We start from the raw sequence: 238,628 nt of genomic DNA, 5'->3' as shown, positions 1-238,628 counted from the left end.
CCTGTCACACTAAAAAATGAGCCAAATAAACATTTTGTTGTACTATATACCGACAATTTTCCACACATTTTAACATAGATTATGATTTTTTCTGTTTTTAAAAAGTTGAGATATTCCCATAAACTGCATAAAGAACATTTTTTATACACATACTCATGAAAACTCACTAATCTCAGAGATTCACTAAAGTTTCCTCCTCTGTTAATTTAAGACCAAAAGCTCTCACCAGGGAAATGGCAACTCTGACCAAGCCTGACACTTGGGCCTAACTCCCGGCTAGGACTTCATCCCATTAGGCTTGTGATGAAAGTCAAGCATTTCACTTCAGTATCTCTGGACCTCAGGGAAGAAGCCCCCTTTTTTTGCATCGCTGAGGCATTTTATAAAACTAAACTGATGAAAATTTTAAAAGATTTATGATATAAATGAATATAGTAAGTGGCTATTACTGGCTGAGAAGTGAAAAGGCATGCTGAAATTGAAGGAGGAGAGAAAAACCAGAAATGTTCGAGTCAACCAGACTTACATTTATAATCCCTAGGGTCTGCCGCTTCAACTTCCCTTTTATTTCTTTAGATGTCTCACACTGAATCAATCTCATCTCACATATGGCAATGTCTTCATGAGCTCAGGGGGAACGCTCAATGTCCAGTCTCCCAGTTGCGAAAGCCTGTTACTAGCATTAAATGGTATATACCATAATCTGTATTATATACCATAGGCTTCCTTACTCATTCCCCCATTTCCTTCTCACTGTCACGTCTTTATCCTCCACTAAAGACTGTGTTCCCAAATTCTAGAAAGGACAGACGCTCATGATTGTTTAACACACACAGACACTGCATCACTGATTGCAACATCACAATGCATCCGACTTCACCAAACTCCGCCCCATCCCAACACACAGACCTGTGTCCAGGGACCTACCAAGACTGCTAAGAACCTCAAAATCCCCCCTTGAAGGTGCTAAGTGCTGGGAGGCCAGGAGAATCTGGCACTTTGTGTTAGTGGAAAGGGCTCACTGTATCGCTGTGGGATAGTAGGGCATTTAAACCAGCCTTTCATAATTAAGAAGCTTTCTCAGGGCTGGCCATTCAAGATAGTACAGACCAAATTATAAGTGAAGACACTGACATGTTTGGGTGTAGGAAGATCAGTCATTTTATATACACTTTTTTGTATTTACATGTACCAGACACTAAGAAACATGTGTGCATTAGCTCTTAATAATGCCTCAAAGTAGGGCTACATAAAACTGTAAAATATGAATTCGATTCCCTGTGAAATGTGAATTTCTGATAAATAATATTTGAGACATTTATGTTAAAAAGAAACATTTATTTTTAGACGGAAAGTCAAATTTACCTGAGTATCCTGCATTTTAGGAAGAGAGAGCTCCTAGCCGTGGTTTACCGACTTCCCTAAACGCGAGATGACTATTGGGAATTCCACTTGGGTAGCAAGAACTCAGCTAATTAATTAAGGCATCAGCTGCTGCCTCCCAAAATCGGCATTTCGAAGAAAGCTACAAACATGAATCAGCCGAATGGGACCTGTCCTTGTCTTTTTGTTTACTAGATTAAAATGAGTCCATGGGCTGTAATTACTTCTACTGTTATTCCCATCTCCCTCCATCCCTCGCCTTTTCTCCAAGCGCCTTTTCTCTGGCACAGCCAGAATACACAAGGCAAGACCGGGAGAGTCGGACTCCTGACCCGGGTGCAGTTGCCACATCCATCATGGTGGCTGGGCCTGCAGAGGTGTGCGGCTCTGGCCTTTGTGACACTGGTCTTATGTCACAAACCACATGGCCGCTGGCTCGTGATGTTCACGAGGCTTGTGCCCATGGCAGTGCTTGGGCCCCTCAAGTGCCAAGGTGGTGCAAAGCACAACGTGTTATAAAAACCACGGAGGTGGAACACAGCACAGGCAGTATCCTTAACATTTCCCTAGCTTCTCTGCCTCACCGCCACAGAGGGAAGAAAAAGGAACACAAACCTGAAAGACCACCTGGGCTGGTTCCCCCCACAACCTGGATGTGAAGAAGCTGAGCAGATTGGACTTCCAGGGGGAGTAGGCAATGGTTTGGACAAGTGTCTGGACCAGATTCCCAGCATGCTCCTCGCTCTGCTTCCCTCCACCGCACCCCACCTCCCCCCACCACACACATTTCTGAGAGGGCTTCGTTTTCCTCCCTGCTTGGGGATGAATGGGCAATGTAGGAATTAAAAGGCCTCACCACAAGGCTTGGACACCTGGGTCTTCCAAGCTGGGGGCTTGGAACTACGCTCCTCCCCTCCTCCACTGCTCGTGGACTGCGTGTCATATGTAATTTACCCTTAAATTGTCAGGGGTTGGGGAGGAGAAAGAAAATTATGTAATAAGTTAACAGTAGTTGAATCTAAATCAGGGGTATGAGGATTTATTACATCATTTTATTTTTGTAATTTTTGGAAACTTGAAATATACAAACAAAAATCTACTGAGCCCATTCCTTTCATTCCATTTTCTCCTAAACTCACTCTGTCCCAATAGTCTTCCAGAAATGTGTCAAGGTTATCAGTTACATCCAGTGCAAACTTTGGTGCTCAGTTCTGAGTCTTTCACATTTCCTTACTTGAGGGCCTGACACAATTTGTCATTCCCTCCTTGAAATGTGTGTATACCTTTTGACTTTTGGACACACTCTTTGTAGGTTCTTTCTTTACCTTCCCGGGTATCCCTTCTGTGTTTCATTGGCAGGTCATCTCTTCCAGTTGTTGGAGCATTCCCGGGCTTAGTCCTCAAAACCAACTGTTTAGAGATTTCCAGGTGCTGTCAGGATCATTTCCCTATTTCAGTGTAGTGTCTTCATTTGCTTACCTTAGTTTAGCATGTCATATTCTCCCAGGGATGTAAGAACCTCTTCCTTTTTAAAGTCCCATCCAAGATCAGCTAGCTGCCCATTACCTGTAACCTAACCCAGAGCAGTTGGTGGTTATACACCTTAGGGACAGTCCCACGTTCAACAGAGCACGTATGCTGGGAGATGGAGAGAAGGATGGAAACCCTAACATCTTGAAGACAGCTATGAACTGTTAACTCCCACTCCAAAAGTTAGAAAATGGGCCCCCAAAGGGAAAGATATTTGTTGAAGAACATTCAGCCTACTGTTGGGCATGTCTAAGATAAAGTGCAGGTGTCTGTGCTCTTTTGTTGATAGGCAATTTAATGTGTTTTGTCAAAAAAAGAATCTGATGAAAAATACGGACTTTTTCCCAGGGGGAGAAGAAAGTACTTATTACATAATATTAACTTGATTCAATTTCAAGAGCTCCATGACCCTCAAAGTCTGTATAGACTTTAGACAAAATGTTTCTCTATCAGAAAAAATCCAAAACAGAGAAATCTATAGTTTATTATAATACACCACTTTTGTGATTGAACTGTTTCATAATCAAGAGAAAATGCAATTGCTGTCTATAATTTTGACCAATATATAAGGATAGTGGATTATCATAGAAAGTATCAAATTTCTGAGGGTCCCTGATTTCTGTTAATTTCCTGTCTTTGGGACTATAACAGTAAAATATTCCAGCAGGTTTTGTTTTTACAAGAGAACCCACTGATATTTCAACCCAAGACTGGCTCTTAGGATAGAAAGGAAACAATGCAATAAAAGGACATTATTTGGCTAGCTGACAAAAAGTAGAATATGGAAAGTCCTGCATGAATCAGGAAATATTCCTTTTCTGAGCTATGTATGTCATCTATTATTTCATTTTATATGTCATCAAGTTTATCTCATATGTTGTCAAATTTATGGGCATGAGGGTTTCATAGTAGGGGTCATTGCTATGGTCCAGTAGACCAATCCTCCACTTTCAAGTGCTGACATCCCATATGGGCACAAGTCCATGTCCAGTCTGCTCCCCTTCAATTTTTTTAAATTTTATTTTTCATGATGTTTACATAGTTGATCAAGGTGGGAAGTGTCAAGATTAAAAGAAAGTGGGTGAGATCATTGTTTCCACATTTCTTGTTTGTCTTTCTATATCTGGGAGAAGGGAGAAATAAGGTTAGTAGCCACACCCAGCCTCCCAACCAACTCTGTGCCCTGGGATGGGGGATGATCACCCGATGCTATCCCAGGGTCCCCAATGTGGGGCATTCTTCGAGGGTGTGGTCAAGTGGTTTTGATAGTTTAATAGTTCTGAAATGCTGTTGATCTCACCACTCCAAGCACGATGAAATTCCTCCATGATCCACTGGCTGACATAGTCCACCTCAGAGTCTCCATTTGCCCATATATTCACTGCCAACTCTTGGCTGGGGTAGTTGATCAATTTGTTCTGTCCTCTGCCCACTGTTATGGTACCAGGTGTCCTCTGCAGGATCAAATGGACTGCCACATCCTCCATGTGCATCTGAATATGTCATCCACTACTCCATCTAAAGTCAATGAGGAAGCCCAGCTCTGACACATGCATTCTGCGGTGGGTACCATAACCTGGCGTGGTATGGGCTGCTTCCCCATCTTGGTTCTTGCACTTACCTGCAGGGACTGCAGCCTGATAGAGGAGTTCCTCAGGCTCCTCCATCAGAATCTCTCCCAATGCCAGATCTCATGGCCTAGCCTGTCTTAGTCCACCTCCTGTCCTAGCAGGAATAGTGGCCTTTCCTGACTGGCTCTCACCCATTCTGGTTCTTACTGATGGGAGCTACAGCCTAGCCAAGTCTGGTCCACACCCAGACACAGCTTACACATGGCTCAGTTGGGGCAGAGACTTAGCCCAACCTGTCCTACACCTACCTGGTCCTCACAATCACCAGTGGGTGCTGGAAACTAGCCCAGTCTGGCACACCCCAGATCCAGTCCACACCTATGCCAAAGGACATTTCAGTTATGTCCAGACCAGATCCAGCCCTCGCACTCACCAGTGGAAACCACCACCCATCCAAGGTGTCCCCTTAGCTCCCCAACCAGGCCTGATCCCAGTCACAGATCTTGTACATGCTAGTGGTTGCTCTGACCCAGCCTAACATAGGTCCTCACCTGTTTTGGTCTTTGCCTCCAGATGTTGTAGCCTGGCCTGGCTTGGCTGGCCCCAGTCCCAACTCTCACTGGTGGCCCTACAACCTGGCCCTACCCAGTCTGCTTTCATCCCTGACTCACACAAACCAGTAGGTATGATAGCCTAGTCCAGCATGACCTGCGCTCCAGCCCGACTTCTGAACTTGTTGGTGGGCTAAGGTTTGCTTGGCTCTATCCAATCTGCCCCCTTTCAAAGCCAACCCACACATTTGCCAATGGGTGAAGCTACTTTGTCATGCCTGTCCAACACCTAGGCCTGAGCCATGTGCTCACCAGTGGGAGCTATGGCCACTAGGGGAGTGTCCCAAGCTCCCCTACCAAGCCCACTGCAGAACTAGATCTCATGCATGCCTGTAGGTCCTTACCTTGTGTAGCCTGCCCTCTCCGTCCTGGTCTTTGAGCTGGTAGATGTTGTGGCTTGGCCTACCCTACACCCTGTTTTAGGGTGCACATGCGGGTGATACAGCCTGGACCTGCCCAGCCTATTCCCAGTCCCAGGACCCATGAGTGTAGATGGGTTCCATGATCATGTCTAGCTCAACCCATCACTAACCCCAACTCTTAACCTAACCAATGGGACTTGAAATTCCACAGGGTTGGGCCCACATATCCCCCACAGAATTTACCCCTGGTCCCAGTTCTTTCGCATGCTGGTTAGAGTCATGGCCCAGCCTAACATTACCCATCCCCTATTCTGACACTCATTATCAGGTACTGTGGTCTAGTCCTGCAAGGTAGATCCCCAACCCTAGCTTTTGTGTGAGCTGGTGAGTTGTGGTCAGCAATGATCTATGCTAACAAGTCCAGTTCAGGCTGTTGCATCACTCTCACCCATAAAGGTTCTTCAGCCTGTCCCCTTCAAACTGCCAGGTCTCAGTCCTCTTACTTACCTGCAAATACCGTGGCCTTGTCATTGGGAATCCCTCAGGAGTCACCTGCAACACACTCCCACAACAGTCTTCCCTCCCCCTTCTCTATGTACATTCTCTTTTTAAAAGTTTCATATTTTTAATTTGTGCACTTTTTTTTCTACACAAACAGAAGCTTAAAAGGAGATGTTGCTCAGGTCAAGGCTGCAGATTCAGCTGCATTTTACTTTCTTCTGCTGCCATGACCAGCTGTTAGACAAATCATCCTTTTTGAAGCTTGCTACTCCCAGACCTCAGCTCTCTCATTCTGTATGGCTTGAAATGTAGTTTGATATGGAAGAGGGAACTTTGAGACACAAAGATCTCATTGTCCTTGGCCTCTGTGGTAAATAGGAAGTCTCAGAAGACAAGGGTAAATGCTTCTGCCTTAAGGCCTTGACAGGATGAACACCACTAACTTTTAGGAAGTTTTCCTGCTCTCAGGAATATGTATCTGGTTTCCACAGCTACATCCTGAGGATCAGAATTTGGGGATAAGAGATACATAAAAGTGCTTTTTGCAAGCAAGAATCTCTAGTTTATTCCATATATAGAAACCAGTTTCCAGAATAGGGTAAAGAAAGGGCTTTGACCTGGCCCCACTTTGATGTGGGCCCTAGAGAGGAAGGTCTAGATTCTGGTGACCATTCTCGAGTCAGGAATGAAAAAAATCCTATTTTCTGGTCAGTCTGCATAAGTACCATGCACTAACTGACTGTGCCACTGGGGCTCCTACTAGTGAGTCTGAGATCAGGGAGTGGGAGCAATGATGTGGGGCGATTCTTTGTTTAGATGAATGTCAGCTTGGGGCAGGCTCTTCCAGGCAAGTTCCAAGATCCCGTAATGGGCAATACCCATGGCATGAATTGTTCTGATATTGTTCTGTCCAGGAAGGGGTATCACATCCTGGAACTCTGGAGGGTTTCTAGGGACACGAGAGCTGCTACAAAAAAGGTGATAAAATAACCGCTCCCCAGGAACTAGATCCGTGGTGTTTAGTGCCTCTTTATAGGTGATCTCTTGGGTCTGAGGTTCCTCTGTCAGTAGCAGGTCCTGTAACAGCTTCCGGATTCGGGGAGACTTGAGTTGGTACAGGTCCATGAGTTGATTGAACTGTTCCATCCAGGCAGCAGTGTCCTGGGCATATCGCTGCTGCAGCATCCGCAACACGTAGTACAGTGCCACAAATGTCTCCCAGAGAGGCAGCTCTTCCTTTTTATGTAAGATAGGCTGTGGCTTCTTCTCCAACTTGGGCAGTTTGGGCAACTTGCTCTTGTCCTTCAGATCCCAAAAGTCCTTCTGAAACATCAGTGCTAGTGTTTGTTTTTCCACAGAGGTATAGGGGCTTGGAAGAGTGTCTCTTGCGGCCGGATAAAAATGTTGTACATCCATCTCTTTAACAGCGTCAGATAGCTCTTGTGCCCGCTCACTTCTGTAGGGTTCTCCTAGAAGATGCCAGTTGAGAGCTTTTGGATCAAATACCCTCTTAGTAACTAGTTGGGGTTTTGATGTCAGGACATCTAAAGGTTTTGGCCAACCCTCCCTTTCCTTTGCTTTGATAGGAGGGATTACCTTTAGATGTTTTGGACTTAGGAACCCCTTACTAGGTTTTAAGATCCCCGTGCTTTGTGACTCCATGGCCTGTATATGATGGTACACGATGGCTTCCAGTTTGGCCAGCTGCAGCCACTCTAAGCTTCCCTTTGAGGTAAGGTCTTTGAGGAGCTGACACAATCTGTGAAAACTATCCCTGGGAAGCTGCTCTCCTGCTTCCATCTGCTCTAGCACTTGGTGGACCCACTGTGCATCTGAGAGACTTACCTCTGGAAGCTGTTCCTCAGTCAGGATTTTGGAAAAAGGCAATTTTCCTTTAGGTTGTACTGTCAGGGATGGACGATGTCGCAAAAGCCACTTCCTCCTGGAACCTGGTGGCTTATGTTGGAGTTTCTGAGTTTCCATGGTCTTCCTGATTATCTGGGTCATGAGTGGTGTCTTTAAACCTTCATCATGGGGCTCCAAAATCGTATCCAAAACATGTAGAGGTGCAGGTTTATATTCTTCCAACAGTTCTCTTTCTTTGTCCAAAAACTTGATCCTTGAGAATGTCATGGGTGCCTCGAGTTCTGTGCCCTTGTCTTCCCAGAATGTGTGTTTTACTGGTAATGGTGATGACATCTTCCTTCCCATCTCTAAATCCACTGAAATAGGTTTCTTAAAAGGGCTTTTCAGAATTTCCACTTTTAGAGCAGTACCTTTTACCTCAGGGACTGTTTTTCCAGTAGAAGGGGCTGTTTCCCGTCCCCTTACGACCATTCCACTTTCTTCTGGAAACTTCAGTAGTTTTTCCCTTTTTAGGATCTCCTTTTCCTTGTGTACCCCTTCCTCCAGTGAACTTTTATCCTCTTCCTCCTCCTCTTTTATTACATCTAAAGTTTCCATCTCATGCTCACTCACACTTTCTTCCTCCTCAGACATTTCTTCCTCCTTGAATAATTCGTCTTCTTGCTGCTCCTTTTTCTTTTGTTTCTTCACCTTTTCTTTCTTTTTCTTTGCCTTCCTTTTCTTTTCCTTCTGAAATTCCTCCTCCTCTTCCCCCAGTTTCCCTTCTTCCTCTCCCAGTTTCCCTTCGTCCTCTCCCAGTTTCCCTTCTTCCTCTCCCAGTTTCCCTTCTTCCTCTCCCAGTTTCCCTTCTTCCTCTCCCAGTTTCCCTTCTTCCTCTCCCAGTTTCCCTTCTTCCTCTCCCAGTTTCCCTTCTTCCTCTCCCAGTTTCCCTTCTTTCTTTCCCAGTTTCCCTTCTTCCTCTCCCAGTTTCCCTTCTTTCTTTCCTGGTTTCCCTTCTTCCTCTCCCAGTTTCCCTTCTTTCTTTCCCAGTTTCCCTTCTTCCTCTCCCAGTTTCCCTTCTTCCTCTCCCAGTTTCCCTTCTTCCTCTCCCAGTTTCGCTTCTTCCTCTCCCCATTTCTCTTCCTTCCTTCCCCATTTTCCTTCCTCCTTCCCTTCGGCCCCTTCTACTTTCATCCCCTCTACTTCCATCTCCTCTACTTCTGCCTCCTCCTCCTCCACCCCTTCCTCCTCCACTCCCTCTTCCTCTACATCCTCTTCCCCCTCTTCTTCCTCTTCTTCCTCTTCCTCCTCTTCTTCCTCTTCTTCCTCTTCCTCCTCTTCTTCCTCCTCCCCTTTCTCCTCTTCTTCCTCTTCCTCCTCTTCCTGTCCCTCCTTCTCCTCCTCAGAGGAACTCTCTTGCTCTACTTCACCTAACAGCCTTTCCATCTCCTTAGAGAAGCTTTCTTCGATGCCTAACTCGTCCTCTTCACTGGAGATCTTTCCCTTTGTTGTAGCAACTCCTTGTAGCCGTTTGCGCTTTCTCTGCCTTTTTTTAAGGATGTGGATTGCCTCCTCCTCTCCTTTTTCTTCTTCCTCTTGTTCTTTCATTAATCCTTCTTCCTCCTCCCCCTCCTGAAGAACTTCACTGTGTTCTTTGGCCAACCTGTTTTCTTCCTCAGCAATTTTTTTCTCCTGGCTTATCATTTTTCTTATTTCCTTGGTCAGTTTTCTCTGCTTTTGGGCCAGTTTTTTCTCTTTTTTGGTCATGTCTGCTTGATCCGTGGAAAAATCCCATTCTTTGGCATCAAGTCTATCTTGTTCCTTGTTCAATGTGCTCTCCTTAACAAAAAGTGACCTCTTTATCTTTGCCATTTTTAATTCTTGCTGGGTTAGCTTTCTTTCATCACTGACTACTTTTTGAAGTGCCTTTAAGGCTTTTGAAGTGCCACCTTTTGTTGGTTCCTTAGAAATGTCACCTTTCTCTTTAGCCATCTCCCTTACTGCTTTGGCTAACTTCCTTTCTTCTTGGGCATACATTCTCTGTCCTCTGGTAAACTCCAGTTTCCCCTTGGCAACATTCTTCTCCTCTGTGGCCAATATCCTATCTTGATAGGTCAGTATTTTCTCTTCTTGTGACAATTTCCTTTTAATTAGATTTATTTCCTCCTCAGATGGTTTTTTCTGTCTTGAGGGTTTTGGAATTCCTCCCTTCAACAGAACTTCCATTTGCTTAGTCAGTCTCGACTTCTCTTGGGCCACTTTCTTCATTTCCTTGTGTAAGGCTTCTTGTTCATTAGCAATATTCAGTTCATCTCTGAGCAGTTTCTTTTCTTGGAATGTGGATGTTTTCCCCAAAGCTAATTTGATTTTTTCCTGGGCCAGTTCCTCCTGTTTTTTAGCCAGACTTCCCTCTACCTGAGCCAGTTTTTTCTCTGTATTAACCAGTTGCTCCTTCATCTGGGTCACTGACTCCCTTTCTTTATTTAGCCTCTCCTCTGCCTGAGCAAGTTTCTGTGCGTACATTTCCAGATTCTTCTTTGCCAGGATTAACTGCTCTCTGGTCTTCAGGAGGTTTTCTTTGAGACGGTGGAGATTATCTTTACTCGGAACCAATCTTTCCTTATCTTGAACCAGATTCTGTTTTTCCCAAGCCAGATTCTCTTCTTTCTGCATCATGATGTTCCTGTTCATGGTGAGCTCTTTCCTGTCTTGGGTCAATTTTTCCCTTTCCTTGAACAGTTTCTCTTTATTCTGACTCAGCTGTTCCCTTCTCTTGGCCAGTTTTTCCACATCCTGAGGGCTTTTCCCCTTGTCGTGGGCCAGTTTTTCTTCTTCCTCTTTTAGCAGCTGTTCTTCCAAGATCATTTTTTCCTCTTTCTTAGCCAGTTTCTCTTCTTGCCTGTTAAGTGTCTTCTCTTGCTGAGCCAGTCTCTCCTTTTCCTTGGCCACTTTTTCTTTTTCTTTATTCAGTCCCTGTTCTTTCCAAGCCATTTCTTCTGTTTCCCATTCCATTTGCTCTATTTCCTCAGCCAAATTCTTTTCTTGCTGTGCCAGGATTTTCTCCTTTTTGGACAGTGTTTCACGTTTCTGGGCCATTACTACTTTTGCCTTGGCCACATCAACTCTTTTCTTTGCTAGTTTCTCCTCCTTGTGAGCCGCTGTCTCCATTTTTTTTGCTAGTCTCTTCATTTTCTGGGCCAGTTGCTCTGCTTCATGGCTTATCATCACTTGTCTATGGGCCAGCTTTTCCTCTTTCTGAGCGGTCTTCCTCTCTTCCTGGGCCACTTTTCCCTCTCCTCGGATCGTTTTCAAAAACTCTCGGGCCAGTTTTCTCTCTTCTTGGGCCAATTTTCTTTCTTCTTGTGCGAGTTTCTCTTTTTGTTGAGCTAGTTTCCTCCCTTCTTTGGCATATCTTCTTGCAGCGCGGGCTTTTTTTCTCTCTTTCATGGCCAGTTTTCGTTGTTCCTGGATTTGTCTCTGCTCTTCAGTGGCTGGTTTTTCTTCCTCTTCCTCTTCCTCTTCTTCTTCCTCTTCCTCTTCCTCTTCTTCTTCCTCCTCCTCCTCTTCCTCTTCTTCTTCCCACTTCTTAGACATTTCTTTCCATCTCTGAAACAGTTCTTTCTCCAGCTCCTTTTCTTCACCTTTATGATCCTTGGGCCTGGATGAAAACACATCTTCCCAGGTCCGTTTCCACTTGTCCCATTTCTTCTTCTTTTCCCTATCCTTTGTTTCCTCCTCTTCTGGGAATATTTCCTCCTTGTCTTGTTGTTGCTCCTCTTTCTCAAGACGTCTCCATTCATCCGAGGATATCTTCTCACTTTGGCCCTTTTTCCATTGATCCCAGAAATTCTTCCACTCAGGGAAAGTGGGTTTCCTTCTAACTGTCATTGGTCTTTCTTTTTCCTCAGCTATTTCTTCTGGTACAGCTATTTCCTCCATTTCCTTATACATTTCTCCCTCTTGTTCAGTTATTTCCCTCCTCTTTTTATCTGCCTTCGCTTCTTTCTGGAATTTCTTGTCCTCTTTTGGGACTTCCTTGTCCTCTTTCTGGACTTCTTTGCCCTCTTTCTGGACTTCTTTCCCCTCTTTCTGGATTTCTTTCCCCTCTTTCTGGATTTCTTTCCCCTCTTTCTGGACTTCCCTCTCCCCTTCCTGTACTTCTTTCCCCTCTTCCCAGACTGCCTTCCTCCCTTCCAGGACTGCTTTCCTCTCCTGTTTAGGTGACACCTTAGACAATTTCTTTTCTTCTTTCTTTGATTTTCGTTTTCCTTTGGTTAGGTCACCTGGTTCTACAAAAACAAGTTTCTTTTTCTTGCCTTTTTTGCGAATCAACTTGGTTTCCTCCTGCAGGGCACTTTCTTCCATCTGCTCCTCTTTCTTTTGCTCCTCTTCCTCATCTCTGATCACTATGTCCTCACTAATGATCTCTTCATGAATAAACCTTGGTTTCTCTTCTTGCCAGATTACATCCCAGTCAAGATCCTCCATTGTAACCTTGCTTTCTTTCTTCAATACGGGACATAGCTCCTGAAAGAGCTCCCAGCTGGGAAACCGATCTGCCAAGATCTCCTTAGCCTTAGCCACTAGCTCAGTGTTTAAAGCTTCTGACAGTTTTGTTTGGGATTCAGATACCCTCAGGACCATAAGGCGACACAGGTCATCCCGCCACGATGAGCCACGTCCATGGGGCCTCTTGTAGCCAGGCACTCCACTCATGCCCCGTCCCTGAGCTTTAGCCTTTTTCACAATTTGTCTTTCTACCAAAGTAGGCTGAGATTCCTCGATTATGCCTTTGTCTTCTTTTTTCTTCTTCTTGTGCCCCTTTGTTGGCTTTTGACCTGTTGCTTTCTTGTCTTTTTTGTCATGCACTTTCTTTAGCACCTTCATTGTCGAGGCAACGTGATCCTTTGAGAGATCTTCCTCTGAGGATTCAGCCTCTCTTGAGAACTTCATACTGCTGACAGAAGCCATTTTTGAATGAATGGATGCATCATCCAGGATCTCAAATGGTGCAGCTTCACTCAGCTCACTTTCAACCTCTTTGTCTATGGGCTCTGTGATCATCAGTTTTAAGTCTACCTCTTTCTTCTTGAGACTCCGCAACAGTTTCCGAGCTGCTGGGAAGATCAAGAGATGGGGATAAGAAAAGCACAGAAGGCTAGAGTGAGGTAAGAAGAACTTCCATTAAAAAAAAAAAAAAAGCAGTCTCTTTGCTTTTGCTTTAGTCTGAGCATCTCTTTCCCCCATCCCAAATAGAGTCTTCATGAGAATGGGTAGATCCTTAATAGGAGAGTTAGGAGAATTCTTTTTTTAAACAATTATTTAAGGGATGAGAAAGAGAGTGCGCTCTACTTGTTCACATGGCCAGGGCCAGGCCAGGCTGATGCCAGGATCCCAGAGCTGCTTCTGGGTCTCCCATATGAGTGCAGAAGTCCAAGTACTTGGGCCATCTTCTGCTCTTTCCCAGGGACATTATTAGGGATCTGGTTTGGAAATAGAGCAGCTGGGACTCAAACCAACATCCACATGGCAGTGGCTTTTCTCAATACACCACAATGATGGCTCCAGAGAGTTCTTTTCAATGATATTTCCACTGTTCTTTTTTTCCCCACCCAGTAACTTTTGGCTTCTTTTAATCCTAATTGTCCTCCTACCTCTTAAGAAACCCTAGGACATGGACCATATCACCCCATACATACTCTGCTTTTTTCCCATTCCTCGGCCCCGTTTTGGGGCTTTGCTGGGCTTGATGGTCATGCCAGATTCTTCACCAAGTGTGTGAGGTTGTGTGGGAAGGTATATAGCTTCATAAGCCCTAGAGACTTCTAAAGAGAAATCAGGCTTTTTATCTCCCGACAAGGTCAGGTTCTCATTCAATCGCTGCTCCACTTGAGCCTGAAGGATTTGGAGATCTGTGGGCCGCATCCCTAGCAGATGGTCCAGGGATTCCTCCCCTATCATCTCCAGCCTGTGGAAATCAAGGGAGAGGAAGGATTATAACAAAAACAGGGAGTGAAAGAGAATGGGAAAAAAGACCTAATGTGGAATAGGCAGGTGGTTTAGCAGAAAAGTGAAGAAGTACAGCATTAAATGGAAGTAAATGATGTCCAAGAAGAAAAAAAAAGTTTAGGAAGCCAAGATAGACAGTGAATGAAGTGTGATCTGTACAGGGACACTGCAGGGATATGAAAAAGGATGAATGTGAAATGGTAGGAATAGTCAAAGAAGTGGAGAATGGAATGAGCAGTGAGGGGAACATCAAATATAACTTAGAGTTGGAAAAAAGCTATGAAAAAGAAGATTAGGAAGGAATGACGAGTGGAAAAAAGGAAAATGGAGGGGGAGGAGGAAGAAAATTAGAAGCTGGTGAAGAAGTGAGGCAGTCACAACTTACTGCATGTCTCGGAAAGTCTCTTTCTTCTGGATCACCTCTAAAAGTGAGGCCTTTGAGTGAACTCCAATGTCACCCATTAAGCCCAGGGCCTTAGTTCTCACTCTTTGGTCCTTGTCCATTAATCCTTGCGCCAGAGGCAAGGCAAAGAGATGAGTAATCATTCCTAAACACTTGAGCCCTTCCCAAGCCAGTTCTCGAATTTGTGGGTTGGAATTTGTTGTATCGTCCAGTAGCCGATGGGCTGTCTCAGAGCGCAGGGAAGGCGATACCTGATAAGAGGCAAAGATTTGGCGCAGGGCACCAACACAGCACTGGTACTTAAGTGGTGAAGCATGAATCATGACGCTGAGGATTGTCTCAATCAGGCTGTTGACAGCTATTTCACTCATCTTTCTTCCCAGCCAACTGCGGTTCGTTGTGTCTGTAAGGACACTGTAGGTTGGCTCCTTGGAAATTCTCATGCCTAGGAAGTCTTCATCTTCCTTCTCCTCTGGATATTGTACATCACTTAAAGCTCTAACCCTGCTATGCCAGAAGAATTGTGGAGGCTTGTCCCATTCCAGCTCCCGCTGGGGAGCATGCAGGCTACACTGTAGGAATATTGGACTGCCCTCTGGCCAAAGACGGGCACGGATCACTGAGTTGGGGATGTAGCAGTCAGGCGCAAGAAGCCATTCCCGCCCATGACCAAAGTAGCATCGCAATATCTGATAGGGATTGAGTCCATCCCAGCTAGTCAGCTGGAGTTGGGGCGGGACTACATAATGGGGTTGGTGAGGTTGGCTCCCCTGCTTCCAGTCGCCTGCTACTCCTTCTGTAGAATCATGTTTGGGGGTGCGCAGCAATACCGGACTCCCTTCATCATCTTCTTCTATCACATGTGGCACGGAATGGTCAAAGGCAATGGCACGCTTGTTGATAAGGCTCTCCAGACCTACTAATTCCTGTTGCCCATGTCCAAGGTAGACATATTTGGGCACAAACATGATCTCAAAGGAGAAGAAGAAGCTTGGCATGAAAGGTTTAGGCGTTTCTACTACTTCATCTGTTATGCTCATAAGGGAAAAGCAAGACAGAATGTTGGGAGGAAACAGTTTTAAACAGGATACCAGATAAAGACTCTGGTTGAAGGTTACAAGTAGATCCCCTCGGTCATTTGCAAAGCAGATAGGGCCAAAATGCAGCGATGAGTCCAACATGGCTATGAGTCTACCGTGAAAGTCCCAAATCCGGACAGAGCCGTCAGTACCACCTGTAACAAAAACACTCAAAGGCAGGCAAACGTCAAAGGACATAATTGAACACTGGTGCAGAGGGAGGGTCTCTATGAACTTTGAGCCCCCCTGTGACCCAGAGGAGAGAAAATCATGGAACTTCCAGAGACGCAGGCAGTTAGTCTCTGTGATGGCGCCCACAGACTTGGGCAAGAGGATAAGGTGTTTAAGGTGACAGCTGCTGAGAATGCTAGCCAGTGGCCTCAGCTGTACTCGAATCCCATCAAGCACAGTTTCTGATAGGTGGACGTAGTCATCCATTCCATAGGAACAAAGCAAAGAGTTTTCTCGGCCGCCCAAAATTCCTCCAGACATTGTGGAGAGTGATAATACAGCCCCAAAGTGCATGAATTTCTCTATGCGGGCACAGCTGTGCTGAGAGAGAACTCTTATTACACCACTCTGGTGCCCAGAGAACACTAGTCCTTCTAGTCCCCGGCCCAGATGGAAATGTCCATAAGCCAGGCATTGTACAAAGTCCTTGGAATCTGATGAGGTGCCTAGGAGATACTTGGCTGGGCAAGGGCAACGGGTTGTGTCAAATACTAAAACCTCTGAGCTGCCTGTTGCCACAAAGAGCTCCTCTTTACCTGGGTCATAAGCCCAATCCACAGCTTGGTCCAGGATTGAGAAGGGCCAGGTGAGAACCAGAAGATTCCCTGTTACTGGGGACACAAAGTGTAACAAACCATCCTCAGTGGTGCACAGGATCCGATACCAGTTTTCTCCACAGCGGACCCGACGCACTTGCTGCGGAGTGGATCCACAGACATTGAAGAGGCTATAGAAACAGGGCAGGCAACGCAAGGAAAAACTGTGGTTGGTTTGGCAGAAAAAAGTTGTGTTATCAATAAACTGAAGTCGATGCAATTCCTCACCCAGTTCTAACCGCCGAAGTAGGTTCCCTGAAGTAAGGTTCCACTCTTTGATTAAGCCTTCCTTTCCAGCTGTTAGCAGGGTGTGGGCCTCTGGCCGGCTGTGGATACATATCACAGATAAGGAATGAGCCCTAAAACTGTGGAGGGACTGACCCCAGTTGAGGTTCCACACTTGTATTTCGCCAGCCTTGTGTCCAGCGTACAGAAGGCCCTGATCGAAACAGGTGCAGCAGCAGGTGATGGGGGAGCCCCTGGTTGTGGAAGTGAATTTCCTTATCTCTGCCAGCTTACCCTGGCTCTGGCGTTCAAGGACCCTTACCACAGTTTCACAGAGAGCTATGAGGGAGCCATTGGGGCCATTCAGCATGATGTCCTGGATAAGCTCATCATTAGGCATGGAAATTACGTGGAGCATTTGGAGGCCCTTGCCGCTTCGCTCAATGAGCCAGGTGATGACTGCCCCCATGACACCAGACAGAAGCATCTTCATTTCTGGGTCATAACAAAGGCAACTGATGTTGAAGCGGCAGGGTACTATGCCTAGGGGCTTGAATGCCCGAAAATGGTCCCCAAAGAGTCGCAGAAACAGGTCGCCACAGTAGGCCACAAGGATGTGAAAAGAACCCGTGTGGACCATGGTCTGAATAGGTGGCAGTCGCTCAGTCATAGAAAAGGTTCTTTTCTCAACCATGTCTTCGGTTTTGCTCTTCATCCATACTACAGCCTGGAAGAAAATAAGATGGGGACTGTTTAGAAAGGATAATAAGAGGAAGAAAGGACTGAATATTTAGCTACTTTTCCTTGCTCTTATGCTAAGGAGGAATTGGAACACACTACACTAATTTTACTGAGAGTTAGAAATTATTCAAGATGGGAAGCTCAAGACTCTTTCACTAACTTTTGCCTACTTTAGGGACCACAGTGTACTCAAAATAGAGGCTGTCACTGAAGAGAGAATGAGGGGCGAGTCCTGCCTCTGGGCCACATTTATTCAAAGGCTGTATCTTTGTCAGTCTGGGCTGAGGGCTGGAGAATAGGCAGGCATTGTGGTACAGCATGTTAAGCCACCACTCGGGATACACTCACCACATATTGGAGTGCCTGGGATTGAGTTCCACCTCCATTTTTGATCCAGCTTTCTACTAATATTCCTGCAAGGCAGCAAACCCAAGTACTTGGGTTCCTACCACCCACGTGGAGGGCCCTGTGCGATAGCATAGTGGATAAAGTCCTACCACCCACGTGGGAGACCTAGATGAAGAGTTTGACTCTGGTTTTGGCCTGGCCTAACTCCTCATCTGAGAAATGAACCAGGAGATAGAAGATCTCTCTCTCTCTCCCTCCGTGTATGTGTGTGTGTCTTTCCTTGCCCCTTCCCCCCTTCCCCCATCACTCTAAATGAACCAAACTATAAAGGAGTAGAATGGCAGTTTTACCTGTATTTCTTTTGTGGATGGTGTCAGCCAAGAAAGGGAAGCAAAGAAGTAGGAGTCACTCACGTAATGGCTTATGAATGGCATATTCTGAGGATAGCGAGATTCTTTGAACAGCACCTGGGACCTGTCACTCAACACAACTAGGTCATTCTTTGGATCAGCTGAAGGTTTCTGAGGAGAGGTATGGCATAAGCTAAGAGGCCAGGACCCATAAGCACCAAATATAAACCCACAAAGGTTGCAGCTGAAACAGTGCCACGAGTTATGCCTCCAATCCCAAGGCTGACTTCTGTTACACCCACATGCGCTTATTACCTTTAGAACATCAACACTTGATGTGCACTTAAGAGATCCATCAAAATGTAAGGCACCCAATCCCCCATAGGTCCTACGTGGGCAGACTTCATCATTGTGACCACAGAGAAAAAGCCGTCATTTAACATTTTCTCTTGCTTCGAAAAGTACTAGTGTTGTAAAGGCCACAACATCTTAAAATCACCAGGCAAGTACATCACCTTATACTTATAATATCAAGAAGTGTCCCAAAAGTTAGTATGGTGCTAAAAACTTAAAACTTGACTAAAGTTCTTAGGATACCCTGTTTGGCCTTTACGTTTGATGGAGGACCAGCACACGTACAATATAGATTGCCCCACAATGATAGACCGTGGAGTACATACATCAGGGGGTCCTTGTACACATAGCCAACCCCCCAGAGTAAACTGAAGATGCCAAATGTTCTTTCTGGTGCTTTTCCCCTTCTCTTTCAGAAAATCTTCCTGGCACTGCTTCCTCTGAAGGTTTGCTTTTCACCTCCCACTATCAACATTTCCTTCTACCAAGTCTATTAGACTCATTGGGAATTAAAAGAGCTGCTTCCTACTAAGGTGACTGTTGTCTTTGTGGTCTGTCTGGCTTGTTTCCTATTTCCGTGGACCATTCTCTGGCACCCCAAAGAGGCTAGTGAGTTAAATGTGTGTCTTACATGGACCTTACCTTGCCTTTCTGTATAGTGTCATTTACAAGGCTTTTAAAATCCTTCCACAGGGGAATAAGTCTGGGAGAAGACATCACCTCAAATTTCCCCTGCTTCTCTTCAGAACTGTTGCTTAAAAACCCATGGGATTCCAAAAGAGGGGGACTCGGCCACTCTTACTCTGTTCAAGGACCTAGGAATCAGAAGGCAAGAATCATAAACTCGTGTTAATTAAACACCTTCTAGAGGGACAGTGTTGTGGGTTAAAGCTGCTGCTTATACTTTCAGTTTCCCATACTGGAGCACCAGTTGGTATCCTGACTCCTCCACTGCTCATCCAGCTCCATGCTGATGTGCCTGAGAAAACAGCCAACAGAAGAGGTTCAAGCCTCAAGAGGATCCTGCCACCTGTGTAAGAGACCAGGACAGAGTCTCCAGCTTCTGGACTCAGCGATTGCAGCTGTTTAGGTAATAAACTAGCCGACGGAAGAACACATTCACTCTCTTTCCTTACTCTTTAATTGCTCTGCCTTTCAAATATTGTTTTAATATTTATTTTTATTGGAAAGGAGACTTACAGAGATAAGGAGAGACAGAATGAAAGATCTTCCATCTACTGGTTCACTCTCTAAAAGGTCATAATAGCTACAACTGCGCCGATCCAAAGCCAGGAGCCAGGAGACTCTTCCAGGTCTCCCACGCAGATGAAGGGTCCCAAAGCTTTGAGCCATCTTCCACTGCTTTCCCAGGCCACAAGTGGGGGGCTGCATGGAAAGTAGAGCAGCCAGACATGAACTGGCACCTGTATAGGATTCCAGCACTTACAAGGGGTGATGGGGGAGTAGTCAATTGAGCCATCATGCTGGGTCCCAAATTTAAAAATTAATGAAAATAATAAAACACCTTCTGAATGTCTTAGCTGTGCACAAATACACCTTTGCCTTTAGTCTTTATAACAACTCCAGGAGGTGTAGGAATCACCTCATTCTATATGAGAAACCCAAGGCTTCCAAAGGAGTAATAAAGGTATTAGCATTTTCTGTCATATTGCAATAGGATATTATGGATGAAGGAGGCATGAAATTCTAAGAATGGGGCTAGACTAGAATGCCCTTGGGTAAACTGTAGTTCTTTGCTGCTTGTAGTGTGCTAGGATAGCATTTTGTGAAGGACTAAGTTTTCTTAAGAAGTGGTCTCTGCACCTGCTGCATCAGTTTCCTAGTGTGTGTGTTGAGGGGAAGATTCCTAGAACCCTGTCTTAAACCTACTTAGTCAGAGCCATGGACTTGAGCCCCAAAAACCTTCACTTTTATCAGGCTTCCTAGGTGATTCTGTTGCTGTATGAATCTCAAGACTTAAAAAAAGAGAGATGATGGGCCCGGCAGCGTGGCCTAGTGGCTAAAGTCCTCGCCTTGAATGCACCGGGATCCCATATGGGCGCCGGTTCTAATCCCAGCAGCCCCACTTCCCATCCAGCTCCCTGACTGTGGCCTGGGAAAGCAGTCGAGGGCAGCCCAAAGCTTTGGGACCCTGCACCCCCGTGGGAGACCTGGAAGAGTCTCCTGGCTTCGGATCGGCATAGCATCAGCCGTTGTGCTCACTTGGGGAGTGAATCATCGGACAGAGGATCTTCCTCTCTGTCTCTCCTCTCTGTATATCCGCCTTTCCAATAAAAATAAATCTTTAAAAATAAATAAATAAATAAATCTTAAAAAAAAAAAAAAGAAAGCGAGAGATGATAAGCACCCAGTACTAAGTCAGCACCACCTACCACAGACAGAGAAAAGATCTGGCCATTTGGGCTCGAAGCCTTCCTCAAGCTTGTGGAATCAGGTAGCTGAATCATTGCCCTGTTCTCCATTCCCTTCTCTTCGGTCATCGCGAGACTGCTAATTTTGCTGGTTGGACTGTAAATATTCTTACTTCGAACAATCCCTCTGTCAAGGAGTCTGTTGTCACTAGTGTGTGATGGACTTAACTTCTCATTTCTTTCTGTAAATGAAAATGCCTATCTGGCCTAGTTTACAAGGTTGTTGCGAAAAAAAAATTTGAAGAGGGTAATTCATGTGAAAACCATGTTAAGTAGACTCTGAATTAATAAGAAGTTGTGATTATCATTTTCAGGTTAGTCTGGTTCTCAGGTAAGTGACCACTCAATTTCCTTTCATGCCATTTTCTACTTCTCAGGTGCTTTGGAAACATGACAGTTAAATGCATGGTCTTCCCAGCAGAGGGCAGTAGAAACCCAACCTTGTTTGCTAGATGAAACAAAAACTAAAGGGAAATGGTTCCTAAAGTGTGCTCTTCAGTAAATGATACACACTCCTATTTCCTCAAAAGTCTTGAGCACACCTGTATGAGCAGACAGACATAGGAAGGTTCATATAGCTGTCTAATTTTTAATAACAGAACCAGAAATAATATTGCTATGATTTGAATATCCACACCACAACTCAAGATTTAAGCCCCATTCATCATTCAGTATTAAGAGGAGGGATTTTTAAAAGATGTGACCAGGTAGTGAAAGTGCTGTTCTCATAGATTAATATATATAGTATAATAATGAACATAATTCCCAGCCTCACTTGGGAATTTGTTAAAAACACAAGCTATTACCCTCCCCTGCTCTGAGGCCTGTATCAGAAACTCCGAAGAAAGGATCCCTGAAATCTGAGTCTCAACAAGCTCTCTAGCTTGTCTCTTTTTTTTTTAAGATTAATTTCTATTGGAAAGTCAGAGGAGGAGAAACAGAGAGGAAGATCATCTATCAGCTGATTCACTCCCCAAGTGGCCTCAACAGCTGGAGCTGAGCCAATCCAAAGCCTGGAGCCAGGAACTTCCTCTGGGTATCCTACGTGGGTGCGAGGTCCCAAGGCTTTGGGCCGTCCTCGACTGCTTTCCCAGGCCACAAGCAGGAAACTGGATGGAAAGTGGGGCTGCCCATATGGGATCCTGGCGCGTGCAAGGCGAGGACTCCAGCCACTAGTCCCACCACACCAGGCCCTCCAGCTGATCTTAATGCTAGCTAAAGTGTGAGAGTCCTTGGTTTGGAGAGTTGCGGAGTCTCCGATCAGTTTGATCTGGCCTCCTGATGCAAGGGCAGTGGAACACTCTCCCAGATGGCCGAGCCTCTCCAGATGGCCGAGCCTGGACCCTGGCTTGCCCCAGGGACTGGATGGCTGGCTTCGCAAGGAGCTGAGAATAGACTTATCATCAGCTCACATACGCACAACAGATCAGAGTGTGCATGCAGGTGCTCACACAGCACAGCACATACATCAATTGCTTCATCACTTTCAGAAAATTGTGAGAGGCAGATGTCATCATCTTCACTGATGTAGGAGGAATAGGATATCAGAGTCGGGGGATAGGGACATATTTGAGACCACATGGGGGCATATTCAACACTAAGACCTGGTCCACAGTTGTTGAAGATTCACCTACAATATCAAAGGAAGAAACTCTTCCAGGTGTTGTTAAGAAAACTCTCTGGACCAGGTGTGATGGCTCAATTGGCTAATCCTCCACCTCCAAGTACCGGGATCCCATTTGGTTGCCAGTTCATGTCCTGGCTACTCCACTTCCCATCCAGCTCCATGTTTATGACCTAGGGAGGCAGTGACCTTGCACCCATGTGGGAGACCCAGAAGAAGTTTCTGTCTCCTGGATCTTTACTTCAGGTGAGTGCAGCTCCAGCCCTTGTAGGCTTTTGGCTAGTGAACTAGCAGGTGGATGATCTTTTTGTTTCTCTCTATATAAATCTGATCTGCCTTTCCAACAAAAATAAATCAAAAAAGAAAAAAAAAAAGAAAGCTGTCTGGGGCCAGCGTGGTAGCTTAGTGGCTGAAGTCTTTGCTTTGAATGCGCTGGGATCTCGTATGTGTGCCCATTCGTATCCCGGCAGCTCCACTTCCCTTCCAGCTCCCTGCTTGTGGCCTGGGAAAGCAGTCAAAGATGGCCAAAGGTTTGGGATCTTGCACCGATGTGAGAGACCTGGAAGAAGCTCTTGGCTCCTGGCTTGGGATTGCCTCAGCTCCGGCTGTTGTGGCCACTTGGGGAGTGAAGCAGTTAGACAGAGGATCTTTCTGTCTCTCCTCTCTTTGGAAATCTGACTTTCTAATAACAAATAAATAAACCTTTACCCCTAAATTTACTCACAGTGGGAGCAAGGAACTGCATGCCAGAAGTCAGTATCTCTTTTGTCTCTTCCCGTTGTGCTGAAGCTGTGTGCTGCCCTCCAGTATCCTGTTCCATTCTGTTCCCTGTTCACCCTGTGCTTGCTGCGTCTTGGGACCACTTTGCAGGGGCCTGTGCGCTCTGCTTCAGATCCTGCACATCAGTGGATGGCTCTGCGGGCAAGGCCCCGATCTCAGACTTAACCCCATCAGCCTGCTCTTGATGCCCCGGAGCTGCTGGGAGAGTCGTCATGGCTGTAACTAATCTGCAGTTTCTGCTATCGGTTGTCTCCACTGGGTTCCATTTCTGTCACACAATGAGCCCACAAAAAGCAAGCTCCTTTTGAGGGAACATTTCGGAGAACCCATCAAAAAAGAGGACCTCTAAATCCCAAGGCTCTGAAATTGGGTTTTTTTTTTTTTTTCTTTTGGCTCTCTCTTTCACCCTATAAACCACATTACTCTATGAATAAATCTCTCTCCTTCCACATTCTATTTCCTAATCCCAGCATCTACCCAGGACAAAGCCAGAGTGAACTCCAGAGGCAGGCCTCCATCCTCATGATAGTGACTGTTTAATATCTCAATTCCCTAAAAAGAATTGAATGGAGAATTTGGGCTCTGTGGCTAACTTAGGGAAGAGGGTATCCGGGCCATATTCATGTTCTATATGGTCATGGAGACAAAACAAGTCTGCGACTAGACTTTTTCTTAGTTTCAGTCCAGTCCCAGGTACCATGTGGTCCGTAGTCTGAAATCCCATGAGCCCTGCCTTGTAATGGAGAGAGTTTCCTCTAGGGGGCACTCAACTCCACCACACTGTCAGGTCAAGGGGCTGTGATTCATTTGTAGGACTCTGAAGTGAGGCTAAGGGTCCGGACAGTGAGTGGTCCAGGTCCATACAACTTTTCATAGGGTAGGCAGGCACTAAAGGAACTTTCATTAAATTTGATTACAACGCAAAATGATGTGGTAGTATTCTTTGAACTTTTTGCCTACTTTGAACTTCTGCAAACTTAAATTTCATTAAGAGGAAAAGCCAAAAAGTGCTGTAAGAACATATAACGTGGAGACCTGACCACCCCTTTAAGTAGGGTCCTACAAGGATTATACAGCCTTGTAGATGGGGCCTACATTTGAGAACAGGGGTATACAAAGTCCAACAGGTATCAGAAGGGCCTACTGAGTCAGAAGGGTACTTTAGCGTGTCCTATTCTCTGAATGACATTATTAAAGGCACTCACCTAGGGCCAGCACGATGGCTCAATTGGCTGATCCTCAGCCTGCAAACACTGGCATCCCATATGGGCAAAGGGTTTGTGTCCCAACTGCTAAACTTGACATCCCACTGCCTGGGAAAGCAGCAGAGGACGGCCCAAGACTTTAGGATCCTGTACCTGCATGGGAAACCTAGAGGAGCCTCTGGCTCCTGGCTTTGGATCAGCTCAGCTCAGGCCATTGTGGCCATTTGGGGAGTAAACCAGTGGATGAAAGATTTTTTTCTTTGTCTTTCCTTCTCTCTGTAAAAAAAAAAAAAAAAAAATATGGGGCCCGGCGCCATGGCACAGTGGTTAAGGTCCTTGCCTTGCACGTCCGGGATCCCATATGGGCACTGGTTCTAATCCCGGCGGTGCCAGTTCTAATCCCACTTCCCATCCAGCTCCACTTCCCATCCAGCTCCCTGACTGTGGCCTGGGAAAGCAGGTCCGAGGACAGCCCAAAGCTTTGGAATCCTGCACCCACATGGGAGACCCGGAAGAGGCTCCTGGCTTTGGATTGGCATAGCATCGGCCGTTGCGCTCACTTGGGGAGTGAATCATCGGATGGAAGATCTTCCTCTCTGTCTCTCCTCTCTGTATATCTGCCTTTCCAATAAAAAAATAAATAAAAAATAAATCTTTAAAATAAAATCTGCCTTTCCAATAAAAAAAAAATTAACTGCTGAAATTTTTTTTTTTTTCCTAAGAAAAGCACCCACGTTTGTTCCCAGTGCAACTCTGGCCTTCAGGTGGCTTTACAGCTGGGGCGGGGGCTGGAACACTTTCTCTGTGGGGAGAAACAATTTTCCCACATACACGTGGGCTAGTTTCTATGGGGTGGAGTTACCTGGGAATAATGCCAACATCCAGGACTGAAGTGGCATTTTATATAGATGGTTTCATTGTTATGGCGATTTGATGGCATGGCTATCATCCCTCCCCTTTCAACTTTTTTTTTTTTTAATTTTAATGAGCAAGGGAGACATATCCAAAAACATACTGAGGAAAAGAATGTAACATGAGTAACAAAAAGAAGGCAACCTTTTCATCTCACTCCTCGTGCCTGGTCTCAATTGACCCTGATTATGTCTTTCTATAGGTGTCCTGTATATACCCATTGACATCAGCATGTTTTTCTTATACAAATCGTATATACACTGCCCTGTATGCTTTCCGCTCAGTATATCTTAGTGAATAGTTGAAATTAATACCTGTAGCTCTGCCTGCAGAGTATTCCGCTGTGTGGCTGAATTGTCATTTATTTAATTTAGGTTTTTTTTTAGACTTATTTATTTTTATTGGAAAGTCAGATATACAGAGGAGGAGAAACAGAGAGGAAGATCTTCCATCCATTGATTCACTCCCCAAGCAGCCGCAATGGCTGGAGCTGAGCCGATCCAAACCCGAGTCTCTTCCATTTCTGTCAATGGTTATTGAAGAGTTTTGTTACTAGAACCAATGCCACAAATATTAACGTCTTTGGACTTGTAATGAACACATGCAAGAACTGAAGCAGTGAAAATATCTTTGCATCCAAATACAGCTTGGAATATCTTAGGTATATGATGATCAGGATTAAATAAATTATGAAAATTAATTTCTCCTTAACTTGGTGTAACCCCTACAGCTGCTTAGGGGACTTGCACTGTTTCTTCCAGATAACATTGTTTCAGGTTATCAGTGTTTGGTGGGAGCCCGAGAGCCCTGTGGGTTGAGAACCTCCCGAGGCTGGCACGCGGTCTGTCTGAATTTCTTGTGTGTCCCCATACCCCAAGCAGGCATAGGTTAGAGGATTAATACATTTCTGTTGAGTTGAAGGACCTGCTGTCCTCTCCCAGGAGGAGACACAGGCTTCCCAGCCTCAAGTCTCACAGAGCATCTTCCTGGAAGACCGAAGGCTGAGGCGGGAAGGATGGTGCCTGGGGCTTTCTGACCCAAGAACCTTGCAATTCCAGTCCATTTCCTCGGTGACCCTTACGGAGTAGGAATGGCAATATCCATTCATAAAAACGGGAGCGGGGACCTGGTGGGCTGCATTTGGCCCCCTTTCCCAGGCCGTGGGTCCTACACACACACACACACACACACGCACACACACGCACACACGCGGGCGTGATCAATCAATGCGTGGAAGAGGCTTCGTGCAAGCCGGAGCCAGCAGAGGCCGAGGCAGCAGAGGGACGGCCAGACCGCGGACCCAGACCTGCGCGTGAAGAGCCAGGGTGGGCGTGTCCGCCTCTTCACCTCGGGGGTCGCGCCTTTTTACCTGCCACGCGATTCCCGACAGTGTGTGTGTGTGGCAGCACTCGGTGGCTGCCAAGCGGCACAGACCTACAGTGAGAAGCCGCGAAACGACTCCAAGAGAGCGGTTAGTCAGTCGCCCAACCCCGCGCTGGGCCGACTGACCACGCCGAGGGAGCCCAGCGCGCGTGCGCACCGGCCCGAGAACCTGCCTAGGCGCTACTCCGCACCCCGCGTCTCTCCCCGAGGCTCGCGTGCTCGGGGTTCACGAACTCGTGCCTCACGGAGAGAAAAGGAGAAGGCCTACGGAATGGAGACAGGGAACGGACCGGGCTGGGAGGAGTGAGGAGGAACCGGCCAGGGGGCGTGAAGAGCGAGGTTCTGGGACCGGAGTCTGTACAAGACACGCCCCCATCCTTCACGCCCCTCGGGGCTGCGGAAGTGCTCGGGAGCCGCCGAGAGGCGACCGACTACCGTTCCCAGCAGGCGGTGCGGTGGAGCGCCTACAACTCCCGGCAGTACGCGCGCGCCAGGCGTATTTCAATTCGCGGCCTCTGCGGGTGAAACTACAGTTCCCAGGAGGCCTCGTGCGAAGCGGCTTGGAAGTGGGCAGCCTGGAAGTCACTCGGGCCACCGGAGCTGGCGGCGTCTCCAGCGAGCAGCGCGGGGCCGGACGCCGCGGTCGTGGGGCCCGCAGGGCGCTCAGTGAGGACGCCCAGGTAGGCGGTTCTGGGTGCTTGGAGCGGCCTCGCGAAAGGGGTGGCGGGGAATAGGTGGCTGCTCGGACCCTGAGGGTCAGCGCGGGCAGGCGACAAGGCGGACGGCCGGGTGTGGGCACCGGGTGTGGGGGGCGGCGGCGGCGCCGGGACTCACGCCCTCCGGACTCGGCCGGACTAGTGCCCGCATGGTACAACTTTCCAGACAGGTAACCTGGCTGCTGTGGGGGAAGAGCCCGGAGCTGGGGAGCGGGGGGTTCGCGTCCCGGCTTTGCCGCTTCGGGAGCTGAGATCTGAGAAAACCCGCGCTGAAGCTCAGATTTCCCTTGGCTGAAATGGGGAAGGAGAGTGATGGGCTTTTGCTGGGGATTCTGTTGCGATGTGGAGATTTGGCCGATAGAGAATATGGCATATACGAGGCACGTCTGTTTGCGTTATTGTCGGCTTTCAGAGAAAAGATATCGATTCCATGGGGGTGGCGGTGAGTGTAGCGTATCCGTAGTTCGCTCTCGATGCAGGATAGCTGCCGTGGCCTGAGAGGATTTTCGGAGCTTTGGTTGCGGAGGCAGAGACCGGTTCACATGTACGCTCTGGCGTTCACCAGCTGTGTGGCCCTGCGCACCTGACTTCACTGTGCCTGGGTTTCCTCTCTGTCTTTGTGAAGTGGGACTTTAAAATAGCAGCCACCTGAGAGTGCTTTGAGGCTGTAGTGAGGCTACTCTGTGCAGAGCGCTTAGCGCAGCAACGGGCACCGTAGCACTCTGCAAATGCTACAGTTTATTCAAGCGTTTGTCCATGCTGGACCCCCAAGACCCACTGAGGGTTGGAATGCCCGACTGTAATCTCGGGCTCTCCAAAGGGCCAGACTCAAGAACTGGCCCGGTTGACTTCCCCTCCTGCAGCCTTCGGTTTCTCGTGTAGAAGATGAGATGACCCACCAGCCTCGGGAGATTGTAGGATTTGCAGATGGCGTTCCGGCTCCAGAGCCGTCTTCTCACCATGTAGCAGCCCCCAGCTCCAGGGACAGTAATCGTTCTCCAGTATTCTCCATCTGGCCCAGAGACTGCCTCCCTGTGGGCTGTGACTTGACAGCCCTGTGCTCCCCCACACGCTTGCTCCCAGCCTCAGGGTCCCATCTGTGAAATGGTAGTCATAGGACTTCTCTGCCAGGATCGTTTTTGCTGATTGCAGGAGATAATTTCTTGTTTAGCAGGGAGCGCAGGGCTGACACCTGGTAAGCTCTGTTCAATGCATCTTTGTGTCCTGGGCCCCTTTCTGCTTCCCTTTTGCACCTGTAGGGCAAAATGAGGATGAGGTAAATGGCTCATTCTCCCCCACACCTGCTCTCTATGGGTTACATTGTGGAACATACTGCAGCCTAAGGACTTGGGAACAGGTGATGCGAGTATGCCCATCTCTCGCCTTCCACACCAGATATTCATTCATTCCAGTGCTTTACCGACCTCAACGTCACACTACCCCCTGAGGTCCATCTGTAGACCCCGGGGGGGGGGGGGTCCCCTAATGCTGTGATATGGACACTTTAAACAACACATCCAACCTGTACTTCCCTCTTGTCTGGCCTAATAGTCACCATCATAGCAAATGGGGCAACATTGGTCCCTTTGCTCAGACCGGAAACTTAGAAGTTGGCTCTTCTTCCCCGGCCTTCCCATGTCCGGTTGATTGGCAAGGAGGATGAAACAGCCATTTTCTAGGAACACCACTATGTTGGCCCATAGTTGGCCTCCCTTATGATGGCAGTGAAGACATCACCTCATCTACTTGAGTGGCCTTTTCAGATAAGGTTGATCTCTTTTGTTAAAACCACCAAAGAGTAACATAGGTAAACACCAGCCACATATGTGTTTATCAGAGGCAGAGAAGGCAATACACACAAGGCCACAGATGTGGCCTACAGGCATGGCTTTCAGGGTGCCTGTTTCTGCAGATTGAGCCTGGTAAAGATAGGCTGAGGTGTTAATTTATCTCTGAAAAATTATGTTGTCAACGGGTTCAGATATCCTGCAAGGGAAGGTGGCTATCCCAGGGATTCCAGGGGACAGTGTGTGCACAGCTGAGAAGAGACTGAGATTTTTTTAGGTTTCTGTAGGTTGGATCTGGGTTCAGAAATCTGTCATTGTGATTTCATTTCATGATGGAAACCTGTGGTTTCAAGCAGATTTGCGATGGTCACCAAATGTAAGGTTCTGTTGCAGTGTGTGTATAAAACTATTTTTTAAAAAATATCTGGGTTGGTCTCAATGATTAGTGACAACAGTGCAGGGTTTTTAGCAGTCTGTGGAATAGCCTCAGTTTAATGGGACTCTTTTTGCAGACATTGCAGTTGTTGGTGCTAAACAAAAACAGAATTTAGAATGTGCAATGATTGGCATCCTTTTTGTTGCAAAATATTATTTTGCTGATAAATTTAAAAATAACTTGCAAACTCAATGTATTTATATAGTATCAGAATTTATATAGTAAGTCATTTCCTTTAATGTATGTGTTCTGTTAAATCAGTTTGCATTTGCATTTTCTTTAATTTTTAATACTGTTCTAGTCATGGCCTATATTTCTGTGTATGTATGTGTGTAATTGGGTTGAAGTCAGAAACATGCATACATGGATGCTCTATCGCTCCATAAAAGTAATTTTTAATGGTAAACAGAATTAAAGACAAATTTTAAATGCATGTCCAACAATATAGAGATGTTACGGGAAAATAAGTACCACTTCCACTTCAAAATTGCATGCCTCTAGAGATAACCACTTACTGAGTTAGTATGTACTAAGTACTGTGTACTAGTGCCAAGTTTTAGAGATTTCGGAGTGAGCAAAACTGATCAGGTCTTGGCTGTGGCAGTTTGGGTGGGGGCTTTCCTTGTTCTTCTGTGCTTGTATTGATGTATAAATGCATTTATCTATTATCTTCCTCTTGCACCACTTCCAATTAAAGGAAGAGATCAGGCCGCACGTATTTGTGACCTTTTTTCAATCAACAATTGAACATAACTCGCCAATTGCATATAGCTGCACCCATATTTTTTTTATGGAGAGACCGTCCTATCATCATTTCCCTGGTGCTGGCCATTTACCTTGGTTTAAAGACTTTCTTTTCCCTTTGAAAACAGATCCAGTGCACAACCTGAACGTTAGCTGTGGGGCATGGCGCATAAAAGCAAACTCTGGGAACACATGACTTGCAAGGTTCAAACTCTGAATGCTTCGTACCAGTTGTAATACTTGGGCAAGACATTTGTCCTTCAGTTTCCTGATAAGAACCTGAAAATGTTACCAGTTGCTTCATCATGGAGCAGTTACTGAGAGAGTTCAGTGAGATCATCGGTGTCGAGCATTCAGGGCAGGGCCTGGTTAAGCTGTTACAGGTGTTCCATCAAGCCTACAATCACTCAGACCTCACAGGCACGGGGCTGGAGACACCAGGCAGAAAACGATTCCAAAGCAGGGATCCAACCTGGTGATAGGAGAGGCTTGGACAGAGAGACCCAGCTGCCCTGGAATGAAGGGAGGAAATGGACAAAAGGAGATGGACCAGTGAGGTGTCCTGACCACAGAGTGGTGGTGGTGAAACATCCAGGAGAAATACCACTGCTTGTGTTTGCAAGAAGTATGTGACGATTGGAGGGAGGCTTGGCGGGCAGACAAGTCTGGGTTCATGTTGCAGTACTGGCACTAACTTACAAGGTGTGCCTTGAGCTTTTTGGTTTTGAGCAATATTTATTAGAAAGGAAGAATAATACACAAAGAGAGGGAGAAGGGGATGGGGAGAGAGTTACCTCCCACCACTCTCCAAATGGCAGCAACAGCCAGGGGTTGGACCAAGCTAAAGCCAGGAGACAAGAACCTCATCCAAGTCTCCTTGAGTGTTAGAAACCCAAGTGCCTGTAGACTGCGGCCTTCCCAGGTGCATTAGCAAGGAGCTGGATCCAAAGTGGAATGGCCAGGACTTGAGCCAGCACTCCTTTAAGGGATGCAGGTGTTGCAAGCAGTGGATTAACTTGCTGTGCCACATCAACTCCAGTTTTTTTTCCCCCCCTTGATAAAATGGAGCTGTTAGTGCTCCTTCCCTCAGTGGTTGCTGGAGGCTGAATCATACATGCACAGGACTTCTCTGTGCATGGGGTTATTGTGGTTTGCTGCAGTTCCTATTAGTCATTGTGACTGAATTGACAAACTTAAGACCTACCTTTACTGGGGATTTGGCAGTGAACAAGCTGGTCCAGACCCTTGTTCTCCATGGGGTTACTTTCTAGTTGAGGGAGACACACACTAGCCAAGATTATTCTGATTATTTTTTTTTTAAAGAAACAGTCCTAACCTGCCACTTTCTGATGATTTTAAGTATGATGGAGAAAATACAGGGTAAGAGGAGAGAACGTGGCTGCTGGAGCAGGATGGTGGTGGGGAAGAGGTGGTTACTTTCCGCTCGGTTGGGTAGAAAAGGCCATCTGAGAAGGGAGCCCTATGAGCCAAGACCTGATGGAGCTGGAGGCAGCAGCTGGGCCAAGGGAGGAACATTCCAGGCAAAGAGGACAGCAAGTGTCAGAGCCCAGAGCCTGCAAAGAGCTTCACAAAAACAGTATCATAGTGGGGCCCAACACAATGGCTCAGTAGCTAAGTCATTGCCTTGCAAGTTGCCAGGATTCTGTACGGGTGCCAGTTTGCATACCCACTGCTCCACTTATCAGCCAGCTCCAGTTCTCTCCTAAGTCAGGTCCTTAACTGTAGCCTCAACCCAGGTCCCCACTACTTGGCGGCTGTGACACACAAGACTCCTGTTCTCTGAGTGCTGTACCAAACCAAGGGAAATCTTTTTCTAGGAAGGGCAGGAAGAGAGGCATATGTCCTCTTCCACTCTGAGGAGCCAGGCGATGCCCCCAGTGCACTCCACGGCTCCAGGCGGTCTGGGTCAGCATCCGAGAGGCTGTCATGGTAACAGGATCCTCGAGGCTGAGCCGAATATTGCCCTGTATGACAGTGTTCTCCCAGAAGCCCTCGGTCAGCGTGTGCAGCTGGGCACACACCTGGATAAAGCAGTGAAGCTGCTTGGCGGGATTGGCAGAAGGTGGACAGTAGCGGGAGAGCAGGAGCTGGGTGAACTGGGGGCTCAGGTTGTAACCCATTTGGGACAGAGCTGGCTGCAGCCCCTGGTAGCTCCCATATCAGATAGCTTGAGCCTAGGGTGTGAGTTTCACATGTAAATCAAGGGTGGGGATTCACAGAGATCAAAGATGCCCTCCTTGTTTTATCTTGGCTAGGCTAGGTGAGTGATGCAAAGTGTATTTATGTCAACAGGTATAACACACCTTAAGCTGTTGTCCAGCAAAGGCACCTTCTGTGCCTGGTGCTGTGCTTCATGTTGGTGTGCACTCCCTGTGTTCTGAGGTGACAGGGACTGTGGTTATTCCTGTGGTTCCAGGTTAGGACGTGGAGGCATGGCAACGAGCTGCCCTTTGCTCAAGGTTGACAAGAAGTGGTGGCAGATTTTGAGCTGGCATTTGTTTCAGTCTCTGTTGTATATGCTCACATCAGAGTGTTTGAGGGAGCTGGGGACTGCGTTTTGAGCAACGAAGACTGTGGAAGGGTCTTAGGTAAGATGAATTCCACTGTCAGTGTTAGTCCTCAAGTTTATATTAGTATTGTGCTGGTTTGAAACCTGACCAACTGACAGCACCACTCCTTAGATGGTGCTCTAGGTTTCCAGAGGGCTGTCTTTGGAGACTGAGGAGGAGTTAGAGAAACAGGCTTTCTGTCTGCTGATTTGCTCTCTAAATGGCCTCAACAGCTGGGGCTGGGCCAGACCAAAGCTAAGAACTTCACCTGGGTCTCCCACATGGGTGCGGTGGCCCAAGGAGGTGGGCCATGTTTCACTGCTTTCCCAGGTGAATTAGTAAGCAGTTAGTCAGAAATGGAGCAGCCAAGACTCATACTGGAGCCCATATCGGAAACTGGCATTGTGGGCAGCAACTTAACCCACTGCACCATGACATTCACTCCTCAAGTCGACTTCCAAGCTTCTGCTTTGCACAGGAAGCCTCTTCCCCAGCCCCTTGTGCTTGTGGATGCCTCCCCTCCCAGCTCTAGGCTCCTGTGGTTGCTGTTGGTTCCTCCTGTGGGCTCAGCAGCAGCGAATCTTGGTGCGTGTCTTGCCCTTGACATTGCAGGGGAATTTTCAAGTCATTGTTCCAGACTTTTCGGCAGCCTCATGGTTTGGGGCTCTGTGTCTCAGGAGCAGGATGGATGTGGGCTTTGTGCCTGGTGAGGTCATCTGTGGAGGGCCTGAGCTTGTTCATGTCCCCAGGGGGTGATTCCGCACAGTCCCTTCCTGCTGCGAGGCAGTGCCTAGCGCAGAAGAGATGCTCCATCTGCGGTGTCTGCGGATGGAGTGAACGCTGGCCAGCGTTCACGGGCCTCTTAACCGTGCCCAAGACACTGTTCTGAGGGCTTTTTATCTCCATGAGGTAGGTACCCATGCCACTCCCTTTTTTTTTTTTTTTTTTTTTGTATGAGGAAATTGAGGTTCAGAGAAGTTTAAGTTACAAGACTGGTGAGTTCAAAGGCAAAGATTCCAAGCCAAGCCACTGACTGCAGAGCCTGGACTCGTAACCCCCACCCCAGGAAGGGACAGTGCTGTGCTCAGGCGTCCCTGACCACCTGTGCCTGGGGAGCTTCGCGGCATGTTCATTCCAATGAAGGAGTGATGTTTCTATGATTCTGGCATCTGCTTTACTATTCGACAGAAACTAGCTGGTTGTTTGGTATTATGGAGGAATTCTTGTAAATTTTTTCAGATATGATCATGATATAGTTCTTTCTGAGAGAAAAAGTCCTTTAAGCTATACATTGTGAAATATCTAAGAGTGAATTCTTGAGATGTGTGGGATTAAGTGTGTGGAAAGTGAATGAGAGATGCAATAAGATTGATGGTAAACTAATCCTCATGGAAACAATGAGGACTCATTATAACTTATGAGTTTAAAATGACTAGTCATGAGAAGTTCAAAACAAGTAAACAAATGTCATTTGTGTGCCTCAGACCCAAGTGTATGCCTGTGACCAGTACACCCTCAGTCCTTTTGTTTTTCTCCTTCATTGTGTGAGTCAGGGTTTTGGAGACCACATAAAGCAGGTGTCCGGTAGCAGTGAGAGCACTTGGCCAGGCACCAGCAGCCACGTGCTTCCCCTGCTCGTCTCCTTCCCCGGGTGACAATGGCAGCAGCCTTGGACTGGTGGCAGTGAGAGCGCCTGGCCCGGATAGTGGCAACAGCCTTGGAGTCGCTGAGGCCTCTTCCCCACTCCCCCACCTCCCGCCAGATCTGTTTTTCTCCACCTGATGGTGCACCCCACCCACATTTTTTCCCAAGACTTGTCTCAACAGGAGGCCTCTGCTGCTCCCTTGATCCTCCCCTTAGGACGGGTGTACCATGCAGACCTTCTGGGGCCCAGACTTCCCTTCTCCCTTGTATGAGCCTTTGTTAAGGCCTCACGTAGAAGCAGAATTGAGCCTTGCACTGCAGTGAGAGGCAGGGAAAGTGCCCCCCTTCCAGGAATGACATCTGACAAAAGGACAGGGGCAAGATGCAACTTGTGACCGCGCCTCCGTCCTGAGGCTCTTTCTGATCAAGCCAGCAGCTCATGCTCATTTACAGCTGCATGCACTCCCCGCCCTTTCGCAGCAAGTAGGCGCTGCTGTTGTTCTGGCTGGTTTTGGAGTGTGTAACTTCATAGCACATCCGTGTGGTGAAATCCTCAAGTGGCTGGGGCAGGACAAGAGGGGCACGTGTGGGGTTGCTGCTGGTGGAGTGGCTGACGTCGTGCGATCCAGCGGAGTGCTGGCGCCGTGTGCTCCACCAGATGACAAGTGCTTGCCTCTGGTGTACTGCTGCTCTGGCCACTGCTCTCAGCGGCCAGGGCAAGGCCCATAGCCCATCGGTTTCCTCCAACTTCTCTTCCATTTCTGTTCATTTCTTTCAAAGGCCCCTTTCTGCAGTCTTTTGAACAGAAGGGCGGTAAAGGTGGAGAGACTGTAAGGAGTACCGCCTCCAGTGGAGGTGGCTTGAGTTTCGTGTTTCCCAGTGTGGACTTTGTGTTGGTCTGGAAGACAGCAAGCTTCTCTCCACTCCTACCCCATACTTCTGAGTTTTTAGTTATTCACTCATCAAGTACTTGTTGCTGAACAACATCCCAAATTGGTTGGAAGCATTGGTGTCGAACCCCCCCCAGAAAGCCAGTCACTGACCTCAGGGTGGTGGAACAAAGCAGGTGTTTATTGCAAAGTGCAGAGCAAGGAGCTGAGCAGCTGCAGCTTCATTCCTGGGCTCCCTGAGGAGTTAGGGGTGAAGGTTCTTATAGCCAGAAATTGGCGCTGAGAGGTGCATGATCAGCTCATGTCCAAGTTCCTGGTTGGTCATTGGAGTGTGTGACCTTCCTTTGGTCAGTGATGCCATGCTCTTTAGGGGATTTATGATGGCCAGGTGGGCTCCAGTTGGTCTGGAGGTTATATGAATGCGGCAGTTACACTCTGCCCAGACCTGGAATTTCCCTGCACAAATCACTGCTGGACAACACTGGCCATTGAGATTCTTATCTGTTGGAGAAGTAAGAGACTGCTTGAGTCCAGTGGTGATTAGAATCCAGTAGGGCCAGATGGATCACTCCCTTAAGCTAGGGAATTCCTTCTGATGGAGGATAGGCAAGGATACCTTGGGCTTGGGCTGGGTCCCATTTTTAATTATGGTGGTTCAGTTTCATATTCACTGAGCTGAGCACCACTCGAGATGAGACATGCAGCTGTGAGCAACACAGGTAACACTTCGTCATTCTGGGGTTCACATCTGGTGTCAGTGCAGGGGGGAATCAGTTAAAAAGCCAAGTGAAAAATATGTGCTCTGTTAGATGGTAATACAGTGTAACGGGGGAGATATTATGTGGGGGAAGGGGGTGAGAAGCATTAGGTTGGAGGGTGTTGAAATCTTGGGTAGGACCACTACAGGACAGGTCTGAAGGAAATGTGGGACGGCAAACACTGGGGAAGTCTGGTCAAAAGGAGCAGTGCATGCAAAGGCTTCAAGGTGCAGGGTGAGTCCAGGGAGAGTGGGAGTAATGGATGTGCAGATGGCTTGGAGTCCAGCACACATTTGCCTTTGACTGAGGTGGGATAGTATTACAGGATTAGTTTGTTTTACTGAACTTTGTTAAAGGTTGAATAATGAGCACAGGTATGTGGAACTAAAGGAACGCAAAATACTGCGTCTTCCAGAGACCACCACCATCCCAGAGTCTTGCTGGTGACTGATTCCTTGACACCACATTATTTGAGTTTCCTGGTTTAAATGACATGGAAGCATATTAAGTTGCCTTTTTATGGGTCAAGAATGGTTGACTATCGGCAATTTTACGAGTTTTGGCCTAATAGCTTCCTTTCAAAAGCAGGAGGAATTTCCTCAGTCCTTTCTTGCTCTAGGCCTGATGGTCAGAGGTTGGGGCTGCCTTTCTCTTCCTACAGCTCATCCTTTCAGGGATCGGCTCAACAGTTCCTCTGACACCAGGGAGTGAAAACCCCTGCCCCATTGGTAGCTTCAGACCCAGGTTTGCTGGTAAACCTGACAGGAGGCTGTCCTTCTATTAGGACCTTCCCAGAAGGACAGTGTTCTTTGGGTTTCTGCATCTTGATGCCACTGGTTTTGAACTCACATCTCCCTGGGGGACTTGTTGTGGGTTTGGCATGAGTGTTATGGTGAGGGTGGACCCGGACTTCTGGGCATTCTGGGTCAGCAGCTGAGCAGGGTTGCCAGCAGTGTGCCCAGATGATGTGTCCAATAGGGTATGTGGTAACACCAGAACTGTTCTGGCTGTGGGAGGAGGCCCTCCTGTTTGCTGCACCCCCGTACTGATGAGAGCTGCAAGTCTGTGGGAACCCCAAGCCATTGGGTGGCCTCCCGATGATGGGGATCCAACTGTGGGAGAGCTCAGGAAGTTAGGGCAGATGGAATGCCTTGACCACAAACAGCGGTAACAGCAGCAGCAGCAAACAGGTAATTAGCAGAGCATCTATTATGTTAAAGCACCACCCAGCAGCTTCACACGAAGGGCCTCATTTTGCCTTCCACCGACCTTGAAAGATGAATGCATTTTCTGCAAAAGGGAAAAGTGAAAGTAACATCTTGAAGCTAGAAAACAGGGATGACGCGGTAGAGTCACGCAGAGGCTGCATCTTTCCCTCCTTAGCTCTGCGTGCGCTTTCAGGGGCTATCAAACTTGGGCAGTATCCTCCAGGGGGGCTTCCTCACACACAGGCTGCCAGGACCCCCCAAAGCTTCCTTCTGCCTTAGAAATTTGCTGGTGATGCTGGGACTCCTAACCTGTAATATAGGAAGCCCAAATGAAATTGGCTCATACAAGATTTATGGTCTCACGTAACAAATGCGTAAGTGGACAGTAGAATGGGGGTTGATCAGGCCTGGCATAGTAGCCTAGTGGCTGAAGTCCTCCTTGCATGTGCTGGTTCATATCCTGGCAGCTCCACTTCCCATCCAGCTCCCTGCTTGTGGCCTGGGAAGGCAGTTGAGGGCAGCCCAAAGCCTTGGGACCCTGCACCTGCATGGGAAACCAGGAAGAAGCTCCTGGCTCCAGGCTTTGGATCAGCTAAGCTCTGGCCGTTGTAGTGAATGGGGAGTGAATCAGTGGACAGAAGATCTTTCTCTCTCTTCTCTCTGTGTATCTGCCTTTCTAATAAGAATAAATCTTTAAAAAAAAAAAAAGGCGGGGGGGAGAAGAGGGGTTGACCAAGCAGTTCCACAGTGCCTGCAAAAACCCAGTCTCCTTCATGCAGCTCTGCTATCCCTGTTTCCACGGTCCACAGGTGCACTGCATGACCGCGACACAGTTACCATGGCTCCTGTCAGTCCACCTTTCAGGGACCATATCCAGCAGCTGTAAAGGGGGAATCTCCCACTCATTGCTGAGTCCCTGGTACCCTGATTCCCCTCGTTTGTCATTGGCCAGAATTGTGATGCCTGACCATGTCCAGACGATCATGGGCACCAGCCGTCAGGGTTACCCTCTTGAAACAGAGGCTGCAGCCAGTCTTACCTGAAGTGTGTGGCACTGGGAGGAGAGTGGGTATGGGAATAAAACCAGAGTGCTGCCTGTATTTGGGAAAGAACTGGGAAAGGGAGGTGGTTATTGAGAGGCAGAAAGCTAGATTCGCTGCAGAAGTGGATGGTACAGAGCAGAAGCACAGTACCTGTGCATTTTTGTATCATTGTGCTTTGTTTTCTAGTTATCTGAAACGGGGCCTAACTTTTTACTCTTTAATCATGCCCACCTTTGCAAATGTGTGTGTCTCTCCCTACCTAGGGTAACTAGCAGTCTTGTTAGGATAGCAAATATTTTATTTGATAATTTAGGGAAACCCATGCTAGCTGGCAAGGTAGCAGGTGGAAGGCAGTGTGTGTGGACATTGAGTACACTTGCTGTGTTCATACACACCTGAATCTCCTCTCTGCTCCTGACCCACCCCTGGTCGGACTGGGTGGGGGGCTCCTTAGAGAAGCTCAGTGCTCCCACCCCAAGGAATGCCTTGGTGGTTACATGGGAAACAGAAAGGATGCATATCAAATACTTATCCCTGGTACATGGTAAATGGTCAAGAATGTGGCCACTGCTACCAACATTTTAAATGGTTACTAAGTGTCCTGTGCTCTGCCCCTAACCTGCGAAACAGAGCCGACTTGGACAGACAGTGGTTCCCTGTGGACACCTTTTGCTCCTGCCATGGCCACAGTATAATCAGGTGTTCACCACACTGCAGAGGGGCTAGAGGAAAGATGCCCAGGCTGTGGAGACAGACTGGAGTCGCTGTGTGAAGTCTGAGATCCATCATGGGCTCCTTGTGGGACCTTGCAGAAGCCACTTAGCCTCATGGCGTCTCAGTTGTCATGTCTAGAGGGCGGGGCTCAGAGCGGTAGTGGTCCTTTAGGTTGTTGGGAGGAGTCAAATGCATTAAAGCACCTGAAGCATTTGGAACCTGGTGGTGCCTGGTCCCCAGGGAGTGCTCGGTGTGTGATGGAGGGTGCTGTGCATGAACTCCTCTGTGCCAGTTTATTCACAGGGGCTGGGAGCTTCCTGAGGGCAGGGTCTGCATGATTCTTGATTACTGCATGACCCAGTGCCTGACTCAAAGCAGACTTTCTTTGCTTCTGTCTTTCTTTGAGGCGCAGAGACACACAGACTTGCCCGCCATGACCCGGTCACTGCTGCCTCCCAGGAGCTACGGTAGCAGGAAACTAGAGGCAGGAGCTAGAGCTGGATCTCAAACGCAGAAATCAGATATGGGACATGGCTGCCTTAACAACCAGGGGAAATGCTGTCCCTACGTTACTGGGTGGGAGGGCATGGGAGAAAAAGGGGAAGAAGGACCTTTCTTACTATTTTCCCTTCAACTGCTGAGAATTTCAGCCTTGACCGTGAGTTGATTGTATTCTGTCTTTTGAGGGCACAAGTGTGGACGTGACTTAGTCTGAGGACAGCTTGTGTTTCTTGCTAAGGGCTCGGCATCAATATCCCATGCCTCACCTCCATCCCATTTTACAGACAAGTAAACCAAGGCCCAGCGGCAGCACCTTTCTCTCCTCACATCATCTGTTGTAACAGAAGCTCAAACCATGAAGCCACTCTGGCTGGGTCAATTCTCAGTTCTACAACTCTGTTACTGTGTGACCTCCAGCATGTGACTTCTTTGTTTATCTTTCCCGTGTGTTAAATGGCAGCGATAGTGACCCTCACTTAGCGGGTAGCTGTGAGTGTTTGGAGAGGTGATTCCTGAGGAGTGTGTACCCTCGTGCCTTTTGCACAGTTGAGCACATAGCTCCTGGCTGTTGTTGCTGTGTGTCCGACACTCAGTTCTGCTTCCAAAGCTGGGCCAAGGAGTTCCACAGCAAAGTTTAATCATTAAGCTACAGCTAGCACCCTGTCTGCAGGCGCAAAGGAGCCCAACCCCGGGCTGTGAAGTTGTGAATGGAGCAGCCAGGTGCAAGCTCAGGGCAGGGGCTGCTGTGGGCGCAGATCCAGGCCTGGCTCAGTCAGCGAACAGGTGGCCGGGCTCCTGAAACCGAGGTAACAAGCCAGCTGTCTTTGTTACCCTTTCTGTGAAGCCCATTCAGACTCCTCTGACCACGTGTTTGATGAGTAAGGTACCCTTTTATTTCCTGCCCCGAGAGGGATTGCTGGCAAAAAAAAAAAAAAAAAAAAGCAAAGCCTCTTGGGGAGCGCGCCTGTGCACGAAGACCAAACATCCCTGGGGAACTCCGGTGGCTGGCGTGTTCGTGTGGTTGTTGAATAAGTCGCTGTTAGAAGCTGGCACGGCAGGTTCCCGTTTCCGCATTCCAGACACCCACAGCAGGCTGGGGGAAGGCACCACCCCGGGCCAACCTGGAGAGCCCAGGCAGGTGGCCTTTGCCTTGGGAACACAGGGGACAGGAACCGCACCTGGGACTAAGCTGGCAATCACCTGCCTACTCAGTGATCCAGGGCTGCGTTTGGGACGTTTCTTAGGTGAGTGACGTTTATTATTTATTAGCTTTGGTTGTGGCTTGTAGAGAAAGTTAATCGTGTGTTTCTTCCTCTCAGGAGTTAGGCTGGTGGCGCTTTTGCTTCCTTTCTCTCTCCAACCCAGCCCTACCTCCCCCCACCCTGCCCAGGTATGTTTACCTGCTCCTAACCGCGAAGAAAGATGGAGAACACTCTTTCCAAGGAAAGGAATTGGTGGCTGACCGGTTGAGGTCTGCTGTGGGTTGAAGGACGTTCCGGTTGTGTGGTGCTGGGTGGGTGAGTGACGTTCACTCGCCAGGCCTCAGTTTCCTTTTAAGAAACAGGAAACAGCAGCATGCAATAATCATCTTTGTAAAGTGCTCAGAAACTGGGCACAGAGTGGTGCTCACATATCAGCCGTCCCCATGTCCCACCCCAAACCCTAGCTTTTCTGTTCCATGTGTGGCTTTATCTTTGCCTTCTCAACTGCTTGCTTGCTACACTCTGGCTGTGTTGCACTCCTGTTGTTCCTCAGAGCCTTGGTCCCGACTATATCCACCCTGTGTGTCCAGGTGTCCTTCCCACCTTCAGGTCATCTTAGCAAGGCCTCCTTACTAAGTAGCACTTTCCCCATCACTCACCCTCTATGCTGCTTTATTATTATTATTTTTAAGTTTTATCTTACTTATTTGAGAGAGACAGGAGATCTTCCATCCATCCACTGGTTTACTCCCCAAATGGCCCCAACAATTGGACCTGAGCCAGGCCAGGAACTCTGTTCGGATCTACTACATGGATGTCGGGGGCCCAATTCCTTGGCCATCTTCTGCTTTCCCATGCGCATTAGCAGGGAGATGGATCAGAAGTAGAAGAGCTGGGACTGGAAGCGGCTAGCATTCACTACTACCTGACATGTAGTTATCTGCCTACCCCTTGAGTGTAGGCTCCATGGAAGTGCAGGGAAGTCTGTATTTGTTCTTGTAGAAGGTTTTAGGCATCTCGCAGGTGCAGGGTAAATTATTCTATGAATGAGTTGATGCTGTCAGGCACAACACTGTGAAGATGGACTGCTGAGGTTGGAGCGGAAGGTCATCATATCCAGAGCCCTGCAGAAGTGGATAAGGTGACATGGACTTGCCTCCCTTTGGTCGCCCCACAGTTTTCTGGGACTTGCCTGTAGCACTAGCCCTCTGGCTTCCTGTCCTTTGGCCTATTCAGCCTGGGCCTATAGCCTGGTTTGTCGGGGCAGCCATGGTGTAGAACTCAAGACTTCAGTCCTGGAACATTTAGACAGGAAAGGCCTTGTGGAAGACTTTAGCCATACATACACTTATGCATGGGAAACTGACTTTCTGTCCAGGCTGTCTTGTGTTCCTGCAGCAGCAAGGTCGGAATGCCTGGGAAGTGAGAATTAACTGGCCAGGCCCAGATTATCAGTCTACCTTGCTTTAATAGGCAATAATTCTTGCTCTGTGGCTGAGCAGGTTTTAATTAAATTGTGAGCTCGAAGAGCCTGACGGTAAAAGTTGACACGTCCTCATCTGTTCTCTTGCTCCTGGTGTCGTCAGTTGATTCTGTGAAAGTACTCTGGGCAGGGTTCCCCAAGATTCAGATCAGTGGCTCTCTTAGATTCCTTGTAATAGGGTGGGACTGGAGGGACCAAGGTGTCAGTGGGCTTGGTGCCACTGGGTCACACACCATTGTGCCTGGGGATTGTTGCTGTTCTTGAAACTTCCCATTCTGATCCTGGCTTCCTGTTGGTGCATACCCTAGGAGGTAGCAGGTGATGATTTAAACACTTTGATCCCTGCCAGCCAATGGGAGACCAAGATTGAGATTCTAGCTTTGGCTTGGACTGGTACAGGCATGGGAGAAATGAACCAGTAAATTCTCTCTCTTTAAATACAATGAAAAGAAATAAAGTGTCTTAAAGCATACCATCTAATGTACTTTTAAGTTAAGATGTGACATGTTAGAGGAACTGCTTTTTCAGCAGTTGGCTGTTTCTGTGAGCTCCAAGTGTGGTAGTTTTGGACTGGCATTGTAGACCTTATCAGAGGCCATTTCACATAAAATTTCAGTCCTGGCCCTGCCTGAGCTCTGGGCGTAGTGCTTATTTTCTCTCCACCTGTTTCCTTATCTGGTATAATCAATTAAATTAGAAGTTGTGTGAGTTATATGTAGTTTGTACTTACAGTGAGAGCAAGTGACTCAATACTGTGCTGGAACATAAAAACTGCTCAGTAAAAAGGGATGAGAATCATTTTTATGAGTGACTCAACCCACCTCTCCTTTTTAGAGATTCTACTTATTTGAAACACAGAGTGATGGAAAGCAGGAGAAACAGATCTTCCATCTGCTGATGTATTCCCCACACGTATGCATTAGCCAGCGTTAGGTCAGGATCCAGGGATGCAAGTGCCTCAGCCATTGTCCACTGCCTCCCAGGCACATGAAAGTGTACCATGCACTTGTACAACTTGGGGTGGGCACCCCCACTGAAGGCCTAACGCCCAGCACTGCAAGGCCTACCCCCTCAAGCTCCTCCTTAGTATTTTTGGCCCCTTTTTTGTTATGACATTTTTTCCTTCTCTTTTCGGCCCCTCAATTGTCAGCATCCTCCCACAGCCCTTCGCTCATGGCAGCATGTGTCTTTCTGCAATTCTTAATGGTTATGTAATTCTGTGTCAGAAATATCAGCCTGTAAAGGACATTAGTACACTTACTGTCCTGCATGTGGCCTTTCTCGCACTGGACACTGTAGAAATGTCTCCCAAGTCTTCCGGTGATTGGTGTCTGGTCACATTTGGCCAGGGTAACACTGATACACACACAGTCCCTTTGTTTCTAGTAGCTTTTTTCCCCCCAAAAATTATTTTTATTGGTGGCCGCCTTTATTAGCTTGCAGGCATCCAGCCTGCTTACCCACCTTGTTTAACTTAAGCGCTAAGCCTTTGAGAACGAATATGAAGTAGTGTCTTTAGTATAATGATGCCTCTTGACCAGATAGGAGATATATTTTTTCAGAGTTCTCACCAGGTCCAACACAATGATGAGCCATCTGTTTTAAATGCTTTTAATTATTAAAAAATTATTAGTAGATTAATTAGTCATACCCAGATGAGTTATGCTTAATGAATACTTACTTGAACTAAGAAGAAAAGGAAAGGTTTGTGGTTTTTCTGTATTAGCAGCCTGTTGGAAATTAGAACATGTGGGAGATGATTGTTGATTTGGAATCAGCTGGCAAATTTCATTTCAGGTAGGAAATGTGTCTTCGTGACCCTTGTACAGTGTTATTTCAGGTAGGGGTTTGTTCTGGCTATCTGTAGCTGCACAAGAAGCCACCCCCAAATGTAGTGCCTTAACATGACAACAGCATCTCATTTCTCAAGCCTCTCCGGTTGACTGAGGTTCAGCTGAGTGACTTTTCTGCTGGTCTTGCTGGAGGCCTGCAGCATGCCTGCAGCCAAACAGAAGATGGGGCCCGAACACTCCAACGGGTTTTCTCAAAAGATGTCATCCTGAGAATGATGGGGGCCCTGTCCTTCCATATAGATCAGGACCTCTTCCTCCCAGGGGCCTTGCCAACCTGTAGTTAGGCTACAGGACAGTCCAGGGCTTCTTAAACCTTCAGGCGTGATTCTAGAGCTGGCCTCATATCCCTTCCACCTCATTCTATTGGTCACAGTAAGTCATTCTATCTGCCCAGTTCAGTGTGGGAGAAATGAGTTAGAACTGCAGTCCTGGGAGGTGTGGTTCATAGAGGCTCTTGTTGGATTCTGGCTGTCACAGAGCTCGTTGTTCTCACATAAGGGGATGTGCAGGGCTCAGTAGGATGAAACAGTGATGCAGGGGCCCAGCTTCCCCCTCTCTGCTTTGCCACCTCTGGGCTTGTGGCCTTGTGACAGCTGCTGTCCTACATCCTTATTATGGGCAGAGAGAAGCAAAGCTTCGCAGTCAGGAAGTATAGGCCTTTCCCGAATTCCTTAGCCAAAGTCTGCATTTGTCTCTGATTAGAACTCTGGGGCATGAACAGCCCTTCCTGCAGGGAAGTCTGGGAAATACATCTTTTTAGCCCAACTCATTGCCCCCCTGAGCAGAGGTTTCAGGAAGGACTCAGGGAGAGTGGACCTGTTGGGACAGGCACCTGCAAATGATCTGTTGAGATGGCTACGGAAGTGCTGGAGTAGACAAGGCAGTGTGAAGTCATATACCAACTGTTAAGTTACTAAGAAGAGCAGGATACTGGGTTTATCACAGAGGCTGTGAGGGTCAGAGAGATAAACACTTTTTTAGAGATTTGTTAAACTGACCAGGAACATTGGTAGGTCTTGACCAACTAATTGCTTAGCTCATTATCTTCTTATGTAGACATTTGAATTTCGACTAACGATTACAGTAGCTAGGCCCATTAAAGGCTTGGTTTGCGTGAAGGAACTGTCCTGAGTGCTTCTCAGGAACCAGCTCCTTCACAGTGACTGTAAGAAGTAAGAACGCCAGCATCCTTTTTTCTCCAATGCAGGAACAGAGCTTGGGAGAGGTTAAGCAACTTTCTTACAGTATTTGTTGAGGCGATGGTGTAATGGAACTGAAACACAGTCTTTGCCAGTGTGTGTCCCTGGAGACCACATGTGGAATCATTGAGCCATATTGCTCTAGTTTATTTATTACAGGAAACAGTTCTTATTGAAATGAACACGTAAGTGACAACAGAACAAAACAGTGAGCTGGAAACCTCTCACTACTCCCTGCCCTCCACCCCCACATCCTGCCTCATTGGTTCCTTTGTCAAGGACTTGCTGTGTTTTCTTTCTTACCTCTGTCGTGAAGTTTACAGTCTTTTGAAGATGGCCCCTGGGAACACACAATCATGATCCGCTACATGATACACTGGCATTTTTGATTCATGTGAAAATGTCCGTCATAACCGATAGCCCTCTGTGTGCCCAACAACGAGAACATGAACAATAGTTCACAGTTACCTGTGTGTTCCTCTGTTGGCTCTCCTGCCTGCTGTCCCAGAAGTGATCCTGGAGTTTGAACACAAACAGGGTTTCTAACACAATGGCTTCCATCCGCTAGTATCTTAAATTTTGTAAGATCATTATGTGTTTTTAAAAATGAATTTTGAGTAACCTCACCTACCGTGGGTTGGGTTGGGGGTGGCCTTGGAGGAGATGTGGAGATACTGAGACCTGGCAAAGACCCAGAAGGCCAGCTCTGAAGAAAACCTGAAGGAGGGTCTCAAGTCATCCCTCATCTGCTGTGACGTAGGATCAGATGTGAGTGGGTAAGAGCTGCCCCTTGTGGACGAAACTGATGCCCTGAAGCTGAAATAGTGGGCTGAAGATGAACCTGGGAAGAGGAGAAGCCAGCGGGTGCCTGTCCTGGCTTTGTCTTGTCTCTGGGATCTCAGTGGGTTTGATTTCCCTGGTTGCATTTTCTTCATGTGAAATAAGAGTCACATCAGCTACTGCTTCAGGGGTTGTTTTCAAGTCCCTGGTGTTAAGTCAGAAATACACTGTTCAGTAAGTATCTGCTGTTACTTGGCGTTGCATTCTGTTACTTACTAGATATTTTGGAGATAACTTCTACTGTTCGCTCCAACACTGCAATAGGAACAGAACACTGCGCACTAATGAGTAATGATAATATCCAATATGTCAGATCCCGCAATTGTCCCCTTTTTGCTTTTTACTAATATGAAGATAATACATCAAAGTTCTCAAAGCCAGAAATATCCAAGACTCCGATGAAGCGCTGCCTGGGCCCCTAGATGTCCAGCTGCTGGTTGATGTGGGCGACCCTTGACAGAAACATCTTGTGGACTTTGGCCAGAATATCCACTGTGTTTGCCTTCACAGGTAGAGTGATGGTTGTAGACATCATTAAACACATGTCAAGACATTAAACTGACTTTTGAATTTTATATAGAGAAATACACATTGGGTGTCATCAGTTTTGCTTCTTGTTTCTTATTGATTTGTAGGTATTCTTTTCTGTACCCCAGTTACTAATCCTGGGTCAGCAGAATGCTCAACCTCATGAAAGTTTTATGTTTTTTGTGTCATCATTTTCTTGGCTGTCTTCTCTCCTCTTTTTGTCCTCCCCCTGCCTCCATGGAACTATTCTGTGTGTCCCCAGCTCACAGTGATCTTTCTCGTCTTTGGAATAGTCTTGAATTTGGGGGCATTTGTATAGATGTACGACTATTTCTTTTTTTTTTTTTAAAAGATATATTTATTTATTGGAAAGTCAGATATACAGAGAGGAGGAGAGACAGAGGAAGATCTTCTATCTATCTTTCTAAAACTGGCTTGTTGCAGTCACAATCCAGTTGGGTCCATTGTTGGATTTGGTTCACCTGCCCTGCTAAGGCACATTTCGCCTGTGGTTTTCCCCTGCCTTCCCCTCGCCTTGTCTCCCTGTTGAGAAGAGTGAAGACTTCTGTATTCAGGTCTGGGTTTGATTGTGTCCCGCTGTGGTGTTTAGTGTATCCTTCTGTTCTCGTGTTTCCTGTAACTAATAGTTGGATTTGGAGCCCAAGTGAGATGGGTTTGAGATGAATCTCCCTGTCCTTGGCTGTGCGGCCCTGCCACACACATGCACACTTTGGCTTCCTTGCAGAGAAAGCAGGAAGTTGTCCTGGTGTTGCTGTGTGTATCCGTAAAGCCCGTCTTCTCCCTGTCCTGGCCGCGGACAGTTACTGTCTGGATCCCGCAGCATTTGGGGTTTGCAAAAATTGTGACAGTGTAATTGTGTTGGCCTTTTTATTTATTAGCGGGGGATATTCCTCTGAGAGAAACCTCCCTTCATCTATAATTCAGTTATCCTGAGGGTACTGTCTCTTTTGAACTCTGGTTTACATTAAAAACAAGTATCGAACAGTTGGGCCCATGGTTTCTAATCTGCTAATTTCCCCACCTTTGTTGATTCAGTCTTTTTGGCTTTGTTTTCGTCCTCATTCATTCAATATTTACTGGTCTCTGCTGCTATACTCACCTGCATCCTGAGCCTGAGAAAATGAACAGATGAGCTAGTCCTGGTTGGTTCCAGTCATCTTGTTGTGTTGACTTGGGCGCTGGAGTTTCACCTTCGACCAGGTGGGGCCCTGTGTGTGTGTCAGCGTAACCAAGGAGAGAGGCTCCAGACTGTTGTTGACATTCTCTCCCTCCCTTCCTCTCTCCCTGGTCAAGTGTTTTCAGACCTGACCGCCTGTGGAGAGTTCCTGCTGCATGCCAAGGGATTAATTCTTCATGCTTGGGGCACAAGAGGCTTTGAGCATGTGGATTTCTTCTGATCTGCATCTCCATTCCTAGACAAAAGAACAATAAAAGGCTGTGCTCCACTGGAGAGAGTGGTCCTTCTAATAGCCTGGCCAGGGCAAGCTCTGACCCCACTACTGTTGTCTGGGTCATAAATTCTTGAGAGCGATAATACACTTGAAATCATTAGCATGCTTTGAGGCTGGTTATGCATTATATTGCACAATATCTAAGGACCTTTTTTGTTTGTTTCTGGTGACTACATTTGTTCCCTCTGTGGGGAGAAGATTTGATGTGTATCGATGTACAGTTCATTAGTTCATTCAGTCATTGATAAAGTCATACAGCAACTACTTACTGAAAATCGGGCATTTCAGATGTTCGGGGCTTAGCCCAAGAAGGTTCATCTTCCTGGAGATTGCGTTTAGACTGAGGGACATCGATAGCAAAGAAGCAAACAAGTTAGTAAGATAATTTCAGGTGGGGATGAATAATGCAAAGACATAAAAGCCGCACAGTGAGAGAAACACTTGGAAGGTGGAGGGCTGTCGTGGGAGGTCGGACGGGGGTTGTGACACATTAGCTGAGACTGGACTGGTACAGAGGTGCCAGTCTTGCCAAAATAAAAAATTTAAAAAACTGGGCTAGAGCTTTCCTCACTGAAAGAACAGCCAGTGCTGAGAGTGAGGCAAGAGGATGTCTGCTGTCAGAGAACAGGCAGTGCAGCTGTGGCAGTAGCATGAGGTTGAAGGGTAGGCAGGGAGGAGAACCTGGTTGAGAGTTTGGCTTGGATTCCGAATGGCGCCTCTCATCCTCTCTGGCTGCTGTGAGCAGCACAGGTTGAAGAGGTACAAGTGGGACAGTGAGGGAGGATGCTCATCCTGGAGTGAGAAAGAGGCATGTTGCAGATCCATGTGGTGGCCTTGGCACTTGGGAGGAATGTGAGATCCAACAGAACTTGCCAAATGTTGGTTAAAGAGTGGGTGGTGACTGGGGTGGATAATTTTCCAGAGGGTCCAGATTTTGGTGTGCAGGCCCCAGTCCCCTTTTCCACGGGTCACTGTTTTTGCTAAACATAGCCTGTGTAGCCCTCCACAGAGTAGATTTGCTTTCCCAGCATGCAGTTGAGGGAAGGCAGGCCCTGTGGCACAGCTGGGTGGATTTGCGCTTGTGGCCCCACTGTCTATCCTTGCTTCCCTCTTCTCCACAGGCTGCTCCTGATAGTAGCCAAAAATCTGTGCCTCCGGTTTATGAGATCAAAAGGTTACCAAGTCCACATTGGTGATCTTCCCATATCCCAAGTCACCTAGATCCTGACACACCTTTCGTTGCAGTATTTATGACAAGGGGAAAACAGATCCTTTGGGTTGCTGACATGTAAGAAACTGTACATGTGGCCCAGATAAGGCGTCTCTGGGCCATGGACTTTGAGTTCCTGGGCCTGATTCACTGACTGGGCTGAACGTCTTCTCCAGCTTTCACATGGGAAGGGAGCGCACGCCCCACCCAACCCCGCCATGGGGTATGTGTCACATGTGGTACCTTTACAACCAAATGGCTGTCCTGGGTGTCCTTTAGAAGAAGGTGTCTCTTGTAGCCTCATCTGACACGTGGCTCCCGTAAAAAGTGGTCTTGACTTTGGTTTTGCCTCGATTCAGCCTTCACTGCCATCCTCCCACCCCCCGCCCCGCCCCAAGGGACACCTAGAGACACTGATCTGCTGGTCCTTGCATTTAGGCCTTGTGGGAAGGATTGGATATCAGTCATCTTTGAAGTTCAGTTGTTAAACTTTTATCAAAATTTGTAAAAGCCCCATGTTGATTGTAAATAGTTCAAACCATGGAACAATTTTTGAAGTAAAGCATGAAAGTCTCACTTCACCATCTTGGCCCTGTGGCATGGTTCTCTCTAGTTTCTGCCCCAAGGGACATTAAATGCTATCCACCAGTATTAGTCTGTGCAGTAAATTGTTGTTTAAAAGCCAGAATGTGGGACTGACATGGTAGCATAGCTGGCAAAGCTGCTGCCTCTGATGCCAGCATTCTATATGGGCGGAGGTTCAAGACCTGGCTGCTCCATTTCCAGTCTAGCGCTTTGCTAATGTATCAGCGAACTCAGCAAAAGATTGCCCAGGTGCTTGGGCCCCTGAACTCACATGTGAGACCTGAAAGAAGCTCCTGGCTCCTGGCTTTGGCCTGGCATAGCCCCAGCTGTCAAGGCCATTTGGACAGTAAAGCAGGTGGAAGATCTCTTTTGTCTCTTCCTGTCTCTGTGTAACTCTGACTTTCAAATAAATTTTAAAAACTTTAAATAGTATACAAGCACTCTGGCTCTTTATATATGTGAACTTGAATCTTAATTTCTCTGTTCCTCAGTTTATTCATCTGCAGAATGATAGTGATGGTCCTTACCTTATAGGCATGAAGATTTAGTGCATTGATGTGAAGTTAAAGTGGTGTCTGGCACATGAGCACTCACATATTATCTGTTTTGGTTACATATTATGTACAGCTGTTTCACAGACAGTCTAGGTATATTGTCCTGCAGGTTGCACTTTTTTCTCAGTCTTTCTTGGTGCGCTCTCATGGCACAGGACCAAGGTCTCTGACACTCTTCGTAACTGCACAGTGTCCCATCCTATCAGTGTCCTGTTGCTGGACATACTGATTGTTCTGATCTTTCAGTATTGTAGCTCTGAACATCTCTCACACATGTGCCTTTGTTTGCTTCTTGATTTTTCTTAGGACAAAGTTCTAGAGTTGCAATTATGGAAACAAAGAATTGTGATATTTCTTGCTGAGTTGTATTTAGAATGACTTTTTTAAATGAAAGATTATTTGAAAGGCAGGGCTCTAGAGAGAGGAGAGAGCTTCCATGCACTGGCTCTACACCTAAATTGCTACAACAACTGGAGCCAGGATCCAGGCCCTCTCGGTCTCCCACATGAGTGATAGGGGCCCACGTGCTTGGGCCATCTTTTGCTGCTTTCCCAGGCATGTTAGTAGAGAGCTAGATTGGAAGTAAAGCAGGCTGCGCTCAAACTGCACTCTGGCATTGCAGGCAATGGCTTGAATTACTGCACCACAGTAAGAGTCTGTCACTGCTGCATCCTGTCTACCCAAGCAGGAGTCCAGATTTTTCTAGATTCTCATCAACATTGGGCTCAAAATGTATCTTACTCTTTACTACTTTGGTAACCAAAATGCACTCCTAATAATTTCCATTGACTTCTGGTAACTTTTTAATGTTTCCTAGTACATATGGATTTGTAGGAGATCTTTACATATTGAAGGCAGGAATCATTTTATTGTATGTTGCAACTTGATATTCCTAGTTGTTTACCTGTTTAACTTTGTTTGCATTTTATTTCTTTTTATGAAAGATGGAATGACAAGCAGAGAAATACCTTTTGTCTGCTGGTTCACTCTCCACATGTCCAGGACAGTCAGGTTGACGGCAGGGCCTGGAATTCCATCCAGGTCTCCTGTGTGGGTTCCAGGTGCCCAAGTTCTTGAGCCATCATCTGCTGCCTCCTACCTGCATTAGCAGGAAGCTGGATCATAAGCAGATGTGGGACCTGATCCCAGGCACTCAGCAAAAGGACATGGATGTCTCAAGCAATGGCTTAACATGCTGTGCCACAACATCTGTCTCACGTTTTAAGTGTTTTAATGTTATCAAACATACTGAGGCTTTGAAGTGTTTCTATAGTTAATAGTTAAAGCTGTTTTTCCTTTGTGTGGTTTACTTTTTTGCCTTTTTTTTTTTCATACTTTGGCATGTAATTTAGGATGAGATTATATTTTCTTCCTAGTTATTTTGTGTCTTAATTTTTTTACCTCCAGCATCTGACATTTATTTGACCATTAGGTTTAAGATAAAAGCTGTAACGCCTTCTCTCTAGAAGTTAGCCAGTTTTCCTCATACTGTGACTGCATAACCCATCCTTTCCCACTAATTTTAACAGTTGAATGTGAGCTAGGCCCTGGTCTAAGCACATGACTACCTTTCAGTGCTGTCTCTCAGCTCCACATTCAAGGGGAGAAGCTGAAAATAAGGAAGTGGCATTGCCTGGCTTAGAATATTGAGGGTTTATTTAGCAACCAGCCTCTATATGTGTAATAGTTCCTCAACAACTTTTCTTGTAATTTCTTTAACTCTCCTTTTCTCTACTAGTAATAATTGTTTTTGGTGTTTCTGTACTATGGTCCATGTCTCTCTCTCCTGGTCATGGCATCCATGATGATGATAAATGCTAGTGAGGTTGTTCCTGTCCCCCTCCCAGAGGGCATAGTTAGGCAAGAACTGAATGGTTTTTTTCCGAGTCCCTTGAAGAAATCCATAGTGGCCACCCAGGCGGTGACAGTGTCACGAAGGATTCATCTGTCACTGTGCCTGGGCCTAACCAGGGGAGAAGCAGACATCAAGCGTGACAGCTTGAGTGCATACAGCAGTCGGCAGTGTTCTGGGGCCGTTCATCGGTGCAGGGATGAGACTGAAGGAATGCAGCAGGAAGCCAGTACATTGAGCCCACACTCTGAGAGCAGCCTTGGAGCTGGCGGTTGCCTCTGTGGCCTTGGTTGCTGCTGGGTGTCATCAAGCCTGAAGACACACTGCCGGCTCCCTTTGTTAACCCTGCCTTTTTCTGGCTGGGTGGCCTTTGGCAAGTAACTCAACCTCCTTATTCCCTAAACCTCTTTGTTTTTAAAATGACAGTTACAAGAGACAGAGAAAGCAATTTTCCATCCTCTGGTTCAAAGTGACTATAGTGGCTGCAAGGGCTGGACCAGGTCAAAGCCAGAAGCCAGGAGCATCTTCCAGGCTCCCACATGGGTGCACAAATATTTGGGCCATCTGCTGCTGCTTTTCCAGGCGCATTAGCAGGGAGCTGGATCAGAAGTGAAACAGCCAGACTTCAGCCAGTGTGCACTATAGACAGTGGCCTGACCTGCTTCACCCCTGCACCAGCCCCAACCTGATTTTGTTTTACAAAGATTAAATTAAGCAATCCATGTAAAATACTTACAAGAGTGATGGGCACGTAGTAAATGCTAGTTGTTCATTCTTCCTGGGGTGTGTGCTAACATTGTGTGTGAACATGGTATATGCCTGCTAGAGCTACAGCAGGACTCAGGACAGGCACAGTCCCCACATTCTCAGAGCTGACAGCTAGAAGGGAGGTACACATAGTGGGGGTGTGCCATGAGGAAAATAGAGCAGGAGAAGGGTGCAGAGTACAGAGGCTGCTGGGCTAGCAGAGACACCAGGACTGGCTCTGCAGAGACTGGGTTTGAGTGGAACCAGGAAGGTCTAGAGCCAGCCCCGGAAATATCTGAGGAAAAGCATTCCAGACAGAACAAACCAAAGCAAAGGCCCTGAGGCTAGAGATTGCAAAATGTATTCTAAGAAGTCCCAGGAGACCAGTGGCCAGAGGGCAGGGAGATAGGGGTAGAGACTGGGAAAGGGAACCAGCTGAAGACACTCTTAGCCAGGGATCTTTTAGTTGAAAATGACAAAAACCTCCCTCCCCTTGCCTCACCAAGCCCAGAAGAATCTTGAGATTCCTCTTTGAAAAGCTTTGTCTCCTGGCATCAGGATCAGTAGGCCTAAGGCTCTTGCCATCTCCAATCTTTTCCTGTCTAGGTTTCTGCAGGCGTTTGGCCATCCCATAGCTTGCTTCTTTGTGGAGTCTCCAATTCCTAGCCACAAGTAAAAACTTGGCTGTCTGCCTGGCTGCATCCCAGGGCAGGGAATCTCACTGGCCTGGCTCTGGTCACCTCCTATCCGGTGAGCTGTGCCTGGACAGTCAGCACGGTCACCTGGCCTTTGCTGACACTGATGCACAGTTCTCATTAAAAGGGGGCTCTGAGAAGCCTGGCTCAGCCGCTGCCCTTCTTCCCGAGCTTTGGACATAATTCTAATATATGAAGCAGTTTCATGTGGTTAAGAACACAGGGCAGAGGGCCTGGATTCAGAGCTCTGCCACTTGCTAGCTGTGTGACAGAATCTTTTTATTTAACGTCTCCCAGGGTCTCATTTTCCTCACCTGTAAGATGATAATGCTAAAGGTTTATATATCGGGGCAGCTAAGAGCATTACATGCATTTGTGTGAACACTTAGTCTGAGGCTGCTGTACACTAAGCCCTCAGGAAGTGTTACCACCATCATTGTCCTCACATTGATTTTCTCTCCAGAGACTGGATGGTGTTGTAATTCAGGATCTGGGAATAAAAGGCCTGGGGTTGGTCTCACCTTGACAACCAGACACTTCTGTGACATTGGTTTTTGCATCTCTGCGGGAGCGGAGAGGATAACCAGCAGATGAGGATTTGAATGCGTCTTCGTTGTCTCAGATTGAACGTTCAAGGGGTCCAGGCTCAGGGCAGCCCTGGCTGCTGATCACAGTGTACGCGTGTGAGCTGATTAGATTCCTGGGATGAGACGCCTCCTGCACGAGGATATGTGCAGGGTCTTTGGGTGCCTGGCCTAGCATGCAGTGCTTTTTCTTCCTGGGAAAGATGGATCTGGAAAAGCCCAAGGAAATGCCATGTTTCTGTCTGGTCATATCTGCTCCCCAGTAATTCTTGGACCTGGCTGTGAATCAGCATCACCTGGGGAATCTTTTTTTTTTTTTTAAAGATTTATTTATTTTTATTGGAAAGTCAGATATACAGAGAGGAGGAGAGACAGAGAGGAAGATCTTCCATCTGATGATTCACTCCCCAAGTGAGTGCAACAGCTGATGCTGTGCCGATCTGAAGCCAGGCTTTGGGCCATCCTCGACTGCTTTCCCAGGCCACAAGCAGGGAGCTGGACGGAAAGTGGAACTGGATTAGAACCGGCGTCCATATGGGATCCTGGCACTTTCAAGGCGAGGACTTTAGCCACTAGGCCATGCCGCTGGGCCCACCTGGGGAATGTTAATGGCAGGGATTCTCACTTGCCTCCCAGAACCTCTGTTTCTGCAGGTGTAGCCAGCAATCATCTACTGGTTTGACTGCCCAGCAACCAGTCTCCGTTCCTCTGGGGTTTTCCTTCAGCAGTGTGCTCTTCGATTTACTGACTGCTGTGTGTAGGTCACTGCTTACTTGCAGGTGCTGGGGTAGGGCAGCGAGTCCACCACTGTTGAAGGTGAAAGTGGGTCTGTGCTGTAGATAACAGTACTGTATGGCCGGTGCTTTCTGATTCAGGTAATTGCACTGCGATGGGGAAGAGTAGCATTCTCGGGAAATACCCGCTGTCAACTTCAGCAGGTGAGAACAAGAACAAATTCATGAGGAAGGGGAAGCAAACTGTCGTTGGATTAGCATTGATAGGACTGAAATGTTTACCTTTCAAGTTTTGACAGTGGAGGAGGAGGAGTGTCTTGAAGACTCAGCTACAGTAAAGTGCTGTAGTGAACAAAATGGGTTTCTGTTCAGGAACTCAGGGCTCCTGTGCAAGCATTGAATGTAAAAAAAAAAAACTGATTGGATGATTATAGGTTATTTTTCATTTTCTTCTTTATACTTTATTTTTTCTAGAAAGAACTTTTCGAACTGGAAGTTTAAAAAAAATACACCAAAAAAACCTTTTTTTAAGCTCCATCGTTGTGGACCGTGCTGTTCCATGTGGTTTGGAAATAGATCCACCTTAGGAGCAGGCAGCAGCCAGTCCTCTTCTTCCTACCACAGTGGTTCCTTCAGGGAGGGGCTTGCAGGACAGGTCTGATCAGAATGACCGCAGGTCTACTGATGGAGCTACCCGGGAGGGCCAGGTGCTTGCTTGCTGCCAGTGTGCTAAATTGTGGGATACAGGCTGATGACTGCTGGGGGCCATCCTTGTCAGATGAAAAGGAGATGGAAATGACTGGTTACCAATGAAAGCTTTGGGTAACAGGAAGTGAGAATAAACACTGAATTCCTATAATGCAAGCCAGAAAGCTGGATTTTTGCCCCCGACTCTATCTGAATTGAATCTCCACCATTTGCAGGCAGCATCGTAATGATGTTGTATGGATCTGGGTGTATTTGAGAGCTACTTGGCTAGACTTTCTCTGTTGTTTCTCAGGTATATTAAACAACAGATCTTCCTGGGGGACTTGTTAATAAGTACAGAGGGTGTGTCACAGGTTCCTGGAGATTCTGGTGTATGGCCTGGGGCTGAGGTCTTTGAGTTTTTAAATAACTTCCTGGGTGGTGGAACACACATCAGGGATGGAAGCCATTGTGTTAAAGTGCATGGTTCTGGGTCCGGCGTGGTGGCACAGTGGTTAAGGTCCTCACCTTGCACTCCCGGGATTCCGGACGGCCCAAGGCTTTGGGACCCTGCACCCATGTGGGAGACCTGGAAGAGGCTCCTGGCTTCGGATCAGCATAGCATTGCCCTTGCGCTCACTTGGGGAGTGAATCATCGGACGGAAGATCTTCCTCTCTGTCTTTCCGCCTTTCCAATAAAAATAAAATAAATCTTGGACCTGGCGCGGTGGCGCAAGTGGTTAAGGTCCTCGCCTAGCACGCCCGGGATCCCATATGGGCGCCGGTTCTAATCCCGGCAGCCACACTTCCCTTCCAGCTCCCTGCCTGTGGCCTGGGAAAGCAGTCGAGGACGGCCCAAAGCTTTGGGACCCTGCACCCATGTGGGAGACCCGGAAGAGGTTCCTGGCTTCGGATTGGCACAGCATCGGCCGTTGCGCTCACTTGGGGAGTGAATCATCGGATGGAAGATCTTCCTCTCTGTCTCTCCTCTCTGTATATCCGCCTTTCCAATGAAAAAATAAAGTAAATCTTAAAAAAAAAAATAAAGTGCATGGTTCCTGCTGATCTCCCGGCCTTGTCCATGGAAGAGGTCCAAGGCTCTTTCTCAAGGGAATAAAAGTAGAGTTTGAGTTTGGATCCTCTTTGGAAGAAGTCCTATCTATCTGTCTGTCTGTTCTCCAGCCTTATGTTCTCCATGTTATGTTTCAGGTTGACCCTGGTTAGATTGGTGGTCTTTATTAGGATAAGAGCTGGGTTCAGGGTGTGCTGAAATGTTGCTTCAGGTTCAGAACTAAGTAGGTTCTGGAAGAAAAATTTGCTGATAGTCAAAAATGTTCAAAGTGGTCATGCCTGAGTTTAGTTCAAAGGTAATTTTTGAGAAATGCTTTCCTCGTGTGTGTGCACACAACCATGTTGGTAGTGAAAGAACGGCAACAACCCTTTTACTTGAATGGAAGAGAATCTTTTAAGTTGATCCGGTGGGCCAGAAAATCCCTTTTCAAAAGTGCTCTTACAGCAGCTTTGCTTGGGTAGCCCTGAGAGAGCCGGGAAGAGGGGATGTTAGGCATGACTGACCCCACCCAGTTGGCTCTCCTCCCCCACCCCCCACCCCTGCTAGGCACGCACGCGTGGTCTTACCATTTTCTGAAGTTAGGTAACCCGTCTTCCATGAACAAGGCCGGGAGATCAGCAGGAACCATGCACTTTATTTTTTTTTTTAAGGAGCTCTGTTAGGATTCTCTAAAGGCTCCTTTCCTGACATCAACCTGATCTGTTGGTGTTTTCTGTTTGGGTTCCTAGAGCTTCACACACTCCAGGGAAGTGCTTCTTGAAAAGCTGAGGGAGGTTGTATGGCTGGAGATAGGTGATTGAGAAGGCTCAGGTCAGTTTGCAATCAGATCAGTTTAGTAAGGAGAATTTGAAGAAATTGAGGATCTGGGTAGTGCTTTCCATAAAAACATTTGTGTTTCACATAAATCCTTAGGGATAAATATATCCAAGGTTGAAACCTATTAGTCTTAAAAACATGAATCAGTTTCTTTGGAGCAGGAAGTCCAGAGATAGGTCAGAAATTGTGGCCATGGGACTGGCATCATGGCTCAACTAGCTCCAACTATAAGCATTCGTATCCCATATGGACATCGGTTGGTGTCCTGGCTGCTCCACTTTCTAGCTAGCTCCTTGCTTGTTACCTGGAAGCAGTAAAGGATGGTCCAAAGGCTCGGGACCCTGCACCCAGGTGGGAGACCCAGAGGAAGCCCCTGGTTTTGGATCAGCTCAGATCCGGCTGCTGCAGTCATTTGGGGAATGAACCAGTGGATGAAAGATCTGTTTTTCTTCTCTTTGAGAATCTGCCTTCCTAATAAAAATGTAGGAAAAAAAGAAAATGAAATTGTGGCTAGCCCACCCCACCCCCCACAGACGTTAACAGTCATCCATTTTGTATTTGTAGTAAATGTAAAATTTGTATATAAAATTGTACAGCTGTCACTGAAAGACAGTTTTAGAATGTTACCGTTGAGCCTCAAAGATGTCTTATATGTGTTAACTCTCAGACCATCCTTCTACACCCATGGCCATTAATCAGTCTACTTTCTTTCTGTTTAGCTTTAATATGTGTCACATAATTGTAATCATACAATATGTAGTCTTTTTTTTAAGATTTATTTTTATTATTTTTTTATTGGGAAGGCGGATATACAGAGAGGAGAGACAGAGGAAGATCTTCCGTCCGATGATTCACTCCCCAAGTGAGCGCAACGGGCTGATACTATGCCAATCCGAAGCCAGGAGCCTCTTCCGGGTCTCCCACGCAGGTGCAGGTTCCCAAAGCTTTGGGCCGTCCTCGACTGCTTTCCCAGGCCACAGGCAGGGAGCTGGAAGGGAAGTGGGGCTGCTAGAACCGGTGCCCATATGGGATCCCGGGTGTGCAAGGCGAGGACCTTTAACCTCTTGCGCCACCACGCCGGGCCCCAATATGTAGTCTTTTTTGCCCCAGACCTATGTCACTTAACAATGTTCTTGAGGTTCCGTCATGTGTTACTGGTAGTTCACTTCGTTTTAGAGTCAAATAATATTTTTTGTATGGGTGCACTGTGTTTAGTTTAATCCATCCTTTAACTGATGAATATTTGGGTTCTTTCCAGGTTGGAGCTACTGTGAGTCATGCTATTAGGAGCATTTATGTACAGTCTTTGTGTAGGTTTTCATTCCTACCCAGGAGTCAGGAGTGGATCATTGTTGGGTCATTAGCTAACTGTGATCTGCTCCCCCCACCTTGTTGGTTTTTTTTCCTATGAAAAACTGCCAGGTGGTTTTGCAAAGTGAACATACCGTTGTGCAGTCCTGCCAGTGTCTGTACCCTCATCACCATTGTTGGAGTCTTCCAGTGGCTGTACTTGGACATCTTACTGATCAGTTCTATCTTGTCGTTTAGCCAGCACCTTAGCCTTCTTTACTGTAGCTTTGTATAGTTTAGAGATCACGAAGTGTAAGTGCTCACTTTGGTATTCTTCAAATTTGTTTTGGGTTTTATGGATCTTAAAAGTTTGCTGGAAAGATTCCAGATCATCTTGTCAATAACTACACAAACATACTGGGATTCAATAGGGTTTACACTAACTCTTTGTATCAGTTTGGTCAGAATTGCCGTATTAATGTTTAATACTCCAGTCTGTGAACAAGAAATGTCTTCTGGTTTGGGTTTTCTTTGATTTCTCTCAGCATAAAGTTTTTGTAATTTTCAGTGTGTAACTCTTAAGCACTTTTGTTAAATTCATTACTATGTGTTTTATTTTGATCTAATGAACAGAGGGATTTTCTGTTCTTTGTTTATGTGGGTTTTTTTTTTAAAGATTTATTTATTTTTATTGGATAGGCAGATATACAGAAAGGGTGATCTTCTGTCTGATGATTCACTCCCCAAGTGGCCGCAGTTGCCGGAGCTGTGCCAATCTGAAGCCAGGAGCTTCTTCCAGATCTGCCATGGCGATGCAGGGCCCCAAGGCTTTGGGCCGTCCTCACTTGCTTTCCCAGACCACAAGCAGAGAACTGGATGGGAAGCGGGCACTGGGATCCCATATGGGGATATAATTCAATAATCGTTGTATGCATGCAGTGTATTCCTTAAGATTTTCTGCATATAGGTATCTGCAGATTGGGACAGCTTTAATTATTTTCCCCCTTAATGAATTGATGAGACCCTTTAGTAAGTATTGAGTAAGAATGATGAGAGTGGCTGCCTTGGTCTTGTTCCCAAAGTTTGAAGGGAATCATTTAATCTGTCCCCTTTAAGATATGCACTGTCTGAGATTGAGGAACTTTCCTTCTGATCCTTTTTGAGAGGCTTATTGTTTGTTTTGTTATTGTTTCAAATTTTTGAGAGACCACAAAGTGGTAGAGAGAGATCTTCCCTCCACTGGCTCAATCTCCAAATGAGAAGAACTGCTTGGGTGGGCCAGGCTTAAACCAGCAGCCCTGATGAGCCCTGAACTTAATCCAGGTTTCCCAGGTAGGTGGTAGGGTCGCTAGCATTTGAGCATCACCAGACACCTCAGGATGAACAGAAGCACCAAGCTGAACTGGAAGTAGAGTTGCCAGGACTTGAACTGACACACCAATGTGGGATGCAGGCTTCCCCCGGCGGCTGCTTACACTGTGCTACAACGGCAGCCTCAGTTTTGTGTCTTTTAAATCAGTCAAGAAAGCCAAAACAAATATATGAATATTTGCTTAGTCTTTGATATTTGTCTAGGTGTTTACCTTTTCTGGTCTTTTTAAAATCTTTTGTCAGTTGGGATTATATGGAGTCTCTTCAAAAGCTTGGAAGAATTCTGTAGTGTATCTTACAGATAAGGCGGGAACACAAGCCCTGGACTAGCCTTCACTGCTTTCCCAGGTGCATCAGCAGGAAACTGGTCAGAAACTGAGCCAGGACTTGAACTGGTACCCGGATATCCAATGCTGTTGGTATAAGTGGCAGCTTAACCCACTGCATAACAGAACTGACCCCTGCCTTGATTTCTGTTACTATTTTAAGATTTATTTGTTTGTATTGGAAAGGCAGATTTTACAGAGAGGAAGATCTTCCACCCGCTGGTTCACTCCCCCCAAGTAGCCACAATGGCCAGTTTAAAGCCAGGAACCAGGAGCTTCTTTCCTGGCCTGCTGTGCAGGTGCAGGGTCCCAAGACTTTGGCCTGTCCTCTACTGCTCTCCCAGGCTATAAGCAAGGAGATGGATGGGAAGTGGAGCAGCTGGGACACAAACAGGTGCCTGTATGGGATCCCGGCGCACACTAGGCAAGGACTTAAGTCACTAGGCTATCGTGCCAGGCCCCTGCCTTGATTTTTGAAAGATGGATTAGTTGATATGGACTGGATTCATTGTTTTAGTAGAAGAGAGCTGTTGATTGTATTGTTGTGCTTACACTATGTAGAATTTGCTGCATTTTCCAGATCTATAAACTAGTGTTTTAAATTTGTGACTTTTGGGCTGTTATTTACAGGTATGGTATATCCATAATTTAAAAAATCTTTTTCTCTTTCTTCTGAAATGTTCATTAGGCTTATGTTCATGCTTTTGTTATCCCATATGTCTTTGAAGATTTATTTTTATTTTTATTCAATATTTCTTTTATTAGAAAAGTTCTGTCATCTCAGAACTTCTGTTTACCCTCTCAAGTACATTTTTTTAATTTCAGTTATAATTTTCTTTGTATTCTTTCCCAGAATTGTTATTCATCTTTCAATTAATTGCAATATTATTTGTAAGGTCAGAGTGTTGTGATAACAAACATTCTCTTTTGGAAAAGTTGAGAATTACTTTCAAATGTAGGATTGGATTACTTTGTGTTTTTACTGTTTCATGGATATTTTTTAAAGAATTCCTTTTTTTCTTTCTGGCAAACCATTTTATTATTTTTTTTAATATTTATTTTTATTAGAAAGTCAGGTATGCAGAGAGAAGAGATAGAGAGGAAGATCTTCCATCCGCTGATTCATTCCCCAAGTGGCCACAGCCGCTAGAGCTGAGCCAATTCAAAGCCAGGAGCCAGGAACCTCTTCTGGGTCTCCCACATGGGTGCAGGGCCCTAAGGCTTTGGGCCATCCTCGACTGCTTTGCCAGCGCACAGTAGGGAGTGGATAGGAAACTATTTTATATAAGCTTTTAAAACCAAGTTGCTAGTTTGTGATATTCTTTTTCACCTTGTTTTTGATCAACTTTATCTGTTAGTCTCCTGAGAGAAAACAGCATCTTCCTACAGTGATTATAATTTTATCTGTTCTCCAGGAAGGGAATTGCTTGGCCACAAAGCAGGTAATACTTTATTGAAGAGAATCAAGAACTTTCCTGAGACCAAGGAAATAGGGAAACACACACACACACACACACACACACTGGCCACTGACTTTAACAGTAACTTTGCCATAAATGCAACAATGCCTTCCACATCCTTGTTCTGTCACTGTTTACTTGTTGGTGAGCAATGTCTGGTGTAGGGACAGCTCCGTGGTCCTCAAAGGAGGCGGTGTGCAGACACATACTGCTGTTCTCTGCACTTTTAGATTATCTGAGAGTACATTTTAGAGTGATGGGTGCCACCTCAGAAGCCCCCACTGGCAGCCGTAGGTCTTGTGAGGAAATGAGGCTGGCCGTGGTGCCTGTGGAGGGTTGAGGTGTATACATTCACCCTTACGGGGCACGGCTACGCAGCCCATGAACCAGGGCAGTAGAAGTCCAGTGTGGCCAATCTGACAGGTTTTCCAAGGCAAATCTGGAATTTTTCAATATGAAACTTCTCCATTTTTTTAAATGTCAAAAGCATTAAATTTTATTACCAGACCAGAAAAAAAATAATTTTATCAGTTCTCTTTTTACTTTTAATGGTTTTGGTTTTAAACATTTATATTCATATTTTGTTCATCATTTTTATCATAAAATGTTAAAGAAAAGAACAACAGACTTTTCTACCTCCTACTCCCAGTTAGTTTCTGCATTTCTGAATCCTTAATTGGCGTTCAGACTGTTTTCTGATGTCCTTGTCATCAAATGTGTTGGATGACATCGAATGCAGTAACACATCTTTGGTAATAGGCCCTAACCTTCAACGTCCATGCTGGGGACCAGCATCCGGCATGTCTGGGCACTGCTTCCTGAAAATCCCACCGTCTGTTTACCTGCTGCGTTCCTGATCTTTGTGGTGGGCATCTTGGGGAAATGTGTACATGAGAAGCAGCAAACTGTGATTTAATCCCTTATTTCATGTGACCCAAGGGTGTGCTGGGCTCTGTTCGCCACCCCTTCTGTTAGTGCCATTTGCTGTAGACACAGAATCCCCCAACCCCCGCTGTGTGATCACCACTTACCACTTTTCCTCCCAGAAGTGCTAATTGGTTTTCAATTCCACTTGGATTTTAATCCTGCCCACTGCTGCCTGAATCCAAGAAACACTGATCTGTAGGAAAACTATTCCTTAGGAGGGGAGGAATCGGCGTCACAGGGAGCTGGCAGGCTCTGTCCTTCCCAGCTTAGCATGGTGGCCTCGAGTCTCTGCCAGCCACGGACGCAGCAAGTTGCTCAGCATAACAAGGATGGGTTAGAACAGAGCTACCTTTCCTCCGCGTGTGAGGAGCTACTGGGCCTGGGCTCACAAAGGTGGAAGGATGTCCTCTAACATGATGGGCATTCGTGACCCTTCCTCGGTCTTACAGTGACTCCTGCTAGTGACATCATCCATCTGGGGCCTGCTCTGGGAAGGGCTGCATTGTGTGGTCCTGTCCATCTGGAATGGGTGGTGATTTTGATCCGCCTCCACTCTCCTTGCTAGTGTTGTCTTCTGTTCAGAATACCGTCCCACTCCAGTGCTGCCTTGGGTAGCCTACACCCTACATTCTCGTTCATTCTCCTCACCTGTCCCAGAGTGGGGGTGTTGGGGGCGGGCAGGTGATGAAGGGAACACTTGGAAGGTTTGGAGTAGGGCAGCTCCCACAAGACGGGAGCAGTAGTACAGGATCGGGGTTACAGGCTCGCAGACGGTCAGCCCCAGTGCTTCCACCACCAGCTGAAGAATTTGGCAGACATGTCCTCAGCTGCTTCTGCACAGGGTTTCCCTGCAATTCTAGCAAACCAAGAACCACCAACTTGGTGACTTACACTATTGAAATTTATTGTCTCTTTGCTTTGGAGGCCTAAGTCTGAGTGTATAAGGGAGACCCATGTAAGAGGAGCCCGTGTATCTTCTCTTGTTTCTGATGATTTGCCGGTAGTGTTGGCATTCCTTGGCTTCTGCCATGTCACTCCAGCCTCTGCCCTCATCTTCCTTGTATTCATACCTGTGTCCAAAATTGCCCTTCTTATAAGGCCGCCAGTCATGTTGGATTTGGACCCACTCTGCTGTGTTACAGCTGCATACCCTGTGTTCACATGGTCACATTCTGAGAGACAGTACAGTTTGATGTGGAATTCGGATGATGTCATTACCAGTACTTTGTTCCTCGGTATGAAAGAAGCGTTGTTCTAGTATCCCAGCAAGTCCCTCACATAATGTGTCCTTGGGGTAGGAGTTTCACACAGAGGTTGGGATGTCTCTTGGGATGCATCTCATGTTTGAGAGCTTCATTCAAATTCTAACTCCTCCACTTCCAATCTGGCTTCCTGCCAGTACATTCTCTGGGAGGTAGCTGATCATTGGTTTTAATATCGATTAAAAATACAAAACAAATTTAAATAATTAAGTCGTGTAGTATTTGCCTATAACTTACACCATCTTCCTGTAACTTAGAAAAAAATTGTTTGAAAGGCAGATCAGCTGAGATATCTTGCATCTGCTGGGTCATTCGTCCAATACATGAAACAGCAGAAGCTGGGCCAGAACAACGTCAGGAGCCTGGAATTCCATCTGAGCCTTCTGTGTAAGTACTTGAGCCATCACCTGCTGCTGTCCCAGTTGCATTAGCAGGAAGCGGAGTCAGAAGCAGAGGCAGAACTCCATCCTAGGCACTCCACCAGGAACTGAGTGCATCCCAAAGAGCATCCAAGCCATTGTGCCAGATGCCTGCCCCCTGCATACTTTAAATCATCACTACTTTACTTATAATACCTTGTAAAATGTAAATGTTATGTAAATTGTTGTTTTACTGTATTACTTAGGGAATAATAAGAATCTGTATGTGTTCAGTACAGATACAGTTCTTTTCAGATGTGTTCAGTCCACAGTTGGTAGACTCCGTGAATGTGGAGAGCAGACTGAGCTGAGTTTGTCCTTGATCTGTAGTTGGTGCCAGTTTCACATTGGTTGTTGTTTAACAACTCCAGCCTCGGATTATGAGGTTCAGGTCCAGTAGGAAAACAGTGGGGAAGGAAAGGGAAAGTCTTGTTTTTGTTTTTGCTTTGGCAGGAACTTGTGCATCAGTTTTGAAATTCCCTGTGAGCCAACTTAGATCATGTGTCCAGCTGTTAACATCGCTGTGACCAGAAATCAGAGTATGGTGGTTGGCCTGGAGCCCCACTGATATGTTCTGGGGGCTTTGTGAGAAAAGAGATGGTGAATGTCCGTGGGGAACCACCGAGTTCTCAGCCGTTATGCTCTCCAGCACTTAGAATGACATTCAGAAATTCTTACCACTGTCCCTGCGGTCCTCATCAGAGCCCCCGCCAACCTGCATAGCCAGTCTGTCATTTAGTTTCTCAAGTGAGCTGAACTTTGTTTCTGCCCCTTTGCTCTTCCTTTTCCTGGTGCTTTTCCTGGGTGCTTTTCTCCTCCTGTCTTCTCATCCCTCAGATCTCAACTTCAATGCAAGAGTCTTCCAAGGGGCTCTCCTAGACTATCCTGATGCTAAACTAGGACTCTTGTTCTTGCCTGGCAAAGCTTTATAGCCGTTACCATAATATTTAATTACATGTTAAGTTTGTCTTCACATATTTAATGCCTGACTTCTCCAGAGGGGTGTAAATCCCAGAAAGTCAAGCCCAGGCCTGTTTGGCTTTGGCTTTTTTTTTCCCCCTTTGCATAGCATCTTTAGTACTTACGAGGTATTCCAGGGGAAAAAGAAAGAATGAACGAAAGAAAAGACTTTATTAAATGAATGTGGTTGATGTGGAATGATTACTCATTAAAATTATGGCTAGTGTGTCATGGAACTGGAGCAGAGGAACAAAGTCTGGCCGGATGTTTTAAAAACCCTGGCAGTGAAATTTCAAAGTGAAATTTTTACTAGTAGATGAAATGACTGTATGCCTCAGCCATGTTTTTATAGGCCTGTTGGCATTAGTGATGTCCACCATGCCCCTCAGGTGAGAGTCTTAGGACCAGTAGCAGTGGTATATCTCCCAGTAATAAAAACTTCACTTTAGAGTACAGCAATTAACACACATGTATAAGGAGCCTCCTAAACATTTGGTATCTAAAGTTGCCAGGGGAGGAATCTTGACACTTGATTACTCGAATACCTGTGAGGGACTGTCCTATGATGCTCGCACTGTTCCAAGTCTACAATCTCAGTGTCCTGCATCTGGAAACCTTTTTCAGAATCACTTCTCATTAATGCCACAGTTCTCCTGCTTCTCAAAAAGGCTCATCTGCTCAGCGTCTGACTGCAGGAGGAAGATGTTAGCAAATCAAAATGACAGCAAAAGTGACGCAGTCCTCTTTCCCTGCAGGGTGTGGGGACACTTGTAGGTAGGCCATGCATCTCTGAGAGAGATCACTTCATCAGCCATGGGATAAGGCAGAAGTGCTCTGGAGTCAAGAATACCTTTAGTGTTCTCTTAAGGTGGCAGATATTGGTCAGAACAGTAGAACAGTTTATTTCTCTTTCTCTCTCTTTTAATTATGTATGTTGTGGTTTATTTCTCATGAAGTACTTTGAAGGTGGGCAGACCCTCAATGTTGGGCATCTGGGTTCCTGCCATCTTTGTTGTGCCCTGTTCTGGGATGCCAGTCTAATCTCTGCATGGTGTAAAATGCATCTCCAGCATCAACAGCTAAGTATTCTGTCCTGTGGGACGCGGGGATGTGAGAGAACAAGGCACATGCATTTCTGTTTTTAAAATAAATTGCATGCTTTATGTTTATAGAACAACGCTTTCCTACACAGCAGGCCCCTTCTGTGTAGTGTAGAGTTGGCTGGATACTGTAAATGCACCATGCTTAATTCAGTGAAGAAACGGAACAGTTTAAGGGGAGAAAGAGTCCATTTTTCCTCCTCCTACTATGATTGGTGAGCCGCAGAGAGCTTGACTAGGAGCACTGCCCCCTTCCGGAAATTTCAGACCACACTGGAGCCCTCCGAAAAGCTCTGCTGACCCCAGTAGTGTTGGGCCAGCACCCCAGGCAGACCGGAGCCCAGGATGGAGAATTGAGGGCACATGCTTTTTAAGGCAAGAGTTCCGATTTTTATTTTTTGAAGTATTATATATTACAAATTTTACCCTTTTAGCAAGTGTGTACTAACCAGGGATTTCTAGTGTAATTGTTGTGGATGTTGCAAGCATTATTACAGTTGAACTACAGAACATTTTTGTCACCCCAGAAAGAAACCTTGAACCTATTACTTCCTCCCTATCACAACTGGCAATTGCTATTCTACTTTGTATCTTTGAATTTACACAGATGCCCTAATAGATGCACCTATGATACATAGATAACATATAACTGCTAATCTACTTTGTATCTAGGGAATAATGCAGTGTCTGTGTCTACGACTTTCAGTTAGCATAATATGTGTAGGATTGGTCCATGTTGTACACACTTCAATCCTTTTTGTGATTAAAATTCCATTGGATGGAGATAGAATGGGATGCTTATCCATTCATCAGTTAATGAACCTTTGTCTCTGATTTTTAGTTATTATGAATAACACAGCTTTGTATGTTTGTATGTGAACATGTTTTTCAGTTTTCTTTGCTATCTGAAGGTACTTTGGGAAGTTCATGGAGAAAACATTAAAAGAATTTGATACAAAAAAAAAGTCTAAACATAGTATTTTCACAGTACAAGTTTTTTCATGAACCTTTTGGAGATTCTTTGAGTACTTCAGAGTGGAATTATCGGATCATATAACTGGTAACTTTGTAAGGAATAAAGCAGAGATTCTTAGCATTTGTGTGCCATGAACCCATTGACATCTACTTTTCAGTCATATCTTGGAATTCATAAAACATGGAGTTATAAAGGATAGTTGCATTAAAAATAGTTTTTAAAATGTGAAGGCAAATTTTGATGTAGTATGGCAGTACCCAGGGGTACATATAATAACTACCATAATTTATAAGTAATAAAGAATGTTATTTTTAGATGTTGAAGAATTTAATATGATAATAATACTTGTGGTTTCTTGTGGTGAACTGTTAACAGTTGTAAAAACTACTGGGGTTTGCCTGTATTCACAATCAAAAGAAATACTGCATTCCAATTAGAGGGTAGTTTAGGGGAAAAAAAAAATGATGGTTCTTTCCCTCCCCCTCCCCTAAAACTGATGGAACCTTTGGCCTATCTTGCTGCAAAGGGCATTCTCCAGAAGTTACATACAACTCTTCCACTGCCATTGGTCTACAACATATAGCTGTACCTAGCTGCAAGGGAGCCAGAGAAATGTGGTTTTCATGTGCCTGGCTGAAATGTAGGCGTCTGGTCATTAATGAGAGGCAAAATGGGTCCTGAAGGACAGGAAGAAGCCAACAGTATACTGCTCCCCGTGCAGCCCATTTTGCCTCCGACTTGGAACGTACCCACCAGAGGGGTTGGCTTGCCTTTGGAGTCCATGTTGTGTAGGGGAAGAAAGGTGCCTTGCAACGCTACACTGCTGCTCAGAGTGGTACACTGTTCTCCTGATGAGCTGAGTCGGCCTCAGGGTCTAACATATGCTCCCGTCCCAACTCACATTTGAGCAGAGCAAATGCTCATGAGGTGGAACACTGGACATCTGTTCCATTTACAGTATTTGTCTTTTAAGGGGCGAGAGGTCAGGTACATAATTGAATTTATCTGAAGTAAACATTTGTGAGAACTTCTTTGTTCGTTTCTACTATGCAGTAAGATATATAATTGGCTTTTCACACATCTAGATGTGATATAATAGTGTCAGAACTGTCCTTTGTTCTCCCAAAGCAAAAAGAGAATATGAATTTGTTGGCTGGGAGTTCTTGGAAGATCAGCAATGGAGAGAGCAGGGCATCTTAGGTCTCAGGCCTGGGGAGAGGGCAGGAAAGCAGGGACGACGTGCATGGCCCTTTGGCAAAGTAAGCTCTCTATGGTCTTGGTTGTGAAGGCCAGAGAGTGATGATGAGGGGTTTGGTGACAGCCGGTCACTATTGAACACTTGCTGTGTGCCTCAGTGTTAGTTTGAAGGGACCCTGCTAGATCTGTTTTTCCACACAGGGATGCAGCCATTCGTGACAGCCGAGGTGGGGCTTGAACAGAGGCTCCAGTGCAGGCTTTAGTGTTGTGAGTCTGGGAAGGGGTGCAGGGACCAAGACTTAGAGCTTGTTTTGCTTTCATGCTGTTTTCCCCAGCTTTGTATTGAACAATGCCTGGAGTTTACAGGTCTGTAAATTACCAGCTCCCCTCCCCTTTTCTAGGATCTGCGGATACATCCCCCTTCTCCAGCTCCAGTTGGCTCAGGTGACCTGGCAAACTCTCTTCATTCCCCTTGACTCTAGGCCAGCCCTCCACCCTGGTTTCAGTTTTTAAGATCCAGTGTTGCGCTGTCCTAGTTTTAAACATGAATTTTTAAAAAGAAATTGATTTGCTACTTAACGGTGCCTAGCAGGTGCTATATGGGCTACCGGGCGTTGCCCCATCATTAATCCAAGCCTTGCCCTTGCTGTGGAACCAACTGGGGAGGGGAGGGAGAGGTAGAGAACCCAGGCATTTCTTTCTTTTTAATAAAACCCATATTACTGACTGCTTAGGGTTTCTTTTTGTTTTGTTTTATAAACACTTTTTAAAAACAGAGATTTATTTTATTTGAAAGACAATTAGGTCTTCTATCCATTGGTTCACTCCCTGAATGGCTGCAGTGGCTGGGGTTGGGCCAGGCTAAAGCCAGGAGCTTTTGTCTCCCCCATGAGGTGCAGGGACCCAAGCAGTTAAGCCACCTTCCACTGTTTTCCCATGTGTATTAGCAGGGAATTGGATTGGAACTGGTGCATCCAGGACTCAAACCAGTGCCCATATGGGATGCTGGCACTGCAGACAGACGCTTAACTTGCAATGCCACAGCACCAGCCCCCAAATCCAGGTATTTGAACAGATAACTTCAAAGCCTCACTTGCAACTGGAATAAATGGCATAAAGGAAGACTACGGAGAGCTAGGAGCATGTGTTCATGTGTAGGGGAGGGTCGTGGGTAGGGCTCCTAATCAGTGCTTATCATGCAGCTCCTCATTGGACTCCAACGAGACTGCTTTGTGTCAAAACTGCCTCACGTGCTAGCATGTTCATAGGTCATAAAATGGTGCAGGCTATGGAGCTGAAAACCGTTCATAGAAGACGCATCCATCTAGCCTAGGGCCTGAATCTATATTAGGAATGCTTGATGGTGGCAGCCCAACCTGGTACCTTGGTGTGATGCAGATGCTGGACATCACTTAGAGAGTGGTATGGACAGGAGGGAGGCTATCAGACAGTAGGACCTGGAGGCCAAGGTATGCCACGTGACCTGCCATGCGCTGGATCCCGACAGAAACAAATGATTGTTTACTCAAAGTGCCCACCACAGCCCTGAGGGGAAGACTGTCCCTACTGGAGCTCCTTGCTTCCCTCTCTGGCTCTCCTGGTGGGTTTCTCTCCACAGGCAGCAAAGATGGCTGCCCCCAAATGACCTGTCCACTGGCTGACTCTCCATGTGTCGCTGCACTGTCAGCCTTAGAAGCAGTGCTGGCTAATCTGGAAGAAAGTGTGAAACCAAAGTAAATGATATTGGTTTATCAACCAAGGTTCTTGGGTTCCCAACAAAAGAAACCAGTGGAGGCCACCTGTGGCCCTCAGGGCAGTGCTGGGGTGTCTCAAGGTGGATGTTTAGGGCCCTTGCTTCTCAAGGGTGGAGGAAGCAGTAGAGGGTGATAGCGAGGCCCTTAGGCTCTGTGTCCTCCATCTCCCCCCCCCCCCCCCCCCCGCTTCCTGGGCAAAATTCACTTACTTTCTATATCTGTGTATCAGCCCTAAGATGGTGACTAGAGTGGGAGGTTTGCTGTGAGGATGTAGTAAAATGATATTGGATATCTGTTTAGTGCATTGTTTAGTGGCTAGCTAAATATTAGCTCCTGTTTTTGTTTTACTGCTTTTGCTATCTGCGTTATTGAACTGTAAATTCCTGAGCAAGAGGAGTTGATCTTCTTGATTTAGATCTTGTGCATAGCACAGAAGGGGTCCTATCACAGAGCTTGGGGGAGGGCAGTTGTTTCCAGAAAACGTGGGCTGCTGTTGGCAGAAGTCAGGACACAGCTCAGGGAGGCCCAGGCTCCCTCCATGCTAAGTGATCTCACACGGCCAGGGTTCATGACTTAACTGCTTTTTGCTGTGGCCTGTGCTGAACCTAGACTACACAGAAGGGACAGAGGTTGACAAATTTCTTCCTCACCCATCTCACAGTCCAGAGAGAAGCAGCTGGAAAATGAGGTTCTTGGTTAAGACCAAGTGTCCCAGAACAGCATTTGGCCTTGAGAAAGTCCTCAGTAAATATTTCTTGAATGAGCAATACACAGAGAAATGCCAGAGATTTATGGGAACACACAGCCAAAGCACCCTGCCAATTATTTTCAAAGAAATCTGTGTTTGCACCTGCAGCCTCTAGGGTGAGGTGTAGAGGTTTGCCTGCCTGTGTGTCCGTGTCCTTGCATACAGCAGGTGCAGTTAAGTGAGGACTTGGTGATCTCATGGATATGCAGCCCTGCAGTCCACTGGGGGCAGACCCAGAGCTGGGGAGTTGGCCGCCTTCTCTGTCGAACAGGATGTGCAGATGTGGTTCCAGGATGCATCTCTGTGGAATGTGGTTGTTAAGAGAAGGAGCTTCCTCGTGTTACAGGCATCTGTTGTGTGGAGAGGTGGATGACTGGCTGTAGAACTGGGCTCATGTGGAGGGTTTCTCCCAAGAGCTCTTGCCAACAGATGATCACAGTCGCTCCCTTGCAGGCAGCTGGCACATGCAAAAGGCTTAACCCGGGGGATCCTCACACAGCCCAAGGCCTCGGAGGGAGGGAGGTAGAGATCTGTAGTCTCACTCCAACACTTGAGCTCTTCGCTATAAATCAAACAGCCACTTCTCTCTCTTTAGTATTAACCCTAAACCAGTGTTGTTGTTTTTTTTTAATTTGCACATAGGGTAGCATTTTTAAATAAAAAGCAAGCTCCCCTTCTACACAAGATCCTCCACATGGCCACGGTGACAATTTTTTTAAATCTCAAGTTCTTATGAGGGTACTTGAGAAAGTTCATGGCAAATGGAATTGACATAGGGCAAAAATTGCACACAGCTGGTTGAGCTGCTCTTTGGGACACCTGGATCCCATGTCAGTGAGCTGGTTTGATTCCCATTCAGCACCTTGCGAGTGTGCCCGGAAAAGCAGCAGAAGGTGGTCCAAGTGTTTGGAACCCTGCCACCCCATGGCAGATCCAGGTGGAGTTCCAGGCTCCTGGCTTCAGCATGGCCAATCCCTGATTATCTGGGGACATTTGGAGAGTGACCCAGCAAATAGATACTCATCTTACCTTTCTTCTCTCCCTCCTGCATCACTGTTTCTTTCAAATATATCTAATTTTTAAAAAAAGTATAAAAATACACCATTTTTCAGCAGCTTTGTGAGGCACACTCGTATGTACAAGCAGATATATAAATGCGGTAGTCGTGCTCTATTGCTAAAGGCAGCAAACTGCAGCTTGTAGACTACATTTGGCACCTGCCTATTTTTGTATGACTTGGAAATTAATAATGAGTTTTGTTTTTAAAATTTTAGGAAAAAATCAAAACAGTATTTCATGACATATAAAATCAACTGAAATTTGGATTTCCATGTCCATAAATGCAGTTTTATGGAAGCTTGGTCACACTTATAGCTGCTTTTGTACGGCAGTGGCAGTTCTGAGCGCTTGTGACAGAGCGTGGCGTGAAATCTGTGCAACTTACTTCCCATTTGCTACGCACTGCACTCCCCGCACACTGTCCTGCAGCAGCTCTGAGCACTCGACTTTGTGCTGAGTGTGTACCCTGGCCTCGGGCTGGGCCCAGCTGCAAGCTGTGGGCCATCCCCAGGTGTGCGACTGCAGGTGGGTCTGTTGGTGTACACACACACACACACACACACACACACACACACACACACACACACACCACACCCCCCCCCCACCTGCAAATATTACTACAGCACCAGCTGCATGGCAGGCTGCTGGCTGGCAGCCAGAGCGGGTCCAGGCCTGCCCTGCGGAATCCAGGGCTCCAAGGGAGTCGGACGTTATCAGGCAGTCCCAGGAAGGGGTGTATTCCAGTCCATTCTCACAGACTTGTCAGACTCTATCCGCATTGCTCCTGCCCTGTTTTTATGTGTGGTTCTTAGATTGTTTATATTTCCCAATTCAGGCCTGTGTGTACTTCTGTATACAGGCATTGAGAGGTCTCTATGCTCCCTCCCCTGCTCACCATTCCTTAGATGATTATTTGTCTTATTTCTCAAGTACCCTTGCAGGACTCCATTACGTAAACGCAAGCAAATCTGAATATTTATTTTTATCTTTCCCCTCCTTTCTCATAGAAGCAATAGCATGCCCGACTTCCTGTTCCACACTTGACTCTCTGTCCCTAACAGTACGCACTGGAGATCTCAGTCTTTGGGGTTCTGGCTGACACTGAAACATAGGAGTTAATTAGGAGAAAGAGAATGGTGTGTGTTGAGGTGGGTGGGGCATATGGAAGGAAAGTCCTGGTAGAGGGAGCAGCAGGTGCCAAGGTCCCAGAGAATGTGGCTGCTGGCAGAGAGGGAAGGAGGGTCAAGGAGTGAAAGGCCAGCAAGGGCCTGCTGGTCAGGAGAGGGACTGTGACTGGCTTTGCTTCTGGGAGCACTGAACTGTGGTGCTCTTCCCGCTTTCCTTCCATGCCCTACTTGTCTCTCATGGCTGAGTACACATGTCCTTCATCATGTGTGATCATGAGTGTCCTTGAGAGCTCATTGCTGACTAGGCTTGATATGGAACTGATTGTTCCTACAGTTTTTCTAGCAGGTGTCATTTGGTGTCTTGAGGTTGGCAGGCCCATGCCTCCTGCCTGCATTGTCCTGGACAGTCATGCAATATGACACCGGTCCCTCCCCTCTCGTTCTTCCATTGACATGGTCACAGTGCCATCTGGGGGGGGTGGGGTGGGCATTTACACATACTGTGCTCAGGTTCTTGTCTGGAGCCCACAGAGTTTCCACATGCGACAGCGATGGTCTGCCTTGGGCTCCAACTGTAAGTGTATCTTTTCACTAAGAGTTTTGGCAAGGGAGCCTGATCACCACCAGCGTCTATGAGGATGCTTCAAAAGTTCATGGCGTGGTAGCCTAGTGGCTAGAATTCTTGCCTTGCATGTGCGAGATCGTATGGGCGCTGGTTCCAATTCCGGCAGCCCCACTTCCCATCCAGCTCCCTGCTTGTGGTGTGGGAAGGCAGTCGAGGATGACCCAAAGCCTTAGGACCCTGCACCCACATGGGAAACTGGGAAGAAGCTCCTGGCTCCTCACTTCAGATTGGCGCAGCTCCAGCCATTGCAGCCACTTGGGGAGTGAACCAGCGGATGAAAGATCTTCCTCTCTGTCTCTCCTGATCTCTTATATCTGACTTTCCAATAAAAATAAATCTTTAAAAAAAATGATACTCAAAGATTTGTTTATGATATATTTGTGTATGTGTTGGACAGGCAAGAAAGAGCTACCAACCACTGTTTGACTTCCCAGCTGCCTGCAACAGCCTCGCCCTGGCTGGGAATCAGTCCTGTGTTCCGTTGTGGATTGCACAAACCTAATTACTTGAGCAGTTAAAACTGTCTCCAAGGGTTTTTGTTAGCAGGAAGCTGGAGTCATGAGCTGGTGCTGGGAATTCAATCCTGTGCTCTGCTGTGAGATCTGGATGCTGGGTGCAGAACAGCAAGGCCCAGTACTTACTTTGAGAAGACATTCATGTGAAGGGTTGGCAGAAGATTCATGGAGAACTTATAATATGGGGAGGGGGGCTATGCATCTCGATTTCTTGCACCAGAAGCCTCTTTTAATTCTATTTTCTGTGAACTTTTTGAAATAGCTTACGTGTTAAACAAGTTGCTTAACCTCTCTGTACTTTGTCATCTGTGAATGGAGACAATACCTGCTGCCTGTTGGTGCTTGAATTGAAACGAGTTCACATTTGTAATGCTCTTAATGCAGTGCACGGTGCGTACTGACAGCAACTGATGGCAACTGTGATTGTAATTACTATTATTTCACACCCTCTGCTCTCCATCTGCAGACAGCCCCACTGGCAGTGGTGGTGCCACCATGGCAGGAGCACAGTGGCCTCCACAGTGGTAAGCTTCCTCTTTCCTGGGAGACATTTTCCAGAAAGTACTCTTGTCAGATAGGCCAAGGTGGGACACTTAGGAAAAGAGGTCCTGGAGTGCAGGATTGTCTTAAGTCATTAGGTGTCATTGGCTCTAAAAACCAAGTGACCAACCTGAAGGGCAAAGAATGCTGAGAAATAGAGACTTTCCTAGCCTACCCTCCCCTGCCTCCACACTGGTAGAACATAGTCAACAGGTCAACATAGTCACAGGCGTGCCCAGCAAGTATTTGTAAGCACATGGATCCATTTACAGGTCTATGCCATCACAAGGGTTCTCTCCCCAGCGTTCTACACACATCCATGCTGTGTCATTGCCCGTGTCAAACAGCTGGGTCCTCGCCTGAAGTACTCCGAGGAAGCCTGTGAAGGAAACAGTTGTTTTGAAGCCTGTGGAGTTGTATGTGTCTAATAAGGGAAACAATTAAGCTTCTTAGATCAAAGACAGGCTCTGGGAACTGGGCCTTGATCTGCCAGAGAAAGGCTGCAGAACCAGTTTTTCCCAAGCAGGTATATTTACCTGTTTGATTGTCTAGTGGACAATTCCATTGGCTCCCAGAGGCCTTCCTGGTCATCTGCCATCTGGCAGGGAGGGGTGGCAGGGACAGCAGGGGGTGGGGAGTGCAGATGGCTGCCCCTCACATCCCTGAAGTCAGAGCATACCTACTGTGTGTAGTGCTGTCCAAGGTGCTTGGGACAGTAATAGGATAACACTGTACTCTGGTGTACACTGCCGCTGGTGCTTGGGTTAACTGCAGTCCTCACAGCAACCTTGTGAGTCAGGATGGTGTTGGGTCCATTCTAGACATGAAGGAACACCCAGGGCTGCTATGTCACTTACCCACAGTCATAGCCTCTCAAATTGTGTTCACTTTTTCCAAGACTTTCTTCATAGTGGATTCTTCCAGAAATACAAGCCTTCAAGGTCTGTGTGGCAGTGTGTATGGCTCTCCTAGTTAATGGTGCCTGTGAATGACTGCAGAGGAGGTGCAGAAGCCAAGAAAGGCTTGGGCTGGGGCACTTGCACTCTGTCCTCCAGACCCCCATTCTGCCTCAAAACAGTGGCATCAAGAAGGAAAGGTTGGAACAACAGACAGGCTGCTGTGCATGTCTGTCTTGATGTTTTCCTGCCCGTCTTACCTGGTGACGTGGCCTCTCGGCAGTGTCCTCCCGAGTTCAGTGTTTCTCCATTAGGCATACCAGAGTGCCCTTGCCTCCTCATCCTCCATGCTGTGTTGAAATTGCTGTTGCATTTGTCATTTCTCCTAAGTGAAATGTTTAAAGGGTGTTAGGGAGGTACTTCAATCTTTTTGCCTTAGCCTGATTCCAGCAGTGCAATAGAAATTTACATAATTGATTAGGGCGCAAAGGGTCAAAGGCTACAGGAAAGTGGTAAGACCATTGTTTCCACATTTTTTTTTCCTGTATCTGGGTGTGCAATAGGTTTTAAAAACACATCTGAATGAGTGAGTGGATGAGTGACTCATGAGGCATAATTAACAGCTAAACAGAATTTACCTGTGATGTTTTCTGAGCAATACCAGATCTGGATTAGAGAGGCGGTAGAGGACAATGATGGAAAGCAGACCATGGGACCATGTGATTGGGGTTCAAATCCAGCTTTGTTGCTTGCTAGCTCGATCACCTTGAGCAAGCGGAGGTCACTCTCATGACTTGAGTTTTCTCATCTGTGAAGGGAGGGTAATAATAGGTCCTACTCCCACCCACGACAGTTGCGTGAGTTAGAATTTAACAGGCCCCCATATAAGTTAACTCTTCCTGTTAGGTGCTGTGCAGTAGTATTGATTGTGAACAGCAATGAAGTCTCCACTTCTAGTGTGTGGAAAAACAGCCTCGGCGCCAGGGAGGTTGATCAACTCATGAACCCGAGACAGGAGGCCTCAGCCGGAACAGGCTGTTGCTTTGCATGGAGGTGTCATCATCAACCAAGCCGTGGTCTGCATACTTGCTTACTACAGATATGACCCCAGTTCAGATTTTGGGAGTCAGAAAGAACTATGTGTTCTTCATGGGAGAAATCAGAGAAATAGACAACCTGGCTTCATCTCATGATCGCGATGACTCACTGATGCCATCTAGTTTCTGTCTGTGAGCAGCACCCAAGCTCCATGCAAGGTGGGGCAGGGCAGTGATTAAGGGTTGGTGACCTTGGGCTAGTGACGTTAGCCTCCCTGAGCTTTGGTGTCCATCCCTGAAAATTGAGGGCAAGAACAAATTACTGCGTTACCAGCTTATGCATGGGCTGTGAACCAGAAGAATTTTTTGCTCAGGTCCTGGCAACCAGCAGGTGTGCTTGCCTGTGAGCTATGCGGCTGCTGTCATGATTTCTGCCATTGCTGTGTGTCAGGGATCCACCTGGACCTAGAGTCTTCCATTGCACAGCTAGAGTGGGCCAGAGTGTAACATCTTGGCAAGCCCTAGAAAACGGCTATTTCTCTTAATCTGACTAGAGATAAAGATTCATATATTCCCACAGCAAATATTTGTAGGGCTTCAGGGCTTCTACTCTGCCAAGCACTGGTCTAAGACCCAAGTGCCCGGCAGAAGAGACAGACTTGGTCTGTGCCCTTCTGGAGTGGAAGGTCTGATGGAGGACACAGGCTAGAAAATAGGCTATCTTGCTGGGCCCAAGATGTTTAACGGCTAAATATTCACTTTGCATGCAACAGGATGCCGTATGGGTGCCGATTTGTGTCTCAGCTGCCCCACTTCCCATCCAGCTCCCTACTTGTGGCCTGGGAAATCAGTAGAGGATGGCTTTGGGAAATCCCTGAGCTGGGAAGCCTGAAAGGTGTAACAGACTCCTGGCTTCTGATCGGCTCAGCTCTAGCCATTGTGGCCACTTGGGGAGTAGACAGAAGATCTTTCTGTCTCTTCTTCTTCTCTAAATCTGCCTTTCCAATAAAAATAAAATAGATCTTTAAAAAAGAAGAAACAGAAAATAAATATCTTTCACAAGTGCTGGGTAGTATCATTGAGAAACAACCAGAGGTCAGTGATGTGGTGTTAAGCCCTGCAAATGCAGGTATCCCAAACAGCACCAGTTTGTGTCCCAGCTGTTTCATGTTTGATCCAGCCCCCTGCTAATGCACCTGGGAGACCAGCGGAGAATGGCCCAAGGGTTTGGACCCCTGCACCCACATGGGGCACCTAGATGGAGTTCTGAGCTTCTGGCTTTGCCTTGGTCCCACCCCACCCCATTTGAGAAATAAACCCACAGGTCAAGATCTCCCTTTCTCCTTTTCTCTGCCTCTCTCTTCCTCACCTCCCCAACTCAATAGCTCCCACTGTGTAACTCTTTCAAATAAAGTGTCTTAAAAAATAATAATGTGATAGTAGTAGTGGGAGTAGCGAAGGTTACTACCTTCAAAGGGTTGAGAAGGGCCCTGTCTGGGGGTGGCATTGTGGCACATCACGTCAAACCACTGCCTGTAACACCAGCATCCCATTTTAGTGCTGGTTCAGGTCCCGGTTGCCCTACTGCCAATCCAGCTTCCTGCTAAGTGCCTGGTAAGGTGGCAGAAGATGGTCCAAGTAGTTGCACCCTGCCACTCATGAGTAGGAGACCTAGATGGAATTTCAGGCCACTGGCTTAGCCCCAGCCACTTGCAGGTGAAAGATAATCTCTCCCTGTCTGTCTCTCCTCCTTTCCTTGTAACTCTGCCTTGCAAATAAATCAAGTGAATTTGTAGGAAAGGGGAGACCTATCTGAGGAGGTGAAATTTGATATGCAACTTGAAAAGGAGCCAGCCATGCAAAGAACTGAAGGAACAATGTGCCTGATAGGAAAGCAAGTGCAAAGGTCCTGATGCAGGAGTGAGCCTGGCAGACCACAGAAATGGAAAGGCGACTGGCCTGGCTTGAGTTGAGTGAACAAAGGGATGTTTGCAGAAAAAAGATATGGGGATCTGACTCTGGTATCTAGCAGACAAGGTGACCCAACCCCTGCCTCGCTGCTTTCTTAAGAACCTCACCCAGGGCTTCCAGGCCACAGGGAAGAAACGCTTTGCACAATGGGTGGTTTGAGGGTCCCATCAAGAATGTGTTTCTCCTTTTTGTCCCCAGGGCGGCCCATTGATGCTGTCACAAAAATAAATCAGTGGTACCCTGTGCTTGAAGGGCACTTTCCCCTTCCCAGAGTAGCTGAGTGCAATGCTGGCTATCAGTTCTGGAGAACCCCCTCAGGAAACAGCCCACCAGAGAGGGCTGCGTGGAGATGAGCAGGCTGCAGCTCACTGATTTCCTTGCTTTGTGCCAAGGATGAGGAAGGTAGGAAAGCAACAGGGCAAAGTTGGATACCACAGCAGTTGGGAGCCCAGACTGAGTTGAAAGAGAACTCCTGAACCTAGGTCTGCTTGCCCAACCTGCAGAACGTGAATCCCAGACAACAAGTGGTGAGAGAAAGCAGGCATTTATTAGAGTGCACAGAGCAAGGAGCTGGGCAGGTGTGGCCTCATTCCCAGCTCTGCAAGAGGTTGTGGGTAATGGTTCTCATGGGTTTAGCTTGGAAAGTATGTGTTCTGTGCGGGTCCAGGACCCTGGTTAGTCAGTTTTGCTCATGGCCTTTGATCAGAGATACTGGGTTCTTAAGGGAACTTTTTGTGGTGGTCAGTCAGGGGCTGTGTACAGTTGGTAGTTACTTTCTGCCCTGGAATTCCCTGAAAAGAAACCCACTGGAGATAATATCAGGCACATCAAAGTGTTATCTATCAGAGAAGCGAATAACCTCAGGAGTCAGATGCTTAAAACCTTGTAGGGCCAGCTGTTTCACTCCCTCAGCCCAGTGAGTTCATTTTAGTGAGTGGCTGATTGGCTATCGGAAAGGCAGGGCAAAGACACTTTAAGCCAAGGGAGGGAAAGTAGGAGATTGGATCATTGCCATATCTTGCCCAGGCATCTGCATTCAAGGCCCCAAGTAGGGTCTTGGATTTCACGTCTCCAACTTCAGCCCCCACTTTCCCTAGCCCTTACCATCCATACAGCCTTGGGCAAGTGATTTCTTTGTGTCTTGTCTGCGTCTTCCAGTCTGTAGACTGTGCCTTAGAAAAGTGAATATTGGACAGGCTGTCGAAGTGTATTGCCTTCTAACCTTAAGGCACAGGGAGCTGGGGACTTCTTACATTTCTTGTCAACAGTTAAAGCACTTGAATTTAACTCCTGTTTCTTGGCTCAGGGGCTTGGTGTCTGGCAGGAGGCCCAGGTTTAGGTGCTGAAAGGCAGCCCTGCTTCCTGGGCGGGGGAGGGGGACGGCTGGGAGCAGGTTATTTGAAGTCAAGAAACCGAGTGTTGTCTGGATATTTGTCGTCTAAGAAGGGAGCCCGAATGGAGCCTCTGCAGTGGTGACTGCTCCTTCCTGCCTGCTCCTCCGGGGAAGCATCTGTATTTCTCCACCCCTCTCCCCGCCACCTCCCCCACTACTGGCAGGTGGAATCAGGTGGGGAATGTAGAAAACGTGCCCAGGCCTGGCTGCACCTTCCCCTTCATTCTGTGTAAAGGCCCAGGCTTAAAGATTGTTTTCATAGTTTCCTAATGTGCCTTGAGGGTTTCCAGTGAATGAGGGTCCCAGCAAATCCCCTGGGGATCTTCTTACAATGCAGATTCGAAAGAATGGGTGTGGGGGTAGCACTGCTTTCCTAAGGAGTCCCCAAATGTTCTGCTGGCTGATCACCCCAAGCAGCAACTAGGAGGGTTACTTAGAGAGCATAGAAACCTGCTTCTTTTTGCAGAATCCCAGTCTGCATTGTTGCCAAGTCAGTTGCAGGCTGCCCACTAGAATGTGAGAGCTTAGACCTATTGACCTCAGGGGCCAGAACATTCTTTGTTGTGAGCCACTGTCCTGTGCACTGTGAAGTGTTTAGCAGCCTCTCTGGCCTCTCGCCATAGAGCCAGTGGCAGTATCTTCTCGCCCTGCCCTCCCGTGTGTGAATCAAACATCTCTAAACAGTTCCTGGAATGGAGATTGCACGGTTGCCCCTGTTGAGAATCAGTGACCTTATGTCCTTAACTTTACCATGCCTGAGACTCCCTGGGCCAGCTGATTACCTGCAAGCCCCATAGCTGCGGTCACAGCTGTGTAGGTAACAGAGCTGAGCTCCAGAACTCAACATAAGCCCTGGTGTGCCTCTTGTTTTCTGCTGTTTGACACCCACTGGCCCAAGGCTCTTATTGCCCTGTATAAATGGTGGGTGGAGCTGGACGAGCATGTGGGGAAAGATTAATAAATTGTGCTGGGAGAATGAAAATCAGTGTGAGGTCATTGTAGATTCTCCTCTTAATAACAGCGGAGAAGTGGCTAAGCTCAGAGGTGCCATCTCTTTTGGAAATTGTTCCAAATTCACTCACTTCCTTCCCTTCCTACTCACATCCTCCCTCTGCCTGCTGGTCCTGGCTATGCTGTTCTGCCTCTGCACTGTGGAACAGTCTTTTGCTGTCCCCTCCAACACCCCTCACCTGCCTGTTCCTCCTGTGGCTTCTTCTGACTCAAGAAGAAACTGAGTCCTCCTATGGGCTAAAGGCCCCTTGTAATCTGCCCAGGTCCCCATCCTTACCACCTTCCCCTCAGTGACCTCTTTACTGTCCTCAGAACACACCGAGCTGTCCACAGCCTTTGTCCAGGTGGGTTCCACCCCTCCTTGTCCCCTGCGATGTTCTCATGTCTGGTTCCTGTTCCTCCAGCCTCCTCCTGCTCAGAAGTTGCTCTCCCAGTGAAACATTCTTTACTTCCTGCTGCTCACCCCCCATTTGTTGGTCATCTCCCCTGCTCAAGCTCTAACAGCTCACAGACTTTATGTTCTTCACCACACTTCCCCTGAAACAGTGCCTACCATGGGGCAGGTGCTCCCTTATGCTGGATGCATGCAGTAAGCTGTTGGCTAAGTACTTCTTTGTGCTCGGCCTGTGTGTCCTCGAGCTAAGTCCTCCAGAATTGGTAAAGCAGATATTGTTTTGAGTTTCATGATACAGATGGAGAAGTAGAGGTTCTAATGGAAGCCTCTCAGGTTGCCTCCTTGAGTCAGGGCAGCCCCAAGACACATGCCTGTTTTGTCCACAAATAAATTCTGTGACTTACCACCGAAGGCATATGCAGCTTGTCAGGGTGGCATATCCAGACTGGACCTTGGGATCCTAAGTTGGCCTTTGGAGAAAAGAGGACTTGGGTTCATTGCTGCTTGGAAAACTGACCAGGTGGGCAACCACTCTGCTTTTTTTTTTTTTTTTTTTTTCGACCTATGGTTCTATTTGGCAGGATCAGAAAGCTACTTTCTCTATATTTCCTCCTCCATGGAATTCTGGAGTGGGGCCAGTTCCTGTTTCTGACCTGCCCTGTACCCACACTTTGATGTCGGTGCCTAAGTGGGTTAGATCACTAGGATTATCGTTTAGGTCTTTTAGTAGTACTTGTTCTTATTAAACAGATCCACAAGCTGATCACCAATTATTTGGGAGCCTCTTACATGTCAGGCCTGCCTTGGGAATATAAGGAGAAAGAGCAAATGATACTGTTGGGCTAGTAGGGTGAACATTAGTGGGACTGTGGCTAGTGGCAGCTCCTGTGGGGTCTGGAACACCAGCCTTGCTTCCATGGAGCGCTCTGTTCTGGCCCAGGATAGACTTTGGGAATAGACAGCCAGGTGAGTGCAAGTGGATTGTTTACTAACTGCACAGCTGGTCTTTTATGAGTTGAGTCTTCCATGATATGTAGCTAGAGGATAATCCGAGTGTCAGAAGCCCAATGAACATCTCTGTCCCCCCCCCCACCCCCCAAAGATGGACCACTAGGGCCAGCAATAGCAAACGTTCTGGAATGCTCAGTTCTTTAATCTCCATAGCACACCTGTGACATTGGTGCCATAATCACCCTCTTTCCAGATGAAGAAACTAAAGCACAGAGAATAACTTGTCTAGTGTCCCACAAACAAGTAACAACATCTGGCTTCGAAGTCCACGTTCTTAAACACTTTGGACACATTGGGCAGTTGGACTAAGCCAGGTTGGCTAGTCCTTCTGGGGAGCTGGTGGATTTTGCCAGCATGGAAAGGAACAGACCTTCCCGTTCCAGACACTTGGAGAGCTCACTCCCATACCCCCAGAGTGAAAGCCATGAGAAAAACCCACAGGCAGAGAGAAAACTGTGTTTCTGCTCAGCCGTTGATGGCCTGGCTTCTGGACCCCACCTGCTCATGGTTCAGTGGGCCTGTTGAGCAGATGAGCTGTGTGAGGAACGTGCAGGGTGGCAGTTGCCAGAGTGGGGGTTGGGGGTGTGTGTCCTGTGCAGTTGGCCAGAGTTCCTTGCTGTGAACTCAGTGATGTCCTAGTGCAAAGATAACCTTCTACCCTGACTTCCCTTGGAAACTTGGGGAACAGGGTTAAGATTTCTGGTAGATGGAGTTTGGAGTCACACTATAGGCAGCTGTGTCCTGGCTCATACCTACCTCATGGAGTTCTGGGAGTTGGGGAGGTCAGATCATGCAATTGGTCACTCCAGAACAGGGCTGGGGAACATACAGCCCGTGGGACACATAGGGCCTGCCAAATCATTTGATCTAACCCTGCCAAGACAACCACAGGCCAGACTCAAAGTTCAGTAAATATCTCAGGACAATGTTGAAGTTGATAATTTTGTATGGCCCGTGATTGAGGTTATAAATATCCAAATGGCCCTTGGCTGAGAAAAGGTTCAAGGTTCCCCCACCCCTGCTAAGAATGTGCAGGATGTGGAAGATACTATGTTGTGAAGGGTGCAGGATGAAGTGATTGTGGTCAAGGCCTTATGTGGCCTTGGGCAAATGGCTTTAGCCTCTGTGTCTGCATTTTCTACTAAAACAAGGATGATCATGTCCCTGCCTCATCGGGGTACTGGAGCATTACACAAGTCAATACCTCCCCCAGACTAGTGTTGCTGGTAGTTGGTCAACCAGCTCCTCTTTGGGCATGAAAGATGGCAACACAAAGCTCCACTTGGTTTGGCCAGGAACTTTCTTTGCCCTCTCAATCGAGTTGGCTTTTCAGGGCTGACGAGTGGAAGCTAAAGGGGCCTGGGAGGAACTGAGGGAGCCAATGAAAGTTCTCTTGAGGTTGTTACATGCCAACTCCATGATCAGCTGTTCAGGGCAAGAGTATAGGAACTTGGCAGACCTGGGTCCCAGGTGCTCCCAGCTACATGGCCTTGTTGGTCACACCCAGTGTCGGTCACCTAGTTTATTCTTGATCAGTGTTGGTTGTTGTAGGGACAGCAGAGCAGTGAGGAGTTGGAGTGGATTTCCCAGCCAGTCCCCTGGGTTCAAACCCTGGCTGTAAGACTGAGCAAGTAACATATCCCCCTCTGAGCTTATTTGCTTAACTGTGAAATGGGGATTGAAACCACTCCTTCACCTAGGGCTGTTGCTAGCACCAGCAGTTAATCTCCATAAATCCCGTAAAGCAGCACCTGGCACAGGATGCACTGACTGTGTTAATCATGCAGTTGCTGTTATTAGCCTATTCTAGAAGACAGTGCAAATGGACAGTGCAAGCCATGAATGCTGCTAGAAGCAACAGAACTCCAGCAGGAAAGTTTAGGAGCCAGCACTTGAGTTTTTGCATTTCTAGACTGTAAGTGAGCAAGAGAACCTGAGCAGAGGAGGGGGTTGGGCCCTGCTGATCAGATGTGCCGCCTTACCGCCGTAGGGAAGGTTTCCCAGGGACACATCATCCCGCAGGTGATTTGAGGTAGCGTATGAATAAACACTTTAAATGTTTAATAGTTGTATTTTAGTGAGTAATAGGAAAAGCATTTAAACAGCACATCAAATGCGGTAGCCCATGACGACCTCTGCATTCGTGACTGGTTCTGCTCTGGGTGAGGTCAATACTTACAACAAAAATAAAAGTAGATATAAAGAGCAAAGTTAAGCGATCTTACTTTCAGGTGTTCTGAGGATGTGGCAAAAATGGGGGCCAGAGCCTATAAATCCCGGCTTGGAAAATGCGATGATGGGAGCATGGACTTAGGACAGGGCCATGAGCTAGAGCTTCTTCAGGAGGCAGCTAAGCTGTGGAGCCCTCTTTACCACTGCAGGGTTGTTCACAGCTGTGCCAGCAAGCAGGGAGCAGCAGTCCTGGCAGCTGTGGCTCCTAACTCAGGTGGTAAGGTGGGTGATGACATGGACCAAGTGTTTGCCATTGGCACCTTCTCCCAGGGAGATGGAAGCTGGCACATGGGAGCTGTGGCATGGCTTCCAGCAGCAAGCTGTGACAGTGGCAGGAATCTCCCACCAGCACTGAGTGTCAGCAAATATGCTAAGCTCTTTCTATGCTTAGTGGCGTTGAGTCCTCACCTTGTGAGGCAATCTGTCGGGACATTGGGCAGCGAGGTACCTGGAGAATGCTGGCTGAGCACTGATGACTGTTACTCTCATTGCGAACAGTGGAGCAGAGACAAGCTCCGTGGCTTCCAGCATCAGCTGCACCCTTTCAATCCCCATCCTTCCGTGTGCTTGGATGTTCCGTTCGTCCTGGTGGCGGTTGTTGCCTGGCCCAGGGCTGGCAGCCCTCATCACATCCTTTTACACAGCTTCCCAAGCAGGGAGGATGTGTGGGAAAGTCTCTCTTCCTCAGCTTTCCCTCCTCCAGAAGGGACTGTGTGCCCATGAACGCCCTTCCCTGCAGCAGACCTCTGTCTGTCTCATTGGCTGTATCGCAGCCAGTGGCTGCTCCCAGCTACGAGGAAGACTGGGAAAGTGCTTGCCTGCCCAGAGAGAGAGCCAGAGAGGCACCTGCTGTAAAGGGATGCTATAACTGCCCCCCACAGAAGAGGGAAACAAGAGAAAAAAATGGCTGGCTCAGATCTCACAACACTTGTAGTGGTGGTGCACGCATTGAAAGTCACTTCTTTCTTCCTGCAGAGCCTGTGGTCTCAACTCCTGTGTGGCACTGTCATCCCAGCAGGGCCCCACCCCACCCCGCCACACAGCCATAGTGCAGGGTGATGATTAGTGAGTCCCGAGTGCAGTAAGAACACAGAGAAGAAATTCCACCAGGGAACAGTCAGGGAGAGCTGTGGGGAGGAAAGGGCTCAGAAAGGTGAGCAGGAACTCTGCCAGCTCCATAGGAAATGGCATGATGAGGTTGGGCCCCCAGCAGAGGGCACAGCATGAGCAGGAGGGAGTGAGGCTGGCGCTTCCGGTGTGGACTGATCAAGGCTCTTTGGGTTGTGGGATGATTTCTCTTTCATCCCTGGAACTCTGGAGGAAGGGAGATTTGGACAGCTTGAGTAAGTAGAAGGAGGATTTGTAGATCTCAGTATTGTTTAGTAAATAAAAACTATATAAGAATTTGTGGTATCCAACATAAGGTTTTGACACATTGTAAAGTGACTAGCTCAGACTACTTAATGTATATCCCCTCATGTGGTTTTTTGAAGTGAGAGCATTTCAGATCTTCTCTTTCCATAGTTTTCAAGTAGATTACGTATCGTACAGTAGATCTCTTAAGTTCAATCTTCCTACCAGTTAAAAATTTGGGACCCTTTGACCAACATTTTCACCATCTTCCAACTCCTATCTCAATATTTTTAATAAGATTTATTTATTTTTAGGGCCCAGAGCAGTAGCCTAGAGGCTAAAGTCCTTGCTTTGAACTCACTGAGATCCCATATAGGCACCAGTTCTAATCCTGGCAGCCCCACTTCCCATCCAGCTCCCTGGTTATGGCCTGAGAAGGCAGTCAAGGATGGCCCAAAGCCTTGGGATCCTGCACCCGTGTGGGAGACCAGGAAGAAGCTCCTGGCTCCTGGCTTTGGATCGGCACAGCTCCGGCCATTGCAACCACTTGGGGAGTGAATCAGTAGACAGAGGATCTTCCTCTGTCTCTCCTCTCTGTATATCTGACCTTCCAATAAAATATAAAATAAGTCGTTTTTTTTTTTAATAGGACAGATATAATTATCCTTTGGGAAAGAGAACACATGGTAAGCAGTTATCAGTACAGTTGGTAGAACTACAGTAGTGATCTCCACACTGAAAGGCCGGAAAGGAGGCCTCGCCAAGGAGCTGGAGTTACATTTTAACCTAGACTGCTGGGGTTCAAATGCCATCTCTGATACACAAGAGCTGTGGAGCCCTGGCCAAGTGGTTTTACCTCTCTGTGCCTCAGATTTCACATCTGTACTAGGTAGGAGATGTTTATTAGAATACTGCTGGGCACATGGTAGACATTAAAAAAAAAATTTTTTTTTTGACGAATGCATGAGTGGATAAGCTGAGTCAGAAGGTAGTGGCATGATTTGTTAAACCTTTGGAGTTTGTTAAATTCTTTGGGTTTGTGTTGTCAAGGGGCCCTCCAGGGAGGCATGACTCTCAGCACAAGCCGAGTTGATCCTCTTCCCTATTCCTTAATCAGTCCTGGGATTTATTTTCAGGACAAAATCAGTCATTTCCATCAGAATGGAAAAAGCCTGTCGTATGGACACTTGAGAAAACATCCATATTTTTCACAACAGCAAACTGAGCCATGTGAGACTGTAGTGATGTAATACCTGGGATGTGCTCTAAAGAATTCAGGAAAGAGGAAAAGATGGCGCTCATATGGCACAATCTTGACACATTTTTATTTAGGTTCATTGTACTTTTCTCCCTATGGTTTTAAGACATTCGTGAAAGAGTTCTACTCGGTTCCTAGTTTGTATGTATGGATGTGTGTACATGCGCACGCACACACACACACACATGCCCTCCCTAACCAGCAGTGATGGATCAGTGCCAACCTTGTTGCCTTCATCCACCCAGTGCGCTCCAAGGATCCCCTCTGCGGAGAGACTTTTGGCTCAGCAGCCGGGAGGATGATGTTGTTTGGGCCAAAGCAATGATTGCTCGTCTCTTCCCACCCTGCAGTGGAGACTAGAATCTCTAGCAGTTCTTTCCTGGGATCACTCTCACTGATGGCTGAGGTGGAGGGAGCTGCAAGCTGCTTTTTTCAAAGATCATTGAAGATGGCGAAAACCTAACTGGCTGATTCTCCGCAGTGACTGCCGTTAAGTCCAGACACACCAGCCCTTCTAAGCACGCAAGCAACCCTCGCCCGTCCTTAAACAAGCACCTGTCCTAGTCATTCTCCAGCCTTATGTGTACACAGGTGTGGGCTGTGTGCTCCATATGCTGTCCTGTCCACTGCCCTGTGCAAGTTAAATAGGGGCCTTCCCATCTGGGGCTGAGTGGGTTGCAGTCGGTGGAAGGTAGTCCACCCAGGAGTTGGTCCCTGGTCTTTCCAGAAAAGCTATCATTTAAGAACAGTTCCTGCACAGCCTTGCAGGAGACTCATATGTGCCTGCGGTCAGTTGCAGCTTCTGTCTCACTTTTGTTGAGTCCCAGCAATTTCTCATTTCCTTTAGGAAACAGTCTGGAGAGAAATATGAATAATCATGATGACATCTGGCAGAAAGGCCACTGTCCTTGGAGCTCATGGTGTCCTTATTGTCAAGGTCATTAACAGCATGAACCAAGGGGAAAGGGACACCCAGAACGAGCTGTCCTGGGTTCAAAACATATGGGTTCAAAAAATATGGCCATGGTAGAGTCCCTTAGCCTCTCTGTGCCTCAGTTTTCCCATCTGTGAAATGATGATAGTACCTACCTCATAGGTTTGTAAGGATTAAATTGTAAGGCCTTTTTTTTCGACTGCCTCTTCTGAGGCCTTTGCTCAGTTAATATTTGCTGTAGCAAATTACTGTTGTATTCCACTGCTGTAGTCATGCACAGGCAGGATTCTAAACCTTTAGCTAGGGTGGGCGTTATGGCACATTGGGTTAGACCTGTGCTTGGGATGCCTGCATTCCATGTGGCAGAGGCAGTGCCACTCTAGTCTCTGAATACTCTTTCCAGTCTCATCTGCTGCCGATGCTCTTGTGAGGCTGGGGATAAAGGCCCAAGTCCTTGGGTTCCTGCCATCCATACACCAGATGGATAGAGTTCTGGCTCGTGTCTTTCCTGGCCCAGCCTTAGCAGTTATGGGTATTTGGGAAGTGAACCAGTAGATGGAAGATGGTTCTCTCCTGCCTATTCCTGTCACTCAGCCTTTCAAATAAATAAGTAAATCTTTCATTAAAAAATAATAGGAAGAACCCTTAGTCCCTAATGGCTGTTCAGATGGAAGCAGAAATTAGAGAATAAGAGGGAAACTGCTTCCTCCCCAATGGTTTGTGGTTGGGGAAATAATCCCATTTTTTTAAGATTTATTTATTTTTATTGGAAAGGCAGATATACGGAGAGGAGGAGAGACAGAGGGGAAGATCTTCCGTTCACATGTAGAAGATCTGGATTGAGTCTCCTGCTCCTGGTTTTGGTTTGGCCTAACCTGACCATTGTGGGCATATCCCGGCTCTGCCTCTGTCTTTCTCTACGTCTGGGTTCACTCTCCTTTATATATCAGAGCTCACAGATTGGAGTTCTGAATAGTAGTAATATTGAGTAATAACAGTAATATTCAATACACATCAATTAGAGACCTATTCTGGGCCTGCCACTCATGAGCAAGACAGTCCCTGCTTTCTGAAATCCACGTGGGAAAGTGTGGCATTCTCGCTGTTCTGAAGAAGGGGAGTTCAGTTAGGAAGCACAGAAGAGTCACAGAAGCTCTCTCCAAGAAGATGGTTCAACTGTCAGGTTCTGAGTGCATACAGAAAGATGAATTCTGTGTGCAGCTCGGTCTCAGCCTTGCTTCTGAAAGTTTCCAGCTGCGGGCAGCGACCTCCAAATGGGCGTTGCCATGGAGGCATCTTCCACTTCTCACTTCCTGAGTTTATTTCCGAGTTTCCCAAACCAGTGCCAGCTCCCAGCTGTAAATACAGACGTGGCAGGGTCCCTCCTTCCTGCTGTCTTGTAGCTGCTCAGAGAGCGGATGTGGCTCAAATCCAGCTCGGGAGCCTCCTCCCGCCAGTAGTGGTGGGATCTGCCATGTTGTGGTTCCCCTCCCACCCAGGCTCGGGTTCCTTTGTCCTGCCTGGGGACTGTGCCAGCATGCCCCAGCCCGTGTTTTGAAACTTTAGATCCCAGCTCGCATGTGGTAGAGAAATGAGCTCATAAGACTTCCCCCACCACCCTGCTAAGCCTCTCTCATGCAGACCCCCCAGCAAGGCCCCATTTGCCATCCTTCTAACAGAAACTATGAAAAGGGACTTGCTGACCTGAACAAAAGAACTGCAAACAAGATGGGGGCGAGTGTGTGTGTGTAGGGGGGAGGTATTTGGCTCATTGCCTCCTGGAATTGAGACTTTTCAGCTACCCTTCAGCGCTTCAGAACAATATACTTGTGTATTGCTCAACAACAGAGAGAGCGTTAGCAGTCCATTACTGAGCACATCACAGATTCAGCTGGTGTCACTAGGTGATATAATTGTATAGGAAGTCATCATGGCGGCTGTCAGCAGTTGGCTAAAACATTGTGTGACATGTGACTGAATTGGCTCTGTTAGATGGCCTCTAAGTAATTTTTTAACAGAACTTTTTAGAGACCTAGATCTGCTGTCTGCTGTTTTACTTCCCAAATGGTGGCAACAACTTGGATCTGGGAAGTCAGTCCAAGTCTCCTCCCTGGGTACCAACTACCCGATCATTTGAGCCCTCACCTGCTGCTCCCAGAGTGTTCATTACTGGGAAGGGAAAATCAGGAGAAGAGCCAAGACTTGAACATGGACTTGGAGAGGGAATGTGGGTGTCACATCTAGCAGCTAAACAACTAGGCCAGGTGTCTGTCCTTTTCAATATGTAAGCTGACATTTTTTTCCTCCTTTTTTATGTATATTTCTTTTTTAAAGATTTATTTATTTTTATTGGGAAGACAGATTTACAGAGAGGAGAGACAAAGATCTTCTGTCTACTGATTCACTCCCCAAGTGGCCTCAAAGGCCAGAGCTAAGCCAATCCGAAGCCAGAAGCCAGGAGCTTTTTCCAGGTTTCCCACTGGGTGCAGGGTTCCAAAGGCATTGGGTCATCCTTTTCTGCTTTCCCAGGCTACCAGTAGGGAGCTGGATGGAAAGTGGAGCAGCTAGGTACAAACCAGCTCTTGCAAGGGCAGGATTAACCAATTGAGCCATCGTGCCAGGCCCTATTATTTTTTAATCTACTTGAGATTTTTCATCAACTTAATTCAGTTAGCAGCCCAAAACTATGTGGGTGGTAAGGGCCCAAGTGCTGGGACTATCATATGCTGCCTCCCAACATACGTTAGCAGGAAGCTGAGTCAAAGTTAAGGAGCTGGGACTGCAGCTGGCACTCGATATGGAACGTGGGCATGCCAGGTGACATCTAACAGCCATGACTCTCCTCCCAGTTACAGGCTTATTCCACTGGAAAGCCCAGAGGCAGGCGAGAGGCTGGGCTGTTGGGCCAGGAGCTCAAGGCTTTTCCCAGGGAGCCCTTTTCCTTCTGTCCCACCGTTCTTCCCTTTGATGTCACCATCCGTCTGAAACTTGGTTCCCCTAGAGGCTATAGACTAGCCACTGGCAACAGTTCAGGCTGGTGGTCCTGAGGGACAGAGAGGGTACCTCCACCTTCACTGTGATGTAAAGCTTCAGAACTCCTCTCTGATGGGAATGGCACAGGCCATATGACATTCCCTGAACCAATCACTGTGGCAAGAGGGTGAGATCACACAGGCTGACTACTCTTGCCCAAAACCACTTACAGTGAGTGGTTGCTGGGGTGTAGCCAAACAGTGGAATGAACTCAGATCACAGATGCCACTGTTGGGAGAACCTGCCCCCCCTCCCCAGCTCTGGTATCTGCTTTATTCTCTCTCTGGTATCCATAGTCTGTGTCAGTCTCCAGGGCCATCACTGTCTTCCTTTGCACTTGTCTAAGTCAATCTGTTAACATTCCCAGACCACCCTTCTGTGTACCAGATCCTGTCTGTCTGGAAGAACGCGGCTGTGACACAGGTGGCCCCAGCCACCCCACTCATGGAGCTCATTATTGCAGATACAGGTATTAAATAAGCCCTCAGATAAAGATGCCAACTGCAAAGGAAAAGCATGAGATGCTACAGGGACAGATAACTAGTTGAGACGGCAGTCCTGAGGCTGAGAGTAGCAGTAGAGTTCACTGCTCTGGGGGAAGGGCAGGGGGCAGCATGCATAGGGGCTCCTGACATGGGGGAGAGCCACTGTGGAGAAACGGAAAGGCCTGAGCATGCTTGTGTCCTGGTGTCATGAGAGGGAAGTGGCAGTGGGCAGACAGGGCCAAGTCATGCATGGCTTGAGAAGCTTTGGACAGGATGTTGTCAGGCCCTTTGCATTCTAGAACATGAGAAGCAGGAGAGATGGGATGGAGTCAAGAGAAGAAGTACTCCAATACTGCCCAGGCAGGTAGCGAGAGGGCAGCATCTGTAGAGAGGAAATGCCTGCAAGACACAGGGGAAGATGCTTGAGCTGTGTGTATCAGGAAATGCCAATTAAAATCATGCTGAGATAACTCGTTTCACCTCTCCCAAGGGCAGGAGTGAGAGGCAAAAAAACACACACTGCTGGGTGTGGGGAAGCAGGCGTTGGGGTCCGTTACCGTTACTGGTGGGAGGGAGTGCAGACCCGTCACTTGGGAGCAGACATTGACAGGAGCTCTCAACATGACCCTGGTCCACGTCCTTCCTTTCTGCCCCAGCAGTCACTGTCACTTCTGGGATATATTTTTTTTTAAGGTACAGATGCTTCCAGATGTAGCACATGGGTATGTCTAGGGTTGGTCATGGCAGTAGTGTCTTTTGTGTCCAGAGCGTTTGACAAAGTGGTTATATTTGTGTCCTGGAGTGCCATGCAGCCGTGACGGTGGGTGGAGGTCCTGATGAGAGAGACCTTCTGCATTTGTACTGTGCTGACTTGTAGGAAACTAAAGAAAAGGATACCTCTTTGAATTGTGATTCTCAGTCTCAGGGAAGGCATGCTGGGAAATGGGAGAGAATCTTCATGAAGATTCTAATTATGGTCAATCCCGGAATAGTTTCCAATTAGATTGCACCAGACACTGTGCTCTTGGCTATATACCTTGAGAGTAGATTATATACGTATATAATGTGTAAAACATGTGTATAAGGAATCTTCAAAAAGGTTCATGAATGTGCATAATAAAAAACCCTGCTTGAATTTTGAAACTCTTCTGTACCAAAACAAGACTATTTTTTTATTCTTTTTTTTCCCCACAAACTTTTTGAAGTGTGCTTGTATGTGTGTCTCTGTTATATATGTACAGGCATATTTATGCACACACAAATCCAAAATTGTATATTGTTAAGTCCCATTTCCCAGGTCTCTGAGTGACTTAAGATCCTACCTCAGCTTCATCCCCTCTTTATTTGTATTATCTGATATTATGTCTGTCAGCTCTTTGCACCATCCTCCTTAAAATCAGAGTTCCCCAAGGGCAAGGATCTTTGTTTTGTATCCCCAGCATCTAGACCAAAATCTGACCTGCAGTAGTTCCCTAGTAAACACGTGCTGGACGAATGTGGAGGAGCCCCAAATGCCAAGCTTAGCCTTGGGTTCTCCGTGTGGGCCTGAGGCCATTAGAGCCCTTTCTCTCCTTGGCATCTAAGAAATAGAAGGAAACAGACACTGCTGTTCTGGCCAAGGAGGAGGCATCAAGTTGCCCCAGTTACCCTTTACCCTGTAAAAATTCTCCCTCCCCTATATTCTCTTCCCAGACAGGGACAGGGATCTAGCCTGCATCTCCTCCAGTGAGGTCCGAAAAGCATGCCTGCACCCCACATTCCTCAGCCCTCTGTGGCCCACCTCACCTCTGCAGTGTGGGTGACCTGTGCCAGGCACTTAACTCTCTGTAGAAGAGGTTGAGGGAGAAGACTCCATTCTGAAGGTGCTCCCTTCTGGATGCCTTGATTATTTAGACCATGTCCTTAATATTGTCAGTCTCGTTTGCCTGTGCAGCATCCTTGACTTGAGCTAAGCTTGTTCTTTCTAAATTCTTCTGTAGTTCGGTTCTAATAACAATTTTGTCAGCCTATTTTTGGGTTTCCACAGGGCCAGGTACTTTGCCAAGCCTTTAATTCAACTCTCCCAATAGCCCTATGGTATGAGTGGATATTGCTTTTTTCCATTGTGTTAGGGATGAGGAAGCTTGAGACTGTAAGTTCTAGTATGAAGCCGTGGGTCTCACACTACTAAGCAAAAGGGCTGCTGGGATTGTGACTGCAGCCCCAGCTGAGCCCTAAAGGCGCATGCTCCTGGCCACATAGCCACACTGCTCTCGTTTCTGTTTCTTTGATCCTCCCAGTGGCCAGCAGAGCAAGGACTGCTCTCCTCCTGTGTGCTATGGATGCTTGATCAAGTGGCAAAGGCCAGCTGGTCAGCATGAGGCCTTGAGGAGCTGGAGGAAGGCAGGTGGAGAGCCTTCTGCTTACTTATTTCACATAGGCATTTGCCACACGTCACTGACCAAACTTGTGTTTCTCATTGAGATTCGGTTCCATCTCCTTTCTTCTCTGACTGTCCCTGTCAGATCCGTCGATCATATCCTATGCAGGTGTCTATAACCTGCTGACTCCTTCCTGCCGGTATAACTGCTCTTCACGGAGCAGCTAAGAACTCTGGAGTCAGGATGCTTGGATTGAGGGCTGGTTCCGAATGTCTCTACTGTGTGGACTCACCTAAGTTACTGCCTCTCTCTGGTTCTCAGTGTCCTCACCTGTAATGATAGTTCTTACCTCCAAGGAGAGTTATGAAGATTCGAGATTATGCTGAACCGAGGGCGGGACTCATGGGAATGACCGGTAGACAGGCAGAGTAGCGTGTATCTGCTCTTAGTTTGCTTTGTTTCATGCACTAAGAGGACATGAGCTTAGGCTCTGTCTAGTTTCTTTGAGGCCTGCAAAAGCATTCGTTTAGCAGACAGCTTCCAAATGTCTTTCAGGTGACATGCATCATTTAGGGCCTGGGAATTCCATTGTGAACAGATTTTGAGAGCCCTGTACCCATAGTTTATGTTCTCACCTGTAAGAGGTAATTTAAAAAAAAAGCATCAGATGTGATCATTATTCTGCAAAGAATGATAGGGTTAAGTTGGAGGCCACCTGAACTAGGGTACTCAGGAGGGGGCAGTCACAGAGAGGCTTGCCTGGCAGCAGGATGCCAGCTTTGAGAACTGCTAGGACATAATGTGCAGTTGCTGGGATAAAAGTGAACTTGGAAGGGAAAAAGTAGTGTGGTGGGAGTGTGTTTTGGAAGATGAGTAGAAGGGAAGAAGATGAGGTCAGAGAGCTGCTGATGGATTTTGAGAATGAGAGCAACAGGACATGATCCTGGTCTGATTTGGTCCTTGAGCAACCTGGTATTATCCCTATCTGATTTGATCCCTCTGGCTGTGTATGGAAAATGGAATCTAGGAAGGCAAGAGTGGACTGCAGGAGGCTAGAGGGGAGCTGATGGAGTAGCCAGGTGTAGGATGATGGTGATGATTTGGGTGGGAAAGGAAGAGAAAAGGAAATGGATTCCAGATGGGGCTTTTTGGGGGAGGCAGTGGCAACAGCACTTGCAAATGGACCCACTTATAGAGGATGAGGAAGGGGGAGGCGTAAGGGATTCTGTTGTGTGCCTGCATCAGTTAGTTGCCTGATCCACATGGATGAATACTCGGAGTTGCCATTTTTCCCACTCACGTAGGCTGCTCCAGCCAGAACACACATCAGATGCTTCCGTTCTAGTTTGAGGATCAAGGGCAAGGGCATTCCAGATAAAGTGAACTGCCTTCTGTCTCAGCAAAGGCTGGGCCCCTCTGCTGCAGCAGGCTGAGAAACCCTCCCTGTTCCCTGCTGTGCTCAGGCTGGAATGCCCATACGAAGCAAGGTGGTTTCCTAGCAGATTGGAAGGGCAGAACCTGACAAAAACCCACCCCCCAGACTCTGTACTTGCTGCTGACCACCAGATTGTTTCATGTCATCCTATCTCCCACATTCTCCAAGGCTGCTTTCTTACCTGCCCCCCGTCTCCTCTCCTAAGACCAGAGCTTCAACCAGCATCGCAGCAGCAGGGTGCATCATGATGGAGGTTTGACACACTTGGGGTTCTCACTCTGCGTTTAAGTCAGCTTGGTTTCCCAGGATGGCTGGTGAGGCCTGTGGTTTGGGGCCAGCTCTGGAGGAAGACTGTACCTGTGGTAAGCAAAACATAAATTTGTTGAGTGTGACTCTTCTGCATTCTTTGACCCCTGGTCCAAGTATCTTCTATCTACCTTGTCCTTACGAGTGCAGGTCTCATGGCAGTGGCAACTGGTGAGGGCAGCTCAAGTGTGGGCTGACAACTACAATGTGACTGCAGACAAGTGGGGTTGGGGACTCCTCCATGTCCTCCAGCCATCGGAGCCTACGTGTCCCTGAAGACTGGGCTCCCAGCCCTTTCCTGTGCTGCTGGGACATGCTCACCAGGTCACTTGTCAGTATTGACATCTAGCATGTCAGGGAGTTGGGGTGTTTCCCTCTGACTGCCTACAAGCTGTGGACTGGGAGGAATTATGGGTCACAAGAAGGTAAAGTTGGTCATGTTTCAGCTCGTGCCAAATTCCAAGTTGAAAAAAATAAGAGGCACAACCTTGAAGGAGAAAAATATAGGGCAATAATGAGTTTAACTAAGTGCTCTCCCACATTGCTGGAGGAGGTGTGAATCATTGTGACCTTTTTAGAAGACAATCTGGGAAAAAAGTTTGTTTTTTTTTTTTTTTAATGGGCAGTATATGCTTGTGATAAAACTTCCAAATGTTCAAATGGCACCAGATAAGATATGCTGTTGGAAGTGTCTCTCCCTGTCCCCAGCCACACAGTTCCCCTTCCGGGGGATAATCATTTCAGGTGTGTTGTTGCAGAACTACTCAGTATAAAAATAAGCATTTCCCTTAGTGTTTGTGGACTGTTGGTTCCAGGACACTATTCTCCTCCACTCCTGACCCCCAAGAAACAGAAATTCACAAATCCTCAAGTGCTTTACATACAACCTAGACAGTTGTCCCATATACTTGAAAATCTTTAGGTTGCTTATAACCTAGTCCAATGTAAGTGCTATGTAAGTAGCTGTTACACTCTAGTTCAGGGTATATACATGTTCAGTACAGGCCAAAATTATTTTTCCCAAATATTTTCCCACCCACAACAAATTGAATCCATGGTTACAGAACTCTAGGACACACAGGGTCAACTGTATTTTAAGTGTAACCACACATCTTAACTGGGAAATTATTCCAAAATATAACTAAATAATAGTTCACCAGTAATCTGTGACCTAGTACTGCCATTCCTGAACATCTAAACCCTGGCAAAATCATATTTATTGCAGTATTATTTGCAATTTCAGAAACAACCCAAGCCCTGGGACTCAAAAGAATGCCTGTTTTTTTTTTTTGTTTTGTTTTGTTTTTCTTTTAGGGAATGCTTGGATAGAATATGACCCATCCATTCCTGTGATGTGTTTCAGAAAGCAGGATTCAGAGAAGTCAATATTCGGATTATCTTCTACTGTTTTCCCTATCTAGCAGCTGGCTTGGCCTAGCATTCTGGCGGGGAGACTTTGGGCCGTTCTCATAGTCAAAACAAACTTAACGCGTAACTCTCTATATGGATACTCACCTGGGGCTGGAGTGTCACTTAGTCCCACAGGTAGAGAGCCCATGTACACATGCTCACCTGGGTTTCTTCAGGCTGGGAGAAGCTGCCAAGTAGCAGGGACTGGATGCTGTGGTAAAACAGTCACAGACCATAAAAAGCAACCCGACCTGTTTGCCTGTTGCCTGGTAAAATGAAATAAGCGCCATGATGTCTGCAGTGTCACCAACTCTGCCACTTACGACACAGGAGTCAATGGTGACACTAAAATGAAGCTGTGTCCTGATGAAGCTTCAGGGTTATAGCTGTCCCAGCTCCCTACTCACAGAGCTACCCCATGGAATCTTTACACAGCACCCACTAAAGTGGACCTGGCAGGAGGGCTCTGGGCCAACACTTCCCTGTGGGCCTGTTGTACTGAACCACTCTGGGGACGCCCTTAGCACTGTGTTCTCTGATTGTGGTGCTGCAGGACTGTTTTCTGTCACTCTGCTTTCCGGCTTTGCTTCCAGCACAAGAGTGTGTCCTCGCAAGCTCTTACAGTCCCCTCAGAAGATTGACAGTGGGCTGAGGCCCATGACCACTTTGGGTCACAGGTTGTCTCCTACTGGACTTGTCTTTCAGGGGAAGGCACAAAGGACAAATTGGGCCTTTTCCCCTGTCTCTGATCACATTTCGTCAGCATGCTTTCAGCCCTTCTTAACTACATCCTTTACCTTTCCACCACCAAAGAGAAATAGCTTGCCCTGCCCCTGGAGCAGCATCTTTTGTCTCTTGCTGGTCTTGCAATGTCTCATGAGGAGCCAGAACCCCCCCCCACCTCCCCACCCACAGGCTTAGCTGTGACTCTGACACCCTTCCCCAGGGATGGGAAGGCCTCTGGTGCCGACTCCACAGCCTTGTAGGGTGTGTGGCAACCTTTAGGGCTGCCTTCTTGATTTGATGAGATCCTGGAAGGACATCTAGGGCAGTGTACTCCCAACAGTAGGGATGTTGGAGCACTCTCACTGAAGGCTGTATTTACACAGGGCAGGTTGAGGGAACCAACAAGGGGTGGCAGCACACTGTGTGGCTAACAGTGGCCTTCTTAGGGCCTGGGATACAGCTCACTGTCCAGGACAGACCGTTTTCATTGGCCTCTGTGCTCAGGGCTGACGGTCATTGATGGTGTCAAGTGAAAATAAAGGATCATTGAACTTTTCCCTTTCTTCTATGGTCTCCAAAAACCCCTCCAAAGCATCAATGATTTGCTTCACTTCATCTTTCACTTCTATTTTGTACCATGTAAGTGCAGATATGAGCATTGATGTGTGGAATCACTGAATTACACACCTGGTTACCAGCTTATACAAGCATAATTATTTCATTCTTACCAGAAGTGTGGAAATGCTACACAAAACAAACTCAGCAGTTTGTGTTTTCTGGGTTGATCTGTGCAAATTCTGCCAACACTCTACCTTTGGCTTTCTGGTGAGGGAGGAAGGACTGAAAACCAAAGGGACCGGGGTTGTCCTTTCTCTTGCCTCCTGCCTCATCACCTCCGACATACCTGGTGGGTTAATTCAGGTAAGTGTCACTGAAGACAGCATAGGAGGCTTCCTTAGTCTTTGGTGTTTCTCCAAATGCCATTGCCCTCATCCTGCAGCAGAAGCGAGTTTTGCTGTAAGGAAAGTGCCTCTCAAGGCTGCCAGTCGTGTCTGCACACTTAGCTATGGATGTTAGAACCCACCTAACCCCATAAGCACTCTGAGTCTTGTGGAACACATGTGCATCACTGAGCCAGAATCCTCTGCTCAAAGGGGTCCAAGCTGTGACTGCTTTGGGGGTAACAGGCTCACAGGCTACCTGGCTCTTCCCTGCTCAACTCGCTCGCACTGTTGGCCTTTGGACTTTGCTTGCAGAAAACAAGTCCAGAGAGAAAATTAGTAACAATTCCAAGATAATGCTTGGGCAATAGATCAAGAAAAGGGCCAGTGTCACTGCCTTGAGTTGTATGCCTTGTAAAGCCAATTCTGTCTGGGTTTGCCACTTGAGGTAAAAATTATCCAGTTTGAGTCAGAGTTCTGTTCTCAGCAAAATCTTATTAGGGTAGTTCCATTTAACACCAGGAATTAAAACACCTTCAGATGCTTTTTTGCTTGCTATCAATTCTAATCAAGATGTTGTCAGTGCCTGCGTGTGTCCTATCTACTAGTGTATTGTGGCCCTTCATGATGGTGACACTGTCACTCCCCATTTTCTTGACACACACACACCTGTGTACGTGTATTGAAAATGCACATCTTCATTTGAAAATACAGAAATGTGTCCTCCAGGAAAACAGGGCAATGATTTGTTCTTTTATTCAATTTATTTAACAGCCACTTGGCGAACTGCTCTTGATGTGCTGTGTAGTTTTAATCTAGCTGAAAACCCCTTTGGAAAAACTCCCGAGACCGTAAGAAGGTCACTCCTGATTCTTCCTTTTCTCCTTCATCCCCATGGCAAATCCATCAGCAAGGCCTGTTTGCTCTTGACCTGAAAAAGATCTTCATCAGCTGTCTCCTCCTGGGCCTCTCCACCTCCATGCCTTCTTGTGTGCCCAGCCACTGCCTTGTTGTTCTCCCTGTTGCTTTTCAACATTGCCAATCTCTGTGCAGCAGCCAGAGGCATCTTTCAGAAATGTAGATCAGAACACATCATTCCCCCTGCTTCCCATCATATTCAGAATAAAGCGCATATGGCTCGCAGGGCCCACACAGCCCCCACCAGCTTCTGCTGCATCTTGTGCTCCTTTGTTGCAGCCTTCAAGCCACGTGGGGCTCCTGGGAGGGTCTTGGAACACACTCAGATACATCTTCCTGTTTCCTGGAATACCTTTTTGTCCATTGGAGACTCTATTACCAATCCAATAATTCAGGCCAGTAACCTTTTGATTGTTTTCTAATCGAGGCATAATTCACGTAGTATAACATGCACCTTTTTTTAAAGTGTGGAATTCTGTAGCTTTTAGTGTATTCACAAGGCTGTGCATATATCAACAACATAATTCCAGAATGTTTTCATTGGCCCAAAAAGGGACCAGTCATCCTCCAGTTTCCTTCACCCTAGTCCCCAGTAACTGTTAATTACTTCCCATCGCTGTGGATTTGTCCATCCTAGACATTTCATGCCAATGAAATCTTATAACATGGTCTTCTGTGATTGACTCCATCTACTCAGCATTGTGTCTTCAAGGCTCATCTCTGCTGTAAATGAATTCTTTGTTCTTTGTTCTTTTTTATGGCTGGATAGTATTCCCTTGTATAACCATACTATGTTTTTCATTCTTCAAATAATGGACATTTTCAGATATTCTAATCCTCACTTTGATATGGCTTTTTTCCTCCTCTTTGGTTCTGGGCCTAGCTTCACACTGATTTTCTGGATGATGCTTTTCCCCACTTGGACTTAGGTTTATTGTCTGTCCCTTGTTCAGAATGGTTGACTTTGTAATGGCAGAGACTCTGCTTGCATTCACTGTATCCAGCACTCTACCCCACACAGTGCAGTGTAGGAGAGGGATCAACACTTGTGGAATAAATGACTCAACACATCTCACGTTTCTCCTTTTGCTTCCCCCTAAGTCAAAATAAATATAATCGAATTCTGTGGGAAGTTCTGTAACACAGCTTTCTCCCTGCAGTGGAAGAGAGAGCAGGGCCCAAAAACATGAGGACACCTTACATGGTGCAGATGGCAACAGAGATGTCTCTGGTGTCAAATGTTGGCCCGCTGTCTGTTGTGTAAGACCACAGTGTCCTTTTCCAAAGTTCCTTTGCACGTGTTTCTGCTCATACGTAAAATGCCAGAGGTGGACATCGCAGGCCTGGCAGCTTCTCCAGTCAGCAGCGTCCTTTCATCCAGGGTCATCCCACTTCACCAGCACCCCTAGCACCAAGCTGTCTGTCATGAGATGGCCCCGTGGTCTAGCACGGCTGCTGAGTCAAGCTGATGGGTCTGTAACCAGGTGGAAGCAGGGTGAAGAGAGGAAAACAAAAGCATAGCCCAGCTTTGTTTCTCATGAGCAGTTCTCCCCCAAAGTTCTACAGTTTCTCCTTCCCTCTTCTGGGCCACCCTGCAACTGCAAGGGGGGACTGGAAAATGTACTCTCAGCTAAGCATTCTGGGTGATCAGCTGGCTTTTCCCTGTTCACCTGAATCTTTAAGCTTTTTTCCTTCCTTAAATGACCGGGATCAGAGCAGTGGCTTTTTCTATATCCATTTGACCTAAGGGTGAAATTTTTGAGACTTCTCTGGAAGCTTTAGTCCAAGAAACTAACCATGCCACCATCGGTAAGAGGTCCTGCTCCAAACATTTTTGATGGAGTAATTTCTTAATCTTCACTATACCCTTCATTATTATCATCATGGATGAAGAAACTGATGCACAAAGAGCTTAAATAGCCAAAGACATTCTCACTTTCATAATGGACTTCTTAAAAATTATGCCTTTGTGATATATTATGAATAACAGGAATAAAAAATAAAACCTGACCTATTTTGGTAGATTGACCACTGTTCTTTCATCCATCTGATTAGCTGGGATCTAGACAGTGCTTTGTGGAAAAGCACCGAGTAATGCAAACCACGTTGACAAGCTGTTTTTATAGGAACAGGGAAGGGCCTCACTGTTGGCACATCCAGCAAATGGCTGGTGACAGGAGGAAAAAGGATCCACAAACCACGCAGGATTCCTCTAAGCCCTGAGCCTGGAGCCAGCAGACAAGACAGTGGGACCAGTGGGCTGAATCTGGCCTTTAAAGTGGCAGTCACCCCAGCTGCTCTTAGGCATCCCTGGGGGAAGGAGGGAAGATGGTCCCAATTCAGAGCTTTTGAGGATTGATTCAGGCACTGAGTCGTATTTCCAGATGCCTCTGGTAGCCATGTTCAGGGGAAGTGTGTGATCCTGATAACTTGTCACTGCACACAGACGATCATGTTTGTTCCATGATTATGTCTGGAGAGTGAGACTGACAGGTCAGCACCAGCATTGCTTGGCCTGTCTTGCCAACCCATGACCACAAGATGACCGTCGCAGCCACCTTCCCCACCTTCAGGTTGTCTCTTCTGGCAGGGTGATGTTCTGGGGACAAGCCCAGCTGTCACCTGCATTCTTAGCTAAAAAGGCAAATTGGCAAAAGCACACGGGACTGTGTGGGTGCGGTTCAGCCTTGTTATGTATAAGCACACACTGTCCAGGATCCCCAAGGTTATAAACTTTGTTATCTCATAGGCACACATAATTTTCCTTTCATATTTAAGCTTTTGAGCCATCTGAAATTGATGTCGGTATGTGGAGCCCATACTTTTTTTTTTCTTTTTGTAGATTTATTTATTTGAAAGGTGGAATTACAGTGAGAGCAGTAGAGAGAGAAATCTTCCATCACTTCCCAGTTGGCCACAACAGCCAGAACTGAGCCAGATCCAAGCCAAGAGCCAGGTAACCGTAGTCAGAATGGGGGAGGGATCTTTTTTTTAAGATTTTCTTTTTTTCAAAGGCAGATATACAGAGAGGAGAGAGACAGAGAGGAAGATCTTCCATCCAGTGATTCACTCCCCAAGTGACTTGCAACGGCTGTAGCTGTATCAGTCCGAAGCCAGGAACCCCCTCCAAGTCTCCCACGCAGGTGCAGGATCCCAGGACTTTGGGCCGTCCTTGACTGCCTTCCCAGGCCACAAGCAGGGAGCTGGATGGGAAACGGGGCTGCTGGGACTAGAACCATATAGGATCCCAAGGCGAGAACTTAAGCCACTAGGCCACCACACCGGACATGGGGGTTGGAGGGTGGGACAGGGAGGGATCTTGGTAGAACCTACTCCATGGGTTGTTACGTTGGCCAAATGAGTTGACAGTTAAAGAACTGAAAACAGTAGGGCCCAGCGTGATGACTCGATAGCTAAATGCTCACTTTGCAAATGCCGGGATCCCACATGGCACCGGTTCATGTCCCAGCTGCTTCACTTCCCTTCCGGCTCCCAGCTTATGGCCTGAGAAAGTAGTGGAGGATGGTCCTGGATGGGAGACCCAGAAGAAGCTTCTGACTTTGAATCAGCTCAGCTCCAACCATCAAGACCATTTAGGGAGTGAATCAGTGGATGAAAGATGTTCCTCTCTGTCTCTTTCTGCAATTCTGATCTGTTTTTCCAAGAAAAATAAAATCTTTGGGGGGGGGGGACTGAAAGAAAAACTGAATGCAATTGCTAATATGGAACAAAATTAAAGCAAACCTGGTTCTCCAAACCCAAAGCGGGAATTTGTGAGACCATATGCAGATTTGGGAGTAAAGCGAAGCACATCTCTGCGGTTGTCGTCCCTTCATTTTTTTTTAAAAAAGTTGCCAAATTGTTCTCCCAAAATGTTTGTTCCGGTTTCTGCTCCCACCCGCAACGCCTGAGAGTTCCCCTTACCGCAGAACTCCAGCACAGTTGGCGCTGTCAGACTCTGACATTTTGGCCAATCTGCTGCGTGAGAAACGGTCACACAGCACCGATTTCCCCCGGCAGCTGCTTGGTGGAGGTCCGTCTGCAGGAGTTTTCCTCGCCTAGGCTAGAGGCAGGACAGCCCTGAGGCCACCTGTGACGATGAAGTCCTCTTCGCCCTGTGCTCTGACCCCTGTACCAGTACGGTCATCTTCTGGGGAAGGTGGCAGTGAAGGAGTAAGACCCACAAAGTCGCTGACCAAGCTCCAGTCATGTTTGTGGCCTGCCTCCGACAATGACAGGACTGGTGCTAGATTGTTAGTGTGGATTATTCATAGAATATAGGTCATAAGAGAAAACATGATTAATTGCAAGATGATCTCAGCAGCTGTTGAGGGCCTAAATATTCCCCAGGTGAGGTACTTTCTCCACAAATCAGCCTTTCCTTTTTGGAGTGTGGGCAGAGGCAGCTGAATGAACGGATAATTTCCCAAGTCACTGTTTCAAAGGCAGGATGGGCCGGGTGTAATGGGCCCCTTCTCTACATGATGAGCTGTTGAACCAGTTGATTAGTAGGTGAGTGAGTCCCTGGTGTCTCAGACGTGAAGCCCAGGAAGTCTAGGTAGGAGAACAAAGTTAACAGCACAAGGACTCAGAAGGTTTGAAATCTCAGTGCCTCGATCGGCCACTCACGCAGCCCACTGCCTGGAGAAGAAAGGCCTGGCCACCCACAACACATCTCTGGTCAGCAGAAGGTGCACTGGGCCAGACCCTCTCCAAGGTTGCTTGAACACTGCCTGAGTGTGTGCCCTGCTCCAACACAGAGAACAGAAGAGTCTCCTGCCGACTCTAGGCACAGGTAGGGAAAAGAGCCAGTGGGCCAGTCCCAACCTATGGGGTCAGCAGTTCCCCCTCGGAAGCAGTTGTTAGCCATCATCTCCGACCCGACAAAGCAGTCCCCTCCTCTTCCTCGGGGGGAATCACGTAGTGTGGTGTGGATGATCCCTGCCGTGGGAATTGCCGTGGGAATGTGAGGCTCTAATGGAAAAACCAGGTCCAGCAAATCAGGATGGAAAAATATGGGTGTGTCACGCAACCTTGGGGGTCAGGAGAACAGCCCTGGCCAGCCCTGAGGAAAGCCAGAGCCATAGTGGTAACAGCTGCTTCCCAGGACTTTAGTGAGGATTAAAACCTAAGGCCATTAATGTGTTAACGTGCTCTGAGATTTCATCCAGGAGATTGATTCTCAGTTGGCTGATTGTGGAGCGTGTGGAGGTTTATCATCCATTTCCCTGACGGCTTGTTCTGTCAAAGAAACTAGAGCTGCTGTAGGTGAGTGGAGGTGTGGGCACCCAGAGCCTCAGCTGATCGTGGTCACCCCGTACTCTATGTGGTCTCTGGAAGGGACCATGCTCAGGGAGCCCCAGCGTCCTGGGACCCTGGGGCCCATGTCCACTCCTTTAAGTCCCATAAGCATTCAAACCTCGGTCTCCTTCCAGGGAAAGGTGAGGCTGGATCAAAGAAAGGGGTCTTCAGGGCCCGGTGTGGTGTCCTAGTGGCTAAAATCTTCACCTTAAAAATGCCAGGATCCCGTATGGGCACTGGTTCTAATCCCAGCAGCTCCGTTTCCCATCCAGCTCCCTGCTTGTGAGCTGGGAGGGCAGTCAAGAACAACCAAGGTCTTGGGACCCTGTGCCCACGTGGGAGACCTGGAGGAGCTCCTGGCTTCGGACTGGTACAGCTATGGCCATTGCAGTCACTTGAGAGTGCATCAATGGATGGAAGATCTTCCCCTCTGTCCCTCCTCCTCTCTGTATGTCTGACTTTGCAATAAAAATAATAAATCGTTTTTAAAAAGGGGGGGGTCTTCACCCAGTTTTCAGAGGTGGGGATCCCAGCAGTCATCAGCATCCTCGAGATGGGGCATTTTGTGGGAATTGTTGTTGGTGGGTTTTTTTGTTTGTTTTATTTTTTTTTTTTTTTAGATTTAGTTCTTTATTTGAAAGAGAGATTTACAGAGAGGAGTGACAGATCCTCCATCTTGTGCAACCCAAATGGCAGCAAGGGCCAGGAGCTTCCTCTTGGTCTCCCTGGGCCATCCTTCACTGCTTTGTTACGCCATAAGCAGAGAGCTGGATTGGAAGTGAAACAGCCAGGACTTGAACCAGCATCCATGTAGGATACCGGCACAGCAGGCAGAGCTTTAGCCTGCTGTCACAGCGCTGTCTCCAGTAATACAGTTGTTTAGTCGGCCTCTTAAAAGGGTCTTGAAGGAACACTGGGTTGATTTTTTTTTTTTTTAAGGTCTTTCACTGTTCCATTAGTGAGCTCAGCAAAAAATGACAGGAATGTCTCTAGCCTAAACTGGCGTATAACTGCAAAAGGCAATTAATGGCGTAGCGACCTGAAAATCTCAAGGCTGGTATGCCAGAAATCACTGTGCAGGTGTTGTCATCTGTCATCTGTTCCTCTTCACTCCTGGGCTGTGCCTATCTCAACTTTGACTTTATTCTCAGCCCCCACCTCCCATCCTGGGGTGACCAAGAATCCCTCAGAAGTCGTTGCCTTAATTTACAGCCCATCTCTTTCTTCCCCCAGTATCCGTAGTAAGATTCTCAGCTCCAACTCTGATTGACCACGCTTGGATCTCTCCCAGAGCCAGTCCCTGAGGCTGAAGGGAGGAAACATTCAGGTTAGGAGTCAGACGAGGATAGCTCTCTCCCCAAACCATTCAGTTCTTGATGTAAACCTGGCTGAGCGTGGGAGGTGAATGTATGTGGCAGCTGGAGCACAGCCATGGTCGTGCTGAAGCTGCTGAGGCAACTCCGAGGGCATCCTCCCCTCGGGTGGAATGGAGTGGCGTTCTGAGATGGCTGGGGTCCTGATGGAATCGCCGCTTATACCGCCTCTTAGTATTTCCTTCTCTGCTCTGCAGAGGACCCCGGCTCCATGCACAGCCCCAGCTTCCTGCAGTCCTCAAGAGGCAGCTTCCTGGCCCAGAGAAACTTGGCACCACTGGGCTTCAGCACAAATCTGCCGTTAAAGAGCCATGTGCATCTCTGTAGAAAAGAAAGGGAGTCAAATTAGAGTAGCAGGAAAGCAATTTCAGTTGCAATTGAAATGGTGGGTATTAAAATTTTACAAGAGCTTTATGCTGGGGTTTTCTTGATCATCCCAGGAATTTTTTTAATGGGAAGACTGACGATAAAGGAAAATGTTCTGGGTACTTCTGGTTCCCTCCTGCCCTGCCAAACATGTTAAACCAAATTTGTTAGGACTTCACAGGCCAGCTTAGGAACAGCAGCTGCCCAGGAGGCCATTTCTGAGTGTTTAAAGTATGTGTGTTTTTTCTGTATTTGCTGTGTCTTTGTGTAGTAACTGTTTCTAATTTTGTTTTGTACTTTTCCGAATGGCCTAGTAGTGAGCTATGGGAATCATTAAGAACAGCAGTTGCCTCTGCCCTTCTGTGTTAGTTGAACGTCATTTGGCTGTGTGAATAAATAGAAGTTCAGTCAGCTGAGGCATAAAAGAAATGTGAGGATCCACATCTTGGGGAATTTTCCTTCATGGCTCGATCTAGAGCCTCCAACGAAGTTGCCAGCATCATTTCCCAGACTTTCTGTCTCTGTATTCTTCTGGACGGGTTTGATTTTCAGGGAAGCTCTGATGCAGACTCTGATGGAGTCTCTGGCTCCACAAGTAGATCCAACCAGTGTGGTAGCCCGGGGTTAATAAACCACCTCTTCCCATAGTCTCCCGGAGCTGGTGGTTTTGGCCTCTCATCTGTTCTTTGATGCCAGGAGCAGGGAAGGTGGCAGTAGGATGGCCACGTCTGGATCATATGAACAGCCCCTCCTCCACCCCCAATGCATGACATAAGATCCTTCCCACAGGAAATGTGTGTGCTGAGTGGGAAAGTTGATGCTCATGCAACAGACCTAGGAAGGGAAACAGCCAGAACAGCAGCCTTGGGGGACCCCTTCCAACCTTGAGTTCCCAAGGCTGAATTGGCTCAACCTTTACCACCTGCAAGTCTAGGTCCAGAGCCCATGGACTTTGGAAGGGCAGTAATTCAGAGAATCTTGAAGTTGCCTGGGGGAAAGCATTGCATTTCTGTTCTTCCTGAAATGTATCATTTCCTTAGGAGCAGCAGCAGCAAACCACAATTGTATTAGCAGTATCTTTGACCTTGTTACTATTAGAAATTCCAAATTTTTCCATACCAAATTACAGTTGTTGCCAGCATTGTAAAAAAAAAAGTCACGCTCATCTGTTACTTTTTAATTTCTACGTTATTTACTCATTTGGAAGGGTGATGGAGAAAGAGATCTTCCATCTCCTGACTTACCCCCTAAAGCTTGCAGCAGCCAGGGAGGCCCAGGCTAAAGCCAGGAACTAAGAACTCCATCCAGGCTCTCACCCAAGTACTTGGACCATCATTTGCTGCCTCCCAGGATGCGATAGCAAGAGGTAGTGGTGGGCCTTGCTCCTGGACACTCTGAAATTGAATGCAGGCTTCCCATGTAGCAGCTTATCACACTACACTGCAACACCCATCAAATCACCTTCTCTTTTTTTAAAAAAAAAAAAAAGGTTTTAAAGACTTATTTTTTAATTTGGAAGACCGAGTTATATAGAGAGAAGAGACAGATCTTCCATTTACTAGCTCCTGCCCAAATGGCTGCAGCTGCCAGAGCTGAGCCAATCCCAAGCTGGGAGCTAGGAGCCTCCTCTGGATCTCCCACATGGGTGCAAAAGTCCAAATACTTTGGGCCAATCTCCACTATTTTCCTAGGTATTCCAGAAAGGAACTGGATCAGAAGTAGGGCAGCCAGGGCTTAAAATGGCACCCATAATAGGATGCTGGCACTGCAGGCAAACACTTAACATGCTATGCCGCAGCACCAGCCCTTATTTTTAAATTACTGTAGTTAGTGGATTAGTCATCAGCCTTATTATTTGAAGCATGAATATTATTGTATGTCAGATGTGGTTTTGTTTTATAGATATTTTGAAATTTGATATAATTGGCTTCCTTTATAATCTTATGTTGTATTATATATATTATATATATATATATTTAAGTGATTATGAAAAAGAGTGAGAAAGACCACACGTTCCTTTATCAGGTTACTAACATGTCCCTGACAAGGGGAAGATCAAAAACCCCTTTGACCTTCTTCACAAACTCCTGGGGGCAGGATGGCTGACGCTGTCCAGATTACTGGGCTCCTGGGAAGCTGGTTAACTGCTCACCAGAGTCCCTCCCTTGGAAGCAGCTGCAGCAGCTGCCTGGCATTTGAGCTTGGCCTGGCCTCCTGAGCAGTATTTGATGTTGTGATATCGGGGAGGCAAGATGTGGAGCCTGCCATCGGCCCTCTCTTCACTGGCCATCATAACAGGAATGTTCTAGCCAAAAGGTCAGGAGCACATTGACTCTGGAATCAGGCTTCCTGGCTTCATGTTCCAGTGCTGGGACACTTTTGACTGAGCAGGCAACCTCAGTTAATGGGTGCTTTACTCCCTGTGTGCGTCTGTTTCCTCATCTGTAACATGGGAGAGAGAACACCTGCTTCTTAGGGTTACTGGGGATGTGAAATGAGCACAAGAGTCCCTGAGCCAGCACAGAGGACGTGAGGGTCACTGCTTGATGGCCACGTGCGTACAAAGGCTAGAGATCATCCCTTCAGGACTCATCTTGCTGGGTTTGTTCCAACCGCTGGGATGAGATGGTGAACAGCACAGCCTGGAGGGGTTCATTCATCCATGAAATAGCTGTCCAAATACAAGCTACCATAGCAAACACTCAGAAGCAGAAATTCATAATAAAAGTTACGCGTCTGGGCAGGAGCTGTTTCTGTCATCCCTGTGCTCAGTTGTCTGAAGGCACCGTCCCCATCATGGGCTCCCTCACCTCTCTGCGCTCAGTTCCCTCCCCTGCCCCTCCCTCACCCTGCATCAGCCCTAGGGCCTCCTGGCTGATTGTAAGGTGTCCCCAGCATGCTCTCATCCCTAGGCCTTGGCACTGTGACCATTCTGTGGCCTGGAGGGCTCCTTCCCAACTAGTCCCATAGTTGTGACTTCTGTTAGGAGATTTTTGTCGTCCGTATGCTCTGCAAGGCACTGCATGAAGGCACTGACCTTTCCCTGTCCTTGTCTTTGATTGTCCTCCTTCATAACTTGAGCACCTCCTCCCCGAGGGCAGGATACTAGTGTGTTCCCAGAGCCTGGCACATGGCAGGTGTTCGGGGACCGTTTGTGGAGGGAGTGAAAACATGAATGACAGATGGATATTGCAGCAGGAAGGCTCCAAGTAGCCCAAGTTGTAACCTCTCTCTCTCTCTCCCTCGCTCCCCACAGATGCACAGTCTTTGATATCAGCTCTTCCGGGACACACCAGGACCATTAGTGTCAAGAACGTACTGAGGGTGAGTACCCTGGATCTGTCCATCTGCTTGAACTAATACACATAAGCAGCTTCATTATTTAAAAAAAAAAAATGCAAAAGAGCTTCAGGAGTAACAAGTATTTCCTTCACTGCCTTCCCCATCACCCAAGCCTGCTATGGTCTCTCAGAGGTGGGGAGTTGGATCCGACTTCTCGCCATCCGTGACCATGCCTGCCCAGAGGTGTGCCCCTTTGGGGGGTTAGCGTGCTGCATAAGAAAAGGATGCCTGCTCTGCGGGTGTTTCTGCCATGTGCCCTAACTCCCCCAGCAGTTGTGTGTCTTGGAGGTAGGTCTTAGTCCAGAAGCATGCTTCAGTGTTCTGTGCTTTTTGTTTTTCACCTTTCTAGTTCAATTTCAAAATTTATGTAGAGTAAAATTGACTCTGTAATGTGCAGCTCTTTGGGTTCAGACACATGAGTGCAGCTGTGGGATTACCACTGCATCCACATGTGCCGGTTTCTCCATAGGTGTAAGTATCGTGTGGGTATGTGGACATGATTAAAGTAGGTGTTAGAAATTTTCATCAGATGCCAGCAAGCCACACAGGAGATGTTTATTCGGACTAGAAAGGGTCCATACCCACATGGAAGGGGATGAAGGCAGAGAGAGAGAAGAGCACAGGGAGAAGAGAGGAAGAGAGAAGGGACTCCTGCCATAGAGGTAGGAGGGAGGCTCCAAGGGAGCAAGGGAGTCACAATATGCTCAAGGGGAAGAGAGAGATCTAAAGAATGGAAGAGAACTTAGAGGCGGGTGTTGGGGTACAGGGCTGTGGGGATTGGTTAACGTAGTGGTAAGCAGGCCAAGGACACAGGGTCACAAGGGATTGGTGGAAAGGGCTGTCAGCTACAAAACTGGGCGTGTAACTAAATAGCAGAGATTTTACAAAACCAAAACTCTAAGGGACACAACTATTTAAAGCGATGGCAGAGCTAAAATGGTAGGGGTCTCATCAACCTTAGGGGCTAATGCTCAAGTCACTGTGCACAATATGTACGTATGATAAATACCTACTTATAATATTAAGGTTGTGAATATGTTATACTGAGGTTTCTGGGCTGAGGGGACAGGATGGTGACCTGCAGGTAAACATCTCCCGAGTTGGCGCCACGGGGTCTAAGCAGTGGAGTGGCCTTGGCCCTATGCCGTTTCATTTGCAGTGAAACATTTCTGGATGCATGTGCCAACCTCTGCTGGATGAATGCTGAGAGATGGCAAAGGACAAGAGACCCTGACAATGTGGAAAGCAGGGGATTCTGGCATTCAGCCTCAGGTCGGGGGCCGTGCTTGCCGAGCCACCTAGGCCGCTCTGTGGAGTCCGAGGAGCTGAGTGAATTTACCGGATCTCCTGCCTCTCCACTCTTTCATTCCTTCACCCTGCCAGAGTTGTGCTCCTGCATATTTGTGGGACAGTCTGTAAGGGTTACAGGTCCATCAAAGGTTCTAAAGAAGCACAGTAACTTTCTTATTTGTAAGTAATTTTAAAATTGCCTAAAAGTAGCAAAAGTGTTGGAGTTCACACACCTAAACTTTATCCAGCTCCCCCCTCTGTTCCCATCTCGTGTAACAGTAGCATAATGTAGAAAATGAACACTCAGCCAGTGCTAGTGACTAAATTACAGACTATCAGATTTCACTGGTTTTTCCACTGATGTCCTTTTTGTGAGCCGAGACCCGTCACGGGATCCCACGCTTCATTTAGTTGTCATGTCTCCTTGGCTTCCTGCAATCTAACGATTCCTCAGTCTCTGCTGGTCTTTCCTGAACTTGACACTTTGGAAGAGTACTTCTCTGATTCCATAAAGATCTCAATTTGGATTCTGGTGCTGTTTGCCCATGACTCAACTGAGGTGACATGAGAGGGGCGATGTGCCCTCCTCCCCTGTGTGTCGTTTGGGGCTGGAGCTGGAACCGTGACATCCTGCCTCTTGTTAGTGTGCGTGCAGAGCATTTCTGCTCTAAGTCTGCTCTTTCCTCGTCATGACTTATGGGTCTCTTGGGGGAGACAGCTGGAGACTGCTAATCCTGCTCCTCACACCTGCACCCATGAATTTTTAGTTGGTGGGTGAGCCTTGCCTGCAGTAACTACTGTGATAGTGCCCTAGGGATGATTTCTCCGTGTCCCTGCTGCCCTCTGCATTTACTCATTGAAAGCCTTCTGTAAGGAAGACCCGTCCTTTCCCTCAGTCGTTTCTTTCTTTGGTTGTTAATACCCTTTGGGCCTGAGATGTTTGTTTTAACCTAACATACTCCTTCTCCATGTGGTGAAAAGGCTCCAAATCCCAGGTGAATTCCTAACATTGCTACTTAAGCTGCAGGAAGACTGACATGGACCTTGAGGAACTGGGAAGAAGGGAAGAGGTCATATTTGTTGATTTATTCATTCTTCCTCTACCCTGCAAATATGCACCTGAGCACTACTGTGGATTTCAGGCTGAACATCCAGTCAGACAAAACCATTTCCCTAGGGGAGCTGACATTCTACTGGAATATGAAACAGTAACCTAAGAAATGAATGTAGGGTAAATGGGTGATGGCATGTGTGATTAAGCACATAGAGGAAGGAAGTGGGGATTGCAGGGGTGTTTTAGACAGGGTGATGAGCAAAGGGCTCTCTGGAGAAACCCTGGCCAGGGGAGAGAGGAAGGCAGTGCCTGACCTGGCGCTTCACCATCCAGGGGAGCTCAGGCAGTCTGCTCACTTCTCAACAGGAATTCCAGAGTTGCAGCTCGCAGGAGTTTGTCATCCTTTACACCGAGCTGGACAGCCCCAGGTCAGGCGAAGCCCACTGCTGCCCTATATTGTCAGGTCTTTCAGTTTCTCTTCTGCCAGAAGGAAAGAAAAATGAGGAATTTTGATGAAACCATCACATTTGGGTAATTTTTAGTGACACACAGTGTTCTTTTTAATGTAATGGTACAATTCCATAGGGTCTGGGATTTCACACACACACACACACACACACACACACACACACACACAAATTCCCACCCCTGACTGATTTTCCTCATATTATAATAATGTAGTCCTTCATAAGGAGTCATGATTCCATCAGTCAGACACACAGTGGTGTATTTTTTCTTCTCCACACCAGCCTAATCCTTGCAAAATAACCAGATTATTTGTGCTTATTGGATTGTTAAGTTGCTTTTTCTTTGTAACAAAGAAAACAATGTGACGTAAAAAGAGTGGAAATCACAAAGGCTCAGTAAACACTGTATAGCTCCACTTTTGTTGTTGTTGTTGTTGTTGTTGTTGAAAGTCGAGCAGAGCTCTCATCTACCTGTTCACTTTCCAAATACTTGTAAAGGCCAGAGCTGGAGCCAGGAGTCATAAACACAATCCAGGTCTCACACATGGTGAACCATCACTGTTGCCTCTCGGGGTATACATTAGCAGGAAGCCAGAGTCAGGTGCCACAGCTGGAAATCGACCATGGATGCTCATGTGTGGAATCCGGACAAATTAGCCAGTAAGCTAAACATCCACTCCCCTTATACTTTTTATTTTCCTCTATAGGAGTCTCCACCTATAGGCCTGGGCTTAAATTGGTAAATGGTTACCGTGGTCACATGCCCTGAGCCATTTGTGTCACTGTGGATGTGTGAGTGAGGAATTCTTGCAGCTTTAAGAACAGAACACGCAATTCAGAGCAGTTTATTCAGGAGGCCTGCTTTCTACCCTGTATTAAAAGATCTGGGGCCCGGCGCGGTGGCGCAAGTGGTTAAAGGTCCTCGCCTTGCACGCCCGGGATCCCATATGGGCGCCGGTTCTAATCCCGGCAGCCCCGCTTCCCTTCCAGCTCCCTGCCTGTGGCCTGGGAAAGCAGTCGAGGACAGCCCAAAGCTTTGGGAACCTGCACCCGCATGGGAGACCCGGAAGAGGCTCCCGGCTTCGGATCGGCATAGTATCAGCCCGTTGCGCTCACTTGGGGAGTGAATCATCGGACGGAAGATCTTCCTCTCTGTCTCTCCTCTCTGTATATCCACCTTTCCAATGAAAAAATAATAAAAATAAATCTTTAAAAAAAAAAAAAAGATCTGGAGGAACTCAGGTGCTACCCTCATGACGACAGGTCAGTGGCTGAGTAGTGTCAGGGCTGGAGTCCCCTTTGTTTCTCTGGCCCTGGCTGCTCATACTCCCGTGGTTGCTGTTGCAACTCCAGGCAGAACAGGGGCAAGGATCAACTCCTGGCACATCTGTGTTGGATCACTTAAGCAATCCCAGCGTCCTCAGAATTTTCCACTTGCATCTCGTTGGCCGCAGATGCATATTATAGTTTCTTCGAGCTTCAAGAAAGATAGGGTATTCCCTTAATTATCAACCTTTCCTGAGAAGGAGGCCAGAGAAAAAGGGAATTGAGAATGCAGTGGAGGTGAGCCAACCAGCAGTATCTGACTTCATAGAGGAAGAAAAAGTCATAATTACTATTAATGGGTGCTGACTCTGCGCCGAGTCCTGCTGTCAGTACTTTCCATGCATGATCTCATTCAGTCCCATAACCACCCTGTGATGTCACTGCTGTGATGTCCCCAGAAAAATCAGGAACCAAGAAGTAGTCTCACCAAGCAGAGCAACTGGGGTAGATAGTCTAGCAGCGTACTTCCAGATGCTCACTGTCAGCCACTGTGCTTGACTGTGTCATTAGAGGTCAGAGGGTTCCAGGCTGCTTGCTTTCAAGGCCTTAGTCTAAGTCCTTCCAGCAGGGCATGACATTGTGACACATCAAGTCAAGCTACCATCTGCAGTGCTGGCATCCTGTATGTGCCAGTTCGATTCCTCACTGCTCTGCTTCCAATTCAACACCCTGCTAGTGTTCCTAGGAATACTGCATTATGGTGATCCAGATACTTCAGTTCCTATATTCACATGGGAAACCCAGACTGAGTCCCAAGTTCCTGGCTTTGCTCTGGCCCACCCTCTGCCAATACGGCCACTTGAGGAGTTAAGCAGTGGATAGAAGATATGTCTACCTCTCTTTCATTCTCTCTGCCTTTCAAGTAAATAAATCTTGAGCAGTGGGGGAAAATCTTTCCAGCAGGAGAGGAACAGCAGCACATAAACTGGCACCATGAGGGAAGTTTTCTTGTGAATCATCTTCATTGGTTCTGGTCCATTTCTGATGAGCAGCGCCAGCTGCAGGTGCTGGCAGCCTTCAGGGATCTGCAAGGGACTGTGAAAACTGCTCCTGGCCTTGCTGTTCCAAAAAGACTATACCTGTACTTTGAACTATCCTTCCCAGGATGGAGTTTCCCTGGAGTTCTGCTTGTTGATGCAGCACACATGGAGTGTATGCCCGCTCTCTGCTCTCTGCAGGTGTGTGTAGTGTGGGGCTGCGTCGAGGCTGGGATAGCCTTGTGGGTGGGTGAATCATGTACTAGTGGGGCTTCTAATGCAGTAAGGGAGTCAGGCCCTCAAACATGACAGGCAGGAGTGCTCAGGAAGCCCAGCCAGCTGGGGTTCAGGGAATGTTCCTGGAAGCTCTTTTTGTTGGTTTGTTTTTTGGCCTGGGAGAAGCAGGAATTGGTTAAATAGCTTCCCTTTTCCACATCTCTCTTCAACAAAATTCTCACTACAGCTTTGCTTTGTGAATCTCTGTTCTTTTCATCTATAAAATGTAAGGACTCTGGTTTCCTTCGATCCAACCAACTGAGCCATCCCTACTAGGCATGTCCCACATTTCTGGTCCTGTAGCTACCACTAGGCTTACTTAGCTTCACAGTGTGCCAGCAGAGCTGTGCAGTTAAATGGCCTAGAATGAGAGGAATTCTCACAGAGGGCTGTAGGATCCCTGAGGAGACACCTGCTCATGACATGCATGACATGGGTTGGACTTCTCAAAGGAGAAAGAATGAAGCATGAGTTAATATGATGGCCAGGAGCCCAGGTTGCAGAGTCTAGTGACCTGGCTCCAACTCTCAGCTGAGTCCATGGCTGGCCCTGAGGAGCAGCCTAGCTCTAGAAGGTCCCATCTTCTAAGGTTGTTTTGAATACTAAAATGTGGCCATGGATTTTATGTACCTGGACAGTGCCTGACACAAATTAATCACACAGACACAACAGAGGATGATGATGGAGCTTCTCTTCATTAGCTCTGAGTTTAGGCAGTTTAGTCACCAGCCTATGGAATAATCAGCATTATTTATTCCCCAGTGCAACCATGTGCCTGCCCAGCCCTAAGCTGGCAGGATGCCTGTTGTTACAGGACTGTGTTCTGAAAGTGAAGTTTATACAGCCAAGGCTGGGCCAGGAGTTTTGTTGGGGTATGTTAGAAGCCACAGCTGTTGGCTCCCTGGTCCCCACCCCCTTTTTTTTTTTAATCTAATCCCTGAGCTTGGGCTGCCCTTGACCTCCATGGCCAGAACGCATGGATGCTCTGCTCAGCCAGTCAGCCAAGTTCCAAATTAGAGCTGACAGTGTGATTTATTCTCTGGGATGGAGCTGGAGAGCAGAGCCCCACTGGGTGATTCCGCGGGAAGGTTGTCAGCCCGAATTAGCCAGGATCCTTCACTTGGCCTGGCTGTTTTCATCTGGCTCTCACTAATAGGGTTGTCTAGGGTGTTGCTGGTTTCTGAGCATCCTCTACCTCCTTCCTCCTCTCCCTAACCCCAGGGACTGGAACTTGACTCTGGTTGCTGAGGAGCTGGGCTTGGTGAGGGGTACCACTGAGGCAAGCCCTGGCGTGGTAAATCAAAGCACTGGATCCTTCTGTCTGTCCCATTAGGAATGGAAAATGGCAATCTCTTGGGGTGGGAGGAAACGTTCAATGTTCTGTCTCTGACAAGCCCACCTTTTCATTGAGGTTCAGTCCTTATCCCCAAAAGACCATCACCGCATTTCTCATCTCCCAGTTGGTGATGATAGCACCTCTAGCTGCCTCCCTCCATTCACAGGAGTGTCAGTGGTAGGCAAGATTCTGCAGCAGTAAACCAACCCTGAAATCCTGGGCAGGGCACAAGAACTCTCCATTTCCTGCAGCACAAGGCAGGTCAGGAGAGAGGCTTGACCTTGTACTGCAGGGACCCAGGCTGACACTTCCGCCCTTGTCCTGAGGCTTCACAGCTGAGACACATGGCCTCCAGGGGCACCGGGGCAGTAAAGGTTCACACAGCACACGTAGATGACAAAGCCTAGCCCAAAGTGACATACTCACTTTCAGTTGTACGGAATCTAGTCATGTGATTCTCCCTGACAGCCAGTAATCTGGAAATGTGATACCTGGTGTTCAGTGAGTAGTGAATCACCCAGCTGTGGGAGACAGGTGTGGTGTTTATTCAGGACCTGCTGTGTGCTAGGTCTTTTCTGGGCTCTAGAAGTACCGACAGCAGCTGCCGTGTAATGATGTCATGTTAAGTGCCTTGATGGAGTAGCCCAGAGGGCCATGAGAACATACCCCGGTGAAGGAGGCAGGGACTGACATGTTTGGAGAAGTCGGGGGATGTCTGTCAAATCAGAGGAGTCCTGAAGGGATGGGTGGACATGGGGAGAGGGTTTCTGTTAAGGGGAGCAGCATATAGCATCAGTGTTCTGGACTAGGAAGGAACTTGACTTTGAAGAAACTGGAAGGAAATCCTGAGCGAGAGGAAGCGGGGCGTGGGATGAGGCAGACCGTGCAGGGCTGGTGGGTGTAGGGAGGACTTGGCTGCCTGGGACACCTACCTTTGGAGCTGGTGGAAGAATTCAGTGTGCTCAGCCATTCCTTTCAGCAACTGCTGAGTTTCTTCTCTCTGGCAGGCAGTGTTTCAGGTACTGTGGACACAGGCAGTGAACAAAACAATTATCCCTGTTCTCCAGAACTGGCCTTATAGAAGGGGGAGGGATTTTACCTGGTGAAATAACCACTAGAACAATGTATGAGAGAGTGTGTGGTTTGGTTGCCTTTTTTTTAAAAGGGATTGTTGCTGAAATTGGCTAAATGGCTGGGTAAATGTGAAAATCCAGAAGTCGTTATATAAGCACTTGTTTTGAGTCAGATTAATCATTTCAATGTGAAAGATCAAGGGCAACATTGGAAGATTAAGTATACCTATATAAATTTATGATCCATAGTGGCCTTCGCTTTTAGTACACTTTCAGTGTTATGTTATAACCATTTGGATTTTGTGCATGCTTGTTTGCTTTGTTTTTTGGGGAAGAAAGAAAGTTCATTACCATCCACAGGTTCCCTGAGCCATGGCTAAGGCCAAGAGCCTAGAGCTGCCATCCACTGTTTTTCCAGGTCATTTGCAGAAAGCTGGAGCAGCCAGGACTCAAACCAGCTCCCATATGGGATACTAGTGCCACAGGGGGAGGATTAGCTTGCTACACCACCATGCCAGTCCCTCAAGGAATCTTTAAAGTGTCTATTTGCAGATTTAATGCACTTGTACTTGTAGAATCAAGGCTTTGGAAATAGTTACTAAGTTTTTATAATGTCTGCTTCCTTTTTCATATTTGCCAAAACTAGCAACATTGTAAGTTTTTAGAAGATAAAGTGTCTTTCCCAAAGAGCACTTTGTTCAAAATACTTCAAGACTCAAAAACAACCAGCCAATGCTGCAAAATTTTGAAACTCTTGTATATGGGGTTTTTTTTAAAGATTTATTTTTATTGCAAAATCAGATATACAGAGGAGGAGAAACAGGAAAATTTTCCATCTGATGGTTCACCCCCCAAGTGGCTACAACGGCCGGAGTTGTGTCAATCCGAAGCCAGGAGCTTCCTCCAGGTCTCCCACATGGGTGAATGGTCTCAAAGCCTTGAGCTGTCCTTGACTGCTTTCCCAGGCCACAGGCAGGGAGCAGGATGGGAAGCGGGGCTGTCGGGATTAGAAATGGTGCCCGTATGGGATCCCAGCGTGTTCAAGGTGAGGACTTTAATCACTACACTATCTCGCTGGGCCTGTATATGGTTTTTGGTAATACATATTATCCATGAACTTTTTGAGGTACCTATATTACTTCTGAAGATAATATTGAAAAAAAAAATCTTGCTTTATATTTGGTATACCACATTTCCAAAGTAATTAGGTTAGGCATAGATGAATAACTAGCTCAGTGATGTTGGCCTTCCTGCTGTAACTGGTTGGTGCTACCAAGTTCTCTTACTTCCCTGGCCTCATCTTGTTCACTCAGCATCGATTTACTTCCTTTTTACAGAGGCAGTAGTAAAGATGCCTTTGGAAAGTGTTGGAATTCCAGTCCTCTGCTTCTACCTACGTAACTGTGGCCAAAGCACCTGACCTCCCCATTGCTGTTTCTCTCTGTAAAATGGAGGTAATGATGCTGACTGCCTCATAAAGTGGCTGTGGACATGGAGGGACTCAGTACAGATTCCCAGTTCTAGGTGGAATGTGTCTAAGCTGGCGTGCTGGTAACAGTGCCCAAAGCCCATACAGTGAGTAAGCAGTGCTCACATCCTACCAGGATTGCGTTTCCAAAGCATTCATAACTCTTAAACATGTGGTCCCAGAGGCATGGAAGGAGATCATACAGCTATCCGTGCAAAACCTAGTGCCTGGTGTGGATAAATGCTGTGTCAGTATTAACCTCTTATTACTGTTACTAATATTATTTAATGTGCATACCTCAGCATCCTTAATCACCATCTTGGAAATGCAGATGATAATCACAGTGAAATACCATTCCACACCCACCTGAGTAGGTAAAATAAAGACAACACAGAAGAGATGAGGTCAGAGCTGCACATGCCACTCTATAGGGTGGTGGGAGGGGTCTCAGCAGAGGAGGAATGGGATCCAGTTCTGTGATGGGCAGGAATGGAGCTCTGAGTGATGACGAGATTTTGACCCAAACACCAGGGAAAGGCACTGAGTTGCCAAGCAGCAGCCCAGAGGTTTGTAAGGACCTGCAGAAGATGGTGTGAGAATCCAGAATGCAGCTGGGAGGCCTGTCAGTGCCAGATGTCTGTTCAGCAGCTGCATGGGCCAGCCAGGGGGCAGCTGGATGTACAGAGGAGCTTCAAAGAATTCACAAAAACAATCTGCTTCTTCATGTGTTTTCCATGAACTTTGTGAAGCCCCCTTGTGCCAGTCTGGCACTGAGGAAAGCAATCGCACTGGCAGGAGACGTGAAATTCCTCAGCAGACACCTGGCAATAAGAACCACTGGCCCTGGATGGGGACAGGTCCTGGGAACCCATCAGGAGGGGTATACATAGAGAAGGGAAGAACTGTCCAGAGAAATGGTGAAGAATCAGCAAAGGAGGCAGGAGGAGGAGACAAGGTGAAGGAGGGAGATGAGGAGCTGGAAGTGACAGCCAGGTCAGGCTGCATGAGAGACATGGCCTGTGACCATTGCCCCAGGAGACGACATGAAAGAATGTGACCCCACGAACTTCGATTGTTGCTAACTTTCTAGCACTTAGGCCACACCTGACAGGATGTGCAGTAAAAATTAGTTTAGTGTCTTTGGTGGGGCTGGGGAAAAAGCCAGCCTAGAAGGTTGACATGCAAGGCATTCATTCCAGAATGTGACAGAAATGTGCTTTGTGGACCTGGGCTTCTGTCCCCAGTGGTATCAGGGAAAGGCATCGCTGGAAATGTAACCCAGATAGCGGCATGCCTCCCAGACCTAGTATTTACTGAGTACTTGGTGCCATGGACAAGACTGATATAAAATGGGGAGAGCGGTGTTGGCCTCATGAAGCTGTTGTGAAGGGCCAATGAAATGATGCCAGGCAGCGCTGCAGGTGTTTACTACGTGTGAGCTCTTGTTAAAAGTTACTCTGACATTATTATTCTGACTTCATGGTCCTCACCTTCCAGGGAGAGCTGTAGATGTCAGATAATTACTCAGATAACCACACCATTTATCTGTGGTCATTAAGCCACGAAGGAAAAGTGCAGGGTCCCTTGAGCGAGAATATCGGGGTGTGGGTCTGCTTCCAGGCAACAATCGGGATTGGAAAGTCCAAGGAGGCATTCTGAAGAAGCAACCTGGCAAGCCTATGGGGCAGGCAGGAGGCTGGTGTGGGCAAAGGTCCTGGTGGGACAGAAGTGGCTGCAGTGAAGAGAGGCCAGTGTGACCATGCTGAGTGAGGGGAGAGTAGAGCAGCTGGGCACCCTGGGGTCCCTGAACCCCAGTGAGGGGTGTGGGCTTCTGCCACAGGTCCTAGGACACACACAAGGGTTTTTGTAGTTCCCTTTTCCCTGAAAGGTTTTAAGGAGAGACATGACACAGTTTTCTAATTTCTTTTTTTTTTTAACTCCTTTATGTACTTTCAAGATTTGGTGTCCTGAATCCCTCCCTCAGGACAGCCTGATGTCCTGACTCCACATCATTGGTTCTGGGTCACGGGTGGAGCGGTGGCCACCCAAGGGCAGGCCTGCTTTGGGGGACACCTGTCCCTTTGCTTCCTCTCTTCTCATTTGCCCCGCATCCTGGTGGAGCACTGGCCCACTGCAGCTGGGAGATCTCAGTGAAGTCCCCTGTGCCACTTCAGAGATCGCAGCAGCAACCCAGATCCAAAAGTCCAGCATTTGCCAGGGGAACTGAGAGCAGCTGCGGGAGAGCCAGGCTCGCATCTTTCATCCTCAGCTCCAGGCGGCTGGACATCAGCCCCCTGCCAGTGTTGGGAGAGACAGAACACAGACATTGGCTAGAGCCCAGCTGTGTACAGAATGAGAGAAGGGAAGTAAATTGCTGTGCAGGCCTTCCCAAGTACTGTGTACAAAGGGCCACGTGGAGCAGACTGGGACGTGCCACTTGGGACTGCAGATGTCGGGGGTAATTGGCCTTCCCCGGGCAAGTCTCTAGTGGCCCATGTTCTGCTGGCAAAGGTCTGCCCTGTTTAACAATCAAAAGGTACCTGGCTGGTTTGTGGTCTTACTGTGCTTTATTTGCAAATAATAAAGACCATAGTGTCATGCAGCCAAATGTAAAAACATCTCTGATATATCCTACAAGACCTGATGAGTGGGCCTTAGGCAGGGTAGGGGGAGCAGCCCTCATCAGGCTGCAGGGACTCGGGTTTTCAGTTTTGGTTTCCTTGTAGGGTCCAAAATGTCACTGGAAGCAGTGGTGTTAGGGTTGCTTGCTTTCTTACAGTTTGGGGTACAGGGAAGGGTGGGTAGGGGATGGGTAGAATAAACCCTGGCCCCTTCGTCTGTGGGTTAGGAACCCTTCCCTTCCTTCTGTAGTTGGTTCTGCCTGCTTCCTCTCAGGCAGTAGGATCACCAGAGGAATGACGCATTTGACGGGTTGAGCTTTATCCTCTTGGGGGCTGGGGAAGGAGGATGTGGGAACAGAGTGAGGAACCAAATGCCTGTGATGGAGGGGAAGGCTTCCAAGCTCAGTTCCAGCCCCCGGCTCAGGTCCAACTGATTCTGTAGTGTCTAAGAACAAAGAAATGTGGTTTTCTTTTAAAGAACTACAGGGACCTGTGTTAAGTTTCTGCTTCCTGACTCCTGCACCCTCGCAGAACCTCACCAAAGGGGCCAGAGAAGAGTCTGGCCATCAAAACGTGTCAGCTGTCTTGTCAATGAGGGGTTTTCATGTCGCTTCTTCATCCCCTGTCCCTGCCTCCCTTCCCTCCCGCTCTGTGATGTGTCTGCAGTGTGTCTGTGGTATATGTATGTGTACATATCCTAACAAACTGTATGTTGAAGTTGGAGTAAGCAGGCAGCTTCCGTTAGCAGTCACCTTCCTTTGGTTCGTTTCTCCTGATTGTCACCCAATGTTAGAAACCCAGTCGCATTGCGCGTTGCCCATGATGCACATCTGCCACACTGCCTGTGTCTGAGATGGAGTACACGAGTTGTACCCAGCTTCACACATGTGCAGACAGCACATCAGTGGTGAGTGTCCACTGACCTGTGTCCTTAGGAGCTCACTAAGGGTCCCCCGGGAGCAGGGGTGAGCGTTCCTGGCTGCTGGCCATGAGGGTACTCAGCCCCCGTTCCCCATTTGCCTCTCACCGCTTGCCACCCCTCTTCCTGATTTGCATCCATTGTAAGGCTGTAGAGTAGGCTCTTACCAGGGTGGCTGCATCCCAGGCTCCCTTTCCCACTGGTGGCTCAAAGCTGCAGCGAGGCAGCAGGGCCCGGTCATGAAAGACACATTCTGGAGCCAGAGAGACCCTGGGATCATGTTCTGACCGTGCCGTTCAGCTCAGCAAGTTCCATTGTATTTCTGATCCTCAGTCGTCTTAAACACAAAACCAGAATGATATTAATATCTACATCCTACGGCATTTTGAGGATTTAATGAGCTAATATATGTAAGTGCTGAAGGTAGTGCCTAGCACATAGGATAGGAAAGTATTGTCACTATCATTATCATAGTTGAACTTTAAGGTTTCGAAAATTCAAACATTTAGTCCTTGCTCTTAATTCACTTCAGAAATACCACCTGTGGAGTAATTTCTGGCTTTTCTCTGGTCCTTCCTCAGGGACTGTGGACAGAGATTACAAGCAAAGCAGTGGAGGGGCAGACAGGTAGCCTGGCATTTGAGCCACCCATGTCCCACACCACACTCCCTGGGGTCCATACCCAGCTCTAGCTCCTGACCTCCACTTCCTGCCAGTGCAGGCTCTGGGGACAGCAGGTGATGGCTCAAGTGACCAAGTCACTGATACCTACATGGAAGAGTAAGCCATCAGTGTGTGTGTGAGTGTGTGTAAGCACTGTGAAGCCAGATGAGGTAAAATTGCATCCTGTCTCATCTGTTGTCGAGAGGTGAAATAGCCATTGTGAACAATCTGCCAAGTCAGCCGTACTGTTAAGGGCTTCTGGAGCCCACAGGCCCGCTGCTCACTGACTGTGTGACCTTCGACAAGTGGCTGTGCCACTCTGTCCTCAGTTTTCATCAGCGGTACAGTGATGGCAGTAACTGTGACTCTTACAGTGTTCCCTGACTATGTAATATGTAACATGTATGTGAAGTGCATCAAACATGAGAAGGGTCCATATTCATGCCTGTGATTACCATGATTACTGTAGCTGTTGACCAGACCTTCCACTTCTGGGAATCACATGTTTTCTCAAATGTACTGTGATACGTGCTGCTTCATTACAGCTAATGTCTGTCGCTGGCCACTGTGTCCTGGGTCTTTCCTCACCATAGTCTGCTAGATACGTCCTCTTTCTTTTCAGTGGCTGCCCATGGTTTTCCAGTTGAAGGGTGTCAAGGTCTACTTAATGAGGTATTAAAAAAAAAAACTTATTTATAGAGGCTGGCATTGTTTAGCAATGGGTAAGGCTGCCTGCCACTTGTGCCAGCTGTATCCCATATGGGCACCAGGGTTTTTTGTTCATTTGAAAGGCAAAATTGAAGAAACAGAGCAAGAGAGAAACATCTTCAATCCTCTGGTTCACTCCCCATATAGCCACAACAGACATTCATTATGTGGGTGGCAGGGTCTCAAGCATTTGGGCTATCTTCCACTGCCTTCCCAGTCACATTAGCAGGGAGGAGCTGGGATGTGAACCAGCACTCAAGTAGGATCCTGGAGTTGTTGGTAGTGCCTTGACCCTGCTGTGCCAAAACACTGACCCCATTAATGAATTCTTTTTATAAGTTATTTTATTTTGATTTGAAAGGCAGAGTTAGAGAAGAGAGACAGAAAGATCTTTCATTTGCTGATTTGATCCCCAAATGACTACACTGGCTAGAGCTGGGTTGGTCTAGAGCCAGCAGCCAGGAGCTTCATACAGGTCTCCCACCTGAATGCAGATGCCAAAGGACTCGGGCCTTCCTCTGCTGCCTTCCCAGATTATTAACAAGGAGCTAGATTGGAAGTGGATCTCCTGGGACTCAAACTGGTGCCCATATGGAATGTAGCACCATAGGTGGAGATTTAGCTTGCTGTGCCACAATACTGGCCCTGATTAGTTCTTTAATTAGTGACTCCAAGAGTGCCAACTTCTGTTCTCTCTCAGATAGTGTAGCGGTGCGGAACCTTGTCCAGGCAGCTCTGGGTGCTTGGCGAGTGATTCAGCTGGTGGTGGGATCACTGGTATGTGGGTGTGCATGATTTTAATTCAGTGAGCTCACAAACTTCCCTCAAAGGTTTTACCCATAGAATCTGGAGTACTTGCACCAACAAACGTGGACCTGTTTTCTATTACCTGTTGGCTTTTTTTTTTTTTAAGTGAGGAATTGCAGACTTCTACAGGGTGGAAGAGTGGGCTTTGCCCCTAATGACCGTGCTTGTCAGCAGATGGCAGTCACCAGCGCATGGCCAGCCCGGTCTCAGCCACACGCTGCCTTTGGGACATTGAGAAACAGATCTCAGATACCACTTAATTATGTTGAGGGTCTGCAGGCTCCACCCCACAGTGAGTTTGTGTGTCTTGGAAGAAGGGGAATGTTTCCATCAGATGATGCTGTGCCACTTCTCCATGGGTCCTCAGGTGCCCCTGAAACACACACACCCGGAGCACCTGTGAGGAAAGCAGAATCACCAAAAGTGTTTTTGGCAGAGGGATTTCAGTGCAGAGGATTTTGTTCAATAATTGTCAAGGGTTGGGGGTTTGTTGTACAGCTGGTTCGGTGTCCATTCCATGTGGGAGTCCCTCCTCTGCTCCCTATCCAGCTTGCTGCCAGTTCACCTGGGAGGTAGGTGAAGATGGCCCAAGTACTTGGGTTCCTGCCAACCATGCGAGAGACTCCGATGGAGTTCCTGGCTCCTGGCTTGTGCTTGGCCCAGTCTTGCCTATTGTAGGCATTTGGGGAATGAAACAACACATGGAAAATATCTCACTCTTCATCTGCCTTTCAAATTAAAAATAAAATACTCTAAAAAAATAAATTTTGAAAGATCCGAGAAACCAGAAAAGAGGCAGTTTGTTAGATGAGCAATGGGAGTTGCAAGGTCATGTGGTGGGAAGGCCTGGCCTGAGATGCTCACCAAGGTCAAGGGGAAGGAGAACCACCTGGGCTTCTGCTACTGCCCCCACCTCCGTTGACTGAACTTACTAGGAATCCTGGAAAATGGAGCTCCCTGTATTTCAGAGCTGAGCAGGCACGGGATTAAATAAGAAAGTTCATCCCTATTTTACAGATGAGCAACCCAGGGGGCTGAATGGCTGGTTGTGGACACATGGTTTGGTAATCAGTGTAGCTCCTGACACTGTGGTCCCTTGGTCACCATAGTTGCCTGAGGCAGCTTTCAGAGATTGTGTACCAGCTGCTGGTCCCTGCTATCCAGGCCAGACCTCTGTGGTTCCAAGTTCTACCTGTCTGGGACCATGAGAAAAGCCAGCTTTGAGAGTGCAGGTGTCATTTAGTTGGCAACCACACACTCAGCTGGTCATTCGACACATGAGTTGGGGGAGCCGTATTGTGTGCCTTCCATCACCTGGTAGCTTTGTGGAGGTACAGGAGCCTGAGGGAGAGGGATGGTGCGAGAAATTCCAACAAGGAGGTCCGACCGCAGCATGAGAGCCAGCAAGAAGTGTAGAAGCTCGCTTACCTGAAATAGTTGCCAGCCAGAAGCAGTGATGCATGCTAGCATCCACAGGCCCTCTCGTAAAGCAGGCTTTATTACAGGGACCTGCACTTAGGAAATTCTCATAGGAATCCTCTGAGGCCGATTCTGCTGTCCACCCTGAGGGTGACATCACTTCCCTCAGTCACAGGGTTAAGGAGCCAATGCACCAGGTGTCTGTGCAATGGTAGTACCAAGTGTACAGTCCTTATCCATAGTGCTTGGGATTGGAGGGGCTTTTGGAATATTTGTACAAACACCATGAGATTTTGGTTCTGCTTTGTTGATTTGAAAAGCACAGAGACCTTCCGTCTACTAGTTCAGTTGTCAGATGCCCACTACTGCCAGGGCTAGACCAGGCAAAAGCTGGGATCCCAAAATTCCACCCAGGAATCCCATGTGGGTAGCAGGGACCCACATTTGTGAGCCATCACCTGCTGCCTCCCAGAAATGCTGGACTGGAACTAGAGGAACTGGGACTTGAACCAGGTATTCTGGTAAGGGCTGCAGGTATCCCAAGTGCTGACTAAAACACTGAGTCAAACACCTGCTGCTGTGTCTGCATTGGAACTGTTGCCCGTCAAATGAGGTCAGTTGTTGAATTTTTCGCTGTGATGTCCCGTCAGTGCTCAAAAAGTTAGAGATCTGGAAGCATTTCAGATCTTCAGATTAGGAATTCCAACCTATAGAAGTAAGAATAGCTGCCAATAGTTACAGTGGCTTTCTGTGCCAGGCTGTGCCTGCAGAACTCGATGTATTAACTCATTTAATCTTTACAACAACGCTATGAAGGGTTGCTGTTTCTGCTCTCTGTAAATGAGGCAGCTGAGGACAGAGGCGTTAAGTTACCCATCCAGGTCGCACAGCTGAGCGGGGACTCATACTTGTGAAGCCTAAGTTCAGACTGAGTGAGAATTAAGAATGAACATCTCCCTGCATTGTACTGCTTGCTGTACTTTTTCAGATTCTACCTCATTAGAGATTCATTCAAGCAGACAAGTAATGATCGCCATCAGACTGTGGGGGAAATGGTAAGAGACAGACAATGGTGACAGCAGCCAGCACGCATCCCTGGCCTCATGCAGATCCTGTGCTGATAAGTAGTCCACACATTTGATTATTGAAGCATCTTCCATAACCCCGTGAGGTGACACTCACAGATGGGGACCCATAGCCTGGTCCCTCAGAAGTAGCAGGAAGAGGAATTAGCACTCCGACGCCTCTGCTGTGCTCTGTGTTTGGTCTGCAGGGTATCAGTCAGGATCACTCACCAGGTGCCTGCTGGGGTGGACAGTGCACTTGTGCTGAGAGACAGCAGTGAGCAGTGGCTTTTATGCCAACCTTCAAAGGAGCCTGCTCTCAAGTCCTGCTTGGTTACAAGCAAAGCTGATGTGCATTTGTGTGTCTCTGTCTGTCTCTCATCCTAAGAAAAAAAAAGGTACAATGACATAGCAAGGAGAAAGGAATTTTCCATCCACAGAGTCACTCAAACTAGGAATTTCAATATGAGCTGTTGGTGCTCCAGGTGGAGGCCTAACCCGTGCCACTGTGCCCACTCCTGCTATGCATTCTAGTTGCTTGTTGGAGACAACTCCATTCCCAGTGGCTTATTCAGCCAGAAGCCAAGGGTTCGGGGATCATTCCTACAGCTCTACACGTCAGGACGCCAAGACTATGCCTCTGAGCTTATCTTGGCCTTTTCTCTTGGTGGCAAGATGGTGACCATGACTCCAGGTTGTATCACCTCTTCTCCCAGCCATGACAGGGGAAGCAGCAGTGGCCAGCAAGGGCCATTCTTCTGGAAGCTTCCCTCTATTTCTAGTAGACTTCTCAGCTGGAGAAGTGGGTGGCTTCCTCAGCTTCAGAATTGGCAGGTGCGCAGCACGGATGTTGGCGGACTGACAGAATGTTCAGCCCAAGGGCTGAGCTTTGCCCTTCCCTCAAGCCTGGCTTCAGGGGCCTCTCCTTGGGCCTCACACATCTGCAGCTACATTCAAGCCAAAAAGCAGGAGAGCCTAGGGACCAAGAGCATGCATTCTGAAGGCAGCCAGCAGGGCTAGCACGCAGCTTTGCTACTTAGAAGCAGTGTGCCCTTGGGTATAATACTTAATTCTGTGCCTCAAGTTCCTCAGTTTCTTTTGGGTAAAATTTGAATGATAGTGCTGTCTGTGAAGAATGAATGAGTTATTGCATGTGAAATGCCTAGAACAATAGCTGCCACATGGTTTGCTGTGAATGTCAGCCAGTATTATTAGTATCCCTCTGTGAATGTTTCTTCTACTCATCATGTATTCCTGGGTATCTCCTTGATAGGCCAGTACCTCCCAGAGAGGCAGACAACTAAACATGGTGCCTGACCCTCAGGCCTTGGTTTTAGGGATTGGGGGGGAGGCAGTGCATCTACATGGAACCCCCAAAAGCATGCCAGCAAACCCATCAGGCATGAGGCACAAGATGAACAGAATGTCAGAGGGTGGTCCAAATAGGCTGGGCCAGGCCATCAGGGCTGCCCAGGGGAGTGGTGCCCGCTTGACTGGAGAAGTCAAAGATATCACACAGCTGGTGGATTTGGAAGTGAGCCACAGCAAGGGCCAGGCTTGCTGTGCAGAGCACTGGCAGCTCCTGCAGATGGCACACAGGTGGATAGCAGGGAGGCTGCTCCAGCTACAGAGAACTGGCATGGCATGGCATGGAGTGATTGGTCTGTGAGTTACAGCGAGCTTGGGTGGACAAATGGGCTTTGAATCTAGGTTTTTTCAAACAAGTCTGGAATTGAGGAACCCTTTTGGCCGTGAGGAAAGAGCTTTGATCTGAAAGGGGAATTCCATAGCCTCGATGATGGAGACAGTGAAAGTGCTGGCTGGACGCTGACTGGACACTGTGCCTTGTGTGTTGCATTCCCATGGCCCCCACACAGCCTCCTGCGTAGCTGTGTAGTCCTCCCCACTCTTCCATAGAGTTACCCACCTTCTCATGCACTGACTCCTTCAGGAGTGTGTGTGAGCACCTGATGTGAATCTAGCTGGTGGGGACTAAGCAGCAAGGAGTGCATGCTCTATGGAGCTTCTGTTTCTGGTGGGAATGGGCAGGGCCCTGAGTACCTGGAGAAGCAGGTGGAAGTCAAGTTTACTTCAAGCCAGTGCCCATCACCTGCATTGAAGTGGTTAGGAATGCAGGCTCGCATCCCCACCTCATCCCTCCCTGGCTATCAGAGACTGTGGCCTAGTGACCGTCCCACTGAGCTTCAGTTTGCTGATCTATAAAATGAGATCTGAAAAAGACTTCTGTTCGTCAGTGTGACACTGTTAACATGTAACAGGAAACCAATAAGCAGTGACTTCAGTAAGGCATAATTGGTCTCTCACACGTGGCAGGGAAAGGGGGTGTAGAGCAGGCAGGGCTGCTGTGGGAGGGAATAGGTTCCTCTGGCTCCTCACTTTACCATCTGCAGCCTGTGGCCTTTAGCCTCTCACTCACCAAGCCTAAGGAGGGTGGAATGAGCATGTCAGGGGAGGCCAGCTCCTTCTTAGGGAACCAGTAGCTGCCTTTCCTTAGACCTCCACTTACCTCTCATTAGCCAGAATCGGACACAAGTCTAGCCTTAGCAGTGAAGGGAGCACTGGCAGCTCTCTGGAGAAGAAAACACTTGGGCAGGCATCCTGCTTCCCAGCACATTTGGGCTTCTCTCAGGGGAACAGAGGGGGAGGGTTTGGAGGCAACAACCAGCAGTGGAGTCCAAGGTGGTTGGCACTGGAGCAGCCCCCAGTGGAGGGTGCGGATTTCTAAGAGTATGCTCTCAAGCCCTGGTTGTCAGCAAACACCACTGCTTTGTGCCTGGTTTCCTACTCGACCCTTTGGGAGTGGCACTCCCTCCTGAGGAACGCTGTGAGGAAAGGCTTCCTAATGCATCCCACCTGGAGGCAGCTGAGGCTGCTCAGAAAATTGCCAGAGCTCCTTAACACTGAGCCCCGTGCTGCCAGCTATATACCAAGCCTACACGTTTATTTGTCTCTCCCCTCTGGTCTGAGAGCAGAGAAGAGCAATTGGCTGTGCCACTGTGGATACCATCTGGCCTAGTGCCCAGCAGGCGCTCAGCTGAGGAGTGAATGCCTTAATGCCCCTCTGCATGGGAGGAAACAGTAAGATCAGCCCCACCACCCCTGTTAGGCTAGACCACCGGTGCCCCAACATGGCTAGAGCTGCACAGCCTCTGCACCCACCAGATTTGTCATCTCTGTGACACTTCTATCAGGGCACTTGCCCTCTGAGACCTGCAGTGGGAGCAAACTTTGAATCCTAAAGGCATGGAAGTCTTTGGACCTGCTGCTCATCCTTCTCCTCACCACCCAGCACCTCTCTCCTTGACCAAATAAACACTCAGCATTCCAGGCCCTTCCATCAGGTCCTCCCTGTAACCTGCCTTGCTGTGCACAACTGTGTGCACTTGGATTACTTCGGTTCTTGTTTGTCTCCTCCTCTAGTGAAGGGGCAGAGAATGGGGCACCCTGTTCATGACTTTATTATTTTTATTATGGGGTACATGGGAAGAGCTCAAAAATAATTCATGAGTTTGGTTGTCCCCCACCCCTCTTATTTTGAAGGCACATTCATTGAAAGTAATTTGGAAAATATGTATGGAGGTATAAAGAACAAGTTTTCCGAACTCACAGGTCATTTTAGCATCAAATATTGGAGTATTTCCTTCTAGTTTTTCTTTTTCTTAGTGCATCAGTGCACATAGGTAGGTACTGTCACACAGATATGACAGATGTGAGGTTGGTTCTGTTTTCCCTTTTTAATCCAATGCCATTCATTTTTTCCCTCATTTCTCTTCTCTTTGGGACCAGTTCTTAAGAAGTAGAATTACTGGCTCAGAGGCTAAGAACATTATAGAAAGAAAAGGATATATACATATTTACTTAAAGGCAGAGTTATAGGAGGAGAGAGGGAACAACAGGGAGAGACAGCCTTCATTCACTGGTTCACTCTCCAAATGGCCACAACATTCAGGGCTGAGTCAGTCTAAAATCAGGAACTAGGAGCTTCTTTGAGCTTCCTCATGATAGCGGGGGCCCAAATATTTGGGCCATCTTGCACTGCTTTCCCAGGCACATTACCAGAGAGCTGGATCAGAAATGGAGCCTGGGAATTGAACCAGCACCCTTGTGGGATGCCAGCACCACAAGTAGTGGCTTTACATGCTATACCACAGCGCTGGCCTCAAGAACATTTTTAAAAGCTAATAAGATACATAGCTTTCATATCCATTTCCTGGATTTGTTTGTTTCCTGTCCCAGTCCCAGAAAGACAGCAGGGATGGTTCATGGAATGGGGGCCCTTCTACCCCTAGGGGAAACCTGGATGGAGATCTCGGCTTCTGGCTTTGGGCTGACCCAGTCCAAGCCATTCCAGACATTTGGGGAACGAATTAGCAAGTAGGAATTGTGTGTGTGTGTGTGTGTGTGTGTGTGTGTGTGTGTGTGTGTGTGTCTGTCTGTCTCTCTCTCTCTCTCTCTCTCTCTCTCTCGCTCTCTCTCTCTCCTCCCCACCTTTGTTTCTCTCATCCTCCTCCCCCCGCCCCACCTATTTTTTTCTCTCATCCTCCCACCCCCATACCTCTGCCTTTATCATTAAAATAAATAAGAGTTTAAAAAAAATCTTGGTAGCTGCCAGGGACCATTACCCCAGGGTCCTCTTCCTCCCATAGAAGCCACTGCTCTCTGGATTGTCAAAGTTTGTACCCTGTGTACACAACTCTAAATGACATTGTTCCCATTTCCCTAATTTTGAACTTTAGATAAACAGAATCACAAACTGTATGGTATTACTTCCAAAAGTTTGTGGGAAATGGAATTAAAAGTTTATTTTGATACAAAAAAAAATTTAGAAATCCAAGCATAATAAGGGTGTTAGGAAAGTGCATGGAAGGACAGACATACAGCCTAGCAGTGAAGACAGTCCATATGCAGGTTCCCTAACGCAGACCCAAGAAGAAAGCCAGTGATAGCTCAGTAACGAGGTTCCTGTCGCCCACGTGGACACCCTGGATTGTATTCCCTGCTCCCAGCTTCCACAGGGCCCAGCCCCCACCTCCGTGGGCATTTGGGGACGGAACAAGTAGGTGCACATGCTCCATTCTTACCTCTAACTTTGCCTCTTGAATCCATTATTCAAAACTCATAGAAAAATGTATACTATGAACAACCTATGAATGAATTTTAAATCCTTTGGTACCAATTTTGGGGGTTTTGTTTTTGTTTTTTATTTTAAATAATGTTTACATAATTTATTAAGGTGGGAGGATCAAGGATTAGAGGATAATGGATGTGATCATTGTTTCCAGGTTTTCTGTTTTTCCTGTATCTGGGTAAACTTTTAACATTTTAAGGTGCCTGCTTGTGTGTATGCTGTATCTGGCTTTCCTGTTCAGGATCATGCCTGAGAAATGCACCCTGGTTTGGATGTCAGCTCATTGTGCATGCCAACGCTCATTTTCAGTAATACAGAGTTATGAGTCTTAATATTTGTACATTTTGTTTAATGAATATTAGAAAAATATATATGATGAATCCAATATCAATGTCATTAGGTAAGTGACTGAAAGACCTAACTTTAAGAAATAAGAAGCAAGGAGGCTTCAGTTGAACCTAAGTGGGGATGTGCGTGACTCAAGGATGTTTGGGAGGCTCATTATGGAAAAATGAGTGAACACAGTGCCACTCCCATGCCTTGGGGAGCCACTGTTATGCTGGATGTCATCCTTCCAGATCTCTGCATTGACCTAGATAGATATGGAGAGGTTGGTAAATAGATGGGTGGGTGGACAGGTGGGTGGGAGTGTAAATAGATACTTAAGAGTTTTTGTCAATACGTTTTTTTTTTTTTTTCAATGCGACAATATGTCATTTTACTGAATTATTTCTTGAAGTTTCTGAGTTCTCTGTGTCAGAGTATTGAGGAGCCCACTTGAAGCACTCAGGATGTTTGCCTGAAACACAGGGAGAGTAGAGGCCAGAACAGTGCTACACATGCCAGGGTAGCCTTCCCTTTAGCAGGTGGTTTGATATCTGTCTCCTGGGCTTTTTGGTATTTTTTTTCCCAGTCGTCTTAGCTAATTCCTCTGCTTCCCTGCAGATGTTGGGGATTTGGACTCTGGGAAGAGGTTAGCAGAGGGAGGGAGCAGGCAAAGGCTGCCTGGCCTGGAACATACCCATCTTGGTTAGTTCACACAGAGTGTGACTCAGAGGTCAGCAGTGTGCAGGGCTGCAGCCATCTGTATGCACATGTGTGAGGGAAACGGAGGCAGCTGCAGAGACAAGATCAGGAGCATGGAGAGGCAGGGATAGAGGTGCAGAGGGGTGGAGCAGTGGGACAGATGTGGGTGAGGAGGGACCGAGTGGTGGGACAGGGATGCAGGGGTAGGGGTAAGGGTAGGGGTGAAGAGATGGCGGGGAGAGAGGAACAGAAGATTGGAACAGTGGGACAGGAATGCAGACATGGGTATGGGGTGAAGAGATGACAGGGACAGAGATACAGAGGGATGAAGAGGTGGGACGGGAATGCACACCTGGAGGTAGGGATGAGGAGATGGTGGAGACACACCTGGCACAGGTGCAGAGGGTTGGAACAGTGGGACAGGGATGCAGATGGGATTAGGGGTGAGAAGATAGGGGCAGAACTCGGAACCATGAGAATTGGCTGCTTAAATGGGTGTGTGGTTGGCTGGTTAAGTAGTTGGTTAACTGACTGGTTAGTTACCTAACTATTCTAGCCAGGTGTCTGATTGCCTGGGTTTTTTTTAAGTGTTTTTTTTTTGTTTGGTTGGTTTTTTGTTTGTTTGTTTTTGCTTTTTCACAGATTCAGAAAATAATTCCTGGGGACTCACCCTGATCCCAGCACTGTTTTGGGTGCTACAGATGGCATAGGACAGTGGCTGTTGGGCATTTATGTGGGTGTTTGATATTCTCCCTGCCCCCAGCCTCCACCCCTGTATGAATGTACTGCGAGTGCAGCTGTTGCTGTTGTCTGCGTTGTTTAAATACTGCTCCAGGATGTTGTTGGGCTCAGTTGTGCCACTGGGTGTGCCTCCTGAGAGGTACCCTATGGGGCCATCTCCCTGGATAAAGCAGCAGCCTGACAGAATGGCACTCTTACTCTGTGCGCTACCTCTGTGCCAAGTATGGATCCCAGGTGATCCAACACCCCATAGTGTGAGCCTCAGATTTCTGTCTACAGTCACCCAAAAATGAAGGGCATGCATTGCTTGAGCACCCACTGTTTTCATAAGGCTGTCCCTAGTTTTTAAAGGCAACAGGAGTAGCGGCCAGCAATTCTCTCCAACTGGTTAAAGTCCCACTTCTACCCATTCTCTTACTGGGTCATCTTGGGTGAGAGGGGGGATTGGTTGCCTCTGTGTACCCTACTGTGAAGTGGAGGCTATAGGAAGACACTTAAGAGTCCTGTTAGGGATGCTGGTGTGAGGCCAGTGCTCATGAAGTGGGGACTGCCCTTGTCATATGCAGCTGAAGGAATAGCCCACTACACTAGACCTCTAGCATGAGCTCCTGCTTGCAGTTGCTGCTCAAAAAACTGCAGTCCTGGCCATTTTTGCTCTCCTTTTGACAGTTCACACTCTTCCCAGACCTCCCTGGGCCTTGACCTCCCCCTTGTGAAAGAGGAATGGCCATAGAACTCCCTCAGCAGCTAGTCAGGAGAGCTAAGTGCTGGTTCCAGTCACGTGCTTTCCACAAGGTCAGGCTCTCAGAGGTGCTGGATCGGTGGCTGGCTGCGCTGGTGGGTGATAACCACCAGCATCTGGGTGCCAACCAGAATGACAAGGCCCAGCTGTGCACATGTCCAGCTCACTCCCTTCCTGTCCTCTCCACTTCCCTCCTCTCCCTTCCCCTGCCCTCCCCTAGGGAACCTTCCCAGCCATGGCCTTCCAGGTGAGATCAGTGCTGACCCCATCCCCACTGCCCTCAGGTGAGGACAAGCAGAGTGAGAGACAACCACCTACCCACCCATCCCCAGCCTGGTCCCCCAAGAGCAGAACGGCAAGAACAGGGCTTTAACAGATGTTTTCTACAAGGATTTCCCGGCTCTATTTAATCAAGATAGGCAAATATTGATTTAATCACCAGGCCTAACAGATGTGATCTTAGCAGGTCTTGGTGGCAATTAGCTGGGATTAGTTTGCAGGTCGTCTTCATGCTGACAAGACATCATTTTCTAAAGAAAGCCTGGCCTGGCCACAGGCATGAGCCCTGGAGGGAACCTTCTAAATATTTAACCATCAGTCTGGCCTGAGCAGTGGCCCGTGAGAATAGACCCACAAGCTGTGGGACCCAGTGCTGCCCCAGAGTAGAGGCACTCAGGATTCAGGGTAGCAGCTGTCTACCCAGAAAATTTTAATAATTACAATAAGCAGCACAGCCACAGCAATGCCTGCAGCTCAGTATTGAACCTGGCTAGGGCCAGTAAGCTCAAGGACAGCCTGGAGCAGTGGCTATGCCCCAAATCAAGGCTCCCCAGAAGGGGACTGTCCTGACAGCAGAGGCCCCTTGCCTGGCACTGTCACGCCATCCTCACCACACACAAGCATGGCTGCAGCTCGTGGGTGGGCCTGGTGTGCGTGCCCATACCAGAAAGCAGCTCTTTCCAATTGTGCATTTCAAAGTCTGATTTGGAGTGAGACTGTGCCCAGAATTGGAACAAGATGCTCGGTCCCCATGTGCTGCAGGGGAGGTAGCGACACCCACTAGATGCTGCGGTGACTCTGAGGGGACACTTGCCCTCGGTGGTCCGGCTCTGGGGGTGTTGGGAAGCAGGAGTTACTGCTCCAGGGATTCCCCACAGGGAGCACAGAGGAGCAAGGGTTCATTGCACAGCCACGTTGGATTTGCTTAATGTTGGGTTTTGTTTGTTTGTTTTTAGTATTATTCAAATGAAAACACTAATAACTAGTCTTTTATGTCACTATGCCAAGTATATTTGAGTCTCTACAATTATCAATTCACTACTTTCTTGAGGATTAATCCGTTACTGCCTCCCCCCCCTTTTTTTTAAGATGTATTTAATTTTTTTAAGTGAAAGATAAAGTTAAGGAGATACAAAGGGAGACCCTCCATCTGCTGGTTCACTCCACATTTGGCCATAACAGCTAGAACTGGGCCAGTCCAAAGCTAGAAGCCAGGAGCTACTTACATATCTCTCAGGGACCTGGGCCGCCATCTGCTGCTTTCCCAGGCACATTAACAGGGAGCAGGATGAGAAGAGCAGCTGGAGCTTGAACTGGGAAGCTGGTGCCACAGGTGGATAATCAGTCTGCTACCCCACAGCGCCACTCCCTGCTACCTCTATTTACAGAGATCAAAACCAAGGTACAGAGTCACTTGTCCAGGGCCTAGTCAGTTAAGTGGTGAGGCCAGGAGTTGAACCTGAGTAGTCTTGGCTATATTGACTATGCTACTGCTACATCAGGAAAGAGAGCCAAGGCCTAGGGATGAGTGAGAAAGGCAGCTACCAACTACCTTTTTTTTTAAAACTTCCATCTCTCCTATTTAAACATTTAATCATACAGGCATTTAGCCTGCGTAAACTCAGCTGGAGTAAAAACAGACAAGGCAGCAAGCATTGGGGGTGCTTTTCGCTGGGGAGCATGTAAGCCCAGGATCGGAACCCATCCTCCCCTTGGTGCTCAGGGTGGAGCACCTTGCCAGGCTGTGGAGGAATGTTTGGAAAGTTGGGTACCATTCAGACTTCTGGGTCCCAAAGCAAGACTGGCACAGGGACTGGCACCCCGCTGGGGACTGTCAGTCTCTCCCATTCTGCTTCTCTTTTACTCGGCCCCTGCTTTCCCTCACGCGCTTACTTGTGTGACCTAGAAGTTACTCCCAGCTTCTGACACTCCCTCCTTGCTGCTGTGGTGAGCATCTCCTTGTATGTTCACCGACAAGGGGAGAGTCCTGGAGGGAGACGTGCTAAACACAGCCCCGCCGTTTTGGGCTCTCTTTTGAACTCGGTGAGGTTGTATTGGACTGACTTCTGCAGCTTGCCCCTTTCCCTTCTCAAGTCAGCAGAGAGTAAAACCACCATGCTCTGTTGTCTGTGTTCTAGTCCCAGAGCCATCACTTTCTGGTTGAATGACCTGGGCTGGTTCTCCCAACCCCTGTGGCCTCTGTTGCATTGGGTTTAAAATGAGGTTGGTGTTAGTCCCGCCCTCACAGGGATGCCCAGAGGATTCATGGATTGACAAATCTTAGACACTTTGCACTGTGCCTGGCATGCAGTCAGCAGCTCGTCTCATGGAGCTGCAGCGGCTTCTTGCGTACGTTACACCCAGGGCTCCCTTGCTTTTTATTGCTCAGCTATCTTATTCCCTGGAGTAGAGGTGCCCTCATTCACTGAACCTGGCCTGCACCGATGGGTATTGAGCTGCTCCCAGCTCTTATGAGTTAAAGAAATGCAAACACTGTGACAGTAGAATCATCAGGTACCTGTCTCAGTTTGACCGAAGGGCTGATACCTAGAAATGGAATTACTGGATTAAAATAGAACGCACACCAAAAATGTCATTGCATGTCATTCCAACATATATTCTTCCTGTTCTCCCGTGGCGGGGGGGCTATACCAATGTAACACCCTAAAAAGCGGGACAGGCAGGTTGCTTGGGAACTCTGATCCCAAGTAGGAGTCCCATAGTTTGACTGTAAGGCTGTAGACAGTCGCCCTTGGTCCTGTGGGTAGGAATGTGCCAGGGAGGTGCCAGGGTAGATTGCAGTTAGAAACCCCAATCCTCTGGGCCTTCTCACATTAAATATGGAAGCACAAGTCTTCACGGCCGTGCCAGAGACCCCACTCACTGTTCTTGGGGCTGATAGAACAGTCTTTGCTGCGATGCTCTCTAATGAGATTTCTGAGATTTCCATCCATCTTATTTCCTGAGGGAGCCCCAAAGTAGGCCCTCAAATGTGCAGACTTCCAATAAGATAAGACAAAAAAAATTATTTTTTTACCCTGAAACCTGCTGAGCTGTTGCTAGCTTCTAGAATTTTGTCCCTCTGAATTGATTTTGAAGAGAATTACGTCATTCCTGTACTCCCATGCCACGTGCACTGGAACTGCCTTGTCTTTCATTTAGAGCTCAGCAGCCAAGCCAGACTGTCCCAGCTGCTCCACCTACCAACCACATGACTTGGCCATGCAACCTTTGCCTCCTCTGTAGAACAGTATAACACACGTCCCACGTGACAACACACAAGTCAATGCATGCCGGTGTGTAGTCTGAGCCTGACACATTGGGAGAGCTTCTCAGTGTTAGCCTTTTTGTTAGTATCCTCCTCCCCACGATGTCAGCCCTTCCTCCTCCTCTGTACACAAGAACAAGTATGGCAGACCCCTGTCCACTCCAGACTTGGAGCTGTTCAAAAGATACTCCAAAATACTGCAGATTGTAATCTTGGGAGTTCAGTGAAGGGAGGGAGGGGAGGGGAGGACTCTTCTCCAGGATGAGGAGGCGGGGGGGAGCTGGTGACATTGAAGAGCCTGGGGATGGGACATGGACAGCCCTATCTGGAGCACCATGAGGGTCACCAGTGCCCATCATGCATAATTGCCACCAGGAATGACCCTCTCAGCAGCACCCACTCCTGTTGATCACTTGGTGCCACCCTGCTGCACCTGCTGCCTGGGGCCCCTGTCACACCTGCCCTCCTACCTCACTGCTGAGTCTAACCCAGCTCCTGTCAGCCTCCCCTCAGTGGTCCTGCCTCTCGAGGGCCTGGAGTGAGGCTCTCTTCTCCTTGCTGTCTCTGGTCTTCCTGCCCTCAGCCCTGTGTGTGCACTGGAGTCAGCTTCCAAGCTTCTGAGAGCCTCTGGGTCCCACCACAAATCCACTTTGGAGGCAGGGCATGGTCAGACGTCTGTGGCTTGTAAAAGCTGCTCCTACAGTGCCTGTGATGGACATCTGGGGAAAAGAGCTGCTGCCTTGGGTAGCCCTGGCCAACCTTGCTGGCCGCCTCAGCTTCTCTGCCCGCATACAGTAGCCTCACTCATCAGCACACCTGGTACGTGGCCCTGGCCCGCCCTCTGTGCAGATCCCAGTTCAGGTGCTTCCTCTTCAGTATGCCTTCCCAACCCCTCCATGTAAGTGCCTCTCACTGTGATATCGTGTTCCTAGCCCACATGCTTTACATGTTATGTATTATATGTTGTGTTCTTTAAAAAAAATAAGATTTATTTATTTTTATTGGAAAGGTGGATATACAGAGAAGGGAGACAGAGAGGAAGATCTGTCAGCTGGTTCACTCTTCAGGTGGCCGCAGTGGTCAGAGCTGAACTAAACCATTTTGGAGCCAGGAGCTTCTTCCAGGTCTCCAATGCGGGTACAGGCTCCCAAGGCTTTGGGCTGTCCTCGACTGCTTTCCCAGGCCATGAGCAGGGAGCTGAATGGGAAGCGGGGCCACCGGGATTAGAACTGAAGCCTATATAGGATTCCAGCAGATGCAACACAGGATGTAACCACTGGACTATTGCACTGGGCCCTGTTGTGTTCTTTAAGTTCTACCTATTCATTCATTCATTCATTCAAAAGCCAGTTATAAAGAGAGGTTCCATCCACTGGTTCACTCCCCAGATGGCTGCACCATCTAGTGCCCAGCCAGGCTGAAGCCAGGAACTTCATCCAGGTCTCCCACACTGAATGACAAGGATCCGGGTTTTTCCACCATCCTCAACTGCTTTCCTAGGCCATCAACAGAGAGCAGGATTAGAAATGGAATAGCCAGGACCTGAACCAATGCCCATGTGGGATTGCCAGCCTTACAGCGTAGCTGTACGCACTGTGCCACAACGCCAGTCCTATGTCATGTTCTTTTACCTTTTATACTTTACACATTATATATTATATGTTGTTATCCTTTACTGTGTGCTGTACATGTTGTGTATTACACTCCATGTTCCTTTCTTTTTACGTGTTATTATGCATCATACATTTTACCATGTGCTTTGCACATTATTTGTCTTGTTTCTTTACCATGTACTTTACAGATTACACGTTATAGATCATGTTCCTTTACTTTGCACCCCATCCTTTGAAATGGCCTTGTTTTCTGTCTTTTTTCCCACTGGCCTCCTGTACTGGGCACAAATGTGTGGGAGCAGGAGCCTTTTCTGTACTGCTCAGTTACATCTTCAGTATCTATACAGGTAGCACAGAGTAGGTGCCCTCGCACAGTCTCAAGGGAGCTTTCACACATTGACACAGATGCCCCCAGAGACAGATACAAGAGATCCAAAGTACTCTGAGTGCCCAAGCTAGGGACTGAATGAGGTCGATGAGAAGGGAGGGGGGCAAGTAGTTCTTGGATTGAATCTTTTAAAAAAAATTATTTTTATTGGAAAGGCAGATATACAGACAGGAGGAGAGACAGAGAGGAAGATCTTCCATCTAATGGCTCACTCCACAAGCGGCTGCAATGGCTGGAGCTGAGCCAATCCGAAGCCAGGAGCCAGGAGCTTCCTCTGGTTCTTGCAGGCGGGTGCAGGGTCCCAAGGCTTTGGGCCGTCCTCAACTGCTTTCCCAGAACACAAGCAGGGAGCTGGATGGGAAGCAGGGCCGCCAGGATTAGAATCTGGTGCCCATCTAACCAGGGTAGGGGGCGGGCCTGGTGGGGGTTATTGCGGGTCACTCCAACTAGGCTGCAGCTCCCACTGGTTTATGCGAGGGCCGAGTATGTGCTGGGCAGCACCAGGCTGGACTGTAACACCCATTGATTCCAGTGGAAGTTGGGAGTGAAAAAAGAACCAACCCAGCAATTGCAAACACCAGCTGATCGGGGCGATAGACTGTGCTGGGCCCTGTACTTGCTAGAACACACAAGAATCTGGTTTGAGAATACCTCAGACAGTTTCTTTGGAGATCTCCCCAACCGAAATGCTGAACCCAAACCAAGAAAAGAGAGAAGACAGAACAGGTCAACCAGTCTTCTCAGCTATATCTTAGCAGCGAAATATGGGGCAGAGACTCTATGATGGACTATATCAACCAGTGGATTCTTCAAAGACCTCATAGTGCTTGGAGTGGCAAGATTGGCAGTGATTCATAACTGTTGAAATATCAAACCACCTGAGCAAGAACCTCAGAGCATACCCTATATCCGGGACCTGGGGAGGGTGGGAAATTGGGTGGGCCTTCTCCCTTAATACCCCCCTTTAAACATGAAGGAAACAATATGGAAAAAGTAATAGTCTCACCCACTTTCCTGTAGCCCTTGAACCTTTTTACCCTAATTAACTATGTAAAGATTGTCAAAATATAATAAAAAAAAAATGGAAAAAAAAAGAAAGAAACTGGCACCCATATGGGATCCCGGTGCATACAAGGTGAGGACTTTAACCACTACGCTATTGTGCTGGGCCCTGGATTAAGTCTTGTATGAGAAAGGACCGTAGGAATGTGGTGTGCAAAAGCCCCGAAGCAACAGGCAGCTGGAGGTGTGCACAGAACTGAAAGAAGGGCTTTGTGACTTGGCCTGGGGAAGCAGGAAGCAGGGAGCGGGAGCCTGAGGGCTGAGGCAGGGCGTTTGGATTTTATCCCTGTGTTTGTCCCTGCCTGCGAGGTAGACAAGGGCCCTTAGGGGAACGGGGCAGAACCAGGAAAATGGGATTGGGATTATTCATCCAGTGCAAAGTCATGGCAGCTCAGAAGGTGGGAGAGACAGGTGGCCTGGGACCTGTTATAGGGGTTGGGGGCGGAGAGTGGGGGGAGAGGAAGTGTGAAAGGCGGTGTTGAGCGGGAGCAGGTGCTTTTCAGCTGACACACAGAAGCCGACGACCTGTTGCATTGCAGCTCTGACCAATTCTCTGGTGCCCCACCTTGCTGGCAACTTCTTGGATAGGTGACTCAGCTAGCCAGTAACAGGTGAGCGCAGGCCATGTGTGTTGTTCCTGAGGAGCTAATGAAGGGCCATTGCATGGTTCAGCCACATCTCATCTCTGAAACTGGCAGGGTCCCAGGGAAGGGCCCCTCTGTTGGCTGGGAACTGAGGTGACAGACTCAGGTGGACAGTTCCAAGAGCAGGAAGCAAGCTTTGCTTGGGGAAGCCCCGGGGCATCTGTGACCGCAGGCAGCCTGAGACAGATTGAATTTTATGGATGAGGAGGTACAAGGAGTTCCGGTTGGGAATGTTGGGTTGGCCATGTGTGAAAGATACCCACGAGGTGACTTCAAGAAGGCTTGTGGGAAAATAGAATTGAAAGGTGTTTTATTTCACTGCAAAATATGGTGAAGTCTACAAAACAGCTTTGTTAGAGTTTTTGTCTTCATGAGCCCTTTGAAGACATCCCACGTGTCTGGACTTCAGAATTATTTTGCACTGAAATAGTTAGCTTTGAATTCTATTTTCCGTGAACCTCTTAAAGGACTCTCTTATGCAGTGATGTCAGGTGAACAGGTGGGTGGTCGAGTCTGGAACTCAGCGAGCCATTGGACCTGGAGGGCTTGTAACTGTAGGCCACCACAAAGGAAAGAGAACTGCAAAAGTCCAGAAGCTATCCCAGAGTGCAGCGAGGGCTGGGGCCTGAACTCGGGACCCTCTGACATGCAGGAGCTAGGGTCAGAATGCAGTCCTGTCCCCTCCTAGTCACATGGCCTTGGGCACAGTACTTCATCTGCTTGCCCCTCACTTTCCTCAGCTGTGAAATGGAGTGACAATGACTCCTGCACTGTGGAGTCAACAAATTACTTAGAAGAGAACCTGGCCCACAGAACAGACATATTCAACGTAGCTGCTGTTACAGAAGTTGCTCTTGTTTGGTTAGTTTTGTTATATAACTACAATCCTCGCTGATTACAAATGGAAAAGGGTTGGCTTCAGGACCAGTTAGATCCAGAATGTGATTACAGCTCCTAGATTCTAACACTCAGTCTCCTACACAGGTAGTTCTTGCCTCAGGGTCACAAGATAGCTGCTGTGATTCCATCCCTCATGTCCTCTCATGATCTGGATAAGGAAGGCACATTCTTCATCATTCATTCCTGACAGTGATGTCACTGGGTCTCCCTGTTTCTGATCAAGTCAACCAGTGAGTTCCTGAGCAAGGGAAGGAACCATACCTCTAGTCCATTGGGCGACCAGTTGGAAAGAGTGGGTTCCCAAAGAGAAATCTGGAAAAAAAGAATTATGGAGTGACTAGGGAAGCAAACCGCAAATGTCTGTCACTGGTAGGAAAGCTTAGTCTTCCTCTTTCTTCTGCCCCATAAGGTACTGTGGCCCCTGAGGCCAGTACGCCACAGCCGTGGTGTTTGCCTGTTTGCTCTTCTAGCCTCTAGGCTTTGGGGCTTCATAAGAAAGCCCTCCCTCAGCTTAAGTTCCCCCACCTCTTGACAAGCACAGACTGGAAGCATCGGACCCACAGACACACCGCGGGTAGCCGACGCCTCTAACAGGGGCCCAAGAATGATCATGGATTCTGCTCTGCTCAGCTCTCCTTGCAGCTGAGGTAACCATACACATGAAAGAAATGAGTGAGGGCAAGGGTGTGCCCTGGGAAAGATGCTCCCACTCTCCAGGTCTGATGGGGAGGAGTGCGTTCATGTCCTCCTGGTCTCCCCTGTCACCTGGGGCACAGCACGAAGCATGGCTGGGGGACCAGCTGGCGACCGTGAGGCAAGAAGCCCCAAGATGGAAACCAGCAGTACACCAAGCGAGGCAGAGGGATGGGGGAGGGAGTGCACCTGACATCGCTGACCCATTTCTGCCACGTCCAGGCTCCCGGTTACGTGCGAACCCGTGTCGTCACTGGCCGAGCCACTTCAGGCTGGTGGTATTACCTGCACCTGACTGCGCCAGTGCCACTGCTCAGTCCTCGTTTTGCTGCTTTCTCTGAGGCTGCCCTAGATTTTCCCAGCCGCGGTCCCTCAGCTGCCTGCCTCGCACACAGCACTTTGAATTAGTCAAGCTCCTGACGCCAGCAGCATAAGCCACACTTGGCCATCTTGGACAGAAACAGAATTTATTGAAGACGTAAAAGAATGAACAGGAGATTGAAGGAACAATCTTTAAAAAAAAAAAAAAATAATCACAGCAGCACAAGAGGAAAGGAATCCCCAGATCCTCCACAAAAGTCCAGCCGGCACTCCTGTCAGTACAGAGACCTCTCCTCTCTGGACCTTCTGTCTCACACAGAGGCCCAGGAGAGGCCACCCAGCTGCTGAGCCCACACCCCAGGCCTGCCCCAGCTGTGCTTCTGCAGCGGGCCAGTGGGGAAAGTCATCCAAAGATACATGAAAGAATACTAGTCATAGCAGTGGCTGAGACAGAGGTGGTGTCAGCCCCACTTACGGATTGAAACTATTGCCCCTGTCTCATTGATCAGGCCATGGCACCCCGGCACTTAAGTCTGGTTCCTTTATGGATGCTGTGCTACTCCCCTATCTGGGCTGTCCCTATCAAGAAGATGCAGATACATTTAGGAAGGGGGAGCTCAGGAAGCAAAGAACCAGAAAGAGACCCAGGGGCTCGAGCCCCGGAGGCCTAGACAGGCTGTGAATGCTCGTCCGCCTCTGATTATCTCAGGGAGACCTGGCTGTAGCAGCTCAGAGAAGGCATTGGTGCCAGGAGACCAGGGCCTGTGTGTCCACAGAGGAGATTGACTGTTCCTGACTGAGCTGGGAGCAGAATGCCAACAAAGCCCATCTGTCCAGCAGTGCGGGCGTCAGCAGTCAGGATTATGTCTGGGCCACTGGTTTCCCAGCCAGCTCCAGTGTGACTTCAGAGGACCGGTCCTCCCTCTGCTCCCTGTCCACACTGACCTGCTGGGATCCAGCATCCAACAGGGTATGGTCCTAGGCTCAGGGCTTCAGGGAGAACACCCCTGCCATTCTAGAACTGTTTGTGGCAGAGACAGTAAACAGAAAATGAACAAAATTTTCATTTTCTGAGGCAAAGCTGTAGCACCCCTTGATCAGCACAGGATGGAAACCAGGAGCCCCTAACCAAATCCATCCCACAGGCTTGTTAGATACTATCAAAAATTCACAGAGGGGCAGGCATGTGGACACAGGCAGATAAGCCACCACTTGGATTGTCCACATCCCATCTCAGAGTGCCTGGTAGGGTTGCAACTACGTGATACTTACCATAAAACACCTGGGAGGCAGTGAATGATGGTCCACATGCTTGGGTGCCTGCCACCTGTGAGACTCGGGGTGGGGCGGTGGTTCCAGGCTTTGGCCTGGCCCAGCCCCAGCTCTTGTAAGCATTTTGGGGAGTGAACCTGTATGGATGGAAGATCTCTAGCTACCTCTCCTCTGCCATCTGTCATCCAGCCTTACAAATAAATAGGTAAATTGCTTTTAAAATAATTCATGAAGTTAAACGGTTTATTTTGGAGCAAAAAGTTTTTAAAATCCATGTACCACTTTTTATATTTTCTATGAACTTTAAATTTTTTTAAAAAAACTATTTATTTGAATGGTAGAATCCCAGAGAGAAAGGAGATGCAGAGGGAGATCTTCCATCCGCTGGTTCACCCTCCGAATGGCAGCAAAGGCCAGGGCTGGATTAGGCTGAGTTAGGAGCCTGGAACGCCTATTGGCGCAAGGCCTCAAGCACCTGGGCCTTCCTCCGCTGCTTTCCCAGGCACATCAGCACGAAACTAGATCAGAAGCAGAGCATCCAGGACATTAACTGGTATCAGTGTAGGAATCTGGTGTTATAGGGTCAAGGCTTAACGTGCTGTGCCTCAGCACAGCACTTTCTCTGAATTTTTCAAAGATCACTGTTCTTTGTGGTCACTTGTTGGTCCTTGCTATTGTTTGCAGTGTACTTTAGTATCAACTTTTTTTTAAAGATTTATTTTTTTATTTTTATTGGAAAGTCAGATATACAGAGAGGAGGAGAGACAGAGGAAGATCTTCTGTCCGTTGATTCACTCCCCGAGTGACCACAATGGCTGGAGCTGTGCCGATCCGAAGTCAGGAACCCAGAGCCTCTTCCAGGTCTCCCACACTGCTGCTGGGTCCCAAGGCTTTGGTCAGTCCTCTACTACTTTCCCATTCCACAAGCAGGGAGATGGATGGGAAGCAGGGATGCCGGGATTAGAACCTACGCCCATATGAGATCCCAGCACGTACAAGGTGAGGACTTTAGCTGCTAGGCCACCACACTGGACCCTAGTATTGACTTTTTAAAATTAGCTTCATTTGAGCCCGGCAGCATGACCTAACGGCTAAAGTCCTCACCTTGAACACGCCGGCCGTCGCGCTCACTTAGGGAGTGAATCATCGGACGGAAGATCTTCCCCTCTGTCTCTCCTCCTCTCTGTATATCTGACTTTAAAAAAAAATTAGCTTCATTTGAAACACAAACTTCCAGGGTTCCCATCCTCTGGTTCATTCTTCTAAACTCCTGCAATAGCCAGAACAGGCCAGCTGAAGTCAGAAGCTGGGAGCCCAACCCGGGTCTCCCACCTGAGTGACAGAGGCTTAAGCACTGGGCCATCACTTGCTGCCTCCCATGCTGAGCATCCGCAGGAAGCAGGGTCAAACCCAGGCACTATGATACAGCATGCAGGCTTCTTACCAGCCAGGCAATGCTTGCCTCTTACTGAAGACAGGTAGAATCCGGATAATACCAGAGGTGGCCGGCAGGATGCATGAAAAGCAGAGCTGTCTGCCTTGCCTTGGTTTGACACACATTTGCCTACCAGGGATGTAGTATAGCTCAGGTCCTCATGGGTTGGGAGACTGGTGAGGACAACTGTGAAGCACAGGAAGGACGTGGGAGCATCAAGTGGGAGGGCACATACACATGTGTAGGCGCATGGGCACACTCACAGGCAGCCAGGGTCGGCCTCTTGACAGTCCTGGAGTTGCTCCGCCTGGCTGCTGGTCGGTTGTCACTGTTTGCTTTTTGAATAGGAAGTGTTGCCCACAGCTCCAGGTGTCTGATTCCCCTTGAGAGATCAAATGATGTGGCAGACACATTTCTGCGAGGCTAAACTAGAAGGAGTAGAAGCCCGCTTGCCTCCTCAGAAGAGGCCGCTGCTGTCCAGGTCACCGAAGGCTGCCCCAGCCTCTCGCCCACTTCCCTAGAGCAATTGCTCCTCTGTGCTGCATCCCCTGCCATCTACAGGAGTTGTCGGTGTGCTCACAGAGCACAAGGACACACAAAGCCTGCTCCCCTGGCTTCCTGTCTGCTCGCACTCTCCTAGGCTCGCCTGTTGTTAGACTCCATAAATCTGTTTTAGCTTCCCTGTGCATCTGTCAGTTCACTCTCCTCTGTCTCTGGGCACAAGTTTTAAAATGACCACGCACATGCACCCACACAAAGGCAGCCTTGTACTTCCTCACACAGGAAGCACCAGTAGGCGTCACCAGAACAGTCGTGGCCAGCCTTAGGTTAAGGGAAAGAAAAGTTACTGGACACCTTGATGCCAGTGCTCAGCACTCTCCCACCCTGAACAAAATCAGTTCTATTGGCAGGAGGAGGGACACGGTGGCCCACTTTCCCCTTCCTCTTCTAGCATGGGGTTTCGTCTTCCAGAAGTTCAAGGGCAAGACAAAGCCCAGTGTTTCATACTGGAGGACACAGCGTGAACTCCCTCCCCAGAGGCCTGTGACTCGGGAGGCACTGATCCTCAAGATTCGGTCAAGGCTATCCTTTGCATGCAGCACGTGATGACCCTGTGTCCTGGACACTATTTCAGGTTCTAGGGCTGCATCAGTGAACAAGAGAGACATCCCCACCCTTCCGGAGCTGGCATTTTTGTGGTGGGACAGTCATTGAGTGACTAACAACCAAACTAACCTCAGCTGTTGATGATAGCTAAGAAAAACTGAGGGGCCAGTGCCATGGCATAACGTATTAAGCCACCACTTATAGCACCAGCATCCCATATGAGTGCCAGTTTAAGCCCTGCTGGCTGTTCCACATCCCATCCAGCTCCCTGCATTACTACCTGGAAAAGTGGTGAAATGTGGTCCAAGTCCTTAGTCCTCTGCCACCCATGTGAGAGACCCTAAAGAAGCTTTTGGCTTCAACCTGACCCAGCTCTGTCATTGCGGACATTTGGGGAGTGAACTACGGGATGGAATCTCACTGTCTTTCCTTCTGTCTATGTAACTGCCTTAGAAATAAGTCTTTAAAAAGAAAAAAGCAGAGTGGGTGAAAAAGACTTTGAAAAGAGTGCTCGGGAGTTTGGGAAGAGCTGACACCAGGGGAAGGATCCACCTGGGAGGATGTCCAGATATCCTGGGTCAGGCGTGATACATCCGAACGGAAAAGACACTGGTGAGATCAGAGTTTAGTCAGGGAGACCTTCAAGAGCCAGATCCTGTGGGCCCCTGGCCAGTGGGTGGAGTTGAGGCCCTGGGGAGGTCTCAGCAAGAAACTGACAGGATCTGCTCACAGTGATCAGTGAGCCATGCAGCCTGCTGGAGACATTACCTCTGTGCTGCCGCCCCCTCCCTCCCCTGCAGTCCCCCTGCTCATGTTGACTCATTCCTCATGCTCACTTCCTTTCTGGGGAGTAGCTGGGAGGAGCAGACTGCATGCAGGACAGCTGCCCAATTGTCTGGCCTCTGTGCGCAGCTGCCAGGTTACAGGGAATGCAGGGGTCGGAAGAACAAGTTCATTGGTGCACACAAGGATTCCAGAACAGGGAATCACTACAGGACACATGACTTCATTCCCCCAGCAAGTAGAGGGCATCAAAATTAAGGAGGGATGGGGCCCAGTGCAGTGGCCTAGTGGCTAAAGTCCTCACCTTGCATGCGCCAGGATCCCATATGGGCGTCAGTTCTAATCCCGGCATCCCTGCTTCCCATCCATCTCCTTGCTTGTGGAATGGGAAAGCAGTCGAAGACTGCCCAACGCCTTTGGACCCTGCACCAGCCTGGGAGACCTGGAAGAAGTTCCTGGCTCCTGGCTTTCAGATCGACTCAGCTCCAGCCATTGTAGCCACTTAGGGAGTAAATCAGTGGACAGATCTTCCTCTCTGTCTCTCCTCCTTTGTATATCTGACTTTGCAATAAAAATAAATCTTTAAAAAAATTAAGGAAGAGATTGCAGAGAAGAGATCTAGGAAAAGGTGTGGTGTGGGTCTCATTTGGGTCATAGTGAGAACAAACCAATGAGTCTGTTGAGACGCTGAGGAAACTGATACAGCCAGCGTGTGCAGTGTTACTGATGCATCCATGTTCCTTGAGCCGAAAATGACGGACCTGATCTGCTAGAGTTACAAGCCAAAATATTTACAAGTGGGCTAGCCTGAGGTCTGAAATTTACACTTTAAAAAAAAAATCTGTCAGAAACAAAGAGTGTGGTGGGGGCGGAAGGACAGCTGAGAAGTGGTCTCCCTGCTTGGGGAGCTGGCAGGGTGGCTCCTTGCAGCCTTCCTTTTGCATTCAGTGCATCTGAAAGTGTCTGTAATAAAATGGACTCCAAAGTGAGTAAAGCTATTCCCCCAGAGCTGGGAGCAGTCACATCTGGTCGTGTCTCACTTGTCCCTTTGCTTCCTCTGCAGCATGGCCGGGAGGACACCCTTGCCGCCCGCTCTGCCCTGCTGAGCTGCTCCATCGGGAGCCCCTGGGACAGCCCCTGCCTCCCGAGATTGTCCTGGCTCAGCTGTCCACAGCGATGGTGGAGAACTGGACTGCACAGGCTCACAACCTTCGCGTCTGGTTCCAGGGGCCAGCATCCTTCATCTTGGGCCTGGCGGCCCTGAACAATGGCTGAGGGCCAGGGGACCCCATAGAGCCACACCACAGCTTGCAGGGCCCGGCAGCGCTCCAGTGCCCGTGGACTATGACCACCTATCGGCCCCTTCCCAGTGATGGCGTCGACCTGGCAGCCAGTTGTGGGGCCAGAGGCGCTGACGTCCTCCCTGGGCCGCACACAGGGGACTACACTCCCATGGGATTCTGGGCCCAAAATGGCAGCATGTCCCAGCCTCTCAGTGAGAACCCAGCCACCTCTACCACCCGCCCCAGCCCCACCACCCCTGCAATGCCCAAGATGGGCGTGCGCGCGCGAGTGGCTGACTGGCCACCCAAACGGGAGGCTCTGAGGGAACAGAGCAACCCGAGCCCCTCCCAGGACGCAGATGGCATGAAGGCCACCAAGGTGGCCCACTCCGTGAGGAGCGTACAGAACGGGCAGCCTCCCGCCAGCACTCCGACCTCCTCGGGGTCCAGAGCCTTCCACCGACTCTCCAGGAGAAGGTCCAAAGATGTAGAATTCCAGGATGGGTGGCCTCGTTCACCGGGCAGGGCCTTCCTCCCGCTGCGAAACCGCAGCAGCAGCGAGATCACCCTCAGCGAGTGTGACGTGGAGGAGGCAGGGGAGCCGCGGGGCAGCCGGCACACAGGCGCGTTGCCCCTCTTCCGGGAGTACGGCAGCACCTCCTCCATCGACGTGCAGGGAGTGCCTGAGCAGAGCTTCTTTGACATTCTCAATGAGTTCCGCAACGAGCAGCCCGAAGCCCGTGGCTCCCAGACTCTGACCGAACTCCTGCGGGCAGATCCCGGTGCACATCTCATGGGGAGCAGTGGTGGCACCAAGGGGGACCCCCGCAACGGGCATCCCTGCAAGGACAATCTGCTCCCCTTGCATCCCATGAAGGAGAAGGAGAAGTCCCGCAAGAAACCTGTAAGGGGCCTTGGCAGCGGAGACACAGTGGACTCATCCATCTTCCGCAAGCTGCGGAGCAGTAAGCCAGAGGGTGAGGCAGGCCGGTCGCCCGGGGAGGCCGAAGAAGGGCGGAGCCCCCCAGAAGTCAGTCGACCCTGGGTGTGCCAGAAGAGCTTCGCCCACTTTGACGTGCAGAGCATGCTGTTCGACCTCAACGAGGCTGCGGCCAACAGGGTGGCCGTGGCACAGCGACGCAACACCACCACGGGGGCCTCGGCGGCGTCTGCGGCCTCAGCCATGGCTTCTGTAACAGCGTCACGGACCCACAGCCTGGGCGGCCTGGACCCTGCCTTCACCAGCACGGAGGACCTCAACTGCAAGGAGAACCTGGAGCAGGACCTCGGGGATGACAACAGCAACGACCTGCTGCTCAGCTGTCCGCACTTCCGCAACGAGATCGGGGGCGAGTGTGAGCGCAACGTGAGCTTCTCGCGTGCCTCCGCGGGCTCTCCAGGCAGCACGGAGGGCACCCTGGCCGAGCCCAGCCTGAGCTGCTACCGCACCAACGCCAGCATCTCGGTGCTAGAGGTCCCTAAGGAGCAGCAGAGAACGCAGAGTCGGCCCCGTCAGTACAGCATTGAGCATGTAGACCTGGGCGCCCGCTACTACCAAGACTACTTCGTGGGCAAAGGTGATGCAGTGGGGGGCCAGAAGGGGAGGACGGAGGGGTTGCTGCTTGTCCTTGCCCCTGGGGCTCTCCCTGCTCCTTTATTATTTCTGTGCCAGCCTCTGTGCCTCTCTCAGGCCGTGGCAGGAATCAGAATTCCCTCTAGAAGGTTAGATGGAGGAACTGAGCTGCTGCCAGCACCCAGTCCTGGATCCTACTCTGAGTAAAGCCTCAGAGACCCCAGGAGACAATAGATAGCAAACATGGGCGTGGAGTAACCATGCCTGGATACAGGACTGACCAGCCTCCAACAACAGCCCCGCTGCCTGGTAAGACAGGAGCGCTGGGTCACACGCATGAGGGGCCCCAGGAGGCCACTGCTAGGGAGAAGAGTGCAGCACGGAAGAGGGACCTGGAGGGTCAGGTGGGTGCTGCAGCTTTGGCCAGGGCTGTCACCAGCCTAGGCCATGAGGTCCTAAGTGTAGATCAAGAACTGTATTCCCAGCTCAAGCAGCAACACTCCTGAAGCATTAGAGGGACAGGAAAGAGGCCAGGGTTGTTAACTGAGTGGGAGGTAACAGGGTCAGATCCTGGGAGGCTTTGAGAGCCACACTGAGGACTCATTTTACCCTGGGCAGGAGGGGAAGGGGGTACCTAGTCTGGTCCCAGTACCCATAACCTCCCAGTGGATAGCAGGGAGACCAAGGAGGAGCCTGCTGTGGCAGCCCAGGTGGGAGACGATGGCCAAGATCCAGGATGGGCTCCCTGCCCCTGTCGTACAGTCCTAAGAGGCAGCACAGCCTCACGCAGAAACCACAAAGCCAGCGACGGCAGGACCTGGCAGCCCCTGCTTAGCTCCCGCTGACTGTGGCCACTTGTGCAAGACAGGCAAACCCAGGGTGGCCGGCCTTTCTGATTGTGGTGATTTAGATGCCTTTATTGTATGTGGCCTCTGCTGATTTCACATGCTAGTAGCTGTATCAATTCAGAGTTGCTAGTGACCAGCTTTAAAAATGTGGAAACATCTCTCCTACACAGAAGCCTGATGGTCAGCAGCCCAGGACCCGTGTGATTGCTGTCCAGCATCAGTGGAATGGCAGGCCTCAGGGAGGTCCATATGGGCCAGGAAGGCTGCTAGAACATCAGCCATCACATCCACGTGTCCAGGCAGGGACAAGGGGAGGAGGGTAAAGACAAAAGGCACCTCTTGGTTGTTAAGTCAGCTCCCTTCAAAGAGCCACCAAGTCCGCATGCTAGCCACTCCCATATACAAGAAAGCTGGGGAATGTGACTTTTTAGCTTTTCTTCCTTCTAAGAATAGAAAGTTTTTCTTGAAAAAAGGAAGAATGGGTTATGGGTAGGCAGCTAATACTCCACAGCAACCAACAATTTTCTAGAAAATAGTCAACGGTGGCATAAGTTGCCCCCACCGAGCCCCAGGTTGAATGTTTTCTAAGCTAGTCACTGAGTGTGGGCTGTCCGGTCTGTAGCTTGTTAGATGTGTGACCATCTTTATGAGGTCTAGAGGCGGCTGTAGGAGCGTCGCAAGCCCACAGTACAGAGATTGCAAGTAGAGAAAGTTCTAGAAGTTGCAGTAATATTTCACATTCATGTCACATGAAATAAGCCTCAAGGTTAAGTCCTTGTCAGAGGAGTTGAGAAGGCTGTTTGATGTTGGTCTTTGAAAATTACCGAGAAGCTCTGAGAGTCAGGGGCTTTTGTACACCTGCAAAAGCTGGTTTAGGGGCCAGGGATAAAATTGGAGAAGGCTGCAAGGAGGACCTGGATACACGGTGCTGGTGATGGACAAGACAGGGTATTGCTGAAATTCCTGGTTTCAAGAGCCAGAAAACATGGATGTAAAGGGAAGCGATAATCTAATCAAAGCTGGCTGTTCCGTTTAGATGGATGCACTCTGTGCCTAGGCTGGCAGTCCTTGAAGGCGGCTCAAGTCAAGATCAGAAAGATCATACCTCAGAATACTTAGTTCTCAGTCGGGCAGGTGGTAATTCCTCCTCATGGAAGTTCCAGAACACCATTCTCTCTCTGACGTGGATTGCTCCGAGTCCCAGGAGCTCATTAGTCTGTGATCCCTAAGCACCAGCTGCATGCTGGTCCTTCCACAGTGCTGGCATGCACTAGCGGGAAAGCCGGTCACCTGTCACTGCTCTCGAACAAGCTGGTGTTCAAGGAGTACAGTCCTAGTAGTCCTCTGAACACCTGGGGAGTTGCTGAAACCCCTGCAGAGGTGGTTCTGCTGGGGACCGTTAACTGACTCCGTGTTTTGACCTTAGATGAATCTTTGGTCCACCCAGAATGTCCAATGACAAGAACCATCAGTTGAATGCTCAGGGGTCAGGCGGGAGAAGGGACTGCTGGCAGCACCCTTGAGTCTGTGCCGTGTGGACTCGGGTGAGGCCAGGCCGCTGGTGGCTTCCCAGTAGAGGCAGGAGGTACCTGGGTTCTTGCTAGCTTAATTCTCTCAGTTGTGCAGAGGAGCGGGTCTGTCCCAGTCCCATTTTACTGCTGAGAGTGCGGTGAGCAATTTGGCCAGGGCCATGACTTAGGAGGGCCAGAGTCCAGATGACAGCCTGTAGGCAGCAGAATCCTACCCACTGTGTGGGAACAAACTGGCAGCTAAGTCAAGTGATGCCAAGCTCGGCTTAATCTCAGCCAGGCCAGCTGTATTATGTGCTGTACATGGTCCTGAGAGTCTTACAGTCATAGTTTTATCTTACCTTCATATCTCTGAACTGTGGGTTGAATCAAAGCTCCCATTTCTTGGATGAGATCACTGATCCCCGAAATGTTCTATGTTAGTAGGGGTAGGGGTACAGTAAGGTAGCTTTTGCAAACTGAATTAGTTTCTCCATTGAGTATGACTAACCAAGCATGAGAGCGGGTGAGCAGGATCCCACAGGTTGCACAAGAGCCTGCCACCTGTCCTGCCCTCAGCTGGAGGGCCACGACCTGTGTCCCTGAATCTCTGCTCAACACTTTCTCCCCCTTCTCCCTCCAGAGCATGCCAATTACTTTGGCGTGGATGAGAAGCTGGGGCCAGTGGCCGTGAGCATCAAACGGGAGAAGCTGGAAGACCACAAAGATCACGGGCCTCAGTACCAGTACAGGATCATCTTCCGGACCCGTGAGGTAGGTCCCATCCCTGCGGTCATGAGTACATAAATGGTAATGAGCCACTCTGCTCCACATGCCCTTCCTCGGTGCCAGCTTGTGGGCACAAGTGCTCCCCTCCTGCTTCACCCACACAGCACTCTGCAGCTTCAGGAGAAGGGGTCCTGTTGGTTTCCCCATTTTGCAAAGAAGGAAACCAAGACCCAGAAGTTAAATGACTTGCACAGGATCAGAGAATAAGCAGCCAAGCGGGGCTTTGAATCCAGTGTACCTGACTTTGGAGCCCAAGATTGCAAAATCTATTTGCAAGAGATTAGCTGTAGTTAATCGAAGAAGCCAAGGAGGGAGGAAAGAGATCATTTCAGGATTATGAGGAGTCCTGCATAATGGAAAGAAGAATGAAGACAACAGCCTCAGGCCTGGCAGGAACTGGGGAGTCTGGACAGGTTCTGCTGTTAAGCTGATCAAGATTTTCCATTCTGGGGAGAGAATCCCCATGTCACACACACGTGACCTGGCTTGCCCCTGGATTAAATGGCAGCTGTGACCAAGGGGGTAGGCCTGTCAGGGACATCCTCACTCTAATAGGACTCTAAATTATTGTAAGTGACAGCAGTCTCTTTGTTAGTGCCTTAAGCCAGAAAGGGAATTCACTGGTTCGCATAACCAGGCATAGCTGGGGTCTGAGTCCCCCACTAAACAGCCTCATTTTATCTCCCACTTGGCTGGGCTCAGCTTGTGCCGTAGTGCCATTCCCTCTTCTTAGTGGAGACTGCCTGTGTGAATCTCCCCTGCCTTTACACCTTCCCGGTCTAAAGCATCTGCAGCATCTCCAGAGACGGCCGTGACTGGCTCTGCTTGTATCGCAAGCCCCACGCCCCAAGCCAGTCATCGTGATTGGGTTGATAGAGGAAACTGGCCAGATCTAGGACATGACTCCACCCTGGGTCCAGTCACAGAGCAGAGTGCTGTGATTGGCAGCTCCATTGGAGTCACCTGCAGGAGGAAGCGGGGCAGTTAGTTCCCCAGGAGAGACGAGCTAGGCAAGGAAACATTTCCAAAAAGACCCACCCAAGTAAATCTTGCAAAAAGATTTCCAAACGACCCATGAAAAGTAGATCTTCCAGAAAAAGGGCAGTAATTAGCTAGGCAGGTGTCCCGAAATGGGCCTTCCACGCTGCAGCACCGCCTCCACCCACATGGACCTGGCCTTTGCCCAGGCCTGAAATCCCAGCAAGCAATGCTGTCTAGGATTTGGTCTGGGGGCCAGCCATACCCTGGACCTCACCCAGACTGGCAGATGTTTCACTGAGGGTCCATACCCCTTCCCCTGATGCAGACCTTCCCACTGAGTGGGGGAGGAGGACTGAGATGGCAGGGAAGCTTGGTGGCAGAGGAGGAAAGGCAGCTCCGAAACCACAGGCCCCAGACCACAGGTGCTCCCAGCCCGTCTCCTGCAGCCCACCTTTCTGGCTGGATGAGCACCAGGACAAGATGTGAGGTGACAGCTCACACCACATAAGACTTTCCAGACACGTGGGCAACTGCTGGGTGAGTTGACAACTGTGATCACATAGCAGCACAACATATACCTGGCACAACTCGACTTCACGTCCTGTGGCAGACATTGTTCTATGCCCTTTGTGTGTGTTAACCCACTGACATCACCGCTCTGTGACGTAGGCTCTTTTGTCCTCATTTATTTAGGACAAACCAGGCACAGAGAGGTTAGGGACTTGCCGACCACACTCTGGAGAATAGCAGAGTGGATGGCTGCCTGTGCTGTGCTATGGCCGCTATACATCCCACTCTGCGATGTGACTGGCTGGGCTCTGACTGCACTCATGGGATGCATGAGTTACAAGCTCAGCCAAAGCCAGCATTGTTGTTTTTCAGAAAACAGACTGTGCTGAATGAATTTTTAAAATAGCAGACTGTATCACAGGTCCTGAGAGCCCCTGGGCTTTATTACCTGGATCTTGGGTCAGAGTGTGGCCATCCTATTAGGGGTCCCCATTCAGTTGTTTTAAGAGTGACTTTATTAAAGAAAAAAAGGAGTGACTTGATGCCCTTCCCAGCGTAGGGCTACCCTGCAGTGCCCACAAAGCCAACCCACCCTAGTCTGCCCCAGGCCGCTTACAACAAGGCCCTTGCATCTCATACTCACAGGTCTGGGGTACCACCATTTGCCAGCCCTCCTGGGCACAGAGGGAACGGGAGTGAGTGAGGCAGCAGAGGTGTTCCTGGGTCTGCATTCTTGTGAGGGAGACAGACGAGATACGAGAAACTATAGGAAATCAGACTGTGTGGCCCAACATGGCACAACAGAAAGCAGAGCAAGGGAGGGAAGGGGTATCAGAATTTTTGAACAGGATGATGAAGAGGCTTTACTGAGAAGATGGCATTGGGTGTGGACTTGAAGGTGAGAGGGAGAACAACGTTCAGGCAGCAGAACCAGCAAGTGCAGAGGTTTGGACACCTGCCATGAGTCCTGGTTCTGCCACTCAGCTTCAAAGCCTTAGGCAAGTGACTTCCCTTCTCAGAGCTCCCATTCCCCTCCTGAGAATCCAGGTTTAACAGGGCCTGTGGCGTTGCACAGCTTGGGCTTGGGTAGGTTGCGCACAACAAGCAGTGCTTGGCTGGGCAGTTGGGGAAAGCCTGTGAAGTTTGCCATCAGCAAGGGGTCTCGGTCTCTCATCTGCTTGCCACAATTAAGTCAGCCCTCTCAACTATGGCACCCCTTAGGGTTCACAGCTACAAGGAAGCCTTTGTCTGCCCTCACGCACTCACAGGTTTAGTCCAGGCACAGCCCCATCATGTAGAGCCAGAGGCGGGGGCGGTGGACAGCAAGCCTTGCCTCACTCCTTCCTAAGGCCCTTCCCCTCACAGAGGCAGAGCAGAGGGTCCCACAGGCCTGAAGGAACAACTGCAGTAGTCATTGCTCACGCTCTGGGCACGCGTTAGTGCCGCACGCTCTCCTGAGAGTTATGTGCCCTGACCCGTCAGATCCCCTCGGTTCTCCTATAACACGGGATCCCGTTGTCATCCCCATGCTACCAGTGAGGACTTTGAGGCCCAGATTGATGATCACCTGTCAGGATGCAGCAGCAACGGAGGCAGGCCGAGGGCCCAGGCTGCCTGGCTCCTGAGCCGTGCCCTTAGACCTTGTTCCATGGTGCCTGTCAGGTCAAGTGCTGAAGTCTGGCCCTGGGTCCAGTGCAGCTCCAGCTTTTCCCTAGCCATGTGACTTTGGTCAGAATATTCTATCTCTGTGCACCTTTCCAGCTAGAGGAGTGAGAAGAACCTCCAGACTGCTGCCCATCCCAGGGTGACACCAGGCTGCAGGGCAGTCAGTGCTCAGCATGCCAGACACAATCCTGACTGGCACCACGCCGTTATCATTTCCTTCCTGAGAACCGGAGAACCATGCTGGGAGCAGGGATTGAGCTTGCGGACAGAGTTCTGTCCTCCTGTCCATAGCACATGCCCTAAGATCCTGTAAACCAAGGCATCGGGCTGGAGCAAAGGACCCAGGCTGTCTTCCAAGCCAGCCAGCTGGCCTGCCCCAGATGGCCACCCACCGGCCGCCAAGCACAGTGTCAAGCGGGCCCGCAGCTCCCAGCAGATGGGATGTGAGCATTGGCAGCACCAGGCATCCCACTGAGGCAGGAACAGACTTAGAGCTGGGCGTTGGCACCACACTCCTAATCACCAGCTCCACGCCCCAGAAAACCTGGATCGGACAAGTCTTGGGATAGGACTGCTCTGTCCTGAACCCCTTGGCTGGCACAAAGGACTGCACAGCCCAGCAGGCCTGGCAAACATGAGGCAGCAGATAAGGAGCTGCAAATAAAAAGATTCTCCGCGTCCACTGGTTCCCTCCCAAATGGCTCCAGCAGCTGGCCTGTGTCAGACTGAAGCCAGGAGCCAGAAACTCCGTCCTTTTCTCCCACATGGGTGGCAGGGACCCACAGATTTAGACTATCTCCCATTGCCTTCCCAGGTTCATTAGCAAGAAGACAGACTAGAAATAGAGTAGCTGGTATAAGATTCTGGCATCTGTTAAGGACAGCTGTTTAGCTTATCCCATTACAACACAGCCACAGTCATGCACTTTCGTAGGATGTAGTTTTGATATGACTTTAAATAGAATTTTTCTTTATCAGTGGTTTAAGAAGTACCATTTTGATAGGTGTGCTAAATAGGAAATGGGATGTTTTTAATGAAGAAAGCAAACAGTACCTCCTCCTTTTTAGTTCAGTAGGTACATTATGTGCATGCCCTTAAGATGAACCCCAAGGGGGGAAAAACAAATTATAAAATCACATTTAAAGTTGAATTCTTAAAAATTCCTCATTATACATGTGGCTTTGTATCCTTAGATATTAGATATATGTGGCTAACGTGTGATATTCTGGCTGTAAGCCAGATATTGGGCTAAGAAGCCATCCATGGACTCCTTTCAGTGCTGTGAGGTGCCCATTCTCATCGCTGTGTTGTCAGTGAAGTGGCAAGTACAAAGGCTGGTGGAGTGGTTCAGTAGTTTAAGCTGTTACCTGCAATGCCAGCATCCCCTATGTGTGCTGGGTTGCATCCTGGCTGTCCCACTTCCTATCCAGCTCCCTGCTACTGTACCCAAGAAAGCAGCAAAGTATGGCCCAAGCGCTTGGGCCTCTGCCACCCACACAAGACACCTGGATGAAGAGTTCCAAGCTCCTGGGTTTAGCCTAGCCCAGCCCTGGCTGTTGTAGCCATATGGAGAGTGAACCAGTAGATTCTCTCTTCCTCCCTCCCTCCACCTCCCTTCCTCCCTCCCTCCTGCCCTCCCTCCCTCCTGCCCTCCCTCCCTCCACATTGCTAAGTACAAGGTAGAGCTAGGATTCAAACCCAGCCAAGGAGACCAATTCCCAAGCAACCTTTAGGAGAAGTTTTTTTTTAAGGGTATTCACACTCACAGCACAGCAGAAAGTGGGGAATGCATGAATCAGGACTGGATGGAGACCAACCTGTGCAGGCAGGAGACCCCTTGCTTACGTGGTACTGTCGCTTTCACAGCACACTTGATTTGCTACCCACAGTGAGAGGATGCCAGATATTACCAGGATCTGAGACAGACAGCTGTGATCTGATGCTACTGCAGGAAGAACAGACTGAAAGTGGGGCAGCACCAGGGAGTCCAGGGTGAGGCGGCTGTCCAGGCGGGACATAACAGTGGACATGAACAGGTGAAACGAGGTGCCCACTCATGATCTTTCAGTATCCTCCTCATTGTCCCCAGTGCAGAAAGAAAAGCTAAGCCTTTTTCTAATAGTGGATTTTGGGCAGGTGAAGCGTTCTGGTTGGTGTCCCATGGCCCCAGCAGAGGGCACTGCGGGACAGTGTCAGTGGGATGGAAAATGCTGCTGATCCTGCTGGTGCTTTAATTGAAACCCACAACCCCGGGGGCCACCCACATTGGCAAGAGAAAGCACCTGACATCATTGCTGTTCAGGGTCTGTTTCCAAACTCCCTTGCCTGTGATAAAAAGAGATTTGCTTGTTTGTTAATTACCGTGGCTAGAACTGGGAACTCCCAGCCATGAGATCATTTCATTCCTTCCATACTCGCTTTTTGCCCTGGGTCGTGTTTAGCAAGAGTGGGTTGTCTGCTTATAGGCAAAGTCCTGACACAATTTTGCTGCCTCCAGTCTGTTGACTTAAGTGAGCATGTTTGGGTGGTTAACACCAGTTCTCTTTAGTGTTTAAGCCATTGTCCCTGGTGTATTTCGGGTGTGTGATATGCCCCTTTGGGAAGGGATTTTCCATGTCTCTGGTCCTGGTGGCCAGCTCACGCCATGATGGGAAACTGGTAGATATGTGAAGCCACAGGGCTCTCAGACAGGACTAACGGTGTAAATTGGAACAGCCCCTTGGAAAACAGTTTGACAGTTCAGACAGGTGAAGACTAGCAATCCTAGTGGTTTAGCAGTTTCTCCCCTAGGTAGAAACCCAAAGGAAAATGTGTTCCCATGCACCACGAGGTGCCTCTGTAGCCATCCCCAACGGCACGGTTTGCAATTGTCACATACCAGAAGCAGCTCACTGTTTCATCAGCAGGTGAGAGGAGTAACCTGTAGTGGCAAAAACGTGAGCCTCTGGCCACAAAGAGAAGGAAGTCTCTTCAGCAAAGGCTACAAAGTGCAGGAAGCTCGGAAGCCACCGGCAGAAATAGATAATTTTGTCGGAAGTCAGCCTGAGGTTATCCCAGGGAAAGGGGAAGGGCTGTGGAAGGGCTTCAGGGTAGGGACTGCCCAGGCTCTTCCTTACGAGTTCCGTGACCATGCACAGATATACTTTCACCTGTGTGAGTTATACTTCACAGCAAAACAAAAAGATATCATGAGCTTTGCAAAAGTTAGACCTGGGTGGAAATCCTGCTCCAGCCACTTGTCAGCTACAGTGACTTTAAAAAAGGCACCTCACCTTTGAAGCTTCTGTTTGTTCATCTGTAAAATGCGAAAAACGATCTCCCCTCAACAGACGTCTACATGTAATTAGATATTACCGCTGCACCTGAGTACAGGCCTGTGAGCTGTACCCTCAGAAATGGGAGCCGTTATTAAGGTGCATTGGTTAGAAAACTCCTTGGCCACCAAGAAATAGGAGCGCTGACAAACCATAGCTAAAACAAATAAGAAGCTATATTATTACCCAGTACAAATTTTAAAGGTTGGGGCCTGGCGTGATAGCCTGGTTTCTGAATCCTCACCTTACATACACCAGGATGCTGTGTAGGTACTAGTTCATGTCCCGGCAGCTCCACTTCTCATCCAGCTCCCTGCCTGTGGCCTGGGAAAGCAGCAGAGGACGGCCCAAAGCTTTGGGACCCTGCACCCGCGTGGGAGACCTGAAGAAGGCTCCAGGCTCCTTCCTTCAGATTGGCTTGGCCCTGGCTGTTGCAGCATTTGGGGAGTGAAACAGAAGATAGAGGATCTTTGTCTCTCTTGCTCTCTGTGGATCTGCCTTTCCAATAAAGAAAGAAAGAAATTTTGGAGTTCAGCAAATGCAGGACTCAGCTTCTCCATGTCTTTTTGTTGTATATTTTCTCATAATCACAGCATAGCTGCCATACCCCCAGGTATCTCCCTAGTGTCCCTAACAAGAAAACACAGAAGGAAAGGAACCTTCCTAGTGGCAGAGAGGAAGATGTAACCTAGAGGGCCTCCCCAAACAGAGGTCACCTTGCTTGACCTTGCTGAGAGCTAATCACATGGCCAGCTATAGGAAAAGCCTGGAAAGCATTGTCTGAGGGAGGAGCGGGGACAATCAGGACTGGCTCTGGCCACAGTTTCTGCATGTCAGAATCAGGTAAGGTGAACTCTTGTGTGCTTGTAGGAGGGCACTTCAGAAGATTCCCAGGAAAGTGAAATTGAAAGAGAAGTTTAGGGCCAGGCATCACAGCTCTGCATCAAGTATCTCCACTTGGGGGTCCCACCTAGATCACTCCTGGCCCTCCGCTTTTAATCCTACTCCCTGCTAATGCATCCCAGGAGGTAGCAGATAATGGCTCAGGTGCTTCAGTCTCTGTTACCCATGAGGGACACCCTGAAGGAGTTCCAGGTTCCCAGCTTCACCCCAGCCCAGCTGTGACTGTTGTAGGCATTGGGAGTAGTGAGCACTAGTGAATGGAAGGTCTCTGCCTTCTAACTAGGTGAAAAAAAAAGTTTAGAGGTGGCGCTTGGCCTAGTGACCAAGACACCTGTTGGGATGCAGGCATCCCATATTGGAGTACTCGAGTTCAGTTCTCAGCTTCCTACCTTGCAGACCTTGGGAGTCAGGCAGCAGAGATGGCTCAAGTTGTTAGGTTCCTGCTGCCCACATGGGAGGTCCAGATTGAGCTGCTGGCTCCCAACTTCAGCCCCCTGACCGTCATGGATATTTAAGGAGCAAACCAGCCTACAGGAGCATTCTGTTCCTTCCCCCCAACACTGTACCTCTGATTTTTTTTTATTTAAGCATTTTAAAAATCCATGCATGACTGCATGTTTGGGCTCCATTCCACACCAGCTGAATCAGAACTGCTGGTATTGATTTTGAAACTGTTTAAGATTCCAAATACCAATTACCAAGGCAGGCAGGTGTTCTGGGCGAGAGTCTGTGGTCATCTGTAACATAAAGTTGTAATGAGAAGCCCTCTCCTCGTCGAGTCTCATGTTCATGTTCGCTTCACTTTCTGCAACAGCCCACCTTGAGCACATTAATGTCACCCCACCTCCCAGGGACGTGGGACCTGGTTTTGTTTTGTTCAGTGAGCCTAAAATGGGACTGACACCAAGAGTCATTCAGTTTGCACTGAACATATCTCCTAGCCCTCGCTTCGTCCTCCCAGCACCCCTTCAAGATGACACTACTAGGACAACTCCCGTTTTATAAAAGAGGAGCTCAGGGCAGAAATAGGAAATCACCTAGCCGAGACCAGGCAGCTGGGAAGCAGCGATTCAAACTCTGGCTCAGACTCAAGACTCCTTGACCGTAGACCCCTACTTCTCAAGGGTCTCCTAACTCTCCCCTGTCTCCCCTGAGCAGCTCATCACCCTGCGGGGCTCCATCCTGGAAGATGCCACCCCCACAGCCACAAAGCATGGGACGGGGCGGGGCCTACCCCTGAAGGACGCGCTGGAGTACGTGATCCCTGAGCTCAACATCCACTGCCTGCGGCTGGCTCTCAACACTCCCAAAGTGACGGAGCAGCTCCTGAAGCTGGACGAGCAGGGGGTGAGTCAGGGCCTGGGGCAGGGGCCACCAGGCAGCCACCCCAGCACCATTCCTGGCATCTTTTTTTGGGGGGGGTCTAAGTAACAAACCAACTTACACTAGTTTCAGAAAAGCAGAGCAGGAGAAATGGTGGTCTGTTATCAAATTGTGGGACCTCCAGGAGCAAGAGTGTGGCCAGGTAAATTAGGAAGGAATTGTGTGGAGATGAGAGCTACGAGGTTTCCACGCGAGTGTGCACCCGGGTGCCCGCGTGCCTCTCCTCAGCAGCTCTGCTCTCTGGCCTTGCCTGCAGCTCCCTGTGTCAGGTTTAGAATTACAGCCACGTGCTGTACACTCCAGGAAGCTAATTCCAGATCCTAGGAGAGCCACTGATGAGCGTGTCCCGGGGTCACTTGTCTTTCCGTGGTACAGTGACCAGGACACCTCAGACAAGCCTAGCTGTTGGAGGCCTACCCGCTAACACTGTAAGCTGTGACCCCTAAGCCCTCCTGCTGTTGCAGAATCTGAGTGACATTTCTAGCCACCTTCCACTCACCATGAAGCGAACAGGCAGCACGGATACCTCGCTGCACCTCACTGGAACTGGAAGGGGAGACAGACAGTTGGGACATGCCCTGCCACCCGTTGCCTTGCTCTCTGGCTGTGACCCTGAATTCCTGAGGGCTCCTAGCAGCTCCCAAAGGCTAGCAAGCAGGAGCATCCCCTTGCCCCCTTCCCACCAGCTCCGCCTGGCCTCCCTCCAGAAGCTTGCTCTTGTCTCGGCAGCTCTGTCGGAAGCACAAGGTGGGCATCCTCTACTGCAAGGCGGGCCAGAGCTCCGAGGAGGAGATGTACAACAACGAGGAGGCAGGCCCGGCCTTCGAGGAATTCCTTTCCCTCATCGGCGAGAAAGTCTGCCTCAAGGGGTTCACCAAGTACGCCGCCCAGCTGGACGTCAAGAGTAAGTGGGGAAGGGGACCTGGTTGCATCACTGGGAGCTGCCACCCTATGGATGGATCAAAGCTGAAAGGCCTGCAGGGAGGACACTGGTCAGCAGGCACACCCGCAGTCTGCTGCAAGCTAGAAAACAGAGGTAGCACATTCTAGTAAAGGCTGGAACGAGCCCTAGTCCATACCCCAAGAATTGGTACTCCTGTATGTAAACTGTGCAAGTGAGCTGATGCCTACGCACACCAGGAGGCATGTTGCCTACTCGAGCCCCAGCACTGCAGTGCGTCCAGGGTATGCAGGCAAGATATGGGACCCTCACCAGCCTGTGCAGGGACCACATCCCATGTCCTGCATAGGTGCGTGTGGACAGGGACTCAAGAGTGGGCACTGAGTGATGCCTTTTACCTCAGTTACTTAGCACAGCAGCAGCACACTTCAGGGGGATTTCTTCTTAAATAGGGAGCTCTAAGGGTGAGTCACGGGGTGACAGGCAGCAGTGCGCAGGCTGGTGGGGGGGGTCTGTGCAGAGGGAGGGTAGCCACCCTGAAACATGTTTCCGACATTGGTGCATCTGCTAAGGCAGGTGGTGGCTCCACGCTGTGTGTGTGTATCTCTAGATGCCCTTCTCCACACATGGGTAAACCTCAGTTTGCTCATCTGTTAAAATGAAAGCCCAGATCCCAAAACTCACCTCAGCAACATGAAGCGTTAAGCAGGTACCTGTGGCTGCCACACTCATCAGCTCTGCTCGCCCTGTCAGAGGAGGCAATCACAAGACTAGACATGTTACTGTGCTGTTCCTGGCCTGGCGGTCATGGACAGAGGGCTTTTACCTCTCTCTGCGTTAGTTTCCTCATCTGTAAAGGAGGTGTCATGGTGGTCCTGGTCTCAAACATGGTGAGGGTTCAGACCACAGTGACCCATACACTCTGTGCCAATATTCCTTAAGCTCTGCAGGTGTGACTACTGCCCAGTGGATGGTGATATGGCAGCTGACCCCACCCCAGCACCTGGGAAACAGGACAGTGTGACCACTGGCCAGCATCACTTTTTCATGAATTTGCATAGTCAGAAAAAGGAAAAGAGGCTTCTCTGTAGTCTTGCCATCCTCCCTGGGTTCCATGAGGTTACAAATGCCCAGCCCAAGGCCTTGTCCAGGAATAGCACCTAGCAGACACCAGCTATAGCCATGTGGCTTCCAGGTGGAAACCAACTGCCTTGGAGGACCCTGGGAATACAGTGTCCTGGGCAGTCTCCCCAACTGACAGGCAGGGATGCCCCTACTGCCAGCGAACTCTGGTTGTGCTGTTCCCACCTGACACTGGAGCACTAAGAATACGGGCCTGAGATAGCCACTTACTGCAGTGTGACCTCGGACAAGGCGCTCCCTCTGCTTGTTTCGCTTCTCCCCTCTTCATGTGGAGTCGTCATTCGCTGTGGCTCACCCTCATCCTGACCGCCTTCCTGCTGCTAGAAGTGACTGATACCTTCACTCTTCATAGCTTTGTTACCTGGGGATGCAGCCCTATGCAGTATAATTTGTGGGGTCTGCTTTGACACATAGCATGAATGAAATCATACCATATGTGTGCCTTTGTGTGTGGCATCTCGCAAGCAGTGTTACATTTGTAGGATTCCCCCATTGCAGGCCTGACTCACTCCTTTTCCTGGCTAGTGTTCCTCCGTGTGAATATACTGCAGCGTGCCTGTCTGTTCTCTTGACTGAAGCTGCTTGTTCCCATGTCCCAGGGCACATGTGCAGGATGTTTCCAGGAGAGCATTGGATTATTGGAGTGACTGTGTCAGTTTTACATACTCGAGTAACCACATAACAGATACCATTGCCCCGTATCCTCACCAACCTTGCATACTATCAGACTTTTTATCAATCTGCTGGGTATACTGGGAGGAGGTTTCCTTTTTATCTAAACTTATTTAAAGAGTAGATTTGAGTGAAAGCATCAAGTTACAAAAGCTAGCACAGATGGTGTGTGGGACATGGCAGAAACCCATGGGTTTTGGAAATGTACTAACTGGTGTGTCTGTTTCAGCTGACTCCACGGGAACCCACTCCCTCTACACAACGTACCAGGACTATGAGATCATGTTCCACGTCTCCACCCTGCTCCCCTACACCCCCAACAACAGGCAGCAGGTCAGTGATGGTTCCTGATCGTCCCTGTGGCTGTTTTTCTAACATTCTGTCCAGCGTTGGCTCTCCCAGCACTCTCCCTCGGGTCAGATGGAGGCCCGTGGCCTTGGAGACACCCTGTACGTGGTCCCTTCACCCAGGATAGAAACTAGCCCAGGTGTGGTGTGATGTCTGTTTAGTACCTGTTGTTTTACTTGTTATTTTTTGGCCTCCGTGCTTGACCTTAGCTGCCCTGACCCCCCTCAGGGGTGTCTTGAGTCATCACTGGTCTTATGAATAAAAATGAGTCAGCGTTAGTTGGATTGCAAGTGGCAGAAACTCACACTGGTGAGGGGAGTTCTGAGAGAGGGCTGGCTTTAGGTGTGACTGGATCCAGTGGCTCAAACAGCATTAACAGTCCTCTCCCCTCTGCTTTTCTTTGAAGAAGCTTTGTTCACAGGCCCTTATAAGTCATGACAAGCAGGTTCCCTAGAAGCCATGGAGTCCCCTGCCCCTGGCGAGGCTGCTGCAGGGAAAGGAGAGCTGTTTCTTCCAATTGTCCTGAGAACATTTCGGGGCTCAGTCTCACTGGGTCTTGCACGTGCCAGTCTCTCACCAAGGATAGGGATGCAAGGGGCTGATCGGCCAAATCTAAGTCATGTGCCCACCCCTGGGAGGGTTAGTACATTCAGGGAGGTGCTTTCCAAAGGGGATGGATGTGGGACACAGAAGGAAGGGGACAGAGGGAGAAGTGACAGCAACCCTCCAGGTGCCCAGAGACCACCAGTGTGACCCAGCTTCTCCCTAGGACACACCATGGGACCTGGGGAGCCATTCCTTCTAGTGAACAAAAATCTCACAGTGTTGACCAGTTGGGAAGTGAGTGTTCGTTCTCGGTTTATACAAGTGACACTGTAGATTCTATAGGCCAAAAGTGATCCAGTATTGGCAATTTTGTAAGACTGAGCAGATAGCTATGCCAGTGAAGAGTCTTGTTCTCTGAGTTCTTTCTTTGCCTTTCCCGGCTGTGTGACCTCAGGCAAGTGATTTCACCTGCCAAGCCTCAGGCTGCCCCTCTGTGAACTGAACGCAAGGATGGTGCCAGTTCTCTGGGCCCTCACCAATAAAAGGCCATGCTCCCACACACTGGAGCATGAGGCAAGGCCTGACACCCAGAGTGATGCCGGACCAGGTGCCTTCTTCTGACTGGACTCTGTGTTGGGCATAAACAGAAGTGGATTAGAATCCTGCATCACTGCCTGACTTAGGGCAAATCACTCCATCTTTGTGAGCTGTCTTGCCTGTTAAAAGGCATGAAATGAATTCATCCGTTACAGGATTGTTGTCAGGATTCAGTGAAATTATACATGTAAATTGTAAATGATTGTAAAATATCTAGCACAGGATCCACCACAATACTTGATCTAGCAATGTAATTTAAGGTAGTTTAGAACTACCAGGAGGGGGCAGCATTGTGGCACAATGAGTTAAGCCACCACCTGTAATATAGGCATCCCATATGAATCCTAGAGTCCCTGCTGCTTCAGTTCCCATCCAGCTCCCCGGTAATGTGTCTGGGAGGACAACCGAAGATGGCCCAAGTGCCTGGGCACTTGCTAGTCACATAGGAGACCGGGATGGCGTTCCAGGCTCTTGGTTTGGCCTGACCCAGGCTCAGCTGTTACAGCTATTTGGGGAATGAACCAGTGGTTGGAAAAATCTGTCTCCCTTTCTCGGTATAACTCTACCTTTCAAATAAATACATCTTTTAAAATAAATATAAACAAGAGAGGGGAAAAAAGAGAGCTAACAGAGTATCAGGCATGTAGCACAATGGTTGAAATGTCTCTTGAGAGGCCCACATCCTTTCTTGGGGTGCCCGGGTTCAAGTCCCAGCTCCAGCTCCAGTTCCAGCATGCTACTCAAGTGCATTCTGGAAGGCAGTAGGTGATAGCCCAGTTCCTGTATGAGAAACCTGAATTGAGCATTAGTAACAGCGATGAATAAATGGAGACGGGGAATGCTGGGTGTGGACTGGATCATGCAGAAAAGAGGTCAGTAAAGGCCTCCACAGCAGGGGGATGATGCAGCAGAGACCCAGGGAGTGAGCCCTGTGGGGGAGCTGGCAGAGGGGACAGCCAGTGCTGAGGCTGCAGGAACCAGGGTAGAGAGGAGCCTGGGAGATGTCACATAGGACACAGGTGGTGGCAGCGGATCCCGTATGTGTGTTACACATGGGGAGCAATGGGAACCTGGAATGGGAGCGGAGTGACAGCGAGAAGCTGTGTCAGTGGTCCAGGAGGACTCTGAGCTGACCTGTTACACTTTCCCTTCTGTTGCCCGTTCACCAGCTGCTGAGGAAGAGGCACATAGGCAATGACATAGTGACGATCATCTTCCAGGAGCCCGGAGCACTACCCTTCACCCCCAAGAACATCCGCTCGCACTTTCAGCACGTCTTCATCATTGTCCGCGTCCACAACCCCTGCACAGAGAATGTGTGCTACAGGTAGGCCCACCCGCACCAGGCGGGGCACAGAGGGCGCAGAGCTCCTGGCCACCCCGTGTGCTGCCCAGTAGTGCTTCGGTCAGGGGGAGGTGCCCCATCAACGATTTCTGTCTTCTGTGCGACAGCAACCTCCCTTCTAAATCTGGCCTAAGACAAAAAAAAAAAAGCCGTTGTATCTATTGGCTCTCAAAAATGACAAGTGTAGGAATGACCGGATCTGCTTCATTTTCCTGTCTGTACCTTCATTTCCTGGCAGCTCGGAGCCTAACCTCCTGTCAGCTGCAGATGTGGCAGAAGGAGAGCTCTTCCCTCCCAGGAGCTGAAGCAGAAGCTCCAAAACAGAGCTCACAGACCTGGCTGGGATCAGTTGCCTTCCCAGAACCAAGGGATTGACCGGGCTGGGCGCCAGGGCTGACGGGCACAGGAAGGATGCACCAGAGAATATCAAAACAGAAGGATGGGCACTGGGCATTCAGGGGCCACCCATGGAGGTGGACCCCACCTGGGAAGAATTAACGACTTTCAGTTAACAAGTGGAGAAGAAGCATGGGCCAGGCCTCCTAGGTGTTAGACGTCTCTGTTCCGTATCCTCCCCCTGCCAGCATGAAGCCCGGAGGAGCTAGCAGCCCCAACAAGCAGGGGGAAGCTCTCAGAGGTTGGAGAGGGAGGCCAAAGCTGTAGTCCTTGCCCATTGGTCCTTGGTCCAGTCAGTAACCTGGGCCCAGGCCAAGGTGAGCACGTGTCCCTGCAGACTTGGGAACAGGCCGGGATGTATTATCTTCCCACTTTTAAGAGTGCCCTGACCCCTACCTTCTGAGGTGCCTTCATGGAGGCTGCCAGGTCAGCCATTCCTTGGGCATTCCAGATACCTGCCATGTCGACAGCTGTGTGTTCATTTTCCTGTTATCCATTGCCACACGTGTGGCAGTCCATCGTGTACACTCTTCTGCAGCCTGTGTTTTTTTCACTCAGCTGTCTTTGAAGTCTTCCCACACCAGTATACAGCATACATTCATATCCTTTCTTATGGCCTCATATTCTACCCTTAAGCACACTCCTCCACTGGTGGGCACTGGCCGTGAATAACCTGGTTGCACTCTCCACACACATATTTGCAAATATGTATCTATAGGGTGCATTCTTGGCGCTGGAGGGGATGTCTGTGTGCACGCTGCTGGTCTGGGGGTACTGTCTGCTGGTAGCTGGGTACCACCAGCTCATTGCACACCAGGACCTGCTAACAGGAAAGGCCCCACGCTTGAAGCTGGCTCCTCCCAGCCCCTTTGCTCCCAGAGTGCCTTCACCTCAGGCCCAGTGTGACACAGAGCATGCCTGGACGGTGCTAGGGTTTCGAGTTTTGCTCTTCCTCAGTAACTGAGAGGTAGCCCTGGTGAGACAAAATGGGAATTATTTACACATACACCCATCCCCGGAAAAGTAGCTATCCAAGTTGGGGAGGTGAATTGGCTTGGGTGGGTCCTTCTCACCCTCCTCCTCACTCTGTCCACCTCTCTAGGTCAACCACAACCTCCTTCCTCTCCCATCCAGCTCCATGTGATCTCCAGGGTAATTTCTTCTTAACTGATGTACAAACTTTTCTTGTTTTTTACAATCTAACTTTAAAATGTGTTTATTATGCAATATTCTAAACCTTCTAAAAAGTGCAAAAATCATGTAACAGACACCCATGTGCCCAGCACCAGATTTAACAGATGTTAACATTTTGCCTCATTTGCTTCAGCTCTCCCTTGTTTCTTTTAAAGAATGAAGTGTTAGAGACGCATGCAAAGCTGCCCCTCACGCCTTCCTCCAGTTCCCTCCTTTCCTTTGCCCCAGGCAGCTATTCTCTGGACAGACCTGACCTCCAGGCTCTCCCCTGTGGGAGGTGCAGATGTCCAGGCCCCACCCACCCCGGCCTGTCCTCCTGCCCCTTCTGACTCCCCCGAGTTCCCCTACTGGATTCTTAGCTGTCCTTCAAGGCTGAGTCAGACATGCCTTGGTCACCCTCCTATGGCCCTTTACCTTCTCCGCATGCTGTGCAATCACACTTCTAACACAATACTCAACCACACCATGAAAACGACTTCCCATGGCTCATGCTCCCTGTGAAAGCACTCCCAGGATCATTTGTGCCTTCATGTTTCTATCATGGCACATTGTGGGCACTTGAGTATCTGGCTAGACAGATACTTGGCCCTGATATTGTAAGCAGTAAGAAGATAATTGTTAAATGAATAATTTCTAGAATTGTTAAATGAATAATTATGAGTTTTAGAAATTCTAAGCTACGATGGTCAGGGACCGTAGTGGTCACACCGTCGCCTAACTACATCAGGCATGGCATCTTGTGTGCTGGGGCCTGTGTCTTAGTGAGCACCCCTGGGACCTGCACACTGAAACAGCCCAGCCTTTCCTGCTGGGAAGAGCCAGACAAGCTGCTCTGATGGTCCAAGAGCCTTCAGCAGCTTGCAGTTTTCATGATTATTGAAATCATGAATTAGAACTGTGGGAAAAGCCAAACTCTGTCCCTTTAAGCAACCAAATGCTGAATGAAGATGCTGCAAAAGTCTTCCTGCCCACATAGCCCAGTGACCACATCATCAATTCAAGCTGAGGGACTCATGGGGTCATCTCATCCATCCCCAGCTTGGGGGACAAGGCTGTGCCCACCTAATTGCCCTCTAAGGAAAACTTGCCAGGTCTGTGTGACCTCTTCCAGAATGTCTGTCCTGGGAAATGCCATCTTGTTAACCCTTTATCCACTGTGCCACGTTGGTCTAAATCTGTTTCTTCTGGGTCCATCTGTTCAAGTTTTAATCATTACTTTACACTGAGTACCTGCTTGGGAATCCGCTAGGCTCCCAGGGTACCTGCCCACCTGGCCCTTCTAGGGTATGAAGCCTCTCTAAACATTGAGAGAGTGCCATGGTCTGAGCTGCTGCATGGGGATCCTACAGTAGCCCCCTCCCTGTGGCTTCTCACATGTTCTGTTCCTCATTAGGCAACCACAGAGATCTTTGCACATGACCAGTCTCTGGTCATTCTCTCCAGTTCCAGCTGGAGAGGGGCCCAGCAAGAAGCAAGTACTCACCTCAGGGATGGATGTAAGTGAAGTTAGACAGTAGGGTGCTGGCATGGTGTGGGTAGGTTATAGAGCCTGTGTGGCAGAGTGAGGCATTTAGGGGCTAGCAACAGCAGGGAGACATTTCTGCACCACCCAACTTGACAGAATAAGAACAGGATTGGGAGCAAAGGTTTCTGTGAGTTGGTGAGTCACCCTGGGAGAAAGACCCTCCACCACCACCAACAGGAGCAGAGGCTTTGAGAAAGGGACCCAGGACCACAGCCCAGCTGGTGATGCAGGAAATAGGAGGCAGACCCATTCTTCCCCTGATAATTTCAAGTCTTTGATTAAAAGCCATTGGTCAAGTCAAGTCACTTGACCAGGCTTAGATCATCACTGGGGCAGGGACACACCAGCATACAAAGATGGGGAGGAAGCAGTGAATTTTCCGCAAGTTGTAATCTCATCTACCACACAGTGATTGTGTGTGTGAAATAAGAACTGAAGCTGAACAGTGTTCAAGGTACTATCATTGACATCTGTGGGTGTTTAAACATCTACTGTATAGAAAGTAAAAATGTATAAGCATGTGTAAGGCTTGTTTCAAAGCTTCTAATCTAGTTAGCAGCTTACTCATTAGATGTGCACTTTGTTCTTCCAGACAAAGCTCCTCCTTCTGATCATGTATTTTCTTAAGACAGTCTCAGTGCTTTTCTCCCGCCTGCCTCAGCGATTTCTCCCTCCTCCCTTTTCAGTATGGCTGTGACCCGATCCAAAGATGCTCCTCCCTTCGGTCCCCCGATCCCCAATGGAACCACATTCCGCAAATCTGACGTCTTCAGAGACTTCTTGCTGGCCAAGGTGATTAATGCTGAGAATGCTGCTCACAAATCCGACAAGTTCCACACCATGGCCACCAGGACCCGCCAGGAATACCTCAAGGACCTGGCTGAAAACTGTATATCCAACACACCCATCGACTCCTCTGGTAAATTCAACCTCATCTCCCTGACCTCCAAGAAGAAGGAGAAGACAAAGGCACGGGTGGGTGCAGAGCAGCACAGCGCAGGGGCCATCGCCTGGAGGGTGGCAGCTCAGGACTATGCCCAAGGAGTGGAAATTGACTGCATTTTGGGAATTTCCAACGAATTTGTGGTGCTTCTGGACCTGCGCACCAAGGAGGTGGTGTTCAACTGCTACTGTGGGGATGTCATTGGCTGGACCCCAGACTCCTCGACACTGAAAATCTTCTATGGGCGAGGGGATCACATCTTCCTACAGTCCACAGAGGGTTCTGTTGAGGACATACGGGAAATTGTGCAGAGACTAAAGGTAAGACACAGCCTGGGAAAGGTGTCATGCATTAAAAATCTCATTGTGAACTCCTGGTGAACAGCTCAGACTAAGACTGTTGGCCAAACTGAGAGTTGCTGATTGATCGCAGTTCAATTGGTAGCGACTGCCTGCAGCCTTATACAAAGAAAGACTCAGGCTCCACAGAAGGGACTCCTCGGTCAGTGACTACCTCCACCGGAAGTTAGCAGGGTGGCACTTCATGTCTACTAAATAGAAAAGGAGGTGTTGCACAGTAGTTGAACAACATAGGTGCTAGAGTCAGAAGGCCTAGCTTCAAGTCCTAACTTTGCCTCCTACAAACTGTGTGTCCTTGACCCATCTGAAAAGTGGGAACAAAAATCCTACATTATGGACCAGTGTTAAGGGGTACATGGATGACATTGCCCGGAGAAGTTGACCTGACTTCATAGCACCACCATCACGGAGGCTGGCCTTTGCATTCTCAGGAAGTGCAGGATGAGGAAAGGTCTGCTCTTGGCTTCTTTGGCTCCGGAGTTTGTTCCAGGTCAAGGGAGAAATAACCATTGGAGTTGAGATTTCCTTTTAGGAAGTAGGATCTGGGAATAAGACCTTTATGGGTTTTGCTCACTTGCTTGTCTCATGTGCCTAGAACAGGGCTAGCACACAGAAGATATTCAATGAATATGAATTAGTTGGTGAGTTGGTAAAGCAAATTTGTTGAGTCCTTACCCAGTGCTGAGCATTTTGCATGAACAATTTTGTAATCCTTGTACCCACCCTATGAAGTGTGGGTCCCATTCTTGGCCCCGGGTTACAGTTGAGGAAACTGAGGCCTGGAGAGATAGAATACTTATAATGTCAGCCAGTAGATGACAGAGTGGGGTCTGTATACAGGCTTTTCTGACTGTAACACCTGTTTCTTGGGCTACTATTGTGTTCTGGAAGCAACAAATTGAACTGCCACCTTCAATGCTAACGTCTGATATCAGAGCACCAATTTGGGCCACAGTTGCTGTGCTTTCAATCCAGTTCCCTGCTGGGAAAGCAACAGCAGGTGACTTAAGTGCTTGAGGCCTTCCCACCCGTGTGGGATGCCTGGATGGAACGCCAAGCTCCTGGCTTCGGCCTGGCCCATGCTCAACTGGTGTGGGCATTAGGAGAATGAACTAGTAAATGAAAAATCTTTTATTCTCTCCCTCTCCCTTTCTCTGTCACTCTGACCTCCAAATAAATTAATCTTTAAAAAAAATCACCTCTGCCCAAACTCAGCATCTCTACTAGTGTGCCTATGAGACTGCTGAAATAAGAGTTCCAAGGGCAGGATGAGAGGGCAGTTTGGCTGCATTATCTGTCACCCCATTGATCGCCAGGGTTGATTCGGCTGATCCGGCTGGCTATGTGAGTGTCCCCTTCCTCACCACTCCATGTGTGTCCCTCCCTAAGCTGCGTGCTCAAAGAGGATGACCATCCCTGCTAGAGGAGGACCGGTCTTCAATCAAGGGTATACAAGGAGCTGTGCTCCCCTACTAGAACCTCCAAACAAGCGCCATCTTTTAGTGGGCAGACTGCAGCTACCTTTCCTTTATCACCACCTTGGCATGAGCCACTGTGGTCTCTTCTGGACAGCTGTGACGGCCTCCTCGCTGACCTCTTGTTTTCCCAGCCTACTTTTCCCATGATCCGTCCTGTGCTCCATAGTCAGAGAGGTCTTATCACGTCACTGCTGACCCCAGACCTTCAGCTAGCTCTCTGTAAAAGGCAAAATCCTACAGCAGCTTAGGAGGCTCCGTATGCTCTGCTCTCTGACCTTGTCTCCCCATTAGTGGTAGTGTCCCAGCTACCACAGACCTCCTCAGGCATCTATCTGGACTCAGGCCTTGGCACTGCCTTTGTTCTCTTGTGGGAATCTCCCTTGCTGATCTTCACATGGCTCCCTGCCTTCTGTTTGGTCCAGCATCACCTTGTCTGTGAGGCATCATGGAGGTAGCAAACTCCCTTGCCTGACTAGGCCCAGAACACATTCCACATACTTTGCCTGCCTTTCCACCTTCTGACGTGATGATATTACTGCTTCACCTTCAAGTTCCCAGCCCTATGCCTGGCATCTAGCATGCAGTACACTTAGCACATACCTGCTTAACCTCCCTGTCCCTGGCCCTGAGCCTGGCATCTGGCATGCGTAGACACTTAGCACATACTGGAGGTGTGCATGAATTCAAACGTTCCAGTCCTGAGAGCAAGGGGAGTACTTTGCTTTTTTTCTCACAGAAGCCCACTGAGGTCAACACCATTATCTTCTCTGCTTTGTAGATGAGGAAACAGAGGTCAAATGAGAGCTTTGCCCGGGGCCCAAAGTGAGTTAAGAGCTTGAGAACTTGAACTTGTACTTCCACTCCCCAAATCCCAACAGCAGGAACTGTGCCAGGCTATATGTTCTACCTACATCCTCTACCATCCTCTCCCATGCCCACCCTCGTGCCTGCTGTTGGTGCTGTTCTTTTAGAGCCCATTTCCACAACTACCCTCATTCTGATTCTCAGAGCTCCACACTCTACTTAGGAACCATTGGGCCAGAAAGCAGTAATATTAACCATCACCCGTGATGGGGCAGGCCCACCCTGAAGGACTCCTCATGGTGAATCTGTTCTTGTAAAATCCGCCAAGGCGAGGATGCCAACCCTCTCCTGACAAAGCTGGAGTTTGACTGTCAAGCAGGTTGACTGGACCATCCTAGACACCCTAAACTTAACCCTGTCATCTTAAACTTCCTCATCTTAAAATAATCAAATTAGTAGTTTTTGCTTTCCAAGTGAGACATCAGTGAAACTGGCCACAGAAAGTGCTTAGCCCAATGCCTGGCACATGCATCCACCCCAAGGACAGTAAGCTGGGCTTGGGTCAGTGTGTGCAGGTCACAGCAGAGGTTTCCCTGAATTGGCTTATATATTGGATACCACAAGTACTCCCTGTCTCCTTTCTGGAACTTTGTGATGAGCAAGAATGGTCCTCCATGTGTGGCTTCCTTTGATTTGCTACAAAAGCAAAATAAATAGAACTGTCAAGACACAAGAGACACAGCAGCTCTCCCTCACCCAAAGTGACCCAAAGCAGCTGTAGTAGCTGATGACCAACTGGACTGCTGTAACAGACTGAGAGATCAAGTGGTAGAAAACTTCCCTTTCAGTGAGCGCTCAAGCTGGCCGAGTCTGTCAGGGAGCTGTTCTTGTGTCCGTCTTAAGACACTCCTTTCCCCTATGCAGATGCTGCTGAGTAACATGTTTATCTACATGGCCAAGCTGAGTCACCTCCTAGCCACACACCTGTCTTCACAGAGGAAGAACATGTGAGGGTTGAGGGAAATCTGTTTGAAGAACATGAGGCATAAGTTCCTTCACTTTACGTCCTATAGCCCAAAACGGAGTCATAGTGTCCACATCTAGCTGCAAGGGAAGCTGAGCAATACATTTTCCAAATAGGTAGGAAAAAGGAGGAGTGGGTGATGGACAACAATTGGCAGTCCTGGCCTCTGCAGTGTTTACTGGCCTTTAAGAGGCTGAACCTTTTTCATGAGAGCCATCCAGAATGCCAAGGGTTGATATAGCTTGATTGGCCATTGGCATGGGCCCATGGGACCTTTTCTTACAACCCAAAGCCCAACCTTTGGACAGGAGAGTGAGTGCTTCAAAAAGAATGTTGGTTCCCAGAGTGGAAGCAGTGGGCTGGGATAGGCCTACTCAAAGCTTTCTCTATGGAGTTAACTTTCCTTTCAACCAATTTCTGCTTGATAACTATGAAAAAATTCAAATATACAAACAGAAGGAATCGTGTATGTATCTGTGTCCCATTACCAACTTGACCAACCACAGCACATGACTCATCTTATTTATTCTCTTATTTTTCCCCTATTGATTTTGAAGCCAATCTTGGGTGTGATATCATTTCAGTATTTATTTCTGAAATACCCAGACTCGTAAACAGTAACTATTTTGTCGTTGTCACATATTAAAAATTAATAATTCCTTATTGTTAAAAAAGTTGCTATCCAAATAGGCTAGGAAATCAATTGCTATTCTCTAATTTTCAAAAAATTTTATTTCTGCATTTATTTGGAAGGCACAGTGACAGAGAAGGAAGGCGAAGTCTTCCATCTACTGACTCACTTCCACTGCCCTCCCAGGCTCTTTAGGAAGGAGCTAGATTGGAAGTAGAGAAGCCGGGACTGTAACCAGCACTTTGATGTGGGGTGCCAGCATCACAAGCAGAGACCTAGCTCTCTATGCCACAACGCTGGCCCCTAAGTGAGAACTTTAAAAGAATAGATGTTTGAGCTACAATGATAAAATATCTTAGACTGAGTGACTTATAGACTGCAGAACTTTATTTCTCATGGTTCCAAAAGCTTGGAAGTCCAGGTTCAAGGTACAGGCAGGTTTGGTGTCTGCTAAGGGCTGGCTCTCCATTTCACAGATGATCCTTTCTTGTGTCTTCGTACGGTGGAAGGGTTAAACTCCTTGGACCTCTGGTACCAGACACAACAGACAGCTCCACCATGGTCCATAAGATAAGGAAAAATAAAAAGGATCAAAGGACAGCTTGGTGGGAAAAGATAAGGACTATCTTACAAAATGCCTCTTAGATCAGGTTCTCCCTGCTTGCTAAATTCTCAGCGTCCAGTTCGTGAGCCAAACGAACTCGGTGACCTATTCAAGGTAAGTTCTTCACCGTCACACAAGCAGGTAATCAATCCATCTGATTGCAAGGAATATTTGTGTTTGTAGGGTCGTATGTACAGATGTGCAGATGCATGACTTAATCAGTGAGACAAAATTAATTCATATTTCAAGTGGTGGTCAGAAAAGTTTGAAGACCAGCACTAATAGGTCTATTAAATAGTGTTATTTGCAGCCTGAGAGTGACGTCTCACAGGAGATTTGAGCCATTGCCTACCTTGCAATTTGGGGGGAAGGGCAGGCAAGTGTATGACTAAGTAGTCATAGCTTGGTAAATTCAGCCTTTTTTATTCCAAGGAGAGGGAATCACTGATAGCACAGCAGGTGCCTGGAGCTTCTGTAGAGCTTAGGGTGTTTTTCCGATTTGGGGAAATCTCACTACTGAGCTGTCCGGTTGACTCCTCATTGGAAGAAGTGGGCAAGGGGTTCGCGCCTCCGAGAATGGTGTCATGAAGTGAAATAACACAGCATAATACATTCTGGTTCTAGAGAGGACCCCATGGGCTGTGACTTTTGCCTCCCAATTGGGCTAATCATCATGTCAGCCAAGATGCAATATTAATAGCTTCACATAACAGCAAAGCTTCATGTCCTGCTCATGCTGTGTGTCCATCCTGGATTCAGCCTGCATGCTTTACTCTCTTGCTTTTTTATATTTTGATTTAATTTTACTTTTATTGGAAAGTCAGATATATAGAGGAAAGACAAAGAAGATGATCTTCCATATGTTGATTCACTCCCCAAGTGGCCACAATGGCCAGAGCTGTGCCAATCCAAAATCAGGAGCTTCTTCCGGGTCTCCCACGCGGGTGCAGGGTCCCAAGGCTTTGGGCCGTCCTCAACTGCTTTCCCAGGCCACAGGCAAGGAGCTGGATGAGAAGCAGAGCCACCAGGATTAGAACCGGCGCTCATATGGGATCCTGGTGCATGCAAGGCGAGGGCTTTAGCCGGGCCTTTTTTTTTTCTTTATTTTTATTTGTGATACAGAATTACAGAAAGAAGGAGACATAGAGATCTTCTACCTAGTTGTTCATTCCCCAGATGGCCGCAACAGCCAGAGTTGAACTAGACCAAAACCAGGAGCCTGAAACACATTATCAGGGAGTTAAATCAGAAGTGGAACAGCAGGGACTCAAACCGGTGTCCATATAGGATGCTGACACTACGATCTGAGGCTTAACTTACTATGCCACACCATTGGGCTCAAGCTCTGTTCTCTTAAATACCAGGCCCGTAGCTGTGCAAACTGGCACCATTATATAAAAGGTTATTGTTCTCCAGCAAAGGGAACTGGCAGTTCAATATCCTGGCTCAGGGAACATACCAGTTTTACTCCTAATTCATTCAGCTGACCAGAAAGTCAAATTTTGAGGGGCCAAAAAGTGCAGTCTCACAGACACCAGGAGAAACATAGAGGCAGTTAAAGAAAAAGTTCATGGCCACCCGCTGTGTCGTCTTCTCTGTTTTCTAGAAAAACGGGAACATGTGCTGAGACCAGGTGGAAGTTCCCCTGCTGGTACCTTGCCATCACCTGGCTGAGTAGTTGGCAATCTGACCTCAAAGAAGGGTCTAGGACAGACATTTGGCCTAGCGGTTAAGATACCTGTTAAGGTACCTGCATCTTATATCAGAATGTCTGGGTTCAAGTCCCAGCTCAACCCTCGACTCCAGCTTCCTGCTGCTACAGATCACGGGGGCCAGCAGGTGGATGGTTCAAGTTGTGGGATTCCTGGCTCCCTGCTTCACCCCAGTCCAGCCACAGCCATGGTAGATGTTTGAGGTGTGAGCCAGTGGACGAAAGTCCACGTTCTTTTTCCTCTGCCTTTTAAAGTAAAAACACACAGACACGTGGGAAGGGGACCCGTGAGATCGTCCAGAGAACTGATGCAAGCGGCTTCTGAAGCTCCATCCTGCCTGTTCTCTGCAGGTGATGACCAACGGCTGGGAGACCGTGGACATGACCTTGCGCCGGAATGGGCTTGGGCAGCTGGGCTTCCACGTGAAGTACGATGGGACCGTGGCTGAGGTGGAAGATTATGGGTTCGCCTGGCAGGCCGGTCTCCGGCAAGGGAGCAGGCTGGTGGAGATCTGCAAGGTGGCCGTGGTCACGTTGACCCATGACCAGATGATTGACCTGCTGCGTACATCGGTCACCGTGAAGGTGGTCATCATCCCGCCCTTCGACGACGGCACACCGCGGAGGTAAGGGCACCTGCCCCGGAAGGAGGGAGCTGGGTGGCAGTTGACAGCTCCACGGTGGCTGGCTGGAGGGCTCCTGGGCATTGTCAGCTGAGGCCTAGCGAGGGCCCAGGCGCTCCATCGAGGATAACCGCATCGAGGGTTGGGTGCACAGCTGTTTGTTTCTTGCTGTGTGAGCCTCTTGTGCATTCTCTCCCGTCCCTCACTACAGCCCCGCGAGGCGTTGGTGCCTCATTACTTGGATTTTCTAGGTGAAGTGCACAATTAAAAGGCTCTTGTTGCCCACAGGCACGCTAACATGTCAGGGAATTTGTTCAGCACATACTGACTGAGGCTTCATTTGGAGTGCTGTAAACAAAGCCAGTTGTCTGCTGCCTTGGAGTGTGAGTTCTGCAGGGAAAGGCAGGCAGTAAAACAGTGAGTGTGTAAGGTACGCTCCACACCCAGGGATTCAACCAACTACACATCAAAAATGCTTGCATCTGAATGTGTTTAGAAATTTTCCCTCACCACTGTTGCCTAAGCAGAGTGACGACTGTTTACATGGCATGCACGTCATTATTAGGATGATAACCTATAAATGATTCAGGGTGAGCAGGAGGATTTATGCAGGTTATTTGCAAATATTGTGCCATTTTGTATCGGGGACTTGAGTGTTTGCTGATTTGGTTACCCAGGAGTGTCCCCAGAATCGGTCCTGGACAGATTTCAAGGGATGCCCACACTGAGCCCCCAGTTGCCACACTTAACTGACACACACAACCGCTTGTTTGTTTTGAAAACTGCCTCTGCCATCCTCTCGCTGTGGGTTATCTGGAATAATCTAGACCTTGGAATGTATTGCTATACAATAAGAACCTTTTTAAATTATTGTTATTATACTAGATTTAATAGCAGTTCCTTAATAGCAACTATTCTTTATTTAGTTGTTCCCTATTGTATCACAGGTACATTGTTGTGAAACAGAAAAGCAGCTGTTTTGTTCATTAGGAACCTCCCATTGTGCTGTTGATGTGTCCCTTTCAGGTCCTTGAAATCAGCTTTCCTTCCTTCTTCCCAACTCCCATTTTGAGAAGAAATCATGTTACGTGTCCATAGAGTTGACCACTACCTGGATTTAGTGAATTACCTCCCCCAGGGGTTCTTCAACCTTTTCTTCAGTGTGTGTATTTCTTGTAAACCGGAGGTCAAGACACCTGCTCAGGTTCTGGTTGAAAGTCTTTCAGCCACAGAACATGTAGGTATCCAGCTGTCAGCAGGCACCATGTGTCTGGTCTCCCGCTGTGAGTGACATTTAGAGTGAGTGGAAGGCTCAGGCAGTGACAACCTCACCGTCCTAGTACACCTCCCTCATCATGACCACTGCCTAGATCCATATTTTGTTACAAGTCATATTACAAGTCATTCTTTCGTTCACTAGAATTCTCCCCAGAAGTAGCTCTTTGGTTACTCTGAGGTTCAGTCTGTATGGATAAGGCAGTTCTCTGAACAACAGATCCTCTCGGCAGTCTCCAGAAGTGACCCAATAGGAGAGAACGAGAGAAGGTTGGCAATGTGCCCGGCCATGGGGGAAGCACACAGTACAGCCAGGTTGCCTCTGTTGGAATTCCTGCTCTCCCCTGTTTTAACTGGGGTCCTGTGCAAGTGGCCACATCATCCTGTCCCCCCAATTTTCCCATCTGTAAAATGGGAAAAATAATAAGTCCTTTCGAAGGCCCTAAGATCTGTAAAGTACCTAGAATAGTTCTTGACCCCTAGGAGGGGCTGTGATAAAAACACATGAGCTAACGTGGGAACAGGACTCCAGGAAAACCTGGAGGTGAGAAGAGAGACCCTTGGTGCTTGACAGACCAGAAAGAGGGCCTGTGTGGCTGGCACAGTGAGGTGACCCTGAATGCCCTGTTCACACGTGACCTCACTGGACTCCCACCAAGACTGGCATGTTCACAGACGAGAACACCAAGTATCAGAGTGGTTGAGACATGGATGCAGAGTTGCACAGCTAGCAGGGGCAAAGCAAACCTCAGTCCAGTTTGCCTGTGTCCATTCTTCTCTGGAAGCTTTCGAGAGCTGTGGGCATGTGAGAAGGGTTGCTCCGTCCCCGCTTTCCTAAGTAGTCCACAGAGGTTGCTTTTGTGTGCAGGCCTCAGCCCTGAAACCACTGGCTCAGCTACCTCTACCCACAGGCCTGACCCTCAACAGCAGGGCTCTCACTGAGCCCCAAGTGCCCCTCTGCCAGCCCTCTTATCCTTTCTCCCGCCTCCACGTGGGGCTAAGGCCAGCCACACCCCTCAGACCAGAGCAGGTACAGGTGAGCCCCTGAAGGTAAGCTTCCTGGAGGATGGCACCCCGGGTCAGACCCAGCCATGGGTACACAGTAAACCCACTTTCCCATCAGATAAGTGAAACCCCACACATGGAAGAGAAGCGGAAAAGTCCTCTCTGGACACATGGGTGGGAGCAAAGCAAAGCAAAAACATAGGTCCTCTGGCCATGGGAAGGTGGGACAGCCAGGGAGATAGGTTCTCATTTCCATGCCATAAAGTGGATGGCGTTCCTTGGGCTTCCTTTACCAGGACCTCCTGTTGGCAGGGGCAGGTGCGTGATCTAGACCTGGGCAGTTGGTGACAGCAATCTCTAAGTGACATCGTTGCAGAGCTGACAACCCCAGCTCTATGGCCTCTCACTGTACCCCGGCTCCTGGCCTCATGGTCACCATGAGCTCTGAAGGGAGTGAATGGCAAAGAGATTGCCATCACCCCTCCCCCCTTCAGACCATAAGTAGCCTACAGGGGCCCTCTCTCCCCACCCCCGCCAGGCCACCTGGCTGGAGTCCTCAGTGAGCCCTGTGCCTCCATGCCATGGCTAGCCTGTGCCTCCATGCCGTGGCTAGCCTGGGCTGGGCCAGCAGCTTAGGAGAGGGACATCCCAGACATCTTGTAAGGTGTGGCACCATGACCTTGAGTGCTTGTGCAGGCTCAAGAGGGATGTTCTCGCTTCTGTCGGTGCCTCATTGGTACCACAATCCTCGGATGTTTTCATCCCCTTTCATTAGACCCCAGGCCTGGGGGAAGAGTGGGTTGGAAAAGCCTCCTCTAGAAGGGAAATTGAGTCCCCAACAAGCCAGTGAAGAGATGGAAGGAGTCTCCATGGCCCGGGAAACTAGACTGTCCAAATCAAGGGCAAGCAGGCAGTAAGAGCCTGGGGGCATGCCCTGATACTTCTTCCACAGTGGATCATGAGTTGAGGGCAGAGGCAAGCCTAGATCTCCCTTCACAGGGGACTGGCTGAGGAAGCACAGACTGTGCAGGTGATAGAACACAGACAGCTGTTGAAATGAGACTGATCTGCACGATGCTGTTGGGAATTAAGGTGTGGAAAAATAGTGCTCATCTGCACAGAACGCTTCCGAAAGAACATGTGGGAAACTGAGCAGAGGCTGCTTCTGGACAGTGGCAAGGGGACAAGGACATCCTTTCCTTCCACTTTAAACCAGCAGAAATGGGGCTTCTCGAACACTGTGTGTCAGCAGCATCGCGGGCAGTTCAGTGGCAGGCAGATTCCTGGGCAGGCCCCATCTCTTGAGCGATCTCTCAACCCAGGGATCTATTTCTTTTCTCGTCAGTGGGGGTGACTTAGAAACTGGCAGCTTTGAGGTCACTGTAGAAGGGTAGAGGTAAAGAGCTGGGAGGAGTCTTCCCAAAGCCCCAAGTGGCTGTATTTGGGTTGCCGTGGTTGGGGATGCCAAACACAGCTTCATCTTCAGGATTGGTGGGAGATGCAGTGGGGGAGGCCAGAGGATCAGCATCCTGTTTGTTAAGACCCTCAACTCCTGCTCAGAGCACCCACAACCACCCTCCACTGAGTATGTGCCTCTTTGAGATCAGACCCAGGAGCCCCTGGCCCAAGATGAGATGATCAGTAGCTGGGATAGAGTTCAGAAGCCCCAAGAAACTACTCCCTGGCCCCCAAACCACTGTTCAGGGGGCTTGTGTGCCTGATGTTTCCAACTGGGGACTTGATTTAGGATCACTTATCTGTGGAACGTGATGTTCAGGTCAGGACTCGAGGGACCAGCAAAGGAAACAGCTAAATCAAAGATGGGAAGCCACGGAGGTCCTCTCTGGCTCCCATACCTGACGAGACCCATACACACAGTAAGGTACAGGCATGGCTGTGTCCTCGGGCTTCTCCCTCTATCAGCTCGTTCCTGCTCTGTGTTGCTGGCATTCAGTCTTCATCCCCGTAGAGATGAAGATGACCCAGACACACACCTCACAGACACACACACACCCACACACCCACACACCCACCCCCGAGTCTAGACTCAGATCCCGCAGCTCAGCCACCCGAATGGAAATGGAGCTTTGCTTCCAGTCCCTCCCAAAGCCTTTCATTTGTTGACTCTGGTTGGCCCTGCTTAGGCCACGTGACTTCCCTGTTCTAGTCATCATATCCAAGGGAACTGAGTGAGCCGCACCCAGAGCACAGGCCCCTGGTGTCAGAAGAACAAGCGGAAGCTAACCAGGCAAGAACGACAGGCCCCACCTCCACCTCCAAGTCCTTGAGGATCTGGGGCTGCGTTAGCAATTCCTGTCGCTGTTCCTTAGCTGTTGCCTGAGGAGACATCATCACTCATGAGCCCCAGAGGAGCCAGAAGGAGCTGCCGTGATGCTGCCAGGAGGCAGGGGGCAGCAGGCCCAGAGCAGGCAGAGCTCATCCTTAGGTCACCTTTGGATGACTCCTGGGCAGCTGTGACCTGGGCCCATGAGCCACCAACTCTCACAGCTCTTTAGCCAAGTGGCCACTGAAGCTTTCTGGGCTCCAGGGATCTCAGAAGAGCTCAGGGGGTCTGCTCTAAGGGGACACAGGAGCTTCCAGGCCAAGGACTCTGCAGAGCTCTCGCTCTCAGCTGCCAGGGAGTGGATTTCCAGAGCCCGGCCCCCTCCTCGAGCTCAGAGCCCCCTCTGTGCTGCACTGCAGCAGTAGCGGCGGCACGGCAGTGGAGACTGCAAGCCTGGCCCTCGGATCTCCCTACCTCGAGCCAAGACCACTGCAGAGTGTGTGCCAGCCTGGTCTGGAGGGAGTCGCAGGCCGCTCTGCAGCTATTTCAAGGTTCTGGATTTCGTAGCTTTTTTTTTTTCCTAACCACCCTGCAAAGTAGGTCACCTGCTCCTCTTCCACTTGCCTTTTGAGATTCTGTGGAACAAGGCAGATACTGTCCTTTGATTCTGAGGGCATCCGCCTTCTAGCCCCAAATACTGCTGGAGTGGAGGTGGGACCAATCCAGTCCGTGGAGGGCACTCAGACTGGGGGCCTGGGTCTGGGAGAAGGGAGAGGGCAGCAGCAACGTGCCAGCAGACGGGGCCAGAGAGGAGGGAGGTAGAGTAGAAAGGGCCTCGCGGTCCGCATCCCTGTTGGGTCCTCCTGGCTGAGACGCAGAGCTCACTGGTCAGTTTCAAAGCCCTGATTCAAGGGGTGCCTGCCTGGCTTTTAAAACAAGCCACCCTGTGTGGCATGGGCCAGGAAAACCCAGGCCCAGGTAAGGAGGCAGCAGGCACACGTGCTGCTGGCCTGGGCCTTCCTGAGTCACCAAGCTTTTCTTCCCAGGGGGTGGCCGGAGACCTACGACATGAATACCTCGGAGCCCAAGACCGAGCCAGAAAGCGTCCTTCCGGGGGGCCGGCCCCCCTACCGCAGCAACGCTCCCTGGCAGTGGAGCGGGCCGGCATCCCACAACTCTCTGCCAACCTCCAAGTGGGCTACTCCAGCCACCCCTGGCCACGTCCAGTCCCTGAGCCGGCCCCCGAAGCAGGCCCCCATGGTCCCCTTCCGGGAGCCGCAGCCACTGCACAGCAAGAGGTAAGGACGCCCCCATCGCCTGCCCACACACCCACCCTCCCCTTGGCCCTTCTCTTCGCCCTCCCATTTTTTCTGTTCTCTCCCTCGTCGCTTCTAGCCACCTTCCTCCTTATCCTCGGGTCTGCCTCCTCTCTCCATCCCTGCCCCGAGGCCTCTGCCGTGAGCCACCAGTGCTGGGGAGCTGAGTAGAGACTGAAGCCCACCATGCTAAGAATGGGATTAAAACTGATTTCTGAGAAGCAGGAAAGTTAGGATGGCAACTTCCCCTCAGGGAGGCAGGGAAGTGAGAGGGAGGAAGCCCACAGGGACCTAGTGTCATCATCGTGACGCCTATAACGTGCAGGGACTCCTTTGCAGATGTGTGTACAAAGATGAAAGTGTTCTTATAAAATGAAAGAATCCAGTGTTTGGAGCATCTGCTCCCAGCAGACGGGCAAAGGAGGGTCTCTGGCAGCATGCCTCCCCTACCCCTCCACTGGGCTGCACAAGCTGAGGGGTGAGGACAGCAACAGAACTGGGGAGGCAAGGGGCATCCCAGCTTCCACTTCTCCACCCCGTCGAGCTTGTGGCAAGTGAGATGTGGTCTGGCCGACCTGAGGCAGTAGTACCCTCCTAATCACCCCCTGCTCTAATTCCAGGCCTGTCAGCTTCCCAGAAACCCCTTACACAGCATCACCAGCAGGGGCCGACAGAGTCCCTCCCTACCGACAGCCTTCTGGGAGCTTCTCCACCCCGGGTTCAACCACCTACAGATACAAGCCATCGCCAGAAAGGTCAGAATCTCTTGCTTTTTGGGTTTTTTTGTTTTGTTTTGTTTTGTTTTGTTTTTGTTTTTCAAGTTACAAAACCCTTTTATTCTTCCTCAGGAAATGCATGCCCTGCCCACATGCACTTACCATTTAATGGGGTTTCTGATCATCGGTGCACAGGAAGTTAACCATGTCTCATGTCAGCGTTTAGGGCTGGGATACTCGATCTCACCATCAAGTCCCTGGTGAGAACATCTGGGTCCCACATTGGCGTGCCTGGGTTTGAGCCCCAGCTCTGCCTCCTGACTCCAGTCTCCTGCCACCCATGTGGGAGACCTGGATGGAGTCCCTGCTTCCAACTTTATTCTAACTTTATTCTAACCCTCGCACACATTTAAGGAGTAAACCAGCAGGTGGGAGCTCACTCACTTACTCTATTCCTCCCTGCCTCTTACTGTTTTAGGATTAAGCTAGATTGAACAGAACCCACCATTGGCTTTCTTTGCAACAGCATTTTAATTACATTTTTTGAGACTTATGTCAGTTGTTTGCGCAAGCCAATTCCCCTGCAACCATGACCATGTATCCCTGTATTTCACACCACCTATGACCAGGCCATCATCGTTATCCAGTTTTTATAATCTGTGACACTTCAGTTCCTGCCCACTTGGATCCACCCCAAGTTAAAGTGTGAGGCATCTTCACCAATCCTCCATGGCTCCCCTGTGCTCTCAAAATAAATCCAAACTCCACAGCTGGCATTCAAAACCCTCCAAGATCTGCCTCCAACCCAGCGTCCTGTGTCCTCCCTCCTTCAGGTCCCCGTCATTGCCTATTCTCAGATCAGACCTGTGGGCCTCATCCTGGCAGCCTCCTTTCCAACTTCCCACTTTCGTGTTCTGTTGCCTTAGCCTTCTAGCATCTTTGTCACCCTTCTCTTTCCCGACAGCCCACCTGCACCTCAGCCTCCTCTCAGCGGCTAAAGGGATGTTTACAAACCTGGCAATGCTTTTCCCCTGTTGTGAATATTTCTCTGCTTCCAGAGTCCTCAGGACACAGCCTTGACCCCTCACGGTGACCACCAAGGGCCCTGGTACCTTGTGAGTCTTGTGCAGTGCGATACATCAGCCCCACTGGCCACCTGCAGGTTCCTAGACCGTGTGCATTTCAGAGCCTCCGGTTACCTTCGTTGCTCAACCTGAAAATTCATTCCTCACCAGGTTCCTATCCCGTCCTCCTGCCAGCAGCAGCTCCAGTACTGCTTCTCTGCTGCCCCTCAACTCTGCGTAGTTCCTCCCTGTGCTTTTGAGAACTCTGCGTTCTGTTGGTCTAGTCAGCAGCCTGCGGATTCAGACATGTATACACAGCGCAGAAAGAAGGAGACAGCTCTCCTCTCCAAGATCTAGGAACACTTGGATTTGGTCCTGTATTCCCAGCACACAGCAGGAGTCTGGCACATGGCAGGTCCTTCATAACATGGTTGATGAAAAGGCACAGTGGGTTTGTTTAAATCAGATTGCCTGGCTTTTAAAACCAAGGGCAGTCTACTAAACCAGTGATTCCCAGTTTTTAGTGTGCATCAGAATCAAACAGCAGGATTGGTTAAAGCAGGGTCCCCTGGGCCTCACCCATTTCTGACCTGGTAGGTCTGAGAAGAAAATGTCACTTCAGTGCTGCTCCGGGAGCCACCACACTAAGCCATTACCGGTTCTAAGCCTCTGTTATAAAAAGAAAAACAGATGCAATATGCCACCTTCCTAGGTGCCACTATTCAGCTCTTTTTCAGTGCAGGGCCCCTGAGCCTCCCGGGCACCAGGTGCTGGGTAGAACACCAGACACTCAGTTACCTGGGGCTCCTGCCATATACACTATCTGGGTGTGATGGAGAGAGGCCCTTAGAAACCACTGCACACTAAAGGGCATCTCAACTGAAGTGCAGTCACATAGCCCAGCCCTGGAGGGCTAGGCTGCCTGCCCAGAGCACGCAACATTTGAACAGGGTTTCAAGAGATGGGAGGAATTGACTGCAGAAAGGAGGGAGAGGATCATTCCAGATGGAACAGAGGCCACAGAGAGGAACAAGTGGGATGGTGTGGAACGTGACAGGAGGAGCAAAGAGGAGCCCGCTGGCTGTGGATTGTGGGAGTTAGCCTGGAAATGGCAGGCGGCACAGGGTCATCAGCCAGTCAGCCACAGGTGATGGGGGCGACATTCCTGATCTCCCTGGAGCAGTCTGGTTCTTCCACGTGCTCAATGTCCCTCCTTTTTTCTTTTCCTTATATTATTGTTAAAACAATCACATACAGTAAGTTGCAAAGAGTATGTAGAGAAGTCCTCCTGCATACTTCTGGTACAGAACCAAGACATTGATATCAGTACAAGCTGAAGAGCTTAATCACACATCACTGGTTATATACACACCTCTGTGTGTGTGTGTGTGTGTGTGTGTGTGTGTGTGTGTGTGTGTGTGTCTGTGTGTGTGTGTGTCTGTGTGTGTGTGTGTGTGTCTGTGTGTGTGTGTGTGTGTGTGTCTGTGTGTGTGTGTGTGTCTGTGTGTGTGTGTGTGTGTCTGTGTGTGTGTGTGTGCGCGCGCGCACGCAGTTTATCACAGGTGTTATCTCAGAGATCCACCATTGCCAGCCTTCTCAGGTCATACCCATCTTCCCCCACCCCAATTCCTTCCTACCCCTTGGCATCCGTTAGCACGTCCTAAGCTAGTGGTACTTCCTGACTGTTACATATCAAAGGCATCCCACAGTGTGTATGCTTTTGAGATTGTCTTTCACTCAGCATAATATCCTTGGGCTTCACCCCTGTCACTGCGTGTGCTAGTAGTTGATCTTGCTCCCTTATTCTTGCAGTTGTATCCTTGATGGCAGATGTGCCTCGGTTTAACCACTCATTCATTCACTGGAAGGCCTCTGGGTAGTTTCTAGGTTTGGGACGTAACACTGGTTCATGCCCTGAACACGAATGTTCAGGCATACAAGTTTCCACATGAAAGTAAGTGTTTTGTTTCTCTGGGATAAATGCCCAAGAATACAATTGCTCACCATATGGTGATCTGTTTTGCACCAGTAGTGTATGAATGGTTCTAGTTTCTCCACATCCGTGCTACCATTTGGTGTTGTCACTATTTTTCATTTTATCTCTTCTGATGGTGATAGTGCATGGTGGTTGCAATTTGCATTTCTCTGATGGATAATGATGTCGGGTGTCTTTTCACGTGCTTATTTGCCAATGGAACATTCTCCCAAGCAAAATGTCAGTGCTTGCTTTTATTGCCAGTTTTCTAATTGGATTAAATCCTTTGCAACATTGGCAAGCTCTTTGTATGTTCTGGATACAAGTCACTTGTTAGAAGTGTATTCACAGCTATTTTCTCATGATTGTTAGTTTGTCTACTTATCTCTTTTATAGGCATTTCCATTTTTTAAAGTTTAATTGAAAAATTAATCTTTTATTTTTTAGGGAGTCATGTTTTTGGTCTTTTCTAAACATTTTGTTCATCCTGGTTCCTAACTGTTCCTAACTTTTCTTTTTTTAATGTTGATTTTTATTGGAATGGCAGATCAGGTTTACGGAGAGGAGGAAAAACAAACAAAAAAAATCTTCCACCTGCTGGTTCACTTCCCAAATGGTCACAGTGGTCAGAGCTGGATCGATCCAAAGCCGAGAGCCAGGAACTTCCTCTGGGTCTCCCGCATGGGTGCAGGGTCCCAAGGCGCTGTGCCATCCTCAACTGCTTTCCCAGGCCGCAAGCAGGGAGCTGTATGGGATGTGAAGCAGCCAGGGCATGAATTGGCACCCATATGTGATCCTGGCACTTGCAAGATGAGGATTTAGCCAGTGAGCCATCATACCAGACACTGTCGCTCACAATTTTTATGGAAGTTTTACTGATTTGCATTTGAGTCCATAATCTATTTTGAATTTTTTTCAGTTTTTTTTTTTTTTTTTCATAAAGGGCAAGCAGGGAGCAGGATGGGAAGCGGGGCCGCCGGGATTAGAACTGGCGCCCATATGGGATCCCGGGCATGCAAGGCAAGGACCTTAACCACTGCGCCATCGCACCAGACCCTCAGTTATTTTAAAAAAAAGATCAACTGATTTAAAAGAACAACAGAGAAAGATTTTCCATTTGGTTCACTCCCCAAATGTCTACCGTGGCTAAAGCTGGACCAGACCAAAGTCTGAAATTCCATCTGGGTCTGCGAAATGGATGGCAAGAGCCCAAGTACTTGGGCCGTCCTGTACTGCTTTCCCAGGTATATCAGCAGGAAGCTAGATCAGAAGTGGAGTAGCCAGGACTCAAACCTATGCTCCTATGGGATGCTGGCCCTTGAATTAACTTTTGTTATGAGGTAGAGGCTTCAGTTGAATCTCTTCCTTGTGCCCATTGATGTCTCAATTGTTCCAGCACAGTCTAACAAGGCTCCTCTGTTTTACTCCTTAAGGCAAAAATCAGGGGAGGGGAGGCTAACTGGGCCTGTGTGTTTGGCTGTGTTCTCTCTGGTCTGTCCTGTCAGACCACATGTACGATCTCAGTGCCTCCTCCCAGCAGCTCCGTGTGGGGTGTAGCTTTATCTGCCCCATCTTGCAGATGGGAAACTGAGGCTCAGTGAGGCGACCTTACTTGGCTAAGATCACTCTGCTGGAAAGCACACAGATGGAAACACGGGCCTGTTAGGTCAGCAGGCCGATCCTGCCCACCCGGAGGACTCTGCTCATCCCCCACCCATATTTGCTGTGACTGCTTTTGCCCATGGCAGCACTGATGACTCTGACATGCGTTTCAGGCTCTCTGGTACTGTCAGGCAGGGAAATAACAGTTTTTGCTGGGACTTAACCTCTTCCCAACCCACCCCACTTTTCCTGGTGCTCCACTGTCTCCTTACTCTGCGCTTTCTGTCTGAGGCAGCTTATAGCCAAGCATAGCCAAATGTTCCTGGCATACTTCACACTCCAGGCCCCTGGAGCTAAGCCATAGCATGGTCACCAGCCTGGGAGCAGGTCAAGCTGCTGTGGCCTCAGCTCCTGATGTTCCAACCTCCTGGAACTTTGTGTCATTCCCAGTCCAGCAAGGATATTTGTCCCTTAGGGAACTCTCTATCTCTCTCCTGCTGTCTTCTCCACAGGCCTGCTGTTTGCCAAACTCATCAAGCTTTTAAGAGGATAAAGCCCACTAGTAGACAGAGCCTATGTCATGGCCCATCTTACCTTCACTGAGGACAGGGTGATGTGGCCATTGAGAGTTCAAAACCAGGCCCCGTCTCGTATCAGCCCCATCAGCGTGGGCAAGTGACTTCACCACTCTGCACCTCCATGCACTCATGCAGCTGTCTCCAATGGGAGGAAATCTGATCAGGCACTTAGAACTGTGCCTTCTGCATAGCAAGGACTACGTAAGGATGGTCACTGTCACTTGCTGAAGGCCAGGCCTGGGCTAGCCACTGGGGTGCAGAGGCTGGCAGGTGCACCCCCTGTCTTCAGGAGTTTGTCACCAGTGACCCAGCAAGCTCAGTACAGAAATTAGGACAAAAACGTGTGCTGGACTCAGCCAGCCTGGCAGGCTGGCCTGGGCCCCAGACATTTGCTCACCCAGTTCCCTGGCTGGCTTAGATTTTGTTTCTCCTGCTTTTCTCTGCCAGCTGCATAAAGAATGGTATGTCCATTAGGAGCATTGGATGGCAAGGGACAGAAAACTTAACGCAGGAAGGCTTGAAACATTAGGGGATTTAGCGCTGCCTGTAACAAGCAGCCAAGAAATAGGATGGCCCAAGACCTGGTCAGTTCTGCAACTCAGGGTGGGTGTCCTCAGGGACCTGGTTGTGCCAACCCGAGGGTGGCTACTATGGCCCCAAGTAAAACAAGTGACTCCTGACACACACACCAAAAACACAAAGGAAAAGCTTTTTGTTTTTAAAAATATAGGAACTGGGGCTGGCATGATGGTTTAACTGGCTAATCCTCTGTAAGCACCACTGGCATCCCATATGGGTGCCAGTTCATGTCCTTCCTGCCCTACCTCCCATCCAGCTCCCTTCTTATGGCCTGGGGAAAAAAAAGCAGAGGATGGCCTTGGGACCCTGCACCCCTCTGGGAAATCTTAAAGAAGCTGTTGGCTTTGGATTAACTCAGGTCTGGCTGTTGGCAGCCATTTGAAGAGTGAACCATCTATCTCTCCTTCTGTCTATAAATCTGCTTTTCCAACTTTCTAGTTAAAAATAATTTGGGAAAAAAAAAGATGAAAGAACTGAGTTACTCATCCACTCCTGAACCAACCCATGGCAAGGTCGCAGTGGACCCCTGTGAGTATCCTAAATGGTCAGGGTTTCCCCCGCCCCATCCCTCCACAAGTGGTGTGATGGAGCAGAATGTGGATCCCACCAACACAGATAAAAGTAGAGAGATGAGAGATGGAAGCACAGCCAACACCAGCCACATCACCTGTCCATCCTTGTTGTTCACACATCTGCTGCTCCACTGATGGAGGCAGGAGGTTGGCAGAGCCAGGTGGAGCCTTCCACATGAGTGGGGCTTTTGCTCACAATCGCATCTGCCTTGGTGTTTTTCCTCTGTGGCCAGTGGGGAGCTCAAGCAAGCCTGGCCGCCACTTGCCCTGCTGACCAGGTGCCTCCTCCCTCCGGCCTCTCCAGAGTCAGTTCCTGTAACATCTACTGACAGATGCCTGACACTGCTGCCAACTACTAGTTCCTCATCAGACCCCCGAGCCCTTTAGCTTCAGGACTTCCTCCTGCAAGAAAAGATAAAGCAATTGCTTTACAGTTACTCCAGTGTGATCCAGTCTTCTCTTCTGGCAATATTTGTCCAGAGTCTGAATGGTGAGATAAGAGGTCCTAATTTCCGATGAGTTTGACTAGAATTTGACAGTGGTGAAAATGGCCTCATAGGAGTAGGACATAAAGAACTGACTGTCTTGACTGGAGGCAGCAGCCAAGAGCTAGAACATGGCCAAGTATTTCCAGCCAGAGGTGGTCTGTCCATTGGGGTAGGTGTGGCTGCATGACAAGGAAAGCAGTAATTCAGAAAAGATCATTTCTGGTTTATAGAAGAGATTTTATTATTGTTTGAAAGGCAGTCACAGAGTGAAGGAGACAGAGATGTTCTGCCCGCTGATTCACTCTCCAGACAGAGCTGCGCTGATCTAAAGCCAGGAACCAGGAGATTCTTCTGAGTCTCCCCTGTGGATTCAGGAACCAAAGGCTTTGGGCCATCCTCCACTGCTTTCCCAGGCCATAAACAGGCCTGGGATTGGAAGGATAACAGCCAGAGCCCATATGGGATGCTAGCTCCACAGGCAGAGGCTTAGAAAACTATGCCACTGCACCAGTCCCAAGATGGTTTCTTTCTCCTGCCCTGGCCAGGACCAGGACCCTTTCTGATGCTCTACTGTGCTTGACCATTTGCCTGCTGGACCGCGATGGAGGCTTGGGTTGCAGCCTCAGGAGGCAGTGGGACCAGGGTACTCCCAGCACCCTTCCAAGGACATGTCCCGGCAGGAGGTCCCACACAGGCACCTTCACTTTGATCTTATTGTCCAGGACCACAGGGAGCCCAGAAAGTATAGTCTGTCAGCACTACCCCCAGTAGAGCTTAGATTCAGCTCCCAAAGGGGGAAGGGGGAATGGGCATTTGGGGAAGTGACCCACCATGTCTGCAGCTCACACTTTCCACTCTCCCCTGGCTCCTCACAGTCCTGTTGATGTTTTCCATTAGTATCCAGCATTCACTATAGACTTCCTGGGCAAGCTGAGCAAACACGTCAGCCCCAGAATCTCCAGCTGCCCTGTATCCCCATCTTAGCAGGTAGCCGACCCATTGTGGTGTCTGACAGTAAGGTGGAGATTGTGGTTCCAGGGGCATTTGTGAAAATCCCTTAAATTACCAGGAATGGGGCCCTTGGAGATGAAAAAGAGTAAGAATTAACTCTTGGTGTTGCTCATGTTTGGCTTGATCCTCCTGTCCTGGGGAGGTGTTGGGAATCAAGGCCTTTTGGTCTTCCCACTGTCCAGTACCCCTCTGAAGCCCCTTCTGCCATCCTGGACAGGTGGAGCCTCCCCTGGACAGGGAGCCTCCCAGTGCCTCTGGAGTGTGGGGACCATGTCAGCCAGGAGCTTCTGGCTGGAGGTGCCAAGCTGACCGCCCAGGTTCTATAGGAATTCACAGCCTCACAGACAGGGAAGGAAAAGGCAGTGACATTTAGTCCAGAGGTAGTTCCTTCCACTGCCCCTGTGGCTTCACGCTCAGACAGGTGACAAGGCCACAGCTGTTTGCAGGGCTGCCTCTGAATACAGCAACATCTGGAAGAAAGAGAAGGGCCTGTGTGCTCTCCTCATCTCACCAAGGAGGGTGAGACATCTCCGGAACACTCCTTCTGTTTTAGTCAAGTTATGCTGGGTCACAAGCATGAAAGCCTCCATGACCAACAGAGTCCCAAGATTGCTTTCTCACATACTTGGCAATTCCACTGCTGGGTGAGCAAGGGGCGCCCAGGACCAACTTCTCTTATAGCCACCATCTCCGCATCACTTCCCTCACTGCTCATCGGGAAGCAGCTCCCTGACCCCGGCCAGGTAGTCTCACAGGGCCAGACGCACCTGGCACAGGAGTCTTCACTGGCACCTTCTTAGACCATATCGAGTCACCTGCCTATCCTTGAACTCACCCCTGTCAGGGAGCTGCTTTTCCACAACTGGCTCTGAGTGGAGGTGTCTGCCAGCAGACCGCTTCAGTGGTGAAGAGACTGGCACCATGACTGAAGGCTGCAGGGAGGATACCCCACCTCTGCCTCCCTGGAGCCCTGGCCCTTGCCCCTGGGTGTTCAGGGCCGGCCCCCGGCGAAGTCCTTCAGGGTTAACTACAACAACAATCCATGTGCTTCCACCTCATCTGTGTAAGGTGGAAGATGGGACCTCATTTTTCAGATGAAGAGATGGCAGCTCGTTGAGCACCTGCCCAGGGGATGGGCCTGCAGTTTCAACACAGATCACCCTTACTCTGAAACTTAAGCCCACAACCTCTCCTCCATAGTGCTTTCCTCCAAAGAGACAAGGGAGTACCAGAGTCCCAACCTTACTGCCAGTTATCACAATTTATATGTGTGTCAGCACAAAAGTGTTAGGGGCATCCTTCAGTCCGGTAAGGAAGCATTGAATGACATCACTTTCTGACAAGTAAACTAAGGCTCAGAGCTGGAATGTGACATTCTCTGACAGGCTAGGCAGGAGTGAAGTCCAAAGTCCAGACTGCACAGCCCTGGACCTATCTTCCTGCAGATGCTCACTTACCTTGCCCTTCTGCAGCAAAGAGTGAACCCAAGACAGGCCTGGGGCAGTAGCTGCTGACAACGACCGAAAGGCTCAGGACCCTGGGCAGCCTGAATGGTGGTGGGGAGTTGGCCCAGATGACCCCTGCTGTCTCCTGCACGGAGCCCGCCTCTCCCTGTGCTCCCTGCCACCACCAGCTCCCTGGCAGGCTTCCCAGACAAAACTCTCATTCCTGACCCTCAGTTAATAGCACGTTTCCAGGCTTACTCATCCAGCCTTGCCAACAGCTCACTTGCTCCCCGACCCACGGCGGAGTGGAACCTCCCTCACATTGAAAACTCCCTGGCGTGCCAGTCCCAGGCTCAGGTGGTTTTGATACAATCCTTCACTCTGTGCTTGTCTCTTCTCGCTCCCATGCAGGTACACAGCCGCCCCACACCAACTGCTGTCTTTTGATCCCCACTTCGGCCACGATGGAACATCCAGTGGAGACTCCTCCTCAGGTGGGCTGACCAGTCAGGAGAGCACCATGGAGCGCCAGAAGCCAGGTAGGGCCTCCCCCGGGCAGCTGGGCCCACCTGCCCGCTTCCCCCGCCCAAGACCCCTTCCTCATAGTATGACAGAAAACAGCTGCTTCCCTGTTGTCTTTCATCTATGGCTCAAGTGCAAAAAGAAAACTGTGGGAGCCATTCAGCAGTAAGAGGTCAGCCAGGAGGGCAGTGGGAAGCTTGGAGCCAGAGGCTTCTCCATGCCAGGCGCGCAGAGGGCAGCCACCGCCCCACTGAGTCCACAGCAGGTCCGGCTGCATGACTGGGGATGGTGGCCCCGTGGAGGAGAAAGGAAAAGGGTGAAAAGTGGGGAGCAGGACTGCTGTGTCTGACTTTTCAGGATATAAACCCTCCCATGTTGTCCTGCAGCTTTTACAGACACAGAACACACATGGACAGACAAGCCCAAATTCTGAGCGCTCCATGGCTTTGGACAATGTGAATTTCATAGTTTGTTGAACATGCTGTCGTGTGTGTGTGTGTGTGTTCTCTGTTATGTAATATTTTGTTTGTGAGAGGCAGCCCTTGGCTTTGAGCAGGTTCTGCTGTGTCTGAGTTGCTCCAGCCAGCACTGATGAGCTTTGGGTTTCTAGTTAGGGCTTAGGGTAGGGCCGGTAGGGAACATTTCCTCTGCTCACCTTCGGATAAACAGATGGCCGTGCTTCTCTAGCATCTACCCCTAAGGGTCACCTGTTTGACTATCAGACTCTCTCCCAAAGTGGCAGGCCATCACGTACCCTCACCAGCAACAGATGCAAATTCTAGCAGCTCCATATCCTTTACCAACTTTTTTGTTTCAGTCCCACAGCTGGGCGTGGAGTGGTATCACATTATGTTTTTAATTTGTGTTTTTCTGATAGCTTATGGTATTGTGTTCTCATGTTCGGTCTCCTGTGTAATTAGCCACATGTGTGTCCTACCTGGACGAATAATTTCGACAGCATTTGACATAATGAACTTGTAGCCCCTTTGAAGTGTGAGTGCCACTAGTTGGATGGGTACGTTAGGTTCAGATGGAAGAAAGCAAACGAAATGGTAGAGGACATTGACCTTGGAGGGGAAAGAGGCAGGGCATCTCCTAGGGAATGCTGGAGAATTTCCAGGCAGCTGAGAGGGGTGATCCGTGGGCACCGTGGAGGAGGACAGCACACAGGCCGCAGAGTCAATGGCCTGGAGAATGCCTTGGCACCTTGACTTGTGGCTCCCTCAAACCAAGGACAATACTGCAACTTGAAGCAAGCAGGCCGTGCTCCCGGTGCCACTGTCATCTACTGCCTCTGGTGCCTGCAGACACGGTTTACTCTTCAACATGCTTGGACCTGTCTGGTGCTGCGTGCAGGATACACAGATTTGAATCTTTTCTCTGTTTTTTTCCCTCCACCCAGTTAAAAAAAAAAAAGCGGTGGGGAGGGCATCACCTGGGAGGAGGACATCCCAGAGAAAGGGAAGAACTAGGGAGAGAGGCTGCAGAAGCTGTGAGGCTGCTGTGTTGCAGCAACATTGGGAATGCCACCTGGCCAGAGAAACGGTAAATGTTGGGAATAAAGCAGATAGGACCTTGGGGTACTGAGTGGGATGGGAGCTTCAGGGTTCCATCCTCTGAGTGGAAGAGGAATGGGAACTGACTTGGGGGTTCACAGGATCCTTGTGACTACAGCTTCCTGCAGGGTAGGGTGGGAGGCAGGACCAGGGGTGATGGCATAGGACAGGAGAGAAAGGCCTTTCTGGATATGGTATGCAAAGGCAGAGTTGGCTGGATTTCCTGATGTCTAGAAATGGGCATGGAGGAGGAGTCAGGAATCAGTGCAGTTTGGACCTGAGGGGCTGAATGAATGGAACAGTCATTAGCTGAGTGGAATAGACTGAAGGTTCGCGGGTGGTCCCCAGCAGATACCCAGGGGAGGGGCCAAAAGTCCATGTCTGTCCTCAGGGATAAGTCCAGAAGGAGGCAAAGATGTGAGCTTTCGCTTACAGGTGGTATTTAAGGCTGGATGACTGCCCTGAACCTGGCTCTCTATCCATTGGAGATGGGCCTAATATTTTACCATCATAGCACTGGGGCGGTAATATAGGCAAAGCTCTCAGACCACTGCCAGACACAGAACCCAAGCAAAATAGTAAGTGATGCCTGCAGTGCCAGAATCCCATACAAGCACTGGTGCAAATCCTGGCTGCTGCACTTCTGATCCAGCTCCCTGCTAATGCACCTGGGAAGGCACCCAGTGAATGTGGGCTTTTCCTCATTTGGGAGCAGATAATGGAGGAGTGTTGCCTGGAATCTAGAAAGTGTTCAGCAAATGTTCCCTGTTTATGTGCTAAGGCATAGTTGGTGTGGTCATGCTCTGGGTGAGGACATGGACGGGAGTGAAACTGTCTAACTGTATTAAAGGCCACATGCCCCAGGCCACGCCACCCTAATCACTGGTGTCTCCTGTTTTCCTACAGAGCCATTGTGGCATGTGCCGGCCCAAGCAAGGCTCTCAGCCATGGTTGGAAGCAGCGGGAACAAACATGCCTCCAGGCAGGATGCAACAGGCAAAGATTCCCCCAACAGGCATTCCAAAGTGAGTCCGGGGCCTCTCCCTGCTCCACCCAGGGAACCAGACCTGCAAGGGCTGGTAGCATTGCCTGGGCATCTGACTGCAGTCAGCTGGGCGGCCAGGCATGGGTGTGGGCTCTAAACACCACGGGAACATGTACTCCACCCTTGCAATCTTCCACTTGTAGAGCAGCAAAATACTGAGTCAAGAGTTAGAACAAACCAGGTGCTCATCCTGGCTCCAGTCCTTGATGGCCAGTCATCTTGAGCAGGTCCCCTTACCTCCTTAAGCCTCCGTTTCCTCGTTAGTCCATTAGTCATGGTAAATGAACTGCTCTAACGGGCAGCCCTGGACACTTGGAGACCACTGACAACAGAAGCCTATTGCCCTCTCACATAGGTAGTACCACAGTGCAGAGTTCCACAGAGAGATTCGGGAATCGAGGCTCCCTGCGGCTTGTGGCTTTGCCGTCCCACGGGGCCTCTGGGCTTCTGCTGGGCCCCTGCCTCTTCATGGCACATGAGGGGGCAGGAACAGCTTCCACCTGTGTTAGGTTGGCCAGGCCTTCATCACGTGACCACACCTGACTGCACAGGATGCCAGCATGAGATGCAGCCCCCGTGGGTCCAGGGGAAGGCCATCATGCGAGCTCTTGGCTTCCGTTCACTCAGCAGATGTTTGATGAGCACTGCGACATGCAGAACATTAGGACTCAGAAGAGATAAGGCGAGCCCGGGTGCTCACAAGAGGCTGACATCCCAGTGGACGCAGCTAGCAGGGAGCAGATACTGTTACATATGTCAAGTGTGTTATGTAAGGCTAAGAACCAGCCCCTGCCGTGAAAGAACAAAGCAGAGCTGAGGACAAAACACCCTCCAAGCTCTGCTTCTCTGGGATGCCAGGTTCAGAGGCGGCTCTTGAGGAGGTGACCTTTAAGCCATGAACAAAGTGAGGGAGACCCATGGAAATAGCTGGGAGAGGATCCTTGCAGACTCTTCCAGCATCAGCACGCCAAACTGGAACAGGTGAGAGGGCCGCCAGGCCAGCTCTAAAAATCTTGCATCCCTCATCAGAGCGGCCGGGTTTGATACCCACCTCCATCCTCTGACTCCAGCGTCCAGCTGGTTTAGATGCTGGAAGATGGCAGTGATGGGCCAAATGATGATTGGATTCCTGCCACCTGTACAAGAGGCCTGGGTTGCACTCTCAGCTTTAGCCCTGCACAGCCCTAGCCACCAAGGGCATTTTGGGAAGTAAGCCATCAGATGAAAACTGTCCCCAAATAAATTTAAGTAAATAATTTTTTAAAATGAAAAAAGAGGTCAGTGTGGCTGGAACAGAAAGCTCAGGAGGGAGATAAAGTTAGAGACCAGGACATGGGTCTGGTGAGCCTCGAGAAGCACTCCTGCTCTTCTGGGTGAGCTGGAGCCACAGGGGAGTTCTGAGCAGCCAGCCAGGGGATGTGTGCTAACACATGGCTTCACCCCCTCCTCCTGCCCATGTGTGGGATATGGGGTACCAGGAAGGAAGCCATTGCAAAGGCCCAGCTAGAGACAGATGAAAATGTAAGTAGCAGGACCAGATGTGAACATGCAACCAAGAAGCAGGGTCCAAGGTGTGTCCACAACACTTGGGGAGAGGCAGCTGAGAGGCAGAGCTGCTGTTCAGAGCTGGAGAGGAGGCAGATTGGGTAGGAAAGGCCTGAAGCTCAATTTGAGGCTTTTGAAAAGTACCTTATCTCTATGATGTCATTTTTTCCTTGAGCAGCCACAGAAGGCAAGGTTTTATTGTGCCCTCGCGCACACACGCGCGCACACACACACACACAGTGGAAAAGAGAAGGGAAATGACTTGCCCAATGTAACACAGCCAGTATACAAGGAACCATTTGTCGCAGTGTGGTTCCAATGTTCACACTGGGTCAGAGGGAAGACCCAGGGCGGGATCACCTGGCCCAGACCTGAAGCCCAGGAATGATGTAGTCGTCCTGCCTTCCAGGGAGAACCTCAGTACTCAAGTCATTCCAGTAGCAATACGCTCTCCAGCAACGCGTCCAGCAGCCACAGTGACGAGCGCTGGTTCGATCCCCTGGACCCCCTGGAACCAGAGCAAGACCCCCTATCAAAGGGTGGCTCCAGCGACAGCGGCATCGACACCACCCTCTACACCTCCAGTCCCAGCTGCATGTCCCTGGCCAAGGCACCCCGGGCCACCAAGCCACACAAGCCACCTGGAAGCATGGGCCTGTGCGGTGGGGGACGCGAGGCCTCTGGAAGGTCCCAGCACACAGAGAGGCGGCGCGAGGTGTCACCTGCCCCTGCAGTTGCCAGCCAGAGCAAGGGCTACCGACCGAAGCTGTACTCCTCAGGCTCCAGCGCCCCAACTGGACTGGCAGGGGGCAGCCGGGACCCGCCAAGGCAGCCCAGGTAAGGGACACAGCTGGTCGGGGTCTTTTGGGAACACACACCACCGTCCACTCCCAAGCACGCCCGCAGGTATACGTGCTGCAGATGCACTTGCTCCCACCAGTGTTTGCCGTCACCTTCGAGGGGTCCCCAGGCAGAGGGGGGATATCCCCAGCTTTTTCTCTGGTCAGCTGGCTCTGTGCTCTGTTGTGTATTTTTTTTCTCTCTCTCTTTGCTGATACTAATAGATTCTATGCTCATTGTAAGTTACAAATTATATTTGCGAGGAGATAGTAGGAAACCTGACCCACAGTGGCTTTTTAAACACTTGTAATGGTATATCAGTTCCCACGCCACCACACATGAAATCCAGCGAGGGCAGAGCCAGGGAGCAGCTAGGTAGGGCCTCTAGGATCGGCATTGGCTTCCTGCCTGCTGTCCTCAGTGGGTTGGCTGGGGTCTCCCTCGCCTCAAGAAAGCTTTGTGCCCACAAGGTGAGAGCAGCAGGGAACTGAGGGGTATGTTGTAGCATTTATTGTTTCTTTTTTTTCTTTTTTTAAGATGCTTTTATTTTTGTTAAAAAGCAGAGTTAATATACAGAGAAAATCTTCCATCTGCTGGTTCACTCCCCAAATGGCTGCAAAAGCTGGGGCCAGGAATTCTATTCGGGCTCTCACATGGCTGGCCGGGACCATCCGTCTTCTGCCTTTTCTGGTGCGACAGCGCGGAGCTGACTCGGAAGCAGAGCAGCTGGGATTCAAACTGACATTCATATAGAATGCCTGTCCCTGGGCACCACAACACCAGCCCCTAAGCAGGTCCCACTTTGTATGGAGAGCATTTTCCTAGAGCCCCCTGCAGCAGGTCTGCCGGTGACCATCCCAGCCACAAGGAAGTCTGTGAGACTATGGCTTGGCCTTCTTGCCTCAAAGGCATGCAGCAGGGTCCCCAACCAGCCTCTTGGGAAAACTGGCTTCACAGATTGCTGAGCCCCATTCAGTTTCTGGCTCAACAGGTCAGGGTAGGATCTGAAAAAGTGCATTTTCTTTAAGTGCCTTGTGGATATGTAGATATACTGATTGGTCTAGGACCACACTTGAAAATTGCTAGTAGGAAGTCAGACAGGAGAGTAAATGAAAAAGAAAAGGGATTGGCTACCCAGCAGCCTGGTGTCTGGTCTTCTGAGAATCTGATAAACAGCACCTGTAAGATGGAAAAGTTCTGTCTTGTCCCAGGAGCCAAGGGGACAGAGTTCTGTGGCCTCAGGCAAGGCTTGCTAGGCTGCTGTCCTCACTGCTCACCCCACAGGGTCACAAACTCCCTTCCCTTCCGTTTACCTGTTCCTGCCCAGGGGCCAGCCACCACCCCTCCACTTCAGTGGAGCTGAAAGCCACCTCAGCCCCACGGCCCACGACTTCTGTCCACCCAAGGTGAGCCTTCCACTGCCACCTTGCCTCCTTGACCACAGTTTCACTCCAGTGAGACTGGTCGTGTCCAGAGAGATACTCAGGCCACCAAAGGTGGAGTAGAGCTTCCAAAGCGAGTCTTGGCCGCACTGTAATGGGGCGCATAGTGTAACTGTGTTTGAGGCCGATCAGCCCCTGCTTAGAGAGTTTCACACACAACGGGAGTTCTGTTACACATTGAAAATTCCAAGAGCAGCTCTAGTGCAGCGCCTCCTTCTGGCACCACATGCTCCATCAGTCAGTCATACCAGAAGGGGTAAAGGTGCAGGGGAGGCGGGAGAGGTCTCAGTCTCTCTGGTACCTCCCTCCAAAGGGTTCTGAATCCTTTGAACAGCCCCTTCCTTCTTCGATTTCTTCATTCTATTCACTCACAGATCTTTCTTGGAGATGGGTCCTGTCCCTGTCACTGTGCTGGGAAGTGAGGATGAAGAATGAGCTGATTGGGATGAGTCCCAGGCCCTCAGCACAGCCCCCTGGCGAGGGAGGGAAACAGATGGGAACAGATCATCACTGAGTCAGTTGGAAAATTGTGCCCACCCAGGGGGGCTGCAGGACCAAGAGAGTTTTCATGGGGGGAGGGGATTGTGGGGAAATGGGACAGGCCTTGCTGGTGGAGCCCCTGTTGTGTGCACAGGCTCATGGTAGTGAGCCTCAGTTACTGGGGAGTTCCACATCTCCCATTTTCAGGCAGCAAAGTCTAGTAAAGATTGGGGCTGAGACAGGGAGGGGGGTGTGAAATTACCCCTTTTCAGAGGGAAGGATTTACGGAACCCAGAACCCCAGGCAGTGAAATGGGTGGGGAGCCCGCTACAGAAGAGGGCTGTGTGGTTGGGAACTTTAATTTGCATACAGACAATTGATGCTAATTGCAAATCATTCTTATCTGCTCATTAGAGCCACTTCCTGAAGTTTTCTCCTAGGCAACCAGGCTTTAGTGTAGTGCAGCATTTCCCAAAATGGGGTGCTTCAGGGGATTTGGGTGGTTGGAAGAGGAAGATGTGTTCTCTTAAGTGGATGTATGTTTGTTTTAATGAGAGTTGGGTAAAAGCCTTTCCAATCCAGCCCCAACTTCACAGATCTTGCCGTGGTACCAGTGAAGGGCGGAATGAGTTGGTTTAAGTTTACTCACAGGGGATTAACAGAGTGCTGGCCCTCCCTCTTCCCCCAGGGTGGGTAGGTGGCTGGACCCCTGTGGAGTTGCAACCAGACTCATCAAAAAGTCCGGGTCAGAAGAGCCCTTCAGCAGCGCCCAGGGTAATGGCCCTCAGCCTGCCAGCCGTTCAGGTCACAGCCCCAAAGCCCAGCTTCCAACCAAGACTCTCCCCTGGGCCAGCAGTTAGTAGCCAGAGCTCCTAGAGCTGTAGAAAAGTCAGATTGTTCCACCAGTGTCATCTCGGCTGGTGGAAGCCAGAGAAGGGGCCTGAGCTGATGGGGGGGCGGGGGCGTGGGGGGGCGGGGCTTCCTTCTAGAAGGGCTTCTGAGCCGGCCAGAGAAAAGGGGAGGTTGGTATGTTCCAGACGGGGACTGTTGTAATTCCCTGTCTTCAGTCCTGCCCCCACCCCACTGTACCAGACTTCTCACAGGTTTCCTATTTTGGCAGGAGCAAATTCCCCAAACTGTCCCTGAACTGTAGTTGCTTGCAGGCACACCTGTGCCCAAGGGGGTCATGTGTACAACCCTCCCATCGCGGCCAAGCTGCCGCTGGCCACAGTGACCCTCAGACCACACAGCCCAGCAACCTGTGGTCCTCTGCCATTCCCTTAGGCCAAGCTAAAATGACAACCTGCTGCCCCACTCAGTCCCCACAAAGGCAAGACCTTTGAACAGTGTCGCAGTCTCTACCTCCACAGCACCTCGTGGCATGCAGTTCTGTTCTTATTCACACAGTGAGCATCTGTTGTGGGCCAGGCCCTCTGCTGAGTATTAAAATCAAGTGGGCAGGGCCCTGGCTGTGGACTACCAAAGTCATGAATGAATTACGCCAGGGCCCAGCCTGCAGGGGAGACCCAGGGAGATCTGAGTGAATTTGGTACAGAGCCAGAGAGCGTGTCTAATCCAAGCCTTGGCAGCAGGGATGGTGTCCCCAAGAGAAGTCACTTCTGCCAAGGAGGAGAGAGAGGGATGGGGAGAGCAAGGAGTGGTGGAGGGAATGAGGGAATGAGGTTTTAGGGGCCCTGGTGAGATACTCTTGATCTGAGGTGGCCTTCGTTACATGGGCATTTGCATTGTAGCTGTTCAAATGTGCGTGTGTGTGCACGTGTGTTGTGCACTCGATTGCCTATATAAGACTGTTTTACAATTTTCTACAAAGAGGACAAAGATGCAGTCAGGCATGTGTACACCCGCCATTTGAGGGCCTACCTTATGCAAAGGCCCAGAGGTAGGGAAGGCTGGCCCCTTGACTCAAGGGTAGAAATTGTCAGCAGGGGCCAAACCTCTGAGGTCCCATAATGGAGTTTTAGCAGATTGGGTAAGGTGGGTATTACCTGTCATGATGGTGGGGCTGAGGTGGGGCAGACTTTGGGAGATCTCGATGAGAAGAATACAGACCTGGACCCAGGAGCAGCTGTGGATGTTTCAGCAGGTGACAACAGCCAGGATGTCAAGAGGGAGGGAGATGCAGATCCTAGACCAGGCTAGCAAGCTGCATGAGAACCCAGGCTGCTCCTCCCAAGAGAGTGTTTTGAGGTTCGCACAAGAGGCAGAGGACGAAGAGCAGCGCTGTTGTGTCACGGCACCCGCTGTGTGCCAGGCATCAGTCCAGACAGGGCGCTCCAGCAGGGAGCAAAGTTGAAGTTTCCGCTATGGAACTGCCCTTACCCTGGATAGAGAATGAGGCCACAGAGAATGGTGGCAGTGGGTGCTGGGGAGAAAAGTAGCAGCCCAGCACTGGAGTCCCAGAAAACCTCTTAGAGCAGCTGATAGCTTGCAGGAAACCAGGGCATGACCCCAGCAGTGGAATAGCAAGCCGCCAGGACTGTGAGGGTGAGCTCATTTGTGATGGCCCGGGGAGAGCGAAAGGTCACGTGGGCCACACAGATGGGAGCCTGGTTCCAGCCGGCCTCTTGACCGTGAACAGGTGGTAGGATTTAATTCTGAGGGACACAGCTGTGAGAAGCCTGGAAGCACATATTCTGACTTAGGTTCTTAAAGGATCATGCTGGAGAAGGGGATTATGTTAGGAGAGGAAAGAGGCAGGATGGAGGGCAGAATTCAAAAGCCTGCCAGAAAAGGGATGGGCCCAGCCATGCCCAAGCCAGGAACCATGCCCCTCCCCGCAATTCCCTTCCCTGGGCTCTAGCCCATGCGGTAGAAGGACTGCAGCCTGTAGTAGCTTGTGCCCACTGCTGACTTCAGTGACTTCACAGACACTCCCCCCCAGACGCTCGTCATGGGAGCCTGGCGGCCAGGCACACTTCCAGGCGCCAGCGCCTGCTGTGGGCACCGCAGTGGGCTGAGTGATCCCAGGCGGGCGGCCACCTGGCCCCCTTCCCTTTCCGGAGGCAGTGCATGCTCCAGAGCTCTCTGGGTTTCCAGAGCAATTTGTCAGAGCCGGATCAGGGCAGTCAGAGGATCCCTGCTCCGTGTGGAGCTGATGCAGCTGGGCGTTCCCAGGCAGGCAGGAAGCACCATACCAAGCATCTCCAGGACACTCCTCTTGGGGAGCAGTTCTGAAAGGTCATCTGGGGCCCCCAGGAATCACTGGGGGCCAGCTTGCTTGTGTCAAGTAGGAGGCCAGGGTCACATATGACAGAGACCTATTCAGACAGAGTCGGCTGTGGAAGAGGAACATAGGCCGTCTCCTAGAGATGGTGGTAGTAAGGGAGCCATGCTAAGGTCCTGGGGCGGCTGAGGACAGAGAGGGAAAGGGACTGATGCTATGGGGCCTTATGAAAGGGCTCTGGCTCTTTCCCTGACAGAGCTGAACCCACAAAGTCCTGACCTGACACATGTGCTCACAGGACCCCTGGAGCCGTGTTGAGAAAGCTGGGAGGACCTGGGCAACAGGCAAGGAGCCCAGGAAGCAGCTACTGTTTACCTACGGGGCAGCAGTGGTTGGCCTAGGATCTGTTGTGTCAACCCCATGTGCATCCTATGTGCTTTCCCTACAGACCTGTCACTTCTGTTCCTCAGGCCGCACACAGCTTGATGTGGTCACCCTGTGACTCCTGTGCCATAGAGCAGTAGTCCCAGCCCCGAGCGGGGACAGTAGAGAGGAAGTACACTTGGCACAGCTGTCAAGGGCCGTGTCCACGGATCAGCAATATTATTTCCCAGCTCTGGTCCAGATTGCAGCCCTGCCACTGACCAGTGTGGCAATCTTCAGGCTACCTGTTTCTGTGAGGCTCAGTTTCTGTTTCTGTAAAATGGGGAGGGCAGTAGGTTACATGGGCTAAGGTTATAAGAATGAGCAGCTGAGACCATAAATTTAACTTAGCACATTACCTGAGATACAGCTGAGCTTGAAAAGCATCAACTGCTGTTCCGTGTTCTTTTCACTTACGATCTGTTTACCTTTACAGTTTTGGCTAATGAGAGCTCACCATGATGCTACTCCCAGCAGCGTTCTGTCTTGAGCCAGATTGCCTAGGTTTGCACTCCGGCTCTGTCCCCTGCAAGCTGTGACCTACCTGAAACGTGGGAATGTTCCTTAGGGGTAGCCAGGGCCACTAAATGGCTGAAACCTGTAGGATGCTGAGAGCAGACCCTGGCCATGTCCATGGAACCGTCGACGTTGTCACGATCTTCTCTTCTGAAGACGGAGACCACAGCTCGCTCCCCTGTGCCTGTTCCCCACCTGGGATCACCCGTCCAGGCCCCAGGAGCACCAAAAGCATTGTCCTCGAGCAGCTCATGTGATTTTTCTCCCTGGGCTTTTTTCAACTTTTTTTTTATAAATACAAAACCATTTACTCTAGCAAGATCTTAAATATTCCTTAAGACATTCGAATAAATAAGTACCTACTCCATCTAGTTGAAGATGGCAGTGCAGAGCAAGATACCTCCCCCATACTCACACATTCCTCTCTCAGCCGGAACCTGGGTTTTTATTTTATATCTTTAAGATTTTCTTATTTATTTGAAAGGCAGAATTACAGAGAGAGAAGACATAGATCTTCCACCCACTGCTTCATTCCCCAAAAGGCTGTCACAACCCGGACTGTTCCAAAACAAATCCAGGTGCTTTTTCTGGATCAGAAGTGGAACAGGCCCCTTAGGGACTTGACCCTTCTTTTTCATCATAGACACTGTTTTTTTTTTTTTAATTTATTGTTATTATTACTGTCATCTATTTTTCCCCTGCTATAGGTCCTTATGTTCATTTTTTTTGTCTTAAAAACAAAAATGTAGTCATGCTTGTACCATGTCTTAATATCTTGGTTTGTTTTATTATTATTATTATTTTTAATACAAAGTGAGATGGAGAGACGGAGGCAGGTCTCCACCTGCTTGTTCACTCCCCAGAGCCATGAGCCAGGAACTCCATCCAAGTCTCCCACAAGGGTGACAGGAACCCATGTACTTGGGCCATCATCTATTGCCTCTCAGGCACATCAGCAGGAAATTGGCTCAGAAGAGGAGGGGGGTCTCTATCCATAACAACCCCTGTGTGGACTGTGGGTGTCCCAAGGGGTGCCTTGACCTGCTGCACCACAGTACCCACCCCAAACCTTGCTTCTGCTCACTGGCTTAGACATCTGTCCACTTCTATGAATAAAAGTCCACCCAGCTGCATAAATTTTGATCATAAGGATGCATCTGAAACTACCTATTAAGACAATCAGGCCACATCCAACTTTTAAAGAAAAAAAAAACATTTATTTATATTAGAAAGTTAGATTTACAGAGAAAAGGAGAAACAGATCTTCCATCTGTTCACTCCCCAAGTGGCTGCAATAGCCGGAGCTAAGCCATTCTGAAGCCAGGAGCTTCTTTGAAGCCACTCATGTGGGTGCAAGATCCTAAGGCTTTGGACCATCCTCTACTGCTCCCAGGCCATATACAGGGAGCTGAAAAGAAAGTGGGCAGCTGGGATATGAAGCAGTACCCATATGGAATCCCAGTACATGCGAAATGAGAACTTTAGCCACTAGACTACTGCGCTGGGCCCCACATACAACTCTTGGTGTGAATGGGTGTTTTAGTGACCATCCTTACCTATGCTTAGGTACCAAGGTAGGCTTTTCTCTGTCATGGATTTCTGAGAAACCACTCAATTTTTTTTAAAGATTTATTTTTATTGCAAAGTCAGATATACAGAGAGAGGAGGAAAGACAGAGAGGAAGATCTTCATCTGTTGATTCTCTCCCCAAATGGCCGCACCAGTCAGAGCTGAGCCGATCTGACGCCACGAGCCTCTTCCGGGTCTCCCACACGGGTGCAGGGTCCCGAGGCTTTGGGCCGTCCTCGACTGCTTTCCCAGGCCACAGGCAGGGAGCTGGATGGGAAGTGGGGTCACCGAGGTTAGAACCAGTGTCCATATGGGATCCCCGTGCATGCAAGGTGAGGACTTCAGCCGCTAAGCTACTGCTCCGGGCCCCTGAGAAACCAATATTGAGTGCCATTCATTGGCCAAATGGCACAGCCTCCATAGCAGAACCTTTCTGACCCCTCTCAGTATTATAAAGCCCGTTTCTAATGTTTTACATCTTAACAGCTTCCTTGAACATCTCCCCATTAATGCATAACCTTTGCCCCATTAATAAGTGTTGCCAAATTGTAGAAAGCCTGCATAATTGCTTTTTTAACCTAGTCTGATAATGTCTTCCTTGTGATAGACATATGTAAAACATTCGTTTTTAGTGTGGTTATTGATGTTTGGATTTACATTTGCCGTTTTGTGGCTCATTGTTTTCTGTATGTCTTTCTTGCTCTCTGTTCTTCCATTATGCCTTATCCTGTGTTAAGTAATTTATGAGCCCAGTGTGGTAGCCTAATGGCTAAAGTGTCCACCTTGAATGCACCAGGACCCCATGTGGACGCCAGTTCATATCGCAGCTGCTCCACTTCCCATCCAGCTCCCTGCCTACACACACACACACACACACACACACACACACACACACACACACTTTGGATGCTGTTCCTGCTTTTGTTGTTATTAGTACACATATATCTAGGCAATTCAGGTTAATGTCAACTTAATAAAATGTAGAAACTTTTCTCCAATATAGCCTCATTCGCTTCCCTCTTTTTTTTTTTTTAAGATTTATTAATTTTATTGGAAAGGCAGATGTACAGAGAGGAGAAGAGACAGGAAGATCTTCCGTCTGATGATTCACTCCCCAAGTAGCCGCAATGGCCAGAGCTGCGCTGATCTGGACCCAGGAGCCAGGAGCTTCTTTCCGGGTCTCCCACACGGGTGCAGGGTCCCAAGGCTTTTGGCTGTCCTTGACTGCTTTCCCAGGCCACAAACAGGGAGCTAGATGGGAAGTGGAGCTGCTGAGATTAGAACCGGCGCCCGTATGGGATCCTGGGGCATTCAAGGCGAGGCCACTGCACCAGGCCCAATCTTTAAGTTTTAAGGCACATAATAAAACAAATTTATAATTCTTTTTTTTATTATTAAAAAAATTTTTTTGAAAGAGAGGGAGAGGCAGGGACAGACAGATATTCTGTTGCTGTCCTGCAGCAAACAACTTGGTGCACAGAGACGATAACACATGTGGTCTTCTGACTGGTGGTCAATAGCCAAAGTTTATTAGTGTGCCTATCAACAGAACCCATCAATTGTTTCTATACCCTTGTTTGGAACTCTTTTTGTTTTGTGTATCCCACCAAGTGTTCTCATTCACATGCTGTCCACTCAGCTGTTCTCATACAAATGATGTCCAATCAGTTATACAAATGGCATCCATCCAGTTGTTCTCATACAAATGTTACCCAATCGTTTGTAATCCTGTGCTCCCTGACCTAGAGTCACAGTGTCCTCCTACAATATTCCAGCCACTGTTTCACTCCCCAGAAGGCACAATAGCCAGAGCTGAGCCGACCTGGAGCCAGGTTTTTTCCAGGTCTCCCACACGGGTGCAGGGTCCCAAGGCCTTGGGCCGTCCTTGACTGCTTTCCCAGGCCACAAACAGGGAGCTGGATGACAAGAGAAGCAGCCAGGACTCAAACTGGTGCCCATATGGGATACTGCGCGTGGTACTAGAGGATTAGCCAGTTGAGCCAACGTGCCAGCCCCCACATCTTTTATTTTACCTGGCAGATTTGCTGTCTTGTACTCCGTTGCTCCCTGTGGATTCAGATTGCCATCTAGCCATCATCTCTCTGAGCTGAAGACTTCCTTCATTATTACTCAGTATCAAGTTAACGTGCTGGCAGAATTGTCAGCCTTCGTCTGTCTAGGCACATCTTTGTGTTTCTTTCGTTTTTGAAAAATAATATTGCTGGAGGTAGAATTCTTTGTTAGCAACTTTTTTTCTATCCAGTGCCCTTCCCTGTGTCCAGTGAGAAGTCCGTTATCGGTTGTTCTGAAGCTCCCCAGTGTGTGAGGAATGTTCCTTCTCTGGATGCTCTCAAGATTGTTTCCCAGCATTTGACTTTGAGCTGTTTCTCTTTATTTAAAAGATTAATGCTTTTTTGTTGTAAAGACAGATTTCATAGAGACAAGGAGAAACAGAAAGATCTTCCATCCACTGGTTGACTACCCACGTGGTGGCAGCGACTAGAGCTGAGCCGATCTGAAATCAGGAGTTTGTTCTGAGTCTCCTATGTGGGTGCAGGTTCCCCAGGCTTTGGGCCGTGCTCTGCTGCTTTCCCAGGCCACAAGCAGGGAGCTGGAAGGGAAGTGGAGCAGCCAGGACACAAGCCAGTGCCCATATGGGAGTCTGGTGCTTGGAGAATTAACCAGTTGAGCCATCACACCAGCTGTTTTTCTAGACATGTCTCTTTGCTGTATTTATCTAACTTTGGGTCTGTTGAGCTTCTTAAGATATGTAGAGTAATGATTTTCACCAAATTTAGAATGTCGTTAGCCATTTATTCCAATCATTTTTCTGCCACTCTGTCCTCTCCCCTTAAAAAAAAAAACAAAAAAAAAAACCTCATTATTTGTTAAACATTTGTTTGTGTGAAAGCCAGAGTTCCAAAAAGAGAGAGGGAGACAGACGACAGACAGATCTTGCGTCACTAGTTCACTCCCCAAATTGCCACAATGCTGAGTCTCAGCAGATCAAAGCCGGAGTCTGGAACTCCATCCGGGTCTCCTGTATGTATGCCAGAGCCCAAAGGCTTGGACCATCTTCTGCCTTCTGTGTACGTTAGCAGGAAGTGCAGCATCACAAGCAGCAATCTAAACCGCTAGACCACAACATCAGCCCAGGATTTCTCCTTAGAAAACGCATGTGGGGCCGGCCTTGTGGTATTGCACGTTGAGCTGCTGCCTGGAGCACTGGCATCTCATGCAGTCCAGTCCCGACTGCTGCAGTTCTGATCCAGTTTCCTGGAAGTGCAGCTGGGATATCAGCAGAAGTTGGCCTAAATCCTTGGGCTCCTGCACCCTCGTGTAGGACCTGGAAGAAGTTCCTGGCTTTGGATCTTCCCAGCTATAGTCATTGCAACCGTTTGGGAAGCGAACCAGCAAATGGAAGATTCTCTGCCTTTTAAATAACTGAGTCTTTAAAAAAAAAAAAAAAAAGTGCGGTGTGCACCTTGGTGTTCCTGCTTTGAAAGAGCTTCTTTGTTTATTTGGGTCAGAGGAAGCTGAGAGCAAGCAGAGAAGCTGGGTGCTGAGCGCCGCAGATTGTCTATCCTCACCCCAAGCTCAGTGGTGTTTCCTTGCTTCTCTGATCCCTCAGTGGCTGCAGTCCGCTTTCAGCGTGGAGAGGTCTGTTTTCTGTCCTTTCTCGGAGAGAGATTGGCTCGTGGCTTCAGTCGGCCGCAAGTCCCGTCTTTGGGCTTTACTGCATTAACCCTCATGAAAGATGTCCTGACCTTGCTCAGGAATACCCCTGGCTCCAGCAAGGTTTGGAATTGCATTAAAATGTTTCAGGAGCCGATTGGCCACAGCAAAGTAAGCAGCTGAGTTCACGAGGGAGGCCTGGGTCTCGCGTACAGAGCTGGGCTCAGTGGTGCCTTAATCCAACAAGCAGCTGGCATTTGGAACATCCAGTGGTGGATTTACACTGCATCCACTGGAATGATGTCTAATGTTCAGGAAGCGTGTAACTGAACATGCTATGCTTGGCAAGATACATTTTACACTAGAGAAAACAAAAAGTTGCCGAAGTGTGTGTTCATGTGAAGCCACTTAAGTAAAAACAGCGATTTTCGCACAAAGGTCCCCAGTCTAGTGGTGTGCACGTGTCCCTGATGCCTAGAAAACAACAACCCGTTTCATGGTTACCTCCAGTCCAGGGCTACTCAGGCAGGCGGGTGGGCCCACACTTTCCTGCTGTGGAAGTTATGCCAAAGAGATGGGGGTGGCCGGGTTGCAGACAGCGCTTCAGACCCTCCCCCAGAGGAAGCCGACATACCAGAAGGGCATTTCTGGGGTGCGGCTGGGGCTATGCCGGCAACTTTTCCTTTTCTTACAGGTATGCTTCTGCATTTGCATGTTTGTACATCCCTTAACTATATTTCTTTGGCTTCTTGGCAGTGACGTGGGCTCAAGGGCTGGCTACCCAGCTCAGGTTTACAAAACAGCCAGTGCAGAGACTCCTCGGCCCTCCCAGCTGACCCAGTCCAGCCCCTTCCAGCTCTCCACCTCGGTCCCCAAGTCCTTCTTCTCCAAGCAACAACCTGTGCGCAATAAGCACCCAGCAGGATGGAAGAGAAATGACGAGCCCTCACCGCGGCCACTCCCCTTTGTTGACCCAAAGAAGTAAGTACTTGAGTGTCCCATGAGACACCTGCCAGCACCAACCTGGCGTGCCTCACACCCCTGCCTGGCCAGGTCCACCGGGACAAGAAGAGGGCAGGCAGTTCCTCCCACAGTGCTGGAAAAGCTGATGCTCTGTTTTAGGGAAGCTGCCCTGCACAAGGCAGCCAGCAGCCCACTCCCTTTCCTGGGGGAATGAATTAGAGAAGCTCACTAAAGATCAGTTGCTGCTCACCATGATGTGGTGTCAGGTGAAGAGTTTCTTGAGACAGAGGGCATAGCAGCTGCAGAGACTTGGCCTGCGGGAGGAAGGCCGGTGCGGCTGGGACGATGCAAGCAAGGTCAGGTGGGGGGCAATAAGGAGGCCCAGGTGGTGACCGGGACAGAATAGAGCTTGTAAGCTGCCAGTAAGAACATGGACATTCATCTTCTCAAAGTGAAATGGTGCCACAAATGCTGTGAACCAGAGGACAAGTGTAATCCAGACTAGGAATCCACAGGGTCCCTGTGGCTGCATGTGGAGGACAGCCTGGATGGAGCTGTTGTCACTGTTGCCGTCCCAGTGGGAGAAAGGGCCAGGGCCCACATGGCAGAGCTCAGGAGGGAAAGAGGCTGCATGGGTAGATCAGCTGAGGTGAGAGATGGAGAGCTCTGTGTGGTAGGAGAGAAGGAGGGTGTAGGTGATGTTGTGCCTTGAAATCCGAAGCAGGTCAGCCTCGAGAAGTCGTCTTGTGTATTTGACAGGCTCAATTCTCAGGTCTCAAGTGTGAATTCACTCACTGGATCCTCACACCTTGGGGTGGTCTGTTCCTCTCTGTGTTCACAGTGAGACTGCCAAGGCCCACAGTCCCCTTGCTGTTGAGGGATGGAGCCTGGATCACAACGCAGGAGCCTGGATCACAGCCCAGGAGCCTGATCCAGGACTCCTGCTTTGTCGGCTGAGGGGCTCTGCCCTCCTCCAGCTTGGTCGTTGTGTGTGTTCATGATCCAGATGGGTTCATTCAAGCTTGTGGGTGACCTACAACTCAGAACGAGCATGTGGCATTGGAGACAGTGCAGGGTCCCTGGAGAGTTGGTGATGAGCAGGTGGCACTCCCACTGAGCATCCAGTTCCACACCTCACTGGGGGAGCCCACAAACTAGATTCTAGTCAGACTCCCCACTGCTCCCATGATGAACAGTGGCCACTCGTGTCTGCTGAGCACGCATACTGTCCCACGCACGGAAGCCCAGGCTTTGTCCAGACTCATGCCTACACCTGGCCTCATCTTTTACCCACTCTCCCCTCTTTACACTGCTCCTCAGCCTCCACTCAGGGTCTCTCTCTAGTGCCCAGAGTATGCATGGGTTCTGTAACGCTGCCTTTGCGGACTGGCCTTCCCCACCTTAGGAGCCACTGCCATCACTGTGTCACTTGACTCTGACTCCGCCCGCCCCCCCCCCCCCCCATGAGAAAGCAGGTGCTGCTGTCTTGGTTATAAGGTGTTCGGATTGCCTGGTACACTGTTGGGTACTCAGTGAACACAGGAAGCCATGTATCTAGTTTGATTCTCATCACAGCCACAGGATGTAGATACTGTTGGGCCTCCACGTTTTGGTGTGGTTGGAGAGTCAGGCCTGTGGAACGCCTGGAGGCCACTGTACAGTCCCCAGCACATACCCCCTCTGGCAGCCCCTCCCCCTGTGTGTATGCCTGGAACTCCCCACCTGCTCCCCGCTGCCTCCTGCCGGCCTTCATCGTAACTGACAGGTAATAGCTATGTATTAAGAGGGCACAGTGTGATAAAAATACAGAACACTCATGAGCTGGCGCATCATCCTTGAGCGGGAGCCAGACTCATCTCTCTTTGGTTCCAGTTCCTGTGCATGTGCTGTGATAGCGAGCACCCAGCAAGGCTACAGGAACAGGGGCCCCAAATGGCAGGAAGCCCTGGATCAGCATGTGGGTGGGGCGGCTCCTCCTGAGGGACCTGTCCGACAGGCCTCTGCTGGCCCATTAGTCTTTGGGGCTCCCTGACCTCTGCCGTTAAGTTCACATGGCCTCCCTGCCCCACCCCTGTGTGTGTGTGTGTGGGTGTGTGTGTGAGAGAGAGAGAGAGAGAGAGAGAGAGAGTGAGTGAGTACATCTCCCCTGCCTCCGAGGGCGCTAGTCAAGTTAAGGTATATCCTACCCTGCCCTGGAGGCCGCATCTCATCATCTTGATAAGCTCCACAAAGGTTTTCTTTCTGAATCATCACATTCAGAGATGCCTTAGGGACTTGAACATAGATTATTTTTTCCCTTTGGTGAGGACACCATTCCTCCCCTAGCACTGCTTCTCGGTTCCACTCAGACCTGCCCTCCCTGGAGAAGCCCTCTCCACACCCTTGCCAGAGGCTTTGCCCTGCTACCCACTCAACCCATCATACCCAGGCACCTCTCGTCCCAAGAAACTGAGAGCTGTGGGAAAACAGGGACCTTACCCCCAACCAGGGCTAAGCCCATACTAGAAACTCAGAAATGTACCCAGATGTGTGACAACCCTGAACAGGCAACCACCTGTATTCCAGAGAAAAGGGTGTGTGTGTGTTATCTTTGTAGTACAGAACATATGTTGAGAACACAAATGAAATAGGTTCATGGTTCCTTGTAATGTTAAGTTAAACATACACTTTTTTTTAAAAAAGATTTATTTATTTTTATCACAAAGTCAGATATACAGAGAGGAGGAGAGACAGAGAGAAAGATCTTCCATCCGAAGATTCACTCCCAAAGTGAACGCAACGGCCGATGCTATACCGATCCAAAGCCAGGATCCAGGAACTTCTTCCAGGCATCCCATAGGGGTGCAGGGTCCCAAAGCTATGGGCTGTCCTCGACTGCTTTCCCAGGCCACAAGCAGGGAGCTGGATAGGAAGTGGAGCTGCTGGGATTAGAACCGCGCCCATATGGGATCCTGGGGCATTCAAGGCGAGGACTTTAGCCACTAGACCACGCCGCCGGGCCCGTAAACATACACTTTTTACATCACACACATAGAATAACTTATATTGTTTTGCCAGTACATTCCAATAATGAAGCGATATTGCCACATTTTCTTGAGCATTTTGAGATAGCATCTTTGTTGAGTCACCTAGGTTAGGTTAGTTTTCTAGTAAGTATCATTTGCCCTATTTTTTTTTTTTCAAGGAGAGTGGCAGGTGTTCCTTCTAAGCACTCTGTCCACTCATTTTCTTTTTTTTTTTTTAAGATTTTTTTTTTATTATTATTATTTTATTGGAAAGGCGGATATACAGAGAGGAGATACAGAGAGGAAGATCTTCCGTCCGATGATTCACTCCCCAAGTGAGCGCAACGGGCCGATACTATGCCGATCCGAAGCCAGGAGACTTTTCCTGGTCTCCCACGCGGCTGCAGGGTCCCAAAGCTTTGGGCCATCCTCGACTGCTTTCCCAGGCCACAAGCAGGGAGCTGGAAGGGAAGCAGGGCTGCCGGGATTAGAACCTTAGAACCGGCGCCCATATGGGATCCCGGGCATGCAAGGCGAGGACCTTTAACCACTTGCGCCACCGCGCCGGGCCCATTTTGCCCTTTTTTTAAAAGATTTGTTTTTATTAGTGGAAAGTCAGATATACAGAGAGGAGAGACAGAGGAAGATCTTTCGTTAATTCACTCCCCAAGCAGCCACAATGACCGGAGCTGAGCCAATCCAAAACCAGGAGCCCAGAGCTTCTTCTGGATCTCCCATGTGGGTGCAGGGTCCCAAGGCTTTGGGCTGTCATCTGCTGCTTTCTCAGGCCACAAGCAGGGAGTTGAATGGGAAGTGGGGCCACCAGGATTAAAACTGGTGCCCATATGGGATCCTGGCACGTGCAAGGTGAGGACTTTAGCCGCTAGGCTACCCGTGCTGGGCCCATAAGAATCATTTTCATTGCTAGCTGAATTACTTGAGATCAGACATTTAAGAATCTACATATGGGCCCAGAGGGATAGCATGGTGGTTAAAGTCCTTGCCTTGCATGCGCCAGGATCCCATATGGGCGCCGGTTCTAATCCCAGTGGCCCTGCTTCCCCATCCAGCTTCCTGTTGTGGCCTGGGAAAGCAGTTGAGGACAGCCCAAAGCCTTGGGACCCTGCACCCGCGTGGGAGACCCGGAAGAGCTCCTGGCTCCTGGCCTCAGATTGGCTCAGCTCCAGCCATTGCGGCCGCTTGGGGAGTGAACCATCATATGGAAGATCTTGGTCTTTATCTCTCCTCCTCTCTGTATATCTGCCTTTCCAATAAAAATTAATTTAAAAACAAAAAAAGAATCTGCATATGGTATTGTCACTGAAACTGGATCTGTAGAACTGGAGCTTAGTTATGCTTGTGCAACTTATTCCGTGGCTTTTGTACAGTACTTTCATCAATGCACCTGACCCTCATCATAGAACACTAAAGCATATTTTTCATCCCATTTCCTAGACGAGAACAGTTGAGGTGCCAAACAGCTGCAAGCCTGGCCAGGGTTCACCTGTTGTGCTGAGATTGACTCATTGGGAGTGTCATCACTGTCAGCTTTGTTGTTTGTCCCTATCCTCAGAAACTGTCCCCAGGCCTGCTGCTGAATGTGCCTGTCTCCTTTGATACTGCCTGTCTCTGGTCAAAAACCTCGCAGGCTTCCAAAACCACCATTGATTGAGGATGTGTCCACCCCAGAGGAGTGACAGTAACCGCAGCCTTGTAGGAAGCTCTGCCCATTCCCACCTCTGGCCAGTCTGTTTCTCTCAGAAAGCTCACAAGGGGCATCCTGCACTTCTCCACATTTCAGATGACACCTCAGTCCCAGCATGGGGTGTCGGGGGAGACAAACTCTGTCTAGGTGTGTGTGAGGACTGGGGCAGCAAGCAGGCCACTCTTGTCACCCACTTGGTTGCTGGACTCACAGCTCAGTAGCCTGTCTGATGCAGACCTGGGAGGGTCAGAGCAGCACAGGGGTACCGTGCTGACTCCTTAACCCCTCCTTTACCTCTTCTCTTTAAGCTTGGTGCAAACCCTTCTTGGCCTATTTAGGTCAACATCATTGGGTGACTTACAGAATGCACAGGGCGGTTAGCAAATGAGGGTGGCTGGGCGGCCAGGCTTCAGGCCTCTGGCTGAGTGAGCCAAGGAGGTCAGGTCATCTCTGAGCTGACAGCCCTGAGTTCCACCTCCCCCTCCCCCAGGCTGGCCTGACTGAAGGGCAGCCACTGCCCCCTGTAGGCCATTGGCTCTAGGACTGTGGCTCCTGCAGCTGTACCTACAGCACTTACCTCCGAGCGCTGCGTGGCTCAGCAGCACCACACCACACAGGGCTGTCCAGAAGCTCATGTGCCCAGGCCCTCAGAAACAGCTTTAGTCAATGCCTCAGGGCCCGCCAGGTTGTGGAGCAGTGGTCAGAAGGGCAAGGCCTCAAGCAGCCTCAGCTGTAAAGAGAAGCAACCCTCCTCCCATAGGGCCACAGGGTGAAAAGGAATAGCACAGAGTCAAGACAACCCAGGCTGAAAGAGGGCGCATGCTGGAGGTGACGGTGCTGCTGCTGCTGCTCCACTTACAGCTGAGAGCTGGTCCCCGGAGTCAGACTGCGGTGGGCAGCTTCCTGGCTGCACTGTCACTGTATCAGTGTCCTGGCTTGGAAAGTGAGGGCCACAGTGGAGCTTGTCCCTCCCAGTCACCACAAGGGCTAATGTGGTCACCTGGGAAGTGCACCATCCAGAGGTGAGGCCCAGATACCAAGAGCCCTGTGTTGGGCACTTTTTGTTGTTAAGATTTATTTATTTGGGCCCAGCACAGCCTAGCGGCTAAAGTCCTCATCTTGAATGTGCCGGGATCCCATTTATGAGCGCCGGTTCTAATCCTGGCAGCTTCACTTTCCATCCAGCTCCCCGTTTGTGACCTGGGAAAGCAGTCAAGGATGGCCCAAAGCCTTGGGACCCTGCACCCGCGTGGGAGACCTGAAGGAAATTCCTGGCTCCAGATTGGCGCAGCACTGGCCATTGCAGTCACTTGGGGAGTGAATCATCAGAAGATCTTCCTCACTGTGTATCTGAGTTTTTGAAAGTATTTATCTATTCTTTGGAAAGGCAGATTTCTAGAGGAAAGGAAAGATGGGAAGATCTTCCATTCATGGTTTATTCCCTAAATGGTTGCAACAGCCGGATAGGGCTGAACCAATCTAAAGCCAGATCTCCCAGGCCAGTACAGGGAGCTGGATGGGAAGTGGAGCAGCTAGGATGTGAACTAGTGCCGAAATGAGATGTGTGCACTTGCAGGTGGAGGATTAGCCAATTGAGTCATCTTTCTGGGACCACTTGTGGAGCACTTTTACCACAAGTGAATTCTGGGTAGTTCAGAGCTTTGGGCAGTTAGAGGTTCTGAGTGTTTCCCCAATCACAACATGGAAAATGGGGAAATAGCCACATTCTAAAGGTGGGGTGAGGGTTCAATGGGCTGAGGGACCCTGGCAGCACCTGATTGACACCTGGCACTCTGGCTCCCTCCTTCCTTGGCTTAGGGATACCTGGATCAACACTGTGTAGCCAGGAGAGGCTACTCCTCAAACCCAGCCTCCCTATGCACACACGCGTGTGCACATTTCGGAGTTGTCACCTCTTCCCACTGGCCTCTTCCTGCCATCCTTCTAAGAAAATCCACCTGCTGCCCAGGATGCAACTCTAACAAGTATCTTGCCAGATACCCTGGCAGAACCCCCAGCTCAGTCAGGCTTACCATGGTGCTATTTAATTAGTTCAATTAGCCCTGGCCCAAGGGATCCACCCCAGTTGGAAGCCAGAGCTCCAGTCAGCTGGGATTGGGGCTAGCCAAGTCTGACCCACTGGTTTCCTTCCAGTTCTGGGCCTTCTGTCACAGGAGAAGGACGTCACTGTGGAGCAGATATGTGGCACAGTGGCTAAACCCCGGCTTCGGAGGTGCACATCTCGTCCCAGGGTACCTGAGCTCAAGTCCCACTCCCATTCCACTTAGGATCCTAGCTTCCTGCTGAGCACACCCTGGGAGGCAGCAGGGGATGGCTCAAACTCTTTGGTCTTTGCTTCCCGTCTGGGAGTCTTGGTTTGATTCCAGGCTCTTTTGAGCAGTGAACCAGTAGATTTATTTGTTTAGTTATTTAAAAGGCAAAGAGAGACAGGCACAGCTGTTTGAACTGCTGGTTCATTTGCCAGGTGTCTAGAAGAACCACATATGGGCCAAGCTTAAACCAGGAACTCCATCTGGGTATCCTACCTGGGTGGCAGAGACCCTACCTGGATCACCTTCTACTTCTTTGGCAGGTGTTTTAGCAGAGAGCTAAATTGGAAGCAGAGCATTCAGGATTTGAACCAGCACTCCAATATGGGATGGTGGTGTCAGGAGCTACCACTTTACCCTGAGCGTCTTTCTGTAACAGGTACTCTGGTTAGTTACAGGACAGGAGAATTTCAAGGAATGTTACAGTGGAGATCTGTTTACTCAGTTTGTTGCCACTTTTCATTTTTTAAAACATGTTGCTCTTCTCTAGGTTCCAACTATATACACTTCTCTAATTCTATGGGTCAGTTCTATGGCAAAACCCAAATTTAGACAACATGGACAAATCAGTTGGTGTCATCAGAAGCTTCAGGATGTTTTCTTCATTTATGCTCTGAAAGATAAAACATACACAGAATAAGAACCAAAATAGCACAAAAGCGGCTGATGGTACAAAGTCCGTCTCTCTTCACTTCCTGGCCTCCAGCTCTCCTCCTCAGAAACAACCAGGGTTTCTTTTCTTCTGCATCCTTCCAGAAATGTTCCAAACCTGACACAGCACACCCAATCCAGTGGGCTTCTCTTTTTATCACTGAAATGGTCACCTCCTGTGTGCATACTTCCTGCCATTCTCACTCGCTCTTTCCTCTTCGTCTCAGCTTTAATTCCACCTTGGAGCATAGAAAGTGATCGTATTCTGCTAATAGTCATAGAACAGCTCATTTGGCCCTGGAAGGTCATTAGATCTTGTTATGGAGGCCAGACTGAGGAGGAGGCAAACGAGATGTACAGGGCTAGTTTGTTTGGGTTTGGTTTGGGTTTGGTTTGGTTTTTAACTTAGAATTAATGACATTTTAACTCATTTGCATGGGATTTTCAAGTTAGAAAGTACACTGGGAAAAAAAAAACACACAGGGAAATTCTTGGAGAAGAAAAAGGAAAACAAAAATGATCGACTAGTTTTTCTAATAAGCTAATAGAAAAAATGTAAGAAACTTGTTTCACCAAACTGAGCTTGCTCATGATCCTTCAGAACACGTCCCTGGCAGCCGACTGATGATAGCAGCTGTGAAGAGATGAGCAGGTTGGAGGGTTGCAGGAAAAGTATCTAGAATGCCAGTGTTCCACTGCAGAATTAGGACACTCCGTTCGACTCGGAGCTGCGGAAGATGATGTCGGCAAATGGACACAGAAGATATCAGAAAGACAATGTCTGTGTTTCTTTTGGCTTAATTTTTGAACAGCATCTCTGTCTGATGTGACAACTCATCTTCTATACTATATGTCTGTGTTCCGCTCCCAGCCACCTCCCCTGCAATGGTGTCTGGCACGGGAACAGGGCTGGCAGTGTTGTAGGCACTGAAAAGCAGCTAAAAGCAAAGTCAGGTGTTTCAGCGCCACAGGTGGGATGAGGGTCAGCATCCCATGTCACAGCGCTACTTCACGTCCCAGCAGCTCTGCCTGCAGTTCACTTCCCTGCGAAGGTAGCTGCCCACCACCCACCTTATGGACCTAGACAGAGCTTCAGGCACTGGCATGACGCAGCTGTGGCCTCTGCAGCCACTCAGGGAGTGAACCTGTGGATAGACCTCTTCCTGTCTGTCCCTGTTTGCCTGTATAGAAAGAGATGAGGGCAGAGAAGGGACAGGGGAGACTGTGTGAGACCTCTTGGACTGTACAAGGGATAAGTTTTTAGAAACTGAATTCCCACACATGCATCCATAGAAACAGGAGTTTGGTAAAATTCCAGTAAGCGAACCCAAGCTGTGTAGTTTGTTTTTAATTTATTTATTTTGCATGAAAGTGAGAGAGGGAGGAACAGAGATCTTCCTTCTGCTAATTTACTCCCCAAATGACCACAAAAAGCCAGAGCTAGGCCTCTCAGAAGCCAGGAACTTCTTCTAGGTCTCGCACATGGGTGCAGGGGCCCAAAGACTTGAACCTTCCTCTGCTGTTCTCCCAGGCCATTAGTTGGATCAGAAGTGGAGCAGCCAGGACACAAACCGGTACCCATGTAGGATGCCGACACCATGCACCAACCCCTGTGTTTTCCAAGAACAGTTTCCCACAGTCCATAAGCTTGGGTCTCTGGGCTGAGAGGATGGGCCCCACTGCCCTGCCTCCCCTCCCTGGTCCCACCTAGCTGACATCTGCTGTACACACAGGGAAGTGCCCCATACTGTGGCCCCATGGGTCCAAAGCCACCCTTTCCACAGCAGAGCTTCTGGGCCAGGAAGAGTGGCCACTCGACAGCTGGCTCTGGAGGAGCGTCTAAAGGACAATGCCCCTCTCTGTGTGCTGAGGCTGGGCTGCCCTGCTTGCAGGGGCTTCTGGGAAGTGTCCACATCAAAGTGGGAGGGGAGAGGGAGTCTTTTGCAGCATCCACCAGAGGAACAGTCACCCTTTGGGGTCTGTGTGTGTTTCTCTTTCTGTGTCTTCTTTCTGTTTCTCCCTTTCACATCTAAAGCCCTTAATTGGCCCAGAGAGCACAGTTCCCTGGTATCCGGGGAGCCAGCATTACCGCAGACCTGAGATTCTAATTTGGGGAGGAATATGACCTGACAAGAAAAGCCTTTGCCACCCTTCTCTTCTCTGCTTTGTTGAGATCCCACAGCTGAGAGGGGGGAAAAAGGCACAGACTTCAAAACCCACAGGAGACCAAGACATCTTATTTTTTCCTCTGGGTTCAAAGGCGCTTTTTCCCTCTCGAGTTACAGAATGATGAAGTCTGGGTGTCGACTTTTTTTTAAAGTCCGTTTTTTTATTATTACTATTATTATTGTTACAACCCAGGACAATGGTGAAATCAATTCAGACAGTTCAGAAGAATGACGGGATGAAAAGTTCCCGTCCCATTTCCCGCCTCCTAATGAGGCTTTTGCCTCCCCACAGGTAGCTCTTGCTCATAATCCGGAAATGATTTTCTGCCGCGGAAGCAGGCGTTTTAATCAAACGTGACCATGTCCCTCCCTGCTGTCTGCTCTTTGGCTGCCGCCTCTATGATGTGAACAAGCCAGGCAACCTCAGCAGTGGCCTTGATGGGAATCCCAACTCCTCCGTCCTGGGGCGGTGTGACTTGAGACGAGGGATTTAACACCACCGTGCCTTCATTGCTTCCATCCGTGTGCCTCAGTTCCCCACCCTGCATAATGGGGATAATGGCTCCAGGTGACCCCTTTGCAGCAGCTGCAGCAGTGTGAGGACTACCAGTCAGCTCTGGTTCTTTCCTGGAACCGGGGGCCTGTGCCTCCAGTCAGGGTCCTAGCTGTCACCTGGGAAGTAAGGCTTGGCCCGAAGACTGGGCAATGGGTGTTATCCTCGTCCTAGGGGCACTGAGCAGCTTGTGGGAGGTAGGGATCTGTATGCCGTGCAGGGTGTCAGGCTGTTCTGGGTCAGATGCTGGCTGTGCGCTTGGCAGCAAAGGCCCACACAGCAGGAGCAGACAGCAGCAGGAGTCAGACCCAGCTCGCCATCCGCCAGCGATATTCTGTCCAGCATCAATCTGAGTCTCTCTAGGGGCAGTCTAGAGTGCCATTGGCAGCTCATCAGTGCCCATTTGGCTGTCCTTTCCCAGGCCTTGCCTCGCACCACTCAGCTTCTCACTTGGCTGTCACATCCCAAGCCCACCATGGCCTCCTCCTGGAAGCTGTTCTGCTTCCCTTTTCCCTCCAGGTATCTGCTCAGGTGGCAGCCCCAAGTCCCCATCGATCCTCATCCTTTTTCAGCTATATTTGTCTTCAAAACATCTTTCTGCTCCAAAGAGGGTCAAGCAGGTCTCTCAGTCTCACTTTGTGCAACATCCACCTCCCCTCTTTGCGGTAGGCTTCATGTTTGCTGCCATGCCCCAGTGCCTGGCATAGGCACAGCTCAGAATGGGTTCTGAGGAATCAGAAAGGATGGGAAACATAAGCCAGCTCTCCATCACCCCCAGCAGCTGCGGCCATGAAGGCTACAGTCCTCGCCCAGTGGTGGCCAGCCCCCCAAAACCCAAACAGCTCTGAAAGGTAGTGTGGGCTTCCTGACACCCTCCTAACCCCCAACACTGTCATTCCAGGCAGGTGGACACAAACACCAAAAATGTCTTCGGGCAGCCACGCTTGAGGGCGTCCCTCCGAGACCTCCGGTCCCCACGCAAAAACTACAAGTCCACCATTGAGGACGACCTAAAGAAGCTCATCATCATGGACAACCTGGGGCCAGAGCAGGAGAGAGACGCGGGGGTATGCACAGGCCACCCCTAGGCCTTAGTGGAATCGGGGGCCCCAAGGAGGGGAATCACAGTCTGTTTGTGGCTACATCCTCAGCCTGCCACCCTTAGTGCCATCTGGATGCATGTGGACTGGTGGCTACAAGTGAGGGCATCCTGCAAGGGATAGAATCTGCATGGCACATAGCCCAGGTGCCTCATGTGGGATTTATTTGGCAATAAAGGGCAAGATGCAACTGGGAAGCCCTGGGTCTCTCCCACATCCTTTCCAGAGTCCAGGCTGGAACCAGCCCACTCCCTCCAAGTTGCAAGGGCCAGAAGGGAAGCAGAGGTTCTCCCAGGAAATTGAGATTCCAGTTACGTAAGGGTTGTGGAGGCCATGGTGCCTGCCCTGTCGCTGGCTCTGCATCTCTTGTCCCTGCCTGTCCCTGATGGACCTCGAGGGTAAATGCGCAGGGAGACAAACCCAAGTGGCTCCTTGACTGGAGCCACAGGATGGGAGTGGCCCAGCAGGACCCTCCAGCTGCCAGGTCAGAGAGAGACATCCCCACAAGGAAAGGGGACACCTCAGTGAGAAAGAGTGGGAATGGACCTACCACAGGCCTTCCCAGGACTAGCTGTGACCGTACCCCACATCCCTCTCCTGTCATAGCAGCAGTCGCCCCAGAAGAGCCTGCAGCGGACACTGTCAGATGAGAGCCTGTGCAGTGGACGCCGGGAGCCCAGCTTCGCCAACACTGGCAGCCTGGAGCCAGGGCTGCCCAGCGATGTGCTCTTCACCAGCGCCTGCGCCTTCCCTGCCAGCACGCTGCCCGCCCGCCGCCAGCACCAGCACTCCCTCCCACCCGGCGGCGTCCCTAGTGGCCACAGTGCCATCCCTGCTGCTGGCAACGGCTTCCCGGAGAAGAAAGGTGAGCTGTTGGGCTGGGGTGGGTATCTCTGCACTGGCGGCTCGCTGGGCCCATATGGGATTCTGGCGCGTTCAAGGCGAGGACTTTAGCCGCTAGGCCACAGCACCGGGCCCGCCTCAGACATTTTTACTCTGACTCTTCACCTACCTAGAATATTCTTCCTTTAGATCCCTCCCTGGCTCCCCCGCCCCTTCCCTCATTTAGAACTTTGCTCCAATGCCAACAAGCCCCACCCCAGCACCCTGTTTAAAGTTACACCAGACCAGAGTTCGGCCAACCATTTAGGATGCACTTGTACCACTTTGTAGCACCTAGATTCAAAACTTGGCCCCATGCTGACACCCCATATCGGTGCCAGTTTGATTCCCAGCTGCTCCACTTCCAGTCCAGCTCCCTGAAAATGCCCCGGGAATGAAGTAGAAGATGCCCCCAAGTACTGGGGTCCCTGCCACCCATGTGGGAGACCCAGGTTGAAGCTCCCGGCTTTCACCTGACCCAGCCCTGGGCATCTCCGCCATCTGGGGCAGTGAACCAGCAAATAGAAGGCATTTTTCTCTCTCTCCTTCTCTCTGTAACTCTTTGAAATAAAAATTGACAATTATTTTTAAAGAGTATTTTCATTGGAAAGGCAAATTTACAGAGAGAAGGAAAGGCAGAAAGATCTTTCATCCACTGGTTTATGCCCCAAGTGACTGCAATGACTAAAGCTGAGCCAATATGAAGCCAGGAGCCAGAAATCTCTTGCATCCCACAAGGATGCAAGGACCTAAGGACTTAGGCCATCTCTACTGCTTTCCCAGACCACAAGCAAGGAGCTGGATGGGAATTGGATCAGCCAGAACATGAACCACAGCCCACATGGGATGCTGGTATTTGGATGGGGAAGATTAGCTAGTTGAGCCATTGTGCTGGGCCCAAAATAGATAAATCTTAAAAAAAAAAAAAAAAAAAAAACTGGCCCCAGCTCCGGTTTCCTGCCCCTGTGCACCCCGGGGAGGCCCCGGTGATGGCTTGAAGAGTCAGGCCCCTGCTCCCCACATGGAGATGTGGTCATCTCCAGGGTCAGCCCGGCTTGGTGGCAGCCAGTGCAGACATTTGGGAGACAGCAAAGGGGAGGTTTCTTGTCCGTCTCCCTCCCTCTCAAGTAAGTAAATAAAAGCAAAGTGAGACAGAGGAAAGAGGATGGAAGACGGGGAGAGAGCCAAGAGAGAGGAAAGAAAAGAAATTCAGGGTGAAGCCCAGTTGTTCTCACTAGAAAAAAAAATCAAGTTGGGGCCCGGTAGTTTGCGCCGCACGGTCCCCTCACCTGGCAGGAGGCTTTTCTTGGCATGCTCGGTGTTCATAAACAAAATGACATGTTTGCTGATTGGCCCCTGCCACGTCATCACGCTCAGCCCTCTCCCCCGCCCCGTCTCTTTCTGCCCATGCAGCTACCATCTCGGCCTCAGAGCTGTCACTGGCTGACGGGCGGGACCGACCCTTGCGGCGCCTTGACCCAGGAATGATGCCACTGCCTGATACGGCCGCTGGCCTCGAGTGGTCCAGCCTGGTCAATGCGGCCAAGGCATACGAAGGTAGGCACCTTGCACCAACCCCTGGCTGGACTTCCCAAATCCTTCTCTGTTCTGGAAGACCGTGTGGTTTTGTTGGGGTGTCCACTCGTGTTTCAGGACCAGGGTTCAAAGCGTGCCCTGTCACCATACAACCCTCGGCTGGCGTCATCATCTGTCTAATCCACAGTTACCAAAGGTGACCATGGCAGCCACCTGGCTGCAGTGAAGGTTCTGCCTGACCAGCAGCAAGCACCTGAGATGATGCTGAAGAAGAGTGAGGCTTTAGGCAGCTGAAATTCCTGGGTACACCCTCAGAGACTGTGCGGCGCTTCCACAAACTCAGTGGGGCCCACAGACCTGGAATTGCCTCACCATCTTAGAGGGCTGTGAGAGCTAAAGCCCTCACATCCTGCTCCAGCCAACAGGACAAAGGAGCGTGTCACCTCCCTGTAAGGATGCTTCCCAAGGCATGCACTGTCCTGTGCAGGGACTGCCTGATAAGTGATTAACTTCCTGCTGCCTTGGCTGGCCGTCTGTTCTCATTTTTTTTATTTGCGAGAAAAAGCTCCATCCACTGGTTCACACCTCAGATGCAGGAGCCAGGTGGTGGGCAAGAAGATGCCACAGCTGGAGTGAAGGTTGCCACAGGCCTCACATTGTGTCAGCAGGAAGCTGAAGCCAAAAGCAGGAGGCAGGTGCCAGAGGCCAACACTCTGATAGGGTGCAGGTGTCCTCCCTGATGACTTGGCCGCCAGCCTGGACACGCCCCGGGCTTAGTTCTCTAAATGAGGAGATGTGTGGATTTTCCAGTGCCACTCAAATAAGTGGGAAAGATGAAAGAATATCTGGTTAACTTTAGTGGGTATGTTCCCCAGATGGAGTTCGGCTATGGGGGTGGGGGATTGCAGTAGGTACTTATCTCCGGGAGGAACTGAAGTTTCTTTAGGTGAAGTAAGACCTATAGGACTTACTTGAAAATATTCCAAATAAAGAGTAAAGACAGGTATATACTGTGGCACCAGGAAGCAAGGAAATGCTCAAAAATATATATAAAAGTGGATTAAAAAGAATGAGAAACCAACAAGAGCTCCAGTGGCTAAAATTGGGACAGCTGGGGGTGGGTGGAGGGACTCCAATCAGGATATGCTCACTCCAGCTCCAGTTCAGGCTCCCAGCTAATGCACAGCCTGGGAGGCAGCCAGGGATGGGACTGGGTTCCTGCCACCCACATGGGAGACCTACGTTGAGTTCCTGACTCCCAGCTCTGCACTCCGAGTGGCTGTGGACCTTTGGGAGTAAACTAGCAGGTGGGAACTCTGCCTCTCTGCCTCCCAATTTAAAATAATAATAATAATGGATTCTAACACAGAGAATGAAATAAATGTCAATGAGTTCATATTCCTGTGAGTAACTGAATAGACAAATGACAACGCAATGGCTTCCTTACAGAATACTTCCAGTGAATACTTCTAGAAGGAGACGGAGAAAAAGTCCTTAGAACAACACAGTAAGAACACAGTGCACGCCAGGCCGTCTGGTGATTGCTACAATTCAGGGGGTAACGTCAAGTAGAGACTGGGTATTTAAATAGCCTCTAAGCTGGTCCATACATCCCTTCATTCTTGTTGTCCCCAAGTCTCTGTAAATTTCAAAGTAAGTTTTTAAGATTTAATTAATCACAAAGAGAATGGCAGAGAAAGAGAAAAAAGATTTTCACTCCAGTGTTGGCTCCCCAGATGGCTACCACAGGAGGAGCTGAATCGATCTGGAGCCAGGAGCTTCTTCTGGGTCTCCCATGTGGGTGCAGAGGCCCAAGTACTCAGGCCATGCCCTGTGCATTTAGCAGGGAGCTGGATTGGAAGTGGAGCAGCAAAGCACCTCACAGGATGGCAGTGAACAGTGCAGCACCCACGTGGACTGGCAGCATGGCAGGTGGTGGCTTTACTATAGTAATTTTTTTTTAAGTGAGCTTAGGTCCCTGCACTATGACTCAATGGCTAAATCCTCTTCTAGCAAGTGCTGGGATCCCAGCCAGTCATGTCCCGGCTATTCCACTTCCCATCCAGCTCCCTGCTTGTGGCCTGGGAAAGCAGTCGAGGATGGCTCAAAGCCTTGGGACCCTGCTCCCGTGTGGGAGACCCAGAAGAGGCTCCTGAACTCCTGGTTTCAGATCAGCTCAGCTCTGACTGATGTGGTCACTTGGGGAGTGAACCAACAGATGGAAGATCTTTCTGTAAATCTGATCTGCCTTTCCAGTAAAGATAAATAAATCCAAAAAATAAAAGTTGAGCCAGGGATGACTCGCTGGAGGAAGCTTAGTGTACTGTCCATCCCAGATGTGGTACTCAGAGCATGTGTACCCATGGCAGGATAAACCTGATGGTGCACCTTAAGCACATGTACTTGGGTGCACATCAGTAAGCCAGAGGGGTAACTGGAGGAAGTGGAAGGAGGTGCAGGTGAGGAAGCCAGAGTAGCCATGCATTAAAAATGCTGGAAAGTAGTGCTGGACTCCAGCACGTGCCGTGATGTGACCCTCTCTGCCTGGAGGGATGTTGGAAATTATTCCTATGGAAATGTTTTCAGCAGATCCAAGACAAGGAGGAAAATCAGCTGTATCAGTTATTCTCATTCAGGAGTACTGGGTGCAGTCTGGAGATGGCAGATAGCAAATAGCAGTGTGTGTTAAATGCTATGTGGAAAATGGCAGTGCTACAGTTATTGTCCAGGTTCCCTTCTGTGGGGAGCTCAACCCTCTCTCTTTTCCCCGGCAGTGCAAAGAGCCGTCTCACTCTTCTCTCTAAATGACCCAGCCCTGAGCCCGGACATCCAACCTGCACATAGTCCAGTGCACAGTCACCTGAGTCTGGACAGGGGGCCCCAGACCCCCAGGACCACCCCTACCATGAGGTGAGGCTTACCTGTGAGTAGCAGGATTGCACAGTGGAAGAGGGAGCCGCAGGGAAAGCGGCTGCTGCGGGACACACACACACTCACACACACACACTCACACTCACACACACCATTCCCACAGCCCGAACTCCCCACGCCTGGCAGACCGGCTTCCTCACACCACCTATGCCCTGAGCACCTCCCGTGGCCACATCCAGTGGCAACAGAGCCTCAGTCAGCATGCTGCTCATTTCTACTTCCAACCTTGAAACATCTTGTCTGGGGTCCCCAGCCTCCCCACTGTCTGTCTGCTCCTCAGCCTCCTCCTCGATGGGTCCCTGGAGGTGGCAGGCTTCCACCTGCCACCAACCCTTCACCTCTTCCCTGCCGGGTACCCTCAGGAGACCTCCATGGGAAGAGCAGTGGAGGACAGGGAGCCACACATGTCTCACATCTAACTGTCACCTCACACATGGCTTCTCACCTTCAGTGCGACACACTCAGCTGCACTCACTCACTCGGCAGAGAACAACATTAAAAGAGACAGAAAGAATGGAACCAGCATGATGTGCCTGTCCATGGATTAAAACCGCTCATGCCACACTCACTGCTCTCTTGGTGTGCCGTAGCTGCACCCTGTGCCGGGCAAAACCAGCTTCTGGAGTGATTGACTCCTGTTGGGTTTTTGGCTTCACATACTGGCTTTACTGCGCCACCTCCTCCACCCCTGATATGGACCCACAGTCACCATGAGAACCTCGCGGTGTCGCTTGGTACTGCTATGCTGCGGGAGAGGCTGTGTCTGGCAGGTCCATGGCTGGGAGACTGTTCCAGGGAGTCCCAGGACAGGGGTCCTGGGTTTGTACCCCAGCACTAAGACTTGGATGATGACATTCCCTGCCTGCACAGGGAACAGCATGACACCCTCCAGGGCAGCCAGAGCGAGAATGGACTGACAGGGACTGATGGTATTTGCAGCCCAGCGGGCTGCCAGCAATGGCTGGACAGTTCAGTCCTGTCCCCAGGAGCAGGCCACGTCTGCTTTGGAAGGAGTTTCCCTAAAGACACACAAAGTGCACACCTCAGGGCAGGCCTGTCACCCTGTGCCTTTGTCCCCGCTCCCCAGTGCAGGGTAGCCCTGGGAGGAAGGGTGGGACTGGGGCCAGAAGGGGGGTTGTCATATGGCTTCTCCTCCAAGCATCCCTGAGGACTCCAGCAAGACTAGGGCTTAGCAGCAGCCCAGGAATAAGAGACACCTGTGCTCTGAGCAGGCCTGACCTCATCCCCTCTCTCTGCAGCGAGGAGCCACCCCTGGATCTGACAGGCAAGGTGTACCAGTTGGAGGTGATGTTGAAGCAGCTGCACACAGATCTCCAGAAGGTAAGGCTGCGTGCGTGCACCTCCCTGTCCCACTTCCCAGCCCTCTAGGCCACCACGCGCTCCCTCACCCCCCGCACCTCCATTCCTGGCTGGGTTCTGAAGAGCCAAAGGCCAGCAAGCACACCAGGAGGCACACTTTCTCAAATCAATGGGCTCAGGCTCTTCGCAGAGCAGTTGGAAACATTTATCAAAGATGTAATGGCACATCTTGTTGATCCAGCAGTTTTTGCTTGTGAGGGAATTTGTGTAGATTTCCGGTGTGGGCACAGAGGGACCCACAGCAAGGGTGTTCCTCGCTGCTCTGTGGTGGGGAGGTCCCAGTGCACTGTCCATCAGCCTGAGAAGAGAGCCCTAAGTCACAGTGCTTGTAGGCAGCGCTGGGGCCTGTGGCCCATTACAGTGGTAAATCCAGATTTGCTAACATGCAGAGTAAATCGCAACAAGTAGAATTGTTTCCTAGAATGTCTTTATGCTTAAAAAAAAAAAGGCTAAGTGTTTAACTCCCATGGGCAGAGAGGGGTATCTTAGAGGGTTACTCTGCTTCTCTCCACCACCGGGAGGAAAACAGAAATGAGGGCAGAGATTTTTGTGTGTGTCCTTTGGAGTAAAAGGCACAAAGTTGGCCGAGTATGATGTGTGAGCCCTCAAGCACAGAGGTCGTCAGGGCCCAAGTTCAAGTCCGTCCCCTTCCCCTCTCTTCCAGAGCCTAATACTGTATGACTGTGGGCAAGTCCCTGCCTAGGATGTGATGTCCTCCCATACGGCTGTCGGAGGAGGCAGTGGGACCTGCTGGGACACACATCCCAAGCCTCGCCCTAGGAGGCTTGCCCTCCTCCTTCCCCACTTCCCCCAAACCTTCCAGAGCGCTGAGAATAACAGGGCAGCTGGGAGGGTGGCATGAGGTCGTTGCTAATAGTGATGCTTGTCAGGTAACTGCTCCATGTCAAGCTTGACCTACGTGACCTCGGCATAGCTGTTCAACCACCCCTTTTAGAGCTGAGGGAGCCGGGGCTCCAGTGAGATCCTGTGACTCTCCCCAAGTGTCTTAAACAGAACTAGTCTGCAACACAGCCCCAACTCATGGTCTGCCCCCACCCCACACCCTGGGAGTGCTCCCTGGAGCATCCAAGCCCAATCTACCTGACACTGAAACCTCCCACCCCCTCAGGAGAAGCAGGACAAGGTGGTGCTGCAGTCAGAGGTGGCCAGCCTGCGCCAGAACAACCAGCGCTTGCAGGAGGAGTCCCAGGCAGCCAGTGAGCAGCTGCGCAAGTTCGCGGAGATCTTCTGCAGGGAGAAAAAGGACCTGTGAGCAAGAAGGAACACCCTGCCCGCCACCCTCCTCCGGGCCCCTGACGCCTTGCCTGCAGGAGCTACTGCCTCCTGTTCTCCTCTCACTCATCCTTGGCGCCCAGCTGCTGCAGCTGTGACCAAGATGATCCATCCAGGGCCCAGAGCTTCCACAGACCTCCCAATGAACTTGGAAACCCCAGGCTGGCCACAGGCCCCAAGGGAGGCCTCCCCACGGCCGCAAGCCCAAGAGTGACATAGTCTGGGCCTTCCTCGGAGCCACCCATCTGAGGCCCTGAGGGCAGGACCATGCCCACGCTGCCCCCAGTGGCCTACCCTGCCATGCTCCTCAGCCTCCTCCTAGGACCCAGTCAATGGAAAGCGGAAGCCGGTCTCCAGAACCCACACATTGCTCACGGCCAGGCCTCTTGACCACGTACCACGAAGTGTGGGCTTGCATGAAGAACACCGCATAGAAGCAGCCCAGGGAGGTGAGGGCCTTGGGGGAGCTGGGCCAGTACTCTGCTCTGCAGCATGCCAGCTCAGCTCCAAAGAGCATGGACAGACTCCCTCTGCAGGCCTCTCCTTCTTCCCGCCAAGCAGCCAGGAGCACTTTCTTAGAATTTAAATTATTTTCTTGAGGGCCCCACAATGGAAAGGAAACCCCAGCATCCAGAGGCAGCCTCTCTGAGCGAGAAGCTGTGTACAAAGCAGACACTTTATATGATCCTTTTCTATTAGCCCTTCTCCCACCGCCAGAGGCCACAGTGCCAGGGTCCCTGCCAGCCGGCTCTCTCGTCCTCCTCCCCACCACACCCAGCCCTGACTGGCAGCCACAGGGACTCCTGGAAGGCCTACTGACACCCTAACAACAGAGCCTTCATCTGTCATCGGATTTTGTTTTCTTTGCAAGTGTCCCAGCCCATCTCGAAGCCCCGCCCCCATTGGCAGCCGTGCCAGACACCCTCACTGTGCTCCCCAGGGAGAACACCTCCCCCCAACTCCAGACAGGCAGTAAGGGGCAACGCACCAGGCCCCGGAGCCGTGCGCATGACGCCGTTCACCTAGAACTGAGGGTCGCTTTCTCTCCTCCTTGAAGAGCAAACAAGAAGATATATATATATATATTTATTTTTTCATGTAGAGTTGCGCCAGAACAAGTCTATATGGCCACAATCTGTGTATTTCCCAAACCTCAAGCTGAGGCTCACGGTGTGTCCCCCATGGGCTGGGGTCCATGGCAGGATTCCAGGAGGACAGTCCGAGTTGGTGGACAGGTGGCTTCCCTTTGGGGAAGGCACCAGGTGGAGTGGAGCCGGCAGCTCGGGGTTGGTTCACAGCAACATGTCAGCGCTCCAGCCCCCCTGGCCAGACCACACTGCCTGCCTTCTCTCCAGGGCCAGGCACCTCAGGGAGGGGGCCCTGGGGGCCGCACCAGACCAGACACAGGCCCTCGGGGAGGTGCCCAGCCAGAGGGCTGGGGGGCCAGAGAAGAGGGCACTCAGTGTCTCCCTGTGGCCTGCCTGTGGCCTCCCAGCACCCTCAGTTTTGCGAAGGGAACCTCAGCACCATGGTCTCCCCTGCCCCGCAGCCATGGCGAGAGATGGGCACTGCCCAGGCCACGCCTGTCCAGCAGCCGCCCTCACCCCTGGCCAACTACTGTGATGTCTCTTCCTCTGCCCGCTCCCACTCAGGGCTCCCGCCCCGCCCTCCTGGGACTCTAACCTGGAGCCTTTCATAAGTTGTCTCCTCACATCTTCAGAGCATTCTAATCATTTGGGGACCTAATCATGTACATTGAGAAGTGTAAATTATGATTTCTGGTTTTGTTTTATTTTTAAAGAAAATGTGCAAAACCAATCTATTTAACTTGAGGTTGTTTTATCTGATGGCTGAAGATAGCAGCAGATTTTTTTCATATGTTGATTGATTTTATTTGGATTTTTTTTTTATTCTTTGTCTTCTCCCCCTACCCCACACCACCCCACCCCTCAATCCTGTCTTGAGATTTTCTGGCATGTTTCTGGAGGTTTCAAAGGAAATAAATGTTTCATAGTAATGGTCTGTGTTCTCAGTAGCTGGGCACTACCTGGATTGCTGACCAGAGGGTATGGCCCGCTGCTGTCCCCTCCTGTCCTAGTCCCAACCACACCCCACACACACACACCTCACATCATGCACATTGTACACACACCTTATACCCCACATATCACACTCCATACACACACCCAATACATCACATACGTCACACACCACACACATCTCGTTCATACACACCCCACATATCCTACACATTCCCCATATATCCCCATACATCACACACCCCACATACACACAGACCCCATACACCACACGTATCACATAGACATATCACATACATACATGTCACACACTTCATTTATGTACGTCACACACATCTTACCTTCCCAGAGCACACACTTCACACCCCATACATTCAGACCCACATCACACACCGCACACTTGCCCAACAACCAGGGCTCCAACCTTGCAGACATCTCTTTCTTGGAACTCAAACACCAAAAATCCTGACAGACTCAAAATGTAAAACGCCCTTAATGCAAAAACAGCAAGATTATTTTCTTCCAAAATCATGCTAGAGGCCTGAAAGACAGGCCAAGGTCATGCAGCTGTGTTGGTCATTTAAAAAATATCAGCCACCTTGTAGAAGTCAGGAGATATTGCATAAGGCAGGCCAGCTACCCTATCCTGCCCACTAAGATGGAATCCGGTACATTGTCCCCCAACCCTGCCCACATCTGCATCGGTGGGCACAGGCCACCGCCTCTGGGCCGTCTAGTGGGTGGCCCGGGGTCCAAAGCCTCTCCTGCTTCCAGGCCAAGGGGAGGCACAGCAAAACATCCAGAAAGATGGTGACGTATGCCTGTGGGTTCGGCTGCTGCCCAGTCTTCCTCTAGGGTTCCTTTGGCCAGAGAAAGACCTGAACTCTGTGCTCCTGCTTGCCTCCTGGTCTGCCGCGTGGACACTCAGGAGTCCAGCCAGGACTTGAGGTTCTGTGATTTCAGATCCGGGAATTCCATGTGGAGCCCCCAGGGCCAAGGCCGGCCAGGCATAGGGGTCTGACCTGCCTCACACAGGTACCTGTCTCTCAGTTTTCCATCATGGAGCTTGTAACCACTGCCTCTGACTCAGACCCTCCTGGCCAAATTTTTTTTTTTTTTTCCAAAAGGCTTGGGGATTTTATTTCAAAGAGGAGAACCCACCATTCCCAGGTCTCTTAAAAATTTTCAAGCACTCTTGCCACTCTCCCAGTCTCCGCCCCCATGAGGCCCCATCCCTGAGCCCTGCCGCCACCCACCCAGCCACCCAGTGCAGGGAGGAGGGAAACCTCAGAACAAGCTGTTCTCACATCCTCTCCTGGCACCCTGGAGCCACACCAGCCACTTCCAACACCCCACAGCTCGCACACGCCAGCCGCCGGTCGCGCCTGGGCTGCCCTTCTCCATCTTGGCCCAGTTTTCAACTCCCTCTGCCCATGCTGGGCCCTCCCCCAGCCTCTGCCCTCTCCTCACCCAGGCCCTCCCAATTCTCTTCATACCTCCTCGGGCAGCTCTCTCCAGATTTTTCTGCTGTTCCCCTCAATTCCCGGTGCCTGCCTCTCTCGTCTGTCCTTCTCTCCCCAGATGGGCCCCCTCACTCTCTCCTAAGTTCTGGACTGAGCCTAGGCCTCCCCTCATGCATCCCTCCCCTGCCTCACCCCGGCTGGCCAGCGTGGCTGCTCATTTTTTATTGCTGTGATTTCCTCTCTCCCTTCATCACCATGTCTCTCCCCTTCCTCCTACCTGGCGCTCTGCCTCTCTTTGTCCGCTTCTCCCAATCGCTGGGTGACGCTCCTCATCCCTCCCGTGTCCTGCTTCTCGCACACTCCCCACCACATAAACCCCCCCCCATCTTAGTCCTTTCTCTCAATGTCTAGATGTTTCCTTCTGCTTGCCCTGACACTTTTCTGTCTTTGCTCTGCCCCACCTCCAGACCAGGGTGCCCCAGGTGATGGCCAGCCAGAATGACACCTCAATACCCGCACCCTCACTCCGCCCCAGCCCAGGAGGGCCCTTTCCCAGCCCCTTCCCCAGCCCCCAGTCACCTCCCCTCCTTGCTGCTTCCCGCTGCAGCTGCAGCAGCAGCAGCCTGTTGCCAGGGCAACCACAGCTGGCTGGGTGGGAGCCCCCTCCACCCCATCCCCCTTCTCCTTTC

The 238,628-nt window shown here is 49.3% G+C and overlaps 2 protein-coding genes across 2 annotated transcripts; one reads left to right on the top strand and one right to left on the bottom strand.

Moving 5' to 3' along the window:
• Positions 1 to 6,732: 6,732 nt before the first annotated feature.
• Positions 6,733 to 18,856, bottom strand: LOC121153798 (WD repeat-containing protein 87-like). The gene is made up of 8 exons (XM_040976541.1): positions 18,782 to 18,856; positions 17,786 to 17,956; positions 14,198 to 17,073; positions 13,503 to 13,771; positions 12,007 to 12,917; positions 11,445 to 11,817; positions 9,073 to 11,372; positions 6,733 to 8,562 (listed from the first exon to the last, which is right to left on the bottom strand). Exons 1-8 carry the CDS (start codon positions 18,854 to 18,856, stop codon positions 6,733 to 6,735), a joined length of 8,805 nt encoding a protein of 2,934 aa, XP_040832475.1.
• An 8,189-nt stretch (positions 18,857 to 27,045) lies between these two features.
• LOC121153684 (signal-induced proliferation-associated 1-like protein 3) lies at positions 27,046 to 236,402 on the top strand. Its single transcript, XM_040976376.1, has 22 exons — positions 27,046 to 27,155; positions 110,656 to 110,723; positions 150,696 to 152,492; positions 155,488 to 155,618; positions 164,165 to 164,353; positions 165,119 to 165,293; positions 167,335 to 167,438; positions 169,766 to 169,923; positions 173,743 to 174,319; positions 180,962 to 181,236; positions 186,844 to 187,095; positions 187,734 to 187,868; positions 197,555 to 197,682; positions 200,128 to 200,246; positions 202,221 to 202,648; positions 214,697 to 214,921; positions 226,217 to 226,382; positions 227,025 to 227,280; positions 228,711 to 228,854; positions 231,608 to 231,743; positions 233,024 to 233,105; positions 234,274 to 236,402. Exons 3-22 carry the CDS (start codon positions 150,977 to 150,979, stop codon positions 234,415 to 234,417), a joined length of 5,340 nt encoding a protein of 1,779 aa, XP_040832310.1. The 5' UTR covers positions 27,046 to 27,155; positions 110,656 to 110,723; positions 150,696 to 150,976; the 3' UTR covers positions 234,418 to 236,402.
• Positions 236,403 to 238,628: the final 2,226 nt, after the last annotated feature.

The sequence above is a fragment of the Ochotona curzoniae genome, unplaced genomic scaffold (assembly GCF_017591425.1).
Source record: "Ochotona curzoniae isolate NIBS_2020 unplaced genomic scaffold, NIBS_Ocur_1.0 contig_2699, whole genome shotgun sequence".
NCBI lineage: Eukaryota > Metazoa > Chordata > Mammalia > Lagomorpha > Ochotonidae > Ochotona > Ochotona curzoniae.
The sequence above is the reverse complement of the archived record's forward strand: the minus strand, read 5'-3'. Positions and strand labels throughout refer to the sequence as shown.

Excerpts from the sequence above, each read along its gene's own strand:
- LOC121153684 (XM_040976376.1), top strand. The coding sequence starts at position 150,977 with ATGACCACCTATCGGCCCCTTCCCAGTGATGGCGTCGACCTGGCAGCC. Across the intron at positions 187,869-197,554 it reads TACAAGCCATCGCCAGAAAG|GTACACAGCCGCCCCACACC; the intron begins GTCAGAATCTCT and ends GCTCCCATGCAG. Across the intron at positions 228,855-231,607 it reads TGCGGCCAAGGCATACGAAG|TGCAAAGAGCCGTCTCACTC; the intron begins GTAGGCACCTTG and ends TTTCCCCGGCAG.
- LOC121153798 (XM_040976541.1), bottom strand. The coding sequence starts at position 18,856 with ATGTCTTCTCCCAGACTTATTCCCCTGTGGAAGGATTTTAAAAGCCTT. Across the intron at positions 12,918-13,502 it reads AGGAATGGGAAAAAAGCAGA|CTCGGAAACTGTTGCGGAGT; the intron begins GTATGTATGGGG and ends TCTTCCCAGCAG. Across the intron at positions 11,818-12,006 it reads CACCTAAACAGGAGAGGAAA|AAATTCCAGAAAGAAGCGAA; the intron begins GCAGTCCTGGAA and ends AAAGAGGACAAG.